Source organism: Nothobranchius furzeri, chromosome 1 (assembly GCF_043380555.1).
Source record: "Nothobranchius furzeri strain GRZ-AD chromosome 1, NfurGRZ-RIMD1, whole genome shotgun sequence".
In the NCBI taxonomy this organism is placed as follows: Eukaryota; Metazoa; Chordata; class Actinopteri; order Cyprinodontiformes; family Nothobranchiidae; genus Nothobranchius; species Nothobranchius furzeri.
The window spans coordinates 46376667-46619936 of NC_091741.1; the positions used below are offsets into that span (position 1 = coordinate 46376667).

Consider the following 243270-nt stretch of genomic DNA (forward strand, 5'->3'; position numbering starts at 1 on the left):
TTAAAAGCCCCAAATTCACACAATCCTTGTTTTTCATTACATCCTGTTGATGACTGGTTAGGGTTAGGGTTGACAAAAAAAAATTGTAATTTTTCAGAAGAGCTTGGAAAAAATATCATTTATAAAAATAATGCACAGTTAAATTTCAGAGTGATTAGATTAATGGGACTTAAACGTGTGGATCATTGAAAAAACATTTTTTAATGATTACATCTGGTTATGATTGGTAATGCAGACTGAGCATGAAAACGGTCTCCCACGCATATCTCCTGCATTAGCTTCTGATGGAAAATAGAGGGTGGAACCCTAGTATTACAAAATCTATGTCACACTGTCTCTTAATATTAATGGACTCACCCATGTTTACTCGCGATGGCGAAGGCTGTTGTCGGTTTAGTGTCCGAGAGACAGCAGAACACATCTCAGCTAGTAAAGCTAACTGTTAGCATTAGCAACTGAACCATACAGCAGAAGCTCCTCCAGGCTTGTGTTATTTATGGAGATAAAACATACATGTCACAGAGCAAACAGGGTCAGTAGTATGGGCTTGACACACGGGAGGCGACAAACGACCGCCATCAGCGAAATTTGTCGCAGTCGGTTTTATTACCTGACACACGGAAGGCAACCCGTGGCAGCGGCCAGCGGCAAAGCCGTCTACGCGTTCTGTTCCATGGCGAAATCGAATCTTCCATTGTTTTGATTGGCTGTGTCAGGTTGGAGGGAATTAACGTTATTGAAGCGGTTCAGAGTTAAAAAAGCGGTAGATATGATGTTTCACAAGGTGCTGCTAGAGTTATGTGAAATCTTACTTCTGATTTTACTATATAAAAAAGTATCAACTTCCCCTTCATGTTTGCTCGGAGATGTACGGAGCATCCTGTCCGCTCATTGGTCAGTGAATGAAACCTCTGTTGATTGATCCTCATCTGAGCGACAGCAATGAAAAGTTGAAAATATTTCAACTTTCTGGGATCGCGTCACTTGGTCGCCTGTGCACGACACGTGCACGAAAGCAAAATTTCACATGCACGTTTTTCGCGTTTCGCTTAGTAGGAGGGAGACCCGTGATTATCGCTTTGTCGCTCATGTCTCATTGAAAATGAATGGAGGAGAGGCGATGTCGCCTCCCGTGTGTCGAGCCCAGTAGAGTTGTATTGCTGTTATCCAATCCGAGACAAGATATCCAAATATCAGGAAGTAAGACTCCAAATCCTGCTGTGTTGTGCCACTATCTGCTCCAGCAGACTTGTTCATGCTGATCCAGGTGCATCGGGGCTTTTTTGCCCCAAGTACAGCTTGCAAGGCATTCATTCCTACCAGAGACCACTGCAAATGTATTGATTAAATTAGTGTTCTACAGCTTTAATGTAGCTTATACAAAGTAAACCCTGTTGTTTTGTTATTTTTGTTTATAACATCTCAACTTTTGATCACACTGGTTGATCAGCTGATACCAGCGCCTTTCCACATTTCCACGATCTGTGCATTTGTCTTTAAAGTCAAGCTGTTGCGTAAACCAGGAGCTGAGCATACATTGAAAAATATTTTTGACATCCTCAAAAAATCTATTTTAGTTACACAGATCAAATCCATAATGTTTCCAATGAGGCTTCTAAAGGGCAAAGAACACTGCGATCCTGGCTTGTTTTTCAAGTCAATAGATTCTGCCGAGAGATTGTTAAATGGTTCCAATTTTGTTGCCTTGTGTCTGAGTGGACAGAACAGAACAGAAAGAAGGGAGTGAATAGTGAGGAGTAGGCAAATTCATTATTCTGTGAAAGAACACAGCATTAGCTGAAGCAGATTTATAATAGAGGATCCTTAAATGCACAATCCCTTCCAAGGAGGACAGCTTTGCCCCCAGGAACCGACTGTACTAAAAGGCTGCCTGTTTATTTGAATTATTACCAGCCTCAGCTATTCATTAAACATGTCTGTTTGCATGTTTGGTGCTGCATATCTCCTTCAGTCTTTAGTTGGCAGCAGATAATAAACGATGTGAAAGGATTTTACAAAAGAGTGCAGCGTTTTGACTCTTTTCCTGTTTATTACCATCACTTCCTGTCATTAGCAGGAAGTCTGGACATGATTGAAATAGATGAATTCTATTCACATGGACAGAGACAGTAAGGTCATTATTGTTTTGCCCAGAGGAGAGAGGCCTCTCCCAGGTCTCTTAAGTGCTCCTATTTCTACTTCGCCATTATCAGAATTGTCTTGTCACCGCTGGCCGGACAAGCTCCATCAAAGTATGAGCGTTGAGATGTGTCAAACCCACAGCAGGAGATTCCTGTCATGGTTAGAGATTTCTGATTGGCCCATGTCACGATGAATCACATTTGCTGTCCTTGTCAAATATAAAGGGGGATCAGAGCGGTTATCTTTAGTAAAATAAATCTTCCAGGATTCCCCTGTCCAGAACCACAGTGAAGATCAGACATTAGGCTTCTGAAAAGTTTCAGGGAGAAGTAAAATAATTTCCCCTCCCTCTTCTTCCTCAGAAAGAGAGCAGCAACAGTGGCTGCTGATGGAGGTTTATAACTTGCCGCACGGACACCATGTTTCGGCCCACAGTAGCCATGCTCGGCTGTGTTTGTGCTTGCAGGCTGTGTGTTCCCATACCATAATTAGCGTAATGAGTTATTTATAGCCAGCTGTGGAATTAGCTGTGGAATTGCTAGGCAGCCTCAGGACTGATTAAGCCACTTGCCAATCAATTATTTATGGCTTCCTGAAGAAGAGTAGCTTGTCCCCTTTTGTATGCAGCACCATGGCAACACAACAGGAAGCAGAAAGCCTGTGGAGAGGAAGTGATGGAATCAGCTGAGCTTTCCGTCTCTTCACAGAGAGCTAATATAAACCATACTTTTATTAGAAGCCCTCTATGAACTCCCTAGACCCAATAAAAGGTGTTTATGCTCTGTGTTGGCGAGAAAATAAATTGGATGATTGAAATTAGATTAATCCCAGTTGCTGAGATGGAGAAACAGACTGAATAGAGCATAGAAAATCAGTTTTTCATGTGGCCTCTGAATCAGAGTAAACTAGCTTTATTATATTACTGACACTGAAGGAGTTTGGGGGGATACGCTCTGTCTTAGAGACCTTTTAATTATTTGGAGAATGTTCACCCAAAGGGACAGACTTTTAAAAAGTTGTGACCTTGAGCTTCTGCTTTTGCATAATTTTGCTTCTATGTGTGAAAATTGCGACAAAAACATTTCCTGCCATATTGCAGTTTCCATAGTCCTCCTGTGAGTAAGAATGAATCACTGCCCTGTCAGTCAGCCCAGAAGAGTAGCTTTCTGTCCTCATTTCTACATTTCTTTATAACCTGGATTATTCTCCAAAATTCTCAAAATTGCAACACTGCCTTTACAACAGCACCATCCTGTCTTCTTTGCGCTTCTGTTTCTGCTTGCACAAGTTTCTCACGCTCATACAAACGTATCGCTTCCCACTGATGAAGGCAGATGCACCAGTCGGTCAAGGTGACAACAAATAGCAGCTCAGTAAAAGTGAGCCCAGCCTTTTGTTTCACCTAATAAGGTAACCAGATGAAGTCTATCCTTTGCATGTCAGCGAGGGCAGAGTGACGCTTTGAGACGAATTTCAATCAGTCTGTCTCACTCCCACTCAGCCAGAAGCCAGCTAGCTGTGTGGGAGGTCCACAGGACATTGCCACGAGCTGCATCTTCACAGATCTGCCACCCAAATTGAATCTAAAATTCTCTGCTGTTTCTTCCCAGTCGCCTTTCTCCACTTACATAAATCATGTTTCTGCAGAAAATGCTAAGTGTCAAGTTTTCTGGCAAAAACTCACAAGTTTCCTGGACAGCAAACTCATGTAATGAAAAGCTTATGTCAGCTGTTGTAAAAGAAACTGCTGGGGAGCATTTCTTTCATCTAATGTCCCTGCCACTGAGATTTGTTAAGTTGGTTTCGGGAACTTAAACTTAAGAGGAATCACCAGTAGTCTCAATGCTGAAACAGATTTTTTTTTTTTTTACATTTTAAACAACTGTTGGAAATTTCACTTTGCCTTTGTCTATTTTTTTCCTCGTGTGATGGATTATATGCTGCAAGCAGCGTGATGTAAGAACCTGATGTTTTTGCTTTGAGTGAAATCTGGCTCATCTTAGATTCTGTTATCCAGCTGGACTGCTCAACATCATCAACAACATGCAGACTGCAAAACTGAAAACTGGATCACCTGAGTGTCCTGGATCTCTGGAAAGTTTCTAGGACAAACGAGTCAGTACGAAAGTGGTGATCTCCTTCAACCTTTGTCTACACGGCTGCACTATTTGCAGCCACAGGCTGGGACAGTAGTAAGGTACTGTGGGTGCAGCATAATGACACCACAGATCATGATTTTAGGAGTACTTTTCTAATCTCCTGACATATGAAAGATGGTCTCACTCTATTAAATCAAGAACAACCAGAATCAGCCTTGTTCCCACGGCAACAACGCTCCTAAATTCTCACTGACACTCATCTGAATATCCATCCATCCATTTTCAGCCACTTATCCGGAGTCGGTTCGCGGGGGCAGCAGCCTAAGCCAGGACACCCAAACTTCCCTCTCCCCATCTACTTGAGCCAGCTCTTCCAGGGGAATCCCAAGGCATTCCCTGGCCAGCTGAGGCACGTAGTACCTCCAGCATGTCCTGGGTCCTTCCCTTGGGTCTCCTCCCGGTTGGACGTGCCTGGAAAACCTCACCAGGGAGGCGTTCAGGAGGCATCCTGACCAGATGCCCAAGCCACCTCAACTGGCTCCTCTCGATGTGGAGGAGCAGCGGGTCTCCTCCGAGCCCCTCCTGGATGACCGAACTTCTCACCCTATCTCTAAGGGAGAGCCCAGACACCTTGTGGAGAGAGCTCTGTTCAGCCGCTTGTATTTGCGATCTCATTCTTTCGGTCACTTCCCAAAGCTCGTGACCACAGGTGAGGGTAGGAAGGTAGATTGACCGGTAAATCGGGAGCTTTGCCTTCTGGCTCAGCTTTCTCTTCACCACGAGAGATCGGTAAAGCGCCATGGTTCACTGCAGACGCTTCATCAATCCGCCTGTCTGTCTCACGCTCCATCTAAATATGAGAGACATAATTTAGCTTTAAATATATATTCTCAATTTATAAAACATGACAAGATCATTTAAAACATCATTAAAATCATAGATTGATATCAATCCCAGGATACTTGTACCCCTTGTAACCTTGGATATGTATTGTTCCTACCTGCTATTCTGCTTGTTTGCAAACCACTCGTCACATTCTCATTAGTGCATCAATTATAGAGAGGATGTGTGCAGAGGTAGAGGTGACACATATAAACCTGTTTATTCATTGTGATGACAGACAGGCAGGTAAATGCAGCATTGTTTGAATCAACCCAGGAAAAAGAAAATGCAAGGCAAGGCACATTCACATGACTGAATGGATGTGTGAATGTATAAAATGTTAGCAGGTAATTGTGATCTCTTTGAAAGATTAGCTTGCGAGTGCATGTGTGAGTGTGAGTGTGTTAATGCACAGAAACGGCGAGCTTTTATCGTAAAGGCAGACTTTCACATCACAGGAAGTGCAGAAAGCTACAGTTTGTTTCTGGGAACTGTCGGTGTACCCGTACTCATAATAAACACACAAAAATAGTACACATGCATGATTTTTTTAGCTATCAGTGAGCAAAATCTTTAAGGACACTGCCACGTATTGAGTGGAAAATAAACACTGGGATTTTATTTTTCATTTGGTTATGGAATTTAAATCCTGAAGACACAAATGCAGCTATTAGATTTTACAAACAATATATTTTCATGTTTATTATTTATTTTTTGCAGTCATCATTTCTCCCACCCAAGTACTAGGATTTTTTTTGCACACTAACACACACACACACGCACACAAACTAACACACTTACACACACACACACACACACGCACACACAAACACACTTACACACACACACACACACACACACATGCGCGCACACACACTTCTCCAACAAACTTCTACTCCCTGAAACAGGAGTGCAAGAGCTTTTTTCACAGAAATCCACTCACCACTGCATATTTATTGAAAGAAACCAGTGAAGGACATTTCTAACCCCTCTTTTGAGCTTCACTTTGTTTCACAGACCTTCACACAATTTTTTTAATAAAAATCTGTCAGTCACTTAGCAAAAAACACTCCAGTAACTATAAAAATACTCACAGACTAATAAACAGACATTCTTCCTGATTGTTCACTCCAATTAAATCCATCATAAAGATTCCAAGGCAAGTGTAGATAGGACATTATCTTGGCATTCACTGTCCAAACCAAGGGGGCCTGGTTCTCATTACCAGACCTGGGAGGACCAGCCAGATCTACATGCACACAAATACCCTCATGGCTGGCTTCCTGCTAATGGTTAAAATGTTTTTGAGTGAGAAACGCTCAGTGTCAGCACAGACACTTATAAAATGTCCCCTGAATTCCTGCATCAGCAGCTTTCGGCATGCTCAGAGGACAGTCCTAGAAATGTATAACACACAATTTAAGCTGCAGTTGCCAGAATGCAATGGCATTTTTTTTTTTACTGCTTCTGCCTCAAGGCAGTTTGCATCTGTTGGCTCACGTTGGTATCACAACTGAACAGGTTCACACAAATGTGTATTTTCCACTCCTACATTCTCAACGAAGTATAAGATTCTGACTATTCTGGCTTGTTAAACACAAACAATCCACCCACCACAGACACGTGCTCGTACATAAAGACACAGTGTGACACAAACTACAGACAGAGCTGTTCACATGTAATGCATTTGACGTGGAATGAGAGTCGCCCGGTTCATTGCCTTGGAAACAGCAGGCAGGCTGGTGGATGAAGCAGATCTGCTCGGTTAGTGATGTTATCATTAGAACAGGTTCAGTTCAGGACTCACAGAACTACCGTATATTCACTCTATCATGGGTCTTATTTTGGTTCATAAAAAGGTTTTCAGGAAGAAAGTTTGCTTAATATACAGAAAAGGGGAGAATAATTGAAAAAGCACCTTGTTCTTTGTGTTGGTTTGAAGAATTTGATACTCCTGTTTTTTCTACATTAATGTTGCTGCTTTTCAAACCACCAGCTACAGTAACAGCTCTCAAAAGGCCTTTTTTTTTTGCACGCAGGCCCACATTATTAACCTACGGTAAGTAAATTCCTGCACATTGTGACAGTGTTCCTTTGTTTTAGTTAATTCCGTTTTTTCCCCTCAGCTACACTCATTTATTCAGCTTCTCACCAGTAATCAGCTCACCTGTTCCTGTTTTGGTAATCACCATCCCATTGTTTAGAGCAGGGGTGTCAAACTCATTTTAGCTCAGGGGCCACATTGAGGGAAATCTAGTCCCAAGTGGGCCAGACCGGTAAATTAAAAACAACTTCAGATTGTTTTCTTTGTTTTAATACAATCAATATAAACCAAAGCTGGAGCCTGAGGACAGTGTATCCAAAATAGTACAAGTACAACACCTGAAGTGTACTTGAAAATTAGAAAAAAAAAATTTTTAGTAAATTAATTAATAAAAACATTCCTTAGTGATTCAAGGAGCTTACAGATCACTTGGCTAGATCAGTTTCATGCAGCACTTAAAATATATTTGACTCATTTTACTTTACATCTTTTAGCTTTCACCAGCACATCAGTATCAGAAGTCACATCCTGAGTGGCAGCCAACTTCAGGATGTGATACAAGTTCTTGTGTGAGCCTTGAGCGCAGCTTTGTTTTATTTATACTCATTACAGAGGAAACTTGCTCACAAAGATACGTTTATTTTCACTCTACATTGTAAAGTATGAAAATAAAGTTTACACAACCATCTCACGGGCCGGATTTAACCTGTTTGCGGGCCAGATCTAGGCTGGGGGCCATATATTTGACACCCCTGGTTTAGAGCATCCCAGTCAGATCTTCCTGTTGTTTATCCTTGCTTTACTGTTGTTTTAGCCACCAGTTTTCCCTGTTCCTTGTCTTGACAGCAGTAGCTCAGAAGGTAGAGCAGATCGTCCATTAATCGGACCGTTGAAATTGTTCTTTTGGTTCTTTGTTTTTTATTAAAGGGGACACAAAACTCACTCACCATGAAGGTCTCTACTACAGTGGTTTGGTTTTAGAGACTATATGCTTTAAACAAGCTACTTTAAAAAGGCCCCTATTGTGATGTCACAGTAGCATAGGACCAACCCTAAGCTGTAAACACCAGTGAATTGTGCACAATTGGGAGTGAGTGGGCATGGCCAGCAACAGCTTAAAGTAACAGAACCCTGAAAGGGCTTGTTCTGGAAGGTACAAAAGTGTTAGGAATAAAGCTGCTGAAAATGCCTTATGTGAGAGGGATTTTGTGCAAATAACTTTATGATCATGTTTCGTATAAACCATGGACCTACTGTACCTAAAAAAGGTCTCAATAAGTACCCTTTGAACCTTTCTTGAGTTCACCTGCCTTCCTCCTGCTCCTTCACCCGTGCCTTGGGTCGAACACATGAAACAAAGTCCAATGAAAATAACATAAATAGCAGTTAATTGGACTTTGACGCTTCTAATGTGGCAACCACTTCTTTTCATCACTTCTAAGAAACTGACCTCAAATTCAGTGCAAGACATTCTAACAAAAGTCCTTGTGGAAATGATCCTGTTATTCACAGTCTGCAGAAAAGTCCAAAATAACATCACTTTCATTTTTAAACACTAGTTCTTGATAACTTATGTATAATTTCCTTTTTGCACTTTTTTTTATGTTGCACTTATTCTAAAGCTTGAATTTTTCTATTTTAGGAAAAGTGTGGTTAGGTTTGAGGGGGAACTATTAAACTTAAGTAAATGGGCCCTGTGCATGCTTTTCACCGTTGGTAAAATGTTCGTAATCCCAGATATTTCATTTTTTATTGTTTCATTTGAACTCAAGAAGCCCCATATGGCCAATGGAGTTTGTTTTCAAGTTGGCATTTTATTCTCCAAACTGGTATTTGAGGTAGAGTTGACAGCCTGATTTATTTGTATGCTCAAATGTTTTAATCAGAAGTACACATTGTCCACTTCAGTGGAGGAAAATAATTGTTAGTCATTTCTTTTTAACATTCCTACACTACATTTCCAGTCATAGTTGGGTTACAGTAAAGCTCAGATGTGGTTTTGGCCTCATTGTAGTTCAAAGTGCAAAAAGCAGCAGCTGTGAACTGTTCAAAATTTCCCTCTATGCATTGTAGTATTAAGTACAGATTTAGAAATGTCAGCGCATACCACCCATGATCTACAGTATGGGTTGACATTTGTTGTGTAAGAGAGGTGTTAGGATGAGGTCACAAGTCTTCAGTAATAAAGTTGACAGTAAAGTCATTAATCTTTGACCTTTTTGGCTTGCATCTGGGAAAAAGAACAAACCTTTTGCATTTGGCTTTTACTTTATGTCGTCTTGGATACCTTCATTGTTGTAGATGTTTTCACATAGTGGATTTCACTGAAAAGCAGTTAACACTGCTTCACACTACCTTCATATGTAAATACTGACACTTATTAATATCTTGAATGTCCTGTGTGTGTGTGTGTGCGTGTGCGTGTGTGTGTGCGTGTGTGTGTGTGTGTGTGTGTGTGTGTTGGAATGATAATGCTAATGAACAACGAGCATGTGTCTCTCAGTTATTTATAAAGTGTTTTGTGCTCAAGGGTATGCAGACCTCCCTGCCTATCCTGTTACATCCATGTCCCAGCGAGGACACGGAATACTGTCCCACTGCTTTCCAGGGTTATTTTGACAGGAAACCTGAATTCCATTGCTTTTATTCATTCAAAGTGTGTGAGTGAGTGGTCCAAGTGTGTTGTGAAAATTTGAATTTGTTGCCCTCATTATGGAAAAACATTCCCTTGATAGCACATTAAATCATGAGACAAAGACTTAAGAGGTTGGGGGTGGCGAGTAATAAATGTGGTCAAGGTTAATGTAGGTCTCCAGGAAATGAATGCTAGGCAGCCTGTGTGTGAAGTAACTGATACATGTTTTGTGTGTAATTTTGTGTGCTGCAAATAGACAGAGACAGAGTTGTCAGGCTGTGAGGGACTGATGCTACCTTTGATTTTTATCATGGGGGTCACAGCATCTCTACAGGTGCACTGCTTCCTGTTGTGTTGCCATAACGATGCTCCATGCAATAAAAGTAACTCTCTTCCATGAAACATTATTCTGCGTGTGACTTCTAGCACCGCACCACATGGAAACAAGCAAACGCTCTCAACTCCGCCCACATGTTATGCATATTGACTCCATGTCTTGTCAGTCATATGCACCAAAACGGTTTTCCAAATAGTATTATTATAGGACAAGAGACCATCTAGTTATAGGTTTACACGATCAGTTAAGCCACCCTGGCACGCCAGTTAACTTGCTTGAAAATAGGTCACTATATTGAGATATTCACCAATCACATCACTGTGGATTACCAAATGCAGCCAAAGCACATCAGGACATTAGAAATGAAAATTAACTGGAGGATTTGCAAACAATAAAAACCTTTCCTCCGATGTGTCTATTGGGGCTGGCTGAGACAATTCTCTGCTTCATGCAGGACAGTTAGAAAAGAAAAAAACAAAAACACCGACGGGTTTTTTATGAAAGCAGAAAACTTGTGACTTTTGCGAGCTAGAATTCACAAGCAAGCTGCTTCGCTCATTTGTCGAAACTTTCAGTCTTGTGGTGAACGTGAAAAGATTGCACAAATCAGATCAAGAATTTCACACTGACATATGAATTTCTATTTGCTCTGCAGACACATCTTTCATCTCAACTTGTTAACACACAGGCAGCCATCAAAATCCCTCAGGAATAATTTACATTTCTTGCTCCACTTGTGTTTTTTATTTTAAATATTTTATAACGTAATCTGTGTCACTTCTTTTCAAACGCCTTCTTCTATGAGATGCATTGGTACGCTCAGTTAAAGCTCCTGCCCTTCACAATAAATATACCGTAGGAGAAATTTAGAATTAAAAACAATGAAACCATTTTTGTTTTATCCCACAAGTCTTGCTGCAGAAGAGGAATCTGCTGGAGGGGATGTCTGACATGACTCATCAATCACAGTCAGTTGTTAATCAGAGGGACCTTGCCTGTGTCATGTTCAGCCCAGCTGATGGCAGAATTCATCATATTTCTGCAGTCAACCAGCTCTCCCACTAAAATATTTATATTTTAGGGCCAAATGAAGAGTTTTTTCCAACATAGATTATGTAATAAGTGTTTTATGCAGTGCTAAAGCATAAATAAGAAGTTGATCAGGAACTTTTCCTTCACATGACTTCGGCTCACTGCACAAAAAAGCCTGAATGAATGAGTTCCTTAAGAAACTAATCTCAGACAGTGCTTGAACATCTGCTACATTAACAAATGATTTCATTCTTTGATGCATTTCTGAGTTCTGTCCTTACACTGTGAGATTGTGCAAATTTTCAAGAAAAACCATGATAACATCAAAAAAAAACCTTTAAAGAAATTCATGTCCCAGCTGTTGCTCCATAGACAGGAACAGATCTACATAAAGCCTCGCCTCCATACTTTTATGTACTTGGAATTTGCTTAATTTGTCTTCTGTATTTATTTATCTCTGCAGTAGTTTTTATGACAGTTATTTTGACCTATTTTGTCTGATAATAATAAAACCTAAAATTTGTGTTTGTGTATTCGAAGAGGAATAATGACACAAAAATATTTTATTTGGTTTTTGACTATTATGTGGAGTATAGGGTATTTCATTGTTTCAGCATTGCCACCCTTTGCCTCACACACACACACACACACACACACACACACACACACACACACACACACACACATTCTTGTATTTGTACACATGTTAGGACTTTATATTTACTTCCATTAATTTTAGTGAGTCCACTATGCCTAACCCAAACCCTTAAGCCTGGGTCATGCTTCTCCGTCAGCTCCAAAAGGGAGAGACACGCATGCACGTACAGTGACATTTTGCCCTCATGCTTCTCCGTCTCCTGGGGAGTGTTGCAAAGCAATTCCCCGCCAGGACAACAGAGAGCGTAGCGCTGTTCTGTGGTATCCTGTCATGTATCTGGTCCAAGATAGTGTGTTTATATTGTTTTTTTTTTGTATATAAGAGACTTTTTAACACAGACAAATTTGTCCCTCATTCTCCTCCACCTCTTCATGCCCTCGCCACCTCTAAACCCAGGTTTCCTGTCATTTCCATCCACAAATAAAACGCTTGCTGAACATCTTTTCACTCCTCCAGTCACGGGGGAATTAAACGTTCATATTTTTAGAGTTTTTTGCGAGGTATTCTTCAAGCTTCTCCATGTCTGCCGCTAGTTATCCACGGCTCTCTTTATGTTTTTGAGGACGCAATGGCGGCGGTGTAGACGACAGCAGTGCCCTGACCAATCACAAGCTTGCGTTCTCCGTCTCGACGGACGGATGTTTAGAAAAGAGAGCTCGACTCCATCCGTCCTTGTGGGGCTCTCCAGCAGGCCCGCAAGGATGGATAATGGCGTTGTGTGTCTCTGCACTGACGCAGACGCAGAAGCATGACTCAGGCTTTACCCTAACCCTAACCAATGTATTCCTAAAGTTATTTGTAACAAAAACTCGGGCCCTGTCCACACGTAGCCGGGGATCTGCCAAAACGTAGATATTTTTCTACGTTTTGGCCTGTCATCCACACGAAAATGGAGTTTTTTTCACACGAAAACAGATCTTTTTAAAAACTCCGGCCAAAGTGAAGATCTGCGTTTTCTCCGTTTTGGGTGTCTGCGTGTGGACAGACAAAACCGGAGTTTTAAGGTCTGCAACGTCACTTTCCGCGACAAAAAATGCTGACATCACGTGTGCGACCTGTGTTTACACTAGCCGATAGCATGGAAGCCCTCAGAGCTGCGCTCTGTCACTACCCGTTCCATCAATGGTCCATGCGCTTTCTGCTTGTTTGTATTTGCAAGTGGAATTACTGCTCCTTGCGGAAGACCACAGACGAAGGACGAGGTTAAGAACGGGGGAAGTACTGCCGCCTACAGGTCTGGCATGTCCTTAACAACGGTATTTATCCGGGTACGTGTGGACAGAGTTTGTTTTTAAAACGCGGTGGTGTGGATGCAAGTTTTTGGAGGGGCGGATATTCGTTTTCAAAAAACCCCGGCTACGTGTGGACTAGGCCTCAATTCACATCTTATCTGTAATCCTCACCCCTAGGGAGTCCTCCGTATTAGGACCGGGTTTTTGTCCTAACAAGGACCATCGGTCGTAAGAAGGTTAGTAAATATCCCAAATTCGGTCTTCACAAGGGTACAAATACAAGCCCACACACACACACACACACACACACACACAAAACAACATGTCTTGCAAATGTGGATTTTTTTCCAGTCGTTTTAAAATATGTATATATATATATTTATCTTACTTAATTTGGCTTGCAGTTGCATTTTGACATCAAAGCTGGATGTTTTTCGACTACATGAAGGAATGAGCTACCATACCATACCTGCAAGAATAAAACTTGACAAGTGAGTGCCTACAATAACTTAGGAGAAAACATTTAACACGATAATATGAGCTTGTAATGTGTTATCTTGTTTGAGAGTCTTTGAATATGGTTTCTGAATGACACAGTGTGCTTAAATCTACACTTAAACATCCTGGTCATGATTAAGTTGCATGGGTTGAGTCACAAAACTATTCCAGACTAGATAAAACTACTTTCCAGCCACAAAATAGTGGTACAGAAGATACAACAGAAATGGAACTTTTTTGTTGTTACCTGTGCTGAATATTGTACCTGTTGTTGAAACAGTTTTGCTTATGAACATGCCACATATAAGCACATATGCAGGTTGTGAGCAGATGACAGCAAACACTTTAAAGTAGTCACACTACAGAACACGTGTTTAGGTACATTAACAACTACAGTCAGAAAGCTGTCAAACTGGTTACGCAGGATGTTTCTTTTGATTATGGGACGTAAAGCTGTGAAGGATGGAAACCAGTCATTTTTCAGGGCGTGCTTAGAAATACTTCAAGTCACTCATTATTTGTGTCAAGATTCCCGTTTCTTATTTATTTTTAGTTTAGATAAGTGTCTGGTATGTGTTTGAGATGTCAAAGTCCTCCTCCACAGCTCCCTCTCTGAAAATCACAGTTATTTGTGACAGATTGTCCCGTTGATTGAGTTTGCTTTTTATCTACTTAGCCATGATTGTATACTTGTTCTCGCTATTTGCTCTAATTTTTTCTGATAGACATACTCACTCTGTGCTGACACCTATTTCTCTCCGAGTGACTCAGTGTGTGGCTGCTAGTGCATGATCAGTTATCTAGCAGATTAATGTCTTCACACAAGAGAGGGGTTATAGTAGCGGTGTCCAATCCTGGTCCTTGAAGGCCACTGTCCTGCACATTTTAGAGGTTTCTTTGCTTCAACATACCTAATTTTAATCAGTAGGTGATCACCAGTCTTCTAGTCTTCATAGAGCTTGATGAACAGATATTTCAAGCTTTGAATCAGTCTGTTGGAACAGGGGAACAACAGGACATTGGTTCTCAAGGAGCAGGATTGGACAGCTCTGGCTAATAGTTAAAGCAAAGTATGAAGCAAAAAATGTAATAAAGCTAAGAAGAAGTCTGGATACTGAAAGAGTGAAGTTGTTGCAGTGACTATAACCAGGGGTGGACTGGGACCAAAATTCGGCCCTGGCATTTTTACGAATCGTCGGCCCTGCCCATTGGGAGAGCGGAGGGGGTGGGGGGGTGTTGCCGCTCCGGGACTCGTCTCTAGGCCAAATGTGAGATCTAATATGGACTGGGACTGTTAAATGACAAGCAGGGCCAGACCGCTGCGACCGGGAGCCCTGGCATTCCAGACCAGTTCATTCTCCACGGGCGGAGATCAGCAAGACATTAGCTACATGCTAACGCGGTAAAACAACTCCTACGTCATCGGTCTACAGCATTTTTCTTGTTAAAACCGCCTGGAAAAACTCTGTTAGCTTTGGATTACCATGTAGCTAATGTTCTGCAGATCACCAACTGTGGAGTAGTGTCGGCCCAGCTGGGCAAGCAGCCCACTTGGCTAAGCGGCCCATCGGGACAGTGGCAGAATTCCAGATAGGCCTGTCCACCCCTGACTATAACTCTAATTTGTAAATACCTAGCAAAACACAAGAAGCAACAGACCATGTAAGACACATTCTTTAAGGTGTCTCACTTTGAGCAATGTAGTCTGAGCTTCACCTAAACAAAGTGTCACCCCCACAGTTGAAATGTGTGCCCTCTTGCTATGCATTTTTCTCTAAGAACTGCTTCATTTCTTTAAATGGACGAGCCACCATCGCTGCACACCCACCACACAAAGCTTTGCTGCGTAATCACACAAAGTATGCTGGAAATCCTCTTTTACCCTTTCACCTGAAGGTCCATCAACTTTTAGCTCACTCACCAATGACATTACCTTTGCTCTTGTGTTTTTGTGCTCTTGCAAAAAATCAATCAGCAGCCACTTAGAAGTGTGAACTCTTTAATTAAATAAATGGAGCCACATCAGTGCTGGAGTTGGGAAGTGGGCATTAAACAGACAAGAGGAGAGGAGTTTGGAGGGCAGCACAAGCTGTTGTTTGGAAGCTCACCGCTTTGTGCTGCTGTGAGGGAGTCAGAAACACCCAGATTTCTGCCTCAAACACACACACACACACTTCTCACAGTCCATCAGGTGTTTGACTAAGCATGCCATTGTCAGTGTGACTGAGGATGAGCCTCACTAGTTTAGTAGTCCCCCACCCACCCACTCTCACTGCTACACAAACATTTGTGCAAACACACACATACACACACACAAACACACACACACACACACACACACACACACACACACACACACACACACACACATCCCATCTGTCGCCCTCCACGCAGCAGACAGCACTGTTGCCTGTCAAAAGTGCTGGTCATTGATTGCTACTGTAAGAAGGAACGGGCTCTGTGGTATCGGATTTCCAAAGACTGCAGCAAACTGTGGGGCTGGTGTAGGGAGTGTCAGCTGTTTGGGTACAGTGCTTCTGTCGTATGAGCCAGCTGTCTAAAAGATCCCATCATGGACAGTCACAGGCTGGTTTATCCCACGCAAGCCTGGAGAATGAGTGGAGATGCTCACAGAATAAACAAAGAATCAGTTGAGGTTTGAGACAATCTGACTGTACCTTTAAAAAGACAGCCTTCCCAGCTTTCTGTTCAAAGTAAAATGTCAATTCTATTTTAACAGTTGGTCCTTAAAAGACTTGCCCCATAATTTTGAACTCTACAGCTAACTTAACCATTTATTACACAAACTCAACTTAATAAAACTGGGGCACCTATCATATTCATGAATATATCCCTGGAGAGATTAAACTGATTCATCTGAGTACCCCATGTTTGTTTGTTTGTTTGTTGGACAAGAATCATGTTGCGTGTTTTCTGAGAAGGGCTCGTTGGCTGACAACAGGAGGAGGAAAAGGAGGCTAAAACCGAAGCAAGTCTCCATGTCCCGCTGCATCCTCAGGTTACTCATCAGCCTCATCCATTATTGCTGGTTCTCATTCATAATGAATTAGCAGGTACAATTGACCATCGTTTTGGAACCGATGCTCCCATTACCCTCACTATCACCGCCACCATTGTTGCCATGGCTGCTGCTGCCCTGCCCCTAAATCCATCATGCTAACACTTTTCCTGCCTTCTCTCTGGCTGTGACCTATAAACAAGGAGCAGGTAGAACATCTCATGAAGGTACCAAATTCAAATGATGAGAAAGAAAATGGTCCAGAGTTCCAATAATGCAGAGCAGCAATTCAGCAGAAGTAGCAGAGATTTCAAATGAGCAGAAATAGAACATAGCAAGGAGGATGTTTCAAAAAAAAAAAAAAAAAGTTATGTAGACCTCAGATTATTTTGGTGTTCCTTTCACGTTGTCATTTCTACTTCACGTCAGTACAGCACGGTTCATACCTTAAGCACATAGCCTGTCCATAAGGGAAGCAATTAGTATCTACTAAAACTGGCACAATGCTGGCTTGCAGCACTTTGAACACCGCGTTCCAGATAATATCACTAATGATGACTTGCAGCTTCAAGCCAGTCTCCACCACAACTCCCGTGTCCCCCTTTTTGCCCATTTATAGCTAAGAGTTGCTCGATGCTACTGCTCTGGGGAGTGTATTTAGATACTGCTCCCTTGCCTTTGACAGGCGAGAAGAACTTGTTTGACATTGGGAAGTAAACTGGAAAGAATCCATGTCTTGTTCCAGCCTGAAGCACATCAGTAGTCTTGGCTAATGTTTGCATACTCAGCTTCAAGTGGAGCTAAACACTCTGGTATTAAAGGTGAGAATAAAACTCTGTGGTACATTTGACAGAATATTTTCAAATTCAGCTTAAAGAATGAAAAGAAAAACCATTTCAGCGTCAGAAACAAGTAACAGTTCAGTCATCTAAAAGGCTCTGGAACCGTATTTTTAAGCCCTGCTCTGGTGATTATTTTAGCTTGAGGTTAGCTGAGGTGTAATTTTCAATTCGTAGTGGAATTTATGAGGCCAGGCTGACACAGTATCTTTTTATGTAGTAACATCCCATCAGATTTTCCATAACAGGTTTTATTTCTACAAGTGCAGCCTGCATTCATTAACATGTGTCATGCCAAGGTGTCCTTGAGCAGGATCCAGTAAGTTACAAAGGAGACGCTTGTCAGATACGCGCCTGAAATATTAATGTAAAATATCTCATCCCAGTTCTGGCTCATGCTGACTTCTCTGCCCAATCTTTCCTATTTATTTCAGGACGAAGGTAGCCCAACATTAGCTAAGAGTTGCTTTTACTTACTTGGATTCTGTTCTCATGGAGAGTGTGACTCTTCTGGATGTTTTTAACTGGGCTATTGGAGCTGAAAGTAGGGTAGCATCCTAACTAGGTTATAGTTGCAGATTACTTCAGAAAATCTCCATGTTGTCATTTTAATGAGGCTACAGCCTATTTCTTGTATAAGGGATTCTATGTGTGAACTTGGTATTCTAATTTAAATATTTAAGAAAGGAGCTGATTGCCATTTATGGGAAAAAAGTTTTTTTTTTTTTGTTGCAAATATTTTTGTGTCATTCTCCATTTCAGATGTTGATTGACTTCTGCTAACCTGCATGTGTAAAAATGACACAGAGGAGTCATTTTTGATAGTGAAAGCTGATGTCACAGAATCCCAACTAACTAATCAGGTGTGAAAATGAATAGCTTCATATGCCACATATCAATTTATTTATTGAGAAATACACTTAGTTTTGTCAAGAAAATTACAGCTTGAGTGTGTGGCTGTAGTGATGTGCCTGGAGAAGATAGCAGATGGACATCCATCCATCTAGAAAATGGAGTATATGTCTTAAAAGATTGTTCTTATGTATTTATTGCATCATTTAAAGTTTGGCTTGATTTAGTTTTTTTATGTGTGGGTCATTAAATTTTGAATGATGGGGTTTGACTGTTGCAAAATCCATTCAATTGGAGAAACATTGCTGTGGCGTTCTGATATAATTAAAGTAGGATTTTATTTATTATTCATGACCAGAAGCTAAGTATGTGGTCTCTGTTTTACTTATTTGTCTTGCAGAAACAATTTACAGATTCTAAAATGACCTTATCAAGCATCTAAATGTAGCTGGTTTAAGCCAATAGATTTTTACCTTGATATAAGACCTTTTTCTGCAAGAAAGAAAATTTGTGGATTACCAGAACATTTTAATAAACCTAATAATCGTAAGTGTCAGCTTTGCAGCTCATTAAAATGATAATACATCCCAGAACAAACATCAGACCATACTTTTGATTGTTGCACGATCCTTTCTGGTTCTGATAAGGAAATTTGTCAAATAGTTGATACAAACCCATCTTCAGGCCTTCAAAATGTCACACCTTTTATGAATGTTATTCTTCGCCTATTTTTTCTGTCAGCACTGTATGTGTGTGAGTGGGCAAGTCATCTGTCACAGCAGTATTAGTCAGTTCAGCTCACAGGACACTTTCCCGAGTACAAGAAACAGAGGGCAGTCTGTTTCTATGGTTTCTCACATACTGGACATCCAAGGGGAATTTGACATAGACGATGCTAATGAACATTCACTATCTAGGGGCATTTAACAAATACCAAGAAAAGATATGATAATGGAGCGGGAAAAAGGCCAATCTTAGCAGTTGTTTTCTATCTGTTCAGATACCATTTATGTCTTTGTGCCTCTCATGAATGGAGTAAAACACATTATATTGCTGAAATACCAGCTTAGGTCTGGTTCACACTGCAGGATTTTAAAATTGACAATTTTCTAAACATGAGAGAATCATATGTGGCAGTTTAAAAATCCCAGATTTAACAGTTTTGATCCTACTTTCAGGTGTGCTGCAACACATCAAAAACTACACAACACACAAACCAATTTTACACATGAACGTTTTCCGGTTATACGGGATATCTCGTAAAGCTTCTTGAGATCAAATGTGCGGAGAAGGAGTGCATCCTTCTGCCACCTTGATATCTGATTGGCTACGTGTCAGATTCAATAGGCTTGTTTGTCCCCATAACTGGACCAAGGCAATCCAAAGTGTTTATTACCTCAGATTTATGAACGAGTGGTCCCAACATGCTTCCGAGTGGACCAGAGCACTCTTAGTACACCACACACAGCAGGAATATCTGATAAAAATAATTTTAGAGCCATTGCATGTCCTTCCTCCAAAGAGAATAATCGGGGCAATAATCAACAGAATTGTCTTGTTATGTGAACCCGGCTGTAGTCCACACCAAAGTCCACAGAAAAAGCTTTTGGCAAACGCACCCTCTGCTCACAAGCTAATAATGTATCCCACTACTCAAGGATGTTTTTCTAGAGACAGAGCTCTGTGCTATTCACATGACAAACTAAAGCTGAAGAAAGTTTCCATAAACTTCAGTGGAAAGAAAGATTAAGGAAACAGAAGGAAGTTAGGAGCTTTTTGAAAAAACAAAAAGAAAAAAAAAGAAAACCCTTGAATGAGTGAAAGAAAAAGTACTGAAATGACTGAAGATAAATATTTGTAAAAAGGGTGCATACAATATTTAATTTTGTCAACTACATCCTGGAAAAGGACTTTTATATTTATCATAACTCCAAACCCAGTAAACGGAACAGAAACAGCACCGTATCGTGTGACTCAGAGTGTCAGAACTTATCAGTGACCTCAGTGATCACATTAAGTTCTGTTTTATATAAATCTACAGTACTTCCTATACAGCAGTAAACCAGATCAACACCATCAAGAGGGGACGTTTTTTCCCCTGAAGAAAAACTGGTTGCAAACCACAGAGCTGAAACCATCACATTTCACACACACACACACACACGCGCGCGCGCACACACACACACACACACACACACACACACACACACACACACACACACACACAGTGTGATATTAGTCACTAGCTGATAAACTTTTGGAGAAGACTAAACATCAAAACATTTGTTTGTTCTTGTCAGAGTACACTTAAAAGACATTTCTCCATCCTGTCATGTTTTCATTGTTATGATTTGAACCTACAAACTGAACATACACCATTTTGTCTTTGGCTATGTAAGCTTCACTTTGTCTAGTCTCTCAATCGGGAAATGAGAATTTAATGTAGGACTGATGAAGACTTTCTGCTCCTGCAATGTGAGTTTTGCCCAGTCTAGGCTAATTGGAACACAAGATCCAACTGTAGGCACACACACACACACACACATACACACACACACACACACACACACACACACACACACACACACACACACACACACACACACACAGGTCATTACATTTACCACTAAGCATCTCCATAAGCCTTAGCGGGCATATCTGACATATCCATCTGCTACGGTAGGATCATGCTGGATCTGCCTCTGTCACTCTAAATGTGGATGGGGTCTGCCAGCGGTAACAATGATGGGGCCATGGCAGAATAATAATCACAGGGCTCATCACTATTTTAACTAAGCAAGGCTATGATTTAACCCACATTTCCATATCTACTAGAGCTACATGTCATATTAGGGTTATATTTGAAAAATGTCTCTTTCAGTCTCCATGTTCATCTTTTTTCTGCCTCGTGTTTGTATGCACTAACTCAGATGAACTTTCTGTGAAACCACATCCCGTTTTCTCTCTGCATATGCATGCATGTTGCTTTGATGGGCCTGCCTCGAATAGCCAGACCGGTGCATACCTGTAAAATAGTCTTGATTCTTTCTGTTCATTATTGTATTCCAGTTGATATTTAAACCATAAACACCACCACAAGAGGACCGATTACCGGTTTTAAATGGTCTTTCTTTTGCAGTTTAGTTGCATACCTTGCTTCACGTGTTTAATAACCAGTAGTCATTTTGCTCGTTGCCTATCTTTAGCCTGTAGACTGATCTTGTCTAGGCTTTTACGGACAAGTAGCATTTGGAAAGCACCTGGTCATATTTTTAGAAAATTCTTTATGAAACATTCATTTGTGTGCTGCTGTTAAATTTGGACAAGCTTTGGTTTGCACTGTGAGATGTTCTTGTTTTCTGGGGGATCACATCTATCATAGGCCTCAGTTCTCCAAATAAAAAAGAAAAGATTCAGACAAAAATATGGTTCAGTGTTTATCATCTGTTCCAAATGTAATTTAATCCCAGTAATATTTAAAATAACTTTATTTGAGAAATTAGTGTCAGCTTTGTGAAGAGAGTCAAATATTTACTCAATATGGTTTGACTGTTTCTCTCAGGATACTATGAGTTACCCTTTGAAGGTATTTTGGGCACATTTTGCAGAAAAAGAAGGGGTTAATTACAGTTGATTTATTTTAGCCTGTGTCACATCACATACTGTTTATTTTACCGCACTTAGACACAAATGCCACTTGCTCTGTTTCATATGATGGTCTGGCTTATTATTGCTCCAAGGCAAGGTGTGCATTTCTGTGTTTGTGCATCTGGAGTGTGGGGGGGGGGGGGGGGGGGTTCCTTTGCTTCAGGAGGCTTAGGTCCTAGTCTTTAACCGTGACTCTTTATCCCTCTTCCTTTCCCAGGGGAAAAGCCCACATGTGAAAAAAAGAAACGGGGTGTAAAGGGCACCAAGTTCCCACTGGATTTTCTCCACCATGCCCCATCTGTGCCCAGACTTTGCCACTCTGCTTCACACAAGGCAAAAGCTCTGCTGGCTTACGGATACAAGAGGTTTTAATGTGTCCCTTTTTGCACATTCAGTGAGATAAGCAAAATTCAGATGTGGCAGTGTAATTAAGCTGCCATTAATTGTTTTGCCTGGTCCCTGGTGTGACTACTCAGACTTTGGGCAAAGAAAAGGTAGATTTTAAATGGCTGATGGGCTCTGTGCCTAACTGAACGACTAAGCACCGCAAAGTGATTCTTAATTACTGCCTGTTGCCACTAAATTACCCAAAGTCACCCCTGCCAGCAAGCTGCAGTCTATCCCTTACTATCTTAGTGCAGCTAAACAATCAAGCGTTTTTACTTTTTAGATGTCTCTTCTATCAACAGATCACGTATCACAACTGACACCTTGAAGTAGTAACTTCTGTTATGTACACACAATTTCTTACAACTAGTTTTGGGGAATAAACCACAGCAGGTGTTTCACTGAAATGTTTTCACCTCATTTTGTTAGTCATTTTCATTCCTGTTGGTTTTTGATGGCAGAGTTTTCCATGAGCACTGCAGTGCTTCTAAAAGTGGAATCTCAGGTGGTTTTGCTGCCTTGGCAGTAATTGAATCAAGACTATTTATATGCCCTACATTTTATGACATGTAAAGTGTTCACTGTTCACTTGCCTGAAGTACACTTTCCAGCTTTACCACTAGCCGGGCTAAATGTAAATAAAGAGAGGGTTGATGGAAGCAGCTTGGAAACATGTCGTGGAAGACAGTGGGACGGCCCCACCAGGACACATCTATGGCATTTCTTCCAACACATATGTTTATATGGCAGTGGCATCCTTTAGCCATTTACAGTCTCATCCTCAGGCTCACACAAGCTTATATTGTTCTGGCTGGGTCACCGCCCTACAAAGTCTGGCCTCAGTGGGCACTTGAGGTGAATTATTGTTTGCAAATGGAAACTTGGCCAGATAATCTAGCTGCTGCTGGCTCAGAGCTGAGTAAGACCACAGTTTCCATGTCTCCACTTGCACTGTGTGCACACAGTTTTTATCATCTCTATTTCCAGTTCGCACTTATTTGCTGACTTTATAATACCTCCTTGTCTATGGGCTCCATCTTTCCCTTCCCGCGTCTCCTCCCTGTCTTGCTCTCTCTTTTCCGCTCGCTTCTCCATCACCTCTCTGTGGCCATCCATGGCCGTGTTGTGCAGTAAATTCCAGGGCTAATAGGAAACACAAACATGCACAAACTAAGGCGGATCAGCTCAATCATGATGGACCCCACCGTACCGCCACCACTCTCGCAATCTCCACTTCTCTTTCTCTCTTAGGATTCACCCATACAAGGAGAATTTTGGATGCTGATTCAGTGGGTGACCAATACTGGGGTAGCATCCTTGTAAGGACCCAGCCCATGTAGGTCGGGCCCTTCCCCAACCACTAAAAACGCAAGTAAGCAGCTGTAGATTAAGATGTTCTAGCTTTCAGATTTATTTCCACTCCTAACTCAGCGTACGTCCTGTTGCCTAGCAACTGGCACAGATCTAAATAGAGGTTAAAACTAAACTCAGCTAGTCTGGCAAGCTATACTTTATAGATGACCGTTAGACAGAGCTCGGAAGTGGGGCAGAATCTATAGTTGTCTTTTAAAATGTCTCCACTTGCAACTGGACAACGCTAGGACTAATCAGAGCTCTCCCTTGTTTCATCTCAGGAACGTTGTTAAGCTGAGTCCCATTCTGTCTCGCTCTGAACTTGAGACAGTTATCCACACCTTCATCTCCTCACGCTTAGACTATTGTAACTGACTTTTCACTTGTCGGAGCAAAACCTCCCCAAACCGTCTACAGGTGGTTCAGAATGCCTGTGCTCAGCTTCTGACCAAGTCCTCCAAACACACCCACATCACCCCGCTTCTCCTCCAGCGTTACTGTCTGCCAGTTAACATCAGGGTTATGTTCAAGATCCTGGTTCTGGTTTTGAGGGGATTGCATGGACAAGCACCATCTTACATAGGTGATCTTCTTAGTCCCTACACCCCCAGCAGGTCCCTGAAGTCCAGTGATCAAAGCCTACTGGTTGTGCAGCGCACCAGGCCAAAGATCAAAGGTGACAGATCATTTGTTGCTGTGGCCCCCAGACTCTGGACCTATCTCCCCCTGAGCCTGAGATCAGTGGACTCAGCGGTCTCCTTTAAAAAGCAGCTGAAAACTCACCTGTTCAGGCTTTATGGTGACCTGCTGATTCATCCTCACTACCTTCTTTTAATCTCGCTGTTCTGCCTTTCTCTGGATGCTGTGATAACCTATTTATTATTCATGTTTTTTCTTCCTTCACATTTTTTAATCAAAAGTTTTCTTTTTTCCCCATTTCTGTATTTCAATATTATACATATATATGTATGTGTGTGTATATATATATATATATATATATATATATATATATATATATATATATATATATAATAATAATGTATTTTTTTTGTTCCTGTGAAATGCTTTGTGATTTTTGAGATGCGCAATGTAAAAATTTGTTTCTTGTTTTTCTTCTACAAAGAATGTAATGTATTAGTAGCTAAAGAGATCAATCAACGGGGCAGTTTGCTAGCCTGGCCAGCCAGGGAGCTCTTCTGTTCAAATAACCCCACCCTCTGAGAAGTCTAACTGAGCCAATAAGCGCTGAGCAGCGTGCGTCACACACCACAACGCTGTTTTTCGTAAACATGGCGACTGAAGCAGAGTTTGCTGCGGCTCTTTGTTCTAAATGACTTGAAAATGTCTTTAAAACCACAAGTAGAAGCGCTAAAAGCTTTTCTTCTAAAAAAAAAGATGTTTGCATCGTCGCCAGACGCCATTTGTGACGACAGCTAAAAAACTACAGCATTGTGCGATACAGTCGGCATTTCAGCCTTTTTTCTGATTGATTATTTTTGATCTGGCTAGTCTCGCCCCTCAGGTGCCTCTCTGCCTATGAGTAACTAGACTAGTTCTCTGAGTAGAGCTAAACAGAGGACGAGTCTGGCAGGCCAGGCTAGCAGAATGCCACACACCATCGAAGAAGAAGATCAGGCAAATGCATCCTTTTTTCAGGATAAAAGACTAAAGTATCTCTATCTGCTCATGTCTCAAAGAAAGACTCAAGTCTAAATCAACCAAAGTTGATGCCAAAGCCATAGGGAGCCTAAGTTACGCCCATCTACTTCCAGACCATGGGTCCCTGGAAGAACAAAAACATTAATGCAAGTCAGTGGGGCTAAAAACGCTATTTTCTAATTCCGCTTGTTTTGTGCCATGTATTTCACATAATGATGTCCATTAATTTTAAAGACAAGTTTTGATACTAAGGATGCGCTTATTTTGGAACAGGGGGAAACACTATTTTAGGTTTTGAGTGAAAATAAGTCCAGGACTACAAATGTGCTTCACAAAAGTGACGTCATCGAACCAGACACGGAGAAAAAGGAGGAAAATGGCTGCAAGTTCGACAAACTTCAAATCCTTCCTTCAGGAGGAAAGAACCACCATAAATCTGGCCATTTGGTAAGTAGCAGCCATGCTAGGGGAGAGGAGATTTTGTGGTGACGTCACTTATGCGATGTGCCGATTTCTGGTTTGTAGTCATGCTCTTCTATATCCCCTTTCATGTCCATGGGATGGCTTGACTGTGGATTTGAACCTGCAGTCTCCCAGTCTCAAGGTGGACAGTCATGCCACTGAGCTGGTTAAATACTAACTTTTAAAACTATAGTCCTCTCCCACTTTGTCTGCCATTATTACAAGATCTAAAATCTCCCGTTCAGCCTGCAATTAATCCTGCATTAGCTTTTGTCAATGAGGATACACCAGAAAACGAGGATGCATCTGAGGACGTATTTTGATTATACTTAAAATTTGGACAGCCTTGTTGCTTCGCCGTGACGTATTTGGCCTTGAAAATCGTAATCATAAAGTTACAGTCCTGTTCAGATCTCTTCACCTACATCATGGGTTTCATTCGCATGTGTGTGTTGTTTTGTCAGTCAGCATGGTGTGAATGTTAATCATATAATTGGGGTCTTCTTCACTAGACCTAAACAAATGTTTGGACTGAAGGAAAAACCTGATTACAGTAATTGTATCAGACTAATGACATGCTGGAGAAAGAGGGTTTATTATTAAAATGTGCAAGACCCGTCCTTAATTTAAACTTTGTCTGATTGATATAGCTACTGTCCTCATTGAATAATAGGTCTAAACATAATAATGGTGTACCTCAACATGAAGCTTGGTAAGATGACATACTATCACATATAAACACTAAGGAACTGGGGAAGAACTGAGCGGCTGCAGATGAAATATTCTAACCTAGTCAGTGTTTTTTTACTTTTCCTCTTCAAAAAGAGGAAGCACTCTCTGTCGCCTCCACCCCCTCTTCATCTTATCCACGTCAAACCATTTGCCAATGTGCTGAGCCAGTGGAAAATCCAGTGTCTGCTCAAGAACCATAGATCGGTTGACCAAAGTAAGAAATGTTCATACAGCATGTCTTCACTGATAGGGACCTGATTGTGTAAGTCATGTTTCCACTCAGCTTAACCCAAGAGGCATGTGATCTCCAAAGTGCACCTTTGGCACTTCTAAAACAGTCATGTTATTTTTCATGTTTAGGAAATAATTGATCTCTTGAGTTTTGTTTTCCACATTCCCTACATTCCCTTTTGAATTTTCCATTGGGCAAATGTTTTAATCATGTCACATTAGAGTGGTTTTGAAAAATGCAAGATGCTGCAACAACAGTTGGAAAAGCAGACAGATTCGAGCTGCGTCAGTTGCTAGACACTTTTCAACTGAACCTGCAATTATTTGTCAAGCTATCTCATCTCATGGTGTGCAGAGCTCTATCCCAGCAATTAAAGTTCTATGTTGGGAGCAAATACACACAACAGCTATCATGCTTGCTACAAGCAATTTAGCTCAAACTTTTGGTTGTCCTCTGTTTTCTACGAAACAATGTGGTCTTTGTTAATCAATTTGAAAAAAAAAAAGTGTTTAAATTTTGAATGTGTCCCTGTTAGCCTTGAGGGCAGCATCCTCTTTTCAGTTAGGTTTGGCGTGCCTCAGCATTATTGCTTACTCAGACTGCATGAAAAGCACATTAAAATTCACAAAGGCTAATGACACTTGACATTTATTGTAGTTCACAAGATGCTCCAGAGCATCTGGCAAATTTCCACAGAGAAACTGAGTCAACAGTAAGATTCAGACAACAGCTGTGGGGAAAATGATTGAACTCGAGCAATTAAAAAACAACATGGCTCTTTGGGTTTTCTAAGTATAGTTCAAATTGAGAAAAAAATTACTCAGGATAATTTGAGGTATTTTTTTTTATTCTATGACTATAACATTTTGGGTGTTATTGCTTGGCTGTAGTGTAGATTCTTATTCTCGCAATTATCAGAGGGGAAAAAATTTTACCATCAACTGATATGAAATCAAAAGACCACTTTAAAATTTGTGTCAAATTTTACTATCTTTGTTCCATGTTTATGCATTTGGCACTTTTCTCTAATGCAACATACAGAGAGGCAAGGCAGCAAGGTGAAGTGTCTGGCCCAAGGAGCCAGCTGAGATTGAACTGGCAGCCTGGTCAGCCGCCTGAGCCAATGCCACTGCCTGGAGAGGAATCTGCTTTTGTACTCATAGATCTATTATGTTAACAATAAGTTTCATAATGCAAAAACAGCAAGCGTAATACAGAGATTTGACCTTAATAGAGAGAATTTTTTTCTAATAAGGGGCCCAGAATTTAATAATTTACTCTTTCTGGGTTTGAAGTTTTATTATTCACATTGCTATTTGAGACATTTATTCTGAAATACTTAAGCTACACATGAAGCACGTTTAGAGGTTCTTCTGGAGTTTCATTTCTGTCACACAAAAGTCTAATGGGTTGGCAGCTACGACCTCAGCCTACAATGTTATTCAGTGCTGCTCTTTGCATTGCATTGACCTGCTGCTCACATGGGTGTTTATCATCGGTGTTTACTGAGAGTGCAACTCCTCCACAGTAGTGGAGAATCGCAAATAATACAGGCATTGAGTCCGGAGCAGAGAGGGAGAAAAAACGCGCTACATCATGGAAACAATGACGTCAGGTTTGATTAGGCGCTGAGGGAAGAGCCTTGTGCTTAGGTGGAGTAAAAGCAACAGGACCGCAGAAATGATGGTGAAGTTTCGGTGCGTGCCTCTCACTGCATCATATGATGGGGAACCGTTCAATAATCCTGTTATTATAGAGCGACACGGGAGCAAACAGGGAATAAGAGGGGATCATGACGTAACCGTTTCCATAGGCGACTGATATGCTGGCTTGGCCAATGGAAATCCACACCAGCAGCACTTACCCATCCTCCTTTTGACGTGCATCACATGTCCCTGGCGGTGCTGTGACAGAAGGAAACTAACCAAGGCAAGATAATTACAATCCATGTACTTCCGCTTTCGAAAAATAATTAATTTGAGAGCTCTGGTATGTCTTTTAGTGAACATTGTCGTATATAATGTCGTGTATTGTTTCAGATATGTTTTAATTGTTTAAATCGTGAAATAAAATGGCGCTTCAAATATACGTGGAATGAAAGCCCTTGTTCCTGGTCAGCTCCTGATTCTTAATTGGTCTAAAACAACTGACCACCTGACTCACAAACTAACCACACGGCCTATTAGCTGTTCGAACAGAGTTCAGAAATTGCGGCAGTGTAAAACAGCTTGTGTCATACGATTTCTTGAGCGTTTAGCCGTGGTTTCCACCGACGGCAGGGTTTGGGGTGGGAGTTATCTTGCCATTCCCTTTCGGGCTGGATATTTGGTCGTGGCTGTGACAGCGCAGTGGGCGGGATTTTACCTCAGATCAGCGGAGAGAGTCTAGTCTTTGGTGAGACTGAAGGGGAGTTAAAGGCAGAAAGGCGCAGGGGTGGCTCTCCACAGAACAGAGTAAGTATTTCTGGTTGTATTTCCTCTGCTTGTGCATCAAAATGCCACGGGATACGAACTATGTCCTGGTGTTTTTAATTTTGCATACGACGACCCAACCGGTGAAATTCTCATTTTAGCGTGCAGTGATCGGCGAGGGCCAGCCTCTGGTAGGTAGCTGAATACGAAGCTAACGTTAGCTAACGTTATATCTTGGTTTGATCCTGACATTGGGCGTTTCATTTTTCAACCCAGGTGGCTAATATGCCGGGATGCTGTCAGGTTACTGTCTCCTGAGCGTAATTTCACGAGACCAGTGCTTTGCCCTGGGACATGTTTTTCGACTTGTCATCACGTTAGAAGAAGCTTTTTTGTGTTTCCACTCTTTACCAATCAGCATAAGCTAAGGCATGGAAGCTAGTTGGCTAACGGTGCACGCTAACCAGGAGGACCGATGTTTATTTAATGTCAGCGTTGGTTATGGAAATTGATTGTCACTGAAACTGTCCTCCTGCGTCGTACCCAATGTAACTTGTGTCTCATTCAAACAAATAACGAGCCTGCACGGCGACTGGTCATTTTACTTGTTAATTATTGTCACTTGCAAACCTTTTTTATACACTGCAGCCCATGTTTTCCGCTGATACATATGACCGATGTGGTACCATGTAACGGTGATGAAATGCTAGCTTGTCGGTTCCACGCGCTGCGGGTGCTCACGAGGACAGCTCGGAGCCCAGAGGCAGGCTACCCACCTAGGCTCGTTGATAAAAGTCCTCTCAGGATCTGTCACCACCACACAGCCCAGGCAGTCAACTCGTTTTCACGCAACAATTAACGTCTTTTATCGACTAACAACGCCTTCCCGTTGGTGTGTGGGGATTGTAGTTGTGTAGCTCCCTGTCGGTTCTGTGTCATCCGGTGCTTTGTTCCGAACACGTTATTTAGCTGTAAACGTTATTTTATTGATGCTTTAAGGAATCCGTGAAGAACAAAATATTCTGCACGCAGCACCTTACTTTTATTGCACTGGACTCTGGAAACGTGAGCGTCCGTTGTGCAACTATTATTCTGCAGGCTTTACGGATTCTGTGAGATGACAGCATCTATTGGCACTCGTGATCTCGATGGATAAAGCAAATATACACTGCCAAACATCGTCTGCGGCTGTCCAGATCGATGTGGAGTGCAGTGGCTGCGCACCTTTTTGGTGTCCATTTGAAAGGATCACTTCTGATCCAATTAAAAGGCACCCGGCTTGCCAGAGCCCAGCTGCTGCTTCCCCTGTTTTCTGTGGTGACTTGGGATCCCACAGTGAGTGCATTGCAATGGCTACTGCGGTTATCTCAAAAATACTTACAAAGTAGCACATGCCTGGGAGGAATAGACTGTTATTCAATGAGACAAGATGTGCCTGTCATCTTACTGTGCAGCAGTTATCTGTGCACTTGTTACATAATTTAATGACAGCTAAGCCAATTCAGACATTATAGACAAAATGTCTTGCAGCAGACTAAACGATAGGAGTGATGGATTGCTTAAATTAGGTGTTGACTTAGAACTGTACTGTCTGAATTGTGCCTTATCATATAAAAAAACATGCTTGACAAATGAATAGTCATGATAGCTGTCTGTCTCAGCATATAGAAATCAAAATCTGTTTAATGATTCACCTAATAAATCACTAACACAGCCTGTTCTTGTCTTTGAGCCCTTTGAACTCACTGTTGCTGTCAATCAAGGACAACAAAAATATCTTTTCTTATTCCTTGTCATGCAATCTTTTTATGGCTCACAATGGAGAACATCACACACCCTGACTAAATAAGGAGTCAGTACTGGTTACACTTGTCATTATTTTCTTTTGTTGTTGCAGAAGCCAGATCAGCTGACTTCTAAAAGTTTATTACATTGGATAGTCTTTGTTTATTGTGTGTGTGTGTGTGTGTGTGTGTGTGTGTGTGTGTGTGTGTGTGTGAGAGAGAGATTTTAGTTTGTTTACTATCTGGTTTCTTAATGCAGAGGATCTGACAAACTACAAAAAAATTCTCTGAAGAAATGCAGTTTACCTAGTTTGCTGTGTTTTCTCATTTTAAACAGCTGACTCTGGAGTTGATAGGGTTCATTCTATTGACATGCACTGCTGTGGAGTCGCACACAGTCCAAAGTCATGACGAGATTACTAAAATCCTCATTAGTTTTTGTAGAGCGTGCAGCAATATATTTTTTGTAAAAATTGATGTGAAGGTTTAAGGTGACATTGAGTCATGTAAACCAACTTTGGAAGCTAAACATAGTCTGTTGTTGCATCATGACATACAATGTATTTATGATCTCAAATACTCACAGTGGAGTTTTGCTTATCTTCTGTGTAGACTGCAACACCAAGGTTATTCAAAACAGTTGTATTAGGTTACGTTGTGTTCCAAGTCACCAGTTACATCTCATTCATTCAAATCTTGAGAGTTATAGTAAAATGACATACTGCAGGGGTTTGTTTTTGCTGGAAATACCACATTCCAATGAAGGTGGCAGTGTCATTTGTGTTGTCAATTTTCAAAAATGTAAACCGTTTCTCAAAAGGGAATCCAGGAAGTCTGTCAGAACATCGTATGAATATAAGGAAAGGATGTACATAACGAGTCAATTTTGCACAAAAGCTGTTTTGTCATACCACATGTTAAAGCATCTGATATCACACTAAAGAGTTTAGAAAATATATTTTGCTTGGGACGACAGGTGAAGCTGTCAACACAGCTGTGGATTAGTTGTACTCAATGAAGCTTCACTGAGTGCAGATGGGCATACTGAACACGAGAGGCAGAGAGGGAACCTCACTATTTAAAATGTTGTCTTGGAGCTGTAATGCCATAGTATTTAGGAAGTTAAAATATTCATCACTCCTAATGGTATAGTTGGAGAAAATTGTTGCAGTGCTCACAGCAAGAAAAAGTCCATCCTAGAGCTGTAATTGCAGGGATAATAAAGTCGGACTGGTTTAAAAATGTCTGGGCTGCAGGACCGGATGCTGCTGAGCTCGTATCAAGTAAACGGCTTCTTGTCTTTGAAGTAGTTCATGATGAGATGTTTATGTTTATTTATTTAGCAGACGCTTTTATCCAAAGCAACTTACAGTTTATAACCTATAGGGCATGTTGTGATCTGTGGGGAAACCGGAGTACCCGGAGGAAACCCACGCATGCATGGGGAGAACACGCAGCTCCACGCAGAAAGGCCGCAGCCGAGTTTCGAACCTGCAACCTTCGTGCTGAGAGGCAACAGTGCTAACAAACTGCGCCACCATGCAGCCCAAGAGATGCAACTTTCAGAATATTTTGAGTTTGAGACAGACTACCAAATCAGATGCCTCTTCTTTTATAATAAGCCAAGAAAAAACACATTTTATGACTATCTATTAGACATTAGAAATGTAAGTGGTATGTTAGTTTTACCAAAACAGGAAAAAACATGTTTTAAAATGGCTACAACCTGTAAAAATGAAATTGGATTTTAAATATGCAGATAAATGCTTTTTGTTAAACAAAAATAAACGTGTGAAGCGTAAGAATGACATCTACATATGCACAATTGTGTCATGAATGTTAAACATAAAAAAAATTAAAGTTCTAGTTATGACATCATGTGATTTCAACATCGAATCATTTTTGCTAATGCAATTTTAAAATATTAAAGCTTTGAAGCTTCTGTCCAAAGAGTCTGTAGGATAAAAATAAAATGGATGACATTTTTGAACAAAGTAGTTCAAAAGGAGTTGTCCTGTTTAACAGTATTTTGGCATTTAGGTTTAAAGTTTTAAAACAATTCCTATGCTGGCAGGCCCTTTTCTTGGACATGTCGTTCTAAGCATATTTTTTGCATAAATAATATAAAAATCTTGTTCAAGGCATAACATTTAAAGTTGATTTCCCTTTTCAGCTCTACTTCCAGAATGGCGTGGGCTTCAGCTGAGCTCTGTCTCCATATTTTTGTTTCCTTTCATTTTTAGATTGTTCGTTCTTGCATTTTAAATGTCCTAATTTACAGAAAATGAAATTGTCTGAGCACTTTAATGATGCATATATTAGGAGAATGTCCCATCATTATCTAATAGTTTCAAAGCAGCTTATCAAATAACTTTAAACTTAATTTAACTTAACTGTGTTGACATGAACATATTTTAGTTATGGGTAAATTGAAGTTTGTATCCTTTATAGTTTCCATTTCACAAGCCATTGTGTGTCTCTCCACACATGATAAAAAGATGCCCGAGGGCAGAACGTGTCGCTGGTGATGCCTCTGCTCTGACTGTGTGTTCTTATGAACTGGCAGCTTGACAGCGTGTAAGGGCTGTGTAGAGGTCCCAGTCTGTGAGGGGTGAAGTAGCATTCCTAGCCACGAACAAGGCTGCAGAGGGATGGCTGGGTATCTCTGCTTTGCACCCTCCACATTTACATGGCCTGACCCAGTTCAGCTGCGACTGGCTGTGGGGGGAGGGGACAGTCTGGGGAAGCTAAAAATACTGCATCTCACATTAGGCAGCTCCACTGCAGAGGGATCCCTAGAATTGCTATCCCTGACTTCCATCTAGTTGTTGGCACGTGGAGGTGTTCAAACTGCCAGAGGGTTTCCTTAGCGCCGTGGATGCAGACACTAGTGTTAAGAGATGCGGACCTCTGCTGTTTTGCCTTCATTCTTCTTCTTCTTGTCACAGCCTCTGGGTCAATGGTTTAGTTTACATCTTGTGTGAGATAATTTTATTTATTTATTTATTTATTTATCTCAAACCATCGAAAACATGAAATTGCATATGCACTCCCCCATATTCCTGGTGCATACAAAAAAAAAAAAATTTTTAAATGAGGAATACGATAAACATATGCTGTTGAATGAAACAATACAAAACATACAATAACATAAAACCATTTGAGAGGGAACTGGAAGAAGCAAAAGCTTATCTAGTCCAGCCCCAATTCAGTTAATAAATCACATTTGCTCACATTAACAAATTTGAAAGAAAAAAAATTTTTCTTTATGCAGGTCGTTCTATCTTCACCTTGCTAGTTGCTACATAAAAAGACAGTTACAAAACAATTGTTCACATGAATCTACAGAAAATGAAAACAAAACCAATAAACAACAAAAACAAAATATTCCATTTGAAGCCAATTACCATTTTTATCACTTGCTATTTATGTATGAGTCAATTATAAGTTGTTTATACAACATTTTAAATGATCTAATGTTTTTACATAATTTAAAAGTCACATCAAGTTTGTTCCACAGTTTGATACCACATACAGATACACACATACTTTTCATAGTTGTTCGGTATAATGGAAAAATGAAGTTTTTAACACCTCTCAATTCATAACCCTCTTCATGAGTTTTAAACAACCTTTGCAAATTACACGTCAGTACACCCATCATGGCCCTATACGGTACAAGGACAGTTTTAAATTGAATTAAGTCAAAAAATTTGAGTAATCTTAAATTGTAGAATAATGGAGTTGTATGATCTCTATATCCAGAATTTATAATTATCCTTACCACTCTTTTTTGGAGAACACAAATCTTTAATAAATTAGATTTATAAGTATTGCCCCATACTTCGACACAATATGATAAGTATGGTAGAATCATAGTACAATAAAGAGTGTGTAGTGCTTTCTGTGGTAGAGAATATCTTGTTTTATTTATTATTCCAATGCTTCTGGCTAATTTAGAACACACATATTGTATGTATGGCTTCCAACAGAGCTTATGATCAATCAATATCCCCAAAAACTTAATTTCATACACTCTTTAAATGGCTATTTCATTAACAGTCAAATAGATTTCTTTACATTTATAATGACATTAAACAGCTTAAGGTGGAGACGAGACTTGTGATTTACAAGTCTCTGGCTCTTAGGTGAAATCATCACTGCTGCTAAGCTGCGCTGGAGCTGCTTTAGAGTGGAAAGAGTTAACTACAGTCTCTGTCATTCAACCATAGGAGGCCAGCTGTTGGCTTGGAGATCCAGTCACAATGATTTTCCACTGTTGTGACATGTGACCTGCTCTGCAACCCTAAACTGAGGCAGTGCAACAAATGTTGGCACTTCATCTTAGGTTTGTTGCTGCTGGTAAGGTTGGAAAGTGTCAGAAGGCTGTTACACTGAGACTTACAGAGACTCCATGCATTAGGGCCCGACCGATATATCGGCCGGCCGATATAGGGGTCATTAACTCTATCGGCTATCGGCCAAAAAGACGTCCGATATTGCGCTACCTATCCAGCAGATGGCGCCAGCTTCATGAACTCATGTTGTGTGGCTCCATTCCTCGGGGTGGAGCCACCGTCACAGCACACATGCAGCGGTCAAGCAGAGACAACGGTGATGAGGAAGTAGGAGGTAAATCTTCAGTTTGAAGCATATTTGTTGTGTCAGCGGTAAGTTGAACGGTAAAATAAGCAATGACAAAAGTATTTTTCCCCTCAACATGCCTCATAAGTTTATTGTGTGCCTCGTGGCCTCATATTGAAAAGTTAACCTGAAAAATTAAATAAAATAAAACTGCCGCAGCATTACGCTCCATGCAGAGCTCACGCTGCTTCCCCTTTAGTTATGCAGGGCAGTAAGTAACATTGGCCTTTTTCTGGTAGACATTCTGGAATATTCTCAGACAATTTCCTCTGCTCTTCTTCAGCAGTCTTTTCAAACTCACGCGGTTCACCCGCGGCTCGCGAAAAAAATAGTGCAGACGCCGAAACGATCGCTGCACGGCGTGGGCGGAGCGCCGGCGCGCAGCGCTTCGGCAGCCCATGTGGCCTATAGAATAGGATAACAAAGGCGACGAATGAAGGCGGTCCCCGTTTCGCGGCGCTTCGGCGGCACACGACCGTTGTCGCAGCTGAGGACGGGCGAGGGGGAGTTGGCAACAAAGCAATGAAACGCTGTGCAGGGAGTCCCCCCTCCTCTCCCTAGCTGGGAGAGGAGTAGGGGCAGTAATACGAGAAAATAAACATTCCTCTCTACAATAGAATAAATCTATTGTATTTTTTCAGCCTTATATTTTACATAAGGCTTATACATTGCCACATACTAGTCATTTAACGTGTCTTATTTTTATTTTCCTAATACTGTCGGCTTTGGAAAGGATCAAAACGCAAAAGTGTAAAACTCCACAGACTCAGAAAACAAAAAACTTGAATGTTAGATTTATACTGACTGAGTTTGTGTGTTCTGTTGTTTTTGAGATTGCAAAATAAATCTTGTTTGCATTACTTGGAAACCCTAGTGAGTTATTGAGACAGTTCTTTAGTGTGTAATATAGAAATAAGTTGGCATCAAAAAGGCAGAGAATGAAGGGTTTAATCTTAAGAACATTTGTATTTATTTCTTTTTTTGTGAGGGAGATTTATCGGCCATTACATTGGCTATCGGCCTTTGTTAAACGTTTTATATCGGTATCGGTCCCAAAAAAAAGCATATCGGTCGGGCCCTACTATGCATAATTTTTATTACAGGTTACTACTTATAGTTTTGCTCATTTGGCTCTCAGTTAAAGTCAATGTAATTTTTTTACCATATTTTCAACCAATTAGCTGACCTGAGACCTCCCAACCGTTGTAGGATACTTTTCCTCTTTCTATTTGAATGTAAAACACAATTTGTGTTTCGCCCTAACTCAAAAACTAACAACCAAGTGGCAAACAACTCAGCACCTTAATAATATTTATTTCACAATGTTTAGAAATGAGTAGTGCAGAAAGATTGTTTTCAAGAGTACAAAACAAAATGCAATGCTTGAACCGCTGGATTTGCCTCAAGGTAAAACCACAGAGAAATGAATACGACCCCATGAGTAAGGCGTCCTCAAAGCCTTGGGTTTAGAACCTTTTATGTGGTGAATGATCAAACAGAGTGAGTGGAAGAGCAAAACAAAACACCTCAGTCTTTGGTTCAGGAAACCTTGTGAGAGAATGAAATAGTAGGGATGTGCATCTTAGAGCAACTCACAATTTGATTTGATTCCGATTCTTGGGTTGCCGATTCGATTCAGAATCGATTCTCGATTCTCAATTTAAATCGATTCACAATCAGTATTAACAAAGAGTGTCAGCTCCAGGATTAACGACTTTGTTGTTCAAGTTAGTTAAAGCTATGGGACATTTTTATTTGACTTTAAACTGGTCTTGCTCCAAAAATGCAAATTTACAACGTAAAATAAAGTGATTCTAAAACTGTAAACGGAAGCAATCTTTTGACCAAAAGGCAACATTAATTTTTGCTTACCTTGTAAAATATAACAAATCTGTAGTCACCCAACAGTAGCTTTGAAAGTAATATGGTCAAATACTTTTCAAGTATTTGTAGAAACAAGTTACATGAGTAATCCTGAGTACTCATTTATCAACTTAGAAAATAAATATGAGAATATCTAAAATTTCTGAGTATGGAAAAAATTACATCCAAGTGCCCTCTTATCAGCAGATTCAAACTAGGGCCCGACCGATATGCTTTTTTGTGGCCGATGCCGATATAAAACTTTTAACAAAGGCCGATAGCCGATATAATGGTTGATAAATCTCCCTCACAAAAAAAGAAATACATTTTCTTAAACTTAAGCCCTTCATTCTCTGCCTTTTTGGTGCAAACTTATTTCTCTATTACACACCAAAGAACTGTCTCAATAACTCACTAAGGTTTCCAAGTAATGCAAAAAAGATTTATTTAGCAGATCTCAAAAACAACAGAACACACAAACTCAGTCACAGCATAAATCTAACATTCAAGTTTTTTCTTGTAAACTGTGGTTTCCACAAATACAATTTACCTTAAAGGAATATTCCACCTCTCAGTAAAATTGTCTTGTTAAGATTCCCCAGAGTTAGACAAGTCAGAAAAAGCAAACCCGCTGGATTTCCATCAGGCAGTCACGGGGCAGCTCCAACGACCCAGTGGCTGTGCTGGGTCAGTTATCGAGCCCAGTCCGGTACCGGCTCGGCCGTGAACGAGCCGAGGCGACGTTGTGCTCTGCTTAAGAAGAATTGTTATTTTCCTGCTTCAGAAGAAGCGTCCAACGTGTTTTAATAGGGAAATAGCTGGTGAGACATGTTTGCGCATGAGCCGTGAGCGTTTCTGGTGCTGTTTGGGCCGCAGCCGCTTGCATTTGTTTACTGTGAAGTAAAGTTGAAGTGCTGAAGTTTTGAAAACTAATTTTGACTAAAACTTGAAGAATAACTGGCAATTGCTGTGGTGTATTGTACTGTAATGTACATGCTGTTATGACTGTGATCACTAGAGGGCACTGGTGTCACGTGTGTTGCTGTTGGGGTTGAAGAGTTGAGGCAGAAAGTAAAAGTTCGCTGGACCTAAACAGCTGTGTCTCAGTGTTTAATTACCTAGTAGAAAACCTACAGCAGACATAAGGAGACCAGGTAACACAACATGGTGTCAGAAGTTTGGCTGCCGAGAGAACAGAGACGATGGTTTGAGTAAGCTAGATGAACTAGCATCGGGGCTAACGTCTGTTACCAAGAAGATAAAATGGAGCAGTTTAGGCCGCCGTCTCTACTCGGTCTCGTCGGCAGTCTATCTGAGGCATGGCGCAGGTGGGAACAGAGGTTCCAGCTCTACATGATAGCCACTGGCGCATCAGAAAAGGAGGAAGAGGTAAAAATAGCCATTCTTCTTCACACTATCGGCGAGGAGGCTTTAGAAGTGTACAACACACTCAACATTACCCCAGCCAGAGATGCACTCACAGTGGAGGAGGTCCTGAAAGCATTCAAAACATACTGTAGCCAGCAGAAAAATGTGGTTTTTGAATGTCATCAATTGTGGTCATACCCAATGTCACCAGGAATTGTGGTGGACAGGTACATTACTGAACTGCGTCAAAAAAGCAAGGACTGTGAGTTTGGTCAAAATGTAGATGATATGATCAGAGATAAGCTGGTGTTCAGCATAAATGACTCGCGTCTAAAAGAGACAATGACCTTACTCTGAACAAAGCCATTGAAGTCTGCAGGTCAGCGGAAGCAGCAAAGACACAGATCCAAGCAATGCAATTGAACCCAGTAGTCCAGGACGCTTCAGTGGACATGTTGAAGAAAACGCCCCATAACCTAAGATCAGGACAAGGTAGAATTAAAGCCAGTAACACTCCGGCACTCGCAGAGTACAGACGCTTCTGCTTTTGCTCCCTTATCTTTTTTTCCCAAGACTCTTTGTCCTGTCTGCCTACAGAGCGCTTCTCTGCATTTCTTCTGAAATACCCTATTTTTTAGAATGGATTTAATTAATTGGTCATTCAACGTGATTGACAAGATTTTTTCTACGATGAGAACGGAGGAGGGGGCTCCCACTTGCCCGCAAGGGACACACGCAGCGGGATATAGGAGGGAGTGGAAGATCGTATGCTTCTCTCAGTTGTCCATTGAGGATGTCGAAGCTGTGTGGATATTTGGCCTGATGATCACTGGATTTCTTCTGATTGGAGTGGGAGGATATCTGGTTTTCTGGAAATTTGGGAAGGCGGGAGCGATTGGAGGGCGACCCACACCCACGGAAAGCACCGTCCGTGTGGAGACCTCACAGACTGGGACGTTACTCGAGGTGAATCGTAAGCTGGTCAATGTTCTAGCTGCGATACCGGTATTAGTGCGCAAAATGAATGTCATCTCGGAGAGGGTCGCTGGACGGTGTGGAGATGTTTAAAACCTGAATTGGCTTCACTGGAGGACTTGAATGATCAGTTACAGACTTCAAGGCAGAGAGGAAAATTATCTCTGCCTGACCTAAACAAAGTCTTTTTATCCAAATCTGACGCCATGGCAGCCTTGTGAAGGCCATCAACAAACCCCCTCGAAGGAAGGAATGCAGACAGATGCTGTGAAAACCCGACCTACCCCCCACCTTCGGATTGGTGGACTTCAGCCTGACGAGGTCATCAACCTGCAGGTGTCAATGTGCTCAGCTCTCTTCCCAAGATCTCCCTCCCACCTGTGGCTACAGACGAGTATCCAGTACGGATAAAGCATTTTTGACGAATACGAGCATGAAACGAGTAAACCTCGTAAATATCTGTAATCGTGCTGAAGGAAAATCCTCATTGGGTAACTGACTGTCTTCACGCTCTGTGATTGGCCAGTCACATAGAGCGCCCGACCCTCCCTACACACAAAACTCTCTAGCCGGCCGGGAGCTCAGTCCGTCCGGCTCATCCACGCACGCACACAGACAGTAACGGGTCTTGCTGTGATTGCTTCACTGTTGCTCACGTTTCTTCAGTTTTCCATAGGTTTTCTTCAGCTTGCCTCTTTTTCGGTTGAATATTTAAAGTTACTTTTTTCGTAACTTACATGGTGCATTTGGCAAGACAGAGCTGACGTGCTGCATCAGTCCCTCACTACCTCCGCTCCGGTCGGGTTTTTAATTTTTTTTTAACTCCATCTCTCTCCCTCTCACCCTCTCTATCTCTCTCAGACACACACACCTTAATCAACATTGTTTTGTTTAACTTTGTGTGGGGTAAAATGCCAAGAACGTTAAGAGAAAAATCAGTTTAATCAAATTAAAATAAAAAATATACATAAAGTTGTGTCTGGTTCTAGCATTTCATATTTCCTAGTTCTTCCTGCATAAGTTCAGATGTATTAATCCATGCACTTAAATATTAATGTTCTGATTTTATTGAAACACTTGTTCTGTAATAATTCCTTTACTATTGTGATAAAAAATATTTAATCTCAATTCTGAGGCTGCTCTGTAAATAGTTTTCAAATAAACAATACACATCAACTTCTGATCAATCCATATCAATTTCAGACTTAAAATAATATATTGATGTAAACCACGCCCACTTCCGGGTTATGCCACGCCCATTCTGAGTACAGATACAGATAATTTAGATGGTTGAACAGATACAGATACAGATGGTGGTGTACTCGCTCATCCCTAGCAGATACCCTCTCGCGTGCCACTACAAACAGTGCAAATGACATAACTGATATTTGCATTTACAGTAGGTTTGCATTTGCAGTGGGTAAGCAAAGTAATCAGACCCCAGTCAGTTTTTCACTTTGTTATATTGCAGCCATTTGCTGAAATCAATTAAATTCACACAGCACCCCATATTGACAGAAAAGCACAGAACTGGAGAAAGTTCTGAATATTTATTAAAAATTAAACACTGAAATATCACATGGTCCCTCCCAAATATTCAGACCCCTTGCTGAGATACTCCACAATTTAACTCGGGTGCTTTCCATTTCTTCTGGTCATCTTTGAAATGGTCCTACACCTTCATTGGAGTCCAGCAGGCCGTCTGGCCAAACTACTGGGGGAGAAGAGCCTTGGTGAGAGAGGTAAAGAAGAACCCAAAGATCACTGTGGCTGAGCTCCAGAGATGCAGTCTGGAGATGGGAGAAAGCTGTAGAAGGTCAACCATCACTGCAGCCCTCCAACAGTCAATGCTTTATGGCAGAGCGACCCGTCGGGAAACTCCTCAGTGTAAGTCACACGAAAGTCCGCATGGAGTTTGCCAAGACACCCAAAGGACCCTGAGATGGTGAGAAATAAGATTCTCTGGTCTGATGAGACCAAGATACAACTTTTTGACCTGAATTTTAAGCGGTATGTGTATAGAAAACCAGGCACTGCTCATTGCTCTTCCAAGACAGTCTCTGCAGCGAAGCATAGCAGTGGCATCATCATGCTGTGAGGGTGTTTTTCAGCTGCATAGGCAGGACGACTGGTTGCAATCATGGGAACGATGAATGTGGCCACATACAGGGATATCCTGGACAAGAACCTTCTCCAGAGTGCTCAAGGCCTCAGACTGGGCCAAAAGTTTACCTTCCAACATGACAATGACCCTAACCACTCAGCTAAAATAATGGCTTGGCTTCACGGCAACTCTGACTGTTCTTAAATGGCCCAGCCAGAGTCCTGACTTAAACCCAACTGAGCATCTCTGGAGAGACCCAAAAATGGCTTTCCACCAATGTTCACCATGCAACCTGATAGAACTGGAGAGAATCTGAAAGGAGGAATGGTAGAGGATCCCCAAATTCAGGTGTAAAAAAACCTTGTTGCACAGTGTTGTTTTTGGTGGACATCTTAGTTTTAGTTTTAGTCTAATGACAAAAATGCATTTTACTCTTAGACCAAAACCTTTTTGAGATTTAGTCGACTAAAATTCAAAAAGGTTTTAATCGACAAAGATTTTAATTTTGATTCTAACAAAACATTAAACGAAGTATTATGTTCTAACATGAAGAAGCCGGCAGCTGTCGGCGAAACTGTAGCGTCAATTACAGGTAACAAAACCGTTTCTGTGTTTTAAAAAAGAACGACAACATGGAATTAGAAATAACGCACAGCAAGAACACACCTAAAATGAATTTATAGATTAGACATGTACACTGAGCTACTGGAGTGAGTTTCATACCCACATTATTACCGTATATGGCTATGGGACACAATAGCTGCCCCAGATTTTCTAAAACAATAATCCCCAGACTGGTATATATATTTTTTAATTTAATTTTTTACTTTATTGATGATCACAATACTGTATATAATTCATTGCTGCAGATCTGTGCATCATTCTGTAGATTTTCACAAAAGAAATTTAGGCCTTTTTTTCCTTAACAGAATGGACTATTGAGGAGCACACAGAGTATTCCACACAATACTTAAATAGAAATAAAGAAATGTTTGTGTTTGAATTTTTTTGGAGTTATCAGACCTCCATCTTAGTGTCTTTAAATGTATACTGTGGAAAAGTCAACCTACTTAAATGCAATAATATTTTTCCATAGACTGCAATGTTGTGAGTTTTCACAAGCCTACAGAATTACCCAGTTCATCAACATGCTCACAAACATTTAGAATCTAAATTTTAGACAGACTTGAACTGTTATGCTGTTCGGTTAAAAAGCAGGAATCTGACCTGTTAATAGGAACCAGGGAACAGAGAAATTAATCCTGACACACTGACATTCGTCTTACACGTATTCAGATAAAACCTGTTAAAAACAGTAATTTATCTGCCCAACCGCATGGCTTTTTCAGGAAGAACATGCATAAGAAATGTGTTAAAATTACAGATATATTTAAAAGTAACAATGTCGTCTCCGCGCATTCCCACGGCAGGGAAGTGCCGAGCCGCATCCAACCCACATCAGAAATCCATGTAGAGTGGTTTGTGCTTTCTGATGTGGGTAGGGAGCGAGCTGCTTCACTCAACTGCAGAGGCTGGTCTGTGAGTTGAGGGCACAGACATCAGCAGCGCTTTTACTTTTAACTTTTGTGAGACAGGCAGAAATGTGCATTTTGAGCATAGTTTTTGTCTAGTCTCGGCTAATTCACGAAAACTCCCGTTCGTCTCGTCATGTTTTAGTTACCTAAGAGGTATTTTTAGCTTGTCAGCGTCTTGTTTTCGTTATGAAAAAGGGGGCGTCAATGAAATTTATTCGTCATCATTTTCGTTAATGAAAACAACAACGTTGTTGCATCTTTTCCAAGAAGGCTTATGGCTGTATCAGCTCAAAAGGGTGTTTCTACTAAATACTGAGCAAAGGGTCTGAATACTTGTGATATTTCAGTTTTTCTTTTTTAATGAACTTGCAGAAATTTCTAAAATTCTGTGTTTTTCTGCCAATATGGGCTGCTGTGTGAACATTAATGAGGAAAAAACTGATTTAATTGAATTTAAATAAACACAAAATACAAAACCATAGTCAGTTCGGATTCAGAGAAAAGAGGACAACAGCACTTGCAATAATGGAAGCAACAGATGAAATAATTAATACATTAGATAAACATAAATACTCCAATAGCATGTTTACCTTTATGTTTATGTTTATTCATTTAGGAGACGCTTTTATCCAAAGCGACTTACAATTTCTAACCTATAGGGCATGTTGTGATCTGTGGAAGAAACCGGAGTACCCGGAGGAAACTCACGCATGCATGGGGAGAACACACAACTCCACGCAGAAAGGCCGCAGCCGAGCAGAGTTTCGAACCTGCGACCTTCGTGCTGCGAGGCAACAGTGCTAACCACTGCGCCACCATGCAGCCATAGATTATAGATTTTAGGAAAGCTTTTGATACAATAAATCACTCAGTTCTCATAAACAAGCTACAACAGTACGGCATTAGGGGAATAGCACTGGACTGGATCACCAATTATTTATCTAAGAGACAACAATATGTGAAAATGGATGATGTCACTTCTGAAAGTATAGGGATTGCCTGTGGTGTCCCCCAGGGGTCAGTATTAGGATCTGCTCTATTTAATATATATATATATATATATATATATATATATATATATATATATATATATATGACATTTTTCAAGTCTGCAAAACTCTGAAGATGATCTTATTTGCTGATGATACAAATTTGTTCTATGCTGGAAATGATCTCAATGAAATAATTAATAGTATTAATAGAGAATTAAGTAAACTAAAAAATGGATGAATAATAATAAATTATCATTGAATATAGAAAATACAAAGGTAATGACGTTTGGCAATTGTAAAAACAAAACAGAAGTATGTATAAAGATTGACGATGGAAAAATTGAGAATGTTAATGAAATCAAATTTTTGGGTGTGATACTGGATAATAAACTCAGTTGGAAGCCCCACATTAGACACATACAAACCAAAGCAGCAAAAAAATTGCAATTATAAATAAAATGAAGCAACTGTTGGACTGTAAATCACTCCATATTCTGTATTGTTCATTAGTTCTACCATATCTCACTTACTGTATAGAGCTTTGGGGAAACAATTATAAAAATGCACTACACCCACTATCAGTATTGCAAAAGAGGGTAATACGTGTCATTCATAAAGTTGGGTATCTGGATCATACAAATTCTTTGTTTTTACTCTCAAAATACATTAAACTTCAAGACCTGGTTCATTATCAAACAGCTCAAATCATGTTTAAAGCTAGTAAGTACTTATTGCCACCTAATATTCAAAAGTTCTTCAACCAGAGTGATGAAGGATATCATTTACAAAGGACTAAAAATTTTAAAATGCCTACGGTAAGAACCACTGAAAGGAGTTTCTGTGTATCAGTATGTGGTGCGAAACTGTGGAATGGGCTGCAGGAAACACACAAGTGTCCAAATATAAACAAATTTGTTTATATTTGGACACTGTATAAAAAAGTGATAATTAATGGATATGAAAATGAGGTTCTCTGAGGTTATGGAAACTATGATATTGTCATTATTATTTTGCTGTTGTTTATGTTGTTATTGTCATTGTTATCATTATTAATACTATCACTAGTACCATAAAATGTTGATGCAAAATCATCTCATTAGTAGCTGCATATATATATATATATATATATATATATATATTAGTGTGTGTGTGTGTGTGTGTGGATATGGATGATAACTTGTAAAGTAAGTTAGTAATGTGAGACAAAGGAGTGGGATAGAATAAGCACTTGCTTCTTCTTACTCCCTTTGGACAAAGACTTCTTTTTTATTGGTATATCATTTCTTTTCTACTATGTTCATTGATTTTTTAAAAATAGTTTGTCTTATGTTCAAATAAACGTTTCAAATTTCAATCAATCAAATTTAGCTAATTGCTGCAATATAACAGTGAAAAGTTGATGGGGATCTGAATACATTCCGTACCCACTGTATTAAGTATGCTGTAAAAATGAAAGACTGAAAAATTCACCATGATGCAAATACCAGTTTGGTAGAAATGAAATGCCCTGTGTGCCCTCATTTCTGGTACTGATGATAATCACTTGTGCTACTGCGGTAAGACAAAGAAACCTTGCACAGTGTAAAATGTGTCAGCTAGCAAGAAGTACTGTCAAACTTTATACTCAGGCCCTGTCCAGATACCCTCATTGCAGCCTGCAGTCCTCTAAAAAGTGCACTTGGTAGAAGTGCATGTAAGTGTTCAAGTGCGTAGTAAACAAGTGTGCAAATATTGCAGAATTGGGACATGGATGATTGCGTAATTTACCTGTGCGAATGCATCGTGTCTCCACCACTTCCAAATTAGTGGTGCTGGTTGTTGTTTGTGCCAGTTTGCTGCTTGAGATTATATTAAAACTGCAAATGTCCCAAAAATTGTTATAGGATTTATATAATTTGATTTGAGTTTGAAAATACATGCTATTATGCTGTTGTCAAAATTCCTTTAGGTTTGCCAATTTTTTAAAATTTAGTTATTCAAAATCTATTCTGATTATTTCACTGTTAAAACAGTTAAAATACAATTTATTGGTCCTAGCATGATGTCTGTAATTGTTTCACAGGTTTTTTGCACAGCTATGAGTGTCACGCTGATACAGACAAGTGTTGTTTGACTGTTGAAGCTCCGTGTATTTATTTCTGCAGCGAGCATTAAAAACTCACCTCACACCACCCAGAGTTTCTTCTTCAAAACTCGTGTTGAATAACAAGCTTCCTCCACGCCGTATTTTTTGTTGTAGGATGAAAAGTTGACATCAATTGTCAATGGGAAAAGTTAAGCAGACATGTTGGTTTACATTTTTGCCACTGTGTGCCTGCACAGTGTGAGAGAAGGGAGGGAGGGGCGAAGTGACACTCCGTTCAGGTTCTTTACAGGCTCCACAGTAGTGGCGACAGCAGACTGGTTTGATCCACACTGAAAGGTGTTGATCAGAATTTGCAGATCACATTTTTTAAACAGAGACTGGGCGCATGCAGCCATCATGCGTCACTCAATACAACATCCCTGCGGAAACTCTCTTAGGAACTTTTATCCACTGCACTTAAAGCATGCAAATAAAAATTCATTATTTAACGAAGAAATACACCAAAACTGTAGTTCCTTTTAAGGTGTTCATGCATCACCGTTGTGCTTCCATAAGAGTTCTACTTGCAGATTTAGCACTGTATGCATTTCTTTTATCTCTGTAAAATGCTCCCAAACTTTTGAGTTGCGTTGCTGGCTTGCCATGATCTAACCTATGAGAACCCATTCATTTGGCCAAATGGGCGAAGAGCTCTATTTGATTTGTTAAAAAAACATAATGCTTCCATTGTGTAGCAAACATTTGAGCTGACTTTTCATTGCAATATTTATCTGCTCTTTGCGATATGCATATTGCACATGCTGATATCGTGATAACGATATATTTACGATGTATTGTGCAGCCCTAGTTTTAACTATGTACACTCAATGGGCACTTTATTGGGTACACCTTGGCATTATTTGGTTGGACCTCCTTTTGCCTTCAGAACTGCCTTAATCCCATGTGGCATAGATTCAACAAGGTCATGAAAACATTCCTCAGAGATTTTGGTCCATATTAAGATGGCAGCATCACAAAATTGCTGCAGATTTGTTGGCCACTTATCCATGATGCAAAACTCCCATCTTATGTCACGTTGCTGCATCGATGCAGAATCATGCACGGCTGAATCGCGATGCATCTTAGAATCCATAATTTTTCCCACCTCTATTGCCCAGCCCTAGTTGTAGCAAGTGGTTATTAAAGCCATTGTTGCCTTTCTATCCGCTGGCCATGAAACAATCTTGCCATTCTCCTCTGACCTCTGGAATCAACAAGGCATTTCTGCCCACAGAACTGCCACTCACTGGATGTTTTCCCTTTTTTCGGACCATTCTCTGTAGACCCTAGAGATGGTTGTGTGTGACAGTCCCAGAAGATCAGCAGTTTCTAAAATACTCAGACCAGCCCTTGCTGGCACCAACAACCATGCCACGTTCAAAGTTACTTAAATCACCTTTCTTCCCCATTCTGAAGCTCAGTTTGAACTGCAGCTGATTGTCTTGACCATGTCAACATGCCTAAGTGCATTGAGTTGCCACCATGTGATTGGCTGATTAGAAATTTGCGTTAATGAGCAGTAGGACAGGTGTAGCCAATAAGGTGTCGTGTGTGTGTGTATTATATGTGTATATATATATGTATATGTGTGTATATGTATGTATGTATATATATATATATATATATATATATATATATATATATATATATATATATATGTATATATATATATGTATATGTATATGTATATGCTGCTAACCGGATCCGCCGTCACATTCCCGCAGAAAGTGTTTGATCACACCGGGGCCAGACTACTAGCATGTGGTTTTACAACCGCAATGTCCTCAGAAGCGAAAACGCTTTTAAAAGGGAGGGAGGAGTCCTAGCTGTTGCTGCAGGCGTGTTGTGTGAGAGTGCAGTTATATAATGGTTAATATATTTTTGGGTTCAGTTGCTTTCATGTGGCCTAATGTGAGTCTATTTGGGATCATTGGAACAATCAGCAGCATTTCTTGATGTGACTTTATGGCAGTTGCCCAGGGCATCATCACAAGGAGGATGGCATTCATTTACTTTTGTTTTATTTGGTATTTTTCAGTCATTTTTGGAAATGGTGATTAATTTTTATTAATTCACAGCCTATGTTTAATTACATTTAAAAATTAGTTGTTTGACATCCCCAATTATAATAAATGTCTACAGATGAGATCAAACAAAACAGATGAGAATTGCTGTTTAACTTGGACCAACCAAGCATTTTAGGTCACAGATAGGTGTGGTTTAGGGTCTCTGTCTATACACCTTATAAGACAATTTAGGTGATGGCATGTTGTTTTTCTGCTATTGAACTGTTTTCTAATAATGTTGTGTTTAATAAAGTGAAGGAAGGAGAGAAATAACGTTTCCCTAGCAGTTTTTAAAAATGTCCCTATGTAATCCGATTAATCGATTAATCGTGTTGAGACCCCATCCGATTCATCGATTATCCAAATAATCGTTTGTTGCAGCCCTAACTGTAATCGATAGTGGGGGTGGTTTTAGTTTGAATGATTCTAACCTTCACTGAAGGGCCAGGATAAAAATGATCAGACCAGAAGTATAGGGTTTGCCCTTCTAAAATAAGTGTCATAGTGTTTTAATAGTAGTTCAGTTCGATGTTAAAGGACGAAGTTTATTCGTGCTATCCCTACCTTTTCATATTGATGCTTTAAAAGGGTGTATGGTTTGAATTTGTAACTTGTATAAAAAAGTGAAGACATTACATAAATAGCATTTTAGCAGATTTCCTTATCTCAAAGACATATGTCACCCATATTCTCATTTACAGGGTATTTCCTGCGTTCAAATTTGCGCGGCGGCCGCCTCCAGCTAATTTTGTACCGCCCCAGCCTGATTTCACGTTGCCCCCAATGGATGTTATTTTAACTGCAGTTGCAGCATTGCGCCACTACACGGGCGCTGTATTAGCAGCTGTGCACCGAAAAGTGCAAAAACCGCTGCAGAAAAAGAAAAAAAATTGCTATTCTCGCTAGTTAATACATATCTGTGGTTGGTGCTATTGACGTCCTGATTTTCCCCCAGGCTCTTCCATATCAGAGCAGGACTGTACAGCGCGACGATAAAAACTGTCGGTGCGTGTCTGTCTATTTTTAAACGTAGCACTGATGCAACATCTTTGAATTACTATTTTCCCAAGAACTTTATTGAACAAAAGTAAGTTACGTGTAAGAAAAAGGCTTTTTACTGGCGCACAGTGTGGTCATCTGGATGCAGTGGAGGAAAATAAAGGAACCAGCAAAGGCACAAAGGCAGAAACGGTCCAAAGTTTGGGATAAAAAGTGCAGCTACACGCAGACTGGCTAATGCTAAAGTTAACGGGTAGCAGTCTCACGATCAAGTGGCGCACAGAAAAATATATGATGATCGTAAAACTAAGAAAGACTGAACTCTACAAGTGGATGAAAAGTCCCCACCATCCTGCTTATTCTGCATCCTGCAGTGCTACGGATCAGAACCGCTGCATATACGAGTCACATTACTGCTACAAGTCTGCTCCACACACAGGAGCAGGATGTACGGCAAGCCGTTGTAATATATAATTCACAAATGCTTCTATCTTTGAACATAATTTAAACTGGATTATTGTCAACCCGTACATAATAGACGTGCCACCATTACATTTTTAGCAGCTGAAATTAAATGTTATTACCATTTCCAATACAAATGCATGTTAATGAAATGCATTATATTTTACTGGATATATTTAAGTCTTATTTTGACTAAGATGAGTGTTATTAATACAAACCTAAAATGTTAATGAAATGTTGGTCAAATATTTAAAAATAATTTAACTATAAATATCAGATGGGGAAAAAGGAACTAAACACCAATCTAATGTATATTATTGAGCCTTTTATAGTAAAAGTCTGTTATTTCAGCCTGATAATTTTGTTGTTTTATTTCATACTTTTTAGCAGCAAATGATAGATAAATGATAAATGACCTGCACTTGTTTAGCGCCTTTCAGAGTAAGGACTCCAAAGTGCTTTACACTACAGTGTATCATTCATCCGTTCACACACGCTTCACAAACCAGTTTTGTTTCACTTGAAACGCTGTCAAATGGAATATTCAATTAATCAACAGAAGCTTAGATTAGAACACTTAACGAAAAAATATTTTGCCTTTAAAAAAGTGAGGCAGTTGAATGCACAGAGTATGCATGTGCTGGCGCATGGCCAGGATGGTACCACCTCTGCCTCAATTTGAGACAGGAAAATCCTGATTTAGCTGTGTTTAATTGGTGTCCCAGGGAGCGGAGTGCATCTGGGCTAGGTCAACCTAACCACTGGCAAAAGCAACTCAACATGGTGGAACATGTTCGGGCTTGTGTTATTTGTAGAGATGAAACATCAACATTGTATTTTTATACCCAAGAAAGAATGGAAGCAGAAGAATTGTGTTGCTTTAAGCCATTTGATCCTTTGCACCTTTATCACCTTATCACGTGGGTCCTCAATATTGGCTCCGTTCCGCAGCGCTCCTCTTTGAGAGCAGGGGTGGGGGGGTTGCACACGTTCTGCACATGTTCCACTGCGGTTTCTCACCAGTATCAGCTGATGAAGGGCTTTAATTTCATTGCGCCGTTCGTGTCAACGGACACTGTGGGTTCAGGGAAGGGGACGGGGCATGACGCTTAGCCTGGCGGGTCGCCAGGCTTATAAAGCGCTGGGGGAAACCCCGCGATAAAACATGTTTGCTGCAAATTCCAAAATACGTTGAGGGCTGCTAGTCCATTTAATTGTAGCCTGGCCTGCCATACTCCTCCTCTGTTTAATTCTGCACAAAGAGTCAGAGAACTCTCTTATTTAAATAACCCCACCCCCTGAAAATTCTAACCGAGCCAATCGGCACTGAGCAACGTACGTCATACACCACAACGCCGAGTTTCTCATAAACATGGCGACTGAAGCGTAGTTGGCTGCGGCTCTTTCCTCTGTTGTAAATGACTTGGACATGGCTTTAAAACCACAACAAGTAAAGTAAAAAAAATAAAATAAACACAACAAGTAGAAGAGCTAAAAGCCTTTCTTCTAAAGAAAGTTGTTTGCGCCGTTGCCAGATGCCATTTTTAACTACAGCTTAACAACTACAGCGTCACGCGGTACAGTCGGCATTTCCGTTGTTTTTTTTTTTTTTCTGATTGGTTATTTTCAAGCTGGCTAGTCCCGCCCTTCGTGCCTCTCTGTCTGTGAGTAACTAGACTTTTTCTGTGCAGAATTAAACAGAGGAGGAGTCTGGCAGGCCCGGCTAATTGAATTGATCACTGCTGTTCATATCCATCCTCGGACTATATCAAAAATAGTAAAAAATAATAAAAAAATAAAAAAATAATGAACAAAAATGCAAGTTGAGTTTACATCCTTGACTGTTAGTGTAGCCAACCACAATGCAAACTGTTACCATTTTACTATGTAGCCTTTTGCTGCTTTTATTCAGTTTATTTCAAACAGGCTTTTTTGGACAAAATTCACAGGAGTTTCAACGTGTGTAAACGGTCTTTTTGCCAACCATAATGGTAAAAGGGGTGGTCCCATGAGCAGTGAGAGGTCACGTGCAAAAGGTCAATAGAGGCAAGATGTTCGCATATCATGAATATTAATGCGTAAGACTTCAAATCCTGCTGTTGTCTTACTTTCAGCTTTAGATGCCTCCAGTTAAAGCATCAAAATCTGTTGGACATGGATTTTCAGCCACAGAAACAGAAATTGCGGAGTCCTGGTAATACATTTAAATCCTGTTTAAGTCTTTCATTTTAGCTTTATTATTACTGTACATTCTGAGGTTGTGTTTTTGTCTGAACAGTTCAGAGTACTCCTTACCTTACCGGCCATAATAAACGAATCAGCCTCATTGTGTTAGACTGATTAAAGCCCATTGAACAGCATCCTCTGGTTGGAGTGGAATCTCTCTGTGTACAGTAGAGCCCCATGGAGCTCCCTCGTGCTGCAGATAGGCTTAATTAGTTTAAACAGAGGGCTTTTCCTGAGGTAATCAGTCAGTTGGTCTTTTTTCTCAATGTCTTCATAACATTTACGCTGCAGGGAAGCTGGTAGCCTTTCTGACTTTTCTTTATTTATGTAGTTATTTTTTCCCCTTTTTTGCGTGACTGACTTGTGATGTTTGAAATGTTTTAACTTGGTCAGGTTGTGCTTGACATCCAAAGCTTTGAGGTTATTGTATGATTAAAAACAGGCATTTAATTAAAATATTTAAAATAAGTTATTTAAAACCATAATTTAAAACAAATTGTATTAATAAACATAAACACAATCTTAATGCTGCTGTTGTGGCACATAACTTATTTTTACCAATATAGGGAGCCTAAGTCTCCGCTTCCAGTCGCCTCATGAGTTCCCTGTAGAACAAAAAGATGAGAATGTAAGTGAATGTGGCTGTCAAAGTAGATTTCTGGTCCACTTTGCTTTACGTCTTGGTTTGCACATACAGTGAGTTTCTAAAATATTCAGACCTCCTTCAGTTTTTCACTGTGTTATATTGCAGCTGTTTGCTAAAATCAATTAAATTCATTTTTCCTCATCAATGTACACACAGCACCCCATATTGACAGAAAAACACATAATTTTTTACATTTCTGCAGTTATTAAAAATGACAAACTGAAATATCACATGGTCCTAAGTATTCAGACCCTTTACTCTCATCCCTGTGCAGTCCCCACATTTGAAGTATGGCGGTGGCAGCATCATGCTGTGGGGGTGTTTTTCAGCTGCAGGGGCAGGGCAACTGGTTGCAATCGAGGGAAAGATGAAAGCGGCTAGGTTCAGGGATATCCTGGACAAGAACCTTCTCCAGCATGCTCAGGACCTCAGACTGGATCAAAGGTTTACCTTCCAACATGACAATGACCTTAAGCACACAGCTAAAATAATGGAGGGGGTTCACTGCTACTCTGACTGTTCTTAAATGGCCTAGTCAGAACCATGACTTAAACCCAACTGAGCATCTCTGGAGAGACCCAAAAATGGCTGTCCACCAACGTTCAGCATGCAACCTGATAGAACTGGAGAGGATCCCCAAATCCAGGTGTAAGAAACTTGTTGCATCTTTTCCAAGAAGGTTCGTGGCTGTATTCACTCAAAAAGGTGTTTCTACTATATACTGAACAAAGGGTCTGAATACTTAGGACCATGTGATATTTCTTTTTTTTTTTATTAACTTGCAGAAATTTCTCAAATTCTGTGTTTTTCTGCCAATATGGGGTGCTGTGTGTACATTAATGAGGAACATAAGAATTTAATAGATTTTAGCAAATTGCTGCAGTATAACAGAGTGAAAAATTGATGGGGGTCTGAATACTTTCCTTACCCACTGTGTGTTGTATTTCCCCATCAGTCATTAAATCTAATATTAAATCATATTTCTGTTAGCCATTTGCTGGTAAGTATAGACATTTTCATAATGAAATTAGGTATTTGGGATTTAGCTATATGTTAAATCCATTATTTAATGTCTGGGGAAAATGAGCTTTTTATCAGATAACCATAATCTCATAGTAATTTCAATCCTTTGATGACATCATCTTGGCATATATGTGGGTATTGTTATCAGTACAGTACAGGCCTAAACTGTAAAGACTTCAGGTTTTTTTTTGGCCAAAAGTGAAAAGGCATCTGCTGAATCTGGTTTTATTGCATGCCTGTGGCGATCCCTGTCAACCAAAGCAGACATAAACACACACGTGGTACTCAAAGGGCGTTTTCACACCTGCAGTGTTTATTCCATTTAAATCAAACCCTAGTCTGTTTTCTCCCTTGGTGTAGTTAGGGTTATGCTGGAATGAACACTTTTATCACATCACACTAGAACTGCCCTGAGACTCACTGGAGGAGGTGGTTTCAGTATGGTTCCTAAAAAACTCCAAAGCTGTTCCATTTTAGTGTGATTGTAATCTGGCCTTGGTCCAACAAGAGGGCACACAAATGTCAGTAGCTGCTGGGTTAATCTAGCTGTTTAAAGTGAACTGAGTGCCGTCTTGGACAGTCAATGAGATCTGTAGATATTTGAGCAGATGACTATACAGGTCCTTCTCAAAAAATTAACATATTGTGATGAAGCTCATTATTGTCTGTAATTTACTGATAAACATTAGACTTTCATATATATTAGATTCATTACACACAACTGAAGTAGTTCAAGCCTTTTATTGTTTCTTAATATTGATGATTTTGGCATACAGCTCATGAAAACCCAAAATTCCCATCTCAAAAAATTAGCATATCATGAAAAGGTTCTCTAAACGAGCTACTAACCTAATCAGCTGAATCAACTAATGAACTCTAAACACCTGCAAAAGATTCCTGAGGCTTTTAAAAACTCCCAGCCTGGTTCATTACTCTAAATTACAAGCATGGTTATGACTGCCGACCTGACTGCTGTCCAGAAGGCCATCATTGACACCCTCAAGCAAGAGGGTAAGACACAGAAAGAAAGTTCTGAACGAATAGGCTGTTCCCAGAGTGCTGTATCAAGGCACCTCAGTGGTAAGTCTGTGGGAAGGACAAAGTGTGGCAGAAAACGCTGCACAACGAGAAGACGTGACCGGACGCTGAGGAAGATTGTGGAGAAGGACCGATTCCAGACCTTGGGGGACCTGCAGAAGCAGTGGACTGAGTCTGGAGTAGAAACATCCAGAGCGACCGTGTACGGGTGTGTGCAGAAAATGGGCTACAGGTGCTGCATTCCCCAGGTCAAGCCACTTTTGAACCAGAAACAGCAGCAGAAGCGCCTGACCTGGGCTACAGAGAAGCAGCACTGGACTGTTGCTCAGTGGTCCAAAGTACTTTTTTCGGATGAAAGCAAATTTTGCATGTCATTCAGAAATCAAGGTGCCAGAGTCTGGGGGAAGACAGGGAAATGCCAAAATGCCTGAAGTCCAGTGTCAAGTACCCACAGTCAGTGATGGTCTGGGGTGCCATGTCAGCTGCTGGTGTTGGCCCACTGTGTTTTATCAAGGGCAGGGTCAATGCAGCTAGCTATCAGGAGATTTTGGAGCACTTCATGCTTCCATCTGATGAAAAGCTTAATGGAGATGAAGATTTCATTTTTCAACATGACCTGGCACCTGCTCATGGTATTACTGGGCTCAATTGGCCTGCCAATTCTCCTGACCTGAACCCCATAGAGAATCTGTGGGATATTGTGAAGAAAAAATTGAGAGACGCAAGACCCAACACTCTGGATGAGCTTAAGGCCGCTATCGAAGCATCCTGGGCCTCCCTAACACCTCAGCAGTGCCACAGGAAGAAGAAGAAGAAAATATCATTTCTATAGCGCCTCTCAAGATAAAAATCACGAGGCGCATCACAAAAACAAAAAATGTAAAAATATAAAAAAGCATTTAGAAAAAGTTTAAAAATATATTTTAAATGAGCAAAAATAGACAATTGTGATTAAAAATATGTTAAGAAAGAGAGAGAGTGAACAGGAAAGAGGGAAATCAGTGGATCCTGAGGAAGGTGGAATAGGTGGGGAGAGCAGAATAAAGAGAGAGTGGTGAAGAAGGTCATACAAAAGCCAGCTTGAACAAGTGAGTCTTCAGCTGCTTTTTGAAGGAGACCACTGAGTCCACTGATCTCAGGCTCAGGGGGAGAGAGTTCCAGAGTCTGGGGGCAACAGCAGCAAATGATCTGTCACCTTTGGTCTTTAGCCTGGTGCACAACCAGTAGGCTTTGATCACTGGACCTCAGGGACATGCTGGGGGTGTAGGGACTAAGATCACCAATGTAAGATGGTGCTTGTCCATGTAAGGCCCTATAGACCAGAATCAGGATCTTGAAATGAACTCTGAAGTTGACTGGCAGCCAGTGAAGCTGGAGGAGAAGCGGGGTGATGTGGGTGTGTTTGGAGGACTTGGTCAGAAGCCGAGCACAGGCATTCTGAACCACCTGTAGACGGTTCAGGGAGGTTCTGCTCAGACATGTGAAAAGAGAGTTACAGTAGTCTAAGTGTGAGGAGATGAAGGTGTGGATAACTGTCTCAAGTTGAATGTTTATCAGTACATTACAGACAATAATGAACTTTATCACAATATGCAAATTTTTTGAGAAGGAACCATATTTATCAGCTCTGGCTCATTAAAATTATGAACAGATCAGATTGTTAATAAATAACTCAGGGAGAGAGGGTTGGACCATGTCGCATAGCTCAGATTCAAAACTTAGAACATTCTTTCTCTATCTACTCCTGGTAGTCTCGCCCTGACTATTGGACCAATGTAGTTTTTGTGGGACATTGTGTTTCATTTGCAGTGTGAAAAGAAACCAAAGCACTGGAAAAACCTAAGAATGAGCAACGTTATCTAATGCATATTTTCTGCTGAGGCTAATGTAAGTTGCTATGGTTACCACAAGAAGCAGTGTAGCAACAACAGGTTGTCTTTTAGCCCATATTAGTTTTTTATTAAAAAAAATTAAGTTACAAAGTTTCTCCCAAGTAAAATTATGATGGTCTCATCTGTCATAGCTCTTCTCAGCCATGGTATCACACTTCTGTGTTATTTATAAACATAGAGGAAGTTACTCTTATTCTAATCTTCATGTGTGCTTTAACGTGGTCTGTTAAGTTTACAACAATACAATGTTGAATGATTATAATAGTTTAGATATAAAATATTAAAGTAAAAGAGAACAATATGTGCAACAGAGAAAGCATTTGAAAAATGTCCAGCTCACTTGACAATAAAACCAGGATGAACCAGTCTAAACTGCATATTGCTGTTACTGAGTCATTTAAATGTGTATGATCTGTAGAGTTGGGCATCATTTGAAATTAAATGATCCCGGTTCGGATTCCAGTTCCTCATTTCGATTCCAGTTCCTATTGATTCCCGATTCCAATTATTTAAAGAGACAGGATCCCAAAATATTACAGCTAACCATAGGTCTTACTTGATGACATAATCTGAACTTCAGCATGAATTTTTATTCCATGAACATCACCTTAATTTAGACAAAAACATGCTTTCAAGAAAGAAAGGGTGGGGCGATGCTGCACTCAGGGTCTCTGTGGGCTGCAAATTAGGAGCGACAAACGGATGGTATGATCAGCTCTGAAAGGTAATCAGAATTTGCAGATCAAATTGTTTTCAGAGATCGGCCAGCAGACTGGGAAATGAAGCTAGGATTTGGAATTAAAAAATCGAAACATTTAGGGGAAAACTGACAGTCTTGGTCCAATCTGTGCTTGATGCCCAACTCTATTGTTCTGTCAATTGCGATTTTTGCAAGTTTGCAAGCCAGCCTATAGTAAAACTAATTTTACCCAGTCAACAGCAAAAATTATGTTTGCAGTTTCTTAACGCTTCAAATAACGTGACTGTATTGCCATTACATGCTAAAGCCTCATCTTTTTAACTGAAAACTGAGCGTTAAAGCTGTTATCGTGAATCTGCAAACAAGCTCAATTTTGAACGCAAACATGGTCATTGAACTCATTATCTGTATAAAAGACACCTGTCCACAGCCTCAAACAGTCAGACTCCAAACTCCACTATGGCCAAGACCAAAGAGCTTTCGAAGGACACCAGGAAAAGAATTGTAGACCTGCACCAGACTGGGAAGAGTGAATCTACAATAGGCAAGCAGCTTGTTGTGAAAAAATCAACTGTGGGTGCAATTATCAGAAAATGGAAGACATACAAGACCACTGATAATCTCCCTCGATCTGGGGCTCCATGCAAGATCTCATCCCGTGGGGTCAAAATGATCATGAGAACGGTGAGCAAGAATCCCAGAACCACCCAGGGGGACCTGGTGAATGATCTGCAGAGAGCTGGGACCACAGCAACAAAGGTCACCATCAGTAACACACTACAACGGCAGGGAATCAAATCCTGCAGTGCCAGACGTGTTCCACTGCTGAAGCCAGTGCATGTCCAGGCCCGTCTGAAGTTTGCTAGAGAGCACATGGATGATACAGCAGAGGATTGGGAGAATGTCATGTGGTCCGATGAAACCAAAGTAGAACTTTTTGGTATAAACTCAGCTCATCGTGTTTGGAGGAATAAGAATACTAAGTTGCATCCCAAGAACACCATACCTACTGTGAAGCACGGGGGTGGGAACATCATGCTTTGGGGCTGTTTTTCTGCTAAGGGCACAGGACGACTGATCCGTGTTAAGGAAAGAATGAATGGGGCCATGTATCGTGAGATTCTGAGCCAAAACCTTCCATCAGTGAGAGCTTTGAAGATGAAACGTGGCTGGGTCTTCCAACACGACAATGATCCCAAACACACCGCCCGGGCAACAAAGGAGTGGCTCCGTAAGAAGCATTTGAAAGTCCTGGAGTGGCCTAGCCAGTCTCCAGACCTCAACCCCATAGAAAATCTGTGGAGGGAGTTGAAAGTCCGTGTTGCTCGGCGACAGCCCCAAAACATCACTGCTCTCGAGAAGATCTGCATGGAGGAATGGGCCAAAATACCAGCAAGTGTGTGCAAACCTGGTAAAGACCTATAGTAATCATTTGACCTCTGTTATTGCCAACACAGGTTTTGTTACAAAGTATTGAGTTGAATTTTTGTTATTGACCAAATACTTATTTTCCTTCCTGATTTACAAATAAATTCTTTAAAAATCCTGCCATGTGAATTCATGGATTTTTTTCACATTCTGTCTCTCACAGTTGAAGTGCATGGTTGAGTGTTTAATCATTGTCATTACGTTGTAACTGTTTGTATTTTTTGCTGCCTCTTGGTCAGGACACCCTTGTAAAAGAGGTTCTTAACCTCAATGTGTCTATATCCTGGTTAAATAAAGGTTAAAAAAAATAAAAATAAAAAAGCTTGCTTCTCACACCTTACCCTCTGTCCAGAATCTTGGTGTGGTCCTTCACCCAGCTCTCACCCTGGATTCTCATGTCAGTTCTCTTGTTGGCTCTTCCGTCTTTCATCTCAGGAACAATCAGTGCGTTTACATGCAGCCAGTAACCCTTTTAAAACCCGAATATTCACAATAACCCGGTTCCGCAGGTCCATGTAAACACTGCCAGCAACCCGGATATGCTCATACTACACCTGGGGTAACCCTTTTCTAACCCGAATGTTTGGTCGTGTAAACGCATACCAGGATATCCCCATCAAAGCGTGTGTTCTGCGCATGCTCTGTTCGCAAGGAATCTTGGTCTTTTGAGTAGCGAGACGTCTTGTATGCGCCAGAACACCGGAAGTAAACAACAAGTTGGGAGCAACATGGCGAGTCGCAGCACAGCACCACACTTTCGGAGTGACGAGAAAACTAAAGCGCAAACAAACGCGGTCGCTATCTCTTCTGAACTGGGAAACATGTTGTTGTTTTCACGGATACCGGAACGAGAAGAACCGGAAATGACGCATATTGCGTCTGGACGTAGTCCACACGTCCTGACGCTACCCCAACATCCGCATTTACATCGGGTTATGCAAGTTAGGGGTAAATCTTTCTATTTGTGCTTGTAAACGGGTTATTCTGATCAACTCAGAAACCCGAATACCGACCTTAACCCGATCATAACCCGGATATTGGCTGCATGTAAACGTAGTCATTGCTAAGCTGTGTACCACCTTCTGTCCCGCTCTGAACTTGAGATTGTTATCCACTCCTTCATCTCCTCACGCTTACCCCTTCTTTCCACCGGAGCCGTCAGCAGCACGTTACTGCAGCAGCACGTCATAGCTGCTGATAGGAACCGCTGTGGTCAACAGAACCTTTTCCACCGGAGCCGTCAGCAGCACGTTACTGCGGCAGCATGTCTTAGCTGCTGATAGGAACTGCTGTGGTCAACAGAACCTTGTCCACCGGAGCCGTCAGCAGCGCGAGTCGGCCGCTTCTCAGGGGCAGCATGTCGCGGCCCTTCCGCGCCGGTTCTATTTTCTATGCGCGACGCCTCTAAAACGGGTCAAGTTCGACATTTTTGGGGAAGGAAAGACACGAAATCTGACGCGGAAACGGAGCAAAGCTCCCGAGATTTTCACAATAAAGAAACATACTGCCTTCCGGTTGCATTACTTTAAAAAAAGTTACTAACTGCAGCCCCGTGAGAAGTTATCACCTAGCTAGCGGGTCTCCTTTGTTTTTCAGGTCCGTATTGGCGATTATAAAACGAACAGAACATAAAACACAAACATTTTGGAGCCATGTTGTAATTTTCTCCTGCTTGTTGTTGTGTTTACTGACGAAGTCACTCGTGTGACTTCATGCTCTGTCGGTGACAGCTGCTCCCCTGCTGCTTCGCGTCTCGTGGGAAGGGCCAAGCAGCAGATTACGCGAGCAAGACGTGCTGCTGCAGTAACGTGCTGCTGACGGCTCCTGTGGAAAGAAGGGGTTAGACTACTGCAACTCGGTTTTCACTTGTCTGAGCAACACCTCCCTCAACTGTCAACAGTTGGTTTAAAATGCATGTGCTTGGTTTCTGACCAAATCATCAAACTACACTCACATCACCCCACTTCTCCTCCAGCTTCACTGGCTGCTAGTCACCTTCTATCATACATAGGTGATCTACACCCCAGCACATCTCTAAGGTTCAGTGACCAAAGCCTACAGGTTGTGCAGTGCACTAGACCAAAGGTAACAGATCATCTGCTGCTGTGGCCCCCAGACTCTGGAACTCTCTCCCCCTGAGCCTGAGATCAGTGGACTCTGTGGTCCCCTGTAAAAAGCAGCTGAAAACTCACTTGTTCAGGCTGGCTTTTGCCTGACCTTCATTCAATACAATTCAAGTTTATTTATATAGCACCAAATCACATCACCACCCTCTCTTTTTCTGCCTTTTCTACCTATTCTGCCTTTCCCACGAGCCACCCATTTCCCTCTCTCCCTTTCATTACATTTTTGAATCACTGACATGTTTTATTTTTGTCTTTTTTAACATATCTTAATCATCTTTTAAACATCTTTGTTATACTTTACATTTTTTGTTTTTATGAAGTGCCTCGTGATTTTTATCTTGAGGCACTATATAAAAGATTGTTTTCTTTTTTTATTTGAACTCAACTTTTTAGATAATTTTGACAGCCTAATAAGGATTAATTGCACAAAATTAATCTTGAACAAATGTATCTTTGTGTGAAATGTGATTACATGGATTTCAAAGTTAGTTTTGGTGTAACAAGGTACTTCTAAAGAATGTTCCTACAATAAAGAACACATTCACTTTTTACACCCACTTAGTCCCATTATGTATACTGTAAGGAATGGAACAGTTTGTGCAATCTAAAATATATTTTCAGTCATTGCAGTGGGATATTGTGATCATTAGTGTTCAATATAGTGCCATGCTTTTATAAAACTATCACTAGTCCACCGTCTACAGGAAAATCCTTACACACTCTAGGATTTTATATCCTTGTGAATAAGGTACTCGGAACCTTCACTGAGACTTCTCAAACATTTTCCGTGCAAATTGTTATAACGCTTTTAAGACTTTAAGGAATGAAAACGGTGCATAATGAGTACATTACTATAAGGATTTTAGAACACTTTAAGGTAAACTGTCTTTCTAAGCCTTAGATCATTGTTTTACAACCCTTTTCCTCAGGACCCCCTGTCCTGCATGTTTTCTATGTTGCCGTTTCCAACAACGTTGTTTCTCTGCTGCCACACACTTGACTTAAATGAATGAGTGATTAACAGGCTTCTGCAGCACTTGATGTCATTCTAAGGAGGCAATGCAAATATGTGAACCAGGTGTGCTGTAGCAGACATGGAAAACATGTCTCTGCTACAGGGGGGACACTGAGGACCAGGGTTGAGAAATACTGCCTTAAATGAAAAATATACTTAGAGCTGTTTGGATATGAAATAAACCTTTATTTAAAAAGTAGTTTGTTTAGTAACTCATTGAACAGAATGGTTAAGGAATGTGTACAGGGATTTGGAAATATCCATGTTTATATTTGTCGGTGTCATTAATCCTGTATAGAATAGATTATCTAAAATTTGCTCAGTCAGTAGAATTTTTTAAATTTTTTTATTTTTGTGTGTGTATGTGTCCATTACAGCATGCAACATCCTGATGATAATGAAGAAATCAAATGTAGTTAATTCACTTTTTTTAACTTTTGTATACATTTTTTCTTCTTTTTCAGATCTGCATGCGAGGTGAGCTTCTGCTCTGTGGGTCACCATGAACAACTAGGAACTCGGCTCTCCATGGGAAATAATGGCTTGTTTTTTAATATCCCTATCCCACCACCTGGCATGTGACTCCAGCTGCCTTTGAAGGCCCCTGTCAGCTGTTTATGGGAACCATCACCGCATTTGCACTCTTGAGGATTTAAGCATTTTTTTTAGGACGAAGCTTGTCCTTTTTTTTACTCCCACTGTTGAGTCAAAGCAGCAGCGCTTTGCAAAAAGCTTGGGTGGCAGTGAGACAATGGCAAACAACTCTTATAGTGGAGTGAAGAACTCCACGATGGAGGCGAACCACAATGGAGAGTTTAACTGCACGCTCAAAGACCTGCGCTCCCTAATGGAACTGAGAGGCACTGAGGGAATAACCAGAATTGAGGAGTCTTATAGGGATATTCAAGGACTTTGCAACAGATTAAAAACATCACCCGTAGATGGTACAGTAACACTTTGACTCAACTCACTCCACATTTACTTGTTTCTCCAATGATACAAGTTATGAGATCTGTTAGGATGATAACATGCAACACAATATTTTTGAGGATGAGTCAATGGCCCAGTTTTCAACTTTATTCATACCTTGACATCACTTAATTTGAAACACTCATATGCCAGACAGGTGGCCTAGCAGGCAGGCTGGCTATGACTTGGGCCAATCCTGGTCTATTTTAAGGCACACAGTTATGTCCCTCACACCCTCCATCTCTCCCCTTTCACCTCTCAGTCTGTGTGTAGGCTTTCAGACACACCAGCTGTTTTCACGGACACATTACCAGTCCACAGGCAAGTCATTGTCCCGTGTGGTGAACAAAATGACAGGCAGAACGGCTGAGTAGTAATACTTAAAACAAGTTGGTGAAACAATATTTAAATTATAAATTTTAGTATAAAAAATATTTCTTAAATGTTTTGAATTACAATTACACTTTTTCCGTTTTGACTATTTATTCATATTTCTTACAACCGCTGCTTGAGGTTGCCCTTCTGTAGACAGACTGCTTAATCGCCTGAAGGACCTCGACTGAACTCTTATGGGAGGGGATTTTCAATTTGATCCCAGATTAAAACGGCACCACATATTCACTGTAACAGCAACAGTCGCCTGTATGCAGTCCCTCAAAGCAAGAAAACATTTCCCTTGGCTTCATCAAACAGACTCTAATGTGATAAATACCATGCTTTACTGCAGCGGAAACATTGCTCATTCTAGCTGCAGTCATTACCCGACTATTTAAAACTTGACCTTTTTTATCATATAAATGGGAAACCATGTGGTTATTTAGCTGTCCTTAGATGCTTATAACCCTTTGAATTGTAGGAAAAGAGTAGGAATATAGTTGTTGGGAGGATGAGGGCTGTCTAAACACGCATCTGGCTGTCAGGGTAGTAAAAGAAGAATCCGTTCATAGTTTACTTTTTCTGACGTGCATGGGTGCTGCTGAAAATAGATTATTTACTCTGAAACACAACATAGATAAACAGCCCATTAGCTTGTTAGGATTTTTTGTATTACATGCACCACATAATTTATTTAACCACATTTTGACCATTTTGCAGGTGTGCTAATTTGTAAATTACCTATCCTGCTAATTTAGCTAGTGGGCAGATTTGTAAATTGGCACAGTATAAACAGAATTAAAGTATTATTTAAAGAGTTTAGGTATTTTTGATTTTCCTTGCCACATTTATCATTATAGACTGATTATTAATCAGTTTTCAAATCAGGAGTATTGATAACATCAAAAATGTATCATTTTCTGTTCTCACCTAATTACTATAGACTCACAGTTAAATTAAATGATATATATAGCACCAAATTAAAGCAAGAGTCATCTCAAGGCACGTCATAAAATAAACATTCCAATTGAACCTACTTATCAACAGAAACACGCACTTACACACAGATTAATAATTAGTAGCTTATAATGTTAAAGAAAGCTAATATCAGGAGAGGGAGAATGTTAAGTGGTTGGCAGTAGTGTGCCAGCTGATGGCCATCTCCAGGAGGGTATCAGAGCTCAGCAGAATGCCAGTGTAGCTTTTTCTGGAAAGAAAAACACTTGGAGAAAATGTAAAGTTAAGAGCTGAAATAACAGGAAATAATGGAATTGGAAATTAGTGATAGAATAAAGTAGCAGAGTGTGTAAAGTATTCAGTATGTCCTCCAGCAGTCTAAGCTCATAGCAACATAACTACAGAGAAAACTCAATAATACTTAGCCTTTTAGAAGAAGGCATGTGGGAGGCAGAGCCAGGAAGACCAGTCTGTACCGGCTGTATTCCTTTCTGTACACTCAATCTCCTTTACTCATCCATATCTGGGCTAATATCATTCAGATTTTAACCAAAAGCCATATCAAAAACATTTTAAGCCTTGTTTTAAAAGTGGACAAGGTGTCTGCCTCACGAACTAAAGCTGGGACCTGGTTCCACAGGAGAGGAGCCTGATAACCAAAAGATCTGCCTCCCAGCTTATTTTTAGATGTGCTCAGAATCACCTGTAAACTTGCAGTCAGAGAGCAAAGTACTCTGTTAGAAACATATGAAACAATCAGATCACTGATGTAAGATGGAGCTTGATTATCAGGAGCTTTATATGTGAAAAGGAGGATCGTAAAATCTATTCTGAATTCAACAGGCAGCCAATGTAGGGAAGCTAAAATAGGAGAGATGTGATCTCTCTTAATTCTCATCAGAACTCTAGCTGCCACATTTTGGACAAGCTGGAGACTTTTAACTACATTATATGGACTTCCTGAAAGTAGCTAATTAAAGTAATCCAGTCTTGATGAAAAACTAGTTCATGCATTTATTGCCTCATCACTCCTGGACAAAATGTTTTTAATCTTAGTAGTATTCCGGAGGTGGAAGAAAGAAATCCTACAAGCCTGTTTAATGTGAGATTTGAATGACATGTTGTGGTCAAAGATAACACCAAGGCTCATTAGTTGGTTCTCAAAGGCTAATTTAATGCCGTTCCAATGAGGTGATTGACTAAGCAGTTTCCTTTTTTAGAAGTTCTGGTCCAAAGATGATAACTTCAGTCTTGTCTTAATTTAAGAACAGAAAGTTTAGAGTGATCCAGATTTTTGTCTTCAAGAAAAGCCGGCAATCTACCTAACTGATTAGCTTCACCAGGATTCGTTGTCTCTAGTGAGATGCTAGGGTTTACATTGCATAAACCACTGGTCTTTCACGAAAAACTACAATAAGGTTCAAATATTTATAATTAAATATTATAATTTTTTTCTACCCTACAAATTAGCTCAAAAAATATAGTACAGGTGAATCTAAAAAATTTATAATCAGGTGAAAGGTTATTTAAATTCAGTTATTTAATTTAAAGACCAAGCTGACTTAGTGCCACTGTATCCCTCTAAACATGAAAATAGCCTTCTACCCCTATTTCCTTCATCCTTCCCCATTTCCTTCCATCTTGGCTCACGGCAGGGAAGGCTGTTGAATTAGCAGCCAGAAGAGAGCAGAGCATGTCTCAGATAGTATAAACCAACTATTAGCAGCACCACCACAACATGGCGAAACCCGTCATGCTTATTATTTATGGAGATAAAACATCAATGTTGCAGAGTGAGTAGAGTCGGTAGTAGTTGTGTAACTGTTGGCCAATCAAAGGCAAGAAATAAAACTGTAAAACCTGCCAATTTTTTCTTTCTCTACTGCTCTGTCTGACTTTAGTTCCTGAAACAAGAGTGCAAGAGCTTTTTTTTTTTTACCACAGAGTTAACCTCACAAGGTATTGATTTATACAAGAGACCACTGCAAATGTATTGAAAAAATTAGTGAACTTGTTCTTTAAAAAAACTAAACTAATTAAATGCAAAGTGAGATATTTCAAGCCTTTATTTGTTACAATTGTGATAATTATGGATTACAAGTTATAAAAATTTCAAATTCTAAATGTTAGGAGATTAGTATACAAAGAGCCTAAGTCTCATCCCCTTCCAGTTGACTCATGGGTCCCTTGACCCAAACAAAATGAGTGTAAGTGAATGGGTTTGATGTGACCGTTATTTTCTGGTCTGCTTTGCCTTTCACCAGTTGTCCCCAACTCCCTTCTCAGAGGGCCAAATACCTTTTACTCCTCCATCCTATACATGTAAGATTGAACACATACCCAACATACTTTAGAATGAAATCTACAGGAGAAACATGAGTAATGAAGGTAAACAGTCAAGGTTGCTTTTTTTTTTTAAAGAAAAATCAGCCGAGATAGCAAACAGGAATGACGCTGAGATGTGGAGCATCTGGTTTTTAGATCTGAAGCTTATATCAACAGACGGCTCACTGTGAAGGACAGACACCTTTTGGAGCAGCTCACGAAAAGCATGTTGCTTCAATCAGCATAAAAACAGGTTATGTTCAAGTTAAAGGGAAGTTTGTGATAGAATGGAGATGGTCCCAATGCCCACCTTGTACCCCCAATGCGTAATCATTGTGAAAACACATGATCGTGCCACATTACCACCGCAGACTGACCGCTTAGAAATAACTAAGGGATGCTGCCTCATGTTTGCAGCAAGGTAGTGAGTGCCCTTGTCTTATAAAACAGGATGGAGTGCCAGACAAGTTTAATGAATTCTTCCTTGATTGTTGACTGGTTAGGAGTAACAACTACTGACTTCTCTTTATGTAAACCGAGATGGCAACGTGTAAGGTGCTGTTGCATGTTGGTGGTGTTGCTGTGGTATTTTCTTTTCCTTTTACACAAATTTCATTTAATCCTCATGAGTAAATTCCATGCTCATTGGCTAAAGCTGAGAAACAAGCTTCTGCCATTGCTGTTCATTTAAAAAAAAAATTCTGCTGCTCTCCCCTCTAAAGTAGGGCAGCAGTAGCTCACGAGGTAGAGCGGGTTGCCTCATGATCGGAAGGTCATGGGTTCGATTCCAGCTCCCACCAGGGGTATGGGCTCGACACACGGGAGGCGACATCGCCTCTCCTCCATTCATTTTCAATGAGACATGCGCAACTAAGCGATAATCGCGGGTCTCCCTACTACTAGGCGAAACGCGAAAAACGTGCATGTGAAATTTTGCGCTCGTGCACGTGTCGTGCACAGGCGACCCAGCGGCACAATCCCAGGAAGTTGAAATGTTTTCAACTTTTCGTTGCTGTTGCTCGGATGAGGTTGCTCGGATGAGGATCAATCAACGGAGGTTTCATTCACTGACCAATGAGTGGACAGGATGCTCAGTACGTCTCTGAGCAAACATGGAGAAGTTGATACTTGCTGTGACGGATTTCCCAAAACTGTACAATATTTCTACCAAAGAATATAGAGATATTCACAAAAAGGCCAGAATGGTGCCAGAATGAAATGATTCTCTGTTTCTTTCTCTGGTTTGTAATATGGGATGAACCCATTCTCGGGTTTTTTATATATACCGGTAGTAAAATCAGAAGTAATATTTCACATAACTCTAGCAGCACCTTGTGAAACATCATATCTACCGCTTTTTTAACTCCGAACCGCTTAACCTTCCCTCCAGCCGGACACAGCCAATCAAAACAACGGAAGATTCAATTTCACCATTGAACAGAATGCGTCAACGGCTTTGCCGCTGCCGCGGGTCGCCTCCCGTGTGTCAGGTAATAAAATCGACAGCGATGAATTTTGCTGATCGCAGTCGTTTGCCGCCTCCCGTGTGTCGAGCCCAGTATTCTGCTACTGTGTCCTTGGTCAAGACACTTCACCCAACTTGCCTGTGTTGGTGGTGGTCAGAGGGACCGACGGCGCCAAATGGCAGCCTCGCCTCTGTCAGACTGCCTCAGGGCGGCTGTGGCTACTTAGTAGCTTACCATCACTGGCAGTGTGTGAATGTGAAAGAGCATGAAAGCGTCTTTGAGTGTCCAAAAAAGCGATATATAAGTTTGATGTTTTATTATTATTATCGTCGTCGTCGTCGTCTTCCTCCGCTTATCCGGGTCCGGGTCGCGGGGGCAGCATCCCAACTAGGGAGCTCCAGGCCGTCCTCTCCCCGGCCTTGTCCACCAGCTCCTCCGGCAGGACCCCAAGGCGTTCCCGGACCAGATTGGAGATGTAACTTCTCCAACGTGTCCTGGGTCGACCCGGGGGCCTTCTGCCGGCAGGACATGCCCGAAACACCTCCCCGGGGAGGCGTCCAGGAGGCATCCTGACCAGATGCCCAAACCACCTCAACTGGCTCCTTTCGATCCGGAGGAGCAGCGGTTCTACTCCGAGTCCCTCCCGAATGTCCGAGCTCCTCACCCTATCTCTAAGGCTGAGCCCGGCCACCCTACGGAGGAAACTCATTTCGGCCGCTTGTATCCGCGATCTCGTTCTTTCGGTCATTACCCAAAGCTCATGACCATAGGTGAGGATTGGGACGTAGATCGACCGGTAAATCGAGAGCCTGGCTTTCTGGCTCAGCTCCCTCTTCCCCACGACAGATCGGCTCAGCGTCCGCATCACTGCAGACGCCGAACCAATCCGCCTGTCGATCTCCCGATCCCTCCTACCCTCACTCGTGAACAAGACCCCGAGATACTTAAACTCCTCCACTTGAGGTAGGACCTCTCCCCCGACCCGGAGGTGGCAAGCCACCCTTTTCCGGTCGAGAACCATGGTCTCAGATTTGGAGGTGCTGATCCTCATCCCAGCCGCTTCACATTCGGCCGCGAACCTACCCAGCAAGAGCTGAAGGTCAGAGCTGGATGAAGCTAGGAGGACCACATCATCCGCAAAAAGCAGAGACGAGATTCTCCTGCCACCAAACTCGACACACTCCACACCACGGCTGCGTCTAGAAATTCTGTCCATAAAAGTGATGAACAGAACCGGTGACAAAGGGCAGCCCTGGCGGAGTCCAACCCTCACTGGGAACAGGTCCGACTTACTACCGGCTATGCGGACCAAACTCACGCTCCTCTGGTAAAGGGACTGAATGGCCCTTAACAGAAAGCCACCCACCCCATACTCCTGGAGCGTCCCCCACAGGGTGCCCCTGGGGACACGGTCATAAGCCTTCTCCAAATCCACAAAGCACATGTGGATTGGTTGGGCAAACTCCCATGCCCCCTCCATCACCCTTGCAAGGGTATAGAGCTGGTCCACAGTTCCACGGCCAGGACGAAAACCACATTGCTCCTCCTCTATCCGAGATTCAACTATCGATCGGACCCTCCTCTCCAGTACCTTGGCGTAGACCTTTCCAGGGAGGCTGAGGAGTGTGATCCCCCTATAGTTGGAACACACCCTCAGGTCACCCTTCTTAAAGATGGGGACCACCACCCCGGTCTGCCACTCCCTAGGAACTGCCCCCGATGACCACGCAATGTTGTAGAGACGTGTCAACCATGACAGCCCTACAACATCCATAGCCTTGAGTTATTATTATTATTATTATTATTATTATTATTATTGTCATTGAAAGTGTCCAGGCAGAACGCGTAACCTACGTTTCTGCTATGCTTTGCGGTTATTTTTCGGCATTCATTTATAATAGTTTATGAACATTTACAAATCTATTTTGAATTTGCACGTATTAAATTAATCCCAGAGGGAAATTAAATTGCAATGTATTGATGAAATTGTGAATCACCACACCCCTAACACACACGCATTAAACCAATTTAAATGAAAAACGGTTGTGTATTTTGAATATGTCTGTCGAGTTATTTGAGATTTATTGAGATAAAAATTTGTAATTAAAGACTACAAATCAGTTTCATACATGACATCAAAGCAAATTCTTTTCTCCCACAGCATAGCTGCCTCTTACCACATGGCCAGATTTATAGTGGTTTTCTCTGCGTTTAATGATGCAAAGCAGGCTAAACTCAGCCATTTTTCTTCTCCTTGGTCTCTTTGTCTAGTTTGATGACGTAAATTTAGTGAGACAAGCAGTTGGGAGCCTGCTACGCGTTTTCATACAAAACCGATTTTGACAGTTGAGGATTTTGAACAGATTATGTGCCATGTGGGAAAATTATGTAAGGTTGTAGAAGCCTGAAAATTAGGAAGGGATTTTAAATAAGTTGGTCAGTCCTTTCTCTGAGCTATTAAGCCAATGCGTGGCTAATCTTTCACATTTTGGACCTGTTTCTGTGTTCATTTATTTAAAGGTTGAATGGGAAATTTATTTTTCTCCTGTTTAAACAAGCTACGTTTTGGAAATACACAATTCTAAGGCACAGCCCTCTTTCTCTAGGCTTTACCTCCAAAGCAGCAGTTCCAGAATACAGGAACATGCAATAATTGTTCCAGAATACAGGAACATGCAATTATTGTTTCAGAAGGTTCAGTTTTCCATTTTTAAACCTTTGTTGGCGCCTTTTCTGTCATAATTCCCAATGTAGCGCACAAAACACTTAATTGATTATTGATTTATGAAGAGTATTTGAAGCAATATGACAAAAAATGCTTTAGAACAACATCTGACTGCCACCATAATGATTCAGCTTTAAAATGTAACTGGATTACTGAGATGCTGTATGGATCTATCACTGCACTTGAACTTGATTTCTCAAATATATAAGCATAACCTTCTTTTAATGAGTTTAAATATAGCTTATTGTATAAGTAATTCGTTAGTTTTTCATGTTGCCACAGAAAGCTGTAAATCACAAAGAGGCTCTTATTCAGCTGGATTTTGGTTCCCTTTGATTCAAGCTGAATAGGTAATAAGCAGAGCAGGGTTTTTTTACATTTAAATAAGAATGATCCTCACTGCTTTTGGACTGAAGTATTATATGCATCTCATAGAAAAATCAGGTGCATTAAATTAGGGCTGCAACAAACGATTATTTGGATAATCGATTAATCGGATGGGGTCTCGACACGATTAATCGATTAATCGGATTACATAGGGACATTTTTAAAAACTGCTAGGGAAACGTTATTTTTCTCCTACCTTCACTTTATTAAACACAACATTATTAGAAAACAGTTCAATAGCAGAAAAACAACATGCCATCACCTAAATTGTCTTATAAGGTGTATAGACAGAGACCCTAAGCTACACCTCTCTGTGACCTAAAATGCTTGGTCCAAGTTAAGGGCAATTCTCATCTGTTTTGTTTGATCTCATCTGTAGACATTTATTATAATTGGGGATGTCAAACAACTAATTTTTAAATGTAATTAAACATAGGCTGTGAATTAATCAAAATTAATCACTATTTCCAAAAATGACTGAAACAATACCAAATAAAACAAAAATAAATGAATGCCATCCTCCTTGCGATGATGCCCTGGGCAACTGCCATAAAGTCACATCAAGAAATGCTGCTGATCATTCCAATGATCCCAAATAGACTCACATTAGGCCACATGAAAGCAACTGAACCCAAAAATATATTAACCAGTATATAACTGCACTCTCACACAACACGCCTGCAGCAACAGTTAGGACTCCTCCCTCCCTTTTAAAAGCGTTTTCGCTTCTGAGGACACTGTGGTTGTAAAACCACACGCTAGTAGTCTGGCCCCGGTGTGAACAACCAGTTTCTGCGGGAATGTGACGGCGGAACCGGTTCGCAGCGGCGCGAGTCCCCCCCCCCCCCCCCCCCCCCCCCCGCCTATCTAATAGCGTCGCGCTTACAATTTTATAGACTTTTTTACGAGCTTAGGGCATGTCTAGCGTGTGTAATAATCCGGGGCTTGGGTGAATCACTTTTGAAAAGATTTTAACTTACCCGGACACCGAGCTCTCTCCTTCCTCGCTGATGATTCTGACATGCTTGCGTTTAAGACGCTGCATCATCACCGTAGTATCCCCGTGCCATGCTAAGTCTGACCTACAAACGTTGCATGTCTTCGCCTGATTTAACTGAAAATGCTCCCAAACTTTAGAAGTTTTTACTTTTTTGGGGCCTCACTGCTTCTGCCATGTTCCTCTTACAAACACCTGCCGGCTCTCCACCGGTCTGCGCGCAACAGAGGGCGGGAGGGGAGGGGGCTTTTGGAAGAGTTGCGCAACACAACGAATCGATGACGCAATTCGTTGCCAACGCTTTTAGTAATCGATTTTCATCGAATTTATCGATTCGTTGTTGCAGCCCTACATTAAATCTTGTCACAGTCATCAAACATTTCTGCAAAGACATTAGAACGTTGTGACAAAATGCAAATCTAAAATCTTTCAAACAGGTCTCTGTAAACTCAACTTCGGCAAACAGCACAGTGTCAAGTTGAATTCAAAGCTTGTTGACTCTTGTTGCTCTGCCAGCTGGCCCGGTGTAAACAGGTTTACTTCCTCTGAGTGCATACTTTTTCCACGAGTCAAGCTTCAGATTTTCTCCTGTCACTTGTTCCCTTTTCTGAGTTGTTATGTGATCAAATATATCATTATCAGGCTGATCTGAAAGCTAACATGGTTCACAGTAAAAAAAAATTGTATTGGTTATTTAGAGTTAAAGCTGCAGTGGTTTGTGGCATTTTTAAAATTATTTTTTTTTATCAGGGCTTGGTCACACATAGGAAAATTCCATTTGTGGTGTAATCAAGATTACATCAGTTTAGAGATGACATGCTGGTAATTGGAACATGGTGCATACTTGGAACACATTTCGTCATGTTACCAGTAAAATATCTGTGTAGTGGAATGAAACCATGGTGTTGACAGTCATTTACACTGTTGTCAAAACATGACTTAAAGTACATTTGCATAATTATATTTTTCAAATGAGCAATGAAACACCAGATCAATGTTAACAATATTCCTCCATTTCTCCTTTTGCATGATTTTTTCTTAGCTTTTTGCTACTTCATTTTGGTCAAATGGACAGGTTTATTTGTGTCCATATGTGATCAAAGCAGGTTCTTTCTATCCATCACTGCAGACTCAAACCCTCTGTTAATTTGAGTGTTTGCTGAATAATAGTTTACTCAGCTGTTGACACAACTTATCAATCCTGAATTCAAAAGAATAAATGCGTAGAACCTTAGCCTGTGAGTGGATAGAACATGTGGTCAGAGCTTGCTTCTGAATATTGCTCAGGATGATATGAGCAGATAAGGTGTCTGTAATAATACCCAGATTTTGACAATTTTTAAAAATGTATTTATTTTTTTGTCATCTTAGTCGCTTAGTTGTGCAAAATGTTTGGGTAGTTTTTAGTTTAAAATTTTGAACAATAATTGAGACTTGATGGTCAGTATTTTACATATTTACTTATAGTTTCTGAATCTTTTTTTAAATTAAAAGATCCAAAAATCCACAAGCCTGTCACATTTAGAAGATTTAATAGTATTTTCAGCTTAGTTCTGTTGTGTTTTAACAAAGATTTAAGATACAGGGCGGTTTTGCTGATTTAACTCATCTGACGTGTGTTGTATTCTCCTCATAATGTACATAAAGTGTTAGTCAGCATCTTAAAGCAATTAAACCAGAAAGTGCTCTACAGTCACTCCGAGGCCTCTATAGCTTGTAAGCTGTACAGTGGGAGCACGTCTTGTTTGCAAACACAACATTCAAACTCAGTCATTCGTGCAGCTTCAATCAGCTGTGGAAACAGCACACTGTCAGCTGCAGCAGCAAAGTGAGCTTCAGGTTAGTTTCCTGCTGACTTAAAATGTAATTTAAATTTTTTTAGCAGACCTAAGGTTTACACATTTTCTTCTTTCATGCGGAATGTTGATGGTGGGTATGGTTGGGTTCTGGTTTAGAGCCAGAGTCTGTCATTAGACTCGCATCAGAAATTTAAAGAGCGGCATTCACAGAACATGTGTTTTATGTTTGGTGCAATGTAACACTGCTCTGACCAGTTTTACTGTTGCTCAGCTGTGATGCCATCTTATTTATATGCACATTGTGGCACAGTGCCAGTTCACCTTTATTACTCTGGAGTGGAAGAAATATCAGATGGAAACCGTGTCACCAACAACCTGGTGCTAAACAAATTGCAGCTTATGGATTAAATAAATTGTTTATTGTAACAACTCATTCTTTTTTCAGGGAATGTATCGTGTCATTGCACAAGCCTTTTACATGCATTAATATGAAAACTATAAAAACAGGTTTATGTAATTTCATTGTGACATGCTAAGAGTCCAGGTTTACCCTGACCTTTAATTAGGTGGGCTGGAAACAAGCATCCAAAAGAAATAGTTAGTGATCAGCTGTTAAAATGATGGGCAAGGCCAACCAGTTTTCTGTTTGTTTATTTAATGGAGAAATGACACCTCGATTGCCCTGTCACTTGTATTTATTGCTCCAATACAAAGGGGGAAAATGTGGTGTAAAATTAAATGCGGTATTAGCTGTCAGCATGGTTTCATTAGAGGCTAACAGAATTAAAGGAGATGATGAGAGATAGCTGTAAAGCAGCAACAGGCAGCTTTGCTGGATAAAAGTCAGCTGTTTTTAATGTGCTAATGAGTCATTCCTATTCTAACATCCTTTGAAAATCAGTATTTAGCTGTGGCAATTAAACATTTAACTAATAAAAATCTTACATGTTAGTCTGTCAAGCTATCAGAGGAAAGACCTGACCTTACATTTACTCACGTGAACGAGGAGGACTTCAGCAGCTGCTAATAAGGTGTAGGTTCACAGTGTCCTCAGGATAAGAGGAGTTCTGACAGTTTAAGATTGCTCAGAGACTACACCCACTTCAAGCTGCATCTGTTTTATTGCAAGTCTGCTGGCAAGAATCAGACTGAAACCTTCAAAAAATATGTAATTACTTTTACTCAGTTTCAAGAGAAAAAAATGGTTCTCTCATTGGGCGTGTAAAGTTGCAACTTGTTTTAGCTTCAACAGAATGCAAATTAATGGCATGTAAAACTTGTTCTTCTGCCATAGTTATGAATGGAATCAGAAGCGAGGTGGTGCACCCTTGTTGAAGGTAGCTTTATATAGCAGCTTGTTTAAATTGGTTAGTCACTTTACATTTCTAGAAATGTGTGTAAATGGTTGAAGCTTTACAAGATGTAACCCAAAAAAATCTTTCATTTTTAAAACTGTCCAATTCTCCTTATATAATATAGACACCATCTGGATTGAAGATGCATGATGGAGACATTTGTGGTGGTTAGGATGTGTTCGATGTAGCTCTTAACAGAGGACACACTGTATTCATTTTTCACATCACTTTATTGTTATAGTGTGACCCTTCCACAACCATGTCAATTTGATTGTTATTTAGCTTTAGAACCGAAGGAATAATGAATCAGTGCACAGAGTGACAACCATAACAGTTAGAAAATATATTATTGTGATGTTTGTGAGCAATATTGCTCCTAAAGTATTATTTGAATTTGTAGGATTAGTATTTAATCATTAGCTACTATTAATGTGCTGCCAGTCATTGTTGGACTGGTTTTGCTTGTAATTAAAGACCACCAAAATTTTGGCCACCCATTTTTAGCAGCTACTAGGGCTCTAGTAGAGTTGATTGTCCTTTAAAATGATCCCAACAGAGGCTGATCCTTGTTGTTCTTAAAAAAAAGAAATCAAGTTATTTGCATGATTCCTTCTGTCATCAAAAGCAAATATAAGATTCAAAACCTGTTCTTCCTATTCTGGTACAGGAGATAGCTGTATCTGCTGGATTAGGCTATTTTCTAGATGGTTGTAAGGCTGTTTATTGATTTTATTAAGATGTTAATTAGCTATGCTTTAATTATTTATTTTAAGTTACCCTCTTAGTCTGTGTGTCTGTCCATCCTTCTGTCTGCCAGTTATACCGTAAGCCGTTATTCAGCTCCCTCCTCTCTTCATGGTCTTAGTCATGTGCACAGTCACCCTCAGCCTACTCCCCTCGACCTGTCAGTGGCCATCATGTTCACTCCTCTCATGATTCCAGTGCCCCCCACCACACACACACACACACTTCCACACATAGTCAGCATGAATAGGACTAAAAGTCTGTCATCATGAATGTGTGGAGCCTCTTTTGAATATATAATTGTGCTTTGAATGCGGAGGCATTTAAATGAGTTGCTGCATTAGGCGTTGGGCCCACATGGATGGATGTTCTTGTGAGAACCGGACATCTAATATGTCAGAGGTTGAGACTCTTAATGGGACCTCAGTGCGCATAAAAGCACCTGTGAGTCAAAAATATGATTCGACCTTTATTCACTTGGTCATTTCATTGAAAAATCACTAACAGCAGTAATTCCTCCCTCTGAGTTCAAATGATGTTTTAAAAGTTGATTTGTTTCTGTATTTTTTAAAGATTAAATATAACACCCACCCCTCTCTCTTTCTCGCAGGTCTAAGTGGACAACCAGCTGACATTGAGAAGCGGAAAACAGTGTTTGGGCAAAATTTGATCCCACCCAAAAAGCCCAAAACTTTCTTACAATTGGTGTGGGAAGCATTACAAGATGTCACGCTAATTATTCTCGAAGTGGCAGCTGTAATTTCACTAGGCCTTTCTTTTTATCATCCACCAGATGCCCAAAGAGAACGTAAGGAACATTTTTATTCTAATTTGTTTTGTTGATTATTCTGAACCACAAATTCAACAAATCTGTGTTTTTCCCAGCTGTAGCTATGGACCTTTTCTGTTGCCACTGTGTTTTATTATGTTGGGAAATAAATCAGTAACTTTTGAGCTATTAGTCAGTGTTTTTTCAGCCCATACGCACCCCTATCTCTTTGCAGACTGTGGAAAGGCTGCTGGTGGCGTAGAGGATGAAAATGAGTCAGAAGCAGGCTGGATCGAGGGTGCTGCCATTCTTCTGTCAGTTATTTGTGTCGTACTGGTGACGGCATTCAATGACTGGAGTAAAGAGAAACAGTTTAGGGGCCTCCAGAACCGCATCGAGCAGGAACAGAAATTTACTGTTGTTCGTGGAGGACAAGTTATTCAAATTCCTGTTGCTGAGATTGTGGTTGGCGATGTTGCACAAATAAAGTACGGTAAGAAGATCGTCTTTCTGCAATAAAGTAAAACCTTTATTTTGTGGTAAAGGGTCAGAATCTCTTATGATGATCTTTACAAAGTAAGTAAGAGTTGGAAGAACAATCACTAAAAATGCTGATTATTTGAATCCTGCTTGTTTTAGGTGACCTCTTACCTGCTGATGGGATCCTTTTACAAGGCAACGATCTAAAGATTGATGAGAGCTCGCTCACAGGCGAATCCGATCATGTCAAGAAAACACTAGAAAAAGATCCCATGCTGTTATCAGGTAATTCAGTCTCAAATCGTTGTTTTTCAGACAATCTTTTCTAAACAATACTCCAACATAAATGTTAGCTATATGACAGTTTATTGTTTTAAAAAGACACTTTGGGATTGTGGTTTTAGACTTTATAACGTTTTTTTTATAGAGTGATCGTGAGGGTTTTGAACCAAACCTCTGCAATGCTCGATGAGTCAATATAGTAGTCACCATTTCAAAAGACATGCTTTATTCAGGTTCAGCCTTTATTAAAACTAAATTACAGTGACATTTTTGTTCAGTGTTACTAATTTTTATCATTTATCATCATGCATTCACACAGAGGAGAAAGAAGTATTAACTCATTTTAAAGATTTTAATGGCCTATGATGCAAGTAAAAAAATAGCTATAGGTTAATAATGTATTGGTTAGAATGTAGTTAAAATAATGCTTGGTTGTTGTTTATAAGGTCTATTTTTTTATTGCCACATTATATTTAAAAAAAAAATTGTTAAACCCGTCAGTTTAACTGACTAAACTTTCCATAATTCAGTGAGTGATGTGATTGGGTTAGGTGTAGGGACTTGCGTCGTATTTTTTTAAATGCATGTAAACACATTAGCCTGGCTGAAGGTGAACTAGTTCTAATTGAGCTGAAGCACCCCGGTAATAAAGTTCAACTCCCATTAGTTATCACACACTAGTGAAATTCATCTCCACATTTGACCCATCCCCGTGGTGAGCTGCAGTTGTGGTTGTGCTCGGGAATTATTTGGTGGTTTAACCCACCAATAAAAATATACCCTCCGGTTTCAGTATTATCCACTGGAGGGGAAATGGTAGAAATAAAAAAATAATAATAAAAATAAGAATAAATCTGTCAGAATGTGACGCGTGACCCGCACTAATGCAACCTGTCGAGTAAACCCGACAGGTTGGATTGAATCCATTAATAATTTGAGCGAGATGAGTCGCACTAGGACAGCAGAGAGACAAAGAGACTGGCCGCACAATGTGAGGAGATGAGGATGCACCATAAATGAAATGCAGTGGAAACATTATCATTCATCCATGGTGGTAAAGAAACGCTAAAATGAGGGCTATGTTGTTTCTGGCGAACCCGTTTTGGGCTTAAAGTTTGTCGGGTCATTTTGGAGGTGAGGTCTCTCCTTTTTCACCCTTGACCCATTTTCGTGTATGTACCTAATATGGTAGCAATCCAAATACATTCTGCATGTAAATCCGTCCGCCAAATAGAAGCTGTTGGATGCTTGCAATCCAGAAGTGACTAGACCACGGAAGCGGTTTTCTGATATCGGAGCAGGTATCGAACCTGCAATCTCCCGATTACTGTACAACCCACCGTACCTCCTGAGCTACTGCTGTTCCTTAACAATGTAACACGTGTATCACTATCCTAAAGTATACCAAACAAGCTGTACTGCAACTTTGTTCTTATCGCCCATTCCTTCGGCCATTATGCATATCTTGTTTTAACCCTGTCTGCTTCATTCTTGCTAGCGTTTGTTTACTATGTGTGTTCCTATAGGCCAGTGGTGTGGATAAATGTGTGTTGTATCTGGCGTCTGTTTTGCATTCTCCGTCGGGTATCTCCAAGGGTGCGAAGGTTGCGGCCTCTCGTGTTTGAGAAATGCTGCTATAGGCTAACTGGAGAAAAGAGCGCATGTCGCCACCTACTGTTGTGGAGTGGAATGCATTTCATTCGAGTCTGGTTTCATAACGTGAATATAAACTAGGGTAAAGGCTTGCAGTTTATTACCTTGGATCGATTTAGATCCACTTAGATGTGCATGTTAACGCACCGAGTCTGACAGAAACTAATCACTGTGAGCTGTTTATGGAATATGAGATTTCCGTTGCTGTGTCCAAACCTGAACTGCATTGCTAAATTTTTTATGTGTGCTAGAAAATCCTTTCTGTCCATTCTTATTTTAGCCAAAAGTGATACAGCGCTGACTAAATACCGTATTTTCCGGACAATAAGTCACACTTTTTTTCATAGTCTGGCTGGTCCTGCAACTTGCACACCAAAGTGACTTATATACCAAATTATGTATACTGCGCTGCTGCGGACCGGCTCCGGACCAGGAATAAGCTTCTCTGCCCCGCCATCACCTGCTGGAGACCGTGGCGCGCTGCTGCGGGCTGGGTGACTCCAACCCAGGAATGAGCTCCCCTGACCCGCAGGGAGGGTTTCAAACACCGCCATCACCCGCTGCAGCCTGTGGCGGGGTGCCGCGGGCCGTCTCCGGCCCAGGAATGAGCTCTTCCCGCTCACTGGGAGGGTTTGAAACGCCGCCATTCTCTGCTTGAGACTGTGGTGCGCTGCTGCGCCCTGGTTGTTTATTCTCTTATTGTTACCGGTACTTGTCTTGCAATGTGAAATGCTTGGTCTCAGATTTTTTAAGAAAAATAATAAAATTTCCCACCCAAAATGCGACTTATAGTCCAGTGCGACACACATATATATATATATATATATATATATATATATATATATATATATATATATATATATATATATATATTCTTCATTACACATTTTATGGCTGGTGCGACTTATACTCCGGAAATTACGGTAATAAGTGATTGCACAGTAAATATATGCTGTAATCAAATTCATGATAAATCTATTTTGCTACTGAGACTCTGTTATGTGATTTGGTGACATCTCTTGTGTAGAAAGCTTTTTAAAGTGCTTGTGCTCCAAGGTAGCATTATTTTTTATCAACTCTTACCCTTACATCCGTTTTGAAAAAGGCTCTTTGTTTAGTGCATCTTTCTCCCTTTTGACGCACCTAGAAGACCGAGGTCTTCTGCTCATGTGTGGGTGTTTATAAAACTCTCCATCTGTGGATTTCTGTAGCTATTTTCACTAAAATAAGAAAATCACATTTAAATGAACACAGGTACTGTGTTCATTTAAATACTTTCAGTTAGCTCTCTGTCTCACTCACTCACTCTGTTTTTTTTCTTCTGTATGTTTCCCTTACGGTGTCTTTCCCTCTATCGGTGCAATTTAAATACTTTCAATTCTCTCTCTCTCTTTCTCTCTTTCTCTCTCTCACTCTCACACACACACTCAGTGATTTTAGTTTCTGTTACTGGCCGTTTTTCTCCTGTCGATTGTGAAGATTTTTCTGAAGTGGAATAGAGTGCAGGTGCTATGGCAGCGTTGTAGGCTCTCAGAATTGCATCAAAACACCAAAAATGAAAATGGGCCTTTGATTAAAGACTGTTGATTAAAGGCTTTGAGGGCGTATGCATTAGTGACTGCATCTCCTCATTTTGCTGGGCCATTTTTTTTTATTGCCTCCATTCAAGAACCTGCTCTATTCTCCATTAATGTGTAAGTTAACATGCAGGTTGAAAGCATTTCTGAACAAAAGAATCTGATTCAACACGGGCATCTAAAAAGATAAAGGTTTAACAAGGTTTGAAAATATTTATTTATTAATATGTAATTGGGGTGAGATTAGTCTTGGTGGCTAAAGATAGTTATTTATGAATAGAAATAAAAATAAAAATTTTATTTAATTGTCTTCTTCCTTTTCAAAGGCACTCATGTAATGGAAGGCTCAGGAAAAATGCTGGTCACTGCTGTGGGTGTCAACTCACAAACTGGAATTATTTTCACTTTACTCGGAAGTGGCGAAGATGATGATGACGACGAAGAAGAAAAGAAAAAGGAGAAAGAGGAGAAGAAAAAGCAGAGAAAAAGTTAGTTTACTGCTCTACTGATTAACCTTTAAAACTGCTTTCAGCTGTTTGTTCTGGCTTGTATGAATAATTCACTCAGAAAATCCTTGGTTTTAACGTATGAGGTTGCTGGACAGCTTCGTAGGTATCTTCTCCCAGTTAATTGGATGCAGATTGCAGACATATTGGCATGGAAATGTGGTTTTAGTGTTTACCATAAGCTTTTAAGACCTGTCACTTGGAACAATGTGCAAAGTGTCAAATTCTATTAAACACTTTTTTTTAGTGGAACAAAAAAAAACTGATCAGGATTTTTGCTGCTGATCACCAATACAGATCACATGGATTGGCTATAAATCTTTCTATATCGTTATGTGTGCTGCTGAATACATGATCTGGGACAAAAGGAACCATGAAATTTACTTAATTTAGACAAAACATGTTTTTACTTACATTTTCAAGAGAAAAAAATACAAAAAGACTCATGGCACAGTCAGTGTGTTTGTTTCTGACCATAACTTTTAAGCATCCTACTTGCACCACACTACTAACCCCAGCTTTCCACAGGAGCCGTCAGCAGCACGTCATAGCTGCTGATAGGAACCACTGTGGTCAACAGAACCTTTTCCACCGGAGCCGTCAGCAGCGCGAGTCGGCCGCGTCTCGGGAGCAGCATGTCGAGGCCTTTACGCGCCGGTTCTATTTTCTACGCGCGACGCCTCTGAAACGGGTCAAGTTCGACATTTTTGGGGACGGAAAGACAGGAGGTCGGACTCGGAAATGGAGAGAAGCTCCCGAGATTTTCAGAATAAAGAAACGTACTTCCTTCCGGTTGCTTTACTTTTAAAAACAGTTACTAAATGTGCGGCCCCGTGAGAAGTTACCACCTAGCTAGCGGGTCTCCTTTGTTTTTCAGGTCCGTATTGGCGATTATAAAACGGACAGAACATAAAACACAAACATTTTGGAGCCATGTTGTAGTTTTCTCCTGCTTGTTGTTGTGTTTACTGACAAAGTCACTCGTGTGACTTCGTGCTCGGTCGGTGACAGCTGCTCCCCTGCTGCTTCGCGTCTCGTGGGAAGGGCCAAGCAGCAGCTTACGCGAGCAAGACGTGCTGCTGCAGTAACGTGCTGCTGACGGCTCCCGTGGAAAGCCGGGGTAAGCGTCTCTGCAGGCTGCAAAGAATAAGCATTGACAAGCAATTGGCACTGAAAAGCGTTGATCGGAATTAGCCGATTGTGAGTTTTTCACAGAGATCGGCCAATTTTGATTGGCAACAGATCAATTGGAAGACACGGTTAAGGTCTTATTGACTTGTGTTGTGACTTTAGAGTCCATAATTGTTAGAAATCCCCTTTTTAAATCAGAAAGCTTCAGCAGAGTTTGCTTTTGATTGTTTGTTTTTACTGGGACACTTGAGCCTCGAATTTTTGCATCTCTTTGCAGCAACATCAGAAAAGTAACAGACATAAAACCACATTTACCAATTAGGGCTGTAAGAATCTTCGAATGGTTCAATTGATTACATTCCTTGCATAATTTTTTTTACTGATTCGAAGCTTCATTAGAAATGCACACCACAGTCTGAACACATTTTACTGGCGCACAATGTGGTAATGTAGCTGCCTTTTAGGAAAGTACAGAAACCAGCAGAGACACAAACCATTGTGAAATGCAGAAATGCTCCAAAATTTGGAATCAAGGGTTAAACTACAGGCAGATTGGCTAATGCTAATGCTAGTGGGTAGCACATTCATGATCAAGTGAGGTTCAGAAAAAAAACATGGTGGTTGAGAATAACTATACTGTAAGTGGAAGAAAAATTGCCACCACCCCTTTTTGTAGCAGTCTGCGGCATGACTGCAGCGGATACCTGGATTCAGATTGCTGCTACAAGTCTGCTGCTCCATGCCGCTGCATCTGTATGGCCAGCTGTTGTAGTATGTAATTCACAAATGCTTCTATCTTTGAATAGAATTTATACTGGAATGTTGTTAACCATTAGATAATACAATAAATATTTACATAGTTAGCAATAGAAATTAAATATTAGCATTTCCAATAACTTGCTACTGAGCATGTTAATGAAATACATGAAATTCTACCGATCATATTTGGATATGTTTAGATATGTTAATTGGACTAAGATGAGTGATAACAACACAAACCTAAAATGTTACTGAAATGCAGGTCAATTATTTTCCATAAAATATTAACTATAAATCCTCCTGACAGAGGGAACTAGACAAAACCAATTTAATACATATTATTGAGCCTTTTATAATTTATTTACTTTATTTAAATATTTTTAGTAGCAGACCACAGTCTCGTTTCACTTGAAAGTGAATAGAATATCCGATTAATGGACAGAGGATTTTAAAGAATATTCTAATGCAAATATGTTCAATAGCTGCAGCCCTAGTACCAGTGTTATGTACATATTATGATTAGTTGTTGCCACTTTCTATGAAGTAAAAGGGATGACTAATATAACACAGAGACTTTCACAAGTGTCGTTTAAATCAAGTTTTTCTTTTTACACTCACTGTCAATATGTTTTCCTAATAACTATTTGTTATTATATATTTATAGACAAGAAGCAGGATGGATCTGTGGAAAATCGTAAAAAAGGTGAGTTACATGTAGATTTGATTGTATCAGTGCTTCCATCACCGTGTGTCAGCTTAGACTTGGGACAGGTTGTTCTTGGCTGTCCGTCCGGTGTTACTGTCTGGCCCTCCTGTCCCTCTCCTCTTTTCTCGTCCTTGCCTGGCACATTGTGCTTTGAGCAGCAGGTGCTACTGAATCCAGTTATAGCGATTAGTGATGAGAAGATTAAAGCCCTGCAACAATTTTGAGGCCAGAACATCTGCTTTCCCACCCATCTCTCTTTGAGTCGCTCTCAGGTTGCTGTGATTTGATTTTATGTTGATGTCCCAAACTAAACTATTCCTCATCAGGCTGTTAGAGCTGCACAGGTGCTGCTTTAGAATGATGCTGACGTTAATGAGGCTGTTTAGTGCCAATTCAGCTAGCTAACCAGACTTGTAGCTGGGATTTTATGATCAGTGGTGGTTCGGTCTGTGACCACAACCCTGGCGTTGGTCCCTGGTACACAGATTCCCTCTGCCTGCCTGGAATCAACAGTAATCCTCTAGACTGAGATTACAGCAACTGTGTGAGTACAAAGGAATCCACAGTCCACAGCAGTTTCAGCAGCCCAGTGCTCCTTTTGAATGCATCCACACAATACCATGCAAGTCTAATAGCGATAGGACAGGAATGGAGCCATTTGCCTTTAGGGACAGGAGTTGTGAAGACTCCATCAGTTGCACAAAACACCAAAATATGTCACAATAATAATCTGCAGTTGTGAATCTTTTGTGCATATAAACACCTGAGGTGATTTGTTTTAGGAATTGAAACTATTGGCTGATATTTTCACTGCTCATTATTTGACAAGCGTCAGTTAAATTTACTATCATATTTTTATTTACTGGCAAACTATAACAACACAGGGAAAACCCTCAGAGCAATGATTCCATATTTTGTGTTCAAGGTTACCTGGAAAGAGGAGGGTAATACATTCTCATTACATCTGCTGCTGAGGGAGCAGGGTCTTGAAAGATGTTGGGGGAGAGATAAAATAAATGTATTTTGGATTCAAGCGGCAGCAAGTGCTCTAGTGGTTGTCAAATAGGATGTGTCTCTTCAGCATGTCTGTCAATTTCTAGTGGCTCCTTCACCTGCTCTTTAAATTGCTAGCCGGGTGTATGCTAATCGTGTTTCCTAAGCTTTAGCTAATTTCTTTGTACTTAGAGAAAACAGATTAGCAAATCAAGTTTCAAGGAAATGTAGAAAGCAACAGAGCATGTGAACATCTGAAATCTTCTTTTGTTTAAATTTAAAAAAAAATTTTTATAAGCGTAGAATTTAGAACGTTTTGTTGCATTTTCTGCAGCATTATAGCTGTGATGGGATGCTAGTCAAATGAGGTAGACAGTTAAGAAAATACATCAACCAGGCTTTTGTTTTAGACAAACACTAAGTTCACTGAGGAACCATTTTTACTTATCTTTGAAATATGATTAGTCACTTCGACTTTCAGTTGCAGGCTGAACATGAAAACAGTCTGCTATCTCTATTTTCTTCATCAGCCGCCGTTAAAACAATAGACAGGGATAAGCTCTGGTCAGGAAAGGTCACATAGATCTACATCATTCTGTAAATTAGCATTCATGGTCTCATCCATCTTGCTGTTGGTTTAACTCCCAGGAGATGGTAGTGCACATCTCTGCTAGTAGAAGCTAGCTGTTAGCATCAGCAACTCTTTCAGGCTTGAGTTATTTGTGAAGATAAAACACCAACGTTGCAAAGCAGAGTCTGTGGTAGAGTCGTATTACTGTTAGCTAGTCAGAACCAAGAGGTCTGACTATCAGGAAATAATAAGACTCAAAATCCTGCATTTTTCGGCTCTCCTCCCCTCTCCTCTGCTCAATTCAACTTTATTCATATAGCGGATTTACACATTTTGCATTGAACAAAGTACTGCACACAAACACCAAAATAAGAACAATACAATAGTAAAAAAAACTTTTAAAAGTTGAGATAAAAAATCAACCAGAAGTAAAAGCTAGTGAATATAAATGAGTCTTTTAAAGGATCTTAAAATGAGCAACTGATGAGGCTTGCCTAATAAAAAGGGGACACAGGTTCCACAGGCTCAAAGCCACTGCTGTCTGTGCACTAATCGTGTCCTTATAGTTGCCAGAAGTTGAAAGCACTCAGGTTGTAATGACCTAGGTGGAGTATGAGGTTGCAATAAAGACGGACACTTATGTTGTGTAATGTCTGAAGTCTGTGTGCATATCTGTCTGTGGTGTTTTTTTGCAAAGCTATCCTCTCTGTGGAGGGTCTGATCTTAGAATTGTGTGTACTGAAACAATTGAATTTCCCTCTGGGATTAATAAAGTATTTTTGAATTGAATTTGAATTTAATTGAATTGAAGCTTTTTACTGATCGGTTTAATGAACTGACCTGTATTGGAATGTTTACTTGGTGAAGTGCCTTGAGATGACTCTTGTGATTTGGCGCTATATAGATAAACTTGAATTGAATTGAAAGATTTGTTCCACTCCAAAGCAGTACCTCTGAAATGAAGATGTTAAGATCTACGGTATCAAACGCAGAGGATGGATCTTCTACTTCCCAAAACAGGATTGCAAGAGCTTTTTTCCCTGCAGAGATTTGACTAACAAGGCATTCATTTATACTAGAGACCACAGATTAATTGGCAAAATGAGCTAACTTGGTCTTTAGTAACACAAGCATTGTAGTCACATTCATATTGTTTTTTGTCAATTTTTATATTTAATTTATTGTATTTTGTCTAAATAAAAGCAAAACTGGGTCTCAACTGGGTATGTAAAGTAGGTCTAGACTTTTATACTATAATACAAGGCCTTGTAATAAGTGCTTTTCATATTTTTTGCAAAAATCATAAAATATAATGTTTTTGTACATTAGCTGTATTTTAATGATTTTTACCATTTTCTCGTTTCTGCAGCTAAAGCACAGGATGGTGCTGCAATGGAAATGCAGCCTCTGAACAGTGACGAGGGAGCTGAGGCAGAGGAGAAGAAGAAAGCCAACCTGCCAAAGAAAGAAAAGTCTGTTCTTCAAGGCAAACTGACCAAACTAGCGGTGCAGATAGGAAAAGCAGGTTAGTCGGACAAATCTGCTTGTTTCTGGCTTGAGTCATTTCTGTAGACCACTCTCCCTGTACCTACTGGTTGTGCAGTAGATATTCATATTTGTAATAATTAGAAATGCTATTATTTTTTTATTTTCCCCTTTTTGTTTTTTTAAAACACATATATTCATACACATTTTAAAAAATATTTTTGTATGTTATGTTCTTGAAGCGCCTTGTGATTTTTTTCTTGAGGCACTATGTTCAAAAATTGTTTCTTCATAAATCCTTAAATTCTGTAGTTTTCTGTTTAACAAAGGAACCTGATTAGAAACATTGTTTTCTTTAGAACATAGATTTGACATTTAAATTATTATCAACATTTGTTTTTCCTTGTGTCTGAATTTTCGCAGGATTGGTCGCGTCTGCCATCACCGTAATTATCCTGGTGGTCCGGTTTGTAATAGACACCTTTTGGGTCCAGAATCTGCCCTGGATCAAAGAGTGCACACCTGTTTACATTCAGTTCTTTGTGAAATTCTTCATCATTGGCGTCACAGTTCTTGTGGTGGCTGTTCCCGAGGGCTTGCCGCTAGCTGTAACAATCTCCTTGGCGTATTCTGTCAAGGTAAGGTCTGTTCAGCCTGCCAAGTGACATGTGCCATGCCTGACCAGCTTACACTTATGCTTATTAAAACCAGCAGACCAGGCTGTTACACAAACTGATACCCTTAAACCAAATGATCCTCTCTGTTCAGTTGTTCCCCCAACTGAAATTTTAAACCATCTTGAATTCAGAAAATAAACCATTTCATTCATCATCCGATCAAAACAGCCTGTTCTTTTTTCTTTCTGCAGAAAATGATGAACGATAACAACCTTGTTCGTCATTTGGATGCCTGTGAAACCATGGGAAATGCTACAGCTATCTGCTCCGACAAAACTGGTACTCTCACCATGAACCGCATGACTGTGGTACAAGCCTACATTGGTGAGAAGCATTATAAGAAGGTTCCTGAACCAGAAAGCATCCCCTCCTCCTCTTTGGACATGCTGATTCTGGGCATTGCAGTTAACTGCGCCTACACTACCAAGATCATGGTAGGCATGCAAAGCAGTTGTGTGCTTGTGAAATATACAGTTAAAGGCTGTTTTGAATACTTACCATGTTGTTTTTGTTTTGCTTTATTTATCATCAGCCTCCAGAGAAGGAAGGGGGTCTGCCTAGTCAAGTGGGTAACAAAACCGAATGTGCCTTGCTTGGCTTCGCTATTGACTTGAAACGTGACTACCAGGCTATCCGCAACGAAGTCCCCGAGGAGAAACTATACAAAGTCTACACCTTCAACTCTGTACGCAAATCTATGAGCACTGTGTTGAAGATGGCTGATGGCAGCTACCGTATGTTTAGCAAAGGAGCCTCAGAAATTCTCTTAAAAAAGTAAGTTTTCACCTTTTTGGTCATTGTTCGTTCTTTTTCTTTCACTTTCTCCCGTTGGCCAGCTTTTGCAGTAAGCGATATGTGTAATAGCTTAAGCAGCTAAGAAGTTCAAGTGCATCCCACCCAAGCCCCTTACGTTGAGACTTAAAAACAGGCGTCGTGAAAATGAGCCTGTAACAGCTCTGTAAGCCTCTTAGGCAAGCAGGCTTCTTTTTAAACCACAGAGGGCTTAATGTTACTACTTATTGCAGCATACCATTCAATGCTGTGCCTTCATTTCCCTCACCTTCCTATTTATTTATTTTTTACTTACACTTTGAATTGTTTGCTATCAGTTTATTCATCAGTCCCTGAACTGAAGTGCTTTCTTCTTTGAAATTTTGAAATTGGTCACTTCTTGCCTGCTTATAAATGTTCATTTTCATTATGCCTCTCACTCTTCTTAGGTGCTGTAAAATCCTGATAGCTAATGGTGAGCCAAAGGTGTTCCGCCCACGGGATAGAGACGATATGGTCAAAAAAGTGATTGAGCCCATGGCCTCTGAGGGCCTGAGGACCATCTGCCTTGCTTACAGAGATTTTCCCGTGTCTGATGGTGAACCTGACTGGGACAATGAAAATGACATCCTGACTGGATTAACCTGCATCTGTGTGGTGGGCATTGAGGACCCCGTTAGGCCAGAGGTAGGGTGGCACAAAGACGATATCCAGCGATAAACATGGAACATATAGTTTGACAAACAATTTCAAATGTAAAGCATTTAAAATGTTTTTAGGATCTCAAAGTTGCGAGAAAATGTCCTTCGAATGCACTGCTAATATGTCAGACTGTCCATTATCTAGTGTCTGCAAACATAGTTGCTGGTGTGACTTATTGTCAGAAGCAAAAATGGCCGTGAGAATAGGATGAATTGAAGAGCTAATTATGTGGTTAACTTAAATACAGGCTGGACATGTTTTCAGAGAGTTGGCCCTGGAAAACCTTTATATTGCTGTAATGGGTTTTTCACAAAAAAGGAGATAAAATCATTTGTCAAAAGGGAATTCTGTGAATGTTACGCTATTGGTCAAAGAAGCTACTAAAATGGTGGCACCTGGTCCACTGCCTGGATATTATTCTTTGATGTCAAAAGGTTTTATCAGAAGCATTCTGATCATCTAATAAGAACTACCTGAGAGGCACGCTGGCAGCTTTGAGGGGGGTTACTTTTACTGTCCACTTAAGCCTTCTTTGTAAAGCAAGACGATCGGGTGATGCGTTGACAGCCATTTTTAAATGCTTGCCATCATAGTTTGAAAGTACTGAAGCGTCCATTTGGAGGCTTAAGAAGAAGTGGTCCCTCAGAGAGACAAAGAAGACTTTTGTATGGCAGAAAACTTGGAAGTTGTTGTAGACGCTTGACTGTCCCTTGATTAGTTTGGCTGCCGTCACGCTGGTGCTGCTCAGGTGTCACATCTGCTGCAGTCCAAGCTTGTTTGCTGGGAAAGATGCTTTAACTTTTGTAGGAAATTGGGAAAAAACAAAAGTTCAGCTTTCTTAAAGGTTCCATTCACTGATTTCTGCAATAACTTTGTGGTTTCTGGTATGAATAAATGCTTTGAGCTGTTTTTTTTATGGGGGGAGATCAGGTGCTCCTGTTTAAGGGGGTAGAAGTTTATCGGAGGAGTGGGAGGTGGAAAATGGCAGAATTACGAGTTTTGTTTATTAATGTTCATGGCATGCAAACGTTTCTCCTCTGATTGGCTAACAGCAACACTTGTTAGTTTGCTCTTCTTTCTTGGGTAAAAAAAGCAATGTTGATGTTTTATATCCACATAAACGCAAGCCTGAACATATTCAGCCATGTTTTGGAGTCGCTAATGGTTAGCTTCTGTAAGCCGAGACATGCTCTGTTCTCTTCTGGCCGCAAAATCAACGCAACCTCCCTGTTATCACAAGCCGAGGTGTGCAGTGCCATGAGCTTTCATTTCCTCTGTGACATGGAAGAGACTGAAAATTTTTAACCCAATAGTTTTCCTTTCTAATAGGCTAATACAGGCAATGAAGGCTGAAGGCCATTTTCACGTTAATCGTGCATCAGATGCAACTCAGAGTGTCTAGGATCATATTTCAAATGGAACAAATATTACACGTTTCTCAGCGATCAAGACATTTAATTGCCATTTAAACCTGCAAATCATTTTAATTGAATACAAACTGAAGCTTTTACTGGGTTTCTAAATTCTCAAGTAGGTTTAATATATAGCACGTGTTTTCCTCCAGTGATTTATTTTATTTTATTTTATTTTTTCAGGTCCCAGATGCCATCAGCAAATGCCAGCATGCTGGGATCACTGTACGAATGGTGACTGGGGATAACATTAACACAGCTCGCGCCATCGCCACCAAGTGCGGCATCCTACAGCCCGGAGATGACTTCCTCTGCCTGGAGGGGAAAGAGTTCAACCGCAGGATACGCAATGAAAAAGGAGAGGTGGGCAAAAACAAATGCCCTGCTTTAGAGACTGAAGGATTGACTGTTGGGATTCTATTAGGGTTTTGTTTTTGTTTTTTTTTCTTGTCTTTAGATTGAGCAAGAGCGCATCGACAAAATCTGGCCCAAATTACGAGTGCTGGCTCGGTCATCTCCCACTGACAAACACACCTTAGTAAAAGGTAGTTTCAATGATATGAGTAGAAATACAAAAGTCAGCTGTTTGATTACAGTCTTTGATGCTGTAAACTATAAAAATTGAAACTTTTCTTTTGTCTTTAGGCATTATTGACAGCACCGTAGCGGAACAGAGACAAGTAGTCGCAGTAACAGGAGATGGAACAAATGATGGTCCTGCTTTGAAGAAAGCTGATGTCGGCTTTGCCATGGTGAGGTTCTGCTAAAGGTTATATAATAAGACCAATCATGAAGGTAAACAAGCACAGTTTTCACTTTTCTCTCACATCTTTAGGGGATTGCTGGGACGGATGTGGCCAAAGAAGCATCTGACATCATTCTTACTGATGACAACTTTTCCAGCATAGTCAAAGCAGTGATGTGGGGCCGAAACGTTTACGACAGCATCTCAAAGTTCCTTCAGTTCCAGCTGACTGTCAATGTTGTGGCTGTCATTGTAGCTTTTACAGGAGCCTGCATCACACAGGTTAGCATGGCTGAAACTGTGAGAAGTTTGTTCATGAAACCCTGAAATATCCCAAAATATTTCTTGGCTTTTAAACCTTTGGGAGAAACAGGATTTATCTTAATTAAGCTGCTTTGCTTTGAATTCTTGCTGTATTTAGTTGTTGTGGCCATCATAATTTTTCCACGTCTTTCATTTAAGATCATTTTGAATATTTTTCCTAGAAACTTCATTTGCATAAAATTAGAAACATAAAGACAAGCTGTTCTCGGTCTTCCACCAGGACTCTCCGCTGAAAGCGGTTCAGATGTTATGGGTCAACCTTATTATGGACACGTTTGCTTCATTAGCTCTGGCCACAGAACCCCCCACAGAATCTCTGCTGCTGAGGAAGCCATATGGCCGCAACAAGCCTCTTATATCCCGAACCATGATGAAAAATATTCTGGGTCATGGAGTGTACCAGCTAATCATCATCTTCACCCTGCTTTTTGCTGGTAGGAAGCTCTTTTATATCTAAAGATGTGCACACCATTGCTGCTCTGAGACTTGAGTTTTAAAATGGTTTAAACCCTTCCTGATGTTTATGTTCAACGTTTTCCTGCAGGTGAGAGGCTGTTTGATATAGACAACGGCAGGAACGCACCCCTCCACGCCCCGCCTTCTGAGCACTACACAATTGTTTTCAATACATTTGTATTGATGCAGCTTTTCAATGAGATCAATGCCCGCAAGATTCACGGAGAAAGGAATGTCTTTGAGGGCATTTTCAACAACCTTATCTTCTGTAGTATAGTCTTTGGTACATTTGTTATTCAGGTAAATTATACTGAGTATTCTTCTGTTAAACTTGTAGGTTTTTCATTTTTTTAAAGATTATATTAGTATATTAAGAATTTAGGTTGAGAGTAAAATGTTCCCCTGAATAATTCTGGTTCTCCTCTCTCTCCTTTCTCCAGATAGTCATAGTTCAGTTTGGAGGGAATCCTTTCAGCTGTGTGGCTCTGTCCATCGATCAGTGGTTGTGGTGCACTTTTCTAGGCTTTAGCTCCCTTCTATGGGGACAGGTATGGTGAAACAACTACCCTTTGTCTTTTTTGTATTGGCTTCAAATAATGTTGTGGTACAACACTGCCCCCCTGTGTTGAGCTTGACAGGATTTGTGCAGAGTTGATGGCAAATTTGATCAGAACCTAAATTTCTAAGATTATATTTAAGAAAAAATTGAGTATTTGTATGAATCAAATCTTTATATTAGAGAAGTCATCCTTTTAATAAGTGTTGGAGATTTGATCTTTGATGCCCAGCTGGAGCAACTCTCAGTTGGGGCTGGATGATAAAGAAAAAAGCATATCGATAAGAAAAAGAATTCATATAGATCGATATCGATAATCATTGAAAAACATTTAAAAATATATTTAATGTGCAGCCCTGGACATTCTATGCTATTCCTTAATGAATTACTTTCAATAAAGAACTTTGGCTCAATAAAGGGCCGTTTAGTTTGTGACCGATTCGTCGCTAGTGCTGAGCGTTAGCGACGGCCAGTCTTCCACAGTCCTGGAACAGCGCTACAAAAGGAATTAAGAATAAGAAAATGAACAAATGTGCAGCTCTGTCAGCTGAAGAACTGGCCTCAGGTCCTGGAACAAATTTAGCAAAGGACTTGTAAAAAGAAAAATATTCTTTTGGGACAGTTTCCTCTACCTTTCCTTGCTGTGATGTTTAAGTCACATGCTGTCGGTTTAGGTTTGAGACGGAGCGTGCCTGGATCTGTGTTTTTGATTGGTTGGGAGTCTACCTGCTAGGCTATAATGAAAAAAGAAAGGAAAGTTTTTATCGACCCATTTTTTCCTATCGCACCACACGTCTATCAATAGATATATATCATTATTGAATTGTTGTCCAGCCCTATGCTCAATATGTTTTTATCCAGTCTTATCAGTTCAGAAGGACATGGGCACTGTGGTGTGATGGCAGAAACAAATGAGGCAGAACTGAGTTCAAATTCAGAAAGTGGACATTTGTAGCACCTTTCTGGAGGACTAATGTTATTTTCACATCTGGCCTGGTCCAGTCCGTTCTTGGTACTGTTGGCTCTCCCCCACCCATCCAGGTTTTGTTCACACCATGATGTCACAGCCTTCTCAGAAGAAGAAGAAGAAAAGATCTTTTCTATAGCGCCTCTCAAGATAAAAATCATGAGGCGCTTGGAAGTGCAGATGTCTCTGTGATGTCATGTGGACGGGGCAAAAAAGACTCTCTGTAGGTAGACGTGGCCTTCAGCCGACCAATGAGTTGGTAATGGGTGTAATGATGGCAGATCTGAAACATCCTGTCAGCTGAGCACCGAAAACCCACAGATCACCCAGGTGTTAACACGTTTAACCTACCAACGCTGGGCCGGGCTGACCCAGATGTGAAAGCCCTATAAGGCTTGTGGTTCAGAACCAGAGCTCGCCTTGTTATGAACCATACTGTCTTTTATTACCTTTCATATGTGTCACTTCTATAAAATGAGATGAAATTAAAATGAAAGTCTGAGTTGGCTTTGCTCACACATGCCCTGATTTCCCCAGGTTATCTCCTCAATACCCACCAGTCGCTTAAAATTCCTGAAAACAGCAGGCCACGGTACCCAGAAGGAGGAGATCCCAGACGAAGAATTGGAAGAGCTTGAGGATATGGATGAAATTGATCATGCTGAGCGGGAGCTTCGTCGAGGCCAGATCCTCTGGTTCCGAGGACTCAATCGCATCCAAACTCAGGTAACCTGTCGCAGAATTTCCTGTGTACACAAACACCCCCGAACCCGCCACCACCACCAAGGGAATTCAAAGCCATAAACCCTTTAACTCTCTGTTCTTCCAGCTTCAAATCTCTTTTGTTCCTCATTTTGGCATTCTTAAAGAATGGCTTGTTCCCTAAAAATCTATGCTCTCTCTATCTTTTCTGTTCTGCTTCTGAGCGAATGCCAGCTCTCATGCCTTTTCCTGACTTGGTCTGAATCTATTTGCCTTCAAACCAATTAGCTTAAAGGTACGGGTGAGAATCAAGTGAATTAGACTAGATGGGAAGCAGAGTTGTGGTATGGTGAGTTCTGACCTCCCTCCAATCAGTGCCTTTGAAGCCCATCATTTTCCATCTTCTCTTTTGACTTAGTCCAATTTCAAAGTGACATTTTCTCTATGGTTACTGGTGCCTTTTCTATATTTATTTTTTCTCTTTTCTCTCTCCTCTGGCTGTGTTTTATTTCCTCTGGGCTTCTCTCCTGTCATGCTGTCTGATTCTTTGCAGATGGATGTAGTGAGTGCGTTCCAGAGTGGAACTTCCTTTCAGGGGGCCCTAAGGCGGCAGGCCTCCAACTCCAGCCAACAACAGCACGATGTAACCAATGTTTCTAGCCCTACACATGTAGCCTTTACTACTACTACCACTACTGCCACTGCTGCCAACAGCGCTTCTTCCACTGTGGGGTGTGAGTGCGTGTTCTCCTTTAGTGCATGAGACTTTTTTTTTGTTCCTTCCTCTAACATCTTTCTCTTCCACTCTTTTTCTCGCCTAATGTTCAACTTTTGCACTCTCATGCCTCCCCTAATGTCCCTCCCCCTTGTTTTCTTAAAAAAAAAATTAAAAATAAACCACCAAAACCACATCTTCCATACTGCTTTTATAACTGCTGTATTATACATAAATGTCCCCCTGTAACCAGGTTGCTTCAGTTGTCGAGGTGTTTTATTTGTGTCGTCGTGTTTTCTGTTCTGCTTCTGCATCGGTCTAAGTAATGGAAACTTTGTAGGGGTGGGGGGTGATGTGTGTTTTTCTATCTGATAAACATTTTATTCTGTATTGACGTTTACCAGGTTTGTCTGCAGCTGCCTCAGTCTGCTCTGTGCCTTTGTAGCACTCGTGGGTCTTTGTCGCAGCTCTCTAGTCCCTGGTGGGGTAAATGTTTTGAGTATACGCCCATGATCACGGCCTAAACTATGCAGATTACTCGGGACAAGTGTCCATGGTGAGATAAAGACCTCTTTCTTTCCAAATGTGGCAGTTTACTGTCAAACAAAATGTGCGTGTTGTGTCTTTGGATGGACCTCTCTACCAGCGCCCAGTGGCAACAACAAGCTGCTGTTGCCGGGTTACAGTTTGCTGCCATGTTTAGATGCAGGTTTTCATGGACTTTCACAAATTCCTCCAACCTTTTTCAAGCTTCAAGGCCTTCAGTGTGGAAAGTGGATCTGGATCATTTGTGGCATTTCCAAGGGCTGCTGCTGCTACCCCCCCAACACACACACACACCCTTTATGTACCCTCAGAAGAATAAGGAGTCTGTTCTTACTACTTTTTCCTTTTCAGACCCAACCAGAGCGACCGCCTCACCAGCAGTAGATCAGAAATGTCTCAGATGCAATAAAAGCAGCTTTATGGAACCAACGATTCCCCATTTGAATATTTAAACATAACTCATTTCTTTAATAGCTTACAGAAGGTTGTTTTTTTTCTGGCATATTTCAAAGTGTCTTGTCTGAATAATGTTTGAGTTTCTGTTTTAAGGTGGACCCCCTCAGATCAACGGTTACCTCCCTATTGAACCACCAGTTTCCTCTCAGGGGCTCTTTAAACATGTCTTCCTTTATGGGAATACCTGTTTTTTGTTGGCAGTGTGGGTCCATGTTGCATCCTGTTGCTAAATTAACAACCGAAGGGAAACAGAATGATGAAAATGCACACACTCCTGTTCAGGTTGTATGAAATGTGTCATGGGCTATACTCAAAGGTTTACTACTGTTGAACTAAAGGTAGCACCACGCTCTGCATGGGTTCTAAGTCTCTGGTCTTGTTTGTGAGTTCTTCTCTCTGTGCTGTTTTCCACTTGTATACGAGCTTGTAGACATGCTTGGCTGCTGCAGCATCTTTGTTTCTCCTCCACAAACATGAGCTGTAACAGACCCCCACCCCCCTCCTCTCTTTTTCTTTTCTGTCTTTCTCCTGTCTCTTTCTGTCTTCCTGATCTCTGCTGCTGTCTCACTCTTTGCTCTCTACTTAGCATGTCCTACAAAGGTAGACTTTTGTCCAGCTGCTGCCCCCTTTCTACGGCTAGGTTAGAGAACTGCTGTCCTCTTCCATCTTAATCCTATTTTGTAGTTTGATTAGTCCTCTAGCAAGTGTTTAAAACCACAAACGACCACATTTGTCACCGGTTCGTTCTCTGCTGTTAGATTCTAGTTTCTGAGTCGTTACTACTTCTAAATCTCCCAAATCAACTTTTCTGTAGCTCAGAGTTCTTTGTTGAACTATTTTGTGATTTGAACTAGCGGCTTGGTCCTTAGCTTGTTTTTTTGCCTGAGTGATACTGAGTTTCTGGTCTTTAAAGGGGGTAATGTTTGTTATATAAGTAGGTATAGTTTTCATCCGCTCGTTTCGGCTTTGTCCCAGAGACAGAAAATGAAAACAGAAATCAGTTCTGTGCTAATATGTTCGCTAACCGTTCGTATGGGTAGGGACGTCCCAACTCCAGATCACTTGTCTCACGGCTTAAAGATGTTCTAGAATAAACGCTCACTTGCACGTGTTTGAGAATATCCTCCTGGTTGTTGGCTTTGAAGCCCCTAAACCTTACCTGGAATTGAACTAATGAAGCCTCTGCGGCACGACCTGGGTTCTAACTTGGAAGTGTGTGTCATTACCCAATGTGAATAACGGCATCCTGTCTCCCTCCTTCCCTCCAGATCCGGGTGGTGAAAGCATTCCGCAGCTCCATCTCCCTCTATGAGGGGCTGGAGAAACCCGAGTCGAGATCATCAATTCACAACTTCATGACCCACCCCGAGTTCCGGATAGAGGACTCTGAGCCCCAGATTCCCCTCATAGATGACACAGATGCAGAGGACGACGCTCCCACCAAGCGCAATTCTGCCAGCCCTCGTAACGCAACGCCCACTCCCCCTTCACCCACGCCCTCGCCCTCACCGTCGCCCTCACCCATCACCACCGCTGTCCCCAGCACACCGGTCTCTCCCTCCCCAAACCAGAACAATAATGCTGTGGAGAGCAGCAACCACCTCCTTCCAGAGTGCCCCAAATCAGGAACCCCTTCAGCCCCAGGGAGCCCGCTACACAGCCTGGAGACCTCCCTTTGATCCAGCCCTGCTCTCCCTGTCAGCACCTCTTTTCTACCTGCCACCAAGGAGCTCCGCTCGGACTAAACGAACACTTGGAGAGACGAGACGAAGGGCTAGACTGAGAGCAGAGTCCTGTAAGAGCTTAGCATGAGCTGGACTGAAATAACAGCAGACATTCAGAGGAATGTACGGCTTGGTGCGGATGCTTTGGTTTTTGTTTTTCTCATTAATACCCTGCTGCAACACAAAGACTCGGTCTTCACCCCTCCCTCCTTGGTAACATTTGCATTTTCTGTGTTACAAAGGGGAGATTATAAACTCAGATTGAAAGTGACCTGTTTTCAGTACTCTAATATTATTGCTGTTTGAATCGAGATGGAAGTCCTCCGTGCACGAGGGCCGTCTGTAAGAACATGAAAGAACCTTTTAGCTTCTCTTATCTGAATGGTGTTGTATATTTAGCTCTTTGGCCCTTGCTCATTCAAAACTTATTTCTGCTCCATTGGCTGTTAATATTTTGAGTTATTTATGTTTTTTGGAGAAAAAAAAGCAGGTCTGTTTACAAAGTTTGTAGATACTTTTTTTCTGTTGGTAGGCAAAAGAGCTTCCTGATGTATAATGCAGAAACCTGGGACAGAATATAAATGAATGCGTGAGCTATTTCAGATACTGCTGTATTTTCAGGAAAAAAAAGGGTGTTTCTATTGAAACTTAAATATTTTTGCCTGCAAGTTTTATTTGTTATATATATATATATATTTGTAGATAAATATAGAACCGTCTAGCCAAACTGATGAACACAAAGGCTTGTATAGAAAAGAGGTCCAAGGGACGATGAGTTTTCACAGGAGACAGAGCGGGAAAGACATTAATGACCTCTGTCCACTAACATTGCTATAAATAATTACTACTTCCATTTGTTCAATAGTTATGTGCACAAAAAACCTTCTGAACTTCTAGATTCTCTTTTGATTCATTACGATGTGTTCAAGAATTTCCACATGTTGAAAGGTTTATTTTTAAAAGGGACTTTAGAAAATACCTGGGCCTGTACTTAGCAAGCATCTCACTTAGAATCCAGCTGAAAGTTGGGGAGGAAACAAATTTTTACCTCAAGTAGACACGGGGTCCTTTTTATGAAACCTCCCACTGTTGCTTTCATCCAGAAGAGGTTCTCCTTTTAGATTTGTGGAACCTCAAAGTGAAAATGTGTTTTTGTAGTTATCAGTTACACTCAGAAGTGGCCGATTAAAGCAGCAAAACAAACAACTTCTGATTTTAAAGCTAAAGAAAAAGTTTTTATATCACTTGAGTTGGAACTGGTGCTGCTGTGAGCTGCTCAGCCTCTGAATTGGTTTAGTTTTGCAGTCAAATGTTCATCATACACACTAAACATGAATGTGCCTTGGCTACAATAATTGAGACGATACTGGTCCCATCATGAACCACCTTCAGGAAGCTCCTTACAAATGAAGCGCACTTGTTTCTACAGCTAAAAGCAGGACCAAATAAGCTCATCTGGAATGTTTTGGGTGGGGTAGGTAGGACGTATTTCCTTCCCTTTTGGATGCTTGAAAAATATGGATCCTGGTCATTTCAAGTTTTCTTATTTCTCTCACAAACCATCAGACCCCCTGCCAATGTGCAATACTGTCATTTTATTTACTCAGGCACAAAAACAAAAGGAACTCTTAAAAAAAAGAACCTCTTCAATATCTTCTTTGTATGTTTAGGTAGCAAAACATTGTTTTGGGCAAAAGGGGAAGCGAGTTATTTTCATATTACATCTTTAAGCTTTAGGGAAAATGTATCTCCTGAGTTATTTTCCTGGAGACCCAGAGGGGGAAGTAGTGTTTCTTTTTTCTTCTCACAAGCTTGTAATTAAGTCCTCACACTATTGCTAAATGTTTCTGCATTTGGTTTGTTTGTAAAATATTTTTGAAACCTGATGTACTGGAAACGCTAAAGATCGGACGTGCATATTTTGAGATCAGAGACTAGACATACACTGGTATCTATCTGCACAGGGTACTTTACTTCATAGTGTTCCTTGGGAGAAAAAAACATTTTGATACAAATTGAAATAAAAATTCTACCTTTGTATTTTTTATGATGACACAAATGAAAGCTTTCATCACACTAAAGCTGTTGTGGATAATTTGACACCAACATTACACGGGGAGGGTTTTGGCCACTAAAAATGTGTTTTTGTTCTGGAATACTCATCTCAGGGTGTAAATGATGTGAAAGAACAGGCCTCTTGGTTTGTATAGTAACAGCTAAATTTATGGGATGGTGCTTGCCAACCACACAGAGTAACGCTGACGGCATGCTGCAAACTCTTCCTGCAGCTGAATGGCTGGCTTCACCTGAAGGGCCGTGGGAGGACGTGGAACACTTCAGTCACAATTTATTCTGTGTAAATAGTTTGTTTCCCTTGTTTTACAGTTGGCAAAATAGCAGCTAGGATTGCCTGCAAAGTGAGAAAACTGAAGCGATGAAAGGAGTCCATGTGAGGAGTTTGTTCTGTAGCTTCTTCCTGTCATGGGAATGAATGTTTTTCCATCTGTTTTATGGGTTATTTTTTATCTTTTAACATTTGGAAATAAAAGTACACCATCTCTGTTTATCTTGAGCATTTTAATGGTTATTGTGATTGGATTTACATTTGAAACTTGTTGAGTAATGTGTATGGTTTTTAAAAATAAAAAATGTATTTAGCCTAATGGCAGGGCTTTGCTTTTCATTTATTAAAAGCTGTTCTGGTTTATTTATTTTTTATTCTACGTTTTGACGTGAAAATTAAAGTAAATTTTCCTAACTGAAGCAGTATTTAATGTTATAGTTTTTAAACAGATTCTTTGTTTATAATAAAGGCTTGTGATGAAAATATTTTATAGCTGCATCAGGTGATGCTTAAGGTTGTTAGGCACTGCGCTTAGCTGTTTGCTTGGCTTGCCTGAAAATTCTCCCTGATACTTTGAGGTTAATCGTCTGCTGCAGGTAAGATATAAACCCCTCCCATTATTAAAATAGGTCAGAAATAGGAAATAAATAAAAACGTAGTGGATTTGCTGACAACTGTATAAAAGCTAATAGAAAACATGATTTGCAAGGGTTTAGACTTTGAATAAAATTATTTAACAACTTAAAGAAGAATAAATGGGGTTTTAACCATCTGTTCCTGTCTGGCTGTCTCACTCAACCCAGTGGTGTACGGAGCAGAATAGATACTTATCCCACATGGGAAATTCACTTAAGGCCTAATACATTTAGAAAATTGGAAAATAAAACTAATAAATAAAATATATATCTGTTTATATGTATATATATATATATATATATATATATATATAGAGAGAGAGAGAGAGAGAGAGAGAGAGAGAGAGAGATCAGAGAGATCAGAGACTAGACATACACTATATCTGCACATGGTACTTTACTTCATGGTATTATATATATATATATATATATATATATATATATATATATATATATATATATATATATATATAAAGAGAGAGAGAGAGAGAGAGAGAGATCAGAGACTAGACATACACTATATCTGCACATGGTACTTTACTTCATTGTATTATAAATATATATAAATATAAATATATATATATATATATATATATATATATATATATATATATATATATATATATATATATATATATTTATAATACAATGAAGTAAAGTACCATGTGCAGATATAGTGTATGTCTAGTCTCTGATCTCTCTCTCTCTCTTTATATATATAGAGAGAGAGAGAGAGAGAGAGAGAGAGAGAGAGAGAGAGAGAGAGAGAGAGAGAGAGAGAGAGAGAGAGAGAGAGAGAGAGAGAGAGAGAGAATCAGAGACTAGACATACACTGCTATCTATCTGCACACGGTACTTTACTTCATAGTATATATATGCAAATTGAAATATATATATATATTCCTTTTATTTATATAATTCGGGGGGAGAAATCCATTCCACATTTATTCCACAAAACCTTTTCATCTCCTAGCCAGCAGGTGGCAGTAAACGTCTCCTTTACCCTCTGCGCCAATCCTCATAGATCGTGTATTATAAAGATGAGGAACTCGGTAATGATTGACTCGTCTGTAACCTACAGATATCTATGCTGCCATTTCCACGTTAAATCCTAATAGAGTGGGACTTCTCTATTTTTTTCACTCTAAACAGCGGCACCTTTACGTTCCACAGGAATTTCCTCCATTGCTCCCACAACTCAGGGCGAACGTGTTGCTAGGAGGCAGCGGTTCTGTAAGTTTATCGATTCGTCACAGTAGCTTAAGTTTTAGCTAACCTCCCAGCTATCGTTCGGTTGTTTTGACTTATTCAACTCTTCGATCTTTTTCTTTACGTGGCCACAGGTTGTCCAGTAACTGACCGCTAGCTTCTGTCATTTGGTGTGTTTTTGGTGACTTTTCTCTCTCAGAGACAGGAATGAGACTCCCCCACCGATGAGCTCAAGATGAGAGAATGGTGGATCCATGTGAGTTTGATCTGCATCCCACTGGTGGCCGTCTACCTGCACATACCTCCCCCTCAGCTCTCACCTGCCCTGCAGAAATGGCACAGTTCCGGGGAGGTCTTCCTCTTCAGAGGCAGGAAGGTCTTCTACAGAGGTAGATTTATGAAGAGTATCATTTCACTGTTGTGTTGCATCTCAAACATGCATAATGACTTCTTCTAGATTCTTATGGTGCTTTGGGGAGCTCAGATGTTGTCATCCTGCTTCATGGCTTCCCCACCTCCAGCTATGACTGGAACAAGGTACCTGCTGCACACTTTCATTTAAAATAAAATTCTGCACAAACGTTAACTTTTTTTCTCTTCATGCAGATTTGGGATCCGCTCACACAACGCTTCCATCGAGTCATTGCGCTGGACTTCTTGGGTTTTGGCTTCAGTGACAAGCCGGTGAGAGTAAAATGCCTCTGCGTGTTTCCAAATGTTTGTGCACAGATTCTGTAACGAGGACCTTGTAACTTCCCAGGCACCCCACAAGTACTCCATCTTTGAGCAAGCCAGTGTGGTGGAGGCTCTGGTGACCCATCTGGGTCTGAGCAATCAGCGTGTCAACCTGATATCCCACGATTATGGAGACACTGTTGCCCTAGAGCTGCTCTACAGGTAATTATCATTTTCTACACAGAATGTCAAGGCAAGGATTAAACGATTCAATATCCTTATCGCTGCTTGTTTTATATATTTGCATTCTGAACTAGGAGTGACCAGAATCGCACAGGACACCTGATCTTAAACAGCATCTGTCTTTCTAATGGAGGTATGGCCTTTTCATAGGTTTTGTTGTGGGTAGCTGCTGTTTTTAATGAGGAATTCTGTGCAATAAATATTTGTGAATTGATTACAGATCAGCAGGTTTAAAGCTTCGTCCAACCCTGGTTCTCAAGAGCCCCTAGCCGGCATGCTTCGGGGTTTCTTTGCTTCAGCACACCTGATTTCAATCATCAGGTGATCAGTAGGCTTCTGCAGAGTTTGATGACCTGCTGAACAGGTGACTCGGCCACTGATCTGGTTTGTTCGAGCTCAGAAACAACTTAACATGCTGAATAGGGGACCTTGAGGACCAGGATTGTACACCACTGATTTGAAGGATCATTAATTTATTTTACCGTCCAACAGGAATATTCCCAGAAACACACCACCCACGATTGCTGCAGATAGTGAGTCATCCTATTGTTTTCCTTCCTTCCCAGCTTGTATGAAATTATTAGAAGATAACTGAAGTTTTAGCTGTGACACATTTTAATTTGGTCCCCAAAAGCTTGTGAAGGACTCGAGCATTTTGGCACTGGTTCTGACACGCCTCGCCAACTTTTACACCTTCCAAAAGGGGTGAGAAGACCTGATTATTGTTTTAAAAGGTTTTAAAGATATATTTTTTTGATTCGTAGCTTTCTGTTTGGTAGGATAGGAGAATTGTTCGGTCCCTACACACAACCCACGGATGCTGAATTCTGGGACATGTGGACAGGTTTTCGATACAATGATGGAAACTTGGTTGTGGACAGGTGAGTGTGTTGGCGTTCACACTTGGAATTTGTACACGTGTTCCTGTCGGTTTGTTTTATTTGTTTGTCTTCTCAGTATTCTCCAGTACATCAACCAGAGGTTCACTCACAGAGATCGATGGGTGGGAGCACTCACTTCCACGTTCATTCCATGTAAGTTCAACAGGGGCCGTGCGCGCGTGTGTGTGTGTTAATAATTTAAGCAAAGTTCCTGCAGGTGTATTAGGAAAAATGCTAAGCAGCTTAGCCTTTGAGGAGCAGACTTGCAGCCCATCTGTGATCAGCATTCAAGATGAAGCCTCATTCCACCCCCCTCTGTGTTTCAGTGCACGTGATCTACGGACCCCTGGACCCTGTCAACCCCCATCCCCAGTTCATCCGTCTGTACCTGTAAGTTGGCCCTTACTCTAGATCTTAAGCCTCATGCAGGCAGAGCTAAACGTGGATAGTGAAGACCACTAATAAGGAGCCTAAGTGGTCGGCTCATGGGTCCCCGGTTGAACAAAAATCTGAATGCAAGTCAATGGGAGCTATTTTCTAATCTGCTTTGCCGCACGCCCTTAATGACACATGTGTAGCACTTCAGTTTAAATGAAAAGTAACGATCTGTGTTTCGACCACACTTGTCATGTACTTGGATCTATCATCTTGTAAAAAAATTTTAATTCCCATGACTACAAATCAAATGTCAGCATGTCGTAAATATGATGTCACCATAGTATCTCCTCTCCCCCAGCATAGCTGCTACTTACCACATGGTCAGATTTCTGGTGGTTCTTTCCTCCTGGATGAAGGATTCAAAGTTTGTTGAACTTACAGCCGTTTTTCCTCTGCTTCTCTCCGTGTCTGGTTCAATTACCTCAATTTGGAGATGCGCGTTTTTAGTCCTGGACGTATTTTCACACAAAACCTAAAATAACCTTTTCCCCATTTAAAAATAAGCGCGCTGTTGGCATCAGAATGTCTTTAAAATTCACGGACATTGTATGTGAAATCCATGGCACAAAACAAACTGGATTAGAAAATCGTGTTTTTAGCTCCGTTGGCCTGCTTTCATGTTGTGGTTCTTCCGAGGACCCATGGTCCAGAATAGGGCTGGGCAATACATAGAAAATTTATCGTTGTCAATATTTTTTACTCTTATCGTGATAAATGTTCCCGTGTCAATAAATTTGATAATAAAAAATGAAAAGGTGTGTAGGTTGGCTGCGTTCATGTCCCTTTAAGAAGCTGTACCACCTTGAGTCACGTAACAACATAATACACGTGACAGCGCCATCTAGTGGACAACTTTTGTTTCTGCATATACCTGTAGTTATCGTCCATTATTGAGGTGAAATCCTCAATATATCGTGATAATGATTTTAGGCCATATCGCCCAGCCCTAGTCCAGAAGTAGATGAGCGGGACTTAAGTCTACTAAAGAAGCAAGTAGCTATGATGTCATTTGTTTATTGTAGTTTTTCTCAACTGCTAAGACACATTTATTGAAAGGTGCTCTTCTTTTCTCTAAACTGTGAACACAAAACCCAATTTTCAAGCTAAATCCACAAAACCTCAATCTTCTTGCAAAACCACACTTTCACCTCAAAACAGTTCAATCTGTGCTCAAAACTCAATCAAGTCAATCAAAATTAGAACACGACTGAACAGTCACTAAACAATATGTAGAAAAATGCAATGCTCGGGACATGAAGCTGGAGAAATAATTGTTTATTGTTCGCTTTAAAGCAAAATGAATGTTACATAACAAAAATAAAACATTCAGCACTTGTACGAAAAGACAAAACAGAAATCTTGAGCATTTACGTATCACACTTGTAAAAACAAACAGAAATCTTATGCGTTTGCCGCTTGTGTACAGTAAGCCCATGTACAAATGAATAACAAAAATATACAAATACTACATAAGTGTATTACTCAGCCACAGCTTCATGTCGCCGTACTGGGTCAGGCCACAGAACTTCATCCACATCACAGGCCACATTTTCTCTGGCCAGGTAACGGGGGACAAAAACCCTGGCATGCCTCCACACCTATGTCACCACAGGCAAGTTCCATCGCTTGCAGATTTGCCCTGGTGTAAGGCTGGCGTTCATAAACCTTCCACCACCACGAGGAGAGGAATTCCTCAATGGGGTTTAGGAAAGGGGAGTATGGTGGGAGGCAAATATTGATATAGATGACATAATGATATAGTTGCCAACGCCGGGTCGGGAGAGAGGTCTTACCTCAAGTGGAGGAGTTTAAGTTTCTCGGGGTCTTGTTCACGAGTGAGGGTAGGAGGGATCAGGAGATCGACAGGCGGATTGGTTCGGCGTCTGCAGTGATGCGGACGCTGAGCCGATCTGTCGTGGTGAAGAGGGAGCTGAGCCAGAAAGCCAGGCTCTCGATTTACCGGTCGATCTACGTCCCAATCCTCACCTATGGTCATGAGCTTTGGGTGATGACCGAAAGAACGAGATCGCGGATACAAGCGGCCGAAATGAGTTTCCTCCGTAGGGTGGCCGGGCTCAGCCTTAGAGATAGGGTGAGGAGCTCGGACATTCGGGAGGGACTCCGAGTAGAACCGCTGCTCCCCCGGATTGAAAGGAGTCAGTTGAGGTGGCTTGGGCATCTGGTCAGGATGCCTCCAGGACGCCTCTCTGGGGGAGGTGTTTCGGGCATGCCCTGCCGGCAGGAGGCCCCCAGGTCGACCCAGGACACGTTGGAGAGGTTACATCTCCAATCTGGTCCGGGAACGCCTTGGGGTCCTGCAGGAGGAGCTGGTGGAGGTGGCCGGGGAGAGGACGGTCTGGAGCTCCCTAGTTGGGATGCTGCCCCCACGACCCGGATAAGCGGAGGAAGACGACGGCAAATATTAACATCTTGGTTCATATTGAACCATTCTATCCTGGAGAGCTCTGTGAAAACTCACATGTCCCAAACAACAACATAGATAAGATGCTCCTCCTGCTGCCCCAACCCGAGCATCTTGCATGTGATTGAAGAAGAGGAGGAGCTGCTGAGTTTTGTAGGCCCCAGGTTGGCATGATGACGGACAACCCCATGATTGCTGATGGCAGCACATAATTGAAGGGGAATAGCTATTCTGCATTAAGAACCAAAAATATTATGTTCTGGTATTATGTAAATAAACACCAAACTCCACGTTAATAGAGCCTTAACAACAATCAATTAACCACCTGCAAGCAAGAATGTTCCCCATCCTAGTCAGATTTTGTTCATACCTAATTACAAGTAGTTTAGTATTAATTAACCACTTAAAAGCAAAAATGTTCCCCTTGACTTTGTTAAAAGCCACATTGATTTGAGCTAATTAGTATGTGCGTTAATCAGCAACAAACCATTTACTTTCAGTTGAACCATTATGAATGGCTTATTTTGATAAAGCTCTTCATTTCTGGCCTGTTAATGTTAGAATTACAGCATTAGTAATACGCTGTTAATAAGTGCTTAATGACTAATTCAGACTTAGTAGTCCACTAAAATGCATATTAATTGGCAGCTAATTAATGGTTAATGTGTTCCCTAAAGTGGTACCAAAAAAAAAAACATTTGCTTTTCTATCTTAATTCAGTCTTATCGTTTTAGACGAGTCTCCTTGTTATATTTCCTGGTGACCTGAAGTATTCACGCATTCCCTAATTGTTTGTTCTTGCAGGCATCTGGTGAAGAGGTCCACCGTCACGGTTCTGGACGACCACATCAGTCACTACCCTCAGCTGGAGGATCCCACCAGTTTCCTAAAGGCGTATTTTAATTTCATCCACTCTTTCTGACAGAATACCATGCTGGACAGATTTAGGGCCTGCAGTGGAAAAAATACTTTGACTCCTGTGAATCTCAGTTGCTTTAATGTTTTAAGTTTTGCAACAAATGAATGTATCTGTTAAGGACTTTGATATGTATTTTTTTTAACTTTCAGTTCAGTAACTAATGTCTACTCTGTAAATAAAAATTAGTTTTGTTAAAAAAAAATCAACCTGAAGCAAAAATGTACTTTTACAGTTTAATGCAGAATTCTTCATATATTGCAGGTGAAATAACAGCAAGGTCACATGTTTTAGATTAAACTTAAGCATTTAGAGTTGGTCAGCACAACGTTTAGATCTGTGGGGAAGTTAAGATTGCAGTGGCGCCGAGCTCTTTTTAGCCCACAGAAGCCAGGATCACATCCACAACGTTCTCCTCGCTGCTGCGAACCGTCACCTGCATGGTGACGCCGTCAGCCAGCGCCAGGCGAGCACGAACCAGCACGTCATGGCCGCCTCGGAACACACCTGAACAGAGGTGGTGGCAGGTCAGTTTAGGTAACCAGATTTATACAATCTAACTGTAGCAATTTGAAAAAATACAACACAGCTGAAAAAGATTTTACAGAAAAAATGGTCTCATCTTTCAAGGGGGCAAAAACTGTTTTGTGACACCCACAGCTGAACTTTCTTCATCCCTTCACAATAAAAGTCCCAAACATAGAAGTTCTCAAAACCTCTCAAGCGTATAAAAGCTTGGTGAAACACACTTTTACAAGAACTGGGGGGTTGAGGGTAAAAGTCTACGTTTGAGGCTCTTGTTGTGAAGGAAGTTCTGTGAAACAAGTCAGTTACATAACTAATCAAAAAAATACTTTAGAGGTCAGGAGCTCAACAGCCTGCTTTATAATAATCCTAACTTCATTCTGCTGTCACTTTAGATAAAAGTTCTCACCAGCAAGAAACAGGACGTGAGAGTTCTTGTTTTCAGGAACTTTGTCAGAGCGTTCACACGGCTGCATCCCCAGGAAGCTGATGATGTTACCCACCGCCTCTGCAACAGAAAAGCATCCAAAGTTTAAAACAAAACACGCCGTTCACCTTTGGGTTTCCAGTATAACCCTCAGTGATTACCATCTAGTGTTCGCACAGACGCCAGGGCAAAAGTCTCTTCTTTTTCAAACTCATCTCCCACTTCTTCCCACGCTGCTCCAAAGTTTGGTTTTAAAACTTTCTGGATGTGGTCTGCAACGGTCACCTCCAGGTCCTCCAGCTGGAGCAGGACAGAGAGGGAGAGGAGCGTGAATGTACAGGTTAACATTCATGTGGAACTCTGGATGCGTCGTTACTACGTACCACATATTCATCATCGTAACCGTCATCATCCGGTTCTCCTGTGTTGGGGTCACAGTCTCTCACAAGGTACTTCATAGTGCAGCTAAATGTACACGACACTGCAAACAGAAAAAATACTTTTGAACCTGTAAAACAAGCAGCTTTTTTAAATTACTGTCCCAATTTTATTACCAGCAGTGGGGTCATCATCAGGCAGTCGGACTAAAGTGTAGCAAGAACCGGGCTGACTGTAGGGAAGGGTGGCAGCAGGAATGTAGTGTATCACCTCATACGCTTCTGAAGGCTCCATCTGTACTATTACCTACAGCACATCAGCCCAGAATGTTAGAAAAGACCCCCCAAGTCCAGAGAACTAAAATCCAAGCTGCATTAAACCTTTTGTAGCAGCTGGTCGTTCAGCGTGTTCGTGCAGTCGAACTGGAACACCATGTGTCTGGAGAAGGTGTGTTTGACACAGCGCACCACGTATTCCGTCTCAGCCTCCGTCAGCTGCACCGGCTCGGATGACTTGAACAACGGGCCGAGACCCTGGAACTCTGGGATGGACGCGAGTTGTTCTACGAGATATGAAGCAAAGGCAGGTTTTAATAAACACAGTCACTCTAGACCAGTCGTGTTCAATTTTGATATCCAGCACATTTTAGTGGTTCCTCTGCTCCAACACACTTGATGCTGTTGTTGAATCGCCTGTGCGGCAGCTCATCAGGCTCTGCAGGAGCCTGTTAACCACCTGCTGATTCAAATCAGGTGTGTTGAGACAGTGAAAACTCAAACGTGGTGTGTATCGGCCCTCCAGGCCAGGAATACCCCTGATCTAGACCGACTGTTCACCCTTACCCTGATAAATGTCCTGGCGTGATGGGGCCAACTTCTCTGGCAGTTTGCTGGTAGCGACTGGAGCAATTTCTGAAGAGATTAAAAAATGTTCCTGATCCAGTCCCTTTAAAATAATCGCTGACAATTAATTCATGTAAGAAATTAAATATTAGTACCTGTTTTCTGCTCGGTGATTGGAGTGGTGGCCAGAGGTACAGACTTCATGTCAAAAGGTTTCTCTGAGGGCTCCAGGGTGTACTGGTGGAGGGACTTCTCCAACCCGGGGATGGACACAGACAGTCCTGACGTCCACAGAAACAAACGGCTGACTCGAATCGTCCGTCCGACTAACAACAAATAAAGCTGGTGTGTGTTTACCGTTGAAGATGTAAGCAGCGTTCAGAGCTTTCTGCTTCTGCTGGAGCACGTTCATGTAGAAAGTAGCTCTATCTCGCACCTCGTCATCACTGTCCATCATACACCTGCGAGGACAGATACAGGTGTTCAAAGCAAAAAAAGGGAGCATTAGGTCCAACATTTACATCTTCCCTAGGAGACATGCATGAGACTTCACCACGGAGCACAACAAAATAAACACCTCTGCATGAGAACCAGGACACTTGGCAAAAGGTCGCCATTCTGAGCTCCAAATTTAGCCAAAGCGCTGACAGCAGCTGAAAGCGGAAGACAAAAAATTTAGCTGTTGAAGAAAAAAAAAAGTAAGTCACTCAGGTAAAACAGATATTTTTTCCTCACCTGCACGAACCGCCTCGCTCTCCAGCACCACTCGGTTGAATATAAAGCGGATGTATTTAGAAGGTTGTGGGGTGCGAGGACCCTCTTTTCCCAGCAGGTGCAAGATCTTCGTAGCCAAAACGGTGTGCTCACAGTCCTCTATAAACTCACACAGGTGGGCCAGGCCGGTCTCCTTGCTCTCGGGGTTCTCCTCAATGATGCTGATGATGCAGTCCACGATGGCTCGTTTGTACTCAAACCCGCCCTGCAACAGAAACAGACCTGCACTGGTGTGTTTGCTTCCCCTCAGAGTAAAAAATCCAGTAATAACAAACTCACGTCATCTCTGAGCATGTTGGATAAGAAGTTCATCATGACGCTGTGCTTCCTGGGATACTTCTGACACAGAGCGCTGATGGCCTGGACCACCACCACCTGGAAGAAACGCCCAACAGATTTCAGAACACAAAACAAGCAGCAGAATTAGAAGAGAACCGCATTAATCGTCTGACCTATTCTCACACGCTAGTTTGTAAACTCAACATTAACACAGTCTCACCTTGAACTCATCAGAAATCTCAGACACAAAGGAGGAGATTTGTTTCATCAGGCGGTCCACGCTGCTCTCGCTGCCGGTCTTGAGCAGAGTGGTGATGGCCAGAGTTGCGATGCTGCGATTGGAATCAGTGATCAAGTTCTCCAGGTCCAGGTTACATGCTGTCACAGCTGATGGATGTTTCATAGCCACCTGATGAACACAATAAATATGTATTTGAACAACAGTACAGCATCTGCAGCTGAGTACAGATAGAGAGGGAAGCTGTACCTTGTTGAGGGTCCTGACAGCGGCGTACCTCAGCGCTGCTTTAGGGGAACTGCAGAAGAGCTGCAGGACTGCAAGAGAAACATTCACAGTAATGGTAAGCACTAAAGCATCAGGAAATGTGATGCAAGTTACCAATGTGGAGCAAGTTCTACCTGACACAGCTGGAGCCAGCTCCCTGGCAGTACAGTTGGGCATGTGGACAATGGCAGAAGCTGCTTCATAAACCACCATCTCATTCTTGTTCCTCAAGCAGCTTTCGATGAAGTCGAACAAGGGACTGTCATGACTGTGGGCAAAAATAACAGACAGACTTGTTTATTTATTAGGAGGAGGGAATCCTCAGATTTGTCCTAGAGGGAACGGGTTTACTCACCCCCCTTCTGTCTCATCCAACAGTTTGCTGGCGATACGGATCAGCATGCAGTAGGCAAAGGGAGACTTGAGACCAGATTTGGTGAACTTGTTGAGCATCTTAGTCACAGCTAGACGATCATTCTTTCTGAGATGATACAGCAGGCCGAGGGCGTGGTACTAGAGCACAAAACCAGCACAACTATGATGCTAAATGAAAAAAGAAAAAATAACAACAAAATCCCCTCAAGCCTCATGTTTTCCCACCTGGACCATGATGTTGTCACTAGAGGCAGCTTCTTGGGCCTCGTTCACCCAGCGCTTCACCACGTCATAGCTCATCTTCACCATGTGCTGATGGCAGAGACGTACGTTAATAACTGACCAGTTACAACAACAAAATCTAATATTTAAGAGTTTGAATGCACTTTTGACTGGAATAGAAAACAGTTGCCATTTCATACCAGTGAGGAGACCAGAGCTGAACTCGACACACTGGGCACCTTGTCAACTATAGCCTGCTTCATGTACCTCTCAATGGCCTGCAGCATGGTGGTCTGGGGGAAATCCATAAAGATGGTTTAGTTTATTAAAAGAGACCTCTTGTAAGGGATCAGAAGATAAGAAGAGGGGTGTGTGTGTGTGTGTGTGTAAACTAAGCTTTCCATACATCTGTAATCCTGCAAAGGGCTCTGATGGCAGGTCCTCTGTATACATCTTCCTTCCCAGTCATGTCTTTGGTCAAGCTTAAAAAAAATAATAATAATAAGGTCCAACTTTAAATTTGACATTTAAACAAAAATAAATCAGTTAGTCAGATCTAATGCTGGTTAAACTTGATCCTTGCTAATAAAACACAAATTAGATAACTTTATGACTACTTTTAATCTTGTAATAATTAAGGTTAAATATTCCAAGGATAATCATTTTAAGGTTACTTTAATCTCTGCAGAGCTCCAATGTAGTATTTCATCAACTATAATAAGGTCTTGACCTCATTTGTGGGAACCAGTGTACTGAGTAAATTGGGGTAGAGGAAAATAAAAAGGTCACAAACCTGCTAGTGACAATGATGACATCCTCAGAGATGTTTGCCATTTCTTTAATGGTTAAGTAGCACATCCTCCTCAGGGTTTGCTAATATAGAAAATAACAGTTTAAATCATAAACCTAAGATGCTACACCAAGGGAGTTCAACCCTTCATGTTTTGGTTGCATCCTTGCTCCAGCACACGTGATCCAACGGCTGAATCACCTGTTCATCAGAGTCTTAGTTCTGAGAAGCAGACTAATCACACACTGACTCATATCAGGACTTGAAGCTGAAAAATAACTACAACAAGCATCTGCCAACTCTAGACTGGTACTACAATATATAATTAAGATTACAATTAAAATAAGTTTCTATTAATAAAATAGAATTAATTGATGATCTTACGTCATTGGACTGAAAGAGTCTCGTCATTGCAAAGAAAGCCTCTGTGGCCTCCGTGGTCCCAAAATGCTCTCCCTACAAGAATGCACGCAAGAAAAAGCCACAGTAAAATAAATAACATAGAAACAAAATTTAAAAAACAAACAAAAAAAAAAAACTCCCAGAATTTAACAGATTTAACCTGGTTGAGGAGGTAGATAATCTTGGTGAGGATGTGGAGGCATCTTCTCGGATTGATGGGAGTTTCGTTAAAAATGCGTGCCTTCAGAAAGAAGAAAAACATTGTTTTACTCATTTAAACATTAAAACTAATTTCAATTTGCTCCATGTTGAAGTTTTAAGAAGTTTGCATTACCTCTTGCAATACAGCACTCTTCTCCAGGTGCTGGAAAGGGTTTGAGCCACTTCCTGTGGATGAAAACAAACAAATGAGCTGTTCGTTGTTTTCCTATTAGACCTGTAAATCCAACCGTCGTTGCAATGAGACATGACAAGTTAAATTTATTGAGCATTGGTTTAGATTAAACACGTTTCAAACCATACCAATACAAAACTATTACCAAACCCCGCTAGCATGGCTAGCTCTAGCCAGCGCAATAGCTAACATTAAAGGAGACATTGTATTAGCATTTTTGTGTCAAACACAAACAAATCGATCACCTCTAACTCTCTGGGTTTGTGTACAAACTACAAACAGGCTTAAATCGCCTGTGAGAAAGCTGCTTCAACTTAAGCTAACAGGCTAGCAAACCGTTCGCCTGTATTGCAGCTTTTCATGGTCTCAGGTCAGTTAATAGTTTAGTTACTAACCCGCTGCCTGATTTTAAACGGTTAATATTGTCTCTTACCAGACTCCTCGTCCTTCTTATCAAATTTTTTAATCATCCTTGATGAACGTAGAAGCTGCTTTCTGCCTCGTACCTATGCTTAACTGCTTCCACGTAGCCAAAATGACAACCGTCTTCCGGTCGGAGGGTCCACGTCGACGGAAACAGATTAGTGTTTTTCCGTTTAACGACCGGTGTCGGTAAACCAGCAAGTGCCTCTTCCTTCATCCCTTTAATATTTGAATTAATAAGAAACAACGAAAATGACTTTTACAGCTCCGATTAGATAAATGTTCTTCTCTCAATGGTTTAATACAACCAGAATGTAGTTCCTCTTTGTCACCACCAGTGGGCGACAATATGAAACAAGTCTATCGCGGATTTTGTTTCGCCTTTTTGCCACTAGAGGGCGTATGATCAGATATGTTTGTGATGCTGTGTAAATCTGATCTCATGCTGCAGTTGTCAGCTAGAGTCTGTTGTTTCTCTGCCATGTCTTGTTCAAAATTTTCTTTAGAGTTTAAAAACTTCTATCTTATCTTATCTTATCTCATCTTATCTTATCTTATCTTATCTTATCTTCTCTCTTATCTTAACTCTAATTTCTGGGTCTCCAGAGACTTCGTTTCAGCTTTTAAACACATCATTATCAAAAGTGCACCCCCTTCCCCCCGGGTTTAGATGCGGTGCTCATGCAGGTGCCTCTTTTTGTTCCGATGCTGCTACATGTAATATTTTAAATTTATTAAGCCTACACTTTATTTTTACTCAGTGACGGATATGATTTAAAATGTAGCGAATTACAATTCTTTTTTAGAAACGTACTCAAGTAAAAGCACAGATTTTAAAAACGACTTGAAAAGTATAAATAAACAAAAAAAGCTACTCAATTACAGTAACGTGAGTAAATATAATTCGTTACTTTCCACCTCTGGTGGTTTCAGTAGAGGTATTACTTCAGCCTTTCCAACGTTAATCAGCTGCTCCCGATTGTAAACAAGCTTGTTGCCATGGTTACACATCATAACAAATGCTCAAAAAGTGAAAAAAGCTAAAAAAAATTCCAGTAAAAATCCTCCAAGCTTCACAGCACCAGAAACAGAAAAGTAAAATGTCCAAAAATACTGTTTTTCTTGAGAAAGTAGAAGAAAAAATGTCCAAGAAAAGACAAAACTTACATATCGTCAACAGAGCTACTCCAACATGCAGCCACCCAGAGCAGCGCAGTTCCGGAAAGTTCAGTCATCATGCCGCTGGGTTGATCCCCAAGACCGCCGACCTATGCTGACAGGGCCTATCATCAGGTGTCAGGTAACGCCAGGGCTGACTCTACCCAGTTTGGTGCCCCAGGCTTGATTAATCCTTGGCGCTCCCCATCCTTGCCACATGCACGCACACACACACTGCACCCGCCCACAAACACATACACACACAAACTTGCGATGATCAGACATTTTAAACTCATTTAAATCCTTTTAGACTTTCATTGAAATCACTTTTAGCTTCTTCTACAGCTTTAATAAACTCCCTTTTCTCTTCCTGCAGATTCTCTCTGAGAAGTTGAATATTTAATTCCTCTTTGAGCAGAAATTGTCCATCTGTAATCTCATGCCGTAATTCTATCTTTTTCTGCTCAAACTCTGATTTCTGGTTCTCCAGATGAATGTTTTCAGCTTTTAAATGTTTCTTGTCATCATATAGAGTCTGTTGTTTCTCTGCTATGTCCTGTTCAAATTTTTCTTTAGAGTTTAAAAACTCAAATTTCTGGTTTTCCAGGTGAATGTGTCATGTTCTGTGTCCCCTTGGTCCCCAGCCCCCTCCTGTTCTCCCTCAGGTTATCCTCATGTGTCTTCTTGTGTTCCCCAGCTCCCTCTAGGCTTTCCTCATGTTATCCTCCTAGTCACTCCCTTGTAATTCCCATTTGTTTGCATTAGTCCTCCTCACCCCTCTAGTTATAACCGAGCAGCCTATTTGCCTGCACGTTTGAAGCTGACGGGGGTTAGCTTCACAGAGCTCCCACAGCTGAGGAGGGAAAGAGGAGGTAAACAGCGAGTGGATCACAGGGACTGAACTGATGTTTTTGAGCAAAACTGCGGTAAAAATGGCTGTTTGTCCTCACCCCCCCACCCCCGGTTTAGATGCGGTGCTCATGCAGGTGTCTCTTTCTGTTCCGATGCTGCTACATGTAATATTTTAAATTCATTAAGCCTACACTTTATTTTTACTCAGTAATGGATATGATTTAGAATGTAGCGAATTACAATTCTTTTTTTAAAAACGTACTCAAGTAAAAGTACAGATTTTAAAAACGACTTAAAAAGTATAAATAAACAAGAAAAGCTACTCAATTACAGTAACGTGAGTAGATGTAATTCGTTACTTTCCACCTCTGGTGGCTTCAGTTGAGGTATTATTTCAGCCTTTCCAAAGTTAATCAGCTGCTCCTGATTGTAAACCAGCTTGTTGCCATGGTTACGCATCATAACAAATGCTCAAAAAGTGAAAAAGAAAAAGAATTGCAGTAAAAATCCTCCAAGCTTCACAGCACCAGAAACAGAAAAGTAAAATGTCCAAAAAATACAGTTTTTTTTTGGAGAAAGTAGAAGAAAAAATGTCAAAGAAAAGACAAAACTTACATAGCGTCAACAGACCTACTCCAACATGCGGCCACCCAGAGCAGCGCAGTTCCGGAAAGTTCAGTCATCATGCCGCTGGGTTGATCCCCAAGCTATCCTAACTATGCTGACAGGGCCTATCATCAGGTGTCAGGTAACACCAGGGCTGACTCTACCCAATTTGGTGCCCCAGGCTTGATTAATCCTTGGCGCTCCCCATCCTTGCCACATGCACGCACACACTGCACCCCCCTGCACCCCCCCCCCCCACACACACACACACACACAAACACATACACACACAGACTCGCAATGATCAGAATGATCAGACATTTATTTAAATCCTTTGGACTTTCATTGAAATCACTTTTAGCTTCTTCTTCTGCTTTAATAAACTCCCTTTTCTCTTCCTGCAGATTCTCTCTGAGAAGTTGAATATTTAATTCCTCTTTGAGCAGAAATTGTCCATCTGTAATCTCATGCTGTAATTCTATCTTTTTCTGCTCAAACTCTGATTTCTGGTTCTCCAGATGAATGTTTTCAGCTTTTAAACGTTTCTTGTCATCATATAGAGTCAGTCGTGTCTCTGCTCTCTCCTGTTCAAATTGTTCTTCAGACTTTTTAAACTCAAATTTCTGGTTTTCCAGGTGAATGTGTCATGTTCTGTGTCCCCTTGGTCCCCAGCCCCCTCCTGTTCTCCCTCAAGTTCTCCTCATGAGTCTTCTTGTGTTCCCCAGCTCCCTCTAGGCTTTCCTCATGTTATCCTCCTAGTCACTCCCTTGTAATTCCCATTTGTTTGCATTAGTCCTCCTCACCCCTCTAGTTATGACCGAGCAGCCTATTTGCCTGCACGTTTGAAGCTGACGGGGGTTAGCTTCACAGAGCTCCCACAGCTGAGGAATGAAAGAGGAGGTAAACAGCGAGTGGATCACAGGGACTGAACTGATGTTTTTGAGCAAAACTGCGGTAAAAATGGCTGTTTGTCCTCATTATCAAAAGTGTATGCCCCCCCACCCCGCCCCGGTTTAGATGCGGTGCTCATGCAGGTGTCTCTTTCTGTTCCGATGCTGCTACATGTAATATTTTAAATTTATTAAGCCTACACTTTATTTTTACTCAGTAACGGATATTATTTAAAATGTAGCGAATTACAATTCTTTTTTAAAAACGTACTCAAGTAAAAGCACAGATTTTAAAAACGACTTTAAAAGTATAAATAAACAAGAAAAGCTACTCAATTACAGTAACGTGAGTAAATGTAATTCGTTACTTTCCACCTCTGGTGGCTTCAGTTGAGGTATTATTTCAGCCTTTCCAATGTCCCGATTGTAAACCAGCTTGTTGCCACGGTTACGCATCATAACAAATGCTCAAAAAGTGAAAAAAGCAAAAAATTGCAGTAAAAATCCTCTAAGCTTCACAGCACCAGAAACAGAAAAGTAAAATGTCCAAAAAATACCGTTTTCTTTGAGAAAGTAGAAGAAAAAATGTCAAAGAAAAGACAAAACTTACATATCATCAACAGACCTACTCCAACATGCAGCCACCCAGAGCAGCGCAGTGCCGGAAAGTTCAGTCATCATGCCGCTGGGTTGATCCCCAAGACCGCGACCTATGCTGACAGGGCCTATCATCAGGTGTCAGGTAGCACCAGGGCTGACTCTACCCAGTTTGGTGCCCCAGGCTTGATTAATCCTTGGCGCTCCCCATCCTTGCCACATGCATGCACACACACACACTGCAACCCCCCACCCCCACCCCACCCCACAAACATACACACACACACAAACACATACACACACAGACTCACAATGATCAGAATGATCAGACATTTTAAACTCTCATTTAAATCCTTTAGACTTTCATTGAAATCACCTTTAGCTTCTTCTGCTGCTTTAATAAACTCCCTTTTCTCTTCCTGCAGATTCTCTCTGAGAAGTTGAATATTTAACTCCTCTTTGAGCTGCTGTAGCTGGCTGCTGATAATTATGCAGTTTGTTTGTATACTTATCACCTTGTTCAATGAAGTTTTGAAAAAAAAGCTGGCTGCTGATAAATAAAGTTATGAAAAAAAGAAAAAAAACGCTGGCTGCTGATGCTTCAGCTCCTTGATTTGAACACAGATAGTTAACAGATTTATGGAGTTTTAGTAGCTAAGTAGTTTATACAAGTGAAGTCATCTTGGCTTTCCCGTTATTTAGACTAACTATTATACTGTCACACTAATTGAAACCTATTGTGAACCTATGTGAAAAGTTTTAATTTGAAGGAATTTACAGGAAGTGCTAAGAGTTCTATCTTGTTAACTTTATAAACGCTGCCTGTAGTAATAGCGTTCGTCCGCTAGAGAGCAGAAAATCTTTACTCTCCAAAGCCATATAGATAAGAGTTATTTTGTTTCAATCCAATTGACTTAAATAATACATAAACATAGACAATGAGTATGCGGCCATCAATCAACTAAAATGACAGATTACAAGTAATTAAATAAAAATTAATTTAGAGAAAGAACAAACACTGCAATTCTATTCTGGTAACTTTTATTTGGTTTTTATTTAATTGTTTGAGTGGTTTATGCATTCATTTTTAAACCAACATACGTAAATATTTTTCAGTTTAAAACTAAATATGGGCAATTTGTTTTTAATTCAATGTATCAATGTCTCAGTGTTTATTAGATGTAGTTGGGTATTTATTTGTCTTTGAATAAAGAACTAGTTTGATATCTGATATGTCTGAATGGAAACTAGAAACTTTTGCTGGTAAAATGCTGTAACTTAAACATATTTATTTTATGTGACATAGTAATAACTTAATTTATGAAATTAAACCCCCCTCTAAGGCTACAGTTGATGATAACTTCGCTCTGTGACCGCCAGAGGGGGTGTGATATCTTTGTAGCACAGTAGCTAGTTGCTAATTCTTCCTGCTTTAGCTCGTTGATTTAATCTTGTTGAATACAGATACTTCACATAGATTTAAGTGAAGATGTTCTGGCTTTCCTATTATTTAGACTGTGCTCTTAACTAATTTAAAACCCATAGTGAATTTAAGTGGTTTGTTTTATTTTTAAATGAATCCACAGGAAAAGCTGATAAGTAATGCATTATTTATGTTAACAATGCTGCCCGAAGTAACAGTTTTAGTCCACTAGAGGGCGAAAAATATTCCAAAACCAGGTTTAAGTTATCAAGTCAAGTATTCTTTATTACGGACCCAGAGTCCATTTCAAAGAAGCAGTTATTGTGTTTCCATCCTTAAAAAATACAGGAAGCTTCCGCGTCCAGGTGCTCCTGATGGCCAGTCCGCTGCTGACACATCTATTCAGCTTGACACTGTTACATAAATATAATTAGAATCGTGTTTTTAGCTAAATGAAAAGAGAAAAAGACTTAGAGCGAGTTTTGTTAAAGCCAAAACACTAGCATTTTATTTTTGAAGAATTTACATGAAGTGTTCTTAATAACTATTAAAACTTAAGTTCAGTTCCCTGTTCTCCATCTCTTTTTTCTCCTTAAAATTAATATTCACAAGAAGACACAAAAAACATTAGTTATTTCCCAGCTTTACTGAGATAAGGAGCGTAGAATATTTTCTAAACAATTTAAAAGAACCAGAGTTTAGTTCTAGTTTTTCTATTCCATTTTTTTCAGCACTACAATCGCACGGGATTTTACGTCCCCTGGCGGCCACAAGGCAAAACTAAATCCACAGGTTTATTTGAGGAATCACTTTAAAACACCAAGGAAGTTATATGAAATAAACATAAAAAATAATTCCCTCTGATTTTTCTCCCTCTCCTATTGTTTATTCTCCTTAAAATTGTGATTCCGTAAAGGACACAAACAAAGATTTGGATTTTTCCTCTCAATTTTATTTAGAAAAGAAGGCATATAGGATACTACTCTAGGATACAGCCAAAATGTAGTTCCAACTTTTTTTGTGCCACCAGAGGGTGATAGTTATCATACTCTTTCATTTTAAGGTAATTAAAAACGGAGTTTTTAGCAAGCCCCCACAATGCGTCTCAAAAATTGAGGCAAACCCGGAAATGAAATAAATTGCAGTTCCACCCTCATCCGCTGGGGGTTGGTGTCAGAAGCGAGCAAATCCTCATTGACTCCCTTGTTAAAAATACTAATTTCACAGCAGAAATAAACATGTTTACAGCCTGGTACCAAAACATGTTTTTTGTTTAAATGATCTAGTTTACACTCATGACAACTCTGAAGGGGTGCATTTTTTCTCACTCTTCTGTTTAAGTGTATTAATAGCCTAAAATTCTGTATAATTAATGAGCATCCGACCCACGTGACCACAGAGCTAGCTCCAGGGAAAGGCCTCAGTAGAGCCTCGGTCTGGCTTGGAAACTGCTCCGGGATTTTGAGTCTCTGTGTGTGTGTATTCTTTTTTGGATATGTTTTGTGCAATTGTTGGACAAAATAACTTGCTGTGGCATTAATTGCACTAATAGAGCGTCCAAGGAGTCTCCACTTCATTTTTTTCGGTAAGTAAAATTATATTTATGTATTTTAGGTCACTGCCGAGCTGAGCTTAGATTTTAACATGTACTGTTTACCCATGAAATTTAAATGTAATAGGGTAAAACCCAGTGCATTTAACATAATGCTGCACTTTAGAAAATGGGTTGAAATATAACATGTTGGTGGAGCTGGGTTCCGACTATCGGCTTGTGGTGCTCTCGGGAGACCTCTGTTTTCCACCCGGTTCTCCCCTCCCCGCAGCTCGGCACATCTCTGTCTGATCGCGGCTTCTGGCTGCTGCTTGGGCTGACGGCTTGTGGAGCTCTGGGATGGAAATTTTTCCACCCGGTTCTCCCCAGCGGTAGCTCTGCGCATCTCAGATTGCAGCTGCGCTTGTCTGCTGTGCGGCTGCCGGCTTGTGGAGGTCTCGGAGACCTCTGTGTTTCACCCGGTTTTACCCAGCGGTCAGCCCGGCGTATCTCTGACTCAGAAGCTCTGGTGTTGTGCACATTAACTCCTGGTTGTAGCTAGGTTGCTACCTCCGTTAGCTTAGCTCCCACCTCCGCATTAGCTTTGGGTTAGCTTCAGGTTAGCTTGTAGCTAGTTCGACCGAGTGTCATCAGTTGATCCCAGCCTTACAGCCCCACCCTCAGCTCCACCTCTCTTCCCTTTTTTGGAATTGTCTGGGCTTGACGGAACCTGTGACACGGTCAAAATGGCGGTGGTGGCCACCTCCCATTTTAGTACAAAAACTTATTATTGTAGACTATGGAAACCCATTGTCCAGTATATGTATGTTGATGGTTTTTAGCACTGTAGCTAGCTGGGCTTATCAATTTGATTCCACTCACAACCACTGTGATTAACACTGATATGGTTTTAATTTTTTTAGCTAAATAAAATGAAAATAAAAGAGTTAGAGGGTGTTCGCCTCTTGCTAATGCTAAAATAAAATAATGTTTTACTTTGAAATAATTCACAGGAAAAGTCTCCTACTAAGTAACTATGTACTGTAGCTTTGTAAAGTTTCATTAACTATTGTCTTTCTCATCCTCATCATCCTTCACCTTAAAATTATGATTCCCAAGAGGACACAAAGAATTTGATTGTTTTTAATTCAGCAACACTTAAAATGTAAGTAAAAATTTTTATTCTAAAACCTGGGCATAGTTCTAGCGCCAGTTAGCCCCCTACTTTAGGTTAATAAAAACAAAATTCACAAGATAGAGTAACTTAGTCTCACATACTTAATAGGGAAGGTTTAGATGGATGTGCCTTCACCAACAGATTTGTATCACTATTTGACAATTCATCAGTATGTTTTGTCTCTTTCTCGCCCTGAATTGATGCATAATAACTGTTAATCATTTATAAATTATACACATTGATTAATTGATTGATTAATAGCACGTCTATTAAATATTGTAAAATAGCTGTTTATATGGGGAGCCTTATTCTAAAGTGGTGAACGTTGTTGAAAGCGATTATTTAGGATATAAGGTCGTTTACTGCCCTCTAGTGGCCACAAATCGTATTGACAGTGTTCCAAAGTTTGCTGGAGATGCCTCAAACTTCCAGTTTCCCTTTCCCCGTCTGTACTGATGACTATCCTATTTATTCATACAGACGACATTTATTTCTAACAAATATTCTAGGTAATCGTTAGATCTTTTTTATTTGTTGCAGCATAATCCTCAGATTTCGTAATAAACATAAAAGCGGACACAGGCTTGTACCCTTCATCTGCTTTAATTGAGGAAAAATAATCCTTTATTTGCAGTATAAAAATAACAGATATCTGATGAGCACATACATTCACATGCGTTTTTCACAGACAATGTGGTCTTTTGCGACCCAGCAGAAAATCCCAAATACATCAAACTGAAAGACGTTTCATTCAATCTACTTTCAATGAATTCTTAAACTGAGTGGCAATCGTGGTTAAAAGAGGAAAGCCTAATGAACTGCGACATTTAGGTAGCTTATTCTAACTTGGGCCTGATTCACACGAAGACAACTCCCCAGTAAGTGACTCAAAGCCCGTAACTCAAATAAAATCAGGCGTGTCCTGTCTGGGTTTGAGGTAAAGATGCTGCCACAACAGCAACATGTCTGAGAGGAGTAAAGAAACAAATGCATTGATTTGTAAACGATTCTTTAACCAGAACTGTAAGTTGTGTTCTCAAGCTAAACTATTTCATTTCTTTAAACAGGCAATTAAACAACAATTTAAACAACGAGGCGCTTTTCTTACAGGTTTAATAGATAAAAAATAATAGTTAACAATAGAACCGGATTTTATTCTGCCTGCTTTAACCGAGTTAAATTTTTGTTCACTTGGAGGAAAAAGTGTATTTGAAGGATGAAAAGTGATCAGGTGCTGACGGGCTGTACCAAAACCCTGTCACGTCTGTGTGAACGAAAAGTTTCTTATTTTCTCCGTCCGATTTGCGCCAGGAGACGCGCGTTTTCCGCCGCTTTAGCGCGCAGGTTTTTGGCTTTGGCCACGTCAAAGAGGACGTTCATGATGTTGGTCGGGACGTCCAGGGACAGGGTCAGTCTGCTCCTCCGGTCTCCTTTGATGCTGTTGCGGAGCATCTGCCCTCGAAGCTTCGTCCGGCTCGTGAAGCGGTAATTTGCGGGACTTGAAGTTCTTTTTTCCCGGCTGGATTCAGCAGAAGAGGAGGATGAGGGGGGACTGAGATACCCCTCGGACTGAAGCAGGGACCCCAGGCTGCCTAATGGAGAGTAACCCGGTTCGGGCTCATCACTTGGAACCCGAACAGCCAGGAAGTTGTTGCAGAGGAGATCGGAGCGGGTCTGGTGGAGGCGCAGGCACAGGCTGGAGGTCGGCGCGCACAGGACCGAGAGCAGCAGCAAGGTCTTCAGGGACGACAGCATGCTGTGTCCTCTGGGGGACAACACATGTGAAGGTGGACAGGAGTGAATTATTTCTCCTTAACAATTACACCAAAAAGCACTAAACTTAAAAACGAGGGGACAATCCATGTCGTTACAAAGTCCCCCTCCTTATTCCAAAAGGGAGATATTTAGTATTTTAAACTAATCTCTGGTTACAAATACAATTTCAGGCTGGTTAGAAAATAACCAAGAAAACAGAGCGTTTGGGGGAAAGTGCTGCAAAATTAACCCACGCATATATTTATGTAAACAAGGAAATGTCTTACCACTCTTGTCCCTTGATAAAGAATACTCTGACAGAGAGTGAGCAGTTATGTTTGCATGGAAAACTCAGGAAAATGAAATTTCCAGGGAAGTTCTGGAGCCAGATCCCGAATAACTGTGGAGGTCAGCGGTGCGCACACGCAGTTTGAGCGGCAGCGTCTTCCTCGTCCATTCCCTCTGCGTTCGTTTAGTAGGAGACATCAAACTGCAGCCCTACGCCAGCAACCACGTCACGCTTTTGACATTTTGGGTCCTTGTGAGCCCTCCCATTGGTCGTCATGTAGTGATGTAATATTAAAATAAAACAATACAAAGTTGTGACTCCGTGTTTGTGGACAAGAGGAGACAAGATCACGGCGTTTAGAAGCTGATTTTCTTTGGTAAAGTTCAAAATTTTCAAAATAAAATGTTTGTATTCGAATATCGGGTCAGCACCAAGGACAGCGCCTTTCCCCTGATCCTGTTTTTTCGTCTCAACCATGAAAAATGAAATGAAATCAAACCCTTTTTATGTTTTTGAACACGTGATGTTGCGAATGGAAGTGGTTATGTGAGGATGAGACAAAACTAAAGAAAAGGTCATTCACTTGCAGCTCTGTCCAGATCAAAGTTCATCACAAGGGATGTTGATATCAACTGGTTTACCATATAGTCTAATTCCTTCATAATGTAACCAAAACCATCCTGAAGCTCCCACTATTTCTACTTCTTCTTGCACAAGTTGTGCCAAACAAACAAAAAAATCTCAAAAATAAGCTTCAGATCATATTTTGAGATTTTGAGTGAGAGGAGAAGAAGCTGAAGGCTTTGATGTGTAGTGTGTGTTCTGGTATGTAATGGTTGTGTCAGTTAAAGAGTGAAAACTCATACAGATAATTTCTGATATTACTTTAATTGTAATAATTCCACATAACAGTCCTCCCGTTACTAATCAGCTTCACACAGTTTACCTGAGCCCTGCCTGATTGTCTCCCTGCTGCACCTGAGCGCTCCTCTTTGTAAGCAAAGCTCAGGCTCTGTCTCCCTGCCAGATGATCGCCAGCCTTGTGCCAGTTGAGACTCCAGCAATATTTTTCATCCAAGCCCTTTTCTGACTTTTTGACCACGTTTTCTGTCCACGGATTCTCTCGCCCATCTGTCATCTGGACACCGACCTTGGCTCTGAACTTTGACTACCAATTCCAGCTCTACCCCCTGACAAGTATTACCGACTTCTGCCTGCCTGTGTATGACCTTGCCTGTACCTCACCTAGACATTGGATTTTGGATCCATGAACTTCTGTTGGGCTGTACAAATTGTCTGTGTCACTCTGAGGAGAGGAGTTGAAATCCACAGACAAGAAGAGGAGTTCCCAGAGCTGACACCATGTTTTATGTTATAAAAATATGAATGCAAACATTAGATACATCTGTGGAGAACAGCGTGCTGTAATGAACATTGATTGTATGGGTTACTTATAGAAATCACCTGCAGTGGTGTGCATCATTCTAAACCTGAGGGAGAACACAGGGGAAGACATGAGTTGGGTCAAGCTGGAGTAAGCACATCCTGTTGGGACAAGACGTCCTTCAGCTAAAATACCTGCTGCTCCAGAAAAACATCCTTATTCACCGATAAAACATCAACTAACAATTCTGAACAGTTTCATCCACAATGACTAGTTTAAATGTTCATTCTTAATTATTCTGTTTATTCTTTTCAGTCAACTTCTAATAACTTTTTTATGAGAAGTAAAACAAAAACTAAGCCTGCATTTATTGTTTGTCAGAAATAAGGCTCAACATCCTTTCATATACATTTGCCTGAATCATGCATAAGTGGGCCGCTTTTATGAGATATTACATTTTAAATATCTCTAAAAGCTCATAGAAAAGGTGCCTGAAAACAAAGTAACTCTTGAATATTTGTGAAGCGCTTCAGCGTGTGGGAGTCGTGACTAATACGAGGATAGCCATGGGGGTTTTGTGTGTGTGTGTGATATTAACAGTCATGTTAAAGCTGTAAAATACATTCAAATGCTTTTTTCCCCATAAATCTTCAGCTGTGAACTTTTCAAAGTTGAAGACCCCCTGAGCACCTACGCAGGAAACCCCTGCTTCTGCTGAGCTGGTGTGATGGAGAGTAGCAGGGTCCCTGTATGCCTCTCATATGGCCTCAGCCGGACCCATAACACCCCCTGCCAAAGGAACATATGCAGCGCTGACAGTGGCAGCTGGCAACCGGCCACCATGCTTTGTTTTGTTGCAGATTTCTAAACGCAGGACGACTGACAAAACACAAGAAATGTGAGTGGAAAGATGGAGAGTAATACTCAACAAGCCACAAATGAAGTTTTATTTTCAGTAGAGTCACATGGTAAATGGTCTGTATTTGATATAGTGCCTTCTAGAGTCCTGGAACCCCCCAAGGCACTTTACAACACAATCAGTCATTCATCCATTCACACACACATTCACACACTGGTGGGGATGAGCTACAATGTAGCCACAGCTGCCCTGGGGTGCACTGACAGAGGCGAGGCTGCCGAGCACTGGCGTCACCGGTCCCTCCGACCACCACCAGCAGGCAACGTGGGTTAAGTGTCTTGCCCAAGGACACAACGACAGTGACAGACTGAGCGGGGCTCGAACATGCAACCTTCCGATTACGGGGCGAGCACTTAACTCCTGTGCCACCGTCGCCCACATGATCGCAAAGGTCAAGGGTCAAAGTCAGTCAGTAAAAACACAACCAAGAACACATGTTCAGATTTAGAAAACAATTTTTTTTTCTGTAAACAACAACTAGACGAAAAATCACAAAAACATAAATAAACAACAGAAAGAGACAAAGCTATATTTTACTTAGTTATGTACACAAATCAGCATCTGTTTGGTTTTGGGCTTCATCTGAACACTTTACTAATGTTCTACATTTTCACATTGAGTCACCACTTCAGCTGTTGGCGGGTCCATCCCTCATGTGATCCGACGGACCTCCAGTAGAGTTCCTCCCCAACCCACACCGACTCTGGCACTCCAGTTTAGAGGTGAACTGGTTCTGGTTGCCTCCACAGCCCCCGTACACAAATGGTTTGCATTCCCCCGACTGGACGTGGAAGTACCAGAGCAAGACGTAGTCTGAACAGGATCCCTCTAGCATCGGCTCCGAACAGCGCTCCGCTGCTAAAGATGCAAAGTATTTATCCTTTATTATGAAGCACAGATTAAAAACATTTTATATGCCAAAAAAAAGACTAAAATCTAAAAACAATCATCTGTTCATCTCCAGGTATCCAGGCCAATACAACTTCAGGTGAACGTGAGACTTTGAACGTGGCAAAATAAAAGAAGCAGTTTTTTGTTTAACAAATGGAAAATCACAGGAAGTTCAACCCAAGGCCCTAAAAGGAAGGCTTTTTTAGTTTGTTACAGTTTTCTTAGAAGATAACTTTATTTATATGACTTTTTTGGAAAAGTTGAAAAAACACACAGCAGATTGTCTTTTAAACAAACTGCAAAAGCTTTGCAGAAAGACAACTGCTCATAATAACAATAACAATAATAATAATAAGTATACACAGCATAAGTGGATGTAAATTAAGGACTCATCTGGATGAATTTCCTTTTCCTACCTCGTTCTCTTAATGATTTCAGCTCATTACTCATAACTGACATGTTAAAAAAGAAGAGATGCAAGGAAATCTGTCGCCTTGGCCACTCACCAACATTCTTTGTTCTGAATACCCTTCTCTTCGTCCTCTGTGTCCATCCCACAGTCCTTGTCTCACGGGACTCTAAAGACAGAAATATAGTTCATCAGAAGTTGTACTTTTAACTGGACTCTGCCATCAAAGACCCAAACACACTCCCTCTCACTGAACCAGTGTGTTTAATGAGCGCCGGCAGCATTTTGGCTCATTTGAATCCCGTCTGAGGGTGTTTTAAAGCGTCGCTTCATTTTTCAGCCTTTCTATGCAAACTTACAACTATAAGCACACATTTAATTTAAATAAGAAATAATCAAAAATTATTTAAATTATTTACAGGGTTAAAATACATAAATTCAAGATTAAAGAACAAATGTCGATGATTTAAAAATATCTTTATAAGTAGTGAGAAAACAAATGTGATTCATAGATTTTTAGCTAATAAGTCAACAGAAAGATAAGATCGTAAGTTAGTCAAAAACTGAACACGGCAGAGCAGGCTTTTCTTAGATCTGTGAGAAATAAGTCACGTTGTTGAACCTTAATAAATGTTCAACCACCTCAGCTGACTGAGTGTTCCACTTATTTCTAGAACCATAGCTTCACATCTGGAATCAAGTCGGACCCAGCTGTTTGTCACCTATGACCTGCTTCGGGGAAGACCAACAGACCCACGTCATCCCAAACCACACGCCCTCCTCTCCATGACTACGCTTCAAAGGTGTACTTCACTGAAAAGCTCAACTCAACATTTATTTGTACAGCACCTTACAGACGTAAAATATGCCACCAAGGTGCTGTACAGACAAGCAGAAATGATAAAAGCAAACAAAAGAAGCACACAAGAACACAATAAGTCAAGTAGCTTAATAAGAACAGATAAAAGCTAACAAACAGAGCTAAACGCCAGATCATAACAGTAGGTCTTCAGCCGTTTTTAAAAAAACACCACAGAGGTATGTAACGTCCAGAAAGGGTCACTTTTGACCTATATATTGACCTGCATAGTGACCGGTCATCTACAGAAACAAGTCCACTATCTAGGTGGATTTTCCATTCTATCTTCTAACACCCAGAAGATTCTGCAGTGCTTGTCGACAGTCCACGAGGACAAGGTTGTCAAACTTATCTCAGACTGCTGGGTTTCACACTCTGAATGAAAAGTGAACTTTTACAACTCATAACTTAAATAATCATTAATAATCATATGGTTGAATGAACCAGATGTTATATCAATGTTTGAATAATCTGTGCCTAATTCAGTGAAGATTAAATGAATGTTGTCCTTACAATGATCAGTACCGTTTGATTTAACAAGATAATCATTATCTACACTCACACACAATGTTCATTAGATGCAAATTAAGGTTAAGGTCACCTCAGAGAAAGTTTAAAGCTTCTCTATCCACAGAACTAGAACAGCTTGTATCTAGAAGGTGTGGTTTTCTGAGGGATGTTTGGTAAAGCCTACAAACACGTCGAATTCTGATTAGCAGAAATCATAACAAGTGGATAATTAAAACTAGAGTGACTTCCCCGAGTAGTTGAGTTTCGAGCGGAACTCCGAAGTGGCCAGTTCAGAACCAGCCTCCTTGAGACGCCTTTCTCTTTTGACACACAGTCAAACCTGTTGGCACACTGCCGACTGACACAGCCACATGGCTCCTTAACATCCGTGTTCGACGCAACAAACCTTCATGCCTGTTGTGACCTGGAGACATCTCTAGACCGGACTGGCCGCACTGCGATTATTCTACGAACTTCGGTCACCCGACCTCCTGACATTCCAGATCTGACCAGAGGTCTCCCATCAGGGTTTTGTAGACGCAACAGATTGCGTCTGATGCTGTTTTATTAAAGAGCAAGTCACCCCCAAATAAACATTTTTTTGCTGATAAACTAAATAAACGAGTGTCTAATCGTGCTGCAGACACGTGTCGTCAATAATTTGGCACTTCAGTGCATCTTAGTTAAAATTTAAATATTCTGCCTAAAACTGGCAGTGTTGTGCCGTTGTCAGGTAAAAACTCTGAACTGTATTTTAATTTAAATCTGCCACCGCTATTGGCTAAGAAGTATGCTATGATGTAAACTGGTACATTATGATGTCACAATGCTGTCGTGAGCCTGAGTGTGTGTGTATTTGTTAGCAGCTCCGCCCTCTCGGTCTGCCAGGCAACAGCATGTGTTGCATTTTTCAAACATGAAGTGGGAGTGGAGTTAGACTCTGGTAGGGGTTGACTTGCTCTTTAATAATCAACTCCCTTGTTTATAGCAGACAACAAATTCTTTTACACCCAGAGTTCACAGTCTCTTTCAGATACAAAGGTTCTGATCCACATCTACTTTACTCTAAACCACCTACAACTCACCTTCCATCTCAGCATATACACTTCTTCACATATCATTATTCATAGCTTGTCATGAATTATAATTAGTTTAGTTTAACTATATACTTGACTCTGCCTGAATTAATACAAAGTGTGTTTATGGTCCCTGAACAAGCAAAGCATCCTAAAATCTTCTGGTTAAACAAAGATCAATCAGGTTGATATTTTATATTTATATGGAATCATCACATCTTATTGGTCATAATTAAATATGCAGTCGTTACGTTATAAAGTGTGACGCTACAGGCAGAAGCCCTGATCAACAGAGGAAGCTCGTTCAATAGCTTTTGTGCAGCCACTGGACAAAAAACAAAACAAAACATAGTTTAAGTTATTTCTGATTATTATGGGTCACTCTAAGTTTTTCATGCAGGCTGAACATGAAAATAGTCTCCTACACCTATCTCCTGCGTTAGTTAGCCTCTGATAGAAAATAGACGAGGGAAAGTCGGACAGATCTACGTCAGACTGTCACTTAGCATTCATTGACTCACCCATCTTGACTGACGGGGAAGGCAGTTGGTTTAGCGTCCAGGAAACAGCAGAGAACATCTCGGCTAGCAGAAGCTGACAGTTAGCATTAGCAACTCCACCACACAGCAGAACTTCTTCAGGCTTGGTTATTTGTGGAGATAAAACGTCAACGTCACAGAGCAAACAGAGTCAGTGGTAGAGTCGTGTTGTTGTTAGCCAATCAGAGGTGAGATGTCCAAATATCAGGAAATAAGAGTCTGTTCACCCCAACTCCAATCTGGCCCATTTCTAGTTCCTAAGCTCACCAGAACTCCCCCCCCCCCCCCCCCCCCCCCCGAGTACGAATTACAAGGCATTCATTCCTACCGGAGACCACTGAAAATGTTTAACTCTCACGATCCACTCAAGCCATTTCACCGTAAAATATTTTTTTACTGATGATCTTTCAAATTTAAATTTCTGCGGTAATGTTGATAAATCACTTTTGCCTTAGGGTGGACTTTTTGAAATGCAAACTGATAAAAATCAAAGTGAAAGACTCTCCAGTGAGTTAATCTAAAAACACCTCCTCAGATGATGTCAGTGCAGGTTTTATGTAATTCTTATAAAGTAAATACTAGACCCAATGAGCAAAAACTGGACATCTATTAATTATGATTCACAATTACAGAAACCAGCCCTGACCATGAAGTGACAGCCTCAGGCTCTGATTGGCTGTCTGCTTTATTCACCTGAAGCAAGGATTACAAACAGCTTGAAATTCAGAATGTGATTTGTGCCTGCAGCTACAATCCTTTATAAGTTTGATAACGTGCAACTTCTGACTAATATATATATATATATATATATATATATATACATATATATATTGCCATTTAGGAATAGTTAACATTGTAGAAGTGAACTTGGAAAGATGAGTGATGGTTGCAGCACACATCAAAGAAGCTTTGATGGACTTGAACTGACATTGTTAATTCACCTCATGGAGCCAAAAGGATAATGAATGCAAAATGTGTTTCCCAAACCCTGCTAACAACCTGCCTCATCTATATTTTGGATCGTTTGTTAAAATATGTTTTGCACAGCAAGAGTGATGCGTTACCCTCGGTAACCGCTCACAGTTCTACCAGCGACACAGATACCATCATAATGTGACACAACAAAAACCGCAAACACAGCTGCTCCACATCACTTTTTGCAATGAGGTCATTTGGCCTCACATTTGGTCACACTCTTGTTATTTGTGTGTTTAGCCTGGAGCTTAAAAGCTGCCAACACTTGTTTTATTTTTCTGTTCTTACCGTTATGGTTTGGTGAGATCTTTGCATCCATGATTTTTACAGCTTCTGCATGAGCTCTGTGTTTGTCCTCTAGCTCTTCCTCTTCCATTGTTTTCTCATGAAGGTCATTAGAGATAGACACTGCTATGTTTTCCAACTTATGGATAAGTTTTACATCAGTCATTGCAGCCGTTGCATCTGGATCCACAGATTTTACCATGAACTTGTATTCCAACCCTGCAACAGAACAACATAACAATCTTTTAATTTCCTGCGCAATGCTAAACCATCTGCAATATTTATATGATTACAGGAATGTGCACAGTTATTGTTTGATTTTATGTTCTCATATTGTTGCAAGTCAAAAATAACCCATGTGGTAAGAAAAAAAACAAAAACAAAGAATCATTCTATGTGTCTTGTACATGTGGCAGATTTTTGGGAAAACGTCTCTTTTAATCGTGTTCTCCTGTTTGTGAATGGCTTCACTGTCGCTGGCACCACGGTGTGTGTTCCTCTGAGAGAACATAACAGATGGCTCAACACACACGGGTGCCATGCTGCTGCCACAGGAGCTCTAACAGCCCCACACACACACACACACACACACACACACACACACACACACACACACACACACACACACACACACACACACACACACACACACGCACGCACGCACGCACGCCTTGTGCCAGATTGTAACACAACAGCCAACATGTGCACACTCTTACCGCACTTTTCTACAACTTCCTGGGTGACGAGTTCCTTCACTTCTTCCGCCTTGACACAAAGAAACAACATTTAAGAAGCCTTGCAGTTTTTGTCTAAATGTGTATTTTAGATATTAAGTGTACAGTTGACTTACTGAGAGTCCAGGCTCTCCTTTGTCCCCTTTCACCCCTTCAATACCCACTTCACCCTGCGAAACAAACAAAAAAACTTTTGGATTATTGTGATTCAAAGATTCAGGTGATTTTATGGTTTTGAATGGTTCTTGTTTGACTTTTTCACCATAACATTATTTTTGGGTTTAAACTGTATGAATAAATTATATTAATTTAAACAAACTAGATTTGTTTTAGCAGTAATGGTCAGCTTTTTGCTTGTTTTGTAACAAAAACCTTTCAACTGCTAATAAACAGTTTGATTGAACAGGAGATCATATGTCCTAGCTTCTATAATAACATCTTCTACTGAAGTTAGAATTATGTATAAATTAGTTGTAGAAAAATCACAATATTCTACAAGAAAAAGGATTCCGATGAGCTAATTTGCCAAATTAAATCTCAACATTTCTGAATTTCATAAACAAAAAAGGTTTTTTGTTATAAATGTTTATTAAAAAATTTAATGTATCATTATGTTTTGAAGATCAAACCGATAAAATAATGGATGATACAAGAAACAATGTGGATTGAGTCTTCATGGATAATTCTCACACTCTCCCCCCGTCGTCCCGGCGTTCCCGGTGATCCCCTCTGACATGGTTTCGATCGGCCTTTTCTCCCCCTCTCCCCCTGGTTTGAAAGACAGGAAAAATAATCTCCTAATACAACACCTCCGTACCACCAAGAGCAAACCGGTGACAGCACAATAAATCTCTAACCTTCAAACAGAATGAAAGACAGATCAATTAGATGCATCCTTGGAATATCCTCATTAGTGGTTTCAAGCCACTCTCTGTTAACACAGAAAGTCTGGTAATTATAGCTGAAAGGATGTAATTGAGTAAGATATTATTTGAAAGCTGTAGACAGAAATAGACCTTTGTGTGTGTGTGTGTGTGTGTGTGTGTGTGTGTGTGTGTATCGAGGACATGTCTCTGCTGTCTCCACTGCTGCGACACACAGAGCCCATGCTGCCAGTCTCTCCCAAAGACACAATGACTGTAATCAGGCGTCGCTCATCCTCCTCATGTTCTGTCACATTTCCAGTCCTCTCTTGTGTTTTTACAAGTAAAAGATTAGATTTTCTCATAAAAATATATAATAATATAAAAAATATATAATATAATATGTGGTTGTATTTGTATCTTATTCTTACTTTATATTTAATATTTGTAGTTTTAAAACATATTTATACATTTCCTAAATTCTAAAATGTCAACATCCCACCAGAGGAATCCTAGAATCAGGTTTAAGATCATTAGATTACCAATCATCTCATAATAAAATATTCAGATGTATTTTGGGACAACTATTATTTGTTCTGCATAAACATATGTTACAGTGTATAAACCTACCAGTCATCTGCTTGATCTGTTTTGTGGGAGCTGAACAGAATCTGTTGATGTTTCCAGGTGTGACCAGTAACAAGCACCGTAAACAGAAAACCACATGACCAAAATATGAAAATAGTCTACCTTGGGCCCTGGGTCCCCATTAGGACCTGGTGGTCCTGGTGGACCTTCATCTCCATCTCTTCCTGGACCTCCTGTTGAACCCTTGAATCCTGGAAAACCTGGGAAACCTGCTGTACCCTGGAATCAAGGAAACAGGACACGTTTACGTGTTTTGGTTTATTTGCACGAATGAAGATAAATCTGAAAAATATACTAATGAAATATTGGCGCACTAGGTGGAAAACTTCATGGACGTTACAACCTTTTCTCCTTTCTCTCCTGGTTCGCCATTGACACCGTTGGTTCCTCCTTCTCCTTTTTCACCCTAAAATATTTAGATTTAAAAAAACACAAAGTGAGTCTGTCTGTTTGGAGAAGACATAAATAAATGTCTGTGTAGATCAGGTGTGCCCAACCTTGGTCCTCGAGATCCCCTATCCAGCATGTCTTAGAAGTTTCCCTGTTTCAACACACCTGATTTGAGTCTGTGGTGATTAGCAGTGTTCTGCAGAGCCTGAGTAGCTGCTGAACAGGTGATTCAGTCACTGAATCAGCAGGGTGAGATATAAAACAAGCTGGATAGGGGATCTTGAGGACCAGGGTTGGGCACACCTAGATTCACCTTGCGTCCGGTCAGTCCATTTAGTCCTGGTATGCCCGGGCTGCCAGGTAAACCTGCATCTCCCTGTTTTACACACATCATTTAGATGTATTTAAGAGAGACGTTCCCACAACAAATTCAATAAGTTATAAGACTCAAACTGAAGGTGAACCTTTTCTCCACTTAGACCTGAACTCCCAACACGTCCCGGGAAACCTCTAGAACCCTGAAATTACAGAAAACAATTTAGGTGATTTTAATAAACATCCACTGATGTAGAACACCGAGAAAGAAATAATAACTGGACTTCTACCTTTTCTCCTTTCTCCCCGTTCTCTCCTGGTAAGCCATGTTCTCCTGCATCACCCTGAGAAAAGACAAAATAAATGTCTAATCTCAATCACAAATTCTTATTAAAAGCTTTAAATAGAAAGAAGCCACGTGTCACACTGCATTTCTTATTTAGTACCTGATCTCCCTTCAGGCCTTGAAGTCCCACATCTCCTTTGTCCCCTGTGGCTCCATCTTTTCCATGCTCTCCATCGCGCCCCTGAAACCAGACCAAGTAGCCATAATTGTGTGTGTGGTCCCATCAAACAGAAGGCTAAACAAGAACGTGATCAAAGGATTATAGGTGTTGCTCTACCATCACTCCATTGAGCCCTGGCTCTCCTGGATCCCCCTGTGGAAAATCATCACAGCCTCACTCAAACTGCTGTCAAACACTAAAACATTAACTTTAATGCATTTTTAGTTTTACCTTCTGACCAACTGGGCCTCGTGCTCCAAATCTTCCCATCGCACCTTTGGTGCCCGCATCTCCTTTTACACCCTAAAAATATTTAAAACAATTGGATTGATTTCAGAAATAGTAGGCGGTTCAATTAACGAATACATTACATCTGGAAAGAATAAGATACGTTTTGAAGGACAAACTCTTGATGCAACTTGGCAACCCTTTATACAGTACCTTGCTAATATTAAGCTGATTTAACCTTGCTCTTCTAATTATTTAGTAGGGTCTTGGGGACACTCTAAAACAAGGTCTTCATCGGGATGGAGGGGATGGAGGGGATGGAGGGGTGGGTTAAGTCTCCCATTTTCATTATTTTTAGCCTTGTCTTATTTCCCTAATTTGGTTAACCTGTCAGGTTCTGTTTTCTTTGTTGTTATGCATGTGTTTTGTTATTATAAGTTTGTATGTTTACACTGTAAAAGCTTAATAAAAATAGAGGAGAGAAGAAATAGTAGGCGGTTCTGGTTTAGATCTTTAAAAAACCTCAACGAAACCCAGAACTGTCCAACGCTATGAGCGGCGTGTTTGTCTCATGATCTCAGATTAGAGTGAAATAGATATCTTCGTCACCTTGACTCCAGGAGGCCCATCTTCTCCCTTCTCTCCTTTATCACCATCAAAACCTGGGAGGCCTCGCTCACCCTGAAATGAAATGTGAATTTATTTCTTAAAAGCTATTTTAAGACAGAATTGTTTTCTTTGTTTGATTTGTCAGTTTAAGAAAGAAAGAAAACTTTTTTTGTGTGAACCTCAACAAATGTAAAGGCACAAATAGGACAACGCCATAGAGGCTTTTATGTCTATAAACTTTGGCTCACAACTTTTATTAAAGTGGCCAATTTTGGTTTAAAAGGTCAAAACGTTTTTTTCTAAAATAAAACGAAAGATTTTCTCAAGAATTTGTCAAAGATCAGAAAACTCAGCATGACATTGATTTATATATGAAAGAAAAGCAACATTTGGGTTGAATAAGTGGGGCTATTGTAGAAAAATCTTTATAAAAGAAATTCATGTATTGTATAAAAAGGTAATTACAGACCTATAGACCAGTCCTAACTGGTTCATGTTCCTCACACACTTTATAGAGACCAGGTGTCACATGGACATGGCGCTCTTTCAATGCTCCTATAGATTTTAACTGTTGATTAAAATATTTCTGGATGTTTATTCAAAAAACTGTTTATCTAATCTGCACATTTGTTGCAAAATTGCTGTTAGAATGAGTCTTTTAATCTGGAAAGTCACACAAACAAACATTGCAAATGTTGTGCAAAAAGAAAAAAAGACAAATTCAAGAGCATCCTACCGCCTCTCCTTTGGTGCCTTTGAAACCACGGGGTCCTTGAATATTAAGCTCACTTCCCTGCAGAAGGAAATGACATTTCATTTTAAAACATAAATTAACATTTATATTTGGAGAGAGAGGAGCGCAAATCCGTTTTTTTTTTTTGACAGATGTGAAATTACGTCTGATCCAACCATCTTCAAAGAGAGCACAGTGCTTAAATACTTGAGAAGTGTACCCTTTCTCCTCTGACTCCAGGTGTGCCTCGGTCCCCCTTTTGGAAAAACAAAAACAAATACAAAAGAATATTTTCATTCCCCAAATAAGATTTTACAACATCTCAGGTGCCACCACTTATTACTTCATATCTTAGAGCTCCTGCTGCTGCAGCAGCACATAACAGCATGATCATGTCTGATATAATCTACCCATCAGGACACAACATGAGTGGAGTTCAGAGGTATCTGACAGGACAGAGCGTCATGAGCAAATCAGTCAACACCACCTCAGCTGTGACACTTGAACAGAGAAGAGACAAATATGGGAGCAATCTTAGTGACACCTGACATTTCATTTGAAAACAACGTGAACTTCAACTGACCCATCATCTCAAGGAAAAGTGAGCTCTCCCTCCATCTCCTCACCTTCAAACCCTCTGTAGCAGAATCATGGAGCTAATGCTAATAAATTCATACAAAATGTAATCTCACCTTTTCCCCTTTGCCACCACGTAGACCCTTTGGACCCTGGTTTACAAAAGTGAAAAAGTAAACACAATCTAGCCCAAATCAAACTGTTTAAGCACTGGTAAAGCTTCGAAGGTGGCTCACAATAAGACCTGGAGCTCCTTTAACACCCGGAGTGCCCTTTTCACCCTGAAAAGAATTAATTAGGCATTGAATGACTTCAAATCATTGGCAGGTGAAAGGATTGTAGCTGAACACAGAGATGATGTGAAATCAGCTCACCTGTCTCCCTGGGGGGCCAGGTACTCCCCTAGCACCAGGCTGACCTGGAATACTGTCACCCTGGTTGAGTTTAACAAATTAAAACAAGTTTTAGTTCTAAAGTCAGAAAAACTAACAAAATAGCAAACATGATGGTGATACATTAATGGTACACAATAAAAGTCAATCGATCCATTAAAAGTGTCAAGTAAGTGTCTAGACCTTAGAAAAACTGTAAAACTATTACTTGCCCCTAAGCTTCAGAAGAAAAAATTACGGCTCTAAAATGTTTTACATCAGTAGCCGTTACCTTTTCTCCTTTAACTCCAGGTACTCCAGGAAGACCCTTCAAAGAAAACAGGGATAAACTTGTTAAAAATGCTAAATATGTAAACTTTTAATAAGAGCAGATGGACAATAATGAAATTAAAAGATGAAAATGATCCTTATCCTCATACATCAGGTCCTGGTGAACCTTGAGATCCCGGAGATCCCGATGATCCATTCTTCCCTTTTTTACCTCGCTCTCCCTGCATCGACACACCAAACATCCTACCTCATGTTTCAACATCAATTTATTTGTCTCCTTTCGTTTAGTTTTTTTAGCATGCAGCACACATTTCCTCTGGTATTAAATGAGCTGGGTAGTTTGTTAAAGATCATATATGTAGATTTACCTCTCTACCTGGCTCTCCGGTGTCCCCTGGGGGTCCTCTAAGACCAGGGGAGCCCTGGATGCCTGGATTACCATGGATACCCTGGATGCCTTGAGCACCTGGAGGTCCTGGCTGCCCTGGTTCCCCCTGAAACAACAAGACAGAAAGAAGAAGGGAATGAACGACTGGGGGAATCTAATATTTGAAAGAGAAAATGTGGATACAGATCACTTATCCCATGTAATGTCATTATTCAGCTCTTTTATTACATCTAAATAATAGCTTCAATTTAAGTTATTGCTGGTGTTATCAAATTAAAAGCTCAACCCGAACTTCAGATGAGGAGTGAGTCACTGGCCCAATTAAATTCCCTAAATTAAAACTGCAATGAGAAACAAAGTCAATCCAAGTGAATGCTATAGAAGACTGTGGGAGTTAATAGAATTTCTAGGAACTTCTAAATAAGCTTTCAACAACTTGCTGCTTTTTCTTTTTTAACATTTAAACTACAAATACGGAGTGATATATCACCTTCTGTCCTGGAGGACCTGCTTGACCCTCTGGACCTCTGTGACCGATGCCTGGCTCTCCCTGAAATACATCCCACAAAACAAACAGGTGAACATGCGTTCAAAGAGATTTTCTTTTAAAATTCAGTCTTAAATCTTTTTTTTTACCTTTTGTCCCTTTTCACCAATTTCACCCTAAAAATGTGTTAAAAATAGAAACGTAGTTAGAGAAATAAAATGCACCATGACACGTCTTTTTCCAGAGCCTAAATAAGCTAACTCAGAGGAATTTGAAGTAAAACATCCAAGCCTTGTCAGCATGTTTAACAAGGGGAATTATTCATGCCTGCTTTAATCTACTGTCTCATAGTGGTGCAGAAATAGAGCAGAGGGGACATCAAAGGCCTGGACTGAAATGGTGTTACTGACAGGCGAGACGGGCGAGGAGCTCTCCCTGAGCTCTGATGTCATGGGCTGATGCGACGTGGATAGGCAGAAGTACAGCCATGATATTTTTATGAACTGGTAGCACATTTCATGTGGCAACCGTCAGTCATGCTTTGTGCTCCATGACGATGATGATGTGTAATCAGGGCTGATAAGATCCACGACTGTAAATTATAACAATAGTATGTTTATATTAAACAGGCATTTCAATTAAGTCACAAAATGAAATTTCATTATCTATCCTTATAGAAACGAGAGCGGGGACTCTCTGGCTCAATGGAGAGCAGCTTGGTTGATCCCTTTTGTAACAAACTGAAATTCCTGAACAACATAATGTCAACACAATGCCAGCTGAGGCCTAAAGTTTTGTTTTCAGAAACTTTGTGGCCTCAGTGTGTTTTTGATTTACGTGTCATAATTCTATGGCACGTTTTAAATGTTTTTGTTGATTATTACATTATGTTTGTGGAAAGAGTCAATATTCTCTGCGATTCATCCCCACGATATCAATCATTTTCTGGGTCAATCCTGACTGATAGAAACTCATTCTTGCATAATTAAAGCCAGGACTCAGGGTTTTTTTTTCATTTACCAACATATCCATGTATCCAAAATTTAGAAAATGTATCAATCATGTCATGAAATTCTGGCAAGATGTTAGTATTTCCCTGATGGTTTTGGAGATGAATTGCTTCTTTGCTGTCCTTCCTTAAACCAGGCCATTATCCTTTATTTTATTTTATTTTACTTTTTCTTCCCGTGTCCTGTCTGGCTGTGAAGCAAACATAATTGATGTCTTAATGCTGGTGACAAGACTTACAGATTTACTTTCAGGTGGAGCATCAAAGCTTCTGCTTTAATGCCACACCTGATAATTAAAACTTTATTGTTATTGTTTTCTGAATGCTTTATAATTCCGACCAGACACGGAGACAGAGGTGAAAGAGATACGAAGAGACAAAAGGAAGGAGGGGGGGGGGGGGGGGGGGGTTTCCACAAAAATAAACAATCAATGATGAACAAGAGTCTGCTTCTAGACCTGCAGAAAGAGAAAAACAAACAAAAAAAGGACACACAATACAACGGGAGCAAGCTATCACTAAATCAACCTGATGAGGAAATAAAAAATCAACATTGTTTTACTGAACAATCACAGGATAATAAATCACAGTGCATTTAGTGCCAACCACAGCCTTAAGACATGATGAAAATGCCCAAGTCCATACTTCTGTGAGCACCTGTGTGCGTACATGCGCTTGCATATTTAAGGTTTATCTATAGGAGTGTCCAATAGAGAGTATGAGGAGCCACAGATCTGCCCCCCAAAGATGTGTAGGAGATGGATGGAGCTCCAAGTCCCAGAGATCCAGGAGCTGTCCCAGAGCACAGGAACTCCAGGGAGACTGTAACCAGAAAAGCCGCAAACCCCTCTCGAGAGGCGCAGGGATTGCCCCGGGGGTCACAACCAGCAGCCGGCAGAGTCCCAGGAGATATCAACGGCAAGCCCACAGGCCCGCCCGCAGCCTCCCACCCTCAAGCTGGCCGAGCCCAGAACCCAGCGACCCGGCCATTTTCCAAAAGACCCTCAGTGTGAACACAGATACACTTACACCTGCCTGCTGTCCTACCTGACCTATCTGCACTGGCGGAGCCCCAAACCTGCAGCTCAGTTAAATTTAAGTCTTGGTGTTTGTTCTTCGGAACCCCAAATTTTCTTTATAGATGCAGTGAAAATTTGTCCTTGGGATGAGTTCCTTTTAATTGCAAAAACATGCTAAGGTTTATGCTAACTGTAGTAACAACAACAACAATAATAATAGTAGCGTTGTTACCATGTAATTCCACCCTTGTAGGAAATCTGTTTTGCCCAATTTACTATGTTAGACTAGTGTTATTAGCTTAGCCTGCTAACATGTTTTATGAGTCGTAAACTTGTGAAACTTGTGCGTTTCACAACACATTCAGTCATTCACCCACACAAACTCACATTCACAAACCGGTGGTGATGAGCTACGACGTAGCCACAGCTGCCTTGGGGCGCACTGACAGAAATGAGGCTGCCAATCACTGGCGCCACCGGTTCCTTCAATCACCACCAGCAGGCAAGCCAGGTTAATTGTCTTGCCCTAGGACACAACGACTGCGACAGACAGAGTGAGACTCAATCCCGTGACCCTCCGGTTATGAGGTGAGCACTTAACTCCTCTGTCACTATCGTAGCTAAAACCTTCCTAAAACGGAGAGTATATCCAGCTGGAATGACTAGTAATTTGTTGTAACTGGGTCAAATCTCATCCAAGTGGCTGCTGACTTGTCATAAATCAAACAAAACCACAAACCAGCAGTCTATTACATTTTTATTGACTGAAAGAATATGTTTATGTTTTTTTTGGGGGGGGGGGCTTTGATACTTTTGAGAATTTGCATCTTTTGTATTTTCTCACAGAAACTATATTACCTTTTGTCCGGGGTTTCCATTTTCACCGGGCTGCCCCTGTTGCACAAGAAATGTTCATTAATCCAACAGATTTAATTTAGACGAGAAAACAAAGCCTGTCTATGATTTGAAAATTAGTGTACACAATTATTGAGCAAATGGCTGATTTGGGGTAAAATGCATCTTTAATTATCAAGATTATTTGACTATTTCAGATTTATTCTTTGATCCTGTTCAATGGCAGAAGACACATTTTTCAGATGTTTCATACTGAGATGAGGTTATTTCGCTTTTCCCCCCATCTGACTTACATGTATGCTCACTTTTGCTTGTCCAGTAATAAACCTTGAAACTGGAGTGCACGAAGATAAAGTAACATATTTTACGTCCTTACCTTCAGGAAAAAGTACTCTGGAGGATATGGATAAGGCTGTTCAGTTTCTTCACTGTGGCTCCCTTCTCGCTCTCTTTCCATTTTCTCCCTCCTCCTCTCCCATTCCTCCCTCTCTAAGTCTCTCTCCACCTCCTCCTCTGTCTTCTCCACCTCCGTGTCTTCCACCCTCTCTGTGTTTTCTTTCTCCATCTCCAGGTTGGCCTCCTTCTCTTTCTCCAGCTCCTCTCTTTCTCTCTCCATTTCCAACCTTTCTTTCTCTCTTCTAACCTCCAACTCATTCTCCTCTTCTTCCCTCTCACGATCAACATCTTCCTCCATCTCCCAGTCGTAATCTCCACTTGTCTCCTCTTCTTCCTCACGGACTGCATCGGGGTTTGTTTCTAAATATCCACCAGGCACAACTTCTTCTTTCGCTTTTTCCATTTCTCCCTCCTCTTCTCCTCCATCTGTTTGAGTCTCTATGGTTGCATCACTCGATAGCAGTTTGTCTTCTCTTTCTTGCCACTTCCTCTCAGAAGATGTTTGACTGTTTTTATGATTGATGTTCTGCATTAAAAAGTTTAACGACACACATTAATGATATTGTAAGCAACATAACTCAGAAGTGTTCAATGTTATAGTCTCATCTGTTGTTGCTCACTAACTTACACTCCAGCTACTGTAACCGCGAGCACCAGGAGACTGATTCTGAAATTAAAATGAGAGGGAAATTTCATATGTGCTCCATGAAATGGCGTTTTCGTGTTTTATAGCATGAATTTTTAAAGAAGAGATGTATCTGGTGAAGACTATTACGTTTTGTGCTTTTTTAAACCAGTTTCGTCCACCTGGGGCACCTGGCATAAAGACCTAAAAGATAAAAATGAAAACTTTAGGTACTGTAATTACTGATATTGTAACAATTTTTATTTATAGTTAGTACTTTTGCACAAAATCAGGTAAAACCCACCAAAGAGACAGGCCAGGACGTGCTTCTTTTCACTCTGATTTGAGGCTGAGGAATCTGTAAAGTCCCCCAAAACATTTGTAAACAAACTTAGAAGATTTGGGGCATTTTTTTTTGGAAGTTGATGTGAAAAATCATGAAAATGTGATAAAAAAACGGACACAGAGTTGCTGGTTAGTTATTTGAACATTTTTACTTATGCATACATGCACACAGACGTAAACAAAGACAATATCATTACAGAAAAATTTCACCAGTGACAAAAGTGTTTGATCAATCCAAATAACAACTTAGAGTATTGTTACAATTTGACTAATGTCTATTTTAAAAATTCAATAAATAAAGGTTTTGTAGAAATCGGGACAAAAATGTGAAAAAGTTAACAAACTTGTGTTAGTTGCATCAAAATTTTGGGAATAAATAAATAATGAGGTCACAACATCAGATGAAAAGTCTAAATCGATGATCACAATCTACGTGTTGCGTTGACTCCGCCAAAATTAAACCCTCTTCAAGAAAAGAGCATCTGTGTGGCCAAAGCTTTGACTGAAACTGTCTCTGTGTGGAAAGATGTCGTCCCTCGTGAAATGTTGGTCGGGTTCAGGATTCCTCATCGGAGAAATAACTCTCCATGTAGTGCTTTCTCATGAACAATTAGGACGCTAAAGATTCACTCTTGAGATTTAAGAGATTTCCTGTTTAAAAAAACGAGAGAGAGAAAGTATTAAAGAATTAAAATCTCTGGAATTTTTATTCACCAAATTATTTTATTGTTTGGTTAAAATTTTGTCTAATTTCTGTTCAGAGAAGTGTAACCCAGAAGCTAGAACCTTAATGAGGTATTAACTAATTGGCTTACTAATATGATCCATCCTCAATTTAGATAAAATATAAAATATAAATTAAGGAAATTAACAATACTAATTAATAGATATCTAATTAACTAATAGATAATTTCATAATGAATTATTGGAAGGGTGAATAACTAAAATAAGGAGTTTAATATTAAACATCGGTTAAAACAAGAATCTTGAACATCACTAACAGAAACAGAAGAGGAAAGCTGTATACTATTGGTCCAGGTGGGAATCTGAAATTTCATTGGCTGAGAGAAATAAGTCCCGCCTCCGCGAAATAAAACCGTGCGACGCAGCTGAGCGAGAGGAGAGACAAACGGCTGTGCAGCACGCAGATACAGAAAGCAAAGACTGAGCGGTTAGAGAGAGAGAGAGAGAGAAAAAAAAAACAACGGTCGAGGCCGTGAAGAACCCTGATTTGGGTGCCGCATAGATAGAGGGAGAGGCGGACTTGACTCCTTCTAATAAGAGCTAGGAACTTGGAACCAACGCGGTGAGTAAAGAAAAAAGAAGAGAAAAAGCTAACGATGCAACTTAAAAAAAAAAAGGAAACTTAAATAGCTTATCAAATTAATTCCATTCTTATAGATTTGTGTGGAGACGACAGAGTGAACCAATCCTCTGTAGGAGGGAACCGTTGGAGCGCGTTGGTGAGTGAGTGAGATTAAATTCAGTAAATTATTAAATTCAAAAAGCTAATTACAGCAACCGAGGTGACAGCAGTGGGCTGCTAGACGTTAGATCCCAGGAGTTAACATCTCAAACTACCAGTTAACGGTGGTAGGGCATATAGGAGTTAACGGCTCAAACCGCCAGTTAACGGCGGTAGGGCATATGGGATTCCCAGGAGTTAACGGCTCAAACCGCCAGTTAATGGTGGTACGGCCTAGATGTACAAGGTCCTCAGGGGCGTTATAGCTAACGCCATAGAATTAGCAATGCGTCCCTTAACCAAACATTTAATAATAAAAAAAAAGATAAATAAAAATAAATAAAAGCTAACTGATTAGGGAGGAATTATTTTACAAAGGTGGACCAAAGGACCAGAATTTATATTTTGTTGAATTTTGTTATAGAACATTTTATTTATTTATTTATTTATTTATTTATTTATTTATTGTGTTACAGATATACAAGGTGTCACAATGCTGTATAGAAACACAACTAAATGTATCCTTGTTGTCATGAATGTATTTCTTGTTGAATAGTGTAGAGTAATAGAATCTAACTGAGCCTATTGAGCTGAACAATTGTTGTCATATGTAATTATATTTCCAGAGCTACTGAGAATTATTTTAATAGACAATCAAATTGATGTTATGTTAGTTGAACTGTGAACCCAAACATGATTGGCTATGCCAATAGAGTGAAGCATTTGTTAAGTCTGTAAGACTTTATGCTGTGATGTGACGAGAAGGGTCGATGCCAACTCGCTAACAGTCCTGTTGTTTACAGGCTGGGTTTTTTTTTTTCCTTGGGTTTGATCCCGACTCCTATGATCACTCACTTGGAACGAGAACTGGATTTCTTCCTGACGAGGGAGATGGCGAGCCTTAACCACTGAACGAACCAGGACATCTCAAGTAACTGAAGAGCAGACTGCTCTCTTCTGTGAACAATCTCAACGGTGTGGTAGGAAAAAATCGCACCACCGGACTCTGACTTTCACCCCAAGCGTGGGGATTTGACTTGACGCCGGCTGACTTGTGACTCATATGATCAAATCTCATACCGACCATTTTACTATTGTCGATTGTTTTCATCTGTTTTTGTGTGTTATCTTTATGTGTTATATTTCCCATTATTATTAAGATTTAGTATATAAACCGTTTCATGCTATACCCGTGACTCCAGTCATTCTTAAACAACCTCCAATTCTCCCCGAACCTAATTATTGGCCCATTTGTTTATTTTTTCTTTTAATTATCTTATTGTATCCTGTAATCCGGTTACATAAAACTTGGCGAGCCAGCCAGGAGAATTGTAGAGTTGTTACCTTAGCTAACCATTGACTGACATCATAAGAGTGCCTGGAGGTCACAGTGGTTTGCCATTTTGGCATTATTGGTACTTTTGAGTGTTTTAAAATGGAAGTTGTGAAAACAGAAAAGGTCAAAGTTTCAAATGCTGTTTTAATCAGTGGGTTAACTGATACAGACCTTGATAACGAAGTCTTTGGGTTTATGGAAGGATTCGGACCAGTTAACAGGCGCATTAAGTTACCAAACTGTGATCAGATTATTGTGGAGTTTCAACATGAAGCCACTGTTAAGGAATTAAAGAAACAATGTTTACCCTATGACAAACCTTGTACTAGGAACCCAAATGTTTTCTTCCATATTCAAGACCTAGCCAGCGCGTACAGTCTAGAAACTAGCACATCTGCCACTGATGCCTATCTGTCAGAGCTCAGGGACATAGCTGCGCGTAGCAATCAATCATTTAAAGACCTTCTAATGGAGGAACTGGCAAAAATTGGGGAATCTTTAGGAAGGGATACCCATGCATCTGAACCAGTCACTGAACTAGAGCCAATGCTCCATAGTGACCAAGTTACATATTCCCTGCCTTTAACACCAGAAGTTAACTATATGAACAACTCAAAGGACAATTGTCCACCTACAGAGACTGGAAAACAAAACCCTTGCATTCCACCAAATCTTTTAAACACACCTGAGGTTCAGCGAGTTATTGTGGAACACATTGTTAAAAGCAGTGAGGTTATCCCTCCGCCTACTTCACAATACAGACTAAAACCGTTCTCAGGGCGAGTTCCACACCCTTCTTTTGAAACTGACTATGATACTTGGCGTAGTAGTGTAGTGTTATGCATAAATGATCCTTCACTCACCAAGTCCCAAATTGTACGAAGAATCGTGGAGAGTCTGTCAGCCCCAGCAGCGAGCATCGTTAAAGCTCTTAGTCCAAAATCCGACCCGGAAACGTACCTTGAACATCTCGATTCAGCTTACGCAGCTGTCGAAGACGGCGACGAGCTCTTTGCTCGCTTCTTAAACACAAACCAGGACAGTGGTGAAAAACCTTCCGATTACTTTCAGAGGTTATACACCTTGTTAAACCTAGTTATTCAGAGGAATGGAATTTCCTCCAGTGACGCCGACCAGCAGCTGCTCAAGCAGTTTTGCAGAGGCTGTTGGGACAGCTCGCTGATTTCAAACCTGCAACTCGAACAAAAGAAAGACAACCCGCCTCATTTTACAGCACTTCTCCTCAAACTGCGCACTGAAGAAGACAAACAGGCTACTAAAGCAGCACGCATGAAACAACACTTAGGGGCACAACGAACTAGAGTGTATTCAAATGTGCAAACAACATGCTCTCAGAGTAAAAACACTTGTGAACTGGAAATAGATGATAACTGTGATGACTTACGCAAACAAATCGCTGAGCTCAGGAGCCAAATTGCACAGCTTAAGGTTAACAACACAGATAAAAAGGCAAAGAAAACTCAAAAAGAGTCAAAACCCCGTGTGGGGACTAAAATTCCAGATGAGCCCAAACAGATTCAGCAGATAACAGCAGTGGTGCCCAGACCAAAGCCTGGATACTGTTTTAAGTGCGGAGAAGATGGGCACATAGCTTCTAGCTGTAGCAACGAGCCAAATCCAGCACTAGTTGCAACTAAAAGACTTGCTCTTAGACAGAAGCAGCGCGAGTGGGAGATGTCAAAGCCAATTGCTCAGTCTCCTCCTTTAAACCGGTAGAAGCTCCTATCGTGGGACAGATAGGTGCTAAAGTAGAACCAAGTCCCTCTAAGGAAAGGACAGAGAGACTTTTTTGCAAGCCAGTTCATGCTCATTCAGTGCCAAAACTTCCCAAAAGATTAGTGGGTGGGCGATGCACAGCTACAGTCTCAGTTAACAGTGTTGAATGTAATTGTTTACTGGATTCAGGGTCCCAGGTAACCACCATTGCCAATTCTTTTTACCAAGAACACTTACCTGACCTCTCAATTAAACCCATCAGTAATCTGTTAGAAGTCGAGGGCGCAAACGGTCAAGCAGTTCCTTATTTAGGATACATAGAGATAAGTGTCACATTTCCAAAAGAGCTCGATCAGTCTGGACTTGAGTTACCTACCCTTGCGTTAGTGGTTCCGGATATAAGCTCAAACTCTGATACACCACTACTCATTGGCACAAACACACTCGATCCTTTGTATGAGCAATTGTCTGCCAATAACTTACCTGATTCCAAGGCACTCTCTTATGGGTACCAACACGTGCTAAAAGCCTTAGCAGTCAGAAAAAAACAAAGCAAAGATGGACGAGTTGGTGTGGTGAAGCTTCGAGGGAGAACCCAAGAAGTTCTCCCTGCAAATAAAAAACTGTTACTAGAAGGGTTTATGCAACCCAGCCAAAACAAGCATGAGCCTTATGCACTCATTGAACAACCCACCAATGGTTCTCTACCAGGGGGTATAATTGTAGACTGTTGCCTCATTTCCTTACCTTCACATGGTCCATACAAAGTACCTGTTGTACTAAGAAACGAAACTAACCATGACATCACATTACCCACTAACTGTGTGGTCGCTGAGTTAGTTAAAGCCGATCGTGTTATGCCATATCCAGAACCTGACAAAAGTGATCAGAAAGTACTTGCGGCGTGTAGTTCGCAGCAACAGACTTCACCTTCAAACCCTCCTCTCAGTTTTGACTTCGGTACTTCGCCCTTGTCCGAAGAATGGAAAGGGAGGATCACCAACAAACTTAACACTTACTCCGATGTGTTTTCGCACCACGATCTTGATTTTGGTCATACACAACAGATAAGACATCACATCAACTTAAAAGACGAGACCCCATTCAAACAGAAATCTCGGCCGATCCATCCACATGATTATGAAGCCGTGAGAAAACATTTGGAAGCCCTCTTGGAAACCGGTATAATAAGAGAGTCGGAGTCTCCATTTGCCTCACCAATAGTGGTAGTTCGGAAAAAGAATGGTGAGGTACGTCTATGTATAGACTATAGAAAGCTTAATCTGCAAACCATTCGCGACGCATATGCCCTGCCTAACTTGGAGGAGTCCTTTTCTGCTCTCGCTGGATCACAGTGGTTTTCTGTGATGGACCTCAAGTCAGGTTACTATCAAATAGAGATGTGTGAAAAGGATAAACCTAAAACTGCTTTTGTTTGCCCGTTTGGGTTTTATGAATTTAACCGTATGCCACAAGGAATAACAAATGCTCCAAGCACTTTCCAACGGGTTATGGAAAAGTGTATGAAGGACATTAATCTGAAGGAAGTGTTAGTTTTCCTAGACGACTTGATCGTCTTTTCCAACTCCTTGGAAGAACACGAAACCAGACTTTCTCACGTTCTTGAACGGCTTAGAGAATACGGACTCAAGCTATCACCAGATAAGTGTCGTTTTTTCCAGACATCTGTGCGTTATCTTGGACATATAGTATCTCGAGATGGCATAAAAACCGATCCAGATAAGGTGGAAGCACTCAAAACATGGCCGAAGCCTCAGACTTTGAAGGAACTCCAATCTTTCTTAGGATTTACCGGTTATTACCGACGCTTCGTTAAAGATTACTCAAATATTGTCAAGCCACTAACATCTCTCACGGCTGGTTATCCACCCAAACGGAAAAACTTTAAAACACCACCATGTAGATCAAAGTACTTGAACCCCAAAGAACCCTTTGGGAATCGTTGGAGCCAAGACTGTGAGAAGTCCTTTCAAACTATTATTGAAAAACTTACCACTTCGCCAGTTCTTGGCTACGCTGACGCAAAACTCCCATATCTAGTACACACAGATGCTAGTACGACCGGACTCGGTGCAGCGCTATACCAAGTGCAAAACGGTGTCACACAGGTAATCGCTTATGCAAGTCGCGGTTTAAGCTCTAGTGAAACTAGGTACCCTGCGCACAAGTTGGAGTTTCTAGCCTTAAAGTGGGCCATAACAGATAAGTTTCATGACTATTTGTATGGGAACACATTCACTGTCATTACTGATAATAATCCGTTAACTTACCTCTTAACAACGGCAAAACTCGATGCAACGAGCTATCGTTGGCTAGCTGCGTTGTCCACCTATAATTTTGACATCAGATACCGTGCAGGTACACAGAACGTTGACGCGGATGGCCTGTCTAGGAGGCTGCATGATAAACCTGAAGACAACTCAAAATTCACTGAGGAATGCCAACGACTAGATGAGTTCCGATCTCATCTTTTATCCTCTGTCAAAGAAGTCGAGCTTCAACTTCAAGCCGAAGCAGTGAAGGCAACATGCCAAAAGCACATGGTCTTGGATGAGACTGATTCTCCTTGTGGTTTAGTTCAGTCACTTGCCATGTCTGCAGCGGCCATTCCAGACCTATTCCAGTTGGAAGACAATAGTGACAGTTTCTTTGCTGTGCCCAAGTATAACCATGCTGACCTTGTCTCCTTGCAGAGGAAAGATCCAACCATTGGCCGAGTCATTCAGCTGCTTATGACTGACAATAAACCGCCAACTGATACTATTGCAGAACCCCCGGTGGTTCTTAACCTTTTGAGAGAGTGGAAACGGTTTGAGTTTCAAAATGATTTACTGTACCGGAGACGCCAATTAGGACCAGAGACATCATTGCAGTTAGTCTTGCCTGATTCATTACGTTCAACAGTCATGCAAAGCCTACATGATGATATGGGGCATCTTGGGGTTGAACGTACGACAGATCTCATTCGGTCCCGTTTTTACTGGCCAAGAATGGCTAGTGATATCGAAATCAAAGTTAAAACTTGCGAAAGATGTATCCGTCGGAAGGCCCTCCCTGACAAAGCTGCTCCAATGGTGAGTATTACCACCACCAGACCTATGGAGTTAGTTTGCATGGATTTTCTCTCCATAGAACCAGACAGTAAGAACACTAAAGATGTCTTAGTGATTACAGACCATTTTACAAAGTATGCAGTGTCCATCCCAACCAAAGATCAGAAAGCCACCACCGTCGCGAAGAACCTGTGGGAACATTTTTTAGTCCACTACGGGTTTCCTGAGCGTCTTCATAGTGATCAGGGACGGGATTTCGAATCACGTACAATCAAGGAACTTTGTTCTTTACTTGGTATCCGTAAAGTCAGAACGAGCCCTTATCACCCTCGTGGCAACCCCGTTGAACGGTACAATCGTACATTACTCAGCATGTTGGGAACTTTACAAGCCACTGAGAAACATCACTGGCGCGATTTTGTAAAACCACTTACTCACTCGTACAATTGTACAAAAAATGACGTGACGGGATACTCTCCCTACGAGCTAATGTTCGGTAGGCAGCCTCGGTTGCCTATAGATATTGCCTTTGGGTTACCGCATTTGAACAAGCCCTCTATAACTCATTCTCAGTATGTTAAAGAACTGAAGAGTCATCTGGAACAGAGTTATGACATTGTCATAAAAAACTCTCAAAAAACAGCGAGGAAGAACAAAGAACGGTTCGACAGAAACATTCGTGAGTCCACACTAGGTGTGGGAGATCGTGTTTTAGTCCGAAATCTTCGCTTAAGAGAAAAGCATAAATTAGCAGACAAATGGGAGCAAACAGTGTATATAGTTCTCAAACAGATGGAAAACTTGCCAGTATACACTGTAAAACCAGAGAACGGAGAAGGACCCAACAGAACACTCCACAGAGATCTTTTACTGCCTTGTGGTTTTCTCTCTTCATTAGAAAATGAAACAGAACGCGTTACGAAACCTAGCAGACCTCATACAAGACAGAGTTCAGCCTTAGAACCTGACCCAGATGAGCCACTTGACGAAGAGGTAGATGAGTTTTATTACTCTGATCTTCCACAAGTGCTAAACCGACCATCCTATCAAATAGCGGTCACCTTGCCAAATAGGGAACTCATAGCAGATTCAGGACCGGTAAATAATATTCAACAACAAAACACACTATCCTTACACACAGGGGATCGCAAGGAACCAACCTTAGCTGGTAATGAAAATGCTGAATTGTCCTTACTTGACAAAGGCATCAACACCGAAACATTCTTACCTGACAGAATGAGTGAAACTGCGACATTCTTACCTGAAAGAGTGAAAGAAGCAGCAACATACTTACCTGAAAAAACGAAAAAAAACGAAGTATACTTACCTGACGTAGAAACGGGGGATGAAACTAACACAAACCTACCTCAATTGGATGGTGTCCTAAAGTCGCAGCAACGTGATGTAAGTTTTGAACCCATCATACATGATCAGACACATACATCTGAAAAGACCAAAGTCTTAGAGAATAGCTCATCAGCTCTGTCGGAAACAGAGAGCTCACTTCGTCCTGTCTCAGTTGAGAATCAAACCGAAACGGATGAGCATGATACTGTGCAACCAGAGATGTATGACAGGAGATCTGAACGAAGTAGTCAGCCTCCTCAAAGACTAACTTACTCTCAATTGGGCAATCCACTAGTGACCGTAGTTAGGTCCCTTTTCCAAGGACTTAATAAAGCTTTTATTGACTCTCTTACTCAAGAAGTTGTGTACCCCGTAGAAACAATGCACAGGGACGTGCATGATATTTAATGGGGGAGGATGTAACCCAGAAGCTAGAACCTTAATGAGGTATTAACTAATTGGCTTACTAATATGATCCATCCTCAATTTAGATAAAATATAAAATATAAATTAAGGAAATTAACAATACTAATTAATAGATATCTAATTAACTAATAGATAATTTCATAATGAATTATTGGAAGGGTGAATAACTAAAATAAGGAGTTTAATATTAAACATCGGTTAAAACAAGAATCTTGAACATCACTAACAGAAACAGAAGAGGAAAGCTGTATACTATTGGTCCAGGTGGGAATCTGAAATTTCATTGGCTGAGAGAAATAAGTCCCGCCTCCGCGAAATAAAACCGTGCGACGCAGCTGAGCGAGAGGAGAGACAAACGGCTGTGCAGCACGCAGATACAGAAAGCAAAGACTGAGCGGTTAGAGAGAGAGAGAGAGAGAAAAAAAAAACAACGGTCGAGGCCGTGAAGAACCCTGATTTGGGTGCCGCATAGATAGAGGGAGAGGCGGACTTGACTCCTTCTAATAAGAGCTAGGAACTTGGAACCAACGCGGTGAGTAAAGAAAAAAGAAGAGAAAAAGCTAACGATGCAACTTAAAAAAAAAAAGGAAACTTAAATAGCTTATCAAATTAATTCCATTCTTATAGATTTGTGTGGAGACGACAGAGTGAACCAATCCTCTGTAGGAGGGAACCGTTGGAGCGCGTTGGTGAGTGAGTGAGATTAAATTCAGTAAATTATTAAATTCAAAAAGCTAATTACAGCAACCGAGGTGACAGCAGTGGGCTGCTAGACGTTAGATCCCAGGAGTTAACATCTCAAACTACCAGTTAACGGTGGTAGGGCATATAGGAGTTAACGGCTCAAACCGCCAGTTAACGGCGGTAGGGCATATGGGATTCCCAGGAGTTAACGGCTCAAACCGCCAGTTAATGGTGGTACGGCCTAGATGTACAAGGTCCTCAGGGGCGTTATAGCTAACGCCATAGAATTAGCAATGCGTCCCTTAACCAAACATTTAATAATAAAAAAAAAGATAAATAAAAATAAATAAAAGCTAACTGATTAGGGAGGAATTATTTTACAAAGGTGGACCAAAGGACCAGAATTTATATTTTGTTGAATTTTGTTATAGAACATTTTATTTATTTATTTATTTATTTATTTATTTATTTATTGTGTTACAGATATACAAGGTGTCACAATGCTGTATAGAAACACAACTAAATGTATCCTTGTTGTCATGAATGTATTTCTTGTTGAATAGTGTAGAGTAATAGAATCTAACTGAGCCTATTGAGCTGAACAATTGTTGTCATATGTAATTATATTTCCAGAGCTACTGAGAATTATTTTAATAGACAATCAAATTGATGTTATGTTAGTTGAACTGTGAACCCAAACATGATTGGCTATGCCAATAGAGTGAAGCATTTGTTAAGTCTGTAAGACTTTATGCTGTGATGTGACGAGAAGGGTCGATGCCAACTCGCTAACAGTCCTGTTGTTTACAGGCTGGGTTTTTTTTTTTCCTTGGGTTTGATCCCGACTCCTATGATCACTCACTTGGAACGAGAACTGGATTTCTTCCTGACGAGGGAGATGGCGAGCCTTAACCACTGAACGAACCAGGACATCTCAAGTAACTGAAGAGCAGACTGCTCTCTTCTGTGAACAATCTCAACGGTGTGGTAGGAAAAAATCGCACCACCGGACTCTGACTTTCACCCCAAGCGTGGGGATTTGACTTGACGCCGGCTGACTTGTGACTCATATGATCAAATCTCATACCGACCATTTTACTATTGTCGATTGTTTTCATCTGTTTTTGTGTGTTATCTTTATGTGTTATATTTCCCATTATTATTAAGATTTAGTATATAAACCGTTTCATGCTATACCCGTGACTCCAGTCATTCTTAAACAACCTCCAATTCTCCCCGAACCTAATTATTGGCCCATTTGTTTATTTTTTCTTTTAATTATCTTATTGTATCCTGTAATCCGGTTACAGAAGCTTTAGAGGAATCATGCTAAGAGCATGCTTCTGTCCTGTCCCATGCTCTATTAAATGTTACGATTAACAAATGCACGAGGGTTAATGTGCATCAATTTACACTGGTGAAATTTTCAGTTACCAAAAATGGAAAATGTAATGTTTATTCAACTGAGTCACTCATTTTCAGCCTTCTGTGTGCAGGTATGAAGATATTTTGCATTCCACAGCATGCAAAGATTTAAGAAGTAAAAAAAAAATGATGCAAATCTGTATAATCAGAGTCAGAGACTTTACCTGATCTGGCTCATCTGTTGCAGGTGGAGGAGTGGGCAGCACCACCTGATCCTGGTTGTAAAATATAGGACAGAACAAAGATTATCTATAAATGCACAACTGTAACAGCAAAGCGCCACACTGAGTAAATGTGGTCTTGCAGTTACAGCTAAAAGGGTCCCCAAGTTCTATTCAGTTATTTTAGTAAAAGTGCTGAATGTAATGGTTTCTAAGTTGCCTTCACTTGATCACACAAGTCATGAAAGCTGGTGGGCAGGTTGGAGGAGCAGAGAAACAACAAAATCAGCTGCTTACCTCAAACGCACCACCTGTGGATCGAGAAGGTGGTGCTGGAGTTGTCATGATAACCTAAAAGGAACAAAATACAGGAAAGCTGGTTGCCAGAAATATCTTTAAAAAACTCAAATTTAACACCTAAACGTGTCACTTTAAAACGATGTTTTTCACAAAGAGGCTTTTTATTTCATAGAGAAGATTTTTCTGCCCTAGAATAAATTCCTGTCCACTGTCGCTAAATGCGTGGGCTGCACAGTGGCGCAGTGGTTAGAGCTGTTGCCTTGCAGCAAGAAGGTCCTGGGTTCGCTTCTTGCATGTTCTCCCTGTTCTCTCCGGGTACTCCGGCTTCCTCCCACAGTCTGAAAACATGACTGTTAGGTTGATTGGTCTGTCTAAATTGTCCCTAGGTGAGTGTGTGTGTGTGTGTGTGTGTGTGTGTGTGTGTGTGTGCATGATTGTTTGTCCTGTGTGTCTCTGTGTTGCCCTGCGATGGACTGGCTCTCTGTCCAGGGTGTACCCCGCCTGATTGCCCATTGACCTTTGGAGATAGGCACCAGCCCCCCCACGACCTTAAATGGACAAGCGGGTTCAGACAATGGATGGATGGATGATGGAGGTCGCTAAATGCTTGCTTAGTATGAGGATTGCTGTAAAGACTCTTGACACTAGTCAGTGACTCAATGCAATCTGCTAGGTTCCTTATAAAGGAAACCTTTTACTGATTGCCTTGGGACGACTCTTGCCGAGATTTGTTTATAAAATAAACTGAATTGGATTGAATTTGTATTATTTTCCTCATCCAGACATCAAAACAACCATCTTTTAAAGAGAGAGAGAAAAATATTTATCACTATTCATTTACTTTAGTCTCATCTAAAACAAAAAGCTTTTCATGACATTGCTTTGTGTTTAATTATTAAACAAACTGAATTAGCACATTTACCTGTGCATCTGTGTCTCTGTCTGAGGATTCGGGAGAACTGGAGGTTTCAAACTGGTTAGAATGGGGAGTAGGTGAATGCTCCTCCTGTACAGATAAAACACATGAATACATAATGTTTTATGTTCATACGACCTGAATGAAGCCCAGTTCAGCAATCAGGAAGCCATTTTTTTTTACAAGTAAAGAAGTTTATCTTTATCACCTTGTGCAACACAATTTCATATGCATATATTTTTATCCACAGGATTAGGGAATTCCTCTGTTTGGACCTCAAGCAGCTTGCAGTAAAAGCATTGAACATATTTCACATTAAACATGAATCATAATGTTTATACCCAGTCCATCTGACACAGATGAACACATTCGGTTTGAAGTGAATGTACCTCTCCGTTCTTTGTCTCCTCGTGAGAGACGGAGAGCTCATCTGTGGAAAGTTCCTCCTGTTTAAAAAAGAAAAACGCTCTCATTGTAACTTTTCACATGCAAACTTACAGAGATAATATGCTGAGCAGATGCAGCAAGCTGTCATGACAAACTAAATTAGACTTAATTATTAAATCCAGGTAGTGGGTGTGTCATTAATCAAGGCCTTTTTTTTAGTATTCATGTGGGCGCGGGTATATTCAAGTTCCAGGACGGAAAAAATGAAACTCACTAGAACAGAAAAGAAAATCTACATCATCAACGTCACATTTAAGAGGACGTTTCCAGCAGAGTTTGAATGACTAATTTAGTGCAGAAGCTGCCTACCTCGTATTCATACGCGTATTCTTCACCGTTATAAAACTCTTCTTCCTCCTCTCCTCCTTTCTTTTCTTCACTCGTCTTCAAATTAAGAAGAAAATTATTAAATCAAGTTTTTAAAACTGAGCAACATTTGATCCATTCATGTGACTGAGGAGAGGAAAGCGTATTGGTTATTTTATCATAACAGGAAGTACATTAGACAACAGCATGCATTTGGTTACGTAAGCCTCGTTATCTGAGCAGTAACCAACACATGTGGTGTGTTATTGTTGGAATTTGTTAACAGTTAGAGGGTTTTCAATACATCAGAGTTAAAAAGCCGTTATTTTCATGTTAGTTTCTGTGGTTTCCAGGGTGAGAGGATTAGTTATGTTTTGATTATTTGAGGTAAAGTTTAGTTTCCAGGTTTAGTCTGATTCCTTTAAAGACAATTACCAGACGTTGTTTCTGCCTCTTACGCCGTCCTTTATTCCCTTTGCCCTGGTTAAAAAGTCAACAGTTAGACAGAAGTAAAATAACAAAAACCTCTCTTGCTTCGGGTGTTGTTTATCGAGTAAAAACTGTAATTGATAAAATGTAAATCTTCAAAACATTTAGTAAAGCAATTTAGTTAAGTCACAAATTCTTTTATTATATAACAGGACCACACAGAACACAGAATTATTTTTTAATAATGACTTGTTTTCAATATTTACCCTAGATTTGAATCATTAAATGTTTTAGTTGGAAACTGATGCAGACATGAAAATCCACCTGCAGATGTTTCTACGGCTCTTTTGAACCAAATCATGCATCGCCGTAACATGATTTCAACAACAAAAAAAAAACTAATGCTTCACTAAGTCCAAAACTTCTTCAAGAAGCAACAGTGAAGTTTCAGATAAGCACACTGCAATTTAATATTTTTTAAATAAATTATGCATCTTTCGGGTTAGACTTTCTGACTCTATCTCATTAGTACACAGCCTCCTGAGCATCTGCAGACAGGAGTGCCTGCTCACATCTGCAACAATATCCTAACTTTGTTGCATAAGGCCACAAAATGTCAAAATTCAGTGTCAATATTTAAATCTGTGGGTCTTTGAAATCTGATTTTCACACTAAAATGAGCATCATTAACATCCGTGCAGGGGAAGTTAAACTAAGACATCAAACACTAGCGTGGTCCTTAATTATGTACATTTATTTTAAACTGACTGAGCGATATTTTGTGTTTTATGTATATTTAAACTCAGTCGTTAATGAGAAAGCCACAAGTAGCTTTACTTTCCCACGCTCCCTGTTCTTCTTCTTTGGTGCAGCAATCTTCTTCAGCGGTTCTTCCTGACTGAGGACAACCGTCTCCACCACAGTTTCAGGTAACCCTAAAACCGGCTGAACACAGATTCACACACTTTAGCTTTTTTTTAAACACAGATGTTTGTTTTCAAAATGCTTTGTTGCTGTTTTTGAGACTGAATATAGATTTAAATTGTTTTAAAAATAGTACTTTTGGTATAATTATTTGTAAATTATGTGTAAATATTTAATAACCAGTCAAATGAATTTATGGGAAGGAATGACGGACAAAATAAATTTGCAGTTTGGCCTGTATTAAATAAAATAATTATAATATAAAGTTTTTCACACCTCCTTATCTGTAGGATAATTAACGGTAGAATTAATGAACGTCAGGTTCATTTTGAGAGAGGACACGTTACTGTTCCAGTCATCGATCTCTGTCCCTCTGGATCCTTCTAACTTGGTTTCGATCTGATTGAGCTTCTGTTCGTTCTCCAGAGTGGCGATGGTCCACGAGGTTGGACCTTCTGAGGTCCCATTTAACAGATTCTTCACAGAAAACACAGAGAGGAGATTTCAGCAGTTGAAACATTACCAACATTCAGTATTTAGTCATCCTAAACTAAATGAATAAATTAATAGAAGAAAAAAAAAGTTCATCTGTTAAACAGATGAAATGAGCCAGCATGTGACACGATTATAAATTAAAAAAATATGATTACCACAAATACAAATTAACCGGCTCATTAAGTGTCAGGATCTGGGGTGAGTCAGCACCATTCTGTTCATTATGCCTCAAGTCTCTGCAGGTGGGCGGTACCGGAGAGCGGCCAGCTGCAGGCTATTCCTAATCAACTGGTCCAGCGTTTATAAGGAGCTGAGTGATCACTTCACTTCGCCAGATGATTACTCACTTTGGGTAGCTCTCACCAACTTGAGATAACTATAGCCATAGTCCTTGTTTTTATGCCCACTTTAGTAACTGCTGTTGAATTTACTCTGCCTTGTCCTTGCCAGGAACTCTCGCCTCAGACCACCTCTGCTTTAACCTGGACATCACCTTCAAGTCAGATCTCCCTCCACGCCTGGACCAACCCGCTCTCTCACCGCTCACCCCCCTTGGATTTTGGATAACCACTGCCTGCCCTCCCAAGCTCCGGGATTTCTGCCCACAGTAAGAACCACAGAGGCCGAGTCCTCCTAGTTCTGTTCCTCCCTGCCCAACCCCTCACCAGTGTTTACCTCTACAGACCCAGTCCCGGAGCTGTGCTCAGCATCACCGCCACGTCTGGCGGTGCACCCTCAGTTGCCTTCTAATAAATATTCGTTTTCTCCTTACCTACATGTCCTCGTTTGATTCTGCATGTCTTGGGTCAGGAAACTCCCCACAGTCATGACATTTAGATTTAGTATTAAATGAGGCATTTTTAAAAACAATTAAAGGTTATTCTAATTATAAAATAAAAATGGATTGTTTTTAATGTAGGCGTGATGTGTAATAATTTCTGATTAGAATGCCACATGTTTCCAGAAAACTTTTTCAAGGAGATTTTCAAACTCAAATGTAATTTCTGTCAAATGCAAAAAAATATATAAATAAAACAAAATACTGATCTTCATTGATTTACTTGGAATTTTCAAATAAAAGCAAGAAAATGAACGTGTTTTTTTTTATTGTGTTATTCAGTTACGTCCTGAAGTAGTTTAAAATGGCCTCAAAAGGAAGAATCTAAAAGTACCTAAAAATTAAAAACACTCACAGTGGACAAAGTTTCTGGAAGCTGCTCCTCTACGTCGGGGTCCTGAACGTCCAACTCTGATGGTGGCTGGTTGGGGAGATCAAACTTCAGTGATCTCTGTTTAAGGACAATTGGTCTGAGGTGAGTTTTTGGTTTAAACCCAAAGAAAACAATTGGTTTGACTGAAACATGAATGTATTGTGAGATATTTTTAAGTAGGTCTTTGTAATTTGTTTATCTTTAAAACTCACAGCTAAATTACACTTATATTTTGTGTCTTTGCCCATTAGACTCATGCACCATTCCCTTGAGAAAGAAGAGCTACAGCACTGCTGGATAATCAGAATTCCTCCCCAGATCTAACATACTGTGAACTCCGTAATGACGTTGGAGGTTTCTGTGTTCTCTTTTGTTTTCTTCGAGCTGCTGAGCACGTGAAGCAGTTCCTCTACTCCATCCTGCAGCAGCCTGTCAATCAAAGCTTTCAGCAGAGGCAGCTGAGGGAGAAAATGTTTTATTTAGATCCCCTTGTTCCCCTACTATAATACAATTGCAAATTCCATCATTTACACACGGTCATGCTCAGTGCTCACCCTTATACCATAGTCTTCAAACATCATTTCAATGTGCTAAAATAAAAACAAAATGTTATTTAGAGACTTTATAACAGAAAATGAGAAGATGTATCTTCAAATCATGCATCAACCTTCATCTCAAGAGACTTTCCAGGAGCTCCAGCGTCACCCTGTAGAAACAAGTACATAAATGGGATGAAAAAAATTCCCATTTCCATGTTTTTAAGATACAATGCTGATCACCTTCTCTCCTTTGAGGCCAATTTCTCCTTTTTCACCCTGCAAAGAAAACAAATGAACCATTAGGACCAATTCAATTTTGTTTTACAGAGGACTCAGCATCAATGTAAACAGCATTATCATCTTACCTTCACTCCTGGTGAACCCTACATAAACACACAAACAGAGGAGCGAGACGTTAGAACATGTATCTGCAATGCATGACATCAGGTTTGCCATTTATGTAAAAAGCCCAATGCAACCATAAATAATGACAAAAACTCACAGTCCATGCAGGTAGTATATGAATAATGCCATGCAATGAAATAAATAGCATGCTGTTATTCAAGGGTTATAAATCCAGAAAAATGTATAATAATGAACTCACGGTAGCCCCCGGGGGACCCATTGGGATTGGAAAGGCTTGTCGGATATCATCAGATGTTGCACCCTGACATAAAAAAAATCGTAAACCTCTCATTTAATCTGATCCATTTACATCTCAGAGTATTACATGTAATAATTCCTGTGTTTCATTCAACTAGAAAAAGGCATTAACAACGTAGCAAACCAAAGATTATTCAGTTTTGTCCAATCTTATCAAGTCCCTGCTCCATACAGACAGCTACCGTTACACTTTTCCTCCCATCTACCTGAATCCTTTTGCAAAGGCTTACGCCATGGCTGCTCCAGTCATTGAATGATCATCAGCTAGCAGTGCCTGCACCACGCTCAGGACAATCCAGACTCTTTTCATGTATCGTTCCACAAATGTGGAATGACCTACCAAGCACTACTAAAACAGAGGCTTCTTTGCCGATTTTCAAGAAACTCCTGAAGACCCTGCTCTTCAGAGAGCATCTTCTAAACTAGCACCCTCCCTGCACCTGTCCCCCTCTCTACTGCACACTCCATATTCACTTAATGCTGCCTTAATGCGTTACCACCACCAGCAGTGAATAGTGTTTGTTGTTAGCCTCAAGGGCAACCTGATGGCTTCATTATCACCTGTAAGTTGTTTTGGACAAAAGCGTCTGCTAAATACATAAACATAAACATATATTAGTTGACTTTGTTATTTGACTGACACATCACGAGAGCAAATGTTTGTTATACCTCTGAAGTGACGAGCACTTGCTTCCCAGGCAAACCCGGAGGCCCTGGTTCCCCCTTACTTCCATCTGTACCCTATTAAGAAACAAGAAGCAATGCTTAATTGCAGTATCAGTGTCAAGATTACAAAAAGTCCTTAAATAACTTACATTTGCACCTGGATCTCCTTTGTCCCCCTTTGATTAAGATTTGAGAAAGAATTAACTCACGTATAAAAAACGAACAGCTTAAAAATACTTTTAAAACAATCTAAGAACCTTTTTTCCATCATCTCCTTTAATTCCACGATCTCCCTTTAAACACAAAAACCCTTATAATTATTTATTGAAGAACACACAAAATGCCAACAGAAAAGAAGCATAACAAATGTGTGTTTTTCCTCACATCTTTTCCCGGCAAACCTCTCTTCCCATCAACGCCAGATCTGCCCTGAAAATGATAGTCTGCTTCAGTCTGGTTATTATGATAAAAAATTGTCATGTTAACACTAACTTTTGCTATAAGGAACAAAAACATGATAAAATCTTGAGGTTTTGCCACAGTTTTGTGTGATCTTTGTATTCTACCTGATTTAATTTTCCGGCTGAAAGGTTCTTTGCTAGGTTTTAATATTTCATCCAACTTCTCACTTACCATCTGCCCCTCAACACTACCACATTTTTTCTGACCTTGATCAAGTTCAGTTTGTGTTGCTCCATGTTTTAGATGTGTGCGTGCGTGCATGTTTGGACCATAGACTGGTTTGGACTTTACGTAACTCCCTATCACACATAACAAATATTTACTGTGTAAAGAATGAATGAAAAAGCTTCAGAGTGAAACTTACCGGTGTTCCTGGTAAACCAGGTATTCCGGCGATCCCTACCCCACCTTGGTCTCCCTTTTCTCCTCTCTGTTCTCACACAAACACAAAAAGTCGTTTCAAGTATCAGAGCTGCAGAAAGTAAAAAAAAAAAAAAACAGCACAACACCTCTACCAGAAAATATCACAGAAATAATAAATCTTATCAGACTGCAGCACATGCTATACAGTAAAGAGCTAATAACTTCTGTTGTTACTCTTTTTATCAAACTGTAGACTATCACAACGCTCGAGTCACATATTGCATGTAATTGGATAATGACACTGATTGTACTTCACTGCAGTATTTAGATTCATTGTAACTATATAATTTCCCCACACAGAAAGGACATAAAGCAGTCACAAAACTTTGTTTTCCAACCATCTTTATACATTATGCCTAAATGTTACAGCATTAGATGGATTTTAGGCAGGTTTTAAATTGGTCAACATTAAATAAGGATCTATGCAATTTGCATATTTTTTAAAGAATTAAAGCAACTTTGACAGCAATAAAAGCCAGAGGCCTACTTAAAAATAATCCAAACGTGACACATCGTTCTTTTAGAACCTCTCCCATTCTTTAAACTGTGACTCCAAAAAATTCATTTTGCTCAAAGCTTTAATTTCCCTTTCTTGTAGTTTTGCTTGGATCCTGTTCAAATGAACACTTTGAGTTCTCTGGAGCTTGACTGCAATGAATTTATCTGCAATGTCTCTTAATGAACCCTAGAGAGTCAGCCTGTCTCTTTCACAATAAAACACATTCTAACACAATTAAATGTTAACCTGTATAAAACTAACTAATAATCAAAAATATAAGCGCCTCAGTCCAAAAAAGGCAAAAAATGTTCATATATTTTACGAATGTTTCTGAATATTTTTACAAATAGATGTATGCCTTCAAAGATTAAGTGCAAAAAAGGACTTTGAAACACCCATTTTCCCATTTGCATTGTGTAGAATAGTAAGAGAAATACCAAAACAAAACATTTTTACTTGTTAGGATTGTTTTTAACCCTTTGATGCATAATGGTCACTACAGTGGACACTTACTCAAAATTGTTGTTTGTTTTTGCTATTAAGCACAGCTGTTGAAGTATTTATTGCATTTGAGCCCCTCCATTTGGACTTCAGTAAGCCAAGCCAACATTTCATGCTCAGAATGCACACTGTCCACTGAGGTGGACATGTAATATATTTGTAAATTATAAAATTTTACAAAAAATATTTGAAATTTGTTTCATTCACACCTAAAGATAAATGAAAAAAATTGTTATAAAATGGTTCATAATTCATGCATCAAAGGTTTAATACTCTGCAGGTGTTACAAACACACGGTGAACTCAGGTCTCTATAGATAACCTTTGAAGGCTTCACTGAGTTTTGAGACATTTTAAGCCAATCTAACAGCAGTTGTGTCAGATTGAATTAAGCTTCATTCCCATTTCTAGGTGCTACTAGCCAAACTATTATGGAAAGCCAATAGGATAATTATTAACCACAATTATGTATCATTAGATCACATTTTTCTCTTCTTTGCAGAATCTTATAAAACCAGTTTCTAATGACAGAATAAATCACATTATTATAATCTGGACCTGAATAAGTGGCAGAAAATGGACAAAGAATTACTTTATTTAAAAATCTAATTAAGTTAATAATATTTTGTTCAACGGAAAATGTTCTAGTTCCTATAGCTTGCAGTAGTGTTAGTGCCACTAGCCGTATTCATGGCCAAAACTCATACAAAGCCTCCTTCACATTTAGTATTAAATACATCCATAGCCAGCCTGTTATCCAGTAAATGAAACTCCAATCTATTCTATAATCACACATTGTAATGTTGTGTAATTTATTGATAAATCGCTGCAACATTTAAAGTCCTGTTGTGGGTATTAGTGACAAATAAAACATATACCGTGTTTTCTAATCTTTCAGGGTAGCTATTTCTCACAGCATGGACGTAATCTGGGGGGGGGGGGGGGGGCACATGTCCCCCCCACTTTTTCCAAAGCCAAGCTTTGACCCCTGCACTTTTCACCATCCAAATACAATATTACGCTATATTAAATTGACACTGGTTAAGCTCTAGGACCAAGCAGAAAACAACCGTTTGTGTTGAAGCCTGTTGCCCATACCGTAAAGATCCCCCCACCCCCCGTGTCCCCTCCACTTCTAAAGTGAAAATTACGTCCATGTCTCACAGACTGAACAATTTCATTTTGTGTTGCTATAAAAGTGTGGGATACTTGTTTAATCAGTACATTTGAGGTGGTCTCTGGGCAGCAGTAGTTCAACAGTTTGAGTGGGTTGTCCAGTAAATGGAAGGTTGCAGGTTCGATCCCTGCTCCGTCTTGTCCTTGGGCAAGACACTTAACCCACCTCGTCTGCTGGTGGCTGGAGGGACCAGTGGCACCTGTACTCGGCCGCCTCGCCTCTGTCAGTGTGCCCCAGGGCAGCTGTGGCTACATTGTAGCTAAAAAAAAATGGTAAATGGCCTGTATTTGATATAGTGCCTTCTAGAGTCCTGGAACCCCCCAAGGCACTTTACAACACAATCAGTCATTCACCCATTCACACACACATTCACACCCTGGTGGGGATGAACTATGATGTAGCCACAGCTGCCCTGGGGCGCACTGACAGAGGCGAGGCTGCCGAGCACAGGCGCCACCGGTCCCTCCGACCACCACCAGCAGGCAACGTGGGTTAAGTGTTTTGCCCAGGGACACAACGACAGCAAATGACTGAGTGGGGCTCGAACCTGCAACCTTCCGATTACAGGGCGAGCACTTAAATTCTGTGCCACCGTTGCCCAAGATCACCATCAGTGTGTGGATGTGTGTGTGAATGATACACTGTAGTGTAAAGCACTTTGGAGTCCTCTGACTCTGAAAAGCGCTATACAAACGCAGGTCATTTATCATTTAGTAGGAGCGAATGCCTTGTAAAGGCTAATCAATACTTCTCCGTCTGCCTCTTTTGAGGGCTCTCCGACAGGCTCGCAAGGACGGACGGAGTTGAGCTCTCTTTTCTAAACATCCATCCATCGAGATGGAGAACGCAAGCTTGTGATTGGTCAGTACCCCACTGTCGTCCACAGCGCCACCTTTGCACCCTCAAAAGCATAAAGAGTCAAGGATATCTAGCGGCAGACATAGAGAAGCTTGAAGAATACCTCACAGAAAAAAACTCTTAAAATATTAGCGTTTTATTCTCCCGTAACTGGAGGAGTGAAAAGATATGCAGCAAGCATTTTATTCGTGGACAGAAATGACGGGAAACGTGGGTTTAGAGGTGGCAAGCACATGAAGAGGTGGAGGAGGATGAGTGACAAATTTGTCCGTGTTATAAAGTCTCTGAAAAAAAACAGAATAGAAACACACCATCTTGGACCGGATACATTACAGGATACCACAGAACAGCGCTTACGCCCTCTGTTGTCCTGGTAGGGAATTGCTTTGCAACACTCCCCAGGAGACGTAGAAGTATGAAGGCAAATTGTTTCCATCCGTGTGTGCGTGTCTCTCCCTTGTGGAGCTGACGGAGAAGTATAGATTAGGCTGAAGTTGTATTTGGGGAGAGGGGGGGGGGACCTCCAGTGCACCAATGGAGAGAGGAGAGCTTAAGACAACAGGTTTTGGAGTCTTACTTCCTAATATTTGGACATCTCACCTCGGACCGGATGACAGCAACTCGACTCTACCACTGACATCATTTGATCTGTTACACTGATGTTTTATCTCCACAAATAACTCAAGCCTGGAGGAGTTCTGCCATGTTGTGGAGTTGCTAAATGCTAACGGTTAGCTTCTACTAGCCGAGACGTCCACTGTTGTTTCTTGGACACTAAAATAACTGTGTTCCCCGTTGTGAGACAATGGGTGAGTCCATGAATGTTAATTGACAAGGTGATGTAGATCTGTTGGCTTTTTCAAATCCTAGAGTTTCATCGTCTATTTTACATCAAACGCTAATGCAGGAGATAGGTGTCGAAGACGATTTTCATGAGCCTGCATAAAAAACTCAGAGTGACTGAAAAGGTAATATTTAAACAATAGTTTTCCAGTGTTCTACACCTTTAAAAAAACATGAATTGGTGTTGCTGAACTCACCTCTCCCTTTTGCCCCTTGTCGCCCTACAATAATTACAAAACATTACATTACTCAACCAGTGATGCACTGTGCAATGACACTTTTAAACTATGCAAGAGTCCGTTTTATCTTTAACAACCTTCATTCCTGGTTTTCCTGGAATGCCATCAAGTCCAGAACTACTCTGCAAAAAATAAAATATAAAAATTAAACACCTAAAACCACCAGTGAGTCTCGTTGATAGAGGAAATGGTGAGGAAAAAAGAAAATCTAAGCACTTTACAAATACCTGTGATGGTCCTGGAAGTCCAGGTTTCCCTTCTGGACCCTGAAAACAAAACAAGTAAAAACTTTATCATTGAAGTCTTTTTTAAACTTTCATGATACCAGGTTATGTTCTGTAATCAATCTGTAGATTGATATAATTTACATTTTACACAAATAACCAGAGGACATCAAACATCATTTCAATGTAAATTTATGAGATATGCTGTCATGTTCTGTGTCCCTCTGGTCCCCAGCCCCCTCTTGTTCTCCTCCAGGTTCTCCTCTTATGTCCCATTATTATCCCCAGCTCCCTCTAGGCTTCCCTCTGGTTTCCCCTAGTCACTTCCTGGTAATCCCCACTTGATTTTGTAATAGTCCTCCTCATGCCTATAGTTATTAGTTGTTTATTTTTTCCCTTAGTCTTTAGGTTTAGTAATTACGTGTTTTATAGGTTAATGTTTATCTTCCCTCCTGCTTTGTTCTTTCCCCATTTAGTTTATTGAATGCACCTGCCTTCCCTCCAGATCTCACTCACACGTCACCTGTTCCCCTGATCACCTTCCTCTGTGTTTAAAAGCCCTGTCTTGTCCCTCAGTGTTTGTTGGTCCACTGTTTTTGTCAACGTTGTTTTGTTCCTCCTCTCGAGACTCTCTAGTTTCTTGCTCCTGAGTGAGCTTTTGTGTTTGTTTATTCTGAGTTTTGGTTTCCGGCTTAGAGTCCTGCACCTTTCGAGTTTTTTGAGTTGCATCCTAAATAAAAGGATTTTACTTTTACCTCCTCTCCTGCTTCGAGTCATTAGGTGGTTCTGCATCTTGGGTCCAAACCTCCTGCTCCTCATCGTGACATATGCTGAATAAAATTTCCTCTCATAATTTATTCAAAGGGAACATCTGAGGTTACAGACTGTCGCAGGCTAAGGCATCCAGTCGTGTTTGCACCAGTTTTAAAATCTTCACAGTCTAGCTGTTACAGTTCTGTAAAGCAAATCTGGAGAAAACATTTACTGTGGAGACCATGGACAGCTCCTCCAGAGGCAAATTGAGACATCCCAGATGTAAAGCAGAACGCTACAGTAGATCTTTCATCCCCTTTGCAGTAAGACTGTATAACTCCTCAGTTCAAGTTGTACTGTTGTACTGTTATACAATAACACCAATGCAATACTCAGTATGTGTAAAATAATTGTGCAATACCAGATTCACATAGTATGTCTGCGTGCGTCCCTTACAGTATGCTACATAGTTCTGGAATCCAAGTTTTTTATTTTTTATTCGTACAGTGGTCGAAGGTTTCAATAATAGCTTACAGCCTATGTGTATGTACATGTACCTTTGTTGCTATTTTTCATCTAATTATTCTCTTAAATGCTGGTGCTGTGGTAAAAAGTGAATTTCCTTACTGTGGGATCATTAAAGTCTATTCTATTCTATAAATATTTCACATAATCTTACTGGAAATTTCAAGTGAGTGAACTATGTGTACAGTTAAATGGAACAAAACACACCTTGTTCAGTTTCACATTGTTTCAGTTTTGTTGCACTGATTTCTAAAAAAAATGTTCTACATGTTAAATATGCAAAGAAATTATTCCATAATTAAAGACAATAAATAAATACATAAACGTGTATTTTTGATGTGTTTTTCCTCCAGTCTGAACAGAGAACTCATAAGAGAAGAAAAATGACCCCAAATATTGTGGTTTATAAAAAACAAAATTTAAAAAGAAGACTGCATGGTGGAGCACTTGGTAGCACTGTTACCTCACAGAAAGAGGGTTGAAGGTTCAAATCCCAGATGCCACCTTTTTGAATGGATGAGTGGGTTTCCTCAAGCAAGCCAGAAATATGCATGTTCTGGTTGAATTGTCCCTATAAGTGAGTGTGTGACTGGTTGTGTGTCCCTGTGATGGACTGGAGACACGTCTAGGGTGTCCCCTGTCTCTCGCCCGATGACTGCTGGAAACCAGCTACCCACAACTCTACTGAGGATGAAGCAGTTCAGACAGACAGGCAGACAGACTACTCACTCTAGGTCCAGGTTCACCTGTTTCCCCTCTCAAACCAGGCTGACCAGGCTCTCCTTGTTCACCCTACAAGAAACAAACAACAACAACAACAAAATACAACAACAACAAACAGTTTAAAATCAAATACTAAAAATAAATGAGCCAAAATATTTTTGTGAAGTTTTTCTTTCTTAATCACCTTAATCACTCTGGTCAGTATGTTGTTGTCTGATACAATCTGAGAAGGGAATGACACATCGTGGAATTTTGAAGAACAAACTTATTTTAAAGAGCTCAATTAAAAGAGATGCTATCAAACATTTTGACATGATTCATCAGATAAGAAGCTGTGTGCAGCAATAACTTAAAAACAATAAGTTTTGTTTACTTGTGTTCCTGGAGGTCCAGGCTTCCCCTTCGTGACAACGCAAGCATGATCAAAAGAATAGACAGCAAATCATTACAATCTAAAATCTCACACAACAAACACATTCTATGTTTCCAACACAACGGGTAATTAGCAGGCGCACTCAGGGGTGACACACAAAAAGCAGAATTAATTAGTGAGATATCAAAACTGAAATCATGATGCTACAGGAGGAGAGCAGGATGTGAAGATGTGAAAGGGTGACGGACACAGAAGACTGATCAAAAAGCAGTCAAAAGGAGAAACAATAAACATCAACAGGCCTAGGGAGGGAGAGGAGGTGGCGTTAAACATACCGCCTCTCCTTTATCGCCTTTTACTCCGTCAGTACCCTGAAGAAGACAATTGAAAAACACAGCGAAGAAGAAAACCTCAGAAAACAGCATGATGAGGCAGATTTGCGTCTGAATTAGTATTTTCATAACTATCAGATCAAAACTTACAGGCTGGCCAGGCTTCCCAGCATCTCCTTTTTCTCCAGTATCCCCCAGTCGCCCTGGTAACCCTGTAGAACCCTGATCAATGAGAATAGAAGCAAAACTCTCTTAAAAATGTGTCCTTATTGTTGTTATCAACCGAGATGTCTGACCTTCACAGGTCCTTCAAAATTAGTCCACATGTAGCGTCATGAATGGCCTCTAATTTGTGACAAAGGTCACACTTGCCCAGCTGGGTCAAGCTGGGTCGTGCCGTAACTTTTGCTCCACAGATTACCCACCAGGAGCCGTGATGTCTGCTGAACAACATCTTTATCTGCTGGTGTTCCGTCCCAAGATGAAGGACACTTCAAGATTTTACAATAATAATTTTTAGATAATAATTTAATAAACTCTTTGACTTTATTACTGTTTATTACAATCATCATAAATAATCATCATGGTTCAGTATAAATGTATTTTAATTAATGAAATGACTTATTATGCTTTGTGTAATAATAATAATTATTATTATGATAATCAGTAATGTGTGTTCAGTAAACCAGAAAGTCATCTTGCACGTTAACCACCTCATGCAGGTGTCCTACATTTGTGTCCTACCCTCATTCCTCTTTCCCCAGGCTCTCCAGGTGGTCCTGCTTCACCCTGCAAAGAAACAGGACACATGTTTTACCGTAGTTATTTTATGTTGGGAAGAACTATAATGATTTTGCATTTTAAAAGATCCTTCTCATATACATTAAGTTAATCAAAAACTACCTTCATTCCTTGTTCTCCTTTCACTCCAGGTGCTCCCTGTGCACATAATTAATTATAGTCATTTTTATGATGTAGATACTTAATAATCTGTACAAATATTCACATTATCTAAAAATTGATGAACACAAATGAACAAACAAAAGACAAAAACTGAGCAACTCTTAATATAATTCGCTCTAAACCTCTCTTTTCTGTCATTATGCAATGCTGAGCTGTGATGGAAACATAAATGTGAGGTTTTATAAATAATCCCGTGTATACAAAACATATCTGAATTTCACTGGTATATTAACATAATTTTATTGACATTAACAACCACTCCGGATTTACTTACATCTTTACCTCTTAATCCTGGATCTCCAGGATTTCCAGGTAACCCAATGCTCCCATTTTCACCTTTAGATCCATCTTTCCCCTAAAAAAGGAACAAATAAGTAAAAATTTACAGTTAAAGGATAATATTAGAAACAATGAAATCTTGTGGATAAAATTCACTAGAATATATGAAAAAGGTGAAGAATAACTCAGTACGTTTAAATTAGGGAGGCACAAAATAGAAGGCGGATACTGTTATCAAACCTTTATCCATGTGAAAATATAATTTCTATGTTTATTCTGTCTTTTTTCTATCATGGTTTGATGTTCACTGAGAAAAAACATTTGCTTGTGCAGCTGCTGAACTCACTGTATATGTACATCATAACTATGTATGCCTGCTGAGTAATGCTGAGTAAATGGCAGGCAGTCACTCTCAGAGCAAATGGCTGCCAGCTGCGACTGGGAATGAGACTGATTAAAGTGGTCTGAGTGGAAAGCCTTCAACTGAAAAATACTAACAAAACCTGCAGAGGGGAGATGAAAAGACCAGTGATGATTCACTGTGGTTCATAAGGATAGTTGTCCTCAGGCAAATACACCTTAAAATATAGAAAACAGGAGCCCTTCATAACTTATCTACTCCCTCTCGGTATCATCTTCTGCAAATTTGGCATCCCGCTCCACTGTTTTGCTGATGACACCTAGCTCTACATCTCCAGTAAACCTGACTCCACTCTCCCGCCCTCCTCCCTTACTCACTGCCTCTCAGAAATCAAACTTTCTCAAATGTAAAGGCAATAAAATTCTTCTCGTTGGCACCAAAATCCTCTATCATCAAAACTGATAGTTTTTCTTTAGACATTGATAGCGCTACAGTCTCCCCCTCCCCTCAGGTTGAGTCTGGGTACCATGCTTGACAGTTCACTTTCTTTTCATGCCCACATCAATAACACTACTCGGTCAGCCTCTTCGATCCATAAATCGTCTTCGCCCCTCCCTTACCTCTCACGCTGCCACCATTCTTGTCCACAGCCTTGACACTTCCCGCCTTGACTACTGCAGGTCACTTCTTTTTGGTCAACCCCACAAACTCCTTCATAAATTTCAAATGCCCCAGTGGGTGATGTGAGTCCAAATGCAAATACTGGCCTGTGTGATTTGGTTTCCTGTAGACTTCAATGCTGAGACTTCCATCTTGATCAATTTGCACAACAGCTCTGTGGCCAGAGTGTCCACCCTCAGGCTGGGAGATCAGGATTCAATTGCTGGTCGGGTCATACCAAAGACTTTGAAAAAAATGGGGCCCAATGCCTCCCTGCTTGACATTCAGCCTAAACCACCAAATGGTTCAAGAGTGCAGCTGTGTTTGCAGCTCACAGCTCCCACCGGGGATGGGTCAAATGCGGACACACATCAGTGTGTGTGACAATTGATGGGACTTTAACTTTAACAGCACAGTCCGAGAAGGGCAGTTGGTTGTTGTGGGCATTCTCCCTGGTGAACTTGATGTTCTTGTCCATGGCATTAATGTGCTTCCTTTGTGAGAATTTTGACCCATGGGTCGTCCACATACCTGAACCAGTGGCTTGTTGTTGTTCCATTGTAGGAGTTCAATGCTCTGGTTTCCACTTCCTTCATGTAAATGTTGGCGGCGATAGGTGATACTGGAAAGCCCTTGGCACATCCATGTTTTTGCCAGTAAAACTTATCATTGTGTTTGAAAGTAGGTGGTAGAAAGCAGTTTCAGTCTAGGTCACACCTTCCTGCATCTAATCAACACAACGACTCCCTCTTAATAGAGGCTAACGACTCATCAGGGGATGGAGAGGCGGGGTACCCAGAGTAGTTTCGTTTCGTTAAATAACAATAGACAGCTACAGCTTATAAGCTTGACTCTGCCATATTCCAGTTAGAATTGACAAAGCTCCTCGGATGAGAAGCGAAATGTCTAAAAAACAAACAAACAAAGAAGTCGAGATGCCTTCTTCTGAACCCTTTCTGATTACCGTGACCTGGATGACTGAGACACTTCACCAGCAGATATGCAAACATATAGCCAGTGATTGGCTGACAGCAACACAACTCTTTTGCTGCCTCTATTCAATCTTTCTTCTTGGGTAAAAATGCAATGCTTTAGTTTGATCTTCACAGATAAAACAAGCCTGGACCTGTTCTCCCATACTGTGGAGTTGCTAATGTTAAAGGTTAGCTTTTTGCTAGCTCTGCTTTCTCCTCCCTATGGTGAAAAGCTAAGGAGGGCGGGGCCATGAATGCTAATTTACTCTGTGACGTAGAAGACACAGGCTTTTCTGACTCGTTTGAATTTCCATTTATTTCCTATCTGCAGCTAATGCAAGCGATGGGGTTGAATACAGTTGTAATAATCAGCATGCATATGAATGTTTTTTCAGTGAATGAGACAATCAACATATACATATATATATATATATATATATATATATATATATATATATATATATATATATATATATATATATATATATATATATATATGGACAATGGGTTTCCATAGGCTACAATAACACATTTTTGAGGAAACATGGGAGGTGGCCACCACCGCCAATTTGACCGTGCCACAGGTTCCATCAAGCCCAGACAATTCCACAAAAGGGAAGAGAGATGGAGCTGAGGGTGGGGCTGTAAGGCTAGGATCAAATGACAACACCCGGTCAAACTAGCTACAAGCTAACCTGAAGCTAACCCAACGCTAACGCGGAGGTGGGAGCTAAGCTAATGGAGGTAGCTACCTAGCTACAACCAGAGCTAACTCTGTGGAACACCAGGGACCTGAAGCTCACAAGGAGTTTGTGTGGAGGTTTGCAGCGCCTTTTCATGAAAACTATCTTTCTGTGAATAAAAAATTATTAAATCGGTAAGTTTATAAGTTGTTTCCTTAATGAAAATATATTTAGCTTTGAGCAAGTTTTCAATATTTTTAACGTACTGATAGTTATTAGTATTTGAGATAAATTAGCAGGCTAAATACATTTCATATATTTCTAAAACTTAATACTTGTTTGTATATTGTAAAGCCAAGTAGCCTTTATTCTGGACTCAGTACAATTCACCAAAAGTAAAGAGATATACAGATGAAGTAAGCACAAGATAGCTTACTGGAAGAAACGGAATTATCATGAGAACCAGAACAAGAGAGCCTGATAACAGTCATGTGAAAATAATAATTAAAACGTATGTATGTGTAATAGAAATAAAAAAATATATTAGAATTAGTGCAACTCACTGTGATCCAAACAATAAATCAGCCATAGCTGATTAGCAATCATCAAATGATGTCTGGGAGTTTTTAAGTTTCATTATTTTATTACATTTTTTTCTTAGAACTGTTAAAAGGTCACCATGGCAGCCTGTGTGTCTTCAACGTCGGCTACACAAAGCAGCAAGTGTAAGTACCAAGTACCTGTCTTGACCACTTCATGAATGGTTTTGTACTTTAAACAGATAGGCCAAACCTGTTATTTTTTCCTCCATAGCCATTTGGATCATTGGAGATAGCTACGTGAGGCGTGGTGCCCAGAGAGCTGCAGAGACCCTCGGAGACAACCTTGGCCTCCCTGACATCCGCGTCTCCTGGTTCGGTTGGGGCGGACTGAGGTGGAAAGACCTTCTCCCCTTCTTTTTCCTCTCCCTGCGAGGAAGAGCAGCTCCTGATGTCCTTCTCATCCACTGTGGCGGCAATGGCATGGGAGTGGTCAGCAGTGTGAAGCTGGTAAACATGATGAAGGACCTGCACCAGCTTCACCTTCTACACCCTCATATGATGATCATCATGTCATCCGTCACCCAAAGGTGTAGATGGAGGGCAGGTGTAAAACCTGCTAAAATTGAGAAGGCCAGGAGGTTTGTCAACAGTGTTATGGCTACATTTATTTCTAGCTTAAATGGTGCCGTTGTTGTGCATCCTCACATCAGACATGACGGTACAGGGAAATTTTTGTCATACAAAGTTCATTTCACAAATAGGGGAAATTATATTTTTTTAACTAATATTGCAGATTGTCTTATTGGCTAGCTCCAAAAGCAGTGAAAGACTTCCAGGTGGGAGTCTCGCTGCTTTTGAATTTGCCTTTAGGACAGATTTATTTTCAAGCAAACAGGATAAACATATCCCTGACTGTTATAGCTAATGTGTTGTTGATATAATTTATCTATAGTTATAACACTGTTGACAACTCTGTTCTTCCTTCACAACCCAGTGTTCCACTCAATCTGCAGCTGTCTGGGCCCCTTTTTATTATTTTACGTTATTTTTAAATGTACCGACTCTTTGTGTCCTGTTATTTTATCAAATCTAATGTAAAAAAAATAAATGTTTTTGCCCAATTACTGGAATTTATTTGGTTAAGACAAAAAAGGAGGGAAGAATCGTTTATGCCAAGTTGTTTCTACAACAGGCCCATTTTAAATCCAACAGTTTCTTAGCAGCCAGTTGAAATGTGTTCTTTACTTTACTTGGTTTAAAAATCTTACTAAAATAAACCTTAGAGGCTGCTGTATTGCAAAACCCAATCATACTTGTTTTGTAAATATTAGCTTTGTATATATTTGTAGATATTTTTACAGATAGATATTTGTGGGCTAAAAAAAACCCATAAACTTAAATAATGTGTCATTCTTTATTGAAAAACAACAAAATACAGCTATACAGAAAGTGTGGGAAAATGATAATGTGAAAGTATTGCTCTTTAAATGTAATACACACACACACACACACACACACACACACACACACACACACACACACACACACACACACATATATAGAGGTCTCACACTTCACATCCCAGCACAAGCACGAACACATGCTTGTTGGTGTTTGTTGTTTTATGTATTGTTGTTTTATGTATATATATATATATATATATATATATATATATATATATATATATATATATATATATATATATATATATATATATACATAGCGGAGCCTTTTGTGTACGAGGTTCCCTTGAATAAAAATTTGTGTTAGTGTAATATTGGTTTGGGTTATGTATCGCCACATTAGCAAGCAAATGCTGAACCAATCTGGAATAAAGAGGGCTGAAAGAGGACAAACAAGTAAATAAGAGGGAAATATAAAAACAACTAGGAAACCAACATAAAAAAACAGCTACCAGTTGCTGCACCTGTAAAGAAACATTTCTAAGAATCATCAAGAAAACGTGAGACGAACAACTATAAACATGTAAACCATGAACAACAAACATCAACAAGCATGTGTTCATGCGTGCACTGGGATGTGAAGTGTGAGACCTCCAAGGATCGGGTGCACTCTGGAATCGCCCCAAGCACCAGGAAACCAGCAGCCACCACAGAGCACAGAACCAACTCAGACCACCTCCCAGACAGCCGAGCGCCTTTCTACAGATAACTCAGCAAGGCCACATCCAGAACCAGGCTGACACAGGTCATGGGCCACAGGACACAGGAGTCACACAGCAATTCCACCTGAAACAGAATAATTAAAATTAGAATCAAATACAACTGTTGTTCAATATGACATAACTGCCATGACCATGAGACAGACTAAACAGACTTTTAGCCAGACTGAAAATATGTTGCCATTTAGCCAAAGGTGGACAGTTGAGTTCTCTAGCATAGCCATAAGCCTTAGGAGAGTAAAATGCAGTGTAGTTGCAAATTGCTTCAAGTTTTCAGAAAAAGATGATCTTTTCTTCTGATTTATTTTCTGAAACAACTCATTTGGAATACCATCCAAACCATGAAGAAGAGAGGCACATTCAGTTGGTATTAGAAGTTTCTTCTAAAGAATTTTGGTGACACTTTTCAAAGAAGGAATTCTTGCCTTCAATCTCCTTGTCTTCTGGGATTGCAATCTAAGCTTTTTCTGAACTACACGTACCTTTTCATTTGCTGACAGAACTCTCCTTTTAAGCGTTTTGGCAGACTCTGTGATCTGATAGCAATGGTCACTCAGGATGCTATTTAGCTGTAATGGCACAGTGTTAAACTGACCAGAGTCTGAGTCATTCTGGTGTTGAACACTGTGACCAAAATGAGCAGTATCACACTCAATTGCTTGCAGAGGAATGTCATCATGTGTTACATTTTGGGTAACAAAGACCTCTTGAGGTGACTCCTCACACATCAATATACTGCTCAGATCAACAGCAACTTTTATGGCACTGTCTTCCCCTGCAGCTACATCTGCAACCTTCTCAAAACTATTTACAAAACCAACGGGGTTGTCACTTATCTTGTCATTCCTACTTACCTGTACTTTCCTTCTTGGAAGATGTTTTTTGACCTTAAAGGAAGAGAAGATTGTAGGTACAGCTGTGTCCTTCAGGCAAAGTTTCCCCTAAAATAAAAAAAAATAAAAAAATAAAAAAAGAGAGATTCACAAATACATACACACATCAGACAAGGTCAATTTCTGTATCTCAAAAACCCACTGGTACACCAGAGCACTGTGTGTGTGTGTGTGTGTGTGTGTGTGTGTGTGTGTGTGTGTGTGTGTGTGTGCGCGTGCTTGCGTGCATGCATGTGTGTGTGTGTGTGTAAAAGCCATGTGGAGAGTGTTTGTTATTTATAAAGCATATGTTGTTAGATTTTATCCAGAATCCAGCCTTAGAAAATATATATTTTAATTACAGTTTGATTTATTTGACACCAGTAGAATGTTTATTATTTTGTTAATTTCTCCTTAAATGCTTAACGTTTTAGTTTAAAATGAATATTTTTCATTCATCCCAATACATAAAGTTACACATTAAAGACTGACAAAAAATGAATTTGTTTATCAGAATAAATATCCATAACCCTAATTAGATGGAAATTAATACCGTGATTGTTTCCCCATCTAAACAGCCCTAGTCACAGACAGTTCAAGGGAGGGGGAAATTTTTTTCTTGTTACACAGCAATGTAACATCTTTATATTATACAGCTAATGCTTCAATTTTTTCAATCTTAACCAAAATATGAAGTAATGTGTTTGCACCCTGGAGTCCGTGGTGAAGTGATGACTCTCTAAGTGTTCACTGCACAAGCAGGAGTGTGAATTGGGAGTCCAGCACTCTCTTCTTTGGTTGCTTACCCAAAGGTCAAGCCTCTTTGGATCACCTAGAGGAAAACTTCATACAAAGAAGTACTTAAGCATCATGGCCTGTAGTAAAAGGTCTAAAATTAGGATAAAGAGTAATACAAAAGACATACTTTATAAAAAAATATATAAAATGAAACACTTGAGTCTATCGCCTTATTAGATAAGATATGAACCTTTCAATAATCAATTTTATTAACTAATTTCCTTTATATTAAACAGCACTAGTTCCCATGAGAACAGGGCACCCGGTCATAACTCTTTGTGGACAAATTAGTTATTTAGTCGCTCCCCACCACCACTATTGTACAAATATGCAAAAAATAAAAAAACGAGCGAGTTTATCTGATGGCATACAGACTTCTGGAGACTAACTTCAAGTACTATCAAACAACTCACCGAGCTGCAGTATTTCTGTGGTCAGGTCTCTCTCCAAGTCCGAGAGCTCCACAAGCGGTCAGCCCATGTAGCAGACAGGCGCCGAAGCGGTCAGAGATGCGCCGGGCTGACCGCTGGGGAGAACCGGGTGGAAGAATGAAACACAGAAGTCTCCCTCCGAGAGCTCCGTCATATTTAAACCTATTTTTATGTTAAATGCACTGGGTTTTACCATGGTTTTGCCCATTGACATATACCCTGTTAATTATTTCACCGTATTACATCTAAATTTCATGGTTAAACAGTACATGTTAAAATGGTAGTTAGCTAGCTACTTTGATAAGCTCAGCTAGTGCAAAAGCGGCAGTGACCTAAAATACATAAATATAATTTTACTTACCGAATAAAATGAAGTGGAGACTCCTTGGACGCTCTATTAGTGCAATTAATGCCACAGCAAGTCATTTTGTCCAACAATTGCACAAATAACATCCAAAAAAGAACACACAAACATGACAACTACTGGTCTAAGTTCAGAGACTGAAAATGGCGGAACAGTTTTCAGGCGAGGCCGAGGCTCAGGCTGAGGCCTTTCCACGGAGCTAGCTCTGTGGTCACGTGGGTCTGATGCTCATTAATTATGCAGAATTTTAGGCATTTAATACACTTAAACAGAAGAGTGACAAAAAATTCACCCCCTCAGAGTTGTCATGAGTGTAAAATAGATCTATTTAACCAAAAACATGTTTTGGAACCAGGCTGTAAACATGTTTATTTCTGCTGTGAAATTGGTATTTTTAACATGGGAGTCGATGAGGATTTGCTCACTTATGATACCAGCCCCTAGTGGATGAGGGTGGAACTGCAATTTATTTCACTTCTGCGTTGGCCTCAATTTCAGACCCGCAATGTGGGGGCTTGAATGAGACCTTTAAAATCTGCGTAACAAAAGCTTATAAACTCACAAACTAAGTCCACTTACCTTTGGTCCTGGTTTTCCAGACAAACCAACATTTCCCTGTGAATTATTTTATAAAATTAGCATTTTCATGCCCTATTATATTATATTATATTATATTATATTATATTATATTATATTATATTATACTCAGAAAATGAAAACAGAGCTAAAACACATGAATCACTCACCCTCTCGCCATTTTCACCCTTTGGTCCTGGCTGTCCTGGGATCCCAAAACCAGGACTTCCCTGCACATTTCAAGCCAAACAAAAGCTAAAACATATGCTCACACAAAATCCTCTGGATTTAAGCAAACACATTCTCTCCATCAACCTTTTCTCCCTTGTCTCCTTGGTCTCCTTTTATTCCCTGAAGGCCGGTGGAACCAACTGGACCGACATCTCCCTTACAGACAGAAAATATGCACGTAAAGTTCATGAACACATCAGTCAACACATGTCTGGACCAAAGTTCGCCTAACTCTAAATGAGACTCTGTGGACTGGGATTAAAGAGGTCTCCTTCAATAAAGTGTTCAGAAGCCAAATGCAAAAGTTAATGAGAGAAATTGTAATTGTGTTTGATGAGCAGACCCTGAGGATTGAGTCTGAGAGAACAAGAATACTCTGAAAAGTTAATTAACAATTTTTTTTATGGAATGAAACATCAAGAGCATCACTTCCGTCAAAGCTCACTGAGGAAGTTTTAGCAGAATAAATATTTGCAGCAACATCAGACTAAAGGGATTTTCGCAAACAGCCTAAAATCTGACCAGGTATTGAGAAACCTTAATTTAATCTTAGAGATTATGTGTTTGTAGTTCCATCTTTGCAAACATTTTACAGCAAAACAGCATCTAATTTTAATAGAAATTAACTTAGAGTTGTGTTCAAACTAACAATCTGACTTACCCTGGCACCCTTTTTTCCAGGTGGACCAAGTATCTGTTCGTGTGAGGGGAAAAATAGAAAGCTGAGATATGAGTGAGTTTTATTTGTGAATTTTGAATGCATAGCAGTTTTCTTACCCCCTTGGCAGGATCTCCAGGGACTCCTCTTGGACCTTCATCTCCTTTCAGTCCCATCGGTCCAGTTCGTCCCTATAAAGTCAAGGAAAATGGCTTTTTTAAATTTTTTTTACAACCTTCTGATGCCATTTCTGGAATTTGTCCCTCTCATAGAATCTCTTCTAAATGTTGTTGCTTAAAAGTTTGTGTTTGACAATGAAAATTAAATTAGTCTGTATTTTGTTTTCAGTAAGTTAGTCTTAACGTTTTAAGTTACAAAATACCGACCCACAGAAAAGAAAATGAAACAAAACAGATGCTGTCCAAGACAATAACTCCTGTGTTCCTTTTCTCTGAAAGAATCGGGTGTCTCAAATTAAAAAAGCACTGAAGCGGGAAAAATCAAACCTATGCAAAAGAAACTCACTGAGGTTTGACACCAGTTCACAATCACAGGCAATCATATAATCTGTGACAGATCATAATCAAAAGCATTTCCTCTTTTGTTTATCAGTATGAGAATGGTCACTGATCTGATCATATGTATTTGCCATGTACTCAGTTTTGCAATCAGAAGTGAACAAATGCATTGTGGGTGTTATGCTCCTAGGGTGAGTCAGATGTGTTAAGAGAGGCGCCTAACATTCACATACCGTAAATCCTCTAATACAGGCCCGGGCCTGTATTTGACTCAAGCTCATCAAGCTCCAGGCCTTTATTGGAAGGAGGGCCAGTATTAGAGGCAGGCCTCTATTTCTATTTGAGCAAAATGAACTAATGGTTCGCTGGAGTTTTTGACAATTAAAATTGCGCCCACATTTTCAAAGTTAAACACATTTCTTTTAACAACGGTAGTTTCTGCTTCAGCCATCTCCCCCCTCCCCCTGCTTCAGCCCTCTCCCCCCTCCCCCTGCGCAGCGGCCGCAAACTCACTGATGCGCCTGCAGCCTCTCAGAGTTCCTGCTGCTCTAAACATTAAAATAATTATTTCATTTTCTGTTCCTCACTTCTGATTACCTTCAATGGTGTCTGTTTGTTGCAACAGCAGGTACAAAAACTAACTTGTTTTTATTTGACTATTTTTCTGTCCTGCCTGTTTATTATCTTCCTGCATCTCCTCTCAATCCTAAAGAAAAACTGCTACCTGGGTTCATATATATATTCACCTCATGAGTTACCTTTGAACTGCAGTTCTAAAAGATCTACCGACTGCAAAAACAGCGGAGCGCTCGCTGTTTGGCGGCCGTATCAGTGATCAGTGCGTCGGAGGACAAGGTGATGCGCGCAGCGCCCCGCTCCACAGCATGCAGTGAAACGCATCAGGCGCAAATAAAAGACAGAAAACATTAAAGGAAATGAACTGACATGAACGATCGCGTGTTAAATTAGTTTTTGAGGTTGCGACACCTGATTGTTACTGTGGCCGTGCTCAGGAGGCAGATCTACCGACCGCGAAAACAGCGGCGTGCTCCCTGCTTGCCGGCCGCATCAGTGATCTGTGCGTCAGAGGACAAGGTGATGCGCCCCGCTCCACAGCAGCGATACACATCAGGCGCAAATAAAAGACAGAAAACATTAAAGGAAATGAACCGACATGAACGATCGCGTGTCAGTACCTACGGTCTGGCACAGCGCGTTGTCCCCCTCCCGAGCGCAGGAGCTTGTCACCTGCTGATAGCAGGCTGCTGTCTTTTCCGAGGGCTGTATCTTGCCGGTCATTATCACGTGACAGCGACTAGTCGACGACAGGCATAAAAAGTCACTATAGTGAAGTTGACTAGTTCATACACCCCCTACTGCTGCTCTCCAGAGTGTTCTGCAGCATAATCAGCACATTCTCTTTGAACTTGATAGTGTAATGACCTGGCTGGGGTTGTAAGCCAGGTGCATTCTGGGTATTGTGTTATATGTGTTTCCTATCGTTCTGCTAGTTCCTATGTGTTGATTTGCGTGTTGTGTGAGTGTTATGTAAGCCACAGGGAAGGTGATGTGTGTTCTGTGGAGCGGGTTGAATTAGCATGGTTAACTGACACAGTGACTCTGTGTGGTAGGAGCGTGATAGAGGATCGTGTCTGTAGCGTTACAAAGCGTTGAAGAAAAAGCCTAATAGAGGTCTGCGTGAACCTTTACTGCCTCCTGCTGGTTGATTTGGGGATTATAACCCTGCCGCTGGGACGCTCACACTTGCTTGTTACCACATTCCACCCGGCCACAATAAGAGACCGGCCATTATTTACCTCTGCTGACTCGGACACCGGCCAAAATTGGAGACCCGGCCTTTAATTGAATACCGGGCTGTATTAGAGGTATTTGTATACAGCTGCATACATTTCAGATGTTTTTAATCTTCTCCAGTGGATCAGTGTGCTTTTCATAGATTGTAATCTTCACTCACTTGAGGTCCTTGTGGTCCAGCAGGGCCCATTTCTCCTTGATCTCCCTAACAAAATAAAAATAAATCCATTTAAAACAGATGAGTGTGTGGACGCACTTCAACATTGTGAATCAACGTGATTCGCTTCACCGTTGGACAAATTAGAAAGAATTCTCTTTAGTTTCCCATTGCAATCTAAAGCAAATGTTTTAAGTTTTATGATGAAGAACAAGATGTGTGAACTCACTTTGTCCCCTCGCTCTCCCTTCACTCCCTTCTTACCCTGTGAGTAAAAGAGATTCACCAAGTCTTACACATCCTCAATTAAAGAATTAAAGATGTTTGGTTTTCTCATTGTAAGGAACTAATACAAGTCATTCGTGTGCGCTTAAAAGTAAATTTGTAAAAAGTAATTCAACAAAAAAAAAAAAATTTAAAAACAGTACAAACCCGAGGTCCAACAACTCCCTGGATACCCTGGTCTCCACGGTCACCCTTACAAGAACAAAATACACACAAATGTTACTGTGCAATATTCTTTTATTTTGTTACAGTAAAGCATGTTGGGTTCATCATACCTTTGGACTGACTGCTCCTGTTAAGCCAACATTTCCCTGAAAATTGAAACAAACACTTGAAAATGTGCATTTAATTTGTTTTTACTGGTCTTCAACAACTGAACACAAACTTAGAGTTCTTGGTGGTGATCTGATGAGTTTGTTGCTCTACACTAGTACCTTTTCTCCCTTCTCTCCATGAGGACCTTGAATTCCCTGTTTACCGACTCCTTCTTCTCCCTGGAAAAACATTTAAATACAGGAGGTCAAATGGAATTCTTTTAAAATTTAAGGTAAAAGTTGCATTTAGTAGGTGTTTTACCTTCTGTCCTTTCTGACCGGGGACTCCTGGTATCCCATCAACGCCGATGGGACCGGGCAGACCTGCAGCCCCCTATGGTTCATGTAAAAGTTTGAGAGTTAAATAATAATAATAATAAATACATAAAAAAGACAGAATTTTTAAAAATCTGCATAGTCATTTTTCCTAGAAAAAAAAAAGATCAAGATGTTTTTAGACTAGACAATGTCTTTTTCGCTCTGCTGATAACTATAATAGATATGTGCTTACATCTTTCCCGGACTCTCCTTTGTCTCCTTTCATGCCCTGCTTCCCCCGTAAACCCTTTAAAAATTAAAGGGAAACAGTGTATGTCATATAACAAAATAACCGATTCTGTGTATGTAAAAATAGGCTTTTGTGAAAGAATTGCATAAAAGTGAAATTAAAGCAGAAGTACCAGCGAGTCAGTATTTGAACAAGACAGGCTTGCCACTTACTTTTGCTCCCAGCTCTCCAGTTTCTCCCTACAAAGCGCACATAAAAAAAGCAGCTCTGTGGGGTTGTGTGGAACATCAAAACTTCTTTGAACATTTAAAGTATCATCTAGCACAATGCATCATGGGTAATAAACGTTACAATATGACTGATGCTGGGAGTGAAACCACATGGAATTACAGTGTTTTAGCCTAGTGAACTAGACCAAATTCTTGCTTTGCAGTCTAGGCACGCTCCATTGGAACCTCAGCAGCTCCTACCAGGACTCTGGCTAGCCAATCACAGCTCTCTAGAGGGGTTTCAAACACATGAAGAGCTGTGATTGGTCCATAATGGTGGGCCAATCATAGTGCTCTATCTGCTTAGTGAACAAATCACAGAGCTTTATCCGCTTTGTGGGCCAATCAGGGCACTCTATATGCCTGGTGGGTGGGATGATGCAACAGAGTGAAACAAGAGTATGTCACATTCATTGTCCAGTGGAATGCAGAGATCATTTGAAAGACAACGGTAGAACCCGCCCCACAACCGAGAGCCGTCAGTGGAGCGTGGCCAGACTAAATAATACATTTTTTTAGTCTGGCTTGCCAGGCTAACGGTGTTTACCTTTACTTGCAACTTCAAATTTGAACTTACTTTCACAGATAAACCTGGTGCTCCTGGTGGTCCAGGTTGTCCAGGCAGGCCCGGAGAACCATTGACACCAGGTACACCTGCTGGTCCCTGGGGACCCTGTAACAAGGAGAGAATAACCTTTAAACCATCAGAAGTACACCTCTGATAAACTCAAAAACTTTTATTGAGAACTTACTGATGATCCAGGTTCTCCTTTTCGTCCAGGAACATAATTAGAGTCTGTGCCAGCTATGACGTACCCGGGCTCTCCCTGTGGGTGAATCCAACATGAAACATCAACCTGACAGCACAATGCACCAGAGCAAACTGATGTAAGTTCAGTCCAGCTTACTCTCTCTCCTCTCTGACCCTTCGGACCAGTGGGTCCAGGAATACCCTATCGAAAAAAGGAAGATGAAATAATGTAAATGAAAACAAAATCATTATTCTGATTAAACAGACATGAAAATGTCAAGTATTTATATGTTGATGGTATTGCTTTACTACAAAGTTATATGGGACTTTCACAAATGTTAACCTACTCCAGATTCTCTATCGAGACCAATAAATAAATATTCTATCATGTTTTTTTGTCTCTGTTTGTTCGGTCTTTTCTCTGAAAACGGTTTGGCTACAAAAAAAGAGAGACCATCAAGGCTTTCAATTGCGGCCAATTTCAGAGACATTTGTTGTTTAGGTCTTTAGAGAACCAGAAAGTCTTGCATATGGTCGGATCTGATCATTATTAGGACCATATTTACAGAATGATAAAAGCATTCATATTTTTGTCCCATTTAAAGACCGTCATCTGTAAGAAACAACTTTCAGGGTAGAAACATGTTATCACAAGATAAAATTACCAGATTAAGAGAACATTGGACATATTTGTGGGGCTCCACTTGGTTTATCTGGAGAACCCTGACAAACAGAGTATCTACCAACAGTGTGGGCCCAGGGTTCAGACCTTTCCTTTAATTTGTCTTAATCAAGTAAACACAAAAAAAAATTATTGATCCATCTATACTCGCATGTATTTGTTATGGTGAAAGAATTTTAGTTCGTTATCAGAAAATACAATACTGCTCTGAGTAGGAAGGGCACTACCCCCAAAATGTCAAATCTTCCCATCATTTTAGGCATCAATTAATATAAAATGGTGCTTTATGAATAAAATGATGATCATTTGATTTGAAATATGAGACTTCACAGACTGAGACGTTACTCGAGGTGAATCGTAAGCTGGACAATGTTCTAGCTGCAATACCGGTATTAGTGCGCAAAATGGATGTCATCTCGGAGAGGGTCACCGGACGGTATGGACAGGTGCTGATATGTCAATAATACTTCTCTATCCTTCTATTGGAATCCACAAAAATTTATATTTTTAATCTAAATTCCTTTCCATCTCACCATGTCACCTGGAATGCCTGGAAAACCCTGACAAAAAAGATAAAAACAAAATTACATCATGTAATATTATTTATTTTGATGAATAATAATATTAACACTTTTTTTAGTTACCCGCTGACCAGGAGAACCCGGGGGCCCCGTTCGTCCTGGTCTCCCTGGCAACCCAGGGACACCATCTGTTCCAGGAGGTCCCTAACAAGTAAAGTCCAAACATTTCAACCCCAAGTCTTTCACACCAGTTGTCTTTTCCCAGGTTGAAAGTTCTCAATCTCTGGTGACACATCATAGTTATTTATTCTTTTTTCAATGCAGATTCTGTAGGATTCCCAAACATATACTTTTCTCACATCCTCCCCTTGTTACCATGACAACCACTCAGCTGTTACCATCCATATCACAAATTAGCTCCATAAGGGATGTAAAAAGTATGAACCGCTGCCACAATGACAACAGATGAATGATGTCAATTAAAGTGAATAGTTATAGATATTGTTATTTCATAATGGTGGTGGTACATAAGATTTACCTTCTCTCCGCGTTCTCCTTTAGATGAGGTGAAAGGATCAAACTGTCCAGGACTTGGTCTGAATTTCTGCAGAACAAAAATAGCTAATTTTACTAAATTAAACACGTGTAAAATAATCTGTTTTAAATTTCATGGCAAAGAAACAGAGAAACATACCAAACCTCCAAGACCAAACCCATCTCCCTAGAGTTTAGAATTACACACACACACACACACACACACACACACACACACACACACACACACACACACACACACACACACACACACACACACACACACACACACACACACACACACACACACACACACACAAATCAGTTTTACGAGAATATATCAACGATCTAATTTGTATCAGTTCACTCACCCTTTCTCCTTTTTGACCCTGTTAAACAAGATAAACATGATTCATTTTGGCTGATCCAAATTTTGTTCAACGATTAATAATTCTGACTTGTGATTAAATATTATTCTGCACCAACCTTCTCACACCGTGAAGAGCAGGGACCCTGAGGTTTCTGCATCTCCTCTGGGTCTTCAGTTGGTGTGTCTAATTGAGCAAACTGAACATTGAAATAACAATAAAAAGCACATTAGGAAGGGACTTAATTTAGAGTTTAGAAGCAGAAAAACCTTCTGTTGAAATGACTTAAAATTCCCTCTGATTTCATATCCTCTAACCACTGAGCTGACGTCAAAAGGAAGTCATGAATGATTCTGTTTTCACTTCTGAAGAACACTTGTGAGTTTGTAAAGTAACCAAATGCTTGTTTCTATTGCTTTGCTGTTCTTGAACAACCATTTCCAGCTTTTCCACATATACTAAAGATTTACTCACTAACCTGCATTGCAAAAGTTCAACAAACATAAATCACCTGAAACATGACAAATCAAACATCGATTTGTTTCCTTGCTTTTAAATAAGGATGCTTTTAGATGACTTCACACAAGGTACAATGAGGAGTGAAACAGAAACTAATGAAACAACTTTTTTTCTTACCTCATCTTGTAATTTAAACTCAGACAGAAGCTCCTCGCTACAGATGCTGCTGATGAACTCCCTTTCTATGGAGGGGAAATCATCAAAGGTGGGAGAGTAGAAGACGTTTTTGTAGCTGGCGGAAGCAGCAATTTTATTTAGCTCCTCGATATCTGCGTTAGACACCCCGACTGTAAGTACACTGACCCCTATAGAAACATAGATTTAAAACAGTTGGTAAGAAATAAAGCAGCTCATGTAACTTTGACATGCTCAGGTTATAAAGCAGCACAACATCTCTAAATGCAGAAACTTAAGTTCAAATACAGTTGAGATTAGGTATTATTTTCATCTTCTATATAGGTCGGAAAAAAGGTTTATTCACACCAATTAGGATAAAATTTTTCTTCAAGGCACTCAAGGAGTACAGATGCTTCTCTCTTTCGCTCTCTTATCTTTTTTCCCCAAGGCTCTTTGTCCTGTCTGTCCACAGAGCGCTTCTCTGCATTTCTTCTGAAAAACTTTATTTTTACTAACCATGGATTTGATAAATTGGTCATTCAATGTGATCGATAAGATTTTTTCAACAATGAGAACGGAGCAGGGGGCTCCCACATGTCCACAGGGGACACACCCGGTGGGATATATGCTGGATTCCTGGAAGGAGTGGAAGATCATATGCCTCTCCCAGCTGTCCATTGAGGATATCAAAGACGTGTGGATATTCGGCCTGATGATCACAGGATTTCTCCTGATTGGAGTGGGAGGATATCTGGTTTTCTGGAAATTTGAGAAGACGGGAGCGATTGGAGGGCGACCCGCACCCACGGAAAGCACCGTCCGTGTGGAGACTTCACAGACTGGGACGTTACTCGAGGTGAATCGTAAGCTGGACAATGTTCTAGCTGTGATACCTGTATTAGTGCTCAAAATGGATGTCATCTCCGAGAGAGTCACCGGACGGTATGGACAGGTTTAAAAACCCAAAATTGGCTTCACTGAAGGACTGGAATGATCAGTAAAGACTGAAGGCAGAGAGGAAAATTATCTCAGCCTGACCCAAACAAATTCTTGTTATCTGAATCAGACGCCCTGGCAGCCTTGAGCGGCAAGCGGAATGCAGACAGATGCTGTGAAAACCCAACCCCCCGCCTTCGGATTGATGGACTTCAGCCTGGCGAGGTCATCAATCTGCAGGAGTCAATGTGCTCTTCGCTTCTCCCAAGATCTCCCTCCCACCTGTGACTGTACAGTAGATGAGCACCGTAGATGGCTGCTCTCGCTGGGGGAAACAGGATCCCAGCCCCCCCCCCGCCTTCCTATTGGAGTCTAATGTTGTGTTGTCTGAAGTCTGTTGCATATCTGTTGAGGTGTTTTTTTTTTGCAGAGCAAAGCTGCCCTCCTGGTGGAGGTTAACTCTGAAGTGCCTTTTTCTCCCTCCACCTGAACCAATCCTCATGTAACCCTCTTATCTCTATTAAGGTAGCGCGACTCGGGTTGCGAATGACCACAGTCACCAATTCTTGTCATGTGTCTTGCCCATGTATGTCTGATCTCTGAATTGTGTGTACTGAAACTCTAATTTCCCTCTGGGATTAATAAAGTATTGATTGATTGATTGATTGATTGATAATAGAAACTGTAAGAAATAATTATGATGATTAAAACCAATATTTGTAATAAAAATGGTCAAAAAAAGGCAACCCTTTCATCATCAAAGTGGTGTTTAGAATGGCTTCCTTGTGGAACTGACCAAAGACACGTGCCACTATAGATGGTGGCAAAACATCATCCTGAGCCCTTCCATCTGTAATCAGAACCAGAACGTGGGCCACATCTTGTCTCATCCCCAAAGACTCCTGGAACACTTCCTGCAGAACATAGCTGATCCCTTTTCCTGGAGACACACAGAAAATATTCATATATGACACCTGACACTAGCAGATTAAGGGATAATCAATAACAGCCAGTAGAAACTGTGACACCTTCAGCAGGACCAGAAAGCCTTTAACCCTCTCAGGCTCAAAATAAGTTTTGATAAAAGGACGAACAACTAAGTCCTTCAGGGATACTTCTGAGTTAAAAAATTCTCATGAAATACATATGTGGAGTAACCAGATAGGTAGGTTTTAACTGTTGTAAATCTGCAATGCCTGCCTCCAGCAGGTTAAAAAAATTAAATGCAATCAAAGAACAGGTAGCAAACAGAGAAATATCTGAATGAGCTCAGCTAACCTGTTTTGGTGTTGCCTCCTCTATACGGCAGCCCTCTGATTGCCCTGAGCAGTGAGTTTCTGTCTTTGAAGTCACTTAGACGGAATTCAATACGAGGCTCATCGCTGTAATGAACCACGGCTATCTGAAGAAAATTAAAAGGAAACATGCACATCACCACAAAAAACATATACTGACTTTCTGTTCTATTTTCAGTGTGCTGAGAGAGATCTATTTGACTGTTGCACTTTTGTAGTGCTTGCCTTTCTGTGATTTGCACCCCTTTTCCACTGAAACCACATTTTGTTCCACTTAATCATTGTGTCTGACACAGGTAACTCACTAGGGGCAGAATTCATTACAAAAATAACAAAACTACGTAGTTAAAATAACTTTTTGAAAATGTAAAAGAAACTTGTGATTCAACTGGTGAAAGTTTCAACTGGCACATCATCAAACCAGCACTAAAAACCTACCTGTGTGCCCTGTGGACTAATCACAGGGAAGTAAGTGGCCACTCGGAATATAAAGTCCTTCATCTTGATGAAGTTGTTAACACCAATGCTCGAGGACTCATCCAGTAAGAATACTATGTCTGCTTTGGCCCTCCCACACACTGGCAAAACAGAAAGCAGGTGAATGAAATATAAAACATAGAAAGATGTTCTACTAAAAATCATCTCCAGTGTACCTGGTCTTGGTGGAGCCGTGGACTTTGTGCTAACTGTGGCTGGTTTCAGCGCAGTGATCGGATCTGGTTTAGCTTTGGTGGCACTGGGTTGAGGTGGTGGTTTCTTGGTTGTTGGTGGTTTAGTTGGTGGTGCAGCTGTGGGGGGCTCGGTTGTCGTGGTGGAAGACTGAGCAACAGTAGTGCTGATGGTGATGGAGGTGGTTTGGGAGTCCGTCATGGTGTACAAGGAGTTTGGGATCACTGTAGTCGGAACAGACTGGGCACTTTTCACAGGATTATCCTGTCCCACTGTGATGTGTACAACCATATTATAAAAGACAAAAGATAAAAACGAATTTAATTTATCATTAATTATTATCATTAAACATGTTAAATAGGAAAGAAATCCTAGTTAGATTAAAAAAAGTGCATATTTGCTTATGAACTTTTAAAATGGATCCAGATAATATAGATGACTTTTTTTGAGAAATCTGTGGCTTATCTTGTCAGAAAAATATTACTACTACTACTACTACTACTACTACTACTACTACTACTACTACTACTACTAATAATAATAATAATAATAATAATAATAATAATAATAATAATAACTAGAAAAACATTGTTTAAAGGTAAAAATCTGAAGCCTGGGTGCTGTCCATGGTGCTGAAACTAGCTGCGCTACTCACTATAAGAAATGTCCATTTCAAACTATAGCATAGCTTTAATACTCTCTGAAACTGTTACTTTCATGCTACTGAGGCTTAGTCAGAAACTCTTAAAGTTTTCATAACATTTTATGTTATTCTTTTAATATCTCTGCAATAATTTGTTTTAAAAATGCATCCCAGACCAAAACAAGATATTTTACAGGACTGATTCCATATCTTGTGCTTGATGTGTAATTGAAGTAGTTGAAAGAAGTCTTACATATCCTCTGGTATATGGTGCTTATAGGCCCCTCAACTTCTCCATACAAAGGTCTGATAGTGAAAATGTATGTTCTGCCATACTGGAGGTCTCTGATCTTATATGAGAAGAATCCAGGGCCCAGGGTCTCGGTTTTTGTCTCCAGTACTGAAGACATAACATAATTATAAACATGTCAGTGATGTTTAAAATTAACTCAGAAAACAACTTGTCACCAAACAAATAAATGCATAAGAACATCTGCCATTAAAAGACTAAAATCTAGCACATCCAGTCATCCATTTTCTTCAGCTTATCCAGGTTGAGTCACAGAGGTGAGAGGTCAAAGAGAAAAGACAATAACTCCTGCTCCTCGGTTACTTTATCCAGCTCCTCTGGGAGAATCCATGGCATTTCCAGACCAGAAAGGAAAGAAAATCCCTCCAGCAAGAATAAGGAGTAACATGGTGCTTAACCAGAGGCTCGCTGTGCTTGAACATTAACCTGAGATGTGCCTCCAGGAGAGAAGGTATCCAGAAACACCTGCCACAGGTGTCCAGTTCAGAATGGTGCTGCTGTCCGTCGTGTTCAGAGCAGCAAATCCTTCCACTTTAGGAAGATCCACTAAAAGTTGCACAAAAAGAAAATCAACAGATGAAACACATCAAAAGTTAAATTTGACCAGTTTACCTAAAGGTGGGGTATGAAATGGTTTTTCTGGAGCATTTTCTGCCATATTGCTTAAAATGCTCTTCACATACTCATGAAACCAATAAATCAAATGTAAATTTTTTTTAAAGAAATAATTGTAATTGCCTCTGAAAAATACAATCCTGAAAAAACTCATCAATTCACTGTGAACATCCTGATCATAAGGACTTCATCATAATCCATCTATCAAACTGCCCCAACCTTTTGCTTATAGGTGTTATTGCCTCAAAATGTTAAATCTCTATGCAGCACTGTAAAATTAAAGGTAAGAACTAGGGATGAGCGAGTACACCACTATCTGTATCTGTATCTGTTCAAAAAACTAAATTATCTGTATCTGTACTCGGAATGGGCGTGACATAACCCGGAAGTGGGCGTGGTTTAATCGGAAGTGGGTGTGGTTTACATCAATATATTTTAAGTCTGAAATTGATATGGATTGATCAGAAGTTGCTATGTGTATTGTTTATTTGAAAACTATTTACAGAGCAGCCTCAGAATTTAGATTAAATATTTTTGATCACAACAGTAAAGGAACTATTACAGAACAAGTTTTTCAATAAAATCAGAACATTAATATTTGAGTGCATGGATTAATACATCTCAACTCATGCAGTAGGAACTAGGAAATATGAAATGTTAGAACCAGACACAACTTTATGTATATTTTTTAATTTTAATTTGATTAAACTGATTTTTTTCTTGACGTTCTTGGCATTTTCCCACACAAAGTTAAACAAAAAAATGTTGATTAATGTGTGTGTGTGTGTGTGTGTGTGTGTGTGTGTGTGTGTGTGTGTGTGTGTGTGTGTGTGTGAGAGAGAGAGAGAGAGAGAGAGAGAGAGAGTTCAAAAAAAAAATGAACAGCACGTCAGCTCTGTCTTGTCAAATGCACCATGTAAGTTACGAAAAAAGAAACTTTAAATATTCAACCGAAAAAGAGGCGAGCTGAAGAAAACCTAGGGAAAACTGAAGAAACGTGAGAAACAGTGAAGCAATCACAGCGCGATCCGTTACTGTCTGTGTGTGTGCGTGGATGAACAGGACGAACTGAGCTCCCGGCCGGCTGCAGTTTTGTGTGTAGGGAGGGGCGGGCGCTCCATGTGACTGGCCAATCACAGAGCGTGAAGACAGTCAGTTACCCAATGAGGATTTTCCTTCAGCACGATTACAGATATTTACTAGTTTTACTCGTTTCATGCTCGTATTCGTCAAAAATGCTTTATCCGTACCGGATACTCGTCTGAAACGAGTATCCGGCTCATCCCTAGTAAGAACACATGATTGTTTATGTATCAGGCACAATTTCCCCTAGGATCAAAAAGCATTTCTGATTCTGATGATTGCCTTAATGGGGATTTGTTGCATCTGGCTGTCACTGTTAGTAATCAAGTCAACCCTGAAAAATCTGGAGCAAGACATGGTAAATGGTAAATGGCCTGTATTTGATATAGCGCCTTCTAGAGTCCTGGAACCCCCCAAGGCGCTTTACAACACAATCAGTCATTCACCCATTCACACACACATTCACACGCTGGTGGGGATGAGCTACGATGTAGCCACAGCTGCCCTGGGGCGCACTGACAGAGGCGAGGCTGCCGAGCACTGGCGCCACCGGTCCCTCCGACCTCCACCAGCAGGCAAGGTGGGTTAAGTGTCTTGCCCAAGGACACAACGACAGCGACAGACTGAGCGGGGCTCGAACCTGCAACCTTCCGATCACAGGGCGAGCACTTAACTCCTGTGCCACCGTCGCCCGACATCATGCCTAATGGTTTAATTGAAATCATGTTTTTCTCAGTTTCTCACTCTTTATGTGTGGGCTGGACTTACAGGTGCGTGCAGTAACCAGGACTGGGCTTCCCTCTCTGCTACCAACAAGTGGTGAAACCTGGATCTTATAAGCTGTGCTCTCCCGCAGGTTGGAGATGGTGAAGGTGGTAGAGGCAGCAGAAGCCACTTGGGACTTCTCATCACCCCCTGGTGCAGAGAATAATCAGATTCAGCATGTGGAGGTTATGAGACTGTGAAACAGCAGCGCTGTGAACGCTTATACAGTTGAAACTCTACACTGATGAGCCACAGGAAACTAAACGGTGAGTTTTCAAATGAACCTGCAGGCAAAATGGCAGCAATAAGCAGTTTTAATTGAAAACAGACTCAACTATGCAAAAATAGGCAATAACTTTATAGAATAAATCAAATAATATGCAATTTCCAAGAAACATTTTTGTTAAACACATCTACAAAATTTTAACTTGGCAGTGCATGAGTTCAATTTTAAACAGATGCAATTTTATAAGGTTTACTTGCAGAGTTTCAAAATAAATTCGGCCAGTCTGATCTCAGTTTGGGAGACATAACTATTTCATAAACAAGTAAGTAATGTGATTTGTCAACATTGACTGGGACATTTGCAGACATAAAAGCAGTGTCTTACAGAGGAAGGGAATCCAGGAGATTTTATACCCTGAAACTCCCGGTGTTTTCCTCCAAGACAGGGTGATGGAGTTTACCCCGATGTCCAGGACCTTCACCTCCCTCACTGCCTGGATGGGCTCAGAGTCTGAGACTGCAGCTGAGAAATGACATCACATGATTAGGTTTTCATCTAACTTCAGGAAAAATAGAGATTTACTCAGGCCTTATTATATTACGTTAACTTTAGTAAAACACACATTCTTTGACATTGACATTAATAAAATAAAAGCATCCCCCACTGACATGAACTCTGACACATATTAGATGTGACAGCAACAGTAATCTGTGCTTAAAACAGGAAGACCACAGTGTCAATGTGTCAATCATACAGAGACACCAGCAGGTTACTGCAGCACCAGAGATTTTCAGCACCATCCCATCAATTTTGACCAAAAGATAAACCAAGATCTGTACCTGTTAGCTGAGACAAGGAGATTTCAGGTCCCTCTGAGTTGCCGTAGACTGCACAAATAGTGATGGTGTAAATGGACTGTGGGTTCAGGTCTTTAATCTTGTATGACAGGACATTGCGGTCCAGATAATGAAACTGGGGTGTACCGTCATCTGTAAGCATGGATTCAGACACAATTAAACAAGACACTTTCATTTAAAGCTTAAAAAGGTGAGCATGTTGTTTAATAGTTAGAAGACAAGCAGAGAGCCGTACAGTTAAATAATTCACCTGTTTTCCAAGAGAGTTTGTACTCCGTAGCTCCAACAATAGAACTCCACTCAACATCTATAGCAGTGCTGGTGTAGGATATCACCTTGAAGTTGGACACATACCCCAAAGGAGCTGAGAAAGCCAAAAGAAAAAAAAGATGAGGTTTTCTTGAACTTCTAAGCAAGAATAATGTATGTTTTATTTTCAAATTTAGGCTCTAAAATGTGTGTGTGGAGAGACAAATCACTAGGACAGGGACACCTTTCATTTTATTCTCCAGAAAAGGTTCTTTCACCGTGCTCACATTGTTCATAAGTCATCTTGGCACATGATCAGAAGCTGAGAATGTATTGACCATCAAATACTTAAATTAACAGCTTGTTTTGCTGGTGTGTGTGTGTGTGTGTGTGTGTGTGTGTGTGTGTGTGTGTGTGTGTGTGTGTGTGTGTGTGTGTGTGTGTGTGTGTGTGTGTGTGTGTGTGTGTGTGTGTGTGTGTGTGTGTGTGGTTTAAACACATGCAAACCTCCACGGACAAGACATTTGTTTCTTGTAAACAAATACAAAATTATATTTTATGTAGCTGAGCAAATACTGAGAACATTTTCTCTGGAAATTACTCCTACAAGCCAAATCCTCTTACCTTAAGTTTTTTTCTTACACATTTATATCTTACTTCTCTGTAGAAACCTTTTGTCACGCTAAACTAACCCCTAGTCACGTTCAACATTAATGAAGCCTAACAAAAAAAGGGCTTTTTACCAAACAGTATTTTATTATTTTTTACTCTGGAGACTTTAAATAAAATCCCTTCTGATTTAGTCACACTGACATTTTGAGGAAGTTAAAGACAGAAACTATGGGAGTGCTGGGCAAACAAACTTTCAATAAAATAAAAGTGATGAAAAGAATGCATCAGTAAGGTTTGACTTGGAATGATATTTAACAACTGAAAGCTAAAGATTTTTTAACAAGAATGACAAAAATCTTCTTTTTAAAGCCTAATTCATATCCTTTCATGTCTAAGGGTGTGCCAAGATGGCCACTGGACAAGCTGTGCTGGCGTGAGTCTCTGCAAACAATTAAATCTAAAACTTGGACTAAATTCGGACTAAACTGATCAACAACATTGGAAAACTATTTGAAAAAAGGAAGACAACTGCAACTTGATAAATTTACAACTGGAGTTGTGAAAGATGTCAAAGGGAAGACAAAAGCAGTCTTCCAAACCAATGGAGGCAGATGCTTCGTCTTCGTCTTCGTCTTCGTCTTCCTCCGCTTATCCGGGTCCGGGTCGCGGGGGCAGCATCCCAATTAGGGAGCTCCAGGCCGTCCTCTCCCCAGCCTTGTCCACCAGCTCCTCCGGCAGGACCCCAAGGCGTTCCCGGACCAGATTGGAGATGTAAACTCTCCAACGTGTCCTGGGTCGACCCGGGGGCCTTCTGCCGGCAGGACATGCCCGAAACACCTCCCCGGGGAGGCGTCCAGGAGGCATCCTGACCAGATGCCCAAACCACCTCAACTGGCTCCTTTCGATCCGGAGGAGCAGCGGTTCTACTCCGAGTCCCTCCCGAATGTCCGAGCTCCTCACCCTATCTCTAAGGCTGAGCCCGGCCACCCTACGGAGGAAACTCATTTCGGCCGCTTGTATCCGCGATCTCGTTCTTTCGGTCATTACCCAAAGCTCATGACCATAGGTGAGGATTGGGACGTAGATCGACCGGTAAATCGAGAGCGTGGCTTTCTGGCTCAGCTCCCTCTTCACCACGACAGATTGGCTCAGCGTCCGCATCACTGCAGACGCCGAACCAATCCGCCTGTCGATCTCCCGATCCCTCCTACCCTCACTCATGAACAAGACCCCGAGATACTTAAACTCCTCCACTTGAGGTAAGACCTCTCCCCCGACCCGGAGGTGGCAAGCCACCCTTTTCCGGTCGAGAACCATGGTCTCAGATTTGGAGGTGCTGATCCTCATCCCAACCGCTTCACACTCGGCCGCGAACCTACCCAGCAAGAGCTGAGGCAGATGCGCAAAAACAAATGGAGAATAATCGAGAGGAAACAACTGAGGACATGTCACCGATCAAATCATCAGGTTTGGCTGAAATACTTAAAGAACTGAAGGAGTGTCGAACTGAAACATCAGTCAGTTTTGGAGCATTGAAAGCCGAAATGAACGAGCTACGAGTAGATTTCATGAACATTAAAAAAAGAACGGAGGAAGCTGAACAGAGAATTGCTGAGAACGAAGATCATGCAATGAAAACCTCCAAAGTGTTAATACAAATGCTTCAAGTGCAAAAACAATTAGAAATAAAATGTGAAGAACTTGAAAGCCAAACCCGCAGAAAAATATAAGAATCTACTCGGTACCAGAAGATTGTGAAGGAAATAACATCATTGATTTTGTAATCAAATTGGCTCAGGAAAAGCTGGCTTATGAACTGCATATTGAGAAGGCACACAGAGTTGGGCTGAAGACAGGACGAAAGGAGCGCCCCAGAGCGATTCTGGTTCAGTTCCAATCATATGCTATGAAATGGAAAGTACTAGAAGCTGCTTGGAGAAAAAGAAATATACAAGTGAAGGACCAAAACATCTACTTCGATGAGGACTTTACAAGAGCTGTGTTTAAGCAGCGTGCAAAATACAAGGAAGTGCGGAAAATACTCAGTGAAAGGAAAATTAAGTCGCGGATTCTGTTTCCAGCTAAACTAAAGATCTTCTGTGAGGACGGGAAAGTGCGACTATACAATGATCCCCAGGCTGCTGCAATTGGATTATGAGAGTTCGGAGTAAAGATGAATGTTCCAGATGAAAAGGGAAGATCTGGAATCAATAATGAGGAGCACAGGATGGAAGTTGAAGGAGAAGAATTCCTGGCCATGAACTGATGGAGGAGTCAAGGTCTCTTGAGATACACAAGAGATGAGGTACTTTTGGAAAAATAGCTATGGTAAAATCAGCTGGAAAATCCTTGAAAAGATTTGAAGCTGCAGAATATAAAACACTTGACTATGAAACCAATATTGATCCAGATAGTAATCTACTAAATGCAATTAATGACAATTGTACATATTATACAAATGATCAATTTAATTATCCTATTGATCTAGATAATTTTTCACTTATCCATTTTAATTGTAGAAGTCTTTATGCAACCTTTGATAAGATGAATGATTACTTGAAAACATTTAAAGGCCACTTCCAAGTGATTGCTTTATCTGAAACGTGGTTAAATGAAGAAAAGGGTATTGATTTTGTTATAGAAGGGTATGATTTGTATTATAAAAATAGAGTTAAGAAAAAGGTGGAGGGGTTGCATTGTATTTAAAAGTTAATTGAACTGTAAAATAGTAGAGTGTATGTCAGTAGCTTTGGAAGATGTGATGGAATGTGTAGCTGTTGAAATCGAGATGGAAAAAACAAGAAATATTATAATAGCTTGTGTTTATAGAACACCAGGTTCTAAAATTGAATGTTCTCGAGAAAGGTGTGAAAATCTTATAGATGGATTAAATGACAAGAAAACCTGGTTAATATGCGGAGATTTCAATATTGATTTACTTATCTTAGGTGTGTTCTTGCTGTGTCTTTCTAAATCCATGCTTTCGTTCTTTTTTAAACACAGAAACAGTTTTGTTTACCTGTTTGTAGCTACAGTTTCGCCGACGGCTGCCGGCTTCTTCAGGCTGACGCTGATGGTGGCGCGTCACTTCCTTCTCCGTTTATCTGCGGGCAGCAGAGGACGTTGTCGCCCTCTACTGCCCGCTCTCCCCTCTCCGATGATGCAGTCCCATGCGTGGTCCAGCGTGAAAACTCCGTCGTCCCTGTTCATGGTCCCACATCCACGTCTCCTTATCTCGATTGCTTCCTTGATCCATCTTTTGTATTTTTGTTGTTCGGTGGTTATGATCCGTGTGCTGTCCCAGTCCATTATATGGTTTTCTCTTAAGCAATGTTCTGTTACGGCTGACTTTTTTATTGTACTTTCTGCTTCTTCTTTTGCTGCTCTTGTGTGTTTACGATTTGCCTCTTTCTCGCACTCCTTTCTGTGTTCTATTGTCCGTGTATTGAGTTGGCGTCCGGTTTCTCCTATGTATGTTTTATTGCATATTTTGCATGGGATTTCGTAGATGACTCCACATTTTTGTCCAGCTGATATTTTGTCTTTTGGGTGTGCTAGTCTGTTTCTAACTGTTGTGTATGGCTTTGTTGGTGTGTTTATGTTGTGTTTTTTCATTGTTGCTCTTATTTTTTCCGTTATGCCTCTGATGTATGGTAGGGTTATCACTGGTTTTGGTTCTTGTCTTTCTGGGTTTCTGGTTCTTTTTTTGGGTTGTTCTTTGCTTTCTGTTTTTGTTTGTTGTTTTCCTTTGTTTATTGCCCATGTCGGGTATGCGCAGGTCTTTAAAGCGTGTTGTATGTGTTTGTCCTCTTGTTTACGGTCTCTCTCTTCTGTTACCATGTTTGCTCGGTGATATAATGTCCTGATTACTGACATTTTGTGTATGGTGGGGTGTTCTGATGTCCATAATAGATATTGGTCTGTGTGTGTTGGTTTCCTGTATGAGTTTATGTTTAGGGTCCCGTCGGTCTGTCTGGTGATTTTCATATCCATAAATGCTATGCTGCCTTCTGTTTCTAACTCATAAGTGAATTTTATGTTGCCCGTGTCGTCAATATTGTTTAAGTGTTGTGTTAGTGTTTCTGTTTGACCTTTTGGTATGATTTCTAGTATGTCATCCACGTAGCGTTTCCATAGTTTTATTTTGCAGTTTGGGGGGGGGGCGTGGCTATGGCTTTTTGTTCCAGGTCTTCCAAGAAAAACTCGCACAGGGTGGCTGATAACGGGTTACCCATGGCGAAGCCTTCCAGTTGTTTGTATATTGTGTTGTCGTATGTGAAGTAAGTGGAGTTAGCTACCAGTCCTATCAGTTGTGCTATGTCATCTGCTGTGAGGTTTGTCCTTTTGTGTAAAGTTTTGTCTTGTCTGATTCTGTTAACTACTATGTCTATGGTTTTTTGGGTTGGTGTTTTTGTGAACAGGGATGTGACGTCATGTGAGATGAGTATGTCGTTGTCTTCTATTGTAATTTCCTTTAGTTCTTTTGCCAATTCTATACTATTTTTGCAGTGTTGGTCTGTATTTCCTAATAACGGGCTGATTATTCTGCTGATATCTTTTGCCATGTTGTATGTTGGTGTACCTATGCTGTCAACTATTGGTCTAAGTGGGGTGTTTTGTTTGAAATTTGTTTGAAATCCCATGCAAAATATGCAATAAAACATACATAGGAGAAACCGGACGTCAACTCAATACACGGACAATAGAACACAGAAAGGAGTGCGAGAAAGAGGCAAGTCGTAAACACACAAGAGCAGCAAAAGAAGAAGCAGAAAGTACAATAAAAAAGTCAGCCGTAACAGAACATTGCTTAAGAGAAAACCATATAATGGACTGGGACAGCACACGGATCATAACCACCGAACAACAAAAATACAAAAGATGGATCAAGGAAGCAATCGAGATAAGGAGACGTGGATGTGGGACCATGAACAGGGACGACGGAGTTTACACGCTGGACCACGCATGGGACTGCATCGTCGGAGAGGGGAGAGCGGGCAGTAGAGGGCGACAACGTCCTCTGCTGCCCGCAGATAAACGGAGAAGGAAGTGACGCACCACCATCAGCGTCAGCCTGAAGAAGCCGGCAGCCGTCGGCGAAACTGTAGCTACAAACAGGTAAACAAAACTGTTTCTGTGTTTAAAAAAGAACAAAAGCATTGATTTACTTAACCAAGAAAACCACAAAACCACTACAGATTTTGTAGACGCAATGTCCAGTAGGAGTTTATATCCTGTGATTACTAAGCCAACCAGAGTTACCAGTACCTGTGCTACACTAATTGACAATATTTATACAAATGAAATACATAAGGCAGTTAATAGTGGTCTTTTAATAAGTGATATAAGCGATCACCTACCAATATTCATAATACATCATAGTCAAATAAAAAGAAATAATCAAAGAAGTTGAACAGATAAAGCATATTAGAATAAGGTCAGAGGAAGCAATAACAAAATGTTGTAATGACCTGTTAAAGGAAAACTGGAGTGGGGTTTATGTTAAGGATGTGAACATAGCATATGATACATTTTTAAAAACATATACGACCCTTTAGGTTAAGAATTGCCCAGTACTGACATGTAAAAAAGAGAAAAATGTTGATATAAAACCTTGGTTAACTAAGGGACTACTAAAATCCTGTAGGAAAAAAAAATTATATAGAGATTTTGTCAGACTTCGACATAAAAGCACAGAAATGAAGTATAAGACTTATAAAAATAAATTGACAACAATAATAAGGCAAGCAAAAAAGATTATTATAATTTAAGGTTGAAGGAATGTAAAGGTGATATGAAAAGAACATGGAGAATCTTGAATAGCGTTGTAAGACCTAGGTCTTTTCACGCCAATTGTCCAGATTACTTTATTAAAGGAGATAACGTTCTGAGGGATAAAAGTGATGTGGTGAATGAATTTAATTCATTTTTTGTAAACATAGGGCCAAGTCGGGCCAAATCTATGGAAACAAAAATTGAGGAAGATGTAAAAATACCAGGAGGGAGTAGAATTCTACAGTCTATATTTTTGGGAGATGTAAGTGAAAATAAAACATTGACAATAGTAAAGAAAAGTAAAAATAAAACATCTATTGATTGTCATGGGATTGGCATGACTATAGTAAAGAAAACAACTGAGTATGTTGTTAAACCACTTACTTATGTTTGTAATTTGTCTGTTCAGAACGGTATATTTCCAGAAAAAATGAAAATCGCTAAAGTAATTCCAATATTTAAAAACGGTGATAGACATAGCTTTGATAATTTCAGACCAGTCTCAGTGCTTCCCCAGTTTTCTAAAGTGCTTGAAAAATGGTTCACTCAGAAACTAGACAACTTTATTGAAAACATTAAACTGCTGAGTGACAATCAGTATGGATTTCGATCAAATAAATCTACATCCTTGGCATATCTAGAATTAATGAAGAAATTGCAGCAGCAATAGAGAGGAAGCAATAAACAGCAGGTCTGTTTATTGATTTAAGAAAAGCATTTGATACCATAGACCATAGTTTGTTACTTTCTAATTTAAAGAATTACGGTATAAGAAGAATAGCTCATGATTGGTTTACTTATCTGACTAAAAGAAATCATTTTGTACTGTTAGAAGATGAAATTTCAGATTCTCAGATTATTACATATGGAGTCCCACAGGATTCTGTGTTGGGACCTAAGCTCTTTAATTTGTATATTAATGATATTTGTGATGTGTCCAAAATATTACAGTTCATTTTGTTTGCTGATGACACAAACATATTTTGTTCTGGGAATAACTTACAAATTATTTAGGAAAATATGGATTGTGAGATGAATAAACTTAAGAAGTGGTTTATGGACAATAAATTATTTATAAATTGGAATAAAATGAAATTCATGATTTTTGGTAACAGGAAGACAGATGATTCTGTTACACTGTCCATAGATGGTACTTCAGTTGAAAGAGTAAATGAAGTAAGATTTTTAGAGGTCATCTTGGATCATAAACGTAATTGGAAACCCCATATAAAATATATCAAACAAAAACTGTGTAAAAGTATTGGACTTTTAAATAAAGTAAAAAGTATTTTGGAGTCATCAACGCTTCATATATTATTTTATTAATTTATCGTTCCATACTTGACTTATTGTATAGAGGTTTGGGGCAACAAATATAAAACAAACACTAATCCTTTGTTTTTATTACAGAAGAAAGCTATGAGAATTATAAAGTAGATGCTAGAGAACATACCAATAGACTTTTTATTGAATCAAAAATTATGAAATTCAGGGATTTGGTTAATTTGAAAACTTTACTAATTATGTTCAGGGCAAAAAAGAGGTTACAGCCAGTGAAGTTACAGAAGTTTTTTGTTTTGATTTCAAATGATGGAAAAAATAGAAAGAAGCCTGAGTTTAAAAGAGTTTTTGCACAAACAACATTAAAGCAAATGTGTATTTCAGTATCTGGAGTAAAATTATGGAATAATCTGAATCATGACCTGAAAAAATGTTGAACTACCGATCAATTTAAGAGACTATATAAAGAAAAAATAATAGAATCTTGTGATTGATAAGTAAATATTGAATGAGTATATTGATAAGTTTTATTGTGATTTTGTTTACAAAGATAAGGAAGTTCTATGCTTGGTTTGTGTATAAGGCCATTCTGTAAATTATATTGTATGAAGTAGAAAGGGGTAGGTCATAAAAGTCTTCTTCTTCCTCTCCCTTTTTTTCACTTAGGAGACTGTTGATGATTGTATTTTGCATGAATGATGAATGAAACTGCTGAGTGAGAAAATAAATTAACAATTAACAAATTAACAATTAACAAATTAAAAACACATTTTCCATAAGATTTCTTCAATTTCCAGTTAAACTTCCTGTTTCAACTACTGTCTATTAAAGGTCTCCCAATAGGTCCAGTCAGTTGGAACTAATTAACACAAAATAAGAGTATCATGTAAAAGTATCATCATGTGATACTGATCTGTAGAAGAAGACAAAGCATAGCTTCCCACTATGGCCATTAACACAAAGTGGGGCCAGTGCCTTCTGAAGTAAAGAAAAACTCTTGGTTTCAATAATTTTTAAAGTGGCAAAATAAATGTAGAGCAGAGTACTTACAGGTTCTAAAGGTAGCGGGGAAACCCGGCCCGACCACAGATCCAAAGAGCACATAGAGCGTCAGAACGTACTCTGTATCATGGGCTACATTCTTCAGCTGGTACTCTGTGGTGCTGCCGTTCAGAGCCAACTGTCTGGGACGATCTCGACCTGCAAACTCTGAAAATAAAACACATTTTACAGTTTGAGAAGAATTGTAAGTTTAATAGAACAATTATTATTTCAGCGTGACATGGTAGCTTCTACACTATCATACTTGCGTTTCCCAGTCATTTTCTACTATTCCACAAGACATCAGAGGCTCAGCAAATACAGTTGTCCCACTTTCTCCCCCTAATATTTGCATTTCACCACATGCTGCTGGCAAGTTCTTTGGCTTTAGAAATAAGTATTAGCTTTTCAAAAGTCCATGCTTCTTATTGAGAGACAATGAGCTAGAAAGTAATAAATCTTGTGCCTTGCTGTGTATACTAATGATGAAAGCTGAAAGATGTATGAATTTGTCATGAATCCGTAATGAGCAGAGAGGACTTGGATCTTGTCACCATGGAGTACGGACTTTATTTAAAGGTGGAGCATCCAATTTGAGAGAAAGTAAGAGTGTAATCACCTGGTGTGGGGCCCCATGCCAGCCTGTACCCTGTGGCCCCTGGGACACTGTTCCAGGAGACGACAGCTGTACTTGTGCTTACAGCAGATACCTTCAGAGTCTGCACTGCACTGCTTTCCACTTTCCAGCAAAAAAATAAATAAATAAACATGAAAATCAATTTAAATAAAAGTGTAAGGGGTAACAGACAAAAGTTAGGTTGATAACTTGATTGTTTACATGTCTTCACGTCAGTGGTGGTGACGGGCCCCTCGATGTCTCCAAAGATGGGGTTGATAGTGACGGTGTACTCGGAGCCAGCATGGAGACCCTGAATCATGTAGAAGTTGAAGGAGTCGTCGAGGTTTACGTTCTCAATGTGGCCATCTGCCGGCATAAAATAAAACAAAAACATAACTTCTGAATGCAGATCAACGTTCTGCCTAAGAAAAGCCATCAACTTAAAATAAAGGAAAAGCAGGTTAGGTGCAAAAGTATCTAACCTGCGGATGCCCATGTCAGACGGTATCCTGTGGCTCCCTTGACTGATGCCCACCTTGCTTGGACGGTGTCTGTTGTTGCATTCTGCACCAGGAACTGCTTAACTGGTACTAACTTTACTAATACAGACAAATAAAACATATTTAAGCTAAAAAGGCATAATTTATATTTATTTTAAACATGCATGTATACAAACAGTCTGATTCGACTGAGTCAAACTAGTACATGCTCCTCATTGCTGTACCAGGGCAGGGATTAAATGTACTTTCAGGTATTTTCTTAAGCAACACCCCCCTACTGTGGAAATATGGTGGTACTACATTCTGACATGTGCTTGTGATGAGTTATAAAATGATCATGCAGATGCCGTACAGCAAATGATACAGTACTGTTAATGAGATTTAGACGCGGTGAACGTACATGTTTTGCCTACTAATGATATTGGTTCACTTGGTCCTTGAGGGTAAATGGCATAAATACTGATGGTGTACTTTTTATCCTCTTCCAGGCTGTCAATCACATGAGAAGACACGTCTCCAGAGAGCAGATGCTCATAAGTAAATCCTGGTCTGTTAGCTGCAGAGCACATCAGAGACCCAAAAGAATCAAAACAAAAGCATAAAATGGACATAAATGATAAAAGCTGGAGTCAAATTGAATAGATGCAATTTCACCAAGGACTCACTGAAGCTGTAACATTTAAGGATTATATGTCAATATGATTCACGTGACCTGGTAGAATTTTTCAATAAGCATTTGCAATAAGGCAAATAACAGCAAAGATCAATTTACATCTGGGGATGAAGATCTTGAATCCAACCAGCTTCCCTACAGGAGGCGTCCAACCAAGACGCAACGAGAACAGACCCTCCTCAATTACACGGAAGTTTGACACTTTGGGCAAAGAAGCTAAAAGACAAAAAATATTCAAATTTGTTTCTATTAGAATTATGAAAATCCACTTAGTGTGAAACTCACTTGTCTTTACTGTGACCATTGCAGAGCTCCCCAAAAGTTTGGGATAGACGGCGTAGAGGGTGAGAGAGTAGTCTGTGTTAGGACTCAGCTCCATCACAATGGCTGTGCTGACATCCGCCTTCAAATCCAGCTGCCACAAAGAGAGCAGAAGGAGAAGTAAGAATTAAAAAGAGGATATATTCGATTGGAAGTTTACTTCTGGTGTGTATTTTATACCCTCACACTGCTGCATCCTCCTGCAGGAGAGATCACTTACAGTATAAAAAAAACATGTTTTTACCTCCACAATTCATGCTGATTTCATTAGTGCAGTGTTGTAATGAGTTGTGAGGGCTGACTGGAACTGCACAGTCGTCTGAGACTGCAGCAGGGATGAGTCACTACTTTACCCTTCAGCACATTACTGTTGACCTGCTGTTATGAGTTGGAGGCTGAGAGGACAGTAATAGGAACTTATGGGGTCAATATGTGCAGACAAGTTATGTTAGGAGGGGTACTTCCAACAAGAGCAGTTCCAGTGGTCTCTTTAGTGCTCAAACCGAGCAGAGTGATTCAATTTTGCACAAGTTGAAGGATTATTCTTGGTCTATGATGATTCATCTGATGAAAAACAACTGAAACACTTTATTTCTTTTCTTTTCTTGCTTGAGTTGTACCTAAGTTTCAATCCACAGTGTATATAAACTGTTCTGCATCTTAAGATCAATACATTTAACAGCCCTCACCTGTCTCTGCTGCGTGGAGAGGAGATATCCTTTGGGGCTGAGGGGTGTAATCAGGAGGCGATATCCTGTAACGTCCCCTGTAGCCTGGCTCCATGTGAGCCTGAGGGAGCTGTGGGCCAGCTCGCTCACTTGCAGGTCTCTAGGACCCACCACTGGCTCCACACCTACAATTTGGCAGAGTGGTAAATAAGTGTCAAGTGTTTCTTGATGTATCAAATAAGCTACAATTAAGCAAGTAACTGCTTTTCACTGGATATTGCATGCACTGTTTTCAATCAGATTGTGTTTTAGGCATGCTCAATGGAACTAACTAGGCTGGGGGACTTTAACAGGCCGCGGTGGTTCAGAGGCACTAAAACACAATCTGCGGGACAGTTTGGGAAGGATGGTCTCCAAGAGAGAGAAGTCAACACTTGGCAGCAGATACTCCTCATGGGGTTCGGACACAATCCTCCTCAGTTCTGACTCATCAGCTCCCCAAACACCTGGATGAACAAGAGGACAGCGGAAAGATATGTGAGACACAGAAGTCAACAATAATGCTCATGATTAACTTTAGTGGTTTAGATATAAAAGTTCATTTGGATTTCTGTAAGATTTTAGTTCATTATTATGACTATATTAATCCAACAATCCCTGTTTCTGTGATGTGATTTTGTTGAGACCACCAGGGGACAGTATTGCACCATGCGAAACCCAGTTTTTAGAACTAGAAATGTTCCAACATGTACTTTAAACATGCATAAGTCCTAACAATTAGTAATTATTACACTGCTGCTGCCTGTGAGCCATAAGTGCTCAGCTTGTGTGTTGGTGAATGTGTGTAAGAAATGAGTGGGAGGGGGTAAAAAGCTGACGCAACAATATTAGAAAGTGCTCCTTCAAACATAAACAAAAAAAGATGAATTAATCACTTTTCACATGCATCTTTGCAAACACACACACTTTGCATGAATTCATTCAGTTAGTCTTGAACGAGGAAACACGGGCACGCAAAAACCCACAATGAATTCATGAATTTCAATGTACGGGACACAAGTTTCTAACCGCAAACACTGCAGATAAGCCAGCAGAGCTCCGATAAAATCTGAGAAGCTGCTGCAGTGGAAATGTTGAAGGAATTCACAATATCAACTTCCAGACTCACCTACTGCAAACAGTGTAATTCCGTTGTCGGCTACTGCTCTGGCTGCAGGATCGATCTGGTCATCTGATCGGCCATTTGTGATCAGAACTGCAATCTGCATAACGGTGAGGAAGAAAATTAAATGCAAAAGCAGGATAAGTCACTGTTAATGATGGTAATTCATGGATAAGTTATGTTTATATTCATTAGTACATCAAAAGTAGCATTTTGTGGCACAATTTAGATGCATTTTGAGGCTAAAAGAAATACAATGTTGTACATCATTATTAATGCATGTGATCCAGATTCATTAGATGTATTCCTACCACAGTCTTGTACGTGTAATGCATTTGTTTTATTGTCTTCTGCTGGTGTGACTAACTGCTTAAATCTACCCTCTAAACAGCATTTTCTTTTGTCATGAAAAGCTTTCGTGCAAAAATCCTCCAGACTTCTCAATTAAAGACACGATTACACGAATCAAAGCAAAAGATGAACAAGAAGGATGCTGGCTTGTAACTGAATCATAATTTATACTTATTAAGAATGCACTTAGTTCATTCAAAGTTCATCTCTCTGACAGTGAGCAAGGTTCAAGTGAGAGAATGCAAATGTGGCTGCTCTTTTTCATTTGCTCAGGCTGCACAGCTCAAAATGTCAGTCTCATCTCCTGTTCTCTCACACCAGACATCAAGTATGCTGCTAAAAGATGACTCACACACACACACACACACACACACACACACACACACACACACACGCACACGCACACGCACGCACGCACACACACACACACACACACACACACACACACACACACACACAGGAAGGCAATCTGAATGCTAATCTGTTACTGAGATAGCATGAACATTTTAGGCTTATTGGAGAAAGAGTGCTGATAAAAGTGGAGCTGTTAGAATTAAAGTGTGTTTCTGTCGTGCACCTCTGAGACGAGGTAAACAGCCAAAGTCATAAAGGTTGGACAAGAATGCTAACATAAAAGGAATGCTGTTTGTGTTTTATTCTTTCATTACAAAGACATTAAACTCAATATTTTATCTTGACAATTTCCTTCTATTATTAAAATCAATTCCTGCACTTTCAGAGCAACAACGTTTCAGGCTAGCAACAAGGGGGAAAACACTGCAGTATCTATATTTGCTTATGGCAGCGTTAATGCAGAAACGCACTCAGAGATTCCAACAAAGACAACTATTTTCCTGGGAAGTTGTTGAATTTTTAAACAAGATAATGCAACAATATTTTGGAGATGAAAATGGCACAAGTGCAAAACAAATCTGACTTCATGTTGTCAACAGAAAATCTGGATCACATTTTTCAAAACTGAAAAATGTGATCCAGCACAATAAAGACAGAAACCCAGCACTGAATAAACAAGTGGAATCAAATCAATCAGATCCAACCTTTTACGGTTTCTTTAACATTGTCTACAATTTATAGCAAGTTATCCCTTATTGACACCCATTCAAGTAAAGAAAGCGAAAAGGCTGCTGTCATCGGCAGACACCTGATAATTTTTTTAAGCCTAAGTGGTGGACCACTTTTTTGTTTGTTTGCTCTAAGATGTCCTGTGGAGCACAAAAACAGACCCTCCACACCAGAAAACACTATAAGTACACGATTTTGAAGCTTATGTTTCTGTCAAAAATCATCCATGTTTGTAAAATATTCACCTGGTTTTAAACTGTTCGGTTTACAATGATCATGCTGCATGTGTCACAAACAAGCAGTTACCCGTGACCTATTTCAGTGTTTAAAGTGCTGTACCTTTGGGGTGAAATCTCGGCTGATGGCAGGGCTGAAGACAGAATCAACAAGGAACTGGAGGGCGCTGCCTGTCCTCCTGGATCCACCTTCGTAGGGGAGGTCTCTGACAGCTCTGAGCACCTCCTCCAGTGAACTGTAATCTGTCAAAGCAACTCGCATCCTGTGCATCAAGGATAAAGCAAAACTGGGTCATGTTGAAATAGATGAAACAGGAAACACTGATTTTGCGTGTTGAACTTGCTGAGAAAAAATAAAAAGACTTTGACAAGTTGTCATCGGCTCACGCTCGACTACCTAGGAACATCCCCGAAGACGGTGACTCCGAAGCGAACCCCCTCAGGTCCGAGCACACTGTCCTGAAAGGAGGAGATGATGGCTGAGAGGAAGCCTTTGACTCTGGAGAAGCTGGTATGACCCATGCTCCATGACTCATCCACCAGAAACACTATGTCTGCCTGCACCACCGTCCTGCAAGCTGAGAGATAAAAACAGTGAATTGATGCGGATAAAGCAGCACGAGGAGAAAAATGCATCTATGAATAATCTTTAAAATATCTAAAAAAAAAAGCTTTCGTGTCTATAGGATTTATCTTGTACTGACACATGAGACATGCTCTATTCCCACCCCGACCACCAGATAGCAGCCTTGTTCCACCACATTTCCCTTTCACTTGCTTTTGTCATGTAGCCAAATCGCCACACAAATCCCCATGAATTTTTAATGAGACACAAGTGAGCCAAAGAGACTATCAATATTCTGAGCAATAAAACTTTAGTGCAGCAATGAGGAACGCTTAGAATAATAAGGTAAACACACCTAAAATCAGGGTCAATTGCCTTGCTCAACAATCACATTTAACATGCTGAGTTTGGAGATATTTAGATGCCTTTGAATACAAAAGGGAAACAGCAAACCACTACGGGATACAGGCATGCACACACATTTACACACGCGCTCGCAATCTGCTGCGTCTGCAGACACCTCAAGTCAATATTCTGGCATTACAAATGCAATAAAGCAAAGTGACGACAGCATTGATTAGGCTAGTGAATAAAAGATAGGCTCTGCTGATTGTTCTGTAAGTGATAAGCGATTCTCTCCTGTCCTCTATTTGATTACCAAGCTCGCTCCCCTCTATTATCTTGCCTCTTTGCTTTGGCTGCAATCCCAAGATTCGCCAAGGCTAACATATGTCTCCAGCTCATGCCGACCCAACATTATGTTCTTCTTTACACCCCTATACATCTCACCAAAGCGGCTAAAACATGCCTAGAAACTCAGTTTGTAAGCCTTTCCCCCGTGCTGAGCTATCATCTTCAAAACAGCATTTATCATCGAAGAAGTAAAAACATAGATTTAATATCAAAAGATACAACCATCCCAATTCTTAAAAACATGGTGAATGCCCTGAGAGAGAAAGCCGCTGGAAGCATGTCTGTCGAACAAAAGCCAGAGAGGTGGAAACAAGATCAATTATCCAGAAGTTTGTCTGTCTGGGCTGGCAGGCAAGATCGACGTGCCAAGCATAAGGACACAACACATGCTGAGAGATTAGGATTGGTTTTCTTGAAGGTTATCTGTGCTGATATTTCAAAGGTTGTAACACCATTGTGCTGGACCACCATTGATTTACGCATTAGATGTAGCTCAGTGGCTTCAGCGTATACAGCAGAAAACTGCCAAGAAAAAAAACTTTAACGATGCCCAACTGCAATCAGCACCAACAAGAAGCAGAAAACACGTTTAAATACTCAGAGTACATCCGAGGAACTCATAAAGCCAGTAGGGTCAACACACTCATTAAAATTCCACTAATATTCTGCTAAAATCCACGCGAGCAGCACAAAGCAGAACAGCAAATATGTGTCAGTACAATGATCTGACAACAAGTTCAGACATACTGTGACATTATCAAATGCGTAATGATTTTGTTTGTCACATAAAAATAACCTAAAGTATAAGGGATCATGCTGCATTTCAATCGATAAAAAGATGTGTGTAGCCATAAAATATATTATGTCAAATTAAAATGTTGTGATGTTCAATCTGTGGTTACAGTGCTTCTAGTTTATATGGGTTAGCATGACAAGCATCAGTTTCAGGTAATGCTAGCTTTTGTTCTTGGTACTGATACAATATAATAAAGCGAGCACTTGCTGAGAGAAATAACTAACTGGTGGTGTCCAGTCCATGTCCTCATGCCTGATTCAAAGGCTGAATTAGCTCCACAGGACCACCAGAGAAACATCTAAAGCATGCAGAGTATTGACTCTCAACACTGCTGATTGAAGAAGTTACTGGACTCAGGAAAACATTTCTGTAGGAATGCACTGACTAAGGGCCTGTTTCCTGTGACCATCAGCCATTTTTGCAGAGCAAATGCACATCCATACAACCAGCTGAAGTAATAAGAGTTTAAGACCCATCATGTTTTATTCAATGCAACTATTCAACTTTTTCTAGCCTGTGACTATTTTGCTATGACATATTTTTTGTTTCCTAAAAAAACATTATAAAATATCCTGTGAAGCGCATAAAAAAACCTGGAGAAGATTGACTGTTGGGCTGAATTAGTGGTGACCATAAGGATAACCAAGGAGGGACAATGGCCTTCTAAATGATCCAAACTGCTTCACCGGCTTAAAACATGACAACAAACACAGGGGCCATCACATGGACACCTGGGCAGGTGGCTAGAGTGACAGTTACATAGTCATCATTACACACTGGTGAAATTACATCTCCGCATTTGACCCATCCCCGCGGGGAGCGGTTGGCTGCAGCTGCAGCTGTAGCTACGCTCGGGAACCCCTTAAAGCTGAGTGTCAAGCAGGGAAGCATTGGGTGTCATTTTTTTAAAGTCTTTGGTATGACTCGAAGGGGATTGGAACCCCGATCTCCCAGTCCCAGAGCAGACCCTCTTCCACCAGGCCACTGAGAAGGTTAAGGAGCTACTTCAAAGGAAGAAAAAAAATATTTATGGAAATATTCAAATAGAAATTAATACTATTGTTTTATTGTAAGAAAGCGCAACTGCAGTCCTTTGGTCTTGAATAATTTAAAATCATTGATTAAAGAAGCTCTGAGCTGTCATCTGTATTGATCCTCAAAGTAAGCACACACACCTTTATTGTTTGTAATTAAGCAAAGTAATCACTAAAGGTTACTGTTGACAGCATCTGTGGAGAGATGGCATTTATGTTATTGTTGTCAATAAAAATATTTACAGGAGCAAAGAGGAAACAACTTCATTGAAATTAGTGGCTTATTCACATCACTGTTTACTTCAGCCCAACAACTTTCCTCCAATCATATCACAGGTGGAGATGTAACTTTTGATTGGCTAATTGACCTTTTGGTGGCATCCAATAGTCCCTGAGGGGAAGTTTCTGTACCTGGGATATGATTTGGCAAGTTTGGACACAGAGCGTAGCCGTGCTGATGTTTCAATCAAGCCCCCACAATGCGGCTCTGAAATTGAGGCAAACCCGGAAATGAAATAAATTGCAGTTCCACCCTCATCCACTGGGGGCTGGTGTCAGAAGCGAGCAAATCCTCATTGACTCCCATGTTAAAAATACCAATTTCACAGCAGAAATAAGCATGTTTACAGCCTGGTACCAAAACATGTTTTTGGTTTAAATTATCTAGTTTACACTCATGACAACTCTGAGGGGGGTGGATATTTTTCTCACTCTTCTGTTCAAGTGTATTAAAAGCCTAAAATTTCTGTATAATTAATGAGCATCAGACCACGTGACCGCCGCCTCAGACCCACATGACCGCAGAGCTAGCTCCGTGGAAAGGCCTCAGTAGAGCCTCGGTCTGGCTTGGAAACTGCTCCGGGATTTTGAGTCTCTATGTGTGTGTATTCTGTTTTGGATATTATTTGTGCAATTGTTGGACAAAATGACTTGCTGTGGCATTAATTGCACTAATAGAGCGTCCAAGAAGTCTCCACTTCATTTTTTTCGGTAAGTAAAATTATATTTATGTATTTTAGGTCACTGCCGAGCTGAGTTTGGATTTTAACACGTACTGTTTAACCATGAAATTTAAATGTAATAGGGTAAAACCCAGTGCATTTAACACGATGCTGCACTTTAGAAAATGGGTTGAAATATAACATGTTGGTGGAGCTGGGTTCCGACTATCGGCATGTGGAGCTCTTGGGAGACCAATGTTTTCCACCCGTTTCTCCCCTCCCCGCAGCTCGGCACATCTCTGTCTGATCGCGGCTTCTGTTTGATGCGCGGGCTGCCGGCTGGGTCTCCCCGCAGCTCGGCGCATCTCTGTCTGATCGCGGCTTCTGTTTGATACGCGGGTTGCTGGCTTGTGGAGCTCTGGGATGGAAACCTTTCCACCCGGTTCTCCCCAGCGGCAGCTCTGCGCATCTCTGATTGCAGCGGCACTTGTCTGCTGTGCTGTTGAGCTGCTGTCGGCTTGTGGAGCTCTCGGAGACCTCTGTGTTCCACCCGGATTTACCCAGCGGTCAGCCCGGCGTATCTCTGACTCAGAAGCTCTGGTGTTGTGCACAGTTAACTCTGGTTGTAGCTAGGTTGCTACCTCCGTTAGCTTAGCTCCCACCTCCACGTTAGCTTTGGGTTAGCCAGAGTTAGCTTCAAGTTAGCTTGTAGCTAGTTCGACTGGATGTCGCCAGTTGATCTCAGCCTTACAGCCCCACCCTCAGCTCCACCTCTCTTCCCTTTTTTGGAATTGTCTGGGCTTGACAGAACCTGTGACACCGTCAAAATGGCGGCGGTGGCCACCTCCCATTTGGCCTCAAAAACGTGATATTGGAGCCTATGGAAAGGAATTGTCCAGTATATTTATGTCGATGGTTTCAATGCTCTGAGTAGGCTCAGTGTGGAGAGAAACCACAGTCGGTATCCGTCCAGGTGAGAAGGTTTAACTAAGACTCTCTCTGACACAGCAGCAGCTCTTCCTTTTCTTTTGTATGAATCTAACATGTCTGTTATAGAGATCAGTGAATAAAAATGACGATCTCACTTGGTTTTCATTCAAAACTGCTAATATTTAGAAAACATAAATGAAATAGACATCATGGGGTTGTATTTGAGTGTCGTGTCCAGGTGTATTAACATCATCACTTACCTTCAGCTTGTGCTGCAACGTTTCGATGAGAGAGTGTGAGGCACAGCAGAAACATCCAGACAAAAGAGTGGCCCATACTCTTCCTCTGCTCTTCTTCCTCCTTCAATCACCCACTCCTCCTTTCCGGTTCTCCTCTCAGCAAATCCTCTCAAACTCCACTCCACGACCATCAATTACAAATACCTCTTCACTCCTATCTGAAATTATACAGGATGAGAAGGGAGGGGGTGTAATTAATGGCTCTCAAAGATAAAACACATGCAAGACATTTTTAATTCCTGAAAAACTTGTAAGCCTCATGCAGAAGTCCCACTTTGCAGTTCAACATTGTTTCTACACCATTGATGAGACTTTCACCAACTCTTGAGCACAAGATAGCAGAACATGCATCTACGTGGTATTTAACAACTGGAACTGAACATTTCTGAGGAAACTTCACACGTTTCTGCAGATAAACAAATAAGCTATTAATGGTCTTTATTTGGGAAATTTAAAATACGTTAGGAAGATCGCATCACACTTATATGTGTCAAATCCCTGGAAGCCCCAGAAAAGTGTTTTTGACCATTCCAATAAAGATCTGCAGGTATAGAGCAACATTTTGAAATTCTAAACAAACAGCATCTTATTACTTCAATGTTCTATGCAGGTGGGACGTATTTATCCATGCAAACTAAAACAATGCACATCTCAGAATTCTCAGAATAATGAGAATCAATTAAATTATTTTTGCTATTTGCAAATCACATACCGGTACCTTCATTTATCAAAAGTGCATTCAAACATCATTATTAGTTATCTATAGCTTTTATATTACAAAAATCTACTTTAGATAATAGCGTTAATCAAATAAAAATCCTTAATTGTAAGTGACATTAAAGAAGAAGAAAGTCCTTCATGGCTCAGTTGAAGCATGTTGGTTTAGGTTCAATAGCATATTCTACAGTAGCTAAAAATAGATAGTGATCTAATGTCACAATGCATTGTGAGATGTGGCCCTGAACAAACTAGCATGCATTTTGCATGGGTTTGAGTTGCTCTGCTCATCTCAAAGTTGCAATTTCATCTCCTAAATATGTTCAAACAACAAGGAACTAAGCACTAATCGGACTCTAGATACCCAGATCTGGTGTCAGAGGGGACATTTTTTATCCTTTTTCCAAAGTCGGGTAAGGTCCATGACCACATGAAACAGCTGGAAAGGGAAACGGGTCAAGCTAAAGACAGACAAAGCAAAGCGGTGGGAGTATTTATGTGGAAGAGCACATTTTCACAAGGTGGGACAGATCAAGGGTCATGCATATGTTTGTTCCATCCAGTTTGCCGGTGAAATAGGTCCTTTGTCCAAGAATGACAAGCTGATACCAGCAACGTCAGATGTGGAGTTACCAGGAAGCAGCTGTGTAAACAAAGGTGTCCAGCTGAACATCTCGGCTAAACAGCATCCAAACATGGATGAAAAAGGTTTTTGACCAGGCATATGTGGTATGTAAAAAGTAGTGACACAAATACTAACCTTAGAGTAAATAAAATAAGTTAGAGAAAATGTTGCTTGAGCACTTTGAGTATTGAGTAACGGAACTTTGTTTTGGTTGATTTTTTTCATCAGCGTCAAAGCACTCTGTCCATGTTTTCTTTTATTGGCAAATGTAGTAAGTTTGTCTAGCACTAGCGCCCAGCAGCACTTGCTTGATGCCGTCAACTGTAGACTATGCTATACTACAAAAGTTATAAAACATGTTTTGTTTCGGACTACTATAATCTCTTTTCATGTTTCTGCAATTTTATTTTGAAAAATGTGTTTTATTATAGGGAAACAAAAACACCATGGGTAAAAAATACTGACTGGAAGCTTTGTCTGTGCTTGACTGACAGCCAATGACAGACTGGTGGAGAGCCGATTTTAATGTTTGGAGGCAAAGAGAAAAAAACCTGCTATATAGCTGCGAGGCTGGCAGCATGCTCAGAAAACCAAATGCTTTTAAAGTGAAGCTCTGAATGAGTGGAAGACAGGTGATCTTTCAGAAATGGACAGGTACATTTTTGACCAAATGAGTCTCACTGGTGAAAGTGCATGTGTTCTTGAGAGAGAGAGAGAGAGAGAGAGAGAGAGAGAGAGAGAGAGAGAGAGAGAGAGAGAGAGAGAGAGAGAGAGAGAGAGAGAGAGAGAGAGAGAGAGAGCAGCTGTTGACAAGAGCAGAAAATTTGGAGCATGAAAAATCCTCCTTGTTTTAGCAATAAAGCTGCAGGTACGTGTAGAATAGCTTCAGTGGAGCCACTTAGAAATGAAGTATGACGTTAAAACAGAATGATGTTGTCCTGCTGTGTTAGATTTATTTTGATGTCTTGCTAAAATCAGCTCATGCGTCTTGTAAACGTATCAACAAAAACAGACACATGCGCAACATTCACTTAAGCAAATGCAATCAGCATCTAATCTGACTCCTCAATCAACACAGCACACTGGCAAAAGGAGTCACAGCAGTAATGGGTTGTTCAAATTAAACGAATGAGCTAATGATCAAAGAGCAGCATGCTCTGAGCAACAATGAACTGCAGGTACGGTGCAGCTGTTGTGTTTTACGTTAGGTTGTTAATCCTCACATACCTACATGTGCATTTGAGGATTGTGCGGGCATGTGCAAATAATCAAAGAGAGATCTGCCTTCACTCAGCAACATGAAAACAGTATAAAATATTTCTCTTGGCTCTAAAGAGTCAACACATCCATCAGATCAATTCGTCGGCTTCAGGAGAGCACATTTCAGCTGTAAATGTATATGGAAACAGCATAAAAGGAGATCATTATGAAACAATATGATTTCCAGAAGATTCCTCAGAGTGATTCGACCATCTGGTCTGACTGAGTCAGAATGGCTGAAGGCTGAATAGTTCACAACCTCTGCAGATGGAAGTGAAAACTGGCAGGGCTTGAACTCTGTTACAGCCAAAAAAAAGTTGCACTCCCCCAACCCCAACATACCAGTGCAGATCTAAGATCTGTCTCTGCATGCATCGCCTTAATACTGGAGAGCAAGGCGAACAAACTTATATGTGGTGTGATGAATGACCCGAGTGTGTTGCACACTTAGTTTTCTGTGTTTGGGTGTTCAAAGCTAGTCAGCAGGTTGATAAGGGCTGAGCCTTTAATCCTTATATTTTTACAGCTGAAAGAAGTCATCAAAACCAACAAGGATTCTTAATAGTTAGCAATGCATAAAAAATTTGTTTCATCTGTGGTTTGAAGAATAAAATGACCAAAACACTCTTATTTAGTCATGCCAACTCTACGTGAGCTAATGCAATCAGGAGAAGGTGCATGCTCTGTTAGAGTTGGCACTCTGTTTAGTACATATGAAGTTAATAGTGTCTTGAGTGCATTAGCACGCTTGCACTTCTGCTAAACGCAAATCTGACGTAATCTGGATTTTACTTTGCAAACTGGTCAGAACTCAAAGTATAAATCTGATCAGAGTTGTTGTAATTAGGCTGAGGTCTATTTGTTCAAAATATGTTTTGGACCAGATCAATGGACCCAACTACGACCTACATAAATGCCAGACATCACTGCTGTTCATATCAATGATGCCCCAAGACATTCCTGTAATGTCTAAAGTCATAAGTCAAACATTCAGACACATGTCCACAATAAACCCACATCAAAGACATTCACTCAAGATGACATCCTTCTCTTTCAATGCTTGGATCACAAGGTGTACCCGTCTTTACTAAAAAACAAAAAACATTGTGCCTAAGACTTAAGGTTTATCGGTACTCCAGGTGGATTAAATATTTCCCTAAACTAAAGTTTACAGTTCCTCACCCTTATATTTCCTCCTTTCTTCCATATCTTCATTTTTACACACACTCACACACGTCATGCCTGCAAGTCTAGCTGCACGTCAGCTATTTCTACATAATGGCATTTTCCACCTCACCACTTCAGAGGATGGATTATCCCTGTAGGTGGGAAAGTGGTGACAGTGAAATGGCACACACACACACACACACACACACACACACACACACACACACACACACACACACACACACACACATGCACATGGGTTTGATCTAGAACGTGCAACAGCAGATGTCTTTGGTGCAGCATATCAGATATACAGCTGTTTAAAACAGTAGCATATGCGAGCACTTTCAGCTCAGAAGTTGCAGGATCTCTCTCGGATTAAAATTGCTGTTGCTTTTTAAAACATTAGCAAGTCTATGCATGCAAAAAATATCCAAAATTCATGGCAAAGCTTAATCTCCTGCTTCACTATTGTCATAAATGTGCAGCAAACACTCAAAACAAGCTGGATGCCAGCACAGCTCTGATAGAGTTCCTAAACTAATAAGATGATAATTTGCTTTAATCATTGACTTTTATAACAAAAAGCTGTTGAGCACTAAACTAGACAGATCACTCTACTCACAGAGAAATTTGACTGCAAAGAGCAGCGATAATAGTTCAGTATTAAAGCTGCTGGCCTAAGTCCAGAGACTCAGAGAGCAAGGGTATTAGGGCAGTTGGGAATTCGTAACTGCTCTGTAAAATACCACATTAAAGTGCAGTTAAACTAATGGGTTTTGAATATCCTACTAAAAATGAGCTATGTGTTTTCACTTACCACTTAAGACATTATCTTCCCAATTCAGAGTATCTCTCAAGGGTCAGGAATAATAGAAACAGAATGATACCCCAAAGAAATCCAGGAAAAAGTTGCATCCAAGTCGAGCAAAAACAAGTCTAGAGGTGATATAATATCCTTGGCTGTTGGCAGAGATCATCAGCTAAAAGAGAATCAATGAGTGTATCTTTGTATCTGTATCTGTCTGTGAGGAGGTAGGTGTGTGAGAGGGGATGAATGACTTACTTTCCTTCTGAAGAGCTGAAAAGTTTGGGAGGAAAGGGCGGGGGGAAGGTAGCTGCTGCAACCTGTTGGATCAGAGATGTTGAATGACAGACAAGACACAGAGACACAGAGTGGCAGAAGAAAGATGTCAGTGGTTCGGATGAACCATGACCCTGCACCCTGCTTTTTCCACCTCCAGAATATTGCTGATTAGAAGGATCCTTTCCAGAAGTGATGCTGAAAAACTAGTTCATGCATTTATTACATCAAGACTGGATTACTGTAATTCATTACTCTCAGGAAGTCCACAGAATGTAATTAAAAGTCTTCAGCTTGTCCAAAATGCTGCAGCTAGAGTTCTGATGAGAATTAAAAAGAGAGATCATATCTCTCCTGTCTTAGCTTCCCTACATTGGCTACCTGTTAAATTCAGAATAGATTTTAAGATCCTCCTTCTCACATATAAAGCTCTTAACAATCAGGCTCCATCGTACATCAGTGATCTGATTGTTCCATATGTTCCTAACCGAGCACTTTGCTCTCAGACTGCAGGTTTACTGGTGGTTCCCAGAATATCTAAAAATAGGATGGGAGGCAGATCTTTTAGCTATCAGGCTCCTCTCCTGTGGAACCAACTCCCAGCTTTAGTCCATGAGGCAGACACCTTGTCTACTTTTAAGACTAGGCTTAAATTTTTTTTATTTGATAGGGCCTATGGTTAAAATCTGATGTTAGCCTAGATCTGGACAAGTGGGGGAGTAGAGGGAGGTGGAGTGTACAGTCGGTAAAGACGGCTCTCCCTTGCCCTGCCTCCTACATGCCTTCATCTAAAAGGCTAGGTTATCCAGAGTTATCTCTGTAGTTATGCTGCTATAGGCTTAAGCCTGGTTTATGCTTCTCCGTCAGCTCCGCAAGGGACAGACACGCACGGATTGACGGAAGCGTTTTGCTCTCATACTTCTCCGTCTCCTGGAGAGTGTTGCAAAGCAATTGCCCGGCAGGACAACAGAGAGCATAGCGCTGTTCTGTGGTATCCTGTCATGTATCGGTCGTTTATATTGTGTTTTTTGTCTATATAAGAGACTTTTAACACGGACATATTTGTTTCTCATTCTCCCACCGCTTCATGCCCTCCCCACCTCTAAACCCACATTTCCTGTCATTTCCGTCCATAAATAAAACGCTTGCTGTGCATCTTTTCACTCCTCCAGTCGCGGGAGGATTAAACGTTCATATTTTTAGAGTTTTTTCGCGAGGTATTCTTCAAGCTGCTCCGTGTCTGCCGCTAGTTTTCCTCGGCTCTCTCTGTAATGGCGGCGCTGTAAACAACAGCGGCGTCCTGACCAATCACAAGCTTGCGTAATCCGTCTCGTTCGACAGATGTTTAAAAAAGTGGGCTCGACTCCGTACGTACTTGCGTGCCCTACGCAAGGACGGATAATGGTGTTGCGTGTCTCCGCACTGACGCAGACGGAGAAGCATAAATCAGGCTTTAGACTGCTGGAGGACACACTGACCACTTTCCACACTCTACTACTTTCTTCTACAAATTGCTCTTTAACTGTAATATTTCCTGCTATTTCGGCTGTTAACTTTATTTTTTTCTCTAAGTGTTTTTCTCCCCAGAAGAAGCTACAATGATGTCTGTTGTGGCCTCGTGGAGGGGGCCATCAGCTTGAACACAGTTGCTAACCACTTAAACGATCTCTGTCTCCCGATAATAACTTTTTACTTTCTTTGACACTGAATGTGCTACTACTAGTTTACCCATTTAAGATAAATACAATGAAGTTTATCTCTCACCAAATTGAATATTTACTAAGAATTCACAATGTAACCATAGAAACATTACTCGGTATATATGGTGTGTGTGTGTGTGTGTGTGTGTGTGTGGGTGTTGGTGTATGCGTGTTTGCTCTGTCTTCTCGATCCCCAGTGAGTCGTGGTGAATGGCTGCTTATACTGAGCCAGGATCCTCTGGAGGTTTCTTCCAGTCAGTGACTTGCTGCAATTTGCTGGGTTCCTTATTTAGGAAACTTTTTACTGACTGTCTTAATGAACTGGCCTGTAGTGGAATGTTTACTATGTGAAGTGCCTTAAGACGACTCTTGTCGTGATTTGGCGCTGTATAAATAAACTTGAATAGAATTGAATTGAAACACATCTAGGAAACATGGATGCAAAAACAAAGGCAGAAAGATTTTACCTCAACCAAGAGATGTAATAAACTTAAACACCAATAAACCATTTTGAGTTCATTGCATCCATCTACAACCACCAAGCTAGTTGAATTTTAAGAAGAGCTAACAAATACACACTGAAGATAAAAGGCAGCCAATGAATGACTCTAACATGTTGGTGCAGGTAGAAATCTGCTGCTGGAGTCTGCATTTCACTTTCACAGAGACAACTTTTGGGACTTTTTTGGACATTTCCAATAAAGTGTAAAAGCCTGTCTTCATTAATTAAGTATACAACACACCATGAAACACCAGGTGGTAAAAGTACAAGCAAGGTAATTCTCAATTATCTGCACATTTTAAAAGTTTATTTTAAACTCTCCTGGGTAAAAAAAAAGCTTCTAAAAAGCAAAAAAAACTGGAAGGAAGAAAATACATCTGTGATGTTTACAAGCTGCTAGGAGTTTCTCTCTCTCTCTCTCTCTCTCTCTCTGTGTGTGTGTGTGTGTGTGTGTGTGTGTGTGTGTGTGTGTGTGTGTGTGTGTGTGTGTGTGTGTGTGTGTGTGTGTGTGTGTGTGTGTGTGTGTGTGTGTGTGTGTGTGTTTCGGCATGTTGAGGGGTGGCAGGTCATGTTTAACGAGTGACTCAAGGAATGCAGTGACCAGTTTAATAGATTCTAGCCAGCTGTCAGTCATGACATGTAAAAAATCAGAACATAATTGTAATTCAGTTTAACCATGGAGGGAGACACAATAGTCATGAATAATTAACCCCAAAAATAACACATAAAGTAGAAACTACAAACAATTTTTACTTTAACTTTATTCAGATTGAAGTCAATTTTGGAGAAAAAAAATGTTTCTGGCAGTGGCAAGTTACTGGTTACTAGCTAGTTAACTGGTTAAAATTAATAATAAACTAAAGTCTTCACATTCCTTTAAGAGATGCATACTGAGAATTGATGTAGTTAGGGCTGTTTCCACATCTCACATGTGAATGACTCTCAGATGCTCAAACACCAGATTTTAGCTGAGTAAATGTAAAACTGACTGCTGTTTTTGTGATTGCTAATGCTGATTAGCTGTGGTGTGGAAGCAGTCTTGAGTTGGGTTGACGCCAAAAGTGAATTAATTATAGATGCACATCTAATTATAACTCTGAGTGTTTCATTAAAATTTATGCATTATTTTAACAAAAAGTATACATGAACACACATTTTATTCAGATTGTCCTTTATTTTGGAAACTATTTTTGGACAAATCCCTCCAAAGCACCTACTGTTTGTAGTGTTGTGCTCAGATCCCCCCCCCCCCCCCCCTAAATATACACTTTATTTTGAGCAGTATATCAAGACGACGTTAATTCATAATCAGTGACATCTTGACTAAGAAGTTTATGTTAGCATACTTTGTAATCCTCTGTGGCTGAAACAGACTGCAGAATATTTAGGGTTTCACTCATCTGGATTATTTGCTGTTGCATGCTTTTGGTGCTAAACTATCAAAAAGCTTTCACGGTTTTCAGGAATGCAGCAGCAACGTTCAACCAATCATGTAAGACAGTGGACAGCAGAAGTCTGCATGAGAGATGGCATTCCTATGCAGAGAGAACGGTGTTATAATTTAGTTTTCTCCTAAGGGCCGTCTGAGCTCTACACTGCCCCACTGCTGACCCTTTAACCAAATGTTAGGAACTTCAGGAAAACGCATCAATCAGGACTACTCGAACCAAATGGAGGTCAAAGTGTCTGAGTGAATATCTATGTACATCACATGATGATGTGAAGCAGGTTATTAGATCGCCTTCTGCTACTAAGAACTGGTTTTACTTCAAAGCTACAAAAAAGAAAACCTTAGCTTATTTAGACTAATGATACACAAGTAGCTGCAGACATGATGGCTTCTTAAGCTCAGTTACATCACAGTTTAATGAACTTATTTGTATTTTAGCAACAATAGTAATTAGAGTGTAAAGGGTGTTCTGGTTCTGTTGTGGCTATTCAAATAGGAAGTATTAACCAACGTTGTCTTGGCTAATCAAGTTGGGTTTTTTTTCCTGCAAGTGCGTCTTGGTCACCCAAAAATTATATTTTGATCAAATCATGGAATTTAAAGTGCAAAAAAAAAAAGAATTTAAAGTTAGAGGAATGAACAAAAAGTGTTTTATTGATTTTAGAACTAATTCAGTTACACGTGTAAGATTTAATACATGCCAGTTCAGTCACCGAACATAAAGATTCTCCTGGTTTTTGCCAAATATTAAGCTGATAGCAATCAACTACCGGTATCTAAAGCTGTGTTCAGACATTTTTTTTTTTACAAAACTTAGAACCATCAGGAACATGTATTCTCTTTCCCATTCCTAAAGCAGTTCACCGTGTTCCTGCCAAGGCTACTAGTGATATATGAAATGAAAGTAAATTATAATTACCTGTAATGATCATTTTAGATCATTGTTCACAATTATGCCTTGTGGTGTTTGCTCAAAGAGCTCCCCCTTGTCACGATGCAGTGTGGGTGGCGAAGAAGAAGAAAATATCATTTCTATAGCGCCTATCAAGATAAAAAATCACGAGGCGCTTCGCAAAATCAAAAAATGTAAAAATATAAAAAAGCATTTAGAAAATGTTTAAAAATATATTGTAAATGAGCAAAAATAGGCAATCGTGATAAAAATGTTAAGAAAGAGAGAGAGAGAGAGAGTGAACAGGAAAGAGGGAAATCAGTGGATCCTGAGGAAGGTGGAATAGGTGGGGAGAGCAGAATAAAGAGAGAGAGGTGAAGAAGGTCATACAAAAGCCAGCTTGAACAAGTGAGTCTTCAGCTGCTTTTTAAAGGAGACCACTGAGTCCACTGATCTCAGGCTCAAGGGGAGAGAGTTCCAGAGTCTGGGGGCCACAGCAGCAAATGATCTGTCACCTTTGGTCTTTAGCCTGGCGCTGCACAACCAGTAGGCTTTGATCACTGGACCTCAGGGACCTGCTGGGGGTGTAGGGACTAAGAAGATCACCAATGTAAGATGGTGCTTGTCCATGTAAGGCCCTATAGACCAGAACCAGGATCTTGAAATGAACCCTGAAGTTGACTGGCAGCCAGTGAAGCTGGAGGAGAAGCAAGGTGATGTGGGTGTGTTTGGAGGACTTGGTCAGAAGCCGAGCACAGGCATTCTGAACCACCTGTAGACGGTTCAGGGAGGTTCTGTTCAGACACGTGAAAAGAGAGTTACAGTAGTCTAAGCGTGAGGAGATGAAGGTGTGGATAGCTGTCTCAAGTTAAGAGGGGGACAGAATGGGACTCAGCTTAGCAATGTTCCTGAGATGGAAGAAGGAAGAGCGAACAAGAGAACTGACATGAGAATCCAGGGTGAGAGCTGGGTCAAAGGTCACGCCAAGATTCCTGACAGAAGGTTTGGTGTGAGAAGCAAGCTGACCAAGAGAGTCTCTGACTTTGGGAACCAGCTTGTCTGGGGCACAGATGAGGATCTCAGTCTTATCTTCATTCAGCTGAAGAAAGCTCCCAGCCATCCAGGTGGACCCATGTGTGGTGGAGCAGGACCGGGAGGCAGAAATGCAGCTCAGGTAACATAAAAACGGATTTAATGAATGATGGTAGGTGGGATGATACAAGAGGAGCAACGTAACAGGGTTGAAACCAACAATGACCCGACAAAGGACAAGAGCAAACAGGGAGTATAAATACACAAGGAACAATCAGGAACACATGGGCAGGATAACAAGGGGCAGTTGAGTCCAATAAACATCTAATCAGGGGCAGATGAGACCAAGAGTCAGAGGGGTAAGAGCAGATCCTGACAGTAACCCCCCCCCCCCCCCCCCCCCCCCCCACCCCAAGGGGCAGATCCCAGACGACACACAAAACAAACACAAGGGGACCAGGAGACTCGGGAGGGTGAGGGGACGTAGACTCGGGTCGTAGACTCGGGAGGCTGAGGGGACGTAGACTCGGGAGGCTGAGGGGTGCTGGAGGAGAAAGACGAAGAGACGTAGACTCTGGAGGGAACTTGGACTCTGGAGGAGGACGAAGAGGAGACTCTGGAGGAGGACGAAGAGGAGACTCTGGAGAAGGACGAAGAGGAAACTCTGGAGGAGGACGAAGAGGAAACTCTGGAGGAGGATGAAGAGGAGACTCTGGAGGAGGGCAAAGAAGGGACTCTGGAGGAGGGCGAGGAAAGAACTCTGCCGGCGAGGGGGACGCTGACTCTGCAGGCAAAGGGAACGTTGACTCTGCAGGCGAAGGAGACGTTGACTCTGCAGGCGAAAGGGACGTTGACTCTGCAGGCGAAAGGGATGTTGACTGCAGGCGAAGGGGACGTTGACTCTGCAGGTGAAGGGGACGTTGACTCTGGAAGAGGATGAGGGGATGTTGACTCTGGAGGATGAGGGAACGTTGACTCGGCAGGCTGAAGGGGCGAAGGCGTGACTCTGCAGGCTGAAGGGGCGAAGGCGTGGAGTCTGCAGGCTGAAGGGGTGAAGGCGTGGACTCTGCAGGCTGAAGGGGCGAAGCCTCTTGGACAGGCGGAGCTGACTTGACTGGAGGCGGAGCCGCTGCAGGAGAAGCCTCTTGGACAGGCGGGGCTGACGCGACTGGAGGTGTAGCCGCTGCAGGAGGAGCCTCTTGGACAGGGGGGCTGACTTGACTGTAGGAGGAGCCGCTGCAGGCGGAGCCTCTTGGACAGGCTGGACCGGGGCGGACAGGCTGGACCGGAGCCTCTTGGACAGGCTGGACCGGAGCCTCTTGGACAGGCTGGACCGGAGCCCCTTGGACAGGCTGGACCGGATGAGGTGCGACCTCCGGGACCACCGCTGGAACAGGGTGCAGTGCAACTTCCGGGACCACCGCTGGAACAGGATACGATGCGTCCTACGGGACCACCGCTGGAACAGGATGCGGCGATGGCAGGTGGAGCTCAGACTCGGACTGCAGAACAGGAGCCTCTTAGATAAGCAGCACAGCTCTGGCCTCTGGAGATTTCTGGTGATGGTGGCGACGTCGTTGTGTGGAGGTGGATTGGCTGGTAGGTGGAAAGGGTTCGGGCTGAGGTTGCAGAGTAGGGACCTTCTGTCACGATGCGGTGTGAGTGGAGGTGGACCCATGTGTGGTGGAGCAGGACTGGGAGGCAGAAATGCAGCTCAGGTAACATAAAAACGGATTTAATGAATGATGGTAGGTGGGATGATACAAGAGGAGCAACGTAACAGGGTTGAAACTAACAATGACCCGACAAAGGACAAGAGCAAACAGGGAGTATAAATACACAAGGAACAATCAGGAACACATGGGCAGGATAACAAGGGGCAGGTGAGTCCAATAAACATCTAATCAGGGGCAGATGAGACCAAGAGTTAGAGGGGTAAGAGCAGATCCTGACACCCATGGTAATCTTATCAAACAGACAAACACAATATTGAAATCTTAATAGTTTTTCCTTTTATAACCGTTCTCTGGCTCCATAAGATCTCTAATCTAACATTATGTTAGCTGCTGGTTGTTTGGCTCCACTTTAATAGTTCAGATTCTCACATAAATTATATCTTTGGGTGGATATTACTGGATTATGAAGTGATTGGTGGGAAAATGTAAGTAGTGTTACTATCTGCTTGTGAAATGTAAGCTATGCTTTGAATATTTTTGAGCATTTCACAATTATACATGCAGAATCGGGACACGTCGCCTGCTGTTCTGGTGTGAAATCTGCCTCTGAGGCTTCTTTTCCCATGCTGCTCATTCATTAGCTTCCTGCATCCTTTTCTGTGGTGTTAAAGCAATTGTTGATGGACTGACAGCATGAGCAGGGTGTCAGACAGATTTGATACTTGTATCAGTTTTTGTTTAAGGTTGTCAGTGCTGGCATATTACTCCGTTTCACACCAGGAATATGGACAGCCTTTCTATGGCTTGAGGCAAATGCAGTTCTGCTCCACATTCATAAACCATAGAAGCTGGGCTGACTGCCCATAGCTGCCAACCACAAAAGGTCTTTTCCGTGCCAAGCCTTTTAGCAGCACAAACATACGTACCAACACATGTACAGCAGAAGATCTGAGATGCTCAAACACAACATATGTCACAGCCTGACAAAATACAAGCAGATAAAAGGCCCATGCTAAGATGTACGTACAGCCATTTGTTTGGGATGTGTAAGAGCTTTGCTTGCTTCACATAAAAACTTTTGTCAGAAAACTTTCTGACCCAGACTACGATGAGAGCTTTGATGGCAATGTTAGGGATTTTATCAATATCAATCAATAAACCCATTTCCTGCAGCTAGAGAGAGAAAAGGAGACAATGAGGCAGGCATACAACCAAATCATGATTTGTGGCAAGTGCGCAGGGCAAATGCCCCAAACATCTGGTCACAGAGTTTATTTATACAAACAGATAAGAAAGGAATGGGAGTGGATCATGTGTGAGAGAGTGAGTGTGTGTGTGTATGGGAGGACAAGAATGTGTGTGTATGCTTTCAGGACATTCAGTTAATAGATTTGTTAACAGGACTAAAGTGATCGTCGTCATCATCTTCCTCCACTTATCCAGGTACGCGACACGGACTAAAGTGATGAAATATAAAATTTCCATAGGATAATCCCTCCTGTCTATCCGAATAGGATAACCAAAGAAAAGAAAACAACACACAAAGAACAAATAAGTCATGTATGAGAGAGAGAGAGAGTGTGTGTGTGTGTGTGTGTGTGTGTGTGTGTGTGTGTGTGTGTGTGTGTGTGTGTGTGAATGCTTTCAGGAAAGGAAAATACATTTTAATCAAAAGAAATTATTTGTAATTTGTAATAATGTAATTAGTCTAAAATGGTTATTCTACGGGAAACAAAGAAATACATGAGGAAGAGCCCTAATTCGTTTAAAGTTCAAGCAGAGGAATATAACCTAAGTGTGATAATGAACAACAAAAGTATTTTTATTCACAAAACAGCAAGAAATAAACAAAATAAAAGACTGACAAATGTAAAAACCACTAGGTGAACATGTAATCAGGTCATTCTCAAAATAATGTGACCATCAAAGAGCATTCGTTAGATCATCATGCTACTGATCACATCTAAGGGCCATGTAGGACAAGTGTCATATAATGCGCGTCTAGCAAATAATAAAAAACAAAACAATAGCCAAGGGCAAGGGCTGTTCTCTTTGTTGAAAAAAGAAGGAGATGATAAAATTAGAGCTGGTGGTAGAGGCAGAATAAAGACTGAGCAAAATGACAGAAAATATTCAATAACCAACTAGGAAGGAGTTGTCACGTTGTGCGGGTGGAGATGGTGGACCAAGTGTGGTGGAGGGTTCCAGGAGGCAGAAGAGCAGGCACGGATGAAATAAAAATGGCTTAATTGTAGAATGGGAGAGACGGGACAAAACACGCATGAACAAACAACAATGATCTGACAAAGACTGGCACAAGGAGGGAGGTATAAATACACAGGGAAATCAGGAACACATGGGCAGGTTAACGAGGTACAGGTGAGAACAATATGGATCAATCAGCGCAGGAGAGAGACACAGTCAGGAAGGCAGGGGCAGATCGTGACAGGAGTTCAATATTAATTACACAAACAGTTAATTGAGAATCGAGATAGATTGACTAACACAAGGTAGAGACATTCTCCATAACTTTAAAGAACTAGATTCTTTGACTATACAGTTAATTTAACATCTTCATATAGAAGTAACTGATCATAAGTCAAACGTTACTGAAGTCATGAACACTAAATCAAAGTTAAGGTAACTTCAATCATAAATAGGGAGATTTGTTTAGAAGACTCATTTGTTAGGAAAGCTTCAAGGTCATAAATGGACTTGGCCCATGGTTCGAGTAATAGCCTTTGACCTCTAAGATGTCTAATGTTCTCCCCAGAAGAAACTACAATGATGTTCTGCTGAGCTGTGGTGGCCTCATGGAGGGGGCCATCGTCTGGCACACTGCTGTTAACCACTTAAACATTCTCCCTCTCCTGATAACTTTTTGCTTTCCTTGACGATGGATGTGCTACTGCTAGTTTACCTGTTTAATTATAGCTCCACTAGGATAAATACAATAAAGTTTATCTCTCACCAAATAGAATACTTACTAAGAAATCACGATATAACTATAGACACTTTACTTTGTCGTGTGTGTGTGTGTGTGTGTGCACCTGCTCTGTCTTCTCGATCCCCAGTGAGTCATGGTGGATGGCTGCTTATACCGAGCCAGGATTCTCTGGAGGTTTCTTCCTGTTAAAAGGGAGTTTTCCTCTCCACTGTCGCTTTATGCTTGCTTAGTATGAGGACTGCTGTAAAGTCACTGACACTAGTCAGTGACAAGTATGTACAGTCTATGGTGGGAACCCTGCATTCACTGAAATCCCCTTGTCTTATTTAAAATGTCAGAGACAAAGATTTAAAAAAACAAAAATAAGGAGATAAAATGCAATTTGACAATAGTCACTAGTTTTGTTGGTCTGGGATTACTGTTAACCACACAGTCAATCTCCCAGTCCAAGAGGTTTTGACTAAAAACCTACATACTTACCGTAATTTCCGGACTATAGAGCGCACCTCAATATAAGCAGCACCAACAAAAAAAAAAAAAGGTTTTCTACACACACACGCCGCACTCAAATACAAGCCAAGGCGCAGCAGCCACATGCAGGTCTCCAGCGCACAGCACATGTATGGCCATAACATGATAATTAGACAGAAAGACGCTACACGGAGGTTTTTCGTTGTTGTTTTAATTCAACAAAAACATTTTTTAAACACGGGTGAACGTGCCTTCAAGTTTAGAAAAGAAAACAGCACTGATAGCATTCATATTTCTGGATGGTTATAAAATAAAAACAGAACTGACACGTTATTACCGGTAATTTGCATGCATGTTTAGAAGAAAGAACAGCCCTGACACAGCATTAATAAGCCCTGGATGATTAGAAAATAAAAACTGCACACAAAACATGCCTGGTTAGTAAATAAAACACACTTGCCTACCAGAAAAAGTAATTCGCTCTCATCTTCCTCCTTCACACTAAAGCCATTAAAGTCCTCTTCTTCAGTGTCAGAGTTGAAACAGCCTCAGAAGAGCTTCGTCACATACTTTTTCTGTGGTGATGTCAGTGTCGCTGTCCGTGTTGCTGTCATCATCCCCGGGTGAAGCTGGTTTGAATGAGTTCTTCCCGCTGCTGTCTCCAGCGCCGAACCATGGATTCATTCATGCCAAGCTTACGTGCGACAGCACCGTTTCCCTACTTTACTGCCAGATCGATGGCCTTCAACTTAAATGCGACAACATATGAACTCATACGTGTAGTTACCATGATGAGGGGGTATGGATTTGAAAAAAATTCTTCGTCGTGCCGGCTGCTTGCATGTGCTGAATAAAAATGAGCACTTTCTTCAGTTTCCACTTTTGACTTCCACCTGTTTCACTTTCTGCTAAAGCGCCCCCTGGCAGGTGAAGGAAAATCTTCAGTAAAGCCGCACCTCATTATAAGCCGCATGGTTCAAAGCGTGGGGAAAAAGTAGCGGCTTATAGTCCGGAAAATACGGTAGCTTTATTGGGTTCTCTTTTACTACCAAGTACTGACAAACTGTCAGTTTCTCAAACTGAGGGGTTCCACTAAAACCCTTTCCCTTTCAGCCACCAAAAGTGACAGTTCAAATTATATTTGTCACCAGGTACTAGGAATTACATTTTTGGTCAGTGCTTAACCCTTTGATGCATGAATTATGAAATCTTCGACCATGATTACTTCACAATTATTTTCATTCATCTTTAGGTGTGAATGAAACTAATTTCAACAAATATTTTTTGTAACATTACTACATGTCCACCACAGTGGACAGCGTGTATTCTGAACATGAAATATGTTGGCTGGACTTACTGAAGTCCGCATGGAGAGGCTCAAATGCAATAAACTCTTCAACAGCTGTGCTTGATAGCAAAAAAATTGAATAAGTAAATTACAATTTGAGAACCTGTCCACAGTAATGACCATTTTGCATCAAGGAGTTAATTTTTCATCTTTATGTTCTAGTTCAGTTACCTTCCGGCCTCAATTGATAAGACCTTATTAGCTCAGAGCACAGCAGCTGTTTGGGTTTTTTTGAGCCTGGCTGTGCTCTCTCTCTGTTTCACGTCTTCAACCCTTTCTTTCTCTCCACCGCTCTGTGCATCGTTGTAACCATAGTATATTTGTGACACGTCAGCGGTTATCAAAATCATGTTTTCCATCAATCCTCTGATAATTTTCAGATCATTTCCACATTTCCTGGATTTACATTTCCATCAATGTACAATTTTTACTCAAAAGGTATTTGTGAGTTCTTATTCCCCCATAATCAGATACCACACGTACAAGGCAAACCCATACACCCTCTCATTTATTCAAGCAACAGTTAAAGCAGACAACATTTAAGACAAACAAACAACAACACAGATAACTAGAGCACATTTCTATTTATCTGGCAAAACACTTAAAACCAGGTGTCACGGCTGCCAGCCTGAAGAGGGGAAAAAGCAGCCAGGATCACCCAGCTCTGGTGATTGACTGGACACCGCCCCTCCTCCTCCTCTCTTCCAGGCTGCTGAGGAGCACAGCTGAACTGAATCCTCCTGATGAGCCACACCTGGGATAAAAAGGCTGTGCCTTCAGCAGTCTGGGAGGCAGCAGTGCAGGGGTTCTGCTGTTCTCCAGGTCTCGTTTGGTTTAACCCCGTTGTTATGATGAGTTTTAACTTATAGTTTTAACTCTGAGTGATCCACATGGATCTTGTGTGCAAGTCACCTAGTGTTGACTGTGTTTTAAGGTTAACTCTGATTTAGTTTTTAGACTTTTATCAACGTCATTGTGTTTTAAAACACCTTCAGTTTAGGTAAAACTTTTAATAAAGTTTTAACCAGGTGTTTTATAGAGTTGATAATTTGTCTTTTAACTAACCTTATAGTGAATTTTTCGTTTTGCATTATTTTAATAATGCTCGCCGTCTGTTTGCTCTTGTTTTTAGAACCTTTTATCACAATTAAACCCATTTTAAACGCCACTGTCGTATTTCTTATGTTACCCCCTCCTTCACATTTTAACATCTCCTGTCGGGGACGTAACACCAGGCCAAACTCAGACAGCATTAATCTGTTAAAACATCCTATTCACGATGGACGGCAGCAATTTGTAATCTCAATAGTTATTTTACTGGTCTCCTTATATTTCTTACACCAGAGTTGCATTTCTACTTTCGGCTAAAATGCACAAAACCAAGCTAAATACAGACAGCATTCAAAGAACCCGTCGAAACCATCCTATTCACAGCGGACGTCACCACTTTATTCTCTGGTCACCTAGGATTTTCTCTCGGTACCACAAAGACAAAACAAACAACAAACTTGTCTCACCAAATCTCTCCACTTCAGGGCTTGAGTTCATGGATCCGCATTCCTCCTAGCGACGTCAAGACCTTCACCGCCCCCCCAGCAAAACTCAGCGCTGGAGGAGGTTTAGGTTGTCGACAGTCCTCCGGTGTCGGTTCTTGGCGGCGCGAGGTGACAGGACCCCGGCTCTCGAAGGATCAAATTTTGTTAGGGATTTTATCAATATACAGGTGCTGGCCAGTAAATTAGAATATCATCAAAAGGTTGAAAATATTTCAGTAATTCCATTCAAAACGTGAAACTTGTACATTATATTCATGCAATGCACACAGACCAATGTATTTCCAATGTTCATTACATTTAAATTAGATATTCATAAGTGACAACTAATGAAAACTCCAAATTTGGTATCTCAAAAAATTAGAATATTCTGAAAAGGCTGAATATAGAAGACACCTGCTGCCACTCTAATCAGCTGATTTACTCAAAACACCTGCAAAGGCCTTTAAAAGGTCCCTCAGTCTTGTTTTGAAGGCACCACAATCATGGGGAAGACTTCTGACTTAACAGCTGTCCAAAAGACAATCATTGACACCTTGCACAAGGAGGGCAAGACACAAAAGGTGATTGCTAAAGAAGCTGGCTGTTCGCAGAGCTCTGTGTCCAAGCACATTAACAGACAGGCGAAGGGACGGAAAAAATGTGGTAGAAAAAAGTGTACAAGCTCTAGGGATAACCGCACCCTGCAGAGAATTGTGACGACAAACCCATTCAAAAATGTGGGGGAGATCCACAAAGAGTGGACTGCAGCTGGAGTCAGCGCTTCAAGAACCACCACGAGGAGACTCATGAAAGACATGGGATTCAGGTGTCGCATTCCGTGTGTCAAGCCACTCTTGAACAAGAAACAGCGCAAGAAGCGTCTCGCCTGGGCCAAGGACAAAAAGGACTGGACTGATGCTGAGTGGTCCAAAGTTATGTTTTCTGATGAAAGCAAGTTCTGCATTTCCTTTGGAAATCAAGGACCCAGAGTCTGGAGGAAGAGCGGAGAAGCACAGAATCCACGTTGCATGAGGTCCAGTGTAAAGTTTCCACCGTCAGTGATGGTGTGGGGTGCCATGTCATCTGCCGGTGTTGGCCCACTCTATTTCCTGAGGTCCAGGGTCAATGCAGCCGTCTACCAGGAAGTTTTAGAGCACTTCATGCTTCCTGCTGCTGACCAACTTTATGGGGATGCAGACTTCACCTTTCAACAGGACTTGGCACCTGCACACAGTGCCAAAACCACCAGCACCTGGTTCAAGGACCATGGTATCCCTGTCCTTGATTGGCCAGCAAACTCGCCTGACCTTAACCCCATAGAAAATCTATGGGGTATTGTGAAGCGGAGGATGCAATACGCTAGACCCAACAATGCAGAGGAGCTGAAGACGACTATCAGAGCAACCTGGGCTCTCATATCACCTGAGCAGTGCCACAGACTGATCGAGTCCATGCCACGCCGCATTACTGCAGTTATTGAGGCAAAAGGAGCCCCGACTAAGTATTGAGTGCTATACATGCACATTCTTTTCATGTTCATTCTTTTCAGTTGGCCAACATTAGAGAAACAAACATTTTTTCATTGGCCTTTAGAATATTCTAATTTTCTGAGATACCAGATTTGATGTTTTCATTGGTTGTCACCTATAAATATCAAAATTAAACGTAATAAACATCGGAAATACATTGGTCTGTGTGCATTGCATGAATATAATGTACAAGTTTCACGTTTTGAATGGAATTACTGAAATATTTTCAACCTTTTGATGATATTCTAATTTACTGGCCAGCACCTGTATTTGATCAATAAACCCATTTCCTGCAGCTAGAGAGAGAAAAGGAGACAATGAGGCAGACATAAAACCAAATCATGATTTGTGGCAAGTGCACAGGGCAAATGCCCCGAACATCTGGTCACAGAGTTTATTCATACAAACAGATACGAAAGGAATGGGAGTGGATCACGTGTGAAAGAGACTGCGTCTGTGTGTGTATGGGAGGACAATAATGTGTGTGTGTGCTTTCAGGACATTCCGTTAATAGATTTGTTAATAGGAGTAAAGTAATGAAATATAAAATTTCCATAACAGGCAACATAGGACAAAGGCAGCTGAGGCAGCACGGCCGGTTTGTTGGGATAGACTGCAGCAGAGGAGGGAACTGAGATGCAGCAAAAGCCTAAGCTGAAGTAATTAGTAGTGTTCAAGCTCACAATGGTTGTAAAAATAATGAATGGAAGTTATTTTCACAGCCCTTAAAATGATAGTATAAAAATTAATTAATTTGATACTCAACTAAAAGATGCAAGGGGCTTAAATAATCTGACTCTACTGTACGGAACTGTACAAAAGACACACCTTGTCATCGCAAAAATATATTACATTCATAAAAGTAATATAATATATAGTTAGGAATGAGACAGTCCCAGAGAACAATAAATTCTGCAAAATGACTCCAGAGGAGACAACAAAAAGTGTAAGATGTTCATCCTGGCTCTAAACTCCCCAGATAGTTATCTGAAAGGATCTGAGGGCATCAGCAAAGGGCAAGCTAACTCCACCGAGAACCTGTCTCACAATGAACTCTGTGGTTGTGTCACTGATGTTCTGCTACCCCAAGGCATCCCCAGGTGTTCCTTGTTCATGCCGTGACTAGTTGCAGCTGCTTTGTGACAAAGGAAGGACCTGTGCTGATTAGGAAGGTAGCTCGAATCTTATGACTGATCAGTGTATAAATCCGTTTTGTTCACTAAATTAAAAAAGAATACCCTGCTGTATGTTAGTAATTTTTGTCCCCTTTAGAGTTGAACTGACATCTCTTATTTGGCAGTTCAGACATCTGGCTGCCAAGTACAAACATTGGAGGTTATCTTACAGATTTGTAAATCCAAGTACTTGAGTGAGAAGATGAAACTAGTTGTAAGCGTGTTAATGTTGAAAGTTTTTGCCCAGTAAAATGTGACAACATGAGGAAAAAAATGGTTTGACGAGGTCCTTAAATACTAACAGCCCTTGTGGTTTTTGTCTAGTTCTGTTGGTTTTGTGAGCTTTTTAAACATTTGAAAGTTGTTTTTAGAAATAATAAAATTCCTAAACAATCCAACAAGTGTTCAGTCTCCATTTGTAAGTTGTTGACAATGAGCAAGAATGTACTCTCATCCGAGACTCTTTATTCCCCATTTCTGTACATTGAATGTTTGCAGTGTGTGTGCGCGGGTCTTACATTCATTACAGCAATGTGTTGCCTCTGACTATGTGCTAAGTCTCATGCCCTACTGGCTTTAGCCTGCACCAGGACACAAGCTAATACCTGAGGAGTGTGCATTTGCTGTATAAATAAACAAACTCAACCTTCATCAACCAGGCAGTGAACTCAGTGGAATGTGTCTATCAGAATTGTACAACACTGCATGCACAGCGGCTGATGACACACACACACACACACACACACACACACACACACACACACACACACACACACACACACACACACACACACACACAAGCACAGACAAGCCTGCTGAGAGCAGGTCACTGAAGCTCTGCAGTAGCACAGTACTCAGTGGAATGGAAAATGGCTGGGGGGCTAACTGTGACTGTGAAACCTGATACTTGATGTGCATAATAAACAAACAGCTACATAAAAATTCACAAACTTAGTTTTTGCATAAAAACATGACAGCTAGCTGAGATGTGCTAGAGTGAAAGTGGTTCAACAGTGTAGAAACCAGAGCACCATCTTCCCCAAGACTATTGCCCTTGTCACATTCATCAATTGCAGGTAAGTTTGAATATTTACTAAACTTAATCATTTCTGAGAAGCATTTCCTTTCTATATGTCTAATTGGTGCACTGAATTCTACAAATCTTGACTAGTGAGCAGTAAACAGACCTCACAAATTCATTATGAATAAGAACATATGGCGAGGTGAAGGATTTCAAAGACAAGGACACCTGGGGGTTTTCACAACCGTCACATAACCTTTGTCTGCATAATCCACCACTGCTGTAATCGCCTCTTTTGACTCCTCTCCCCCATTGTGTGCCCTTTGAAATGTCCAACTTTGGTTTAATTTAAAATGCAAGACGCAGCTGGGTGCCCCAGGACCAAAAATTGTTGGATAGTTGGATGAAGCGGAAAAATATTAGGTGGCTCACAAAATTTCACAGAATGTATACTATTAAAGCATGAAGCTAAAACCTCAGTGAAAAACAGAAACAATAATCTGGAACAAATATAAATAAGTAATAGTAAAAGTAGGAGATATAAAAATATAGGACCATGACAAGCTGAGAAGAATAACATCTGGTCAGAACCGCATGGAGGAGCAGAGGGAAAGAGATAGACAGAAAGAAGAGGTCAAAAATGAGGATGGGTGTTTTTGAAGGGATAAAAGGTTTATGAAATCTGTTGTTGTCACCCTTTGAGGAGCCTACGGCAAAGCAAAGGTCACAAGCCTGATCAAAGACCAAACGCATACCCTCTTTTTTCCTAAGCACACACACTTTCAGTGAAACATCACACCAGGACAAAAACTCTGAGACATAATCAAGTTAAGAGAGCTGAACCATGACTCCCCTCAGGCAGTCCATGTCCTGCTCCCAGGTGAGGTCAGCCCACCCTGGAGGGGGCAGTATTGTTCTAGTAGGAGTGCTTGTCTGGACATGTTCACCACTCCGAGATTTTACTCCATTTGACCCAGCCTGAGGATAGAGGACCAGTCAGAGGAAGTGAAACAATCAAATTATTTGTGTGGATTTCCCCTCTCTGTCCAGTTTTTTTTTTAAAAATGATGACTTTTAGGACATCACTGCTTTCCTGACTTTAATTTTAAATATATACATCATGTGAAAACCCCTGAAGCTTTAAATAATAAAGGATGTGACGTTATTTGGCTGATAAGAACCAGACTCTAATACAATAGTATTACAATGAACAATGAACGTCAAGTGAATGAATGCTTCAGATTTATTAACACATGCAGTAAAATTAAGTGCTAAAATAAAAGTTGGGGTAGCCAATTCTTTCTAAGTTTCAACATTAATGACTTTTTCTTTTCTAATTTGTGTTAGATCAGTTGTAAGTAATTGACCTAAGCGAAGGCTGGATGGTAAAATGTTTAGTTTTTATAACTTCTGGATTATATTATAATGATTATATTATAACTACTAGGATTATTAACCACAAAACATTGCTAATTCCTTCCTGGGTCCCCTTTAACAGCTGGAAAATGGAATTTTTAATCACAGAAATAATAAAAAGTTTTATGATGCAATGATTTGATACATTAGGTTTGATTTTCAGGTTGCTCAGCAGCTGCTTTAAGACTACGGTTTCTGCATGATGAAATATGGTTATAGCAGGAGTCAGCGTGCTAATCAGTCAAATAATATTTACATCATGTAGCTATGACATATCTGAACAGCAAACTGAATCAAAACTTGACAATTGTTTTACAATGGTAATTAAAGGTGCTAACACTTTGCACAGTGCTAAAATGTGCACATGCTGGATAATATCTAATAAATAAATATTTAATGTTACAAACTTTGGACATCAGGTGTTCACCCTCACAGACTCATTAAAACTACCCAGGACCAAACGTGATCTATACTAGTTTGCGTGCCTGTGCACATGCATGGATTATATGAAGGGGTGTGGCAAAAGGTGAAAAGGTGTGAGCAGTTGCCCAAGTCCCCAAACATTTTCAATATTATTTTTATCATTTGGTATTTTAATTTGAGATAATAAGAAAACAATGTACAATAGTACAAATTAAAATTCTTCCTGCTGGTTAGAACTAAAGAAAATCTAAAGAAGGAAATAGAATTCAGAGTGTAAAAAAGCACATGGACTTGTGAATGTGGGTAAATGCGTGCAAACTCAACAAATAACAGCTTACACTTTGCTTGTCACTGCACTCAGCACAAAACCTAGCAACACTTATATGCTTTAAATAGACTGACAGCCAAAAAAGAGTGGCATCATTTGAGTGTATATTTTCTTTTAAGCTTCTGTTAACTGATAACTAATATTTTTGACACTTTGGAACTTTAAACATAAACATAATAATGAAATGTCATTTTTTAATTCAGTATGGTGTATTTTACTAGATCTTATAAGAATAATACAACTAAACCATCTATCACACTGTTAGTTTATTACTTTACCATGTTGGAAACTTTCTGCACAAATGCTCTTTTGACTGACGGATAATGACATTTTTCACACATTTAATTGCATCTCAAGTGTCAACATAGGAGAACATTGGAGTCAGCAACCAGTTGCTGCAATGTAGCGAGAACGCCTTGGCAGAAATTTTGTTAGTATAAAAGGTGGACTTACCCTGCATGGAAAAACACGGCTTATTTTCGTCCTAATTAGAACATCCTGAAAATCTTCTTCTTTACTCCTCTGCTCATATTTTAGCTCCTCGGACCACAGAAACAAGCAGAGCAGGACGCAGCAACACCAAGGAAAGAGAATTGAAGTAATCAGGTACAGCTGAGACATTCTTGATTCAGGGCCATCAATATGATGTCATGTGATGTTGGACACAACTTAGTCACATCATACAATGTGCAGCTCAGCATTGATAAAACTGACTGTGGTGTTGCCATGTTTGTATTTACTAATATCAGTTAGTTGTGGTAAAAGCTAAAAATTGTTAACTTTTGGTGTCACCTGGTTCCAAAATTCAAACACAGTCACTAAATGTTAATTTACTTTATATTTGACATTAAGAGGGAAAAAATGTCTAACTGCAGCACAAACAGACTCCAAGCTGTCACCAGGATTTCAAAACCATCTTGTAAATCTGATTTGGAAGCAAATAAGTCTGAATTTTGTATTGATTATTGCAATTACACACCATTACAGTTCTATTATCTGTCTTTAATTACACTAAAAAGCAGGGGGAAGAGTGACGGTGGGGGATGGGAGGCAGTGAAAGTGAAGCAGCAGCCTATAAAAACAGACAGATGAAGTGAGACGCTGCACCCAACTAATTAAAACCCAAACTTTTGTTTCAACGAGTTGACAGGGAATGAATCTGACAGGGAATTAATCTGTCTGCAGGGAACACAATGACAAGTTTTACACACACACACACACACACACACACACACACACACACACACACACACACACACACACACACACACACACACACACACACACACACTCATATGTATAGGGGAGGAGGACTGCAGAGCGCTGTCACCATGGTTACCAAGTGTAGCGGCACATCATGCGACAGAGTTAATGCAGAGGTGTGTGTTTCATTTAGGCTTTCATTATATCAGCAGCCTGACCTCCACCAACATCCTCCACGCAGGCACACAGAGAGAAACGGATAAATCCAGCGTGTTCCTGTATAAACGGTGGAAGTCTTTCTCATTTCTAACAGCTTCAAGCATGCAGCTCCTCAGCCGAAGGAACTGCTCACATGGTGCAGATTACCAGTGTTAGAAAATGAGCACTAAAGTAAAATCCTAAAGGATGCTTAGTAATCAGTTGGGACATTGTGGGTGTAGTCACCTTGGTCTATGACTCATTTAGATTATTATATTAAAAGGATTGGACTTGTTCAAATAGAATAACTTTTTCTGAAAAAGCTTGGACATTGTGTAAAATACACTTTCTATCCTGATCCAGTTATTTTTTAAAGCATTTTACTTCTGAATGCACTAACAAGCTGTGATTGCTACAATAGTTTACAGACACATACCTGAGCCCTTGTAGGGTTTCACCTCACAGGAATGGTACGGGAATGTTCAAGGGCCTAAATATTAGACTTACTTAACATTACTTCTAGCATACAGAGGTTATTTATCTTTTTTCTTGAATTTTTTTGTCTTGTATGGTAAAAAAAATCATTTTCTGCAAATTCAACAACTTTGACATATTTTCAAAGTAGGAAAAGTGTTTACTTTTCAGCTTGGAATAGTTGCTGTTCACTCGTCCTGCTGTGCTCTGTCAGTAGGTTATATTAACTGCAGTAACATAAATAATCTACTTTCACAGACCACTTTAAAAGTCCATTTTCAGCTCTATAACCGTCCCTTCCTCCACTTGTCTTTTCACAAGGCAGTTTAAAAGGAAGAACTCAATTAGGTGAACAAGTCACAACTGCAGCCTTTTTACCTGGTAACAAATCACTGTCACTATAAACACAATGAAACAGATCATAAGACTCAATAATGTGTTCATCTGAACCAAAGGGGCTGCTGTTTGAAAGAAACACGAGCTGTGATTGGCTCCATATATTTTAAAAAGGTAAGTGTTATAACTCACAGTTCGAACTGTTAAAAAAGAGAAGCAAGCCTGGTCCATACCTAAGAATAAAATTACTTTTGAAAATTAATATAAATTTAGAGAATTCATTTCTTTATGAGGAATGCATCTCTAGGGTTTGGAGAAACATTTCTATCAAACTGATTCACACAGAAGATATCTTTTCATGACCTATGAGTAGCCCCAGAGCTAAAAATGAAATCCGCTGTCTTAGGCAAACTGACGCACTGCTGCTTCCAATTATTTCTTACAATCTAATCCTGCTTCTCCTTACCATTTCCTCCTAGAAGAAAAAATATAGATTGATTCTTTTTCCTTTCATTGCTTGAAATCTGCAAATATCATAAAAGATGTATTCATAACACAGAGTTCCTCGGCTCTGTGAAAATTGATAACGTGCTTGTGCATATCTGTGCTAGAATAGCTCTTTCACCCTCACATAAAACTCAGATGAACGTGTGTTTCTTGATGAAAGCGTGGTCTCCTTTCTAGATATGTGAGTTTTGAGAACTTACTCTGAGTGGAGAAGCTTGGGACATGTTTGACGGAAAACGGTGGGATGATCTGATTGTCTGATGTGCTCACAGAACTCTGATGTACAGAACTAAAACAAACAGACATAAATACAAATTTTAGTATAATATGCCAGAAAAAGAGTTCATAGTTCAAACACAACAAACATAGACATCTGTAAAGATATGAAAAGTTCTCTCGTGTTATTTTATACTTGTGAAACGGCTGAGATACTTACCTATCTAGTGCAATGTTAATGCACAGGAAGGCAACATGCTAGTCCCTGATAAGCTGGAGTGGGGTGCATACTGCAGTGTAAGTAGGTTAGATCCCAGGAGCCCTAAAGACACAGTCTGGCATCGAACTTCCAAAGAATTATGACAGTGCTGCAACATCTGCTGCCTCAGAGGAAGACAGACAGTGATGAATGGCCAGGTGTGCTGAGAGAGTGTGTGTGTGTGTGTGTGTGTGTGTGTGTGTGTGTGTGTGTGCACCAGGAAACAAAGGATCCATACTGTGTGTAAATCCACATGCGAAGGACTGTTTTAATAAGCAATGCATACATCTGTGGCAGGTGACAATTTCTATTAGCTAAGAATCACTAATTACCATGATGCCAATTTCACATAGATGCCTTAGAACAAATATGGGCAACGCGTGGAGGACATAAAGTGTCAAAAACACAATAACTTCTTTGAGACGGCGCAGTGTTAATAACCGTAAACTACGTCCATGTGAATGCATTTCCAGATGAATAAATAATCCCCGTGGATGAGATAAAGATTAATGATGTATTTATCATGCAGTGACAAGAGCTTCATGCTGCACATTGAAGATGAGTATCTGGGTTGCAGCGGAAAAGCTGAGCTGATGA

General features: G+C 40.6%; 5 protein-coding genes and 1 long non-coding RNA gene across 14 annotated transcripts; 2 read left to right on the top strand and 4 right to left on the bottom strand.

The window, feature by feature from the left end:
* The first annotated feature begins 29072 nt into the window (after window positions 1–29072).
* On the top strand, window positions 29073–98587 carry atp2b1a (ATPase plasma membrane Ca2+ transporting 1a). Of its 4 annotated transcripts, none has more exons than XM_054740067.2 (22): window positions 29073–29195; window positions 62629–63108; window positions 76874–77071; window positions 77268–77525; window positions 77672–77797; window positions 81351–81512; window positions 84085–84123; window positions 87060–87215; window positions 87599–87813; window positions 88044–88286; window positions 88385–88626; window positions 89073–89310; window positions 90921–91100; window positions 91195–91282; window positions 91383–91489; window positions 91573–91764; window positions 92027–92240; window positions 92351–92562; window positions 92703–92810; window positions 94323–94511; window positions 95041–95157; window positions 97473–98587. In XM_054740067.2, exons 2-22 carry the CDS (start codon window positions 62916–62918, stop codon window positions 97881–97883), a joined length of 3888 nt encoding a protein of 1295 aa, XP_054596042.1. In that variant the 5' UTR covers window positions 29073–29195; window positions 62629–62915; the 3' UTR covers window positions 97884–98587. The 4 variants fall into 4 exon arrangements, with proteins under 4 accessions (XP_054596042.1, XP_015814853.1, XP_054596041.1 ...); XM_015959367.3 differs by having other exon boundaries at window positions 95041–95130; XM_054740066.2 differs by having other exon boundaries at window positions 95041–95221; window positions 97473–97742.
* Window positions 98588–102040: 3453 nt separating this feature from the next.
* Window positions 102041–107896, top strand: mest (mesoderm specific transcript). 2 transcript variants are annotated; one of them, XM_015959356.3, is made up of 12 exons: window positions 102041–102140; window positions 102316–102505; window positions 102574–102653; window positions 102723–102800; window positions 102877–103013; window positions 103109–103167; window positions 103527–103567; window positions 103669–103739; window positions 103814–103915; window positions 103992–104068; window positions 104242–104305; window positions 107580–107896. In XM_015959356.3, the coding sequence occupies exons 2-12, from the start codon at window positions 102352–102354 to the stop codon at window positions 107695–107697; spliced, it is 981 nt and encodes a 326-aa protein (XP_015814842.1). In that variant the 5' UTR covers window positions 102041–102140; window positions 102316–102351; the 3' UTR covers window positions 107698–107896. The 2 variants fall into 2 exon arrangements, with proteins under 2 accessions (XP_015814842.1, XP_070410250.1); XM_070554149.1 differs by lacking the exon at window positions 102041–102140 and having other exon boundaries at window positions 102212–102505.
* Window positions 107897–107913: 17 nt separating this feature from the next.
* Window positions 107914–114187, bottom strand: copg2 (COPI coat complex subunit gamma 2). The gene is made up of 24 exons (XM_015959341.3): window positions 114038–114187; window positions 113545–113597; window positions 113371–113451; window positions 113193–113264; window positions 112812–112891; window positions 112425–112500; window positions 112219–112311; window positions 112022–112108; window positions 111777–111934; window positions 111556–111689; window positions 111404–111471; window positions 111137–111325; window positions 110917–111012; window positions 110599–110842; window positions 110441–110516; window positions 110221–110324; window positions 110019–110144; window positions 109864–109932; window positions 109402–109583; window positions 109198–109327; window positions 109027–109124; window positions 108805–108943; window positions 108626–108724; window positions 107914–108198 (listed from the first exon to the last, which is right to left on the bottom strand). The coding sequence occupies exons 1-24, from the start codon at window positions 114072–114074 to the stop codon at window positions 108068–108070; spliced, it is 2622 nt and encodes an 873-aa protein (XP_015814827.3). The 5' UTR covers window positions 114075–114187; the 3' UTR covers window positions 107914–108067.
* Window positions 114188–122851: 8664 nt separating this feature from the next.
* ucn3l (urocortin 3, like) lies at window positions 122852–124621 on the bottom strand. The gene is made up of 2 exons (XM_015959327.3): window positions 124304–124621; window positions 122852–124026 (listed from the first exon to the last, which is right to left on the bottom strand). Exon 2 carries the CDS (start codon window positions 124014–124016, stop codon window positions 123546–123548), a length of 471 nt encoding a protein of 156 aa, XP_015814813.1. The 5' UTR covers window positions 124017–124026; window positions 124304–124621; the 3' UTR covers window positions 122852–123545.
* Window positions 124622–126622: 2001 nt separating this feature from the next.
* On the bottom strand, window positions 126623–240454 carry col7a1l (collagen type VII alpha 1-like). 5 transcript variants are annotated; one of them, XM_054740064.2, is made up of 108 exons: window positions 239934–240454; window positions 215144–215340; window positions 210322–210502; window positions 210028–210187; window positions 208261–208354; window positions 207425–207598; window positions 207114–207277; window positions 206389–206518; window positions 206203–206319; window positions 205831–205986; window positions 205413–205529; window positions 205150–205296; window positions 204931–205050; window positions 204321–204479; window positions 195604–195717; window positions 195336–195485; window positions 194881–195018; window positions 194274–194420; window positions 192234–192353; window positions 191751–191897; window positions 190839–191126; window positions 190624–190763; window positions 190169–190292; window positions 189687–189830; window positions 187955–188142; window positions 187437–187517; window positions 187322–187339; window positions 187111–187137; window positions 186955–187020; window positions 186540–186620; window positions 186429–186455; window positions 185371–185415; window positions 185215–185289; window positions 185040–185135; window positions 184406–184432; window positions 184197–184250; window positions 183948–184019; window positions 183806–183865; window positions 183647–183682; window positions 183519–183563; window positions 183316–183351; window positions 183090–183134; window positions 180716–180787; window positions 180600–180632; window positions 180023–180094; window positions 179878–179937; window positions 179711–179746; window positions 171260–171340; window positions 170926–170961; window positions 170767–170811; window positions 170173–170244; window positions 170026–170061; window positions 169691–169717; window positions 169502–169540; window positions 169324–169386; window positions 167320–167358; window positions 167170–167214; window positions 167051–167074; window positions 162918–162983; window positions 162476–162520; window positions 162349–162384; window positions 162241–162267; window positions 162095–162166; window positions 161367–161429; window positions 161128–161145; window positions 161003–161038; window positions 160891–160929; window positions 160778–160813; window positions 160553–160681; window positions 160206–160301; window positions 158794–158994; window positions 158431–158538; window positions 157600–157644; window positions 157168–157242; window positions 156801–156857; window positions 156418–156501; window positions 155493–155546; window positions 155199–155249; window positions 143500–143553; window positions 143346–143399; window positions 143199–143237; window positions 142551–143096; window positions 142178–142213; window positions 139441–139467; window positions 139295–139354; window positions 138785–138910; window positions 138566–138637; window positions 138418–138453; window positions 138129–138188; window positions 137991–138035; window positions 137871–137906; window positions 137399–137434; window positions 137182–137238; window positions 136446–136517; window positions 135840–135911; window positions 135726–135761; window positions 135549–135629; window positions 135393–135446; window positions 135252–135305; window positions 135101–135163; window positions 134741–134803; window positions 134500–134616; window positions 133577–133654; window positions 133003–133056; window positions 132869–132917; window positions 132156–132371; window positions 128006–128077; window positions 126623–127466 (listed from the first exon to the last, which is right to left on the bottom strand). In XM_054740064.2, exons 2-108 carry the CDS (start codon window positions 215217–215219, stop codon window positions 127237–127239), a joined length of 9099 nt encoding a protein of 3032 aa, XP_054596039.2. In that variant the 5' UTR covers window positions 215220–215340; window positions 239934–240454; the 3' UTR covers window positions 126623–127236. The 5 variants fall into 5 exon arrangements, with proteins under 5 accessions (XP_054596039.2, XP_015814761.3, XP_015814752.3 ...); XM_015959275.3 differs by lacking the exon at window positions 239934–240454 and adding an exon at window positions 219772–220331 and having other exon boundaries at window positions 126623–127463; XM_015959266.3 differs by lacking the exon at window positions 239934–240454 and adding an exon at window positions 219772–220329.
* On the bottom strand, window positions 176203–179703 carry LOC129163082 (uncharacterized). The gene is made up of 3 exons (XR_008563091.2): window positions 178249–179703; window positions 177521–177607; window positions 176203–176733 (listed from the first exon to the last, which is right to left on the bottom strand). It is a non-coding gene; the product is annotated as an uncharacterized lncRNA (long non-coding RNA).
* Window positions 240455–243270: the final 2816 nt, after the last annotated feature.

Bases quoted from the DNA above. Each gene is read 5' to 3' on its own strand.
- copg2 (XM_015959341.3), bottom strand. From the start codon at position 114,074: ATGATTAAAAAATTTGATAAGAAGGACGAGGAGTCTG. The intron at 111,326-111,403 runs GTACAGCTTCCC...TGTGTTCATCAG, and splicing joins CTGTCAGGACCCTCAACAAG to GTGGCTATGAAACATCCATC. The intron at 110,145-110,220 runs GTAAACACACAC...TGTGGACGTCAG, and splicing joins CGCTGCTTACATCTTCAACG to GACTGTCTGTGTCCATCCCC.
- ucn3l (XM_015959327.3), bottom strand. From the start codon at position 124,016: ATGCTGTCGTCCCTGAAGACCTTGCTGCTGCTCTCGGTCCTGTGCGCG.
- col7a1l (XM_054740064.2), bottom strand. From the start codon at position 215,219: ATGGGCCACTCTTTTGTCTGGATGTTTCTGCTGTGCCTCACACTCTCT. The intron at 143,238-143,345 runs GTAATAGTCTTC...TTTTAATTTCAG, and splicing joins GGTTTAAAAAAGCACAAAAC to AATCAGTCTCCTGGTGCTCG. The intron at 136,518-137,181 runs GTAGGATGCTCT...ATTTCATTTCAG, and splicing joins AAGGCACCAAAGGAGAGGCG to GGTGAGCGAGGCCTCCCAGG.
- mest (XM_015959356.3), top strand. From the start codon at position 102,352: ATGAGAGAATGGTGGATCCATGTGAGTTTGATCTGCATCCCACTGGTG. The intron at 102,801-102,876 runs GTGAGAGTAAAA...GTAACTTCCCAG, and splicing joins TTGGCTTCAGTGACAAGCCG to GCACCCCACAAGTACTCCAT. The intron at 103,916-103,991 runs GTGAGTGTGTTG...TTGTCTTCTCAG, and splicing joins GGAAACTTGGTTGTGGACAG to TATTCTCCAGTACATCAACC.
- atp2b1a (XM_054740067.2), top strand. From the start codon at position 62,916: ATGGCAAACAACTCTTATAGTGGAGTGAAGAACTCCACGATGGAGGCG. The intron at 87,216-87,598 runs GTTAGTCGGACA...GAATTTTCGCAG, and splicing joins GGTGCAGATAGGAAAAGCAG to GATTGGTCGCGTCTGCCATC. The intron at 91,490-91,572 runs GTGAGGTTCTGC...TCACATCTTTAG, and splicing joins CTGATGTCGGCTTTGCCATG to GGGATTGCTGGGACGGATGT.